At 50.2% G+C, this 280,408-nt stretch overlaps 7 protein-coding genes and 1 pseudogene across 16 annotated transcripts in view; 4 read left to right on the plus strand and 4 right to left on the minus strand.

Moving 5' to 3' along the window:
- Positions 1-10,720, minus strand: part of GLB1L3 (galactosidase beta 1 like 3) — a 23,560-nt gene extending 12,840 nt beyond the window's left edge. For all 5 annotated transcript variants that reach the window (XM_061202185.1, XM_061202184.1, XM_061202188.1 and 2 more), the window contains exons 1-7: positions 10,499-10,720; positions 9,643-9,774; positions 9,282-9,494; positions 4,100-4,168; positions 3,433-3,528; positions 2,251-2,359; positions 1,153-1,245 (exon numbers count right to left, since the gene is read on the minus strand). In XM_061202185.1, the coding sequence (XP_061058168.1) occupies positions 1,153-1,245; positions 2,251-2,359; positions 3,433-3,528; positions 4,100-4,168; positions 9,282-9,494; positions 9,643-9,774; positions 10,499-10,521 (735 nt within the window). In that variant the 5' untranslated portion in view covers positions 10,522-10,720. The remainder of the gene's footprint in view (positions 1-1,152; positions 1,246-2,250; positions 2,360-3,432; positions 3,529-4,099; positions 4,169-9,281; positions 9,495-9,642; positions 9,775-10,498) is intronic.
- Positions 10,721-33,639: 22,919 nt separating this feature from the next.
- Positions 33,640-50,995, minus strand: ACAD8 (acyl-CoA dehydrogenase family member 8). Of its 2 annotated transcripts, XM_061202207.1 has the most exons (11): positions 50,826-50,995; positions 46,439-46,539; positions 45,828-45,997; positions 45,104-45,213; positions 44,611-44,687; positions 44,153-44,290; positions 40,682-40,817; positions 40,502-40,599; positions 37,442-37,594; positions 36,763-36,865; positions 33,640-34,482 (listed from the first exon to the last, which is right to left on the minus strand). In XM_061202207.1, exons 1-11 carry the CDS (start codon positions 50,932-50,934, stop codon positions 34,430-34,432), a joined length of 1,248 nt encoding a protein of 415 aa, XP_061058190.1. In that variant the 5' UTR covers positions 50,935-50,995; the 3' UTR covers positions 33,640-34,429. The 2 variants fall into 2 exon arrangements, with proteins under 2 accessions (XP_061058190.1, XP_061058191.1); XM_061202208.1 differs by lacking the exons at positions 40,502-40,599; positions 40,682-40,817.
- Positions 50,996-51,163: 168 nt separating this feature from the next.
- THYN1 (thymocyte nuclear protein 1) lies at positions 51,164-55,767 on the plus strand. Of its 2 annotated transcripts, XM_061202959.1 has the most exons (7): positions 51,168-51,411; positions 52,808-52,989; positions 53,740-53,808; positions 54,167-54,259; positions 54,773-54,868; positions 55,115-55,265; positions 55,568-55,767. In XM_061202959.1, the coding sequence occupies exons 1-7, from the start codon at positions 51,369-51,371 to the stop codon at positions 55,612-55,614; spliced, it is 681 nt and encodes a 226-aa protein (XP_061058942.1). In that variant the 5' UTR covers positions 51,168-51,368; the 3' UTR covers positions 55,615-55,767. The 2 variants fall into 2 exon arrangements, with proteins under 2 accessions (XP_061058941.1, XP_061058942.1); XM_061202958.1 differs by lacking the exon at positions 55,568-55,767 and having other exon boundaries at positions 51,164-51,411; positions 55,115-55,505.
- A 378-nt stretch (positions 55,768-56,145) lies between these two features.
- VPS26B (VPS26 retromer complex component B) lies at positions 56,146-74,670 on the minus strand. Of its 3 annotated transcripts, XR_009702317.1 has the most exons (7): positions 74,247-74,670; positions 66,718-66,874; positions 62,312-62,476; positions 60,155-60,330; positions 58,561-58,703; positions 57,897-58,167; positions 56,146-57,659 (listed from the first exon to the last, which is right to left on the minus strand). XR_009702317.1 is itself a non-coding variant. In XM_061202956.1 (6 exons), exons 1-6 carry the CDS (start codon positions 74,467-74,469, stop codon positions 58,021-58,023), a joined length of 1,011 nt encoding a protein of 336 aa, XP_061058939.1. In that variant the 5' UTR covers positions 74,470-74,670; the 3' UTR covers positions 56,146-58,020. The 3 variants fall into 3 exon arrangements, 2 of the variants coding, with proteins under 2 accessions (XP_061058939.1, XP_061058940.1); XM_061202956.1 differs by having other exon boundaries at positions 56,146-58,167; XM_061202957.1 differs by lacking the exons at positions 56,146-57,659; positions 57,897-58,167; positions 58,561-58,703 and adding an exon at positions 58,710-59,755 and having other exon boundaries at positions 74,247-74,559.
- Positions 74,671-75,335: 665 nt separating this feature from the next.
- On the plus strand, positions 75,336-134,580 carry NCAPD3 (non-SMC condensin II complex subunit D3). The gene is made up of 34 exons (XM_061202220.1): positions 75,336-75,413; positions 77,703-77,857; positions 80,477-80,639; positions 86,906-87,090; positions 87,708-87,875; positions 87,982-88,043; positions 88,250-88,337; positions 90,056-90,189; positions 91,423-91,495; positions 92,227-92,352; positions 92,487-92,739; positions 93,145-93,201; positions 93,463-93,552; positions 99,262-99,335; positions 99,875-100,009; positions 101,047-101,267; positions 109,094-109,285; positions 109,610-109,707; positions 109,804-109,919; positions 112,566-112,673; positions 114,750-114,864; positions 114,970-115,080; positions 117,226-117,464; positions 118,119-118,198; positions 124,332-124,469; positions 124,609-124,742; positions 124,927-125,126; positions 127,337-127,447; positions 129,017-129,199; positions 129,684-129,844; positions 129,986-130,113; positions 130,935-131,012; positions 133,703-133,892; positions 133,991-134,580. Exons 1-34 carry the CDS (start codon positions 75,350-75,352, stop codon positions 134,094-134,096), a joined length of 4,536 nt encoding a protein of 1,511 aa, XP_061058203.1. The 5' UTR covers positions 75,336-75,349; the 3' UTR covers positions 134,097-134,580.
- Positions 134,581-135,362: 782 nt separating this feature from the next.
- JAM3 (junctional adhesion molecule 3) lies at positions 135,363-194,626 on the minus strand. Of its 2 annotated transcripts, none has more exons than XM_061202968.1 (9): positions 194,531-194,626; positions 144,336-144,401; positions 143,742-143,855; positions 140,478-140,630; positions 139,860-140,062; positions 139,258-139,357; positions 138,091-138,220; positions 137,951-138,005; positions 135,363-136,202 (listed from the first exon to the last, which is right to left on the minus strand). In XM_061202968.1, the coding sequence occupies exons 1-9, from the start codon at positions 194,577-194,579 to the stop codon at positions 136,167-136,169; spliced, it is 906 nt and encodes a 301-aa protein (XP_061058951.1). In that variant the 5' UTR covers positions 194,580-194,626; the 3' UTR covers positions 135,363-136,166. The 2 variants fall into 2 exon arrangements, with proteins under 2 accessions (XP_061058951.1, XP_061058950.1); XM_061202967.1 differs by lacking the exon at positions 135,363-136,202 and adding an exon at positions 137,463-137,679.
- A 31,796-nt stretch (positions 194,627-226,422) lies between these two features.
- Positions 226,423-227,063, plus strand: LOC133099011 (glutathione S-transferase Mu 1-like; annotated as a pseudogene).
- A 16,542-nt stretch (positions 227,064-243,605) lies between these two features.
- Positions 243,606-243,761, plus strand: LOC133099232 (small ribosomal subunit protein uS14-like). Its single transcript, XM_061202757.1, has one exon. It carries the CDS (start codon positions 243,606-243,608, stop codon positions 243,759-243,761), a length of 156 nt encoding a protein of 51 aa, XP_061058740.1.
- Positions 243,762-280,408: the final 36,647 nt, after the last annotated feature.

The raw sequence follows: 280,408 nt of genomic DNA on the forward strand, positions 1-280,408 counted from the left end.
GAAGATAGATAGATGATAGATCAATAGATGATAGATAATAGATAGATGATAGATAATAGATTGATAGATGGATAGTTAACGGGGCGGGGGAGGGGAGAGAGAAAGTGAGAGATCCATAGACACACAGACGATAAACCAGAGGGACAGAGAGGGGGGACTTGGGAAGGAGAGGCGGAGGCTGCAGCCCCTGAGAAAGACAGTCACAAACCCGGGTCCCGCCTGGACACTCAAGGAAACAAGGAAGCCCGCCGGCCTCGGGGAGGTGGGGGAAGCAGGGGTCTCATCTGAAAGTCATGTTCACTGAGGGACCAGGGAGCAGACGATGGCGGGGAGCCAAGGACCCCGTCTGTGTGTCTTACATGCTCACTGAGCCAGACCTGGGCCTGGAGGGAGTCGAGGGGCACGTTTTAAAAATCGAATAATTAAAATAACGCTGAATGAGATGGACCTGAGAGGTCTGAAGTGATGTCCCCGAGCCATGCTGGGGAGGGAAGCTTCTCACACACCACGTGGGCTGCAGAACCACGGCTGCAGGACGGGAGCCAGGACGGTGCGGAGCCAGCCCTGCCCCTCTCTCTCCCCTCCCCAGTGCCCCCGTCCAGGGGTCTCTGTGGGCAGAGCACATGGGACCCCTGCCCCCACTTAGCAACCTGGGTGGGTCCGGTTTAGACCAGAACTCATCAGCTTCCTGAACGTGGGACGCTGGGGGCTGGGAGGGGCCTGACCCCCCAGAAAGGACACCAGGCAGGACGACAGGTATCCCCTGGCCTGAGACATGCCACCCCACCCACGGACAAGCAAAGGCAGCAGACGAAAGAGTATTCACACCACAGGTCAGAGAAGGGGGCACTGTCACTCGGCCCAGGAAGCACTATTTATTACTATGGGTGAGGACCCACCACCCCAGCTTTCACGACAACCGTGGGTCCCAGAGACGGGACAGAAAGGAACAACCTTTTACCCTCATGTTTCACCTCATAACAATGCCATTTGAGCCCTTCCTGCTCACTCTGACCCTGTTGTGGACTCACAGGGACACTGAACTGGGTCCCACGTGGTCCCGCCTCCCCCAGGGTCCAGCACGGTCACCGTGCAGCAGGGACTCACGTGTAGGCTGTGAGGGAGGTGACCACGGAGCAGAGCCGGTCTCACCTGGTGAAGGTAGGGCATGTAAGCCTTGTCCTTGTAGAAGGAGCCGTACTCATTCTCCACCTGCACCGCGATGACGGGCCCTCCCTTGCGGTACTGGGGACGAGACAGGCAGACGGGCAGGGTCAGCCTCGCAGGGAAGCCAGGGGCCTGGGCGTTGCTGTGACTGCCCTCCTCCCCATGCGGCAGCCACAGTCACCTCCAGGCCCTCCGGCTACTGCCAGCAGCCCCACCTCCCTGGTCTTCATGCATCAGCCGCTGCAAGGTTTTCCCTTGATTTCTCATACTGAGTATCTCCTCCACTGTGAGATCCCGAACCTGCAAACTCACCTGCTTCCACCTTCCCACCTCCTCGCTCCGCATCGCAGGGGGACGCCACCACCGTGCAGAGCCCCCTGCCTCCCGTCCCAGCTCAGGAACGCGGCTGTCCGTGCTGGGCCCTCTCCTCCTGTGCTTTCATCCTTCCCTGCCAGACCCACTGACTCCCATCACCATGGAAACTACCCGGAACCCCCACCCCAGAGAGAGGGAGAGGGTGGAGTGCTGGCTCCTCGCGGACCCCTCCAGCGGCAGGCCCCGCTCCTGAGCATCCTGTCCGCACTCACGGCCTCCGCTTCTCACTTGTACCCACTCCTCAAACCACCCGGTCTGCCACTAAGCCATCGACGGTGCCCTAGACGTGCCAGTCACGTGTTCAACGTTTAACTTAATCTGGGAACGTCCGTCCACTCTGCGCCCGCTCTCTGCTCCCGGAAGCCTGTCCGCACCCCGCAGGCACAGTGGCATTTGCTTCCCCACCCCCCCCGCAGGGCGACAGCAGCTCTACAGGGAGGCGCACCTTCCTTCCCTACAACGCACGACGGACGACGGGCACCGGCTCCTGAGCTGGACCCAGGAGAGTGAGCATGTCTTCCCTCACAGCCTCTCCTTCGGCCCCTTTCTAGAAGCCCTAGAAAAGGCTGCGCTAGGATGAGGGTCTAGAATCCAAACTGCAGGCCTGTCAGCCTCTGTCCTCATGCGGGGATTCTGCGCACAGAGAGCCAGGACAGCTGCTGCCCTAAAGCAGAGGTAGCAAAGCAGGAAACGGCCGTCAGTCTTTACCTGCAGCGGAACCACTCTGGCAATCAGGTGATCGAAGTACTTGTTAGTAGCCTCCACAAAGCTGCGGTTCGTGGTCCTCAGCTGCGACGCGGGGTCTTGCAGTAACCGGCTGGGGGAGAAGTGGGGAGAGGGGGCGAGGCTCAGCGGGTGAGGCGGGAGGGAAGGCGCAAGGAGGGGCAGGATGATCGGGGCTCCCTTCGGAGGTTTTACGTCTCCGCCCTCACATCCATGACCTTGGGTACTCAAGGCCCTGAAAGGATGCCAGCTTTCTGGACCAGTCTCACGGACTTGTGAGATGTGGGAGAGATTCCACCTCCACTGCCAGGAGGTGCCATCAGCCCCGTGAGGCTCGCCCGCCCGCATCCTAATGAGAGGTGGTGTAAGCTTTCGTTGAATGCTCTCCTGCATTCTTTTTCAGCTCATTAAAAACTGTTTTTTGAGCACAGCATAGGCTTAGGGACAGAGTTACTTTTCCTCTAAGACCTGGACAGAGAGAAGCTGACAGCCAGACTCGCTGCTTCCCCCAGGTCAGGTGTCTCCTGAGCTGGGCTGGAGACAAGCCCATCCTGGAGGAAAGCAAAGCCTCTCCTGATCAGGAAGTAGACCGTCCACTTGGGGTCAGAGTGTGGACCAACGGGGAGTCCCGTCAGCTCTAGAGATAACAGAAGAGCATCCTTGGATTCTCCCCCTGAACCTTGGTTGTCTGACTGAGGGCCAGCATCACAGGGGCAGGACCGGGCAAAGAAAATGGAGGGGGGAGGGAGAGAGCTGAGGGCCTCAGTGCCATGGAGAACAGAGCTTCTGTCAACAAAATACGAGAAAAACCAGGAGTGGTCCGAACAAGCCCAGAAGTTCTCCCTCCCACTGTCTAAGCTTTCCTTCCCTTCTTCCCACCAGAGGAAACAGAGGCGGGCAAAGCTCCCTCCTGGAAAGAAGCATGAGCAGCTGACGCCTCCCCTCCCCCACGCACTCCTGGCTGCACGACCGAGACCCACATCCCATCGGTGAACCAGGGATTCGGGAGCTGGAGCGGCACCGGCCCTCAGCGCTCCACCACCACCCGCGTTCCCTGGGACAACGCGTGCGCGGGGAAACACAGGACAGGCCCTGCTCTCCTTAGACTGGACGACAGCGTCAGCGGTGCTCCACTCCGGACACAGCTGAGGCCCCGGCCCCGCTCACCTGGGCAGGCCCCCGAGGTCCATCTCACTGCAGATGTAGGGGCCCGGACGCAGGATCACCCACAGCCCCACCTCCGCGGCCAACAGGACGAAGGCCCTGGGGGGTCAGTGTCACCAACTCTCAGGCCTCGGAGCCGAGGGGGGACAGCCCAGCCCCACCGCAGGGCAGAGCTGCCGCCCCCTCCCCTCGCCCGCCCTCCCCTCCCCCGGGGGCTGGGGGCGCTGAGGGCTGGATGCGACCCCCCAGCACAGCAGGGAATGCCCAGCCGGGTCACAGCAGTGGCCCCCAGCCTAGGACATCTGCACAGCACCTCTGGGGGCACGAGGACAACGGGCCTCAGACGGGGCACAGGGGTCCCGACAGGGAGCCTGACCCTGCTGGCCCCCCACCCCGGCGGTGGCAGGACCACCCTGCAGGGCAGGGCCCACCTGGGGGATGGGGCCCCTCTGGGCTGCAGCGAACAGGTCTGGGCTCAGGGCAGGCAGGCCCGGGCCCCCGGGAGTAAAGGGGTCGTGGCTGGAGAGCATTGGGGTCCTGAGAACAGGCTGCAGACCCCAGGTTCCCTCTGTTCTCACGGCAGAGCCCAGGTGCCCCTGGGGATCCCAGCCACCCCAGGAGCCCCCGCACCCCCTGCCCCGGGCCGGGTCGCAGCCGCAGGAGCGCCTACTCCAGGTCCAGGTTCCCAGAGAAGTCGAATCTGCCTCTTTCCGGCTCGTGCAGGTTCCACGGAACGTAGCTGTGGTAGAAAAGTGGGAGCTACAATAAGATGTTTTTATTTCTTTCCTCCGAATTGCTAGGTCAGTCCCAAACCCATGTCAAACCCTGGGAGAGCTCTCTTTTGGAATAACTTGAAGCTTCCACTGGCACGTAGACCTTGTCACATGAACAGTGGTTATTTTCAATAGTCCCTTTCTCTCTTACCCACTTGTGTTCTAAGCTGCCAATAATCCTATGAGTCTAGATCCCTTGAATTTATGCATAAATTATCCCACTCACCACCTTATTCTTTGTAGTATCCATTAAAAATATAAAGCAAAGGAAAAAACCACAAATGTCTCTATATACCCAATGAATTATTGCTAAAAATTAATCAAAATAAGGATAGAGGACGAGTTTCTATGAGGCTAATGGAGATAAAATAAAAGAAGGTACCACTTATAGACCTTAGCAAGAAGGACCCTGCCAGGACCTCCCCCTTGGGCTGAGTCTGTAGGGCCGAAGAAACATGTAAAATTTTTATTACGTGCTATGTTCATTAGGTGAGTATTTTTTTTGTGTGTCACCAACAAAGGTTTTGAGGTTTGTGCCCCTAACCTCATGTTTCTCATAAGCCCTATAGTTCTTGTTACACGGTTTTGCAGAGTGCAGATTTTTAAGAGTGCATGCGTTGCCTTATGGCTGAACTGACTGTATTTCAAGATCTTCTGTTATGAGGAGGAATAAAAAGTTGGTTTGCACAAGACTAAATATGTCTGGCAAAGTTTATAGCTCTACACTGAGAGAATAGAGTGAAAAAATTTTGCTAAATGATGCTTACAAGTGACTTACTTTAAAGAAAATTGCTGAAAAAAAAGTTGAAAACAAAAAGATGGGAAAAGATATGGATGAGGAAAAATTATTCTAGCGCTCTTCAATAGCATGCAAAATGGATGTTAAGGCAAAAAAAACACCACAAATAGATGTTAAGAGAGGCATCAAATAAAAGGAATAATCCATCAAGAAGATATGATGACCTTCTATGCTCTTAACACACAGCTTCAAGTAAAGGAAAAGTTTACTGAATCACAGAGGAAATGGATCCATCCACAGTCATAGTGGGAAGAGTTAAAATAGTTCTCCAAGAAACAAAGATACTAACAGCAAAAAAAAAATTGTAAGGATATAGATTTGAACAACACAATTGAAAGGATGGATCCAATAAATACACAGAGAAAGCAGTGGGCAACAATGTTGAACACGTACTTCTTAAAAAACACAGGGAACAGTTGTTAAATACAAAGTAAATCTCAACAAATTCCAAAATCTACATCGAATAGTCCATGATCCCAAGGCAAATGTAACTAAGTTAGAAAATTTCACTTTAAGAATAGTAAAAGCTAAAAGAAATAAAGCAGAAAGCATATTCCCAAAGAGCTGAAATGTTTGAAAACAAACGACTCTGCTACTATATAGCAAAATTTGTGGGAAATATAACCAAAGCAATACTTAGAGGTACATTTATGTCCCTGAATAGATATATTAGAAAACATTAAATCCTGGAAAGAAAATGAGCTAAATTTTCAACTCAGGAGACAAGGAGAAGGGGGAGGGGGGAGAGACAGCACAAAATCAAATAGAGAAAAGAAAATTATATATAACTCAGAAAGTATATAATAGAAAACAGAAAGATATAGGGAAGATGAATAAATCTACAAGCTAGTTCTTTGAAAAGACTAAAAGTTCAGACAAGATTGAGTAAGAAAAAAGGAAAAAGTCCCAAACACACAATATGATGTATAACTTCCAAGAAAGAAAGAATTTTTTTAAGTCCCAGTCAATCCAAAAGAAGAAAGGAAACGAAAAAAGAGCTATAGAATAAAAATACGATATATTCTAGAAGAAACAGAAGCAAGAATTAAACAATAACTGTTCAAGAGAGTTGTGTTGTCCCCAGAATCTTCACCTCACAATCACAAAAGACAGCAGTCGCAGAGTTTTATAAGTGAATTTTAAGAGATATTCAGGGTAAAGATAATTCTTTTGCAAAATATTTTCAGGGAACAGAGAAAGAGGATAAAATCAGTTAATGCATTTATCATAAGACTGATTTCAAAACTGAACAAGACACTCAAATAAAATTTTAAGTCAAGTTTAGTTATCATCATAAATATATGTATTTGAGATAGAACACTAGCGAATCTTGATCCCTGGTTGGGGAGCTAAGATCCCACATGCCTCAGGGCCAAAAAACCAAAACATAAAACAAAAGCAATATTGTAAAAAATTCAATAAAGACTTTAAAAAATGGTCCACATCAAAAAAAATATGAAAAAAAAAAAACCACTAACAAATCCAGTCCAGCAATCTGTGTGTGGGTACCCACAGGTGCATGTCTCACAACCAAGCCAAATTCATCCCAGAGCCGTAGATGGACTCAATATCAAAAAAATTTTCAATGTAATTTACTGCTTTAACATAAGAGTGAAGAAAAACCGTATCATCCCTTCAACAGATGCAGAAAGGCCTCAGTAAAACTCAACAATTATTTATGATTAAATTATTTGCATATTAGATGAGCCAATTATCAATTTACTGCTCTCAGCGTCCAAGCCACTGTTCGGAGTCAGCTCTGCACTAAGGGACGGGCCCTGGAAGCATCCTCTCTCCTTCAGTGAGTGTGATGCTTAGCTTTGCCACACGGGGGCAGTGGGGACACTCAGGCGCAAAGGGCTTCTGCTCTGGGTTTGCATTTCTCTGGTCCTGTGACTGGTCAGTGGTGTGAGGACACCCCACGGTCCCTACTTCTTTCAAAATTCAATACATTATAAGTACCATCCATAAAGACCAATGGAGGGTTAACCTGGAAAGGCAAGGGAACGTAAATCTTTTGGAATGAACATCATGAATACAGTTACAGATGTAAAACTATATTATGTGCCCCATGGCGTTTGCTAACATGTTTCTGCTCTTTTTCTTTCTATATTGTAAGTTCCAGCTTCTCAGGACTGCCTTTACTTTCTCCTGACGTTAACTAACAAAACCCCACACCTTGACCATAAAAGCAACAGAGCTTTCTAATTGCTGGTGACAAACATCTCATCAAGAAACAGAAAAAGTTTAGTAGGTATTTAGGGACCACTGACCTAAGTAACCTATAATAACTCATTCAGTTTCTGTATATCCCAACAATTAGAAGTTTTTATGTCGAGTGTAATGACATTTAAGAAGACAATATAGGAAATAAATTTATGTTGTTGTTACTTTTTAAAAAAAAGAATAAAACCAGAAAAATATATTCTGCATCATAAAATGATGAAATACCCTGCAAAGGGCACTTGGACTTGACAACAAGACCTTACAGGAAGGGCTGCAAAGTGCTGTGGATGTAACCCCAATGCCCAAGCTGAGCCCAGTTTTGAAAGGCAGCCAGGCCTGGGGCCTGCCTGACCCCCCAGCACAGCTGGGCAAGTGCCTGAGTGTCCTCACCTACCAAAGACAGTGACGCCCCTCGCCCTGTGGGATCGCTGCGGGGGGCAGGGTCCCTCCTTCCTAGGGTTTAGCACAGGCCTGGCAGTGTGTAAATACTGCACATGTGTCAGGAGGGAGGAGGTCTGGTGGCTCCCTGTGCAGGGCCCGATGCGTTCAAATTCGCAACGCTGGGTCCCGGCAATGGCAGGGTCGCTACACGGAAGGCTTCCCGGCCATCCCCCACCTTCGGGAGCCCTGTTCCTAGAGCTCCCGCACATCCTTTTACCAGCCGCTTCCAGAGTTTTCCGTCTGGGCTCACCTTCACCCCACCGTTATGGACTCTCAGTTTTTTCAGTTTCAAGACTTTTCTGGAAATAGGTCCCTTATGAAGGGACCACCACTTTCCTCATTCAAATATGGCTTTTGCTTGGGGCGTGGTTTTACTCAACCTGCCGTGTGTGCGCAGGCAGGAGCCTCTGCTCCGTGTGACTTCGGGCCGCCTCATTCCCATGGCGTGGTCAGGCCTCGAGGCGACGCCGGCCCTGAACCAGCTGGCAGAGCCCTCAGGGCAGCGACTACACCACGACCTCCAGGACAGTTGTCAGGATCAAGCGATGTTTTGAAAACGCTCAGAAAATGCCTAGTCGTCAGTGCACCCTAAATACACGGCACCTCTTGTCCCTAGACACAGTCACGTTAAATATCAGGTTAAGTTCACGTTAAAATTCTTCCAATTGACTAAGCTGGGCTTGCATTTCTTTTTGTCACCATCATTGAGTACATGTATGTGCCAGGCATGGCGACAGGCATTTTTGTTATAAATAAGATAGAGGTTTTCTCTCATTGAATCATCAACACAAAGTTATAAGGCTTTACAGGACCCTGGGAGGTGAAGGCTGGAGGCACAGCTGGGCGTGAAGACCAGGTCTGTCTGCCGCTAAACCCCGACCCCTCAGTCACTAAGCTGCAATATTCCTGCCCTTTCAACACTAACCCTCTCTTTCCTGATGCTGGTCTTTCCTTACGTGTTTCTTTCTTATTCTAGGATTATTCCTCTATGTGCTCATCTCCATAGACATAAATAAAGATTGTTTTTAAAACACCATGTAGGGGCTTCCCTGGTGGTGCAGTGGTTAAGAATCCGCCTGCCAATGCAGGTGACATGGGCTCGAGCCCTGGTCTGGGAAGATCCCACATGCCGCGGAGCAACTAAACCCGTGCACCATGACTACTGAGCCTGCGCTCTAGAGCCCGCGAGCCACAACTACTGAGCCCGCGTGCCACAACTACTGAAGCCTGCACGCCTAGAGCCCGTGCTCTGCAACAAGAGGAGCCACTGCAATGAGAAGCCCGCGCACCCCAACGAAGAGTAGCCCCCGCTCACTGCAACTAGAGAAAGCCCATGCGCAGCAACGAAGACCCAGTGCAGCCAAAAAATAAATAAATTTATATATTAAAAAAAAAAACACCATGTATTTAACTGAAAATATACTTTGAGCATCTGTCGTAAAACAGCTCTCTTAAGGGGCACAATGACTCTCCCGTTGGAAAGGCTCCTGAGCAAAGTCCTGCGTCACCCCATCCAAGGACGGACCACAGCAAACTAAGCACGCGAGGTAAGTGAAAGGCGTGCGCTGCACTCCCCACGCCGGAGGCTCGAGCCCCCCTGGGGCCATGCTCACGTGGTGACGGTGTTGAAGCCGCAGGCTCTCAGCTTGAGCAGCCGGTCCCTCCAGTAGTCCCTGGGCACCCGGAAGTAGTGGATGGAGCCCCCGAAGATGAGGAACTCGTGACCCTCCAGCGTGAAGTACGGGTTCCTTCCTGCTCTCTCTTCAGTCTGAAGCCCCACCGAGCGGTCCTTCAGCTTGAGCGGGGTCAGGTGCGACCAGTTAAACCTGTGGAGGGGCAAGAGGGAGAGAGGGGTGGGGGAGAGGGAGGCTGTGGGAGCCCTAGCGGAAAGAGAAGGCGTGGTAGTGGCCGAGCGCTGATGTTACTTCCTCCCAGAAAGGAGAAGGGGCCACCTCCCTCCCCGCTCGGGCACACCTGTGCTGGTCTGGCTTCAGCTGGTCGTTTTCAAATACAAAGTTATCTCTGTTTTTCACCCGAGGAGCAAAACCTGATGAAATAAATGGCAGGAAAAAGATGCACAGGACTCTTCTCCAGGAGAGACAGAGGCTGAAAAGAGAAAGAAATAACAGTGACCCACGGAAGGTGCGAGGGATGCTGGAGGGACCAGATGGCAGGTCGGAGGCAGGGGAAAGGCAGGAGCCCGGAGGTGGCTCACGACTCGGGTGGGTCTCTGCGCTCCACCCGGGTCCACCCCGGGTCCTGGGCCACCGGGGCGGTCCCACTGCCCACCTCATTCTGGACAGAGAGCTGGGGACGGACTTTCCGTCCTAAAAGCCTACAGCCAGGGACAGGGCAGGGCTGGGGAGTGGGGAGAGGTCCTGGGAAAGGTGGGGGAGGGGGATCGGGGCTCAGTGCCAGGCGGGAACGTTACATCCACCAGGTTCGGGAAGGACTCGGTGGCCGGCAGCAGGAGCGCCTTCTCAGCACCCACACCCTGACTTTCTTCCATCGGAGGTGATGGACAGACCCCCAGCAGGGGGGGCAGGAACAGCACTGGAGGAGAGAAGGCTTGGGGGGGGGGTGGTGATGAGGAGAGTCTTGGGCAGATCTGAGGGCCCAGGAGGGTGTCCCAGTGCAAGATGGCCCTTGCCCCAAGTAACGTTCCCAGGGCTCGACGCAATAAATGCCTGTGGATGACGACTGACAGAACGCGGAGGGGGTCTAGGAGGCTCCCAGGTAAGCTGCCCTCGGGGCGATGGAGAACCGGGATGGGGCGTGAGCGAGCCCGCGCCTGGAAGGGCAGGTGGGCTGGGGACTGGGGGACCTTCACCTGGAACGCTGCGGGGAGCCCATCACCGCTAGGCCGAGGAGCCGACGTCCCGCGCTGCTCCCGCCGCCTCTCCGCTGCTCAGACGCCGCGCGGGGACGCGGGGACGGTCTCAGGCGCGCGCCGCCCGGGACGCAGGGGACGGAGGCGGAGAGTCGGGCTCTGGGCGGCGGGAACAGCAGCCCCGCATCGGACCGAGGGTGTCGAACAGCCTCTGGGCGCAAATGCCTTTCAGCGGCGGAAGGAAGGCGGGAGGGTGTCGGGTTATCGCCCTGACCTTGAATTTCCGAAACTGTGTTTCACCGACCAATCGGGACAGAAAGGCGGGGAGAAGTAGGACCGAAGGGCGACTTAGCCTACGTGTGCGGGAGAGCCGGGAAGTTTTGCTTCCGCCGGTTCAGCAACTTTAGTGAGAACCCCTCTGGCTCCGGGCGCACAATGAAATACTTCAATAAGATGAGAAACGCGAAATAAAGGTGCCGCGCGGTGCCAGGGACGCAAGGGCGAGGGACATGGGCTACCCTGGAGGAGTCGTTTTCCCAAACTGCGTCGGGAAGTGAGTGAGAATTACCAGAGGAAGGAAGAGTAGGGGAGCTACTCCTACCCGTGGGAATAGCCTCAAAGTAGCTACGTCGTGTGTGCGAGATCCGCAGTTTGGAATGCTTTGTTTACAAAGGAGCAGAGATGCGGGGGCAGAGGTCAGCTCCGGAGGAGGCTGGTCAGGGAGCGCGCGGTGAAGGCCGTGCTAACTAAGCAACTCAGCCTCTTTCCCGAGATTTCAGGCAGAAAGTTAAGTCAGGTATTAGTTTTATCGGGATTCCCTGGTACAAGGTGGAGGTCAGGTGAGAAACAGGTCATCCCAGTGGAGCTGGTGACCCCAGGATAAGGGCCTGAGTCGTTCTCTGGCGAGGAGAGGGAGGGGTTTAAGAAAATGTTGAGGTAAAATTGGTAACTGTTGGTAATTGCTTGGATGAGAGTTAGGGTGACGCACAGAAGAGGTGGATGGCCGCCACGCTTCAGGCTTGTGTGAGTTGGGTAGAGAGTGGTGACATTCGCTGAGAACAGAAACACAGGGAGTGATAGGGGTTTGAATAGAGAAAAGGGTGCTGAGCCCAGTTTGGAACAGCTGGATTTGAAGTCCCTGTGATAAAAATCTCTTTTCAGAGATCGGAAAATCAGAAAATCCTCTGACCTTTTCTTTTCGAAGCCTTTGCTTTTCCTCTCCCATTTGAAAGAACAAAGCTTGTGGTAACAGGTTGAAATCAAGACTACAGTTTTCAGAGAATGTTGTGTGTGTGTGTGTGTGTGTTTTCTTTCTTGTCTCACTCATTACAGGTACATTTTCGTCCTTGAGACCCCAGCTCCCTGAGAATTTTGTAGAATATCCATCTTTCTCTCATTCTTAGTTTGGAAGCAATGGACTCCTGTGACTTTCTACTTCTTACACAGAAGCATAATATTTCATTTCTTTGAATATACTTTGTTTTAGAAATTTGGTTTTACAGCCACAAAACTGTATTCTTCTTTATCAAGATTGTTAAAATTGCAACTTCCCTGGTGGTCCAATGGCTAAGACTCCAGGCTCCCAATGCAGGGGGCCCAGGTTCAATCCCTGGTCAGGGAACTAGATCCCACATGCCGCAACTAAGAGTTAGCATGCCGCAATGAAGATCAAAGATCCTGCGTGCCCCAACTAAGACCCGGTACAGCCAAATAAATAAATAAATATTTTTTTAAAAAAAGATTGTTAAAACTATTCTTGGGCCTGTGCCTTTCCATATAAAATTTAGAAAAAGCTTGCTTATTTCTACCAAAAGCCATGCTAAAATTTTGATGGGAATTGCGTTAGACCTATAGATCCGTTGGGAAGATTTGGCATCTTTACTCTTGAGTCTTCAAATCCATGAACATGCTATGTTTCTCCATTTATTTAGGTCTTCTTTCATTTTTTTAATCAGAATTTTGTGATTTTTTTCAACACACAGCGCCTATGAATATTTTGTTAGTTTTATACCTCAGTATTTCATTTTCTTTTGAGCTATTTTAAATGGTATAGTATTTTCAAGTTCAGTTTCAGCAAATTCATTGTTAGCATATAGAAATGCAATTGAGTTTCTTGTGTAGATCTTGTATGCTGTGACCTTGGTAAACTCACTTATTAATTCTAAAAGTTTTGAAAATCCAATCCCATGGGACATTCTAAAGAAGCAGTCATGTTATCTGCAAATACAATTTTTTTTTTCTTTCTAATCCTTCCAATGTCTTTTATTTCTTTTTCTTCTCTTATTGTGATAGCTGGAGTTCCTAGTACTATGTCGAATAAGAGTGGTGAGAACCAACATCCTTACCTGTTTCCAGTCTTAGGTAGAAAACAGTCTTTTACCACTAAGTATGATGTTAGATGTGGATGGGGTTTGTGTGTGTTGTTTATCAAGTTGAAGTAGTTCCCTTATAGTCCTAATTTGCTGAGATTTTTTTTTTTATCATGAATGGTGATGGATTTTGTCAAAGGCTTGTGTGGAAACACATTTTCAGCTCCTGTGGGTAAACACCAAGGAGCATGATTTCTGGATCATATGGTTAGAATATGTTTAGCTTTGTTAGAAACCACCAAACTGTCTTCCAGAGTGGCTGCACCGTTCTGCGTTCCACCAGCAGTCAATGAGAGTTCCCGCTGCTGCACGTCCTCACAAGCATTTTGCGTTGTCAGTGTTCTGGATTTGGGCCATTCTAGTAGGTGTGTAGTGGTATTTCATTGTTGTCTTAAATTGCACCCCCCTGATGACATATGATGTGGAGAATTGTTTCATATGCTTATTTGACATCTGTACATCTTCTTCAGGGAGGTGTCTGTTAAGGTCTTTGGCCTATTTTTTAATTGAGTTGTTTGTTTTCTTATTTTTGAGTTTAAGAGATCTCTGTATATTTTGGATAAGAGTCTTATTATGAGATACGTCTTTTGCAAATACTTTCTCCCAGTCTATGGCTTATTTTCTCATTCTCTTGATATTGTCTTTCGCAGAGCAGAAATTTTTAATTTTAATGAAGTCTGGCTTGTGAATTATTGTTTTCATCATGTCCATTAAGGACCTGGTATCAGACCCATCCCTGCCCCACTGAGAACTCGAACTTTCTTTGAGCTGCACCAGATCCAGGGACCCAGCTGGTACAAGACCCAAGCTGGACCCGCCATATTCAGAACAGCACCTGCCCGCTGCAACCTTATGGTCTCAAGGTCTCCCCTTGTGACTATGCCACCATTTCAGACCTCAAACAATCCTTACTTAACAAGCATGCTTACTTCTTGCAGCTCCAATTATCACTCTTGGTAAACAACTCATGTAACTAACTGTATAAGCCTCCCTTCCTATGATGCCAATGCTACTAGCACTCCTTCAAAGATAAGGTTCTTTTCCCAGATGCCCGGATCGTGCTGACTCGCCGTGGATGTGCTCATCTCTGTTGAAACCTTGGAAGAACGTACCCCTGTTGTGTTTGGTGTGTATTCTTTGTCCTGAAAAGGTATAAAACTGTGCTGAAAACCATGCTTCTCCAATCGCTTTCCTCCTGGATGGAGACTGTACTCCTGGGCTGGTCCTCAGCTTGGCTCGAATAAAAGCTCTCTTCCATTCCTTATTATAGATGGTTTATTGATTATTCACGTTGACGACTATCACTTACCTGAAATGCCAGGTCCTAAAATTCCAAAATTATGTTCAGCAAAAGATCTGATTTAGAAACCGTTCTGAGATACAGTCTCTGAGTGCAGTGTCACACTGATGTTCTCCCCTGCCCGTCCCAGATGGACAGTCCTTTGAGATGCAGCTCATGTCCTGTCACCTTGTTCTTACACGTCATGTTTTTAGCTATAGCTTTTACTTTGCACTTTTCCCCAATAATTTCATAATGTTGATTTCCATCAAAATAAAGACTCCCGTAAACCCCCTCATATTTACTAGTCTGATCATTATTTGCTTTTGAAATAAATAAAAAGGTGAATTTTTATGAGTGCCACTGAATGCATATTGAAACATTATTTCATTAGTTTTGATGAAATGTTCTTTTGCCTTTGCAGTCAGAAGTAGCAAGCTTCAAGGCAACTGATTATTTTAACTCAAATTGTTACAAGAAGAATGTGGGTAGGAGAAGCCTATGCAAAAAAGTACAGATAAGTAAACTTTAGTTGCTCCTTTAGAAGAATGTGCAAAAAGTGTCCCCAAGTGCTCGTGGAGGGGAATTCACTGCGGATTGGGATTGACTGCATTATCCCCTGAGTGGTCCTTTGTGACACCCTCCCCACTGGGTGTCTCACTGGCCCAGGGCAGAAGTCGAGCATTGATTGTGTTTTATTATCTGCACATTGGAGGACAACCAGCTGAATTCTGCAGCTCCAGAGAGTGTAGACAAAGCCTAGAACGATAAACAACAATCTCTCCCTTCTGCTGAATCTTAAACCTTGTAGAGAATAAATTCTCTGATCTAAATTCTGTAGGTGGAAAATCAGATCTAAGTCATTCACACACTTGAGCAGCAATCTTTAAGATTTCAAACTTCACCACAGCAGAGAAGCATCGTTTTAGTTGTTACAGAAACTAGCATTTTCTTGCATCTTAAAATGGCTTTTGAGAAAGAATGATATCGAGCCTGGTAAAGTCAGCTGTGACACAGAGTGACTGTATGTTAATCCCGGGATTCTTGTATCCTTGCTGCTCTGCGCGGAGACTTTTAAGGGAGACCACCAAAAACATTCTTCCAACTCTGAAGAATGGGGAATGGGCTAGACTTGGAGAATGTCTAGCCATAAAAGGGAGCCAGAGAAAGATGGATATACCAAAATCATTCACCCTCCAACTTAAATTACATCAGCCCACTAGGACTACCAGATATTCATACCATAACTTTCCTTAGTTGGCTATGACGCCAACTAGATTCGGGATATACCATCTGCAGTGCTTGCGTTGCTTTAGAATACGGGATTTTAAGATCCTCCAACATTGTTCTGAAACGTTTCAGTAAAATTACTGGGGAGGAAGGAATTGTCCTCTGCCTTTCTGGGGCTTCTGGCTGGTCTAAGAATTAGACAGGAGACAGATGAAGAGGAGAAAATCAAACAAAAATTTAACAACACGTACACGTGGGAGAAACCCAGGAAAAAAGTAACTCACCAAAATGGCCAAAACCCTCATCCTAAATACCATCTTCAGCTAAAGACAAAGGAGGATGTTGGGGGTAGAGGTTTGGGACTCTGAAGGGGGGGAAGGCACTTCACGTGGAGTCTGAAAAGCGCACGTGTGGAAAACAATCAATGGGACAGAGTGGACTCATCCCCAGGTCCCCTGAGCCCAGATTCTGTGCAGACATCTCTATTCCAGGAACAGACCCTTTATCCAAAGTCTTTAGGCAGCAAAGGGGGAGGTAAAAAGAAAGACTTCCTGAGTCTTCTGTTTCTTAGAAATAATCGGCCTAAATTACTCCTCATGCCAAAGAGACACAGTTTGGGTGGCAAATTTTGCTCCTGATGTTACAAAGGTCCTTAATGTACCTGCTACAGAAACAAACCCCACAAGCAGCTCTGAGAGACGCTGGGCTGGTTAAAAAGGGAGAAACAAAGTTCCCTTTAAAACTAGAACAGTGGCTAGAATAAGCAGAAAACTGAACAAGCCTACAGGTGACAGAGGGGAAACACATCAAAAGGTGGGCAGAGAGCTGGGACCCAAGGAGAGAAGGTTTGCAGAGAAGAAAGGGTCCTTCCCGGGACTCCAGAGACCAGAGATCTAACCCTAGCCCCTCACCCAGCTGAAATCACAGCTTTACTTAAATCTGAGATGTAAGTAAATTAAAGATTTAAATTAAGATGTATTAAAATTAAGATTTAAGTAAATTAAGTGTCTCCTCGTGGTTACATTGAGTCCTATTTGTTGCTTTCTCGTTGCCTGTTGTGTGTCAGGTGCTGTACAAGACAACAAGGAAGTGACACCAAGCAGGACCCCGTGGGGCTCCTAGTGAGACAGGAGGGAAGGGGGCAGGGCACAACCTTTGAAAGAATGACATAGCCCGAGGACACAACATAAACTGATTAAAACCAAATGGGTCCAAGATGGCAGACAAGTTGACTTCCACTAGACCTTGAGCCTCAGTATACACTCACATCAGCAAGCTAAATGACACACCCACAGGTGCCATGACAGTTCCAAGGCCAACCATAAGGATCAAAAAGTGGGCGGTGGCCTAATTCCTGGAAATCCCCGCCCCTTCCTAAAATAGCTGGAATACTCCTCCCATTCATTCGCCTATGAAATTGCCCATTCCTATAAAAACTGACAACCCCATACCTTGGTGCCTTTCTCACCTTCTGAGATGACCCACACTCTGTCTGTGGAGTGTGTTTCTCTCTAAATAAATCCACTTCTTACCTATCGCTTTGTCTCTCACTGAATTCTTTCTGCAATGAGACAGCAAGAAGCTGAGCTTCATTAAGTCCTGACACAAGGTGTGTGATCTCAGTTGGAAGACCATAGGTTTTGGCCGGGTTCGAGTCCCAGCCATGTGGGTTCACAGCCCAATCAGGGTTTTGTCTGGGTTTGAGTCCTGGCACGTGGTTCAAGTCCCAATTTGAGGTGCACAGTTTCAGCTGGCAACCACGAAGGGACAGTGATAAGGTAAGAAAATGTTGAGAGTTAGGTCTTGGTCCTAAAGAGGCCTGCTCTGCCTATGTCTGCTCATTTTTGACCAGCAGGTCAACCCCGTATGCTTATGTACAGCCAACAACAGATATAGGAGAGAATTGTTAATCTCTATACTCTTCTTGACTCTGAGGTTTTTCTCCTACATTCTTGCATTCTTGTTCATTCCTGCTCTCTTTCTTCCTTTTTCCCTTTCTTTCTTTCTTTCTTTCTTTCGTTTCTTTCTTTCTTCTGTTAACCCCTGAAGACCTGTGTGACCACCAAGGTGTACTTTTTATTGCTCTTACTCTCCTCTCTCTGACCCTTACAGGTGCTGACCCTTTATTCCCAGCTTATAGCTAGACCAGCTCCCGCTCATTGTCAACACCACTGGGGACGTCTTCTGTGCCGTTTCTTTGCAAGAACTCTTTGGGCCGTAACACCTGGCTGGGAGACTACCTTGGAACGGATAGCATCTAAAATCGTAAGTGCAAATCTTGACCAAATTGCGCAGTGGATTTTGACTTAAGAGTGGAATTTTGGATAGCTCGGGAGTTAAAGACATCACCTTAGGCTTGTCTGAAATGGGTCAGGCTGCATCAATCCCAACCAATACCCCTCTGGGCCATATACACCAGGATTGGGAAAGACACTTTCCTGGAACCCCTTTTGTGCAAGATCAATGGCCAGCTGATTTTACATTCCTTTCTGTTTGTGCCTGACTGTCCCATCCCTTTAATGGGAAGAGATTTATTAACCAAGTTAGGGGCCACTCTGTTTCTCAAGGGGCAAGGGAACCACCCTCATCACCGAATGGTTCTAACAAAAAGCAAAAAGGAACAGATAAAATCTGAAGCTAAAATAGAAGCCTTAGTAGACCCTGAATGCAGAATATTGAGGTTCCAGGCTTGGCCAAAGATATCCAGCCAGAGATTATTAAGTAAAAAGGGTTATATAGTGTCTAAATATAAGGTACAAATTTCTTAAACCTAGGGAAGATCCTCAAAAATGTTTGTAAGTAGATTACCAAAATACGAGGCCACTGGTCTGACTAAACTGACCATAGCTGATATTAAGAGCCTGATAGGAATTTTGGAAGAGGCCTGCTCCCTTAAGTTAAACTAGGAAAAGTAAAACTTTCCAACATGGGTGAATGGGTATGTCAGTCCTTCAATATCATTGAGGTAACCACCCAATTTTTTGAAAAAGAAAGCAAAACTGTCCTTGTTTTACAAATGTAGTCTTTACAGGACCAGAGGTGTGGCTCCAAAAATAATCCAAAACCCATCAATCCTTTTACCACTCCCCAAACCTTCCCTATTTATCTTAAGAGGCTTGTAAGTATTAAACAAAAGGGAGGGACTTCCCTGGTGGCGCAGTGGTTAAGAATCCACCTGCCAATGCAGGGGACACAGGTTCGAGCCCTGGTCCAGGAAGATCCCACATGCCGCGGAGCAACTAAGCCCGTGCGCCACAGCTACTGAGCCTGAGCTCTAGAGCCCGTGAGCCACAACTACTGAGCCCGTGAGCCACAACTACTGAAGCCCGTGCACCTAGAGCCCGTGCTCCGCAACAAGAGAAGCCATCGCAATGAGAAGCCCGCGCACCTCAATGAAGAATAGTCCCTGCTCCCCGCAACTAGAGAAAGCCTGCGCACAGCAACGAAGACCCAACGCAGCCAAAAATAAATAAATAAATAAATTTTAAAAATAAATAAAATAAATAAATAAATAAACAAAAGGGAAACAAAGTCATCCTGGGAGGAACTTGCCTGTACCTTTGGGATGCAAATGTCCTATCTGGTCTTCTCAGGAACCCTTACCTCTGCCATCTTTTTAAAGGCAAATTTTAAAAAAAGGGTAAAGTAATTTAGAACTTGACTTGTCAAGGATAAATAGAAATCTTGTGTCTTTTCTGTAAACACTAGTAAAAAGGATTTAGCCATCTAGGTAGGTGACCTTACAGGGGTCCATCAGGTGTTCCTTACAACGTGCTGGGCCCGAGACATAATCGAGTTGCAGAACTTCAAGGGTGGCTGTAAGTGTGCACTGGGATCTCCTACAGCATCCCCACCACGGGCAGGATGGTGAGTCCCTGGGGGGCTATGGGTCTCAGCATCTGGTCTCACAGTACGTCTGGAAGCTAATGCATCACGCTCGCTACTTTCCTCGTGCGGTGGGTCCTACCACCGTCCCCACCAGAACACGCGGCAGGCACCTTGGTCACGTTTGTTTGGCTTTGCTCCCCAACCCTAGTCAACACCAGGGAAGGGGTGGCCTCCCAGACGGCTGCGGGGCGGTGAAGGTCGCCAGGAGCCTGGATTCCCTGGCACCAGGCAGGGCTCATGCACACCGGGGCTTTTCCTCAAGGGCTCTCATGGGACGGAAGGTTGGGTGGGGGACACAGGCCAGGGAGAAACATCACTAACCTTCATGTTCATGAAGGTGTCTTTGGGGTGACTTCCGACTCTCAGGAGAGCAAGGAAGAAGGCAGGGCCCTGAGGCTGGAAGAAGGTCTGTTTCCAGATGTTGGGAAGGTCCCTAAGCGGGGGAGAGTCAACCCAGTGGACAGGTCATGCCCTTCTTGACAATGTGTCAGTCATGACCTCTGAGGGTCGTCTCCTCCCTGCCAAGCCCGGCGACCCCTCGCACAGCCCGTTCGGGGTCCACGATGCAGTACTGAAACAGCAGACCGGGGCTGGGGACAGGGAACCGTGACCACTCTGCCCCGAACAACTAGGAAACTTGGGGCCATTTCCTTCAGTGTTCTGGGCCTCTGTCTCTTATGAGAAAACAAAGGGGGTTAGTCTGGATGGCCTCCGCTGCTCCCCACCTTTGATCAGACACCTTCAGTCAATGGTCTGGCACCCACCTTTGTATGAATTTACCCTGCATCTCCAGGCTGCAGATTTTAAATTTTCTCAGTGGAGAACTGTCCAGGTAGATGTCCCCAACTAAACCTGCAGAAGCGGGAAGAAAGGGAGCACGAGGCAGGGAGGATGCAGGGATGTGCCCGGGCTGTGGGCAGCGTGCCCCTGAAAGAAGACGGAGGTTTCTGCAGAACCCTGCATAGATCCCTCCTCCTCCAGCGCCCACGTGCACCTCTCAGAGTGGGTTCCCACAGTGACTGCACCTCCTACCGTTCTGGCCAGCACAGTGGTTCAGCTAACTTGAACTCTGAGGCAGGTCAAAGCACGCAGAGAAAAAGAAAGAAGGCATGTGAGCCGGGGCAGCCCAGGGGAAGCCTGGGGAGGCTGGGGGAGGTCAGGGGGAGGTCAGGGGAGGCCAGAGGAGGTCAGGGGAGGCCGGGGGAGGTCAGGGAGAGGCCAGGGGAGGCCGGGGGAGGTCAGGGGAGGCCGGGGGAGGTCGGGGGAGGCCGGAAGAAGTCAGGGGAGGCTGGGGGAGGTCAGGGGAGGTCAGGGGAGGCCGGGGGAAGTGAGGGAGAGGCCGGGGGAGGTCAGGGCAGCCCAGGGGAGGCTGGGGGAGGCCAGGGGAGGTCAGGCATGGGCTCCAGAGAAGGAAGCTCAAAGTTCCCAGGGAGGCACTCTGACCCCCTTATCCTCCATGGGCATTTCTACAGCCTCCTTCAAAACCCTCCCGGAAGAGGCAGGGCCGTGCGCTGGCTTGGTACTTAGAGAACACCCTCGGGGGAGCCTTGAGAAAGGACATGATCATCCTTTCCCCTCGAAGCAAGACTCTGTCAAAGCTTCTAGGCATGGGTGTCTCACTGGTCGAAACAGCCCGTTCTCTTCCACACCATGAGCCTGGCCACAGCGACCCTCGGCCGGGGTAAGAGCAACTAGAATTTGGTGCTCAGATTCTCAGGTGTCTCCGTCCTGGGCCCACCCTTCCTCTCCCGATCGATGCTGGGCCCACAGGAGAGTCGGCCTTGGCTCTCCCCAGGGTCCTCAGCGTCAGGTAGTTCTTGTAGCCCTGCCCAAGACACACCGGCCAGGTGGGGGCCACTTAGGCCCTCTTTTGGAGACCAGTGAGGTCTCCCTGAGACTAGGACGAGCTAGTAAGCAGGGTGGCCGACAGACCGCGGGCCTCAGGGTCCCCCCAGACCTCTGGCTCTGGGTCAGGCAAACCCTTCAGCGCCTCCTCCTCTTACTCGCCCACCCCCTCGCGTACTGGGCCTTTTGAGAAATAAAGAGTCACTTGAACATTTTACCGGAGACTCTTGAGGCTGGTGACCAACCCAGAGTTTTTGAGCAGCAAATATCCAACATGGAAAAGTTCTGCTCACCCAGAGTATGGACACCTGCTCACCCTTAGAGGGGCACATAGCTCATCCCTGCTGGGCCCCAAGGCAAGGAGCAATCCGAAGGTCAGCGGGGGAGAAAACAGACCTTCACAGGGCCAGGCCACGCTTACAGCCAAGCCCAGGGCCTAGGCAGGGGCTAGAACTGTTAGTCCATTAACAGTGGATTATGTGCATTATTCCTGGGATTAGTCAGCTGTTGACTGGCATGATCCAGGACTCCTATATACTTGTCATCCAAAAACACCTGCCGAAGAAAGAGGGAAAGCGTCATTGGGTCCTGATGAGGAAGGAGGGGAAGAGAAGCCTTGGAAAAGCAACGAAAAGGGCAAGTGTTAGGAGAAGGACTAACTCAGTCTCTCAGAAGGTTACAAGCTGACTACGAGTGCACAGAAGGGAGCATACTGAAAGCAGCTCTGCCCTGAGGTGTGCGAGTAGAATCCTGACACCAGATCTGGGCCTGGGCCACTGCAGGCGGTGGAGGGAAAGAAAGAGAGTGAAAAGGCCTGCAGGGAACAGTCAGGAAAAGGGAAGCAGAGACCAATGGACACTGTGAAAGACGTGATGACCAAGGGGAGGTAGGCTCCAGGGGCAGCGGGCATGTGCCTGATTCTAGGGATGACCTGAACGTACACCCATCTCTCTTCTGCTACCCGCCATACTGCTTCCGCCCCCTTCCCCTACAGAAGACTGCTCGAGCCATGCAGGACCAGAGAACGATACACCATTTGCCCCTTAGATTATCTGAGTTAGAACACAATTTTTCAAATGAAATTTTACTAGGAGACTATAAAAATTAAAATCCACAAGTATTAAAAACATTAATATTATATAGAACACAGAATTCACATTTTAAGCTTATTATAGTCTAATGACAAGGTCTATATGCTCTACAATCATTTATTGAGCACCTACTGAATGACTAGATATTTCCCTGGAGAAGGGGTCACCACGGTTAAAACACAAGCCCAGCCCCTGAGAGTTACACAAGTTACACAGAGGGGTGATGGGAACAAAGACTGCCATGGAGGAGGCTCGCAGGAGGGCAGAGCTGTTCCCATGACAACAGCCATGGGAAAGCGACAGGGCCTGTAAGTGCGGGACAGCCAGGATGGGATTCTTTCTCGGGAAGACAACTCCGGTGGCCCTACGTGGGAGGGATCAGCAAAGGAGATACAGATGGGCTCTCTGAAACAGGAAGGTCAGGTATGAGGGTCTAACCGTAGTGCAGCAAGAGGCAAAGATGACTCTAAGACCGTGACAGAGTGGATTTTAAAAGAAGAGCAGCTGAGTAGGGCAGCACATCAGGGGCCTGGCGAAAGCAAAGTGTGAGGAAAGGACGAGGACAGCGGCAACAGCTCCAGGCTGGGAGGCTGGGAGGCTGGGAGGCTGGGAGGCTGCAGACTGATGTGCGGAATACACGATGCGGTTTATTTAGGGAGCTAATGACTTTGGTTTTGGACATGATGAGTTTGAGAAGCCAAAGGAACGTACATCTAAGCGAAGATGCCTGTTCAGCAAACGGCAAGAAACAAGGGTCTGCAGCCGAGAAGTAATGAGGAGCACAGGAAGCCTAGGAAGATGACGTTGAGTGCAGGGAGCATCGAGAGCCTGCAGAAGGGCTTCCCTGGTGGCGCAGTGGTTGAGAATCCGCCTGCCAATGCAGGGAACACGGGTTCGAGCCCTGGTCTGGGAAGATCCCACATGCCACGGAGCAACTGGGCCCGTGAGCCACAACTACTGAGCCTGCGCGTCTGGAGCCTGTGCTCTGCAACACGAGAGGCCGTAACAGTGAGAGGCCCGCGCACCGCGATAAAGAGTGGCCCCCGCTTGCCGCAACTAGAGAAAGCCCTCGCACAGAAACGAAGACCCAACACAGCCAAAAATAAATAAATAAATAAGTAAATAAAGGAGTTCCTTTAAAAAAAAAAAAAAAAAGAAGGAGACAAGCTCCCTGTTCAGTCCTCCCGCCTGAGTGTGGCAACCTCGAAAGACGCTCACGAGATGGAGGTATCATTGCCAGTAGCGCTGGGCACCCATCTAGCCACTTCTCTTCAGGTCCACTCAGGGTTCCCTGTGATGCTTACGACTGTTGCAATGGCAGCTGAGAAGCATTTTATAATCCTACACAGTTTGCATTAGTCTTATATTTCTATATTTCTGGATCTAGACATGACATGTGTGAAGAGTAATATTATTTACATTGGCAAACAGACATTGGACACCATAATTACAAATAATGTTATTTTAAAAGTGCTGAAAGTTTTAAAAAATCTTTAAAAATTAACCAAAAATATCAGCTGTATTTAAACACTTTTATATTTATTATTTGTAATTTGTATTTCCTTTTAATTTTGTTAGATAATTTTCAGCATCCCTATTCCCCACTTTAATTTTCCGCTACTTTCCATGGTTAGTTACTCTAGTGTGTTTTTTTGTACAATTGGCCCTCTGTACCACAAGTTCCATATCCGGGGATGTGGAGGGCTGATGGGACTTGAGAATCTGTGGATTTTGGTATCTTAGGAGTTTCTGGAATCAATCCCCCCAGATACTGAAAGATGGCTGTATATCCTTTGTTGTATGTGTTCCTGCAAAACATGTATTGCTGCTTGTATGGATATATTAATTATTCACTCACTTGACATTGATTGTAGATCTCATTACAGTCCTGTCATTTAAGATCTAAACATCTTATTATGGCAGTAGTTCTGTGGATTACTCCATGGTGCCTATGTTTTCTTCTAATGTTTCTGCAGTTTGTTTCTTCATTTAAATCTTTGGTTCATCAAAAATTTATTTTAATATAAGTTTGAAATGTGGATGAACCTTTCGTTTTTTTCCAAATGGCTAGCAGGTTACTCCCAAATGTAATTCTTTCCTCATTAATTTGCAAAGACCTTTATCATATACTAAATTATCATATACTTGTGTCTGTTTTGGATTCTGTATTTTATTCCATTTATTCCACTGGATCTGTATGACCAGATCCAATTTGCAAAGAGAACTTACACTATGCCAGACACAGTTCTAAACTCACTACCTGTGAACTCATTTATCATCCTAAAACCTTATGAGGGGCTTCCCTGGTGGTGCAGTGGTTAAGAATCTGCCTGCCAATGCAAGGCACACAGGTTCGAGCCCTGGTCCGGGAATATCCCACATGCTGCGGAGCAACTAAGCCCGTGCGCCACAACTACTGAGCCTGTGCTCAAGAGCCCATGAGCCACAACTACTGAGCCCACATGCCACAACTACTGAAGCCTCCGTGTCTCGAGCCCGTGCTCCACAACAAGAGAAGCCACGACAATGAGAAGCCCGCCCACCGCAGCGGAGAGTAGCCCCCGCTCACTGCAACTACAGAAAAGCCCATGTGCAGCAACGAAGACCCAACACAGCCAAAAATAAAAACAAATTAATTAATTTTAAAAAAAAGAAAAAAGAAACTCGAAAAAAAAAACAAACCTTATGAGCTAGTGCTCTTTTTATCCCTATTTCACAGATTTAGGAACTGAGGCAGGGAATTCCCTGGCAGTCCAGTGGTTAAGACTCCACGCTTTCACTGCCAAGGGCGCTGGTTCAGTCCCTGGTTGGGGAACTAAGATCCCACAAGTCGTGCAGCACAGCCAAAAAAACAAAAAGGAACTGAGGCAGAGTGAGTTTAGGTAACCTGCCCAAGGTGGCACAGCAGTTAGTGGCAAACCCAGGATTCAATCCCTGGTGACAGAGTTCCAAAGCCTGTGCTATTAACCTCTGGGCCATGTAGTATATACTTTAATATTTCAATGCCTTTTGTTTGGGAAATTACTTTAGTGCAATGTTGGCCTCTAGGTACACTACCAGCAAATTATCCCAAAGGTCTAGGAACAGAGAGGCTTACAGACCAAATTAACTCAGATCACATGGTTTAATAAATAAATTTAAAACACATAGTGAAAAGCGAAAGAGACAGAGTAGGTTAGCACTCTGAGGATAGAGTGCCAGTGGACAGAAGGACGGAAGTGCCTGAGTCCTGCTAATGGTGTGGTTATGAGGACCCAGGAGGCCCCATCAGAAGAAAGGTGCCTGGGCCAAGGTCACCCACTTATCCCACAGGAGAGACGGCCAATAGCTGTGGTCCTTCATTTAGTCTGCAGAACAGCCACAGGTTTTCTCTGTGTTTCTGCAGTCGAGGACCCTGTGGACAGAATGAGTATCCCCAGTGGGCGAGGGAATTAGACCTCATGAGTACTGCGGGCCTCGTATGATTCATACACACCTAGTGTACCATGGACAGTCAGGCCTATGTCCACGGTACAGGGCTGGGACTAGAATGGGGTAAACAGGGTGCGAAAGTTAAGGAGGGCCTCACTCTCAGGGTCATAAATATTTAGTCCATGCTTGGTCCTTCCATCCCTTTCTGTGTTTACACACATGTGATCTACCTACATCATCTAACAAGTTCCACAGGTGACTAATTTATGTATGCTTCACACATCTTACAAGCTTTATCCTTTCTATTTGTTTTCTATAGATTTGAATATTCTTACACAACACAGCACACTACATAGCTCAAGTCCATGACTTTGTTATTCTATTTAAGGAGGCTTCCTGTTTATTCATGTATTATTCCAGATAAATTTTAGAATCATTTCATCAAGTTCAAGTCATAATTAGATCCCACTGAAACACAAGGTATTTCAATACTGTTCAATATCTCTCTTCTGGGGCCTGAAAAAATTAGAGAGTTTCCCTTTCTGGACGATGCCACACTTTAACTTTTATTTATTCACTAAGTTAAAGAATATTTAATGGGAACTTACTATATTCCAAAGCACTGTTCTGACCTACATATGTAACTTTGATAAGGAAAAAATTATTTTTTAAGAAAGGCAACAAGTCACCACAGGCAGTTGTAAACCACGTGGCGTAGCCTTCCGTCCTCGGAACACCGTTGTGAAGAACAGTGGCTACTCGAGCTGTTTCTCGGGGAAATGGACTGGGACGTAAAAGCGGCTCTCAGACCGAGAAGGCTCAGCTCCCACGCCCGGCGACCCGCCCGCAGGCACGTGGGCCAGGTGACAGCTGCTCCCTCCCGACGGACACTGAGATCTCAGGCCCAGGAGTGTGGAGTCTGGTACCTGGGACTCTCCACACTGACGGGACGGACGTCAGGCTTAGATGTAGGACCAAGGGGCCACCAAAGAATGGGTGACATTGGAAAAGACGGGGGTGGATCTGATTTGTCCACAGAGGAGCCACAAAACCTTAAAACAGGGCTTCCCTGGTGGCGCAGTGGTTGAGAATCTGCCTGCCAATGCAGGGGACACGGGTTCGAGCCCTGGTCTGGGAGGATCCCACATGCCGTGGAGCAACTGGGCCCGTGAGCCACAACTACTGAGCCTGCGCGTCTGGAGCCTGTGCTCCGCAACAAGAGAGGCCGCGATACTGAGAGGCCCGCGCACCGCGATGAAGAGTGGCCCCCACTTGCCGCAAATAGAGAGAGCCCTCGCACAGAAACGAAGACCCAACACAGCCATAAATAAAAAAATAAAAATAAAAAATAAAAATAAATAAAATAATTAAAAAAAAAAAACAAACCCTTAAAACAACTTACATCCATTTGTAGAGGGAACAGACTCAAGGATCTCTGAGTTTGACATGGGTTCTGAGAGCCTGCGGGACGGGGGTAGGAGCGGGGGGCTTGCGCTGGGTGGGATGTCAGCCGCCATTCAGAAAGGGCTGGAAGCTCGGACAGGTGAGGGGGGCAGGCAGATGAGGGGGGAACATCTCAGCCCCGGGAAATTCTCCACGGGAGCCCGTGGCCTCCTACTCTGCCAGGTCGCCGCAGGGCTCTCCTGCCTACGAGGTGCTATGGGGACTGGGTCAGGCGGGCTGCAGGGGCAGCACATGGCACCCAGGACCCGAGGCTCTGACCCCAGCCCCAGGAGCTACTCCTCAGTGGGGACAAGTGTTGCTAAGTGCTTTCCTGGCGGGAACCGTATTTTAAGCAAATCTGTGTCCCTGACGCAGCCTCTTGCCCCACGCCTGACAAGTGCACGCAGCACTTCTTCAACAATCAGCAAGTACTAGTTTTAGTTGAAAACGCAAGTGTTAGTCTCTCCAAACACCAGTTTGTATGTGACGGAAAATACTCTATTCTCAATCAACTTCCCCATCCCAGGAAAATAAGTGCTGTTAATGAAGTAATTGTTAGGTCAGGAGGATTCTATATAAAAAAATTCTTGTCTTTTTTTTTTTCTTACAATTTTATTTTACTTTATTTTATGAGAGGCTCTCAGTAGTTGTTTGTTGAGTGAATACATAATTTAGGGAACCACATGATGAAGTCCTCTGGAATCAAGGGAAACATCAGCCTCGGTGATGAAGATGAAGAAAATCCGGAGTGTCTGGAGCGGGGGTGCAGTTTGGGGACCAGTGAGCAGCCAGCAGCTGCCTTTAATGGCTCAAAACAAGCGGTCATTTAGAAAAATAAACTTGGATCTTTGTGAAATGACTCATCTTCCCTTAGGCTAAAGAAGCAGGCCTGCTTTAGTGGGATTGTGATGGCAACGGCATTCAGCTTTGCCGGAACTTCTTGTACCGATACTTCGCCCATGAGGATGTCATCCATGCTAATTTCACTGCGGGAAGGTGAGAGTAATAAAAGTAGTTATCAGACCACGAAGCACTGCGGGCTTAGATGCTTCAGAAGACAGGTCTATATACATATTTCTGACCTGTGGTGTAAGGAAATGAAGGATCTGGAGACTGAAGTCGACACGGTCGAATCCTCTGTGCATGTAAATCATGACCATCATAACATCTATAACTCAGATGAGGTTAAATTTTGGTTTATGGTAAGAGAATTGTCCAGGGAAACCCATCAAAGTGTACAGAGCTAAGAAAAAAAGTGATGGTGAGATAGGCAGGACTAATTTCTTTTTGCCCAGAGATATCTCTTCAATATTATTGTATAAAAAGGGGAGCCTGAGGTCCTCGTCCCAGTCTGGTCGGCAGTAGAGCGTATATGGTGACGCTGGGATTGTTCCAGCTCAGGACAGGTGACTTGAGTTTCGAGAAAGACCAGAAACCCAGGTCAAGTCAGAAAAGAGGAGTGAAAACAATTTTTCTGTTATGAAAGTATGAAATATTTAGAAGATCAGAGAGGCACTAACACACCCGCTGTGCCCGAAACCTCCCCCAGTGCTGCAGCCACGGTTCTGATGGAAGAGGTTGCGGGTCCTCTGACAGCCAACACGAGATGCTCTCTGGCCACCTGTGAGACAAGGCGGGTCTTGAATACAGTGAGTCTTCAGCACTTGCTTGGTTGTGAGCTCTGCTCATAGCATCTTATCAAACACACTGTTCAAAAAGTATCTGAGGGCTTATACACACAGAAAACCCTTTCATTCACATGGAGACCAGCAAAGCATCAATGAACGGGGGAAAGAGTGGAGAGTCTGTGAAAAGTGGGCAGAGAGAACAGATCCTTGGATCCCAGGAGACTGTCAACACCTCCAGGAGCCGTGAGAGCTGATGGGAAGCTCCACGGGAGGTGACAGCGGGGAGCCCCGGACTGGACAGACTGACCTTGCGCTGGAGCCGGCCTTTCCCCGAGGGCCTCTCTGATACACGGCTGTTTCCGGCGGGCACCGTCTGGGCCTGTTGGCGATGCAGTTCGGCGCCTCCACCACCAGCCTGCTGTCCTTCTACTGCTCTCATCTCCCCTGTTCCCCCGCTTCCCCGAGCCTGGGAGTCCTCCTCAGCTCCCCCCTCACCGTCACCCACACCCACTTTGTGTCTCTCGGGGTCCCCGTCTTAGGGTCGCTGGCAGCTCCCCACGCCCCTTGCAGGCAGGCCCCGTGGTCACCCTCCCGGCTGGAGAGGCAGCAATTGAACGGGGCGTCCAGATTCAGGACGGCCCCGCCGCTCTACCAGACATGGCTTCTGGAAAGCAGATCTTTTGAGGTCCTCCCCGCTCAGCATCCATCCGTGCTCTCCATTGTCACAGAACAGAATCCAGGTCCTTGGCCCACAAGACCTGTACAGGGGAACACTGCTGGGGGTGGGGTGGGCAGGGCGGACGGTGACCGTCTCCGAGCCTTCGGCCCCATGGGTCCTGCTTTTCCCCCCACCCCAGAAAGCTACGGGGCCGTGGGGGGTTCCTGAGCCCGCTCGCAAGGACCCCCGCCCACCGTGCCCTGTTCTCAGGCCTCCCGCGTCCTGCTGGCACCTACGTGGCCCCAAACCGCAGCTGCCCTGACAGCAGGGACCGGGAGGCTGGGTCCGGGAAGTGCAGCTTCGCTGGCCAGCGGACTTGGAAACAGTTTTTATTCTGCAGTAAGTATAGCTTCACAGGAAGCTGTAACGTGGACATTCGTGGGGTCCCCCGTGCCCCACACTGGCTCCTCGCGCACACGGCATCAGCAGCGTGAGACGCGCGGGCGCAACCCGGGCTCGTCCAGGTGCCACCAGTGTGTGCACAGTTCCCCGCAACTGCCTCACATCCGTGGCCCCTGTGGCCGCCAGCATGATCCCGGTGCAGAGGTGTTCCCTCCCCACAGCCTCCTGCACCCCTGATGGCGGCTCCTCCCCTCCCCCGTCTAATCCCGGCTTCCATCTCAGTAGCGGCGTCATTTCTGGAATGCTCTATGAAGGGGTCGCATGTGCACAGCCCTGCGAGCTTGCCTTTGCACTCACCTCGCTTCCCTGGGGTCCATCCGAGTTCTTAGTGTCTAGCTGACTTTGGATGATGTGTCTTGCCCGTTCCTGCATGGGACTGGCCACCAGCTACAGTATCACATGGGTGACGATGGCTCTTCTCCAGTTGTTCTCTATTTGTTCAATAAACATGGAGTTCCTGCTTGATGCCAGGAAAGCACCAAGGAGAGAGAGATGAATCAGGTGTATTTCTGACTCTGACAACCTTAAAGCCTGTGGAAGAATTTACAACCCATTAGACCCACAGAATAATTTATAGACAAAATGGAAAACAGTGATATTCCAGATTGTCTGTGGAAAGACCAGAATAGTGTGAGGGGCTCAGGGCCATGATCCGGGTGAGGGATGAGGAAGGTAACCAGTGGACCGTCCAGGCGTATTGTTTACGTTTGTATTGTGTATGTGGCTCTTTACCAACGCCTGAGAAAATGGTGGTGTTGATAATGTGACGATGCTGTAATGGTGTGAAGTTGAGGAGTGAGATCCGCATCCGCGCTGAGCAGAACTGCACCGGAAATGATCCGCAGGCCCCACGTGGCCAAGGCCTGGCGGCTGGAGATTCCCCTGCCCTCTGCCGGCCTGGAGAGAACGGGCAGCTGCTCCTCCTGTCCTGTGGGGATGAATTTCCCTGTTTGTGAGGACAGGAGGGTGTCACCTAGAAATCCCCCCTGGGCTTTGGACCACGGAGCTGGGTGACAGACGCCAGCCGGGAGACAGTGGAAGGACCAGAGCACACAGAGCACCACCTTGGTCACAGAGAGTGAGGCTGGACACACCTGAGGCGGAGATGACCTCAGCTCCCGGGGACCCTGCCCTGGGCCCCTCCTCCCCTGCTCACCCACTACTTGCCACAGCTCACTAAGCATCTGGGATTAGGTTTCCAGCTGCAAAGACTTGTCCACTGGGTCTCCCACTCTACCCTGGCCTCAGCGGCCCCCTCCTCTCTCCTCGCAGGGGGAGGTAGTATTGGGGAGTGACGTGGGGATGCACACTTTGTCATGGCCCTGCGGCAGCCGACCCTGTCCCCCTGACAGAGAGAGCATTCACTCACATGGCGTCTGGCTGATCTTAATTCCCAGGAATGACAGGCCTTTCCAGTGCCAAAGAGACGACAAACTTTGGGTGAGAAGAATATATATGGAAATGTTCAGATAAAGCAGAGGATGGACCACGGGACATTTACTGTGGAGCTGATGAAGCTGAGACTTCTGGGCCCTTCTAAGATCCTGGGAGAAACCTTAGTGACTTGTTCTTGTGCTTATGTGTTTCTGTAATGTTGGCAAAGGGAGATGCAATCCTGCCGTTTACCTGGAAGAGGCAGACGAGGAACAGCTGGTAATCAGCACTAACTGACTACAACGAGTCATGATTTAAATATTTTCAAGTCCGACAGAAGAGACGTGATATTGAGCAAGACACTTAGCCTCCCTGCAGTTCACTGTGCTCGTCTGTGCGATGCGCGTGCTTATTGCACTCTATCCCGAGCCCTTTGTGTGGATTCTCTCACTTGATTCACCAGCTAGCCTATGAGAGAGGAACTTTTATTCTCTCCAGTTTACAGGAGGAAACAGGCAGAATTTAAGCGATTTTGCTTTAAGCCGCAGTTGGTGGCAAAGCTGGCAATCAAAGGGCAGGGGAGTCTGACCCTGGAGCCCAGGCTCAAGGGAACGGCAGCACCAGTTTTCAGCAGGGCTGCCCTGCAATTCAATTCCAATAAATTAACACAACAAACATCTCTTGGGTGTAACCTCTTGGGTGTCTGCTGGTGCAAGGACCCCCCTGTGAAAACTAGGAGATAGTTTACAGGGAAGTGTTTTGGAGAAGGCCTACTGTTTTTAAAATAACTGTGAGCAGAGACAGTACTTCTAATTTCTCAAATCTGTAAGGGATAGAGACATTTTTAACAGGTGACCGAAACCCTCCTCTGTGTAAACATCCATATACTGGAATGGTTAATTTCTCCTCCCCCATGGCAGGGTCAGAGTAGAGGCAGCCTGAGGAGACCTGGAAGAGTTCAGACCCCTTGGAGATGCAGTTGTAACTGAGGCACCATGTCCCCGGCTCAAGCCACCCCCCTTCCCCCAGCCCCAACCCCCAGCCCGGCGCTCTGTGCAGGCCTGGTCCTCGATGCCACACCCCGAGCAGCCTTCCAGCCCGTCAGATCCAGCCATGTTGGGCTGCATCTGGTCACCTGTGTGCGTCCTGCGCCCACCAGGGCCCCTGGCAGTGGATTTCCGCAGGACCTGTCTGCTCTGCTTCTGCTGGTTTCATTAACGGACCAGCTGAATGGTCGATGACAGAGATGAGCTCCAAGTTCACTGTGTTCTTGCCACAGGGCCCGAATTCAGGCTGCTGGGAAGCTGAGCTCTAATGAATGACCAAAGGCGAAAGCACGTGTGTGCGCGTAATCCCAGCGGCTCACCGAGCTCTCAAGGGTACCGACGGCGTGCCTGCTCTGGCCTTGGGTCAGAACTGGGTGCTGGAAGCATCCCGAGGACCGGGAGGCTGTCCAGGCCCCAAGGCGGCACCACACCCACCCACTCTCCTGCTACCTGGCAAGTTCAGGCTCAAGCAGCCTCACCTCGCCGGCTTCAAGGACCTACTGACTGGCCGGCCTCATGCTCCGTCTTTTCCCACTCAAATTCCTCCCCCACAGGCATCCCCCAGAATGTTCCTCTCAGTGGATTAATCTCATCACATCTTCCTCATTAAGAGCCTTCCGTGGCTCTCCACTGCTCGCAAAATGAAACCCACACCTCGGCCTTCGTAACGCTGCATCCAGATTCAACTTAAATCTTTCCATCCTGGGACCGCCCCGCTGAAGCAAAGTGTAAACAGCTCCCACTCACAGCCTGCACTTTTCCTGTTCCTGGTTCTTTCCTGTCTGAAGCTGACTTTCTTGGTTATCTTTAAATACCACACATCATCATAAAGGCTTAATTTGAATTCCTACTTTCTCCATGAATTCCTTCCTATAACACTTGTGCCGCATCATTCTCTCTTCCGTAGACCCATCATTATCTTGCACTACAGCTGTGGAGTTAGGCTTCTGAAGGCAGAAATTTAACTTCAACTTCACGGTAGACCCACAGCCTGTCCCCCTGCACTACCCAGTACAGCGCCTTAGACTTCGAGGTCAAAACAGAAAACACCTGTTGTAGCTAAAGGCACACATGTTGGTCTCTCTAAACACTGACTTATAGTTAAAAAAATACCTTGGATATTTCTTTTATAGAGGTGAGATGAAATAATGCAATGATTGTTTATAACAGGGTTCTCTAAAAGTCTACATCTTTGGGTATTACTTTAAATATACTTTCAAAAATCATAAACACTACTTGCTTTACAAGGCTATTAATAATTTAAGGAACCTATTTTTAAAAAGTCAACTTGGTCAAGGAGAGATTTTTGTTTATTATCCCAAAGTCTAGTTAAATGTTTAATTAAATGTAATAAAATTTTAAAAAATAGTCGTGAAGGCTTATTTAGAAAGATAAAAGCCAGTAGACCTGAAAATGGTACAGAGAGGGGTAGATTTTATTTATTAATGTAGTGATTAAAAACATTTAAAAAGAGGAGCAAAAAAGCAAAAACTCAGAAAAAAAATATACTCAAAGCACTTATAAGGAAATGTTACAGGAACTTTGAATACCATTCCCAGACCACATGCTTCTAAAACAACAAGTATTCACAGTTCCAAATAATCTCAGCCCTTGATATTCAGATAGTCCAGAAGTGCAGATACGCCCTAAATCACAGCTTAGGAGAAGGATTTCCAAACACTCATTTCATCATGATTTACATTCAGAGGAGGAGTTGCTGCAAAGGAAGAGCAGCCCACAGAAACCTTCTGCATCTTTAGCTGAGGCACAAAGAACAGAAAAAGACAGGAAGACACTTTCTCTCCATTTCTCCTTTCCCACTCCTTTGCTTTACAGTCAGGAAAAACCCTCAACAGAAGTACCCAGATTCCCAGAAGAGGGATCTGGTGAGCCAGCAAAAAGCAGACAAATCAAGACTGTGGATCCAGGAAAGGACAGCGGTTTGGTGGTCAGTGTTCACCGGTCACCCTCTGCGTCAGGAAAACAAGGTGGCACGTCTTCTTGTGACGTTCCAGCCAGGGCAGCTCCTGCCGCCCTCCAGGTGCGGCCCTCCAGGTGCCGCCCTCCAGCTGCCGCCCTCCAGCTGACGCTGTGATGGTGCCCTGGACAAGCACAGCCCCTCCAGAGCGTCCTGGACTCACTGTGACAGCGCCGTCCACATGGAACCACTCGACACTGATCCTCCCATCGGAGCCTCAGTCCAGGGGCTACTCCTGCAGCAGGCTTCTTGAGATCAGTATCCGCATCACCTCGTTGCTGCCTGCAAGAGCGAGAGGACGCAGGGGCTTAGGAGCTGCCGGGCCTGAGAGTCAGCGAAGCTCTGACTAGGGATGTAAAGGGCAACGTCGCTTTTTATCTTGAAAGATGTCAGGAAGTGAGGAAAAAATTTACTTTTAAAAAAACCTCTTCTGAGTGGCATGGACATATATACACTACCAAATGTAAAATAGATAGCTAGTGGGAAGCAGCCACGTTGCACAGGGAGATCAGCTCAGTGCTTTGTGACCACCTAGAGGGGTGGGATAGGGAGGGTGGGAGGGAGATGCAACAGGGAGGAGATATGGGGATATATGTATATGTATAGCTGATTCACTTTGTTATACAGCAGAAACTAACACACCACTGTAAAGCAATTATACTCCAATAAAGATGTTAAAAACAAAAAAACAAAAAAAACCTAACCTCTCCTGATAGTAAAAGTGATTTTATTAGGTAAAAAACAAACAAAATAAAACAGCAGAACATACAATAGTATACGTAGTATAATTCTATTTTTAAAAAATGTATCTATGGGGGGCGAGATGAATTGGGAGATTGGGATTGACATATACACACTATGTATAAAACAGATAACTAATGAGAACCTACTGTACAGCACAGGGAACTCTACTCAGTGCTCTGTGGTGACCTAAATGGGAAGGAAATCCAAAAAAGAGGGGATATATGTATATGTATAGCTGATTCACTTTGCTGTACAGCAGAAACTAACACAACATTGTAAAGCAACTATCCTCCAATAAAAATTAATTAAAAAAAATGTACCTATACAAGCACAGAAAAAGGTCCAAAAGAAGATATTTTTGGTCTTAAATATAAAAGGAGCCCAAAGTATTAGTTCTGATGTCAAAACATGAATGATCTTTTTTCTTTTTTAACTTTTCCTATATTTTGTAAGTCTTCAACAATAAATATACCAACATCATCAGTAATCAGAAAACTGAATTTTAAAAGAACAAAAACATTTTCCCTGAAAGAGGGGGGGGTCAGTTGCTTGCTTCATTTTTCCATTCTTTTTAATGCAAAAAGAAACATTAACCACCATGAGGAATGAGTAATCATACATCTTGAATAAAATCAAAGCTGAAATTTCCTATCTATCCAATAACAAAGTCTGGGGTGAAACAAGTGACAAAGACCAGTGCGCACATTTTCCTACAAGTGGATGATGGTGTGGCCTGAAATAAGCATATCTGGCTTTTCTCAGTTATTCTAACAGGGTTGAAAGACAGAGTCAGAATGAAGGGAAGTCTTCTGCACTCACCAAGGCTGGAAAGCAACACCTACGTACGACTGGAGTCACAGAAGGAATGAGGCGACGGGGTTTGGCCTGCGCACTAGCAACCGTGCTCATAAACACGCTTTAGGGACAAGGTTTGCAGCAGAAAGCAGACACTGAAGCCTGTGACTTGGACGTGACACCCCGTGGTGGCTCTCAATGTGGCTCCCAGACAGGCAGGAGCAACCTCACTGAAGCCTCGTTAGAGATGCAGATTCCCAGGCCCACCCACGACCCATGGAGTCAGAAGCTCTGCGCTCACAAACCCTCCCAGTGGTCCTGACGCTGGTCGGGTCTGAGAAGCATGCTTCAGAAGCCACAGGGAGGCCCGTGCTTCCTTCACATTCCTTCACTCAAAGTCACTTCCCCAAGCCTTTGCCTCATCTGCTGCCTTGGCTACAGTGTAACAACCTCAGCTATCTACTGGCTAAACAACAGTCATGTAATTTCAAGACTTCCACACCAGTGTGGAGTGGAGAAGGCCATGCAGAGCCCGATGCCAGCAGCTTAGCCATCTCCTGCCCGGGGGCCTGTGATCAGCAAGAAGATGCCCGTGTGTGACAATTAATTTACTGAAAGCTCCATCAGCAACACTGGTGATCGTGATCAGTGTGTAGAGGCTGGAGACCAAATTAGCTCACATCTGCCCCGGAAGTTACTGTGGAGAAGTCCTGGGACCCCTGAGGACCAGGTATTTTACAACAGTGAAGAACAGCCACTGCTGCAATTTTCAAAATGCCTTCTCGGATGTTACCTTAGTTTGCGCTGTCTCTATAAACGATAAAGGCAAAGGGCAGGAGGGGGGTGACTTGGTGACTTCCGCGGGGACAGAGCAGGGCCTCCTGGCCCCCAGGCCAGGTCAGAAGGGCACAGCAGGCCCCTCCAGAGGGGGCCAGAAGCAAGGAGGAGGAAGACAGGCAGCACGGGGACAGACGGCAGGGGTGACGGCTCCGAAAGGGAGAGAACCACCTTGGCCACTTTTACCTTCGAGGATCTGATGGACCCTGGAGTCCCGCATGTACTGCTGGACTGCGCAGTCCTTCAGGTAGCCGTAGCCCCCGTGCATCTGCAGGGCCTGGTTGCAGATCTGCAGGGACACAGGGATTAGATACCTCGGATTCTGGGAAGGCTCTGGAACAGGGGCTCCTCTCTCTGCCCCAGCCCTGATCTGGCCGCCTGCCCTGAGCCAACGCGAGGAAGGTGAAGGTGCCAGCCGGGCCAGAGGGGTTCCGGTTCTGTGTGCACAGGGACGAGGGAAGTCTGCCTCCTGAGCGAGCCCGTCCCCACCCACGAGGGACTCAGAGGCCTCTGCCCTTCTCGCCTGCCGTCTGCAGGGAGAGGCTGCCCGCCCCACACCAGCTGGAGTTCGGGCAAGCGGCAGATGCAGCCTCACTGTGGAAATGGCTCTGCCCCTGACATTTAAGCACGGCACAGTGCTGTGGTCTGACCCTTCTTCCAAAGGCAGCATCTCACCCAGCGCACAGCCAAACGGCAGAGACAAAACATGATGTGCAGCGGCGTGGAGCGGGTGAAGTGCTGGCCGAGAGCGCCCGCGTGGGCCTCTCCCGAGTAGCTGACGCCTCACGCCACATGCCAGGAGCGGACGGCCGGCCCGCCCGCCACATGCCGGTCACCCAGGAGAGGCACAGAGCATCACACTCACCGCAAAGCATTCGTCTGTAGCGAAGAGCTTGGCCATGGAGCACAGGGCCACCGCGTCCTCACGCCCCTCCTGCAGAGCCACGGCTGCGTGGCGGATCATCAGCCGCGAGGCCACCAGCCTGGCCACCATATCCGCCAGTTTGAACTGCAGGTACTGCAGTGAGAGGAGAGAAGAGAACCAGACGCAGACAGGCTCGGAGAGCCACCTCTAACCGCGGGCCGCTTCTAAGGGGCCCCAGGCTCCACAAAGAACGTGCCTCGTAAGTTCTAAGTCCACTGCACTCCCTGCACGTCAGCATCTCGCCTCCTTAGGAAGACGCTCCCTCTGTCCCTTCCACCCACAACCACTAAAACGCCCACAGCTCTGCCCGGCACGCCCTGGGGCCCCGCGCCCCTGCACACCTCACGGGGGGTGGGCTGGACCCAGCGCGGGCAGGGCCGGGAAGCAGTGGACGTGGTGCCCGAGACCCCTGCCCCGGCAGCAGCAGCACAGGCCACAGCAGCGCCCCGAACCCAATAAGCCAGACACAGCGGGGCGCCTGCGACCCCGGCTCCAGCCCCGCCCCACCCCCGCCTGCTGTGGTGGCAGCGCCCGTGACCCAGGCAACCCCGGATGTGGCAGAGGTGCCCGCCATCCGGTGCCCTTTGAGGCAACATCAGCCACAGGCACAGCCCTGGGCACAGCAAGCACCAGCACGCCCAGCGCAGCGCCTCTGGCAGCGGCCGCAGAGGCGAGAGAAACCAAAGCCCACACTACAGCGCCACCTGCTGGAAACCAAAGAAAAGTTAGAACCAAGTAAAAAAGCTCTACCCAAGAAGGTACTGGCTGCTTCAAATGGGCCAGCAGAGGAACAACTGACCAAGCACCATGCAGAAGCACGGTAACACATGGGACCACAGAAAGACGACAGTTCTCCAGAAACCAGACTTAAAGTCATGGAATACTGGGACCTAACTGATGGAGAATTCAAAATAGCTGCCTGAGGAAACTCGATGAGCTACGAGAAAAGTCAGGTGGGCAGTTCAATGAGCTCAGGAATAAAACTAATGAACAGAAGGAATACTTTACCAAAGAGACTGAAACTCTAAGAAAGAATCAAACCAAAATTCTGGAGCTGAAGAACTCAATAAATGAGGTGGAAAATGCATTAGAAAGCTATGGGGATAGAGCCGACCACAAGGAAGAGAGAATTAGTGAGCTCCAAGACGGAAATCTAGAAATGATTCAGGTAGGAGAGGAGAGAGAGCTAAGATTAAAAAAACGAAATCCTACGAGAGCTATCCCACTCCATCAGGAAGAGCAGCAGGATAGTGGGCATCGCAGAAGGAAAAGACAGGGGACGGGAGCACAGAGCTTGTTTACAGAAGTAAGGGCTGAGAACGTCCCAAACCTGGGGAAGGAACTGGATACACAAGTCCATGAAACTAAGAGAACACCTAATTACCTCAACGCAAAAAGATCTTCTCCAAGACACATAATATTAAAACTGCCCAAAGTCAATGACAAAGAAAGAATTTTAAAGGCAGTCAGAAAAAAAGGGCAATAACCTACAAAGGAACCCCATTAGGCTAATAGCGGAACAGAACTACCTTACAATCCAGCTGTTCCATTTACGGTATTTTTCCAAAGAATATGAAAACACTAATTCAAAAAGATACATGCACCCCTATGTTCACTGCAGCACTATTTACAACAGCCAAGATGTGGAAGCAACCTAAGTGCCCGTCAGTAGATAAATGGACAAAGAAGACGGAGTATACGTATACAATGGACTACTACTCAGCCATAAAAAAGAATGGAATCTTGCCATTTGTGACAACATGGATGGACCTAGAGGATATTATGTTAAGTGAAATAAGTCAGACAGAGAAAGACAAATACCATATGATTTCACTCATACGAAGAGTCTAAAAAACACACAATAAATGAATGCACAAAACAAAACAAAACAAAACCACATAGATATAGAGAACAGACTGGTGGTTACCAGAGAAGAAGGGGGTGGGGGGAGGGTGAAATGGGTAAAGGAGATCAACTGCATGGTGATGGATGGAAATCAGACTTTCAGTGGTGAGCTCACTGTAGTGCATACAGAAGTCAAATTATAATGTACACGTGAAACATATAATGTTATAAACCAGCATTACCTCAATAAAGAAAAAAGAAAGAAAAACTGGAACACAAGCCAAAGAAAAAAGAGATAAATCATCTAATCCCATCCCCCTGAAATGATTACTTTTTGCATTTTTCAGACATATCCCTGAAAATGTTTTATTAATATTTATACAGGGACGTCCCTGGCAGTCCAGTGGTTAAGACTTCACCTTTCAATTCAGGGGGTGTGGGTTCAATCCCCAGTCAGGGAGCTAAGATCCCACCTGCCTTGCTGCCAAAAAACCAAAACATAAAACAGAAGCAATATTGTAACAATTCAATAAAGACTTAAGAAAAAAAAAATGGTCCACATCAAAAAAAAAATCTTTTAAAAGACATTTAGGGCTTCCCTGGTGGCGCAGTGGTTAAGAATCCGCCTGCCAATGCAGGGGACATGGGTTCGAGCCCTGGTCCGGGAAGATCCCACATGCTGCGGAGCAACTAACCCCGTGCGCCACAACTACTGAGCCTGCGCTCTAGAGCCCGCAAGCCACAACTACTGAGCCCATGCACCACAACTACCGAAGCCCACGCACCTAGAGCCCGTGCTCCACAACAAGAGAAGCCCCCGCTCGCCGCAACTAGAGAAAGCTGTGCACAGCAATGAAGAACCAAAGCAGCCAAAGACAGACAACTTAATTAATTAAAAAAAAACTTATACATATTCATGTATTCTGTAAACAAAGCAGAAGCATACTCCTCTAAAATGTCGTGCTTTTTCTTGCCAGTCAATGTATCACGAATCTTTTCACGACTATAAGCAAAAATTATTAAACAATTATTGACAGAAATAGAGCACAAGTTCTGGCTGAAATGGGGGCAGAACCCACAAGAGACATCAGGGCCCCACAGCTGTAGAGAATGTTCTAGAGACAAGAGCAAACGCTGGGACACCGGGGAAGTTACCTGGTTACTGGCCAGGGGCTCTCCAAACTGCTTCCGGACCTTGAGGTGGTCTCGGGTGAGGATGACCGAAGCATACGCAGCGCCCAGAGAGCAGGACGCTAGGAAGGACGGTACCAACACGTCAAGTGAGCCAGGGGACCGCGCTGCCCGCCCGCCGCTCCGGCCCCCTGGGGTCCTCACCGACATTGATCCTCCCCCCGTTCAGTCCTCTCATGGCAATGAGGAAGCCCTGGCCCTCGTCCCCGATCCTGTTGGCCACGGGGACAGCACAGTCTTCAAAGATCACCGCTCGGGTCGGCTGTGAGTTCCACCCCACCTGGCAAAAATCAGGGGCTGTGTGGCTGCCCAGGAGTTGACCGCTCAGGGCAGCGTCCTCTCCACCAGGCTCTCCTATCCCTGGACTTAGTCCCTCGAGAACTTCAATGAGGAAAAACAGAAAGGTCACACAAAGATCTGTCGACTCAGATTTTTCTCTTTAAACACATTAAGAGCATCGACTTCCTAGTGCCCACTCAACCAGAACAACCTGTCCCCACACAGTTCTCACGGCTCCTTCAGGATCGGGCAGAACTCTCCTCCCTTGTGGCACCTCCATGAGTATATTCTTTTATAAAAAAACATTGACAGTGGAAGGATTACTCGGGGTATGTGTCCTTTTATAAGGACAGCACAAGGATAATAATGACCAAGAGCCACGCTCGTCCTTTGAAGAACTCAGCGTTTTTGCACGTGGTGCCGTAACGTCCACCACGCTGGCCATCGGCTGCACAGACCCGGCGAGGCGCGGGCACTGGCGCGTGGGAGCCAGTCACACACACCTTCTCCCAGCTTGGCTGCCGGTGACGTCACCCTGGCGACATCATCCCGGTGACATCACCCCGGAAGCCAGAAATCGGTCCGGGGAGAGTATTTCCACCACAGAAGCTGGCAAACACTGCACACGAGGGGCTTCTTGGTGGCTGCTTTTCCCAGGGAGCTGAGGCTCAGTGAGGCAGATCCTGAAGAGCACAAGACCAGACAAAGCCCCCGGGTCCCCGACAGCTGAGAGCCCCACTGCCCTCGTTCAGGGCTCCCTGCCGTGGGAAGAGGCGCTCTGTCCACAGCCTTTTATTTAAGGTTTTTCTTCCAACATGGGCTCAGTCCTTCTCTTCTGTCCGTCACCCACCCCGTACCCTCAATTCCACTCAAACTGTTCCGCGAACTGTGCGGCTGGGCTTTTTAAACCATACTTTTGCTTCTCCTGCTCCCTGCCCGGGACCACTCCCCATCCCCAACCTCCGTCAAAGTCAAGCTTCACTGCAACCTCCCGAGGCCCTGCCGGTCGCCTGAGCCAGCACTGACCTCGTTGCCTTTCAGGCCCCCAAGTCTGAAACCTTCCCACACTGGCCTGTGTGGTCTCCCTGGAACTTACCTCCCATCCAGAACATACACACCTGGAACGGGGCAGACGGGCAGACCTTAACAACAGCCAATCACACAAGAACCACATACAAACAGCTGCTACCTCCTAGCCCCTTCCTGTGAAAACACCTCCCCTTCTCCCCTGGGCAGAGAACCCCGCTCCTCACCCCCCAGAGCCCCTGGGAAGCTGCGGCCAGAAAGAAGACCCTCCTCCCAGCCCGCCCAGGACCAGGGGAGCCCTGTCCCGTCCGTCTGTCTTTCCTTCCACAGACTGCCTTCCCACCGCCACCCCTCCTACGGGAAAACGCATTCTTCTGTACAAAACCTTTTAACAATTAAATCCAAGATAAAGCAATTCCTCACGCCACTTTCCCATAAAGCCAATGCGAAACTGGTTGTTTAAAGCTCTCAGCTACAAAATGTGCTCAGTACGCCAAGTCGAAGCATGTGCTTGCAGGAAAGACGGCCATGGGGCTGGAGAGAAAGACCGGCTGCTCAGGCCACTGCGGCAGCCAAATCAGCCATGCGACCAGTGGGTGACCCTGCACCCGGCCTGCGCAGCCCTGCCTGCCTCTCCAACTTCATCCCACGCCGTCCCCTTTGCTCACGACCCCCCGGCCACACGGAGAGGCTCTGGCTCCTTCAAAGAGGCTCATCCCGTCCCCACCTCGGGCCCTCCGTCCCACTGCCGTCTCTGCCCAGAACCCTCACGGCAGGTCCCGGTGACGCTGCAGACCTCATCACAAAGGACACCTCATCTTCAGAGTCATCTGTCCCCACCCCGAGAAGCTCTCCTCCGTCCACATCGCAGCCTCCCGCCTGCCTTCCCCCCTTGCCCTGAGCAATGACGGAAGGCACCGCGTTTTGTTCCTGCACCCGCCCTCCGGGCCAATTCTACAGGGCGGGGCGCGTCCGTGCGGCCCCTGCTCTGTCCCACCACTCAGTACAGTGGACCCCTGCCAGCTGCTCAATGAATGAGACACCCTTCCAAATTCCCCACACATTATAGGACACGTAAAGCAAGATGAATAATTAAGAAGAAAACAAACAAAAAGAGATACAATATATATGCTTAAAAGCGAGAGGAGACAGAAAGTAAAGGGAAAGAGACACTTTTTGTTTATGGAATTTATTTACAGTTTTTCTCCAGGCCCTAACCTTGTCAGCTTTGGTATGCTATCAACCGATACCAGGAATATTGATGTGTTGAAATAATCATCACTATCTTTATAAGCACAAACACCAGAATCAGTATAACTTGGTCCTGTAAAATTATGTGTCAGGCTCCATGTCAGTCTGTCTTATAACCCCAAAGAGACATTCCTAGGATTAAGAAGTCTTATAGCTACGTATCTCATACACCACGTGTACACAGCTTACATAGCTTATAAAGGTAAGACGATGTCTTATAATCCCAGACAAGCTGTGGTGATTCTTGTACCCCCAGGAGTGAGTGTAAGGCTTTGCACAGTCGGTGTCTAGCAGGCCCTGCTTTGCTGTACGAGAGAAGGGGCACTGAACCTCTGAGCTCCTAGCAGCTGCAAAGGATCAGGAAGGTCATGAAGGGACGAACGGGGATCCGGGGAGCCAGGAGAGGAGAGGTAGATTAGGGGCCATCTCATTACTGACTTCTCTCCAAAAGCCCCAACTCTAACAGTACCTGCTGGAGGTGGAGGCCAGGCACCTGGCCTGGCCCACCTGACTAGATCCCACCCTCATTACCAGTGACAGTTACATAACCACAGGTCTACTGTTCATAGCCTGACTACTTCTTAATCCTAAAAACGTCTTCTCGAAGCCTGTGGAAACACTCTTCCTCTTACATTACTGAAAGACCCACAATCGCTTCCAGTGAGTTTTACTGTATTTTTATTTGGAGAAGAAAAGTGGCCCATATGCTTTTCATTCCTGAGACCTCTAGTCTCCTGTAAGCATTTCCTCCTGGGGGAACAAGAGGGCATCAAGATAAGAAGGTAGGTAAGAAATACAGGCCAAAAGTGGCTGCAGGAGAGATGACGGAGAAATCCCGCCCACTGATGGACTTACTGGCAAATGCTGCTACTTCACCAGCGGCCCAGCGCACTCTAACAACGCCCTATCCCACCTGATACACTGTCGAAACCCTAATTGAAGCAACAGCCTCCAAGGCCAGCGAGCCAGTGTGGAACCCATTTCCTGAAACAGAGCAGAGGCTGGTCTGGCAGAAGCAAGAGGCTCACAGCCTGACTCTCCCTGTCCAACCGCACTCACCTTTCTCTCCTTCTTGCCAAAGCTGAGGCCAGGGGTCCCCTTCTCAACAACTATGCACGAGATGCCTTTGGGGCCTGGTCCTCCTGTTCGACACATGACCACATAGATGTCTGCTTCGCCTCCACCACTGATGAAGGCCTGCGGGGTTGGAGAGGGGAAAACACTGTGGTCCCCCGACGATGGGACAGTGAGAGAGATGGCGGCACACAGAAACTAAGGAGGGTTACAAAGAGCCTGCACCGAGGCTGTAAAAAGGAGACACTAGTGAATGGAACGAAGTGGCCTGAGACCAGAAGGGAAAACAGTGATGGTGAACACCGGCAAGTTGGTGTGAGGTTCCCTCCCACACGTACCACCCCGGGGAATGTTCACTCGCAGACCCAGGGTCCAGGCTGTGGAGGCAGGAGGGGGACAGCCTCCGAGCAGCCCGGGGAGGACCGAGGACGGCATGCTTGTACCTTGGAGCCACTGAGCACGTAATGATCTCCTCGTCGCTTGGCGGAGGTCAAGAGGGAGGCGGCATCACTCCCACTGCCTATGGCAGGGACGGGAGGGAAGCGGAGAGGTGGAAGAGAGCTTGGGAAGGTAAGGGAGCCCCGGCAAGGCTCCACCTGAGAAATCTTCCCTTATAAAAAACACCTCAGCGTTTGATACTTTAAAATCCACATGGCTGAGAAGCTCTCTATACTTGTGAAAACTGCATACGGCAATCAGACCCTTTTCCATCTCCCATCACACTAGCTTGCAGGGAGCCTCCTACAAGGAGGTTCTGGTCTGCAGCCTGGAAAGATTCTGCCCTAGAGAGCTCTTAGCCTTGTGACATCAGGTCACGGCCATCAGGTACCCTTGGTCAACAACGGCTACATGTGCTGGGGGCTGAGAAGGCACACCCCGTGATTTCCCATGAGTCACACCTCCTGCTGCACCTCATCGGCAGCACGGCAAACCCACCTGGTTCAGTGAGGCAGTAGGAAGCAAACTTCTCCATGGTACAGAGTGGAGGGCAAAACCTGTGCCTCTGTTCCTCACTTCCAAAGGTATCAATCATCCAGGCACACATGCTGACAGGTACACCAAGAAGAGACATTGACAGAGATAAAGACGGAAAAGAAAAGGAAATTTGAGGGGGAGGGGAATGGGGAAAGAGAACAAAAGCAGCAAAGTAGAGTGAAGCAGAACAGAGTGGGAAGGGAAAAGTCACAATTGAGAAGATTCATCTTTAAAGCAAAGGCCTGGATTAACACATATTCCTGGAACACGTACTACCCAGACGTACCCAGGGCCAAGGTATTTCTCACCTGGATGCTGTTCATACTATTTCTAGTTAGGTTAACTGAGCTCCCTAAAAATCAAGGAGTCCTATGTCCTTTCCCAAATTAGTGGAGGCTTCATCTTTGGGTTCAGGAAAAGGGAACAGGCCCCAACCACTCCACTGGAGAAGCCTGATTGGTACCAGGTCAATCTGGAATTTGGGAGAAGGCCAGCATTGTCTAAGCAACATACGAGAGGACAGATTCTAGTCCAACAGGGAGCAGCAGGGCTGAGTGTGAACTTTCAACTGTCTAGACCTTCAGGACAGCCAACCTGAGAAGACAAACCTTCTTCCTGTTGACACAAAATTTCCCAGTCAACCCGCGCCAGCACGTCACTGTGCTTCCCCATCTTGGCCACTCACTTGTGGATGCTTATGTAGGCTGTGGTGCTGGTGCAGCCTGTGGCCAAGGCTTCAAAGATGACAGAGGTGTCGAGCCGTGACAGTCCAGACCCTCCTACGTCTGTTCGTACGTAAATCCCCCCGAAGCCCAGCTGGGCTGCCTTCCGCATCACGTCCACTGGGAACAGCTCCTGCGCACACAGAGGGCAGGGTCATCAGCAAGTGATTCACAGACGGCCTTTTCTTTAGAGGGCACCAGGAAGGGTCAAGACGCTTGCACTCGGGAGAGAGTAGGGGGTCTCTTAACTCAACATGCCTTTTGTCATCTATATAGTGGAACCAGTTAAAATGCATTCTATAAGGACTGGTTTCTGGCATGAAAGTTTCTTTTTATTATCAATAGAATTGCCTTGGTTTAAGAGTACCCAAATCTTTGTGCAATTAAAAAAAATGATATCTACAGGATGCGGAAGATGCCTTCCAGGAAAGGAATCACACCACTCCTGGAACTTGCATTCGCTGTGAGAGTTTTAAGTGGAGAATAAATACTGAACAATCTGGGTCATAAGGAGGAGATAAGGGTCACTGAGTGAGATATCTGTGGGAACATCCAGCACAAGGAAAACCCGCACCTTCTGGTCCCACTCCGTCATGTTTGGCGCCATCTCCCGGGCAGCAAAGTCGAAGGCCACTTTCTGGAACTCTTTCTGCTCTTCGTTTAGTCCTGTAGAAGCTGTGGGCGAGGCGGCATTTACTCAGAGCCAGGACAGGGGTCAGGGAAGTGTACTGCAAGCAAGAAGCACCACAAAGCCCAGGCCGGCAGTGGACCTACGAGAGCATTCCCACACGGCACACCACCTCTAGCACCCACCGTTAATCAGCGTCTTGATAGAGCATCACCTGCTTCCTTCCTTCTTTACTCCCAAATAGACTGGCTGACTTCATTTACCTTGTTACTTATTCTTTCAATACTCATCTTTATCTCTTCCTCCTCATGAATCCACATTAAAGGAATAATAAACACACACTGACCCTCAAATTTTGATGAACATTTTTTTCCTTCAGGATGTCCTGCGTTCCCTGTATTGGAATCTGTGCGTATTTGTCTACCAGCTACAACATATTCATTTTAAAAGATCAGTCAGGAAAGGAAGATATGGTACTTTGGCTTACCTTTCAAATTAAGGAAAAGATCCTGTAACAAAGCTGTGCATTTGACAGTCACTGATAACAATGATAATGAGTCTTCCAGTGTTGAAAACATGGCTAAGGCCTTCCTAAATCCGTCTTCACCTAATGGATTCAGAATTTTTAGAATATTTTCTTTCCTAACTGTTAATGCCGTGACTTTGGGTAACTCCTTCACTTCCAGGTCTAAGCTACTTAAAAGCTAAGGAAATGAACTGACTGAGCGATACCAACAGACAGGTAATGGAGCTTCATCAGGACAAGTTTCTCTAGAACCTTAAACATTTTGTAAAAGACTATACTATTCTAGTATTTCATCGGAGGTGATACTCTTTAGGAGAAAGATATCTGCATCAGCCTACGTGAAACAGTGATCACTCAATTCACAGTGTCATTACTTTACAACTTTTCTTTAAATAGCCAGTTCCCCGAATGACACGAACGCTATTTATTTTCTATGTTTTTTTTCAAACACTGTGCAGAACGAGATAGGACTCAACTGGAAAGCAGAGCGACAGGCCACCTAGCTGGTCATGTGGGCCTGAAATATTTTTCCCGTTTTGCAAGGTGATAAGACTTTCAGCTAGCGGCAGGCCAGAAGCTAAAAGGGAAGAACCTAAGCAAAGCTCCTGTGAAAAACCACCACTTTTTGGGGACCGTGTAGAGAATCTAGAAAAGGACGGACCATGAATCCTGGGAGCCACCGTGCAGAAGGGTCAGCAACCTGCACAGGGTGACAGACTTACGCTGCTCACATTATCTTTCTTTCATTTTCTTAGGACTGCCGTTTTGAAAGGGCCGCCTGCCTCACGTGTGTCTGCTGCAGCTGGAGGCACAGTGGTGGCTGAGAAAACGTCAGGGGAAGAGGAAGTGCCGGGCTCTGCACTGCTTTCTAAGGTTTCAGCCTTTTGGTCCTGGGGTGATGCTAAGAGCACCAGAGGCGTGGAGGCACCCCGACCACGACTTCCTTCAGTGCCCGACTGTCCTGCGCGGCCCTTCCCACAGAGAACACGGGCAGGCGGCAGCACGTGTCTCTGGGGTAGGCCTGGGCCTCAGGAGTGGCTGCTGCGTGAAGCAGGACAAAGCTGTCTGTCTGTAGCAGGACCCTCACCAAAATGGGAAACTCAGAAGTGAAGAGTTGTGAGGATTAAAGATGACGCGACCTTGCGAAGTCCAAAGCAGAAAACTACGCTGGGTGTTGCTCTCGGAAACGTGGTTAGGGATAAACAATTCATGGTTCCTTGCCTGGGAGTCGGGTCATTTTCCATTCACAAAAGAATACTGACTGAGTGTCTACCATGGAGCAGTGCTGGGGTGTCAAAGATGAAAATGGTCCAGTCACCCAAAGGATGACATAAGTGGTGAGAAAGCAAACATCTGACTGTACACGGGCTACAAAACTTCCGTCCCAGCAAGAGCTCAATACGTGTCTACAAATATTATTATTAGTATTTGACAGAATAAAACAAGTAGTTCAGGGTATAAAAGGTTTAAGAAGTAGATCTGAATTGCATACAAAGTAAATAAGAGGGAATGGGTGTACACAAATCAGATGTACAGGCGCACCTTGTTTCACTGCCCTTCATTTCTCTCTGCAGAATCTGTGTTTTTTACAAACTGAAGGTCTGTAGCAACCCTGTGTTGTCAAACGATGGTTAGCCTTTTTTAGCCATGAAGTATTTTTAAATTAAGGTATGGACATTGTTTTCTTAGACACAATGCTACTGCACACTTAATAGACTACAGTGCAGTGTAAACGTAACTTTTACAAGTACCGGGAAAACAACAAAGTCGTTATTGCAGTATCTGCTTCATTACAGTGGTATGGAACAAAACCTGCAGTATCTCTGAGGTGCACCTGTATAAATACAACATAATTACATACTTATTTAAGATAGGTAATAATCAATTCTAGATAATGGAATGCTAACAAAAGGAGAACACCGCTTGGAGAAAAAAAGTGGAAAAGGCAAGTTAAAAAGTAAATTATACACAAGAAAGCATGGTTACTGAGTAAAAATACCTAAGTTCTCAGAAAACATGCACTGAAAAACAAAACAAGACGAAACCCAGGAACCTCCCTGGTGGTGCAGTGGTTAAGAATCCGCCTGTCAATGCAGGGGACACGGGTTCGAGCCTTGGTCCAGGAAGATCCCACATGCAGCGGAGCAACTAAGCCCGTGCGCTACAACTACTGAGCCTGGGCTCTAGAGCCCGCGAGCCACAACTACTGAGACCGCTGTGCCACAACTACTGAAGCCCGCGTGCCTAGAGCCTGTGCTCCACAATGAGAAGTCACCACAATGAGAAGCCTGCGCACAACGAAGAGTAGCCCCGCTCGTTGCAACTAAAGAAAGCCCTCATGCAGCACCGAAGACCCAATGCAGCCGAAAATAAATAAATAAATAAATTTATTAAAAAAAAAAAAAGAATCTTTGAATGCATCCAAAGGCCAAACCTAGCCAGAGACTCAACAGTTCTGAGAAACCTGGTGCTCAAGGAATGCTTGGGAAGCTGCAGCAAATCACAATGAGGGAGCGCTGGACAAGGAACCAGGCGTTCAAGATCTGGGTCTGCAACTATTAATTATACAATTTTCAGGAAGTCAGGCCTCCAGACTCCTCCCTCAGCCTCAGGTGCCCCGTTGTAAAACCAGGGGGCTGCACTAGACACTGAGCAAGTTTCCTCATCTGTAAAATGATATATCAGATATAATGAAAATCATAACGCTCTTAAAAATTACTTTTCACATTAAAATATGCCATGAATCAATGAGAAACATTTGTTGATCACTTCCATTAACTTGATATTCTAATATGTAGAATGATACACTAAAAGGACAGTTTCCTTTCATTTTACTAATTAAAAGAGGATTAAAAAGCACCTTCAACACTGGTTGAAGTTACACCACTAGCCACCGGAAATACTTATATTTAACCAATTTGTTGCCAATCAACAAAGGTGACCTTGCTTACCGAATTCTAAGTGCTAGGATAGGGTGGCACCCTGTGAAGGTGTTTTAGGACATTGAGAAGAAAACTGTCCTATACCTTGGCGTCCTTTACAGCTCTGGATGTCGAGCTAAGGCCCTCAGAAGCTACTCTGCCGTTTTCAAAAGTGTCATTTATTAAAAATTTAAAAAAAGAAAGACTTCAAAAGAAAACAGTGGTTAGGCGCCCGACAACGTCACAAAGTGTCTGGTTACCCCCTAGGCGGCCTAGGTCCCCCCCACTCCGTTATTGGCATCGAAATTATTTGCCTGGTGCCAGGAGACATTCAGATCTGTAAGCTCTGGTAGTTTCCCATTTGCAACAGGTTATTTTTCTGCAGAAATTTCAACAGTTGAAGTGTTTTGTAGTTATAGGTGTTGTTCTATAATTTATATATGGGAGCAAACCTTGTATCACCGGAGATTTTGTTCACCAATCACAACCAGCCCCGGGCTTTTCACATTCTTACTGCCTTTAAAACCGATGGTTGTGATTTAAAAAAACAAAGTCACGAGCTACCGCGGCAGAGCCCGTCGTTATCCGAAAGCAGATGGGTAACGACGTAGCTCCGAATTGTGAGAGGAAAGGTCGCAGGGGCGGCCTCACAAAACGTACCGCCAGGTTCATAACGCAAAGCACGGTATGGGCGGTCTGTACAAGGACGGACCAGCATCGGCCACCGGGACCGGACTGAGCCACCGAGGGTCGCCCGCTCCCGGGGCCGCGCCACGTCTAAGCCGGGGAGACCACTACGCCCGGGGCGCCCGGACGGGCCGACGCGGTGAATGAGGGCGGCCGGGCCGGCCAGGTGGACGGACCCCTACCCCCGGGCGAGCCTTACGGTCGATGCAGGAGACCACGCCCCGCCGGCCGCTTTCGGCGGGGGCCTGGAGCCCGCCGCGCAAGCCGCGCAGCCGCGCCCCGACACGCCACCACCGGCCCCACAGCATAGCCACCGCCTGCTCCACTTTTTTCTGCTCGGGCAGAGGTCTGAGCGCCGGTGACCCCGGCCGGCCGGCCACAAGGGTCGCGCCGCACCGCACGCTGGGAGCTGTAGTGCGCGCCGTGGCCCCGCGTGCGGACTCGGGGCGCCTGCGCGAGGAGCCGGGACTACAACTCCCAGAGGCCCCCGGGGCGCGCGCCAAGACTAGAAAGCGCCGTGGGGACGCTGTGCAGCGCCCTGCGGCGCGCGGGGAGGTGAGGGTGGGGGTAGCGCTTCGAAGGCCTGCGGACCCGCGGGGGTAGCGGTGATTGAGAGAAGACCACCGGGGGCGCTCAGCGGCGGTCTGTGCTAGGCGGACATACGGGCGTGGGTAACGCGGGAGGATTCCGCGGGCGCCCTGGGCGACGGCGGAACCCTCGCTCCTCGGCGCGCGGGGACGCCATGCCGCGAGCGCGGAAGAGGCCGGCGGGGGCCGCGAGGCCAGGTGAGCCGCGCCCGGCTGCTCAGCGCCGCTTACCTTCCGCCCCTGCGCGTGGGGAAAGGCCCGAGTGGGTCGTTTTGAGGTCCGGTGTCTCGAGCCGCCCACCAGGCTTATGGCCAGGGCCCCTCTGCTGCTTGCTCGTCCGAGCGGTAGCTGTTTGGAAAGCACGAAAAGTAGCTGGGATACGGGCTGGCAGGCGCTGAGGCCGGTCACTTACAGTTCCCGCTCCCCGGGGAGCCAGACGAGGAAAGGAAAGGGTCACTGGGGCTGTGAGAGCAGGGAGGGGTTGGGGGGACGCCTTGAGAGGGAGGGGATTTGAGTCTAGCCGTAAAGAATGGGTAGGAACGCGGGATATCCGCGTTGTGTTCACAAGGATGAATGGCATTCTAAATGGAAGAGCAGCAGCAGCAAAGCAATGAACGGCAGAGAAAGTGCTTCTTCGAGACTGGGAAGGGTTCCGCGTTGCCCACAACACATTGTTACTTAACAGCACACACGGTGTTTACAGTGTGCCGATCAAGTCCAGGGGGACCACCAGGACCCTCGGAAGGTTCCACGTGTTAGACGTCCATCATGATGGCGTACGTAGGAGCTTGGACTTGGTTCAGAGGCTGCGTAGGATGGTTGTTAAGTGGATTCAGATAAACCAGCGTGGCAGGCCCTGATGTGTGATCTGGGACACATCTTACAGATGGACAGAACACCTCATAGATTGTGTAGACTGAGTTACAGTGAGGGTGGTAACACATAGGGCGTAGGGTAAGAATTTAACAGCTGTTAGTTACTGGGCACCCACTCTGCTCCAGGCACATTTCCCTCACTCTGTAGGATAAAGTCCAGTCTTGACCATGTCTGCAAAGTCCAGAGTGGCTGTTTTATCCAGCTTCTCTTGGCACCTTCAAGGAGTAGAAAGGAGGCAGGCCACAGAGCATACTGAAGAAGAAGGAAGAAGTTGAGGTGACATAATAGCTAATGTTATTCAGCATTTATGGTAACGCCAGACACTGCCTCAGCCCATTGTTTGTATTATCTTATTTAATCATCAAAGCAAGTCTGTGGAGTAGGTGCCTGGTTTCCTCGTTGGAGAGAACAGCCCCAGCAAAGGCAGAGGAGAGGGTGAGGACAAGAAAACATTCACTGACTACTTACTTAATAGATGCCACGGGAGGTATCCTTATCCCACTGAATGGGTAACCCAGAAGATGTCCTGTAAGGTAGGCATTCTGGTCCCATTTTTATAGATGAGGAACAAGTTCAACAATGAAGCTGCCACTGTTAATAACTGACAGCTCCAGAATTTGAGTCCAGCTCTGACTCCAAAGCATGTGCTTTTCCTGCAACAGAACTTTATCTCTCAGCAAGCAAGAAAGTTCTCTTCTTTTTTCTTCTCCTATTGCAGACAAGAAGGGGCCAGAAGGAAAACGTACCAAAACGGAGAACCCAGGGGAGGCATCAGCTAAGGTGGAGAACTCCAGCCTCCAGGAGACTTCAGCCTCTAAAGACTGTGGGAAGAATCTAAGCAGCTACTGGCTGATGAAGTCAGAGCCAGAAAGCCGACTGGAGAAAGGTGTAGATGTGAAGGTGAGGTCCCGCACCTGTCTCCAAAGTGCATGGGGGACACCACAGGGTCCCATCACCCACTTCTTACCTTCGAAGGGTAGGGAAAAGGTGATAAAGAATAGAATCCACAGGATTTATTGCCATCCACTGTCTGTTTTGTGAATCTTCTACTTAGGGCAGGGGTTGGCAAACATTTTCTCTAAAGGGCCAGGTGGTGCTGTTGCAACTCTGCTGGCATCACAAGAAAGTGGCCATAGACAAATAGTGTGGCTGAGTTCCAATAAAACTATCTGCAAAATCAGGCATGGGCTAGATTTGGCCTGAAGGCTATAGTTTTCCAACCCCCGAACTAGGCAACATTCAGTCTTAGGTTGCCTTTCTCTTGCCACCTGCCATGCTCCTAGGTATCTCCCTGCCAACAGTTGGTACACAGGAGGCGAATGTAAATCAAATTTCATAGTAGCCTGGAGAAAATAAAATTAGAGATACTATAGAAGGGATATATAATATTTTAATAAATGAAATACAGATAATCAGCAATTACCAGATTAATTATCCACTCAGCTAATCCTCTTAATTCGCAAGGCTAACAAGGTAACACAAAGCTAACTTCTACTTGCGCAGTATGAGTGGCTCTGTGAAGAGCTTCCCAGTCAGCTCATATGCCACGCCAGCTGGCAACACCCTGTAGGGGAAGGAACTTGTCTGCTTCCATATATTCTTACCGATTGGCCCGGGATTGTTTACTGAATGACCTTATTTCTTGCCTAGTTCAGCATTGAGGATCTCAAAGCACAGCCCAAGCAGACAGCATGCTGGGATGGTGTTCGCAACTACCAGGTAAGCGGGTTAGACAGGACCTCGAGACCCAGGGCGGGGGATAAAAGCCTGCTTCCTTCTGACTTATTCAGTAGCAAAGTCTCTTGGCCAAGGTGGTTTTTTCCCAGAACCCAAACCTGAAAATGTATTGACAATGCCTTGATTGCTTTGACTGCATGCAGTTTTCAAATGGCCTGTGTTCCAGCCAGTGTCCTGATACAACTCCGGGCAAAAGGCAAGAATTGAATTGAACTGCGGGGGGACGGGGGGGAAGCTGCAAGAAACAAAATCTCATCTAATAAAAGCAGACTTGATTTCCGGGGGCTAGTGTTTTCTGGCCGGTGGGAGGATAGTTCTTGTTTCTTCTCTGCTGGAACAGGCCCGGAACTTCCTGAGAGCCATGAAGCTGGAGGAAGAAGCCTTCTTCTACCACAGCAACTGCAGAGAGCCAGGCATTGCGGGGCTTATGAAGGTCGGTTGTACAGGCTTAGGTCTGAGTCCATCTCCCTTCATGCAGGTTAGGGAAACAGCTTAGGTAGGTAACTCTCCTCCCTATCCCTGCTGTCTCAGGAACATGTGACAGGACTGCAACAAGGCAGGCCTTCATTTCAGGCCCCGCTGGCACAGACCTCTCTCCATTTCTGCACCTTGGTCTTCCACTCAAAAACAGGCCTGATGGTAGCTCTTCCAGGCCAGGAGTTACCAGGATAGAATTAACTGCAGGTGGAGAAACAGTGGCACCAGTAATAACCTTTACTGTTTGGTTTAGGACATACTTTTAAGATTTTTGTCAAAATAGGGTTGATTTCCTCTGCTTGCCTTAGACTGTGTATTACTTCCAGATACCTGAGCCCTCAATGGCTCACCAGCGAGACAGATGGGGTAAGAATACATAGGGTAGGAAATGACAGTTGGACTTGGACTAAAGCCTGGCCATGGAGCTGACTGGACAGACAAATGATTGCAGACTCGGCTTTAATTTCAGATTGTGAAGGAGGCATACCCAGACCACACACAGTTTGAGAAAAACAATCCCCATTATGATCCATCCAGCAAAGAAGACAACCCCAAATGGTCCATGGTAAAGATACTACTATTCTTCCTATTTCACAAAAGAGAAAGGATGGACAGAGAGGGAGGAAGAAGGTCTGGGGTATCTTTAGATCGGGGCACAGAGCCCCGCTGTCAGTCCGGTGAGGTTACCCTGCCTTTGGAGAGAAGGACAAACACTGGCAGCCAGGCCCTAGGACCTCCTGCAAGCAGCTAAAACACAGCAGGCAGAGTCCAGTGGACATGCCTTTCTGTCCCATACACTGTTGCCATGCAGGTGGACGTGCAGTTTGTTCGGATGATGAAGCGTTTCATCCCACTGGCTGAGCTCAAAACCCACCACCAAGCGCACAGAGCCACTGGCGGTCCCTTAAAAAACATGGCTCTCTTCACCCGCCAGAGACTCTCAGTCCAGCCCCTGACCCGAGGTAAGAACGGCCCTTGCCTTTTGAGCACATGCCAGAGTGACCGTGAATTCACACGTACTAGCTGGTGAACCCCGAGCACGGTGGTTAAGGTCTGAGTCTGTCTCCCCACCTGTAACTCCCACGAGGGAGGAGCCCCCCCCGAGCTGCCCAGGGCAGCCGTGCTCGGCACCTGTCGAAACGCCCCTGAGGGTTCCGAGTGAACGACTACCTGCCTTGCGACTTGAGAAATGCCTGCTATGACTGCCCTGTTCAGGAGGAGACACAGACCTAATTCTTCCTCTTCTTCTTGCCCTTTTCGGCAGAGGAGTTTGATTTTATTTTGAGCCTGGAGGAAAAGGAACCGAGTTAACGGAGACACAGCTGCTGAAGTGGGCAAGATGTTGCCCCAAAGTCAAGCTTCCACAAGACAAAAGGCGCCGTGGGGAACATGCTGGTTGTGTTCACCCGGGGTTGTGTGTAGACGTCGGGTTTGGGTCCTTTTTAATAAAACATGAATGTCTGAGTTGGAGGCATTTCTTTTAAATCAGCATCGGGGGTAGAATACTCCACTGCACGTTTTTACATCCTCTCGGCCAGATGCAGGGCCCAGTCTGGTGACACCCACTAACATGGATTGTCTCTACACCAGCCTTCCTTACCCACCCCTCAAGTATCTGGTCCCAGAGTGGGTAAAACCAGCAGTTTCAGGACAAGTTGCCAGACTGGAGTAAAACCAGAATTCCTTCCTCAGCCACGTGCTTGTCTAAAACAGGCATTAATAAAGTGGGTGTCATTGTTCACCAGGGGCCACAGACACCAGGAGGGCAGGTGTCGTGGGTCAGGGCGGGGTGTCTCCCCTTGTGTGCGGCGGGGCAGTAAGAAGAGACCACAGAGTCTGGTGGACCGTGGGCACGATGCCTCCGAGCCCAGGGGCTTGCTTTAATCAGGGAGACAGCTGAAACAGACTGCTTTGTTTAAAACAGCCATTGAAAAGACACACGTTGAGAAACTTGTAAACACCGCAGCTGCTCAACCCCAGGCCACACTGCTTGGTTCAGTCCCTGTGCTCTGCCAGGGTCCCAGGGATGGGCCTCCCCTTCCCCGATGCACAAAGAGGCAGAGAATGGGGCAGGGGAAAGAACAGAAGCTCCCGAGAGGACAGAAGAAAATTCTACCTCTAGTTCTCTCAGGAGACAGGCTTCAGGTGTCGGGAAGGTTGGGAAGTGAATCTGTGGTCGGCTGGAAGGCAGAGGGATCGGCGGGTACCTAGTAGTTAAGGGGCCAGCTGTCGTGGGAGGCGCCAGAGCCCCAGCTCACGCTCCAGAGAAGGCGAGGGACACAGGAGCTGCCTCTCCCACGCTTAGGCCCCCGGCCCTGATAATCCAGGGGCAGCTGCACAGGTGGTCCTGTCCCCACGGGGACTGTCCTTCACACCTGAACCCGGGGTCCAGCCTGGGGGAACCAGCTTCCCTTGCTCGGCTCTGCTGCCCCCAGCCCACCTCGAGCGTCACCCCGAACGCCCTTCCCTCCCATCTCAGCTCTGATCCGTGAGCCCTGCCCAGTCCGAGGCCTACCGCTGCACCAATTTCTGAGGAAAAGACGGGTCCCCGTTTTCCACACTAACTGAAAGATGACACAAGACCCAACCCCTCTGCTTCCCAAACGACAGAGAACTCAGACCACCAACTATTGTACCTGCTGGCCATGGGGGTCTGCTTGGTCTTTCCAGAAGGGAAGAGAGGCCAACAGGAGACAGGAAGGACCTCCACACCCTTAACAGGACAGGCGCGGTGCAGTGCGACAGCGGGAGACCCTCTCTAGCATGACCAGAGCATCCACACACACACAACACCAATGGTCCTAAGCTCTGGGCAGCCGGCTGGTGGGGAGGACGGCGGCTCAGGAGGCCCTCCCCTTCCCCCCAGCTCGCAGGGTGAGCACAAAGCTTCTACGTGTCTGAGACCAAGCCCCGGTTCCCAGGAGTGAGATGGGCAGCAGGGAGCCAAGAGGGTCCACTCCCGGGGAGGTGGGGAGAACGGGCCCTTCCTGGACCTCTTCTCGGGGGAAAGATGTCCTCGTTCAGGGGCCGGGGCCAAGGCCCTCCGGCCCTCAGGGCTGCCCGCACCACGCACAGCCGCCGAAGTCCACCCGGTTGCCATCCACGGGTGACACAGATGTCTCTGTGCCCAGGGACATCAGCCAAAGGCCCTACCACAAGCTCCCGTTCCATCCAGGACACGACTGACCAGAGTCCCTGGGAGGTGCCCGGTCCCAGCGGTGAGAGAAGGGCCAGAAGGAGGGTGGCTTGTGGAGGCTCCAAAGCACCACATCCGAGACTCCCAAGGAGGCAGCTTCCTGGTCTTGAACCCTCACCGCCAGTTACAGCGGGGCGGGTGCCACACCCTCTGCCACTCGCTAAGGGACGGGGGAGGGGAGTGTGAGACAGGACCACCGTGGGACGCCCCCCGCCTCCCCAGCTCCTGTCCCGGGAGGCTCGGAGCCCGGGCCGCGCTGTGCTCCTGCGGCCCAGGCAGCCCCGCAGACGGCTCTCCCCGGGACGCCCCCTCTCCCTATGCTCCCATCAGCCACAGCGTCCCAGAGACACTCCCTCCCAACCCCAACCCCTTAGGTTCTTCAGGAAAAAGAATTTACATCAAGAACATGATTTGTTTTCAGGTTGCGAGTAGCGGGTCAGCTGAGCATCTTGCTGCCCCGGCCGCTGGTGCCTGGAGGCCTGGAGCCGGGGTGCGAGCCCAGCAGCTTCCTGGCCCCAGGCCTACTGTCTGCTGCTGCCGTCGGACAGCTGGCCGGGGGTCCGCGCCTCCCCCAGGGGGGCCGTGCCCTCGAAGCGCTGCGAGGCGATGGCTGCCTGGTGGGACATGCTCTTCCGAACGATGTCGCCCTTCCGCCACAGCACCACCTCCTGCAGGATGGGCGGGGGGGGGAGGGGGGGCAGGCGACACGTGAGAGGCAGGCCTGGGGAGGGTCCCAGAGGCTCTGCCTTCTCCCGGGAATCTTAGGCAAAAACCTCCGCTCATATGTCACCAATGACAGCAGCCGTCCACACCTCTGGGCCCCGGGTGCCTGCTGACGGTGTGGCCAGGAGGGCAGAGCAGCCACAGGGGCTGGGCCCGAGAAAGCAGACTCTGGGTGTCAACTGGGAACCCCCGTCCTTGCTGTGGGGCTCGGGGTAAACTAAGTGGCACAGAGACTAAGCAACTCGCCCCCCATCCCCGTCCCGTCTGCTTGACCTCGGCGGGAACGATGCCCTCGGATTCTCTCTGGGCGGCCGGGGCCCTGGGGGCGGCCGGCTCACCTGCTGCTTGAAGTAGCGCCGCTCCTCCTCATCAATCAGCACCAGGTTGAGGTAGTAGCGCACAGAGAACTTCTTGTTGATGTCCCGCATGGTGGGCGTGAGCTCGTAGCCCGCCAGGAAGAGGCGGATGGGGATGGACTCTCCTGCAAGGGCCGGGCGGGAGTCAGGGCGGGGGCAGGGGGCCCCACCTTACACCGCGGTGGAGGGGCCGCCTGCGGCGGGGGGGCGTTGGACACCCAAGCCAACGCTTCTGCCTTCGGGGAGGCGCCTGCCGCTGCCCGGTGAGTGTGAACAGCACAAGAATGCTAGGTAAGCATCTTCTAACTCATTTAATGTGTATAGTTGTTGGGTTTAAGAGCCACTGTCAAACCCCAGCTAACCCACCATGTCACCAGCAATTCTGATGCCACCATCAGGTCCCTCCATCCCAATTAGCATAGCCCCCACCCCGTACCCCTCCCCTCTAAGACGAGTTGGCAGGGTGTGGTGGTCTGGAAAACAGAAAAGCTTCTCTCTGGACCCAGTTCTCTCCACTGACCCGAGGTATGACTCTGAGTAAGTCTGGTGCTTTCCGTGGACTTTCACTTTCTCATGGGGAAAATTATGATATCAGGCTACATAATATTTTAGATCCCTTCCAGCTCTAACACTGTGCCTCTCCTAAGATAAGTGGAACAAAATCAGGGCAGAATTCTGCTGAGAAAGTCCAAAACTACAGTGCGGCCTAAAGCCAAACACGAACCCTGTTTCACTTCGCACTGTTCTGTGCTTCTCTCGGTGTCCTGTCAGTGCCACAGGGAGGGTGAGCTCAGCCCAGCTGCTCGGCCTGGGAAACACGGAACCAGCAGGCAGGATGGCTCAGCCCTGCCCCGAGGACCCCGCTCGTGATGCCCGAGGGCCTGACAAAGCTATGACACCCCTCCTTCCACGGGGAGCAGACTGGGAAAAAACTGAATGAAACCTCAGCAGCACCAAGCACTGCTACGTGAAAACACTTCATCATCAGCTGCTGCAGAGCCAACGAAGAACGTACATGACTGCTCCTCCCAATAATCACACAACTTCCCACCCAGCTCTCAGCTCCACTCGTCCCGGAGGTCACGCCGGCACCGTGTGCAGCACTGGGAAGTGTCGGTCAGGGTGTCTGTACTTGGCGAATGAATTCAGAGCACGACTCGTTTTACCTGAGCTGGAACTAAGTAACAGAAATGAGGATTCTGCTTTCATCTCTTGCCCCCCAGCAGCAAAGAAATTCAGAATGTCAATAGGAAAGTGTAAACAGAGCATTCAAACTGTATCTGCTAAACTGGTGCTTTTCAAACGTCTTTTGTTTTTTTAACAGACATAACTCTTGAGATTTAAACTCCAGTACAAGCTCAGTCTATAAACGAGGTCCACATGGACGTCTTCTGGGTGAAGGTGAGCGGGGCCTGAGCTCCACACCCCCGGCCTCCTTTTCCTCCTTCTCGGGACCCACAGTGCACAGTTAGAGATTAAGAAATTACAAGCTCCCAGGCCACCTAACTTTGACAGGATGATCCCTGAAGCCCCTCCAACACTGGGGCCAGGCCGAGGCCATGGGGCCGGAGCTCACCTCTCACGGGCGCGCCGTCCATGATCTCGTACTTGGCAATGGTGTCGTTCTCATGGTACACGTTGGGGCCCGTGCCTGTCGTTTCCCGCTTGATGATGTCTATCTCCATGTGCTTGATCTTGATCCTCACCAGCAGGAAGTAGATCTTCCCCACAATGACATCTTTCAAGTGGTACCTGCGGAGAGGAAGGCGAGAGGTGCGGCCCCCGCACGTGACAGGCCTCCTGGTTCCAGGAGAGGGCGCTGCCCCGCAGGGCGAGTCCCAACGACCTTCTACACTTGAACCTGCGTCACTTCCTCTGCTGTCCCGCCTGCACCTCAGAGCGCGGTTCCGTCACCCTCTGCTCAGCGCTTTAACGAGTGCATGTGTTTTAGAGGCTCTGGTGTGAGAGGCTGACCCGCAAGTGCGGGGACCAGGTCCCGCTCTTCCTCCCGCTTCCAGGAACTGGGCCTTCCCCCCGGGGCCAGCCGGCAGCAGGGCTGCTCTGTACCAGGTGTGGCCACAGAAAGCAAACCTTCAACCTGAAGCTCAGGATGGGGGACCTGAGGATTCGAGCTCCCGGATCACAGGGGAGGAGCCCTAGGGAGTGCAAAGAAGACAGATGACGTGGTGGGATCCGAGGAGGGGCAGACGCGGGTGTGGACCCAGGTTCCCAACCTGCAGGCCTGGGGTCTCCCCACCACTCCACGCCACCTTTCTGCCTCCAGCCTGCCTGGGGAGATGGCGGACGCACAAGGACCGAGGAGAGCAGAACTCTGCTGCTTGCAGCGCGTTAGAAGGAACGCTCAGAGCGCAGATTCTCTGGGCATTCAAACGTTTAAAGATCGAACGCTCCTTTGTTCTAAATGAAACCTTACACACAAGAAACACAAAGGAGCCACGCGTGGTGCCCGGGCCCCGCTCCTCCTTCACGGCACCTTTCCACTGACCTGACCAAACCCCTCATTTTTCAGATGAGAAACCCCAGCTACAGAAGTCTTAGTACCTGCTAACCTGAGCCCAAGTCCTTAGTGGCAGAACGGGACGCTGTCCTAAGCTCCGGGCTCTTCCTGTCTGGTCGGACGGCCTGGCACTCACAGGGCAGCCTGCTCTGCAAGGGCAGGACCCGGTCCAGCCCGTCCTGTCTGTGACACGCCTGTCTCGCGCTCACCCTGGTCTTGACTGCACTGCTGGCTGCGGCTGCTTGAGTGCCTTCGAGGTGGCACCCCCTTCACTAGGAGGCTGGGGCGCTGGTGGGCAGGCACTTTGGGGGGCTCTGTCCCAGGAGGGCCCGAGAGCCCCAAGACCATGAGGAGGAAGGGCAGGGGCCTGGTCCAGACTCGCCCTGCCTGTCCTGTAGGGGCCCATCGGGGCCACGCTCAGCACCAGGCCAGGCGGCGGTGGGAAACGGCCTTCCCTCCCCGTCCTGGGAAGCACGTGTGTTCCCAGCCCTTCACAGGAGAGCCGCCGCTCAGGCCTCCACCCCCCGAGCCTCTGGAGGCCAGCGGGTCTGAGGTGAGGCCTCCCCACGGGGAGAACCCTCATTAGAGACTCGCGGCGGGGAGGGTTAGTTCTCTGTGAATAGAATACACATTTACTTTTGCATATTTGATTTTCGAACATTTTCAGGAATGTATCATATTAAAAAGAAAGCTGCTTGCAGTACGTTTCTGAACTGTCAGTAAGTTCTGTGATTTACAAGCACTTACGTATTTGGATGTTGTAATAGCAGGCACAGTTTAAAACATATATGGCCAGTTAAAATAAAATTATTTAAAGACCTTTATAAAAAGGCATCAGATATTCTTTGTTACAGTTCATTTTAATTCAAGGAGGAAGCAGTCAACTTGGCTTTCCTCACTTTGGTTTCTAAAGACACACTGTATACGGGATACAAATGATAATAGAATGGTATTCTGAGGTTAATCTCATTAGTAGAAGGAAACAGATGTACCTAGAATCCAAAACAAATACTTTAAAGTTAGTTTCGCTTGACTTTGAAAGACCTCATAGGATGTTTAACTGAAGTTTGCCCTCTTAAGTTAGTACAGTTCAGCTGCAGTGAGATGCAGCTCTTTCCTGACCCGCGACCTCGGCCGGCCTGCGCGCACATCCACCGTGTTATTTCTGTGGCCGCCCCCGCAGGTCACCACCAGCCAGCCGGGCCCGACACTCACTTGGATTTGTTGTACTCAAACTCGATGTGCAGACAGTCCTCGATCCCAACCTCCATCTTGATGGAGGAGTTCAGCTCCGGGTACGTGCTCAGCGTGTGGACCACGATGTCCATCTCCTTGACGACGTCGTTGAGGCGGCGGCTGATGGTGGCGCGAAGGAAATACCTGAGGGACGCAGGCGTGCGGTGAAGGGCCGCTCCCAGCCTCCGGGGCCCACCCCGCAGAGGACCCCTCACCCCCGGGGGCTCCGACTGCCCTGAGAGTTCACCGCCGGGCACCCCCTTCCCAGGAAAATGCACTCAGACACAAAATCCTGCAATTACAATTCCAGGGCGATCAAAGGCCTTGCCCCAACCCTCCTCTGAGCCTGAGCTCCGAGGTAAGAGGTGACGCCTCTCTCTGCACCTCAAGAGCAGCCTTGCTGCCACCTGCCAGGCACTGTGCACAGCTTCTATTTCTTCAACTAACTCCCGGCTCTTTGGGCACAGGGATTGTACACTCTTATGTTTGCATGCTATTTAACAATATTCGATCAATGAGCATTTTTCAAGTCCCTCACAGTTAAACAACAGGAATAAGATAATGGAGAAATCAGGTCAGTGATGCATTGCGCATGTCTATTGCCGGGCCTAGTACGGATAAGGTGGAGTCTCACGGGGACTCATCGTCCCCTGGGGGAGACGGGCAAATCAACAGAAAAATTAGAACACATGCAAAGTGTCCATTCAGAGGCAGGAATCAAGTGCTGTGGGGAGAGTGGGGCGCCTTCAGGAGGAGCAGGCCTTAGAACTAAAGCAACAGAGGTGGGAGAGCCCCAGGTCTGAACTAGGATGGTCTCCGGCTGAGCCTAGGGTCCTGGGACACATTAGAAAGAGGGAGAAACACAGCGCTGAAGGGCAGTGAGCCATGCCTGACCGCCAGCCAGCCCTTCAGTGTGGTGCCCCCCGCACCCCTCGTCCCCTGGACTTAACTCTGTGCGGCCCTCTAACAAAGCTGAGATGGGAGGCCTTGGTGGAGACCTTGGTGGCCCTCCTCTGCGGCCTCACCACCCCCCGGCCGCCCTCTCCTTCCGCCTGCTCCCTCCACGCAGCCCCAGACGTGGCTCCAGCCTGCCCTAAGGCTCAGGCCCTCAAGCCCCCACGCCCTGTGGAGAGGGGCCTGGCAGCAGTGTAGAAGGGAAGGCTCCACGAAGCTTCCAGCGGCTCGAGCGCCTCTCCTGCGCCAGCAGTCTGGAGGCGCAGGGGACTCACCCCGGGGCGCGTCTGCCACATAACTGCTCTGGAGAGGGACACGGGGATCTACATTTTTTAAAGCCCCCTCCACCCCCCAATGATTCTAACACAGGACTCTTGGTAGAGAACTACTGTCTGGCATCTCGATGCTTCAACTTCCCAACTTTCTCAACACATCCAATCTCTCTCCAGCTAAAGCTTCTTCCTGAGTTTATAAAAAGTCCCAAAGTCATCAATCCCCAGGACACTCCCCAGGCCCACACGCTACCTTTCCTCAGAGACAGCTGTCCGGGGGTCCTGTTCTAACCCTGCAGCTTCGTCCCCAGCCCCTATGCCTCGCCCCGGCTTCCGTCTCTACCACCCAACAGGAGCTGCCCTCCCAAAGGCAGCACAGGGCTCCCAGCTGCCAAGTCCAGGGGCTTTTTTTTTTGGCATCAGCTCTGCATTAGAGCGTAAAACACTCCCTCCTCCTTCACGCATCACCCCGCTCCTCCTCCGTCCCCAAGAGGCCCAGTAGGGTCCCCAAGAGTCCCAGTAGGTCCCGGGCTCTCCTCTCCCAGAGCTCCCCTCCTGGAAAAACCTATCAGTTACCAGCTCCGAGCAGGTGATTTCCGACAGTGCATTTCTCTATACTGAGCGACAGGCTTGCATTTCCAATTGTCTGTTCTGCCAGTGCTTCAAACTCCTCCCTGGAACTGGATGAATCATCTCATCTACAGGTCATCTCCTCCTCCTGATGGCCCTCTGTCTGCATCTCCACTCAATGGTCAATTCTGCTGGCGTCTATTAAATTCCTTGTTTTCTGCCTGTTCCCATGGTGTCCACTAAAGGAAAACTCAGGACCTCACACAAGCCTTCCCACAGCCTTGACCCAACACTCCACCCACCCATCAAATACGACATAGTGACTTCAATCTTCTAACAGAACCACCGCCCTGCCTAAAAACAAAGGAAAAGGAGTCCAAAATAATCTTTTCATGTTTCCCCTCTGCCTGTAATAAGACACAAGCCCTTAATCTGGAATGTACATCTTCCATTAACTAATGTTCCCGATTTTACCTCCCTTCTCAGCATGAATCCAAAAGTCTTTGTGTAATTTAGACAGTAACACTTTTCTTTCATTGTGATAAAATACAAAATACAGGGTGCAGAGCATGCACCCCAGAACATGCCACTCTGGCACGAGGATTCTATTGAGCTGAAAGCAACAGAGAAACAGTGCACACAAGACAGACTCCGGGGCCCTCTCCACCAGGAGAGGCTGCGCGGCCTGGGAGCTGCCGCCCGCAGAGCGTTCCTCGCCAAAGCAAGCCTCTCCCCGTGCTTCCCACAACTCGAGCCCCTGGAAGTGCAGGGCCCCTTCTCTGCCTCCTCACTTCTCTGTTAAGATGCTGCATAAGCCCAAGTTCACCTGCCCCTCAGTCACCGGGCAGAGCTCAGGTGGGAGCAATGCACGCGAGACTACACCTGCTTGCTTGCCTCTGGCCAATCCGTCTTCCGTCCATCCGATTTGCAGAGCCCCCGCCAATGAACCTAACATGGTGGAGGGAAAAGTTTTTTCCTCCCCTTCAATATATATAACACAATGTACTGCTTTAACCATTCTTACGTGCACAGTTCAGTGGCATTAAGTGCACTCACGGTGCTGGGCAGCGGTCACCACTGTCCATCTCCATGTGTTCACCTTCCCCAACTGAAACTCTGCCCCATCAACCACTAACTCCCCAGCCCCCTTCCCCAGCCCCTGGCAACCACCATTCTACTTTCTACCTCTATGATTTTGACTATCTAACTGCTTAAAAACGTGGAATCAGTATTTGTCTCTTTGTATCTGGCTTATGTCACTGGGAACAACGTTCTCAAGGCTCATCCATGCCGTAGCAGGTGTCAGATCTCCCCCCTTTTCAAGGCTGAATACTATTCCACTGTGTGGATACACATGTTGTTCATCCACTCATCTACTCATAGACACTTGGGTTGTATCCACTTTTTGGCTATTGTGAATAATGCTGCTACAAATGTGAGTATACATAAATCTGTTTGAGTCCTCGCTTTCACTTCCTTGGGATTTATACACAGAAGTGGAATTGATGAATCATATGGTAATTCTATTTTGAAGAACCGCCATACTGTTTTCAACACCTTTCTTTCTGACATAAGAACATTTATGAGAAGTCCACTGCAAAACATCCAATTAAATAGCAATAAGCCCCAAGCCCAGCTTAAGTGATGACTAGATACTCCTCGCTGTTGCTGCCTTCTGAGTGCAGTCACGCAACGCTGCTGAAGCGGGGCAGCACCAGTGCTTAGACCTCTCTGCACAGGCTGGAAAGGAGAGCCTGCAGCCCCTCTTCCGACGGGAGAGGGGAGAGCTTGCAGTAGCCCACACCATGCCACATGCAGGCCTCAGGTGACACCCAAGACCTGGAGCCAGGCAGCCAGAGTGACATCACATACCCTGGAGGCCCTGGAATCAGTCCCCACCCGCAGAGTTTCCAAGACTGGAACAAGGAAAACAATCCCATATACTCAAAAGGTGTGTATTAATGTTTTAAAACTTGTCCTACTGTGTTACGTTTTATTCCCTCATTGTCCCAAAATATGGAGAGGACGGGTCTAGGATTAGAATCCAAATCTATGACCCGCTTCTCAAGTGACAGAGCTCAGGACCCCGCCGCAGTCTCGTGCAGAGCTGGATGAGGATCAGTGGCCTGAGGCCCAGCCAGGGGTGTGTGAAAGCCGAGTGTCCAACTTTCCGGAACTTGCAGAATCAGCTGTTAATCACAACATTTAAAATGAAATGATAGACACTTGCAATCAAATGAATTATATTAAGAACAAAGGTAATATCCTAGCTATTCTGGTGTGTCACGGTCCCCTCTGCTCCTGGGGCGGGGGGGTGACGTCTGGTGTCTGTGCAGCAGCGTGCTCTCGAGCGGCAGGTGCATACCTCTCAACTCTGCACTCAGGGGCGCTGGGTCAGTGGCTCGAAAGTGGCCACGGTGGGGATACTGACACTCCAGAAACGGACGGACAAGCCAGGAGCACTCCTCCCGGAGGGAGGCCCACTGCACGCCTCCCCCGCAGCACACCTTCCCTACGGCCACACAGAGCCTCAGAAACGGGGCGGCGTCAGGGCCCGTCCACACGGGGCACCCTGGGGGTGCCACTTACCGCAGCTTCACGTTCTGCCCAGTGTAGGACTCATAGGGCTTCTCCACGTGGGTGAACTCAAAGTCGAAGGCCTGCGACTGGGTGACCTCTCCGGGCCGGGCCAGGTCCTTCACCAGGGACACAAACTCGTGGTGGTTCCCGCGGTCATAGTAGAGTTCTGCAGGGAGAGCATCGGCCACCTCTACCAGACCCTGAGCTACGCGGCCCGGCGAGGGGGCTCCCAGCTGCAGGAGCCTCCCGCCAACACACAGAGCCCCCAGTCTGGCTTATGGCTCCCTCGCTTCCTGCCCTGCCCCTGCACTGCAGCCCAGAGCCCGACACGCTCCTGCTCCAGGGCACCGGGCAGCACCCGTGGGGGACACACCGGGGGGCCGCGATCAAAACGCCACAGCTCCTTAAACATACTTAAAACTACTGCTCACTTTGGAAAGCATATTCGCAGTTATTCAGTCACATCATCCTCATAACCACCTTGTGAGATAGCTAGGACGGCCCTATCACCCATTTAACCGCCAAGGAAGCTGAGGCACAGCGGGGTCGGTGACTGGCCTAGGGTCCCAGGTCTCCCGCTGGACTGCGTCTACTTCTGGACCTGGCAAAATGGGGGCAGCGACATAACGCACTCCAGGTGTTGTGAGCACGGGACGAGGTGATGCAGGTAAAGGACTTGGAGTGGTACTTAAGAGACGGCAAATGCTCCGGAAGTATTAGCTGCCTCTACCCTTCAGAGAGGAGTCCACGTGGCCGACGGGACAGAGGGGCTGTAATGACGCCCCACGTCTAAGCTCAGGGTCCCCAGACTTCTGTGAACATCAGAATCACCGGGGGCTGTGTTAACACACAGACGGCTGGGCCCCACCCCTAGTGTTTTTGATTCCGGGGGTCTGGGGTGGGGCCTGAGAATGGACATTGTTAACAGACCCCCAGAGATGCTTCCTGCTGGTCCAGGGACCACAGTCTGAGGAGCACTGCTCTTCACCCATCCTCCTCTGGAAACAGTTCTGCTGTTTATTATGAGTCAGGCCCCCTATTTGTCCTAGACTATATATGCCTGTTTGTCCTCTGCTACGTGTTAACTTCTGCTCCAGGCATGGTCGTTCGAGGTAAGGCCTGCGCCCCCAGCTTCCTGGCACCCCCAGTCCCCGGGTGTGCAGCAGGGACACTTAATACCGACTGTGACTCTGCGTGGCCACGTTACAGTCAAGGGACCACCCGTGGGCACCCTGCAGCAGGACAGGCAGCAGGCAGTGTACTCTCGTCCCTTCTGCCGTCGGCTGCCTGGGGAGAGACAGGCCCACAGGGAGGCGTGCCTGGGACAGCCGCCCGCCAGGCCTGGCCCGCCTCTCTGGAGCGCAGCGCGCCAGCTCTCTCAGGGACAGCCAGAGCAGCCTGGGCTAGGGCAGACCCCAGACAGCAAAGGTCTGAGCCCCCCAGGATCAAAGCCTTCTTGGGCTCAAGAAACCAGAGCTCTTGCCCCCCAGAGCCGACACAGTGTCCAGGCCTGCCCTGGGGACGCTCGGGAGGGGAACGTGGTTCCAGGGGTGCTTTCGGCCTTGCTGCCCTGGCCGCTGGCCCTGACAGCACCACCCCCGGAGCTTGTTCTCCCCAGGCAGCGAGGCATCGGAAAGCACAGTGGGCTCTGTCCTAAGGTGTGTCCAGCTCGAGAAGGAAGCAGCGGTGCGGTCAGTCCCCAGCCAGTGTGCTGCTTCTGTACGCACACCCAGTGCACCCTGTGGGCACAGTTTGTGCTGATTTCCTACAAAGTTACGCTTGGATCTGCCTGATGTTACAAACAATCCACCTTCTCTTCCAAACACCAAGTGGAATCAGCAGCAGGCAGCGCTCTGGGTAGGGAGTGATGACCCACAAAGCCGCCAAAGGGGGAGGGCACTTCAAACCTTCCGGGCAGGGGGTGCTGGGGAAAGGTGAACAGCCATCCCTCGTTTTGAAATCCAACAACTGTGCCCCCAACCAAGGTAAGGAAGTGCAGTGACCAGGCAGGAACAGAGCCAGTGGCCGGCCTGTGACAAGGGCCCGTCCACTAACTCTTGCTGGTTCTTTGCTACCGGAGTCTCTGTTGATGGGCACTGACCCCTTAACTGGGGAAAGTGGTGCCTCCGTTCCCAAGCACTGGATTCTGCCATAGTTTCAGAGGACAGAAGCAGGCGGAACAAAGCCCCAACGTCTGTGAACTTTAAGTGGGAAATCCCGGAGTCAAGAGAAAGATGGGAAGAGAAGGATGGAAAAACACACAAATGTGCTCACACAGCCTCAAAGGCAACATGAGAAACAAACCAGAGAAGGATCCACAGTGTTCACAGAGCACACAGAGCGCCGGCACCAGGGGTCCCAGCAGAGAAGCCTGGCTGGGCTGGGACCCCCGGGAGGACAGGGCCTTCCTGCCTGGCGGCACGTCCTCCCAGGGCTTCCCAGCCTCCCCCCAAACATCATGAAAGAGTGGCCAGTGCGTAGTCCGAGTGGGGCTTGACTAGGCTTTTTAGCGTACACTTTATAAGCCATTTGCAAGGCTTCTGGAAACACTGTGGGGCAAAGGGGCAGAAATAGCAGCCGTACTTCACTATGTGCCAGAAAGTTTGGTTTCCTCTCGCATAAATTAAAACAGAAAACCCAAGACTGTTCTAGCAGGAGGTCTGCCCTAAAGAGACTGTCAACTGCCTCTTTCTTCCCAAGTTACCCCGATTTCTCCCCAGCCTCCAAAGCCCACAGGGACCAGCCATTTCAAGCCAGAAGGAGGAACTGACCAGTTCTTTCTTAAGGTAACTTCCCCGACTCAGTCCACCAGGAGGAAATGACTTCTGTAGTCAGGATGTTTTCACCATGAAACTTGCCACCAATGGCTGAGGAGTGAATTTGCCACTGTGGAAGGAAATTGAGCCAGCTCTGCCCCACGGGGTCATCCCGTGAAAGGCGCCCTGAGACTCGCTGCTGGGCCAGGCTTCCCGCCGGCCTTGGAAGAACCCTAAGCCAACCAGGACAGAAAGAGCTCTTTCAAACAGCCCGCTCTTCACCCTGACTTTCCCAGCTGCTGTCTGCTGATGGGCAACCAGGCCACGATTCACGCTCACCACGGCCACTTGGACCTCCTGGGCCTGGTAAACCTGCGGGAGCAGTACCGTCTCTGGGCTGCCCGTGCCCAGCCAGCCGCCGCTCTGCTCCAAGCCCTGCAGCAGACTATTAGCAGGTGAGCATCAGTGTGCCTCTCACTTGGCACTCATGGCTTAATGAATTAACATACAGAAAGCTTCCAGAGTCTTAACAGCACAGGCTCGACTGGGGCTGATAGGTTTAGATTCACCCAGTGGCATTATTTAAAAAAAAAAAAAAAATCCAGAAGTTCTCTCTCTGGCTTTGGAGTGCAGGGGTATTCAGGTCCTCCCTCCTCGCCAAGTGTGACTGTCTAATTACCTTTGGTTTATTTAACCCCATCAGTCTCCAAGGTGGCCTGACATCCTCCACAAGTGTTCCTCCAACGATTCCACCTAAAAAATGGTCTCTCCATCTTCTAATTACAGAACTTCTCTCGATACTCCTTACGTGCCACACTGTGTTCTTCTAAAAACATGGGCCATCTAGTGACACGGGGGGTGCCCTCAGCACACATTCGCTGGCATTGTTGGAGCACAGACCAAGCCGCTGGGAAGTGCACAGTAGACGCAGGAAGAATCCCAACATGGCTCAAAAACTTGAGGAGGAGGACAGAAAAATGCACACAACAGGTGGATGAATCAGAGGCAACACCTGAGCTGTCGGTGCAGAACTGAATGGGGGCCTGACAACTCTCATCTCCTTATGTTAAGGGAGAAATCACAAGGCCTCTAGAATAACGGTGGAAGAAAGGCTTCCGTCGGCCAGGGGAGGTCAGGGAAGGCTTTCTGATGGGTGTCATGCCTGCTGGGCTTTAAGAATGAGTGAGAGCTTGGGTGGAAGGCCATTCCTTGCAGAAAGATGTTCATATACAAAGGGAAGAGGCCAAGACCCCTCTAGAAGGAACATGATACTTTGAGGAAAGCACACGTGGAAGGAGTAAAGGGTCGCAGCTCGGGAAAGAGCTGGATGACTTCTCCCCTTCAACCAGCAGGGAGTCAACAAGAAGAATTTTAAGGAGGTGACTGACCATGTCAGCACTGACGTTTAGAAAGTTCACTCTTACAAAAGATGAACTGAAAGAAAAGGCAAACAAAGGCAGGCAGGCCAGTCAGGCTGCTACACACAGAAGCATCAAAGTTAGCAGCATCGAGAGCGGAGAGGAAGCACAGACTCGAGATACCCTACAGAGCCGCTGGAGAGGACCCAAACTGAGACGCCAGTTGGATGCGTAGGAGGGGGAGGGAGGGGTCTCGAGGACTCCCGGATTTCTGAGGCTGAATGGACGCAGGTGACAGGCCAGAGTGGAGAAAACAGGAGAACCAGCAGGGCTGGGGCTGGAGCAGAAGCAGGAAAAGAAAAAGGTTTCTGGTTTGGTTGTGTCTTTGAGGGACCTGAGGGGTATCCAGCGGGAGACTCTAGAAGACGGTTAGAAACCCAAGCATGGAACTTAGAGGAGAGTTCAGGTGAGGACAAAGGATTGGGAGTCCTCGGACTCTAAGAGGACACTGCAGTGATGGGTGCGGATGAGGCTGCCAGAGTAGCTGACAGTGTGAGAAGGGCCAGCAGACAGAAGGGCCCCCCTTCCTGCCCACCTCCCAAACCAAGACCGAGACAGGAGCTTTTCCGAGCAGGGGCTGGGCCGCTGTGAGGCATGGGGTCTGAAGAGGACCGATGCAAAGATCACCAGACAGCTGTCTCTGCCTGGACTCTGGGGAGACCCTTCCACAGGTTTTCCCTCAGGCGAGCGCGCCTGCTGGGAGAACACACCGGGCAGGAGGTGCAGGGAGGCGGACCTGGCGTGAACAGTCCCGTGGGCGGTCGGCAGAGGAATCAGGGCTGACGTTTTAAAGGTCCAGCCCCTGGAAACTTCTGGATGGATCCAGCTTAACAGGCATTATGAGTATTTGCGATGAGTGCCAAACCCTGCACTTCACGTATGTTGAGGATCTCTAGTCCTCACGAGACCCTTGAGAAGTCTGTACCTTATAAACGGAGCCTTATCTAAGCTAAGTAACCCTCTGCTTGACCCTCAATCACGCACCGGGCTGTCCTTCTACAGGAGGCACAGGCAAGACACATACGCTTTCATCTGCAGGCAAAAGAAATTAATCATAAGGATAGGAAGGTTAATTACATAAACCACTTCATTTTCAAGCTGTCCAACTCTTCCCAGGAAGCAGGGAAGGAAGGAAAGAAAGAAGGAAAAAAGAACCAAATCCAAGAGACTATGGTTTGTAAGAAGAAAAGTTCTGAGTGAAACCAACGAGGAAGGTGTCCAGAGCACAATGACATCGCCGTTCTCACCCCCGTCCAGCAGTAGGACCATCCTGTGCGTCACCCGTACAGCCAGACCTTAGAACCCAACCGAAGTTCCACCCACTTCATGCAGCATCAAGAAAGCAACGAAGGAGAAAACCACACGACCACAACCACGGGGAACTTACTCAGCAGCCTCGCTCCAGTGCCCTGAGGTCAGTTCATAGAGCCTCTCAGGTACAGGACACAAAGGCACCACACTCTGCCCAAAGCCTGGTCCCTACACATCTCCACAAGGTGCTTCTGTTATTATCCCTGCCTTACAGGTGAGAAAGCTGAGGCCCAGAGAGGGGTACAGCTTCCCCAAAGCCAAGGGTGGACGCAGCCCAGAGTGCTCAGGGGCCCAGGAAGAGTTATCAATGGAAGCAACAAAAGGTTCTGAGAAATCTGAGCAGGGCTGCTGTCCTGGGATGCCAGGAGACAGACAAGAAGCCAGGCAGGGACGGCGCCTCCTCAACTCCCTTTCATTCAGACTGCAGGGAGGCCTTGCCAGCGTCCCCCTGAACAGCTCATTTCACAACTGCTGGGGCACAGGGGGGCAGGGGACGCTCTGGTTACCTTTCATGTATTGGCGAGGTGTCACCCCCTGGAATGAAGGTACAGACACTGGCTAGACATGCCTGTCTGCACTCGCATTGCAGAGCCAAAAAATCCAGCAATAACCTTAAAGCTACGACATGAAAATACTAATTCTAAGGAGGCAAGGACTTCTCCACTTCTTACATCTTACGCCTAGCACAGAACGCTGTGGGTTCATCCTGTCTACCCAGTGGCTCTTTGCTAGGAGTGAGTTTACCTTCCACGGACATAAGACATTTCTGTGGTTCTGGTATCTGGCGGGTAGAGGCCAAGGAGGCTGTTAAACACTCACCCACAACAAAGAATGATCAGGCCCACAATGTCGACAGCACTGCTGCTGAAAAACCCTATCCAAGCCGGTAGCAAGAGAGCAGAGGGTCTGAAACTCATTCTTCAGCTCCCTTTCAGGCCACTCGTATTCTGGGTTTAAAGTCACAACAAACAGGTTCCTATAGGATCAGCCAGCCTTCAACCTGATTCCGTTTTCTCAAACACCAGAAGCCCATACTCCAGGCTGAGCACTGGGCTGCAGAGGCAGGCCACACGGCCTTTTCCCAGGGCTCCAGTGTTTCCTGCCTCTGTAAAAGGGGAGCAAGGTTCTGTGCGGGGCTCTCAGGGAATGACAGTGAGCATTCAACGAGCTTCCGCAGGAAACCCTCCCCCCCCAGGGCCAGATGTGCAGCGCCTGGTATGGGGTATGAATTCTCTGCCAGAGGTCTTTTCAGGCCACATGGGTATTTACTGTGAATCTACTCCTGAACGAATGACAATGGCAATTTATTTCAGAAGCACCTGCGAGTTTTAATAAACACAGTGTCCAAAGAGAACTGGAAACAACCCCGTGCTGACTGGCAGCTCTCAGATCTTGGGTACTGCTACTGCCTTTCATTGTCTAGTTGTAATTGCTAACACTAATGTTAGAAGAGTATTAGAGCCTTGAGAAATTGTGACCACTTAATTTGGGTCTCAGGAGCAACATTTCTTTAAGAAAATGAGTCTGCCGAAGGCTAGGTTCTAATCAAGAAGTCTTAGGGACGCCGGCTGGGTGGACAGAGGGCTGACGCTGGAGCCCGCGGGGCTGCTTTCTGAAACAGCTCCCGGTGAAGGTGGGATGTGAGAGGCGGGTGGGACACAGGTACTAGAAAGGGGTGGACCGGCCGCAGGACTCGGTGGCCACGACCTGCGGGCGGGCCCAGCAGCACCGAAGGCCGGGCAGGAACAAGGAGCCCGGACCCCCGGTGGGCAACAAGGCCGCGCGGCCTGGGGCGGGGGAAAGGGGATACGGAGTCAAAGTAATGGGGGCGGGGGTTAGGAGGCAAGGGTTAGGGAGCAGGGTCAAAGTCAAAGGTCGGGGGTCGTGTCAGGGACCAGGGGTTAGTGAGTGGGAGTGGGGGGGGTCAAAGGCGAGGTCAGGGGTCAGGGGTCGGGGTCAGGGTTGGGGGTGGAGGGCAGGGTCGGGGGCCGGGGCACGGGGGAAGGGGGAAGGGGCAAGGGGCGGGGCCGGGTGGGGTGGATCCCGCACTCACCAATCTGCCCGATGAACTCGACCTTGATGCCCTGGTGCTCCAGCCGCTTGTTGGGGTTCTTGAGCGCCAGGCTCACCTTCCCGGACACCGTCTCCCCGTCGTAGAAGAGGAAGTACTTGTCCTTCTTCCCATCCTCCGTCTTGTGCTCGGCCCTCTTCCTGCTGTCCGCATCGTTCAGCAGGATGTCCACATCCACGCTCTGCCCGAAGCCGAAGAAGCTCATGTCCCCGCCGGGCCGGCCGGGCCTGGGAAGGCCGGAGGGTTGGACGCGGCGCCGACGCCCGCGCTCGCCGGGCCGGCGCGGTTCCGGGGGCAGCGCAGAGCAGGCGCGAGGCACCCGCCCGCCGGTGCTTGCGGCGCCGACCAGCCAGTCAGCCGCCCGGCCCGGGAGCAGCGCCCGCCGCTTCCGCTGCTCAGCCGGACGCGCCGGACTCGCCGCGCGCATGCGCACGCCCCCGCCTCTCCTGCTCGGCCGCCGAGCCTCCGAGCCTCCGGCGGAGCGCCCGTTGCGCATGCGCGCCGGGAGAGGGCCGCCCGGCTTTCCCACAGTTGACATGGCGACCAGGGCTTCCTTCTGGAGCTCCGGCCAGATGTCCCGTAAAATTCAGAACTAAAGATGTCCTTTCTGAATGCCTTGTTTTGCTTTTCCTTTATTTAGTTCGGTAAACGGTAGGCCGCCACCCACACTCGAATGTGTACACCTTCGATGCTGTCTGATGGGTAAACGCGGCCCTTTGACACGCACGCGAAATGCCGCTTGACAGGGGGCAGAGGTGACAATTACAACAAAAAAATCCTGCCTCAGAGTCTCTTCAGAGTGTCCCCATTTAGGGAGACGGGGTGGGAAGGACATTAGATTTAGCTCTCTTCTTGACCCCCAGTTCCGAGGAAAAGCTGAAAACTAGCCCCCACCTCGACTGCGTGGGTGGGTTTGGGCCCGCCTCACCCTTTGCGCATGCGGCGGAAGGCCCTGCTGATTGGCCAGCGGACGGGCCGGCGGGGCGCGGTAATTGGTTGGTGCGAACCCCGTGTCCCCCTGAGCCCGCTGGGCCTTCTCGGCGCGCGCGCCGGAGCAGCTTTGAAAGTTGAGGCGAGCAGCGGTCATGGCGGCTTGGCGGGACCTGGCGAGCGCTTTGCATCCCTGGTGCCCGCTGGACCTCAGTCCAGGTGAGGACGCGGCCGGAGCCTGGGGGCTGCCGGGGGTGCTGGGGAGGGGCCGCGCCGGGCAGCGGCGTTGGCGCTCCTCCGCGGGCTCCTTCCGCTCTGTGCTCCTGCTTCTCGGCCTTGCCTCCGGGTCTGCGCAGACAGCCCCGCAGGTGCCGAGGCTTCGGCAGCGCGTCTGTTTGTTGGGCCGGGCCGACCTCCTGAACTTGAGGCCCAGGGGTGCGGCTGGCGTCCCCGGGCGCCCATCCTCCCTGAAGAGCAGGAGGTGCCCCCCTCCCCCACCTCCAGCCTTTGGTGGCGGCGGCCCCTCGTCCCAGCCTCGCCCGCCGCTTCCCGAGGCTGCGGTCCAACCCGCGCCCTCGCTGTGGCCCGCCTCGGCTCTTGGGGCACCTCCTGCCCCTTTGGTGCCAGCACTTCCATCCCGACCCGGCCCCACACCCCTTCCGGGACCACATTGAAAAGGCCAGCGTGACCCGCCGGGTCTCTGACCCTTCAGTGGTTCCCCCGGCTTCCTAAGAGTTACCACAGCCTCTGTTTGCGACGAGAGGCTTCACCTGTCCCTGCGGGTGCTCTTTTCCCAGAGCTGAGCTCTGGAGTCGGGCCTGGGGCCGGTGGCTTGGTCCGCCGCTGAGCACCCGAGCCTCGCGGGCCTCGGTCGCTTGTGTTAAATGGGGGTTCTAAGATTACTTCGCGGGCGTTCGTGAAGATTGATTTAATACCTGCACCTGCTGTTAACAAAACAAACTTGGGTCCACTTGCCCGTGCGCGGCAAGGCCAATCTACTGACCCCCGGTTGTGGTGAAGCAAAGTGCAGCCTTCATTGCAGGAACTGACAAGGCGTCCAGGCAGCTTGTGGTTAAAAGACCCCAACTCCCCAAAGGCTTTCAGGGGAAGAGTTTAAAGACAGGATGAGGGAGGAGAGTTGAGGGGTGTGTGATCAGCTGGTGAACATTCTTCTGATTGGTTGGGGGTGAGGTAGTCAGGGGTCAGCAGCATCAGCCTGGTTTTAACCCGTCTACCGCGCTTGTGGGCAGCAGTTAACTTCTCCCACCCGGGGTGGGGGGTGGTTTCAGTGTCTGCAAAACAGCTCAAAGGACATGGCTCAGGCTAGTATCTGTAGTCCTTGAGGAGGAGCTAAAGGTTCTTGACTTTGTTGATTGGCTAATTTATTATTATTTTGCTCTGCTTGACTGTTTTTCTCTCTGCATTTTCTCACTTTTCTCATTAAATTTATCCTTTGACTCGAGTTGTTCTGCAGACAGAGGCAGGCCGAGCACGTGGGGGGAGGGGCTGTTCTGGGAAGGCCCCTAAGGTCCCGCGGCATTACACCACCTGCTGAGTAAGTGCTGATAGATAACTCACCCTTCACAGCTGAGCTCAGTGCGGTTACGGTGGTGTTGGTTTCTAAACAGGTGATACTTTGTTTCCTTCTGTGCTTTGTTATGGGGTTGTCTCTGCCTGGGATGCCCTTCTCGGTGTCTCTTTCCCTGGTAACCGGCACGTGTTGGAGCAGCTGAAGGATGTCTTCCTTGCCCCCTCCGCCCCCTGCCTCCCCCTGGAATAGTCTCCACCTGCTCTCTACTGTTGTGCGTGTCTACTACTGCTGTAACACCTGTCCATTGTAGACGGGGTAATAGCTGTCATTTGTTGAATATATTGGTTTCCTGATTCCAGATCTTTTATCACTGGGACTTCGTAGTTTCGATTCAGAAATGAGGTCAGAAATATGGGTGTGCATTTAAAAATATGCATATAAAATAAGTGGGAGAATGTATGAGAGAAAAAGGCAAGAAAAGATGCAAGAACATTTTTAGGAAGCTGATTGTATTTGTTAGGAGATCAGTTAGGGAAGAGTGAATGAATAATTAAAGCATGTTAAATAGTCATTTGCCTCAGCTGTCCCTTTGTGCTGTACACTTTATTTGGGTTTATTAACTTGATTATAAGACTTTCACAAAGGGACAGTTGAGGCAACCTTTTATTAACCTCCTCTTCTCCAGATTGAACATATGGGAAGGCTGGATCATCCCCAAAACTGTTACATCTAAAAAGTGTTTTCCTTTTTGATATTTTTAGATGATGACCAACCTAATAGCCAGCTGTCAGTTAATGATTAAAAAAAGATTTTCTAACCTCTTCTGCTTCCTTCTAATTCTGCCTCACCTGTATGATATAGTTAAATGTGAGTTGTGACTAGTAAACTTTTCTCTTCATGAATGTACTCAGAGTCTAAAGCTTATTGGTTTTCCTTATTATAGAACATTTGTTGACTTCATTGCATTTTCCCACTAGAATGGGTGGCCACAGTATGGGAACTGGAATTCACGGAAACTGAGCCTCTGGATCCCACCATAGAAGCAGAGATCATGCAGACCGGACTGAGCGCATTCACAAATCTCTATGACAGTCTTTTAACTTTTGCTGCTGGAGAGCTTGGAGCTACAGAGGTAAAAACAAACAAACAAACAAAAAATCAAGCTAGCCATTTAGTTGTCAGAAGTGGAAGATAAAAATCCCTATTATCATCTAAAGCTTAGTGTTTTTAGTGTATAGTTCAGAAGGAGTGTGATAAAGAGTGGCATAAAGAATGTGGTTCATTTATTGGGGTAGCCTCATAGCTTTCCTCCCAGAGGTTCAAGGTATTAATCTGTGATTCTTTTTCAAGTCATGACCACTGTTTACAACAGCAAATTAAAGGAAAAGAATAAAGGCCAAGGCAAGGAGGGAAACCAGATAAGCCAAATAGGAAAAGATGGCCAAGGACAATGCAGTAACAATTCGGGCATGCCTTAACTTTAGGAAAATTGGATATTAAACTGGAAAGTGATGAGTTGAATTAAAAATGGAAAAAAGAGTTCCTTTAAATACTGAGTTCTACCTATTACTATTTAGATCATTAACTGCTTTTCAAAAACTGAGGGACTCAAAAGCAGAACAAAGAATACTTAGATATTAACATCTCTGAAAGATCTAAATTACCAAAAATATTTCAGTTAGAGGTTTCATGTAGCTGTTCAAAAATTAAATCATCCTGTTAAACATTCATTAAGCGTAATGCTGAGTACCGCATAAAGTACCTCGGCAGATAACATGATGGTTAAGGTACAGAGCCTCCCCCTACCTGGGGGAGAGGGGAGAATTAAGCACTGGCTCTTGGGGCGCCCACTGGCATTGCACTGGCCAGGCATGTCCAGTGACCACATCCGCGGGCGTGGAGAAGCACCAGGCCACCGAAGTCTGCATTGTAAAAACTGCTCTAGGACAGGTTAGATGCCATCTCATAGGGGTATGGAAAAGGGAGCATGGTGAGATTGGGAAGGTCCCAGAAAGAAAGTAGCTAGCTGGAGGCAAGTCTTCACAAATGGATAGAATGTTGACTGCAGTAATGCGGGTCCTAGGGCAGCCTACGGAGCGATCATCACGGTGCGGATGTGCAGCGAGTGCCGAGGGGATGGGGGCAGGGCGGGGCACCCAGGACTGAGCTGTAAGTGGGGTCCACAGTGGGGTTCGAGGGTGAGGTGTTTGTGGTATACAAGGTTCAGGTCTAAGCATCATACATAGATTAACCCACTCATCCTCACATCCAGCTCTCGGAGGAAGAGGTGCTAGTGAGCCGTAGACTAACGAACTTGAAGAGATCTGTTTCAGACGGATGTTCTTGACCGAAGATGGACTGAAGTGGGAAACACTATATGCAGACAGGTCCCTGGGGACAGTACAGCTGACCCTTGAACAACACGGGTTTGAACTGCACAGGTCCACTTACATGCAGAGTTTTTCAGTAGTAACTACAGGACTCCACGATTCCAGTTGTTTGAGTCTGTGGATGCAGAACCATGGATGTGGAGGAACTGTGTCTGCAGAGGGCCGGCTCTGAATTCCACGAGGACTTTCGACTTGCCCAGTGTTGTTCAACAGCCAACTGTTCAACTGTGTTTTGCTCATCTGTTTTTTTTAATGTGTGTTACGGCGTGGTCTGGAGTTACGGTTGTGGAAACTGGGGAGGAGGGCTAACAACTAGGGACTTTTTTTCAGATGGAGTTAATAGAGTTTTGTGAACTTAGCTTTTATCAGGTATGAAATGCTGCAGAGGTGATTGGGTCCCCCAGGGTCACAGTTACAGGCGAGTGGAGTGGAGCTGAGGTGGCCTTAGGAATGAGGATGTAACTGATTTCTTCCAGAAGCTTCGTGGTGAAGGAAAGAGGAGAGTTTTCCCTGTCTTTTCAGGGAAGCAGGATATACAAGGTCTGATTTCTTGAACTTTTATGAGCTTATGTTTTTTTAAAGTAGCCCAGAGTAAACCATATTGAGTTCCTGCTATGTTTGGTTTATACAAATAACCTATTTCCTGTTCACATGTTTAATAGGAGAAAGCATAGAACCGTGATAAAATTAGTAAGATTGTGGTTTATGCTCTAGGGTTTATTTCCTGTCTTACCTAGGCTATTTCTGAAATCTCTTGAGGGAGACACTTTCCGGTATTTCCTCTCCTGCTCCCATTGCCCATAGAACATTTCAATTTAAATAAGTTGCTCTGATTTCTTCAGTTAGTAATTTGAGTGATAAATGAATTGGGGTACATTTGACATAGATGGAGAGTAACTTGTTTGCATAATTACTGATATAGGGTGTCCCCATAGTCTTGGTGTAGCTTTTAGGTATAGTAATTTCAGAAATATATGTGCTTCTTACCCAAAATTATTTTGAAAGGTTAATTAAGTTTCTTGTACAGTTATTTATCTTTGTAATTTTTTTGTTTTGTTTTGGTCACGCCATGCAGCTTGTGGGATCTTAGTTCCCCAACCAGGGATCGAACGCAGGCACTCAGCAGTGAAAGCGTGGAGTCCTCACCCCTGGACCGCCAGGGAATTCCCCTTGTAATTTTGAATAATACACTTTTAAATTTTGTTTTAGTCCCTGTGAAGATGACAAACATTTACAATTAGGAGCCAGGGTGGTCTGTTCCTTTTTTTTTATAAGGCACTAAAAGTACTCAGAAAAATCAGGTAATAGGAGATTTTCCCATTTCTCTAATTATTGGCTCTTATGGTTCGCCCCTCCCCCAGAGCATTTGGACCTTCTTCATGGAGAACAGCATTTCCCACAACGCGCTGATGGCCTTGTTCCATCACTTCGTTCAGATGGTCCTTAAGAAAAACGTCAGTGCCCAGCAGCGGGAATTTGGCCTTCATGCCGCTGGGCTTTATTTTCTGCTGCTGGAAGTACCAGGTACAGTATGTGTGTTTGGTGTGATAGGACAAGGCTTTTAGTTTTTAATTTGTCTACATTGTTTTGTACTTTGTTTCCTCACTCGGAGGCTAGGTGAGAGGAAATCTGTGAAGCACATGGCATGTTACAGGTGTTCCAGAAAGCTCTCCTGTTTTCCTGTAAATGTGTTTTCTGATGTTGTTATGCTGGGTTTGTAACCTAATACAAACAGTCCGAGAGGGGTAAGGCTGGAGGGGGTGTTTCAGAGCTCCGCTCCAACCCACCCCACCCAACATACCATCCTGATACCGCCCTGCCTTCTGACACCCTGTCCAGGCTGAGAAAAGTGCTGGGGGGGAGGGGGAAGTGTTGTCTCCCCCGCGTGGCTGTGGACAGTAGTTGGGACCGTTGTCATCCAGTAGAGGCCGGAGCACAGCTAGTAGGGCTGAGGAAGGAAGCACGGGGGAGGCGTCTGTCTGTGATGCTCCCCCACTTCCTTCGGGTGGGAGCCATGAAGGAGTCCCTCCTCCCCACTCACCCCAGCCCAGGGCAGGAGAGGGTGGGGCGCAGAGGGAGCTGCAGCTGTGGGACCTTGAGTTCACGTGGAAGAGAAAATCAGGGTCAGCTGGCTTGCAGCTCGTCGTTGCTCATGTCAGTGCGTTCACAGCAGATGTTAAGGGCCTATTCCGTATGACTTGGGAATTAGTGAAGAGATATGTAAAGCCTGGAACACTGATTTGTTTTACTGCTAATGCTCCCATCATGACTTGAAATAATGAAATAAGCTCCCAAAGAACTTACTTGCTAAGCGATATCTCAGGTGTAGCTGGGCTCTTAGCACAGTGGTGGCCGTGGAAACCCCGTTTCACTCTCTTCCTTGCTGGGCGCCGCGCCTTCTGATGAAGGTTGAGATCCAGCCCAGAGCTGAGGGCTGGCTGTTACTCGCAGGGCCCCTTGCAGCTTTCCAGCAAGTCGTACTTCTGCCAGTTACCGTCTGTGTTTAAATGTTTCTGGATAATGGTTGGGGTGCTGTTGATACTTAATATTTGATCACAGTTTGTTCTTTTTCAAGATCCCTTGCATTTCCATATGAATTTTAGGATTTGCGCATCAACTTCTTTCCAAAAAGGCAGCTGGGGTTTTGACAGGGGTTGCATTCACTCTGTAGATCAGTGTGGGGAGTGTTGCTGTCTTAGCAGTGTTCAGTCTTCCAATCCGTGAACATGGACGTCTTTCCATTTATTTAGGGCTTTCATTGGTTTTGATGATGTTTTGTAGTTTTCAGGGTACAACTCTTGCACGTCCTTGGTTAAATTTATTCCTAAGTATTTTATTCTTTTCTGTGCTATAGTAGATGAACTTGTTTTCTTAATTTAATTTTCGAATTGTTAACTGGTGGTGTATAGAAGTACAGTTTATCTTTTTTATTGAAGTATAGTTGATTTCCAATTTTGTGTTAATTTTTCTGTACAGTAAAGTTATTTAGTTTTATATATATACATACACACACACACACACCTGTTCTTTTTTATTTTCTTTTCCATTATGGTTTATCACAGGATATTGAATATAGTTCCCTGTGCTGTACACTAGGACCTCGTTGTTTATCCATCCTGTATATAATAGTTTGCATTTCCTAACCCCAAACTCCCAATCCATCCCTCCCCCACCCCCTCCTCCTCGGCAACCACAAGTTTGTTCTCTATGTCTGTGAGTCTTGTTTGTTTTGTAGGTATGTACATTTGTGCCCTCTCTTAGATTCCACCTATAAGTAATATCATATGATATTTGTCTTTCTCTTTCTGACTTACTTCGCTTAGTATGATGATCTTTAGGTCCATCTGTGTTGCTGCAAATGGCCTCATTTCATTCTTTTTTATGGCTGAGTAGTATTCCATTATGTATATATACAGCATCTTCTTTATCCGTTCATCTGTTGATGGACACTTAGGTAGTTTCCATGTCTTGGCTATGGTTTTTTTTTTTTAATATTCATTTATTTTGGCTGCACTGGGTCTTCGTCGTGGCACGTGGGATCTTTGTTGGGGCATGCAGGGTCTTCAGTTGCGGCATGTGGACTTCTTAGTTGTGGCATGGGAACTCTTAGTTGCGGCATGCATGTGGGATCTAGTTCCCTGACCAGGGATTGAACCCAGGCCCCCTACATTGGGAGCATGGCATCTTACTCACTGGACCACCAGGGAAGTTCCTTGGCTATGATTTTTGGTTATTGATCTTGTACCCTGAAACCTTGTGGAACTCATTTACTGGTTCCAATAGGATTTTCTACATATAAGATCGTGTCATCTGTGAATAGACATAATTTTCCTTATTCCTTTGCTGTCTGGGTGCTTTTTATTTCTTTTTCTTGCCTCGTTGCCCTGGCTAACAGCTCCAGTCCACTGTTGAATAGGAGTGGGGAGTTGGGCATCTTCTTCCCGATCTCAGGAGGAAAGCTTTCAGTCTTTTGCCCTTAAGTATGATGCCCACTGGGGGTGTTTTGAGGATGGCCTTTATCAGGTTATTATTCCTAGTTTGTTGAGTGTTTTACTATGAATGGGTATTAGATTTTGTCATTTGCTTTTGTGCATCTGTAAGGTGATCATGTGGTTTTTGATCTTCATTCTAGTGATACATTCATTGATTGATTTTTCATATGTTAAGCCAGTTTTGCATGACCTTGGTCATAGTGTTTATTCTTTTTATATGTTGCCAGATTCAGTTAGATAATATTTTATTGAATATTTTTGCATCTATACGGATAAGGGATTTTTTTTTTTTTTTTTTTTTTTTTTTTTTGATGTCTTCGTCTGATTTGGGTTTCAGGGCAATACCAGCCTCATGGAATGAGTTGGGTAGTGTTCTTGCCTACTCTGTATTTTGGAAGTTTGTGAAGAATTGGTTGTTTTTCTTCCTTAAATTTTTGGTGGAATTCACTAGAGAAGCCATCTGGGCCTGGAGTTTTCGTTGAAAGAAGTGTTTTGTTTGTAGAATCTGTAGTGATATGTCCTCTTTTATGCCTGATGTTGGTAATCTGCATTTCTTTTTTTCCTTCATCAGTCTAGATAGAGATTTATTGATTGACTTGATCATTTCAAAGAACCCATTTTTGCTGTTATTGATTATACTCTATTGTTCATTTTCTATTTCAGTGATTTTGGTCTTATCTCTTTTATTGCCTTCTTATTTAGGATTTAATTTGTTCTTATTCTAACTTCTTAAGATCTTTAGTCTCACTTTTCTTTGTTTCTAATATACATAGAGTTGTAAATTTCCTTCTATGTATACTGCTCTATTTGCATCCCACAGATTTTGATAATCTGTTCATTACCATTCAGGCCAAAGCAGTTTTCTGATTTTTCTTGTGATTTCTTTTTACACCTCTGAGGTATTTAATAGTGTGTATAATTTCCAAATATTTGAGGACTTTCCTGAAGTGTTGTAATTGCTTTCTATTTTATTTATGTTGAGATCAGAGCACATACTTTATATGACTACAGTACTTTTAAATTGCTGACTTTTTGTTTTTGTTTTATATGGCTGGGCACAAGGTCTGACTTGGTGAATCTTGTATTTGCACTTGAACGGAATGTGTATTCTGCCTTTGGGGGACCTCTTTTCTGTGAAAGTCGAGTGTTCAGGTCTTTTGTATCCTTTCTGATAGTCTGTTTATTTGTTCTCTCAGTTACTGAGAAGAGCATTGAAATCTCCAAGTATAATTTTAACTTACCTGTTTCTCCTTTCAAGTCTGCCAATTTTAACGGCAGGTATTTTGAAAGTCTGCTGGTTACAAACATATTTGTGATTGCGTGTCTCCCCTTTGGTGTTACGTTATGTCCCTCTTTGTCTGGTTGTATTCGTCGTGCTGAAATCTACTTTGATCTTAAGATGGCCTTTCTGGTTATCATGTGACTTGTCCTAGGTTGGCACACCCTTTCTCATGATTTACATGTGACATGTCTGCACATTTGTATTTAAACAGAGTGTTGTAGACTGCCCATTGCTGGGTTGCATCCTCTCAACAATCTTCGCCTTTTTATGGGACATTAGACAGTTTAGATAATTAATTATCAATATGGTTGGGTTCCTGCCATCTTGATATTTATTTTCTGTTTGTTCCATCTGTTTTTTGTTCCATTTTCCCCTCTTCCTGCCCTTTTTCGGTTGGGTATTTTTTTAGTATTCCATGTTATCTCCCCTTTTGGCCTATTAACTATACTTATTTGTGTGTGTATGTTTTAAGTGCTTGCTTTGGGTGTACAATAAGTACTTAAATAGTCTATCTTCTGATAATATTCTACTTATTTATAGATAATGTAAAACCTTAAGACAGTGTGCTTTCCTTTCTCCCCTCCTGTTTGTGCTGTTGTAGTTATACGTTGAATTTCTGTGTGTCGTAAACCACACAATTTATTCATAACATTTTTCTCTGAATTATCTTTTAAATAATTTTTTTAGAAAATGAAAAAATAAATGTCTTTTCTTTTTAAAAGATTTCATCTCATGTAATTTTCTTTTGGCCTGAAGAACTCTCTTTGACTCTTCTCATGCTGTGCATCTGTTAGCCATCCACCATCTTGGATTTTGATTCCATGAAAGTATCTTTCACCTTCAAGAATGTTTTTGCTGAATATAGAATTCTAGGTTGACAGATTTTTTTCTTTCAGTGCTTTTTGGGTGTTATTGCATTGTCTTCTGGTTTACTTCACTTCTGATGAGAAGTCTGCATGACTCTTTGCTGTTCTGTAGGTTTGTGTCTTTTTTTTTTTTTTTTTTGGCGTGGTTACCTTGAAGATTTTCTCTATTAGTTTGTTTTGATTTGATTAGATTATTATTAGTTTTGATTTGATTAGATTATCTACCCTTTGGTGTGATTTCCTTTGTGTTTATCATAGTTTGGTTCATTGAGCTTCTTGGGTCTGTGAATTTGTAGTTTTTAACAAATTTGGAAATTTTCCAGTTCTTATTCCTTCAGGTATTTTCTTCCCTCTCTTTTTTATGGGATTCCAATTACTCGTATGTTAGATTGCTTGATATCCTCCCATGGGTCCCAGGGTCTTTATTAATTTTTTTTTGTTTCTGTGCTTCTGTTTCTTAAAGTTCACCTGCCTTTGTTCCTGTAGCATCTCATCAACTGTTGAGATCATCCAGTGAAGTTTTCTTTTTCAGATCCAGAAGTTCCATTTGATTCTTCAAAATATTTTCCTTTCTTGCTTTGTTTGCTACTGTTTAATTCTTGAGCTTATTTATAATATCTGCCCTAAGGTTCTTCTCTGCTTGCTCTGTCATTTCTTGGACTGTTTCTAGTGACGATTCTCTTCTCACCACAGGGCACGTTTTCCTCTCTGGATGCCCAGTACATTTTTATTGGATGCTGGACATTTTGAATGTGAAGTTTTTGAGTGTCTTGATTTTGTTGTTTTCCTTTAAGTATGTTTTGATAGGCAGCTATTGGTGCATTAACTTGGTCCTTTTGAGGCTTGTTTGAAAGCTTTGTTGGGGCAGATGTAAAGTAGCCTTTACTCTGGAGCTAGTTTAGCCCTGCTGTTAAGGTGTGTTTCTCTCTGAGTGTGTCGTGAATGTTCCAGGTCACTGTGGCTGGCTGGGGCTCTGACGTATCTCTCCCCTGTGTGCGTTCCGAAAACCGTCCATCTCCCACCTGCTTGGAGGTTTTCTTTGCCCACCATCATGGATTTCGCCCCATGCGTCCTAGCTAAGGTCAGCCCTGTGCAGACCTTTCAGCACTGTCTCCATGTGGCTTCCTCGTTTCCAGTGCTCTGCTCCGTACATTCCAGCTACCCTGCCTTCCTGACACTGATCCGTGTATTCCTGACGTAGTAAGTCCATCAGAATGTGCTTGGGTTCACCGTTTTTCTGCTGTTGTCCAGACTTTGCCTCCAGACACAGAATCGGGTCAATTTTAGGGTTTATCTCACTGGTTTCCCTTTTCTCAGGGGTTGTGTGGCTAGGCTACCTCTTGCTCTGGGTCTTATTAGATGGTCACTTTATAAATTTCTATCCAGTTGTATAGTTGTTTATGGCAGGAAGAAAAGTGTAAAACCAGTTACTCCATTACGGCCAGCTGCGGAAATCTCATTATTTATTTATGATGAGGCCTGTAGCTCACTGCCTAGGGCTGAAGTTGAATGGAACTTTTTTGCTAAAGGTTCACTGTTATTCAAAGTTAAGGAAAAGTCTGGTTTTGCTTTTTAATTTTTCGTTGTTGTTACAGACGTATTTCAAGACAATTAAACCTACCCTGCTTACTCTTTATTCTTTACGAATAGGCAGTATAGCCAACCAAGTTTTCCACCCAGTGATGTTTGACAAATGTATTCAGATTCTAAAGAAGAGCTGGCCTCAAGAATCCAGCTTGAATCAGAAAAGAAAGAAAGAACAACCGAAGAATGCTCAGGCCAACCCAAGGGAGAGTAGGAAGAGAGGAAGGCCCCCGAGGAAAGAGGAGATGGAGGTAAGAGGGAGTGGACTCATGAAGCATATCTGATTTATTTAAGAATTTATATTAAGGTAGGGCTTCGGGGGTCACGATTATACCAAAGCCCTAGCGTGCCGTCCGCCATCCCTCCCGTAGGACTTGCAGTCGCCTCATGTACCGCTGAGCATACGTTCCCCTTACCATCTTCCCAACCTCCCCATCATCTCTCTCCCGCCTTGTTCCCAGGTGTGCTCACCACAGGCCAACAGGTGTGTTTGCCACATTGTCTTATTGTCATTAGAGACGGTGGTCGAAGTATCCTGAGGACTCTAGTCCATAGAACATAATAGAATAACGTTAATTCCTAATTTTTGTGTGACTGGGTAGGGTGGTAGAGGTTCATTGACACCAGAACTTCTAAGAAACCCAAGAAATCTCACTGACGTGAAAGTATGGAACTAGAAACTGTGGTAGCTTCCATCTGGTCCAGTGGCTAGCAGCTGCGGCTGTGGAGACCCCGAGCAGTCGAGGTGCCTGGTCAGCAACCCAGCGCCCACCCGGAGTTTCACTGCCCTTGACTGGGTACATTGAAACCATGGGACAAACTGTTAGGCAGTACTACACAGTCAGCTGTACATTTCTTCATAATCTAGATGGATGAAGTGATTGAAGAACAAGAGGATGAAGAGAATATTTTTTTTTCTTCCCGAGACCTTTGTCAAATTCGAAATGCCATCTTTCACGTCTTGAAGAATTTTTTAAGGCTTCTGCCCAAGTTTTCCCTGAAAGAAAAGCCACAGTGTATACAGAATTGTGTAGAGGTAAGTGAGAATTCCAGGAACCTTGGGCAAGTTGAAAGAGCGAGGACAAGGGCTAATACTTAAAGAGTGGGAAAAACCAGGCCTTTTCTTGGTCTCTGTTTTCCAGGTCTTCGTTGCATTGACTAATTTTGAACCAGTTCTACACGAATTTCATGTTACACAAGCCAGGTGAGCCATTAAATCTTCCAGTGCTAACATTTAATTATGGTACAATGAGTTTTGCTCCGTCAGAAGCCTTACTGCCATTTTACCCTAATTGGCACACAGGCAGAATTTATTCATTTAAATATAGCTTATAGGGTTAGGAGCTATTCCAAGTGAAATCACATCCATTAACTAATCTTTTGCTTTTTTTTTTTTTTTTTTTTTTTTAGAAACCTTAACCAAGCAAAATACATACCAGAACTGGCCTATCATGGATTGTATTTGCTGTGCTCCCCAATTCACAGAGAAGGCGATAAGGTAAAGGAGACAGGACCCCACTGAGTTACTGGTTGAAGTGAAAGCATGCGGGTCGTGGGATGGAAAACGCTGGAAGCATTCGATGTGATGCCGTGTGAACTCACTAGGTCATTGTCATGACTTGAGGACGTTTGTATAATGAAAATCATCCCCGTCACTACGTGGTGCCCACTGTTCATTCCAGGCTTATATCCAAGTACCTGGTGGCCACAGGAAGTTCTTGTTGGGTTAAGGCATAAAGAATGCTTCCAGTGTGACCTGGGTAGAGGAAAAGATAACCTACTGAGCATTACTTTTACGGAAGTATTTACCAAACTCTTCTGAGAAGAGTAGACAGTCACAGACTTCCCAGTTTCCCTCAGCAGTTCCTGTGTGCCCCTGTATTTCTGTTAGTGTTTGTGTTTTAGTGGATGATTGTGCAAACACGCTCCTGGTTAGCATTCATATATAGATTTGTCCCCAGTGACCTTCGAAGCCCCGCAGCTCTAGACACTGGAGTTAACGGCTTTTTAAGCAGTAGGGTGTTACTAAACCTGGATGTTGTTAATGAAACAGGAGTTTGCAAAAAACGTGACGGACCAAGGTCTTGTGCCTTTGGTGCCTGCGATACACCTAGTTTCCAGGGGAACGATGTGTGAATGAGAAGGCCCTGGGCACTCGGGGCTCTGCACTTTGTCCAGACTTGGGCCTCCCCCCTCACTGCCTGTGTGTCCTCCTGTGAGGCCTCAGTTTCCTCATCTGGACAAAGAGGGTGAAAGGCTTCCCTTCCTCGTGGATTTCTCAGGAGGATTACAAGGAAGAATGCCTCTGCACAATGCCTGCTGTTTAGAAAGCGTCCCATGTTTCGTTAATTTATTATGTCATTGTCACTTCTCTGTTTGAAATATGGATGTGATAGCATTCACAGTAAAACTTAATTCCTGTGCCCTTTTTAACATTTTAGAAGATAAGGAGGTTGGGAAATTATCCTTTCAGGCAACAGTGTCTCTAAGGACATGGTGTTTTTCATTGTGAAAGTGTTGCCCTGATGTTGGGCGACATTGCTTGTGGCCTGACCTTTAATTACTTGACTTCGGACAACTCACCTTGGGAGTCTTTTATTATGTATAAAGTAGAGATAATAGTGAAAATATTAAGAACAAAATGGAAAAGCCTTGCTGACCTCGTGGAGTTGAGAGGTTTCAGAGGAAGTGTGGTCAGATCTAGTAACACGTGGACGTGCTTAATGCAATACCTGCCACATATTTGGTTTCCAGTCAATTGTTTTATCTACTGGATGAATGAATGAAGTAGCTGAGTAAATGATGTGTGATGGTATATTGGAAGGTGCTCTGTAAGCTTCAGGTGTGATACAGGTGTAAAGAATCATCACTTTCCTCTTTTCTGTAAGGGGTAATCAGTAGCATCCTTTGCCCTTCGTAAGTTACAACTAATTCTCTATAGTCCCTAATTTCTGGGCTGGAGTGTGAGAGGGCGAGCAGAGAAGCCAGCTGGAATTCCTATCATTATCCGTAGGCAGCACTTTCACACTGCTGCGTTGTGCATGTATTGATACCTGGTCATCGTCCAGGAAGTGCATCCTTAGAGTTGAACCAAAACCTGTGTCAGCCTCACTTAACTTCAGGTCCTTGAAGTGGTTCACTGTGGTCTGCATCACGGTCTCCAAGGCCCTGGGATTCTCTGTCATGCCTTAAATTGAATTTTCTTTTCTCTTCCAGGTTATCAAATGTGTTTTCCATCGAATGCTCTATGTAATATTAATGTTAGAAGTGGGCAAAGGCTCCCATCACGCCCCCCTTGCCATCACTTCTCCGGCCATCAGTGGTAAAAACCAGGCAGTCCAGTTTGTCAGGTGAAACACAGCTCGGATCTTTACTCTCTGTCGCGCTCCCAGTCTTCTGGGCCCTGTACTAACCAGGATTTCTGACACCTTTAGCAACTAACAAGTGTCTGGGCTGTTTGTGGTTCAGGGTTCAAAGTAAAGCACTTGGTAGCTCATCTGGTTTGTGTGGTCTGGGGTGTTGCGGGGATGAGGGGTCTGCAGTTTGTGGGCCAGCTCGTGAAGTCAGCTCTGAGTTCTGGCAGCAGCCTTAGTGTTAGCCGCTCCAAGTCTGCCTCTGCCTTTGCTTTTTCTCTCTCCTCTTAGTCTCCTTCTTTTTGTTCCTTGCCACTTTTTTTTTTTTTTTTTTTAACTTCTTTAGCAATAATTGATAGACTAATTCTCCCCTCAAGAGTCACTTAGCTTCACCTGCGAAGTCCTGTGTCTGGCCTTTACTGGGGAAGACATGTTTGCTGTGTCCTCAGCTTTTCTTTTCTTCTGTTACTGGCTACTCGGCAGCAGCATGGAGGTGGTGGGAAGAAGGGGAAGGTGTGTACGTGAGAGTGTGTACATACCTGGAAGCAGCCGCGGTGCGTGCTGTGGGTGCAGGCGTGGGGTGTGGATGCTGGAATCCAGGTGCAGGCTGCTGTCTGATCCTTGAGCGAGTGTCTCGTTAAGGACTTTTTTAAACATTAAATAACTAAGATGTTTTAAGTAGAAACACTCATTTTAGTTCTTCCATGAGTTCATGATGTCACCGATTGCAGTAATATTCCTGTAATGGTACAAGGAAACTTAACACTGAAAATGGGTCCAATCTGGGCATTATAATAATTTCTATTGGGGTTACAGTTTGGAGAGGTACTGTTAGAAATGCATTTCACTGGGCTACCACCGGGTGGTACTGTGTCTCCATCTATCCTCTACTGCAAAAGGATATATTTCAGCCTTAATCTGAAACGTCTGTAGGCAGTCCAAGGGCCCTGTGAGGACGGCACCCCTGCCCCTCGCTGGCTGGCTGGCTGGCTGCTCGCAGCAGCTGGGAGAGCGCCCGGGCCGTGGTGGCGGGTGCTCTGCTGCGACACTTCGTCTTCACGCTCCAGGCACTCGCAGTGCCTGCAGTACAGGGGTGGGTGGTTTTTAACAGTTAGGCTTTCGAAAAGGTAGAAATTTCTCTGTTTTTGAGAACAGATTCAAGGAAAATTGCTACTTTATTGTCACTATAGGTGTATTACAAACCGTGGCTGTGTTTCTTTCCTTTTGTAGCTCACTTGTGGATGAGCTAAAAGAAAGTATGTTTCCAGTCCTTCGTGTCTTACTCCAGCACATCTGTGTCAAGGTACTGTTTGCTTTAATGAGGGTGTATAAACACACATGAAGGTAAACGTGCGCCTGTGTTCTTGGAAATGAGTCTACATCATTACTGAACGTTGTTTTATTTAGTATATTCACTAGGTGTTCCCCTCTAGTGTGGTTTTCGGGGGAAAACAACTTTTTATTTTGGAAAATTTCAAATAGAAATAGAATAGTGTGACGAACACTGTCTTCAGTGATTTTGTATAAGCTGTAACTCCTCCAGCACATACGCACACTGGATTTTTCTTCTGAAGCAGATTTCATCATACCCTTTCAGACATAAATATTTCATGTCTCTCTCTAAAGGATAGGAACTCGTTAAAAACATAACCACAAAATATTAACACACCTAAAAAATTCACAGTAATTCCTTAATATTGTCCAGTATCCGGTCAGTGTTTGCATTTCTACTATTGTCTCATAAATTTTTATAACAGTTTGGACAGATGATTCTTTACCTGAACTCTATGGACCCTAGGGGTCCGTAAACTCTCTGAAATTAGGCTCTGAGGAGTGGGCTTACAGGTTTCTTATAGGCTAGTTTCCCAAGGGGTCTGAGACCTAGAACTGGTTAGTCATTTCTGTAACATGTAAACGCTCAGCACTGTCGCGGAGCCAGGCGCACTCAGCGATCATCCGATCTCACTACCACGTGCGTCTCTGTCGTCCTGCTGTGGGTACTGGCTGGGCAGCTTCTCAGGGTCTGTGTTTCAGGTGGTCGATAAATCCGAGTACCGGACCTGTGCAGCTCAGTCCCTCGTCCAGCTGCTCAGCAAGCTTCCTTGTGCGGAATATGCTTCTTTCGTGGCCTGGCTTTACGGATATTCACGAAATGCCAAGGTAGGAGCTACATCTGCGTGAAATCGTGGCTCCTGGCTCTGCGACCTTCTAGTGACGGCCAGATCTGAAGATCTGTTTCTGAAGATTAGTTTTCTTTGTCTCTGACGGAGATGTGTGCGGTTTTGCTTTACCAGATCCCGTACCGGGTGTTCACTCTTGATGTTGCCTTGGCTCTGCTGGAACTGCCTGAACGAGAGGTGGACGACACGCTGCCCCCGGAGCATCAGAGGTTCCTGAAGCATAAGTTCTTGGTGCAGGAAATCATGTTTGCCCGCTGTGTAGACAAGGCCCCGACTGTGCGCAGCAAGGCACTGTCCAGTTTTGCGCACTGCCTGGAGTCCTCTGCTACAGCCGCGTCAGAGAGCGTCCTGGAACTTCTGGCTAACGGTGAGTGTGCCGAGCACCACGAGACCGGGTCTGGCTCCTGCTGGTCCAGAAGCTGCGGCGGCAGGAATAATAGGGGTGCTGTGATAGACTGGGACCCGCAGAGACCCTTTCAGTAGGTTTTACTGTCGAATGACTTCTTGGACGAGCCTTTTTAAGCAGTTCACGTGTTCTCGACCTCAGGCTGAGGTTGTTGGCCGCTATCACTATTCCTTTGCGTCGTTGGTATTGGCTGTATCGGGTCTGATGACCAGTTTAATGCACAGCCAAGGAGAACACTGAACTGTCAGCATTTAGACTCTGTCTTGTCTTCAGGCCTAATTATCTGGGTTTTGATTCCTCTGTAAATATTTATGTATGGTTTTTGATACTAAGACTTTTCTCTCTTATCTACCTGCTTACTTTTAGCTCCTGCAGTTTCAGGAATAGAGAGCCACCATGACGCTTCACTGAAAAATTCATCAGGTAATGAAATAGGTCAATATATTATCAGATATTGAATAATTGTCCTTTTAATTAAAGGACTTGCTGACTATTTGAATGTTTTTTTCTATCTCCATATTACCTGTTTTAATACTGCACTTTTTTTCTTCATCAAAGAAATTGAAATTCATTTCAGTAATGATGTGTAGTAACTTAAACGTGGAATATGCCATGCTTATATTACTTAAAGGTATAACAAGTTTTTACTGTACTGACTGGGCCTTTTTAAAATTTATTTTTAAGCTTTTTCCTATCAGAGGCAGACATTTAACCCTTCTGGAGGCTCAGAGGTGATCAATATAGACAACAGTGGTGAAACAGCTGGATATAGGGGTATGTCAGATTTTATCCCTATCAGATGAGTAATAACTATTGGATTTCAGACAACTGTAAGTAGAGCCTCAAAACCTTGGAATTTTTTTCTAACTAATTCACCCTCAAGAATTGGAACTTCTTTTTCCCTTAAAAGTAGATTAATTTTTATTTTATATCTTTAATCGATGTCTTTGCACTATACTGTATTTCATTTTAAGATAAAGAATAAGCTACATTTCACTTGTCGTGTACTGAAACCCAGTATTTTTGTCACACTTAAGAGAATGTTAGCAAATATTTTATTTCCTTAGTGAAGTCCGTTGTTCTGAACGCTTGGGTTTGCTGGCCAGAAAGGACCAGTTTCTAGGAAAGGTGCAGTAGAAATTAAATTTGTGTTTGGAGAAAAGTCATCATGGAAGAGGGGAAAAGATAAACAATACTATGGTACTCACCCTTGTGTCTGTTTTTTATTCCTTATTACTTTTTCCACCTGGCATCTTGACTCTGATTAAGCCATCCCAGAATCCATTTTTAATACATGGTAGGGAACTGTGAGCCCAAGCTTCCATTGAAAAAGTTCAGAATTTAGATAATTTCTCTTCACCAGCAGTATGAACCGTTCTTTAATGGGTCGTACACATCGTGTGGCGTGGTTATAGGGTGCTCTCTCCCGTGGATCCCAGCACAGGATTCTGAACACAAATGATGCCTGTTCTCTTTCAGTGACTTACTGAAGCCAGAATAATCTGGGATGGTAAAGTGTCAGTGTGATTCAGGAGGGAAGAAACACACCTGGGCTAGGTAGTAGATAGACCTGGAGCTACTCTCAGATTCTGTTTCTGTCTAGCTGTATGGTCTTGAGAAAGTCACTTTCCTTTTCTGGGCTTATCCTTCACTTATACTATGACATAGCATAATGTAGTAGGGGAAAAACTACATTAGAAATGAGAGGCAATCTGAATTCTTATCCCAACACTGCTACTAAAGAGCTGCATGACCCAAGACATGGGAGTCAGCAGAACTCCCCACCTGCTTGTCACTTCTGATCCTAACACCTTCCCTGTCTTTCACAAAGGGCTGTTGTCAGGTTTATAGAAATTATGTTTAGAGAAGTGACTTTAAAAGGAAAAAGAGAGAACATTTGCAGAGGATAAGTGATATAATGAGATTTATTAGTTTATTCGATAAACATGTATGTTGTCCCTCCCAATCTGTGCAAGGCATTGCAGGTACAGACTCTAACAAAACATAGTTCCATCTCGTAAGGATCAGTGGGAGAGGCAGGTATGTGTGTACATAAAATCGTAATATTGTGAGATGGATGCTGAAGCATATGTAAAGTGCCATGAGGATCATTACTTATCATTGCAGCCTGAAAGATTACGTTTAAATGACTAGATATTAGCATGTGTTACTCAAATTCAGAGCAATAATTCAATATGTATAAACAGATTCCCTAAAATATGTAAAGAAATTTAATCTGGAAAAATGTCTGGTTTAATTCCAGTCTGAGCAAGTTACAGATTCACTGTTGCACAGACACTTCCAAACACTATCGAGTTGTACTGATTTAACGATGCTTCCAAAGTATAAAAATTTGCCGGACGTTTAGCGACCATGTTCCCATCTTACTGTTTGGTTTTTTTTTAATAAATGTGTTTATTTTATTTATTTATTTTTGGCTGCATTGGGTCTTCGTTGCTGCATGCGGGCTTTCTCTAGTTGCAGCGAGCGGGGGCTACTCTTTGTTGCAGTGCGCGGGCTTCTCTGCGGTGGCTTCTCTTGTTGCAGAGCATGGGCTCTAGGTGCATGGGCTTCAGTAGTCGTGGCTCGCGGGCTCTAGAGCGCAGGCTCAGTAGTTGTGGCACACGGGCTTAGTTGCTCCACGGCATGTGAGATCTTCCCGGACCAGGGATTGTACCCGTGTCCCCTGCACTGGCAGGCGGATTCTTAACCACTGTGCCACCAGGGAGGTCCCTAAGGTGACATATTATTGGCATTAACTTTACTTAAAAAAATTTGTATAGTTACTACATGCCAGTCACTGTGCTAATAAAATAAGTACCTTTGTTGGTGTTTTTTGGTTTTGTTTTGAGAGAGAATTCACATATCATAAAATTCACCATTTAAAGTGTATTGAATTCAGTGGTTTTTAGTATATTCATAAAATTGTGTAATCAACTTCCAGAAACTTTTCATTAGCTGAAAAAGAAACCCCATACCCGTGAACAGTCACTCTCCATTCTCCCCTTCCCCCTGCCTCTGTCTCTGTGGATGCACCTATTTTGGACATTCCACATAAATGGAATCCTACAACATGTGACCTTCTGTGGATAGCTTCTTTCATCTACCACTCGTTTTCAAGATTCATCCGTGTTGTAGCATGTATCAGTACTCTGTTCCTTTTTATGGCTGCATATAGTCCATTGTATGGATAGACCACATTTTGTGTGTTCATTCAGTCTGGCAGTTCCTCAGAACGTTAGACATAGAGTTACCACATGACCCAGCAGTTCCACTCCTGGGTGTGCACCCACAAAGAATGAAAATATATTCATACCCAAAACTGGTACAAGAATGTTCATAAGAGCATCGTTCATAATAGCCAAAAAGGTGGAAACAACCCAAATGTCCACTTATCTTTTTGAGGTGAAAGTTCTTCATCTACTCTGCATCCAAGTTCCTCATCAGATATAATTTGCACATATCTTTTTCTCATTCTGTGGGTTATCTTTTCACTTTCTTGATGGTGTTCTAAGAGTTTTATAGTTTTAGCTTTTACATTTTTGTCTTGGTTCAATTTTGAGTTAATTTTTGCATATGGTGTGAGGTAGGGGTCCAGCTTTCACATGTGAATATCAAATTGATGGAGCACCCTTTGTTTAAAGGACTGTTTTTTCACCTTTGAATGCTCTTGGCACTCTTGTCAAAAATCATTTAACCATAGGCATGTGCGCTTATTTCTGTACTCTCAATTCTATTCCATTGATATTTCATTGTCCATCTGTATGCCGGTGCCACTCTGTGTTGATTACTGTTGCTTTACAGTAATTTTGAAATCAGAAAGTGTGGGCTCTGCATCCTTGTTCTTGCTTTTCAAGATTGGTTTGGCTATTCTGTGTCTCTTGTATTTCCATATGAATTTTAGGTTCGGCTGTCAATGTCTGCAAAAAAGCCAGCTTGTGTTTTGATAGGGATTGACCTCTTAATCAATGTGGGGTGTATTGCCATCTTAAAAATACTAAGCTTTCCAATCCATGAACAAGGGGTGCCTTTCTATATTTAGGTCTCCTTTAATTTGTTTCAGTGATGTTTTATAGTTTGCAGTGTATAACTCTTGCTCTTTGAACATATTCCTAAGTATTTTATTCTCTTTGATTCTATTGTAAATGAAATTGCTTTCTTAATTTCATTTTTGAATTGTTTATTGCTAGGTTTTACAACTGATTTTTGATGATTGATCTTGTGTCCTGCGACACTGTTAAATTTGTTAGTAGCCTTAAAAGGTTTTGTGTGTGTGTGTGTGTGTGTGAGATTCCTTAGGATTTTCTACATATCGGATCATGCCATCTGTGAATAGAGTTATTTGTTTTATCCAGCCTGAATGCCTTTATTTCTTTCCTATTTTCCCCGGCTAGGACCTCTAGTGGTGTTGAAAAGAAGTGAGGAAAGCAGAGGTCCTTGTCTGTCTTCTGTTCTTAGAGGGAAAGCTTTTCGTTTTTCACCATTGAGTGGTTAGCTGTGAGTTTTTTCAGGATGGCCTTTATCGGTGTGCAGGAGTTTCCTTCTGTTCTGAGTTTGTTGAGTGTTTTTATCATGAATAGGTGTAGGATTTTGCAAATACTTTTTCTGCATCTATGGAGATGATCACTTGGCCTTTGTCCTTTGTTCTATGGTGGTATAGCACAGTGAGTGATTTTCCCATGTCCTGGGATAAATCCCAAGCTTGGGGCTTCCCTGGTGGCGCAGTGGTTGAGAATCTGCCTGCCAATGCAGGGGACACGGGTTCGAGCCCTGGTCTGGGAAGATCCCACATGGCGCGGAGCAACTAAGCCCGTGTGCCACAGCTACTGAGCCTGCGCATCTGGAGCCCGTGCTCCGCAACAAGAGAAGCCGCGGATAGTGAGAGGCCCGCGCACCGCAATGAAGAGTGGCCCCCGCTTGCCTCAACTAGAGAAAGCCCTCGCACAGAAACGAAGACCCAACACAGCCAAAAATAAATAAATAAATGAATTAATTAAAAAAAAAACTTTCTAAAAAAAAAAAAAAGAAAAATCCCAAGCATGGCGTATAATCCTTTTTGTATCTTGCTAGGTTTAATTTGCTAATATTTTGCTGAGGATTTTATGTCTATATTCAGAAGGGATTTGGGTCTGTTGTACTCTTGAGCTGTTTTGTCTGGTTTTGCTCTCAGGATAATACTGGCTTCACAGAGGGAGGTGGAAAGTGAAACAAGAGATTCTGTTTTTTGAAAGAGTTTATGAAGCATTGGTATTAATTTTTGTTGATTGGCGATTTTGTTAACATTTGGCAGACTTTTCCAGTAAAGCCGTCTGGTTCTGGCCCTTTGTGTATGGGGGGAAGTGTGTCTTTGTTTCTTCTTGAGTCAATTTCCCTAATTATTATCTTTGTAGAAATTTCATCTAGGTTACTTAATTTGTTAGCATAAAATTGTTTGTAGTGTTCGTAGTGTAACCTTTTTATTTCTGTAAAGTCAGTAGTAATGTTCCCTCGTTCACTCCTGATTTTAGCAATTTGACTCTTCTCTCTTATTTTCTTAGTCTAGGAAAATGTTGTTAATTTTGTTGATATTTTTCAAGGAACCTACTTTGATTTCATTGATTTTCTTTATTGCTTTCCATATTCTGTTTCATTTTTTAATGTTCTTTCTTGTACCTCAGCAGTTCTTAAGTGTGGTTTGGGGTCCCTAAGCCTCCTTCAGTGGGTCCTTGAAGTTAATACAGTTTTCATAATAATATCTAGATGTCATTTACCTTCTACACTCTGATTTTCTCACAAGTGTAACTTGGAGTATTGCAGAGGTCCCAGACAGGCAGAAGCAGATAGAAGCAGAGATGAGAATCCATCAGTTGTCTTTTATTAAGCCAGACATTAAAGAGTTTGCAAAAATGTAAATCAGTGGCATTCTTTTCACTAAATTTTTTTTGTTTTGGACAATAGTTATTTTTTAGTTAAAAAATATACCATTTATAAGTGACGTGCCTTGCTATTTTAAAATGAATTATTAAATCTTTTTACAATTCTCAGTTTAAATTTCTAATTCATATTAAAAGATATAATCCACATTAAAAAAGCTCTTAGGAGTCTTCAGTAATTTCTAATAGTGTAAAGGGACCATTAATGGAAAGATTTTAAAGCTACTGTTATGTATTGTTTTACTTAGTCTTTAAAAAACCCAATGGTTTAGATCTTACCATTTGTAGTAAACAGAATAGAGATCTAAATAATTCATTCAGAATTTTAGACTTAGGAGCCTGGATTTAAAACTAAATTTTCCAGAATTTATGCCCTTTTAAAATTTTACTACTCTGCCTTTTGCATTATTGTGAATAGCTAATTATTCGAATTTTCTTCTTTTTCTATGTCATTTCATGCTCTGATTTCTTATGATTTAAAACCAGCTAATGAGTCAGTCTTGGATTACAGCATGTTCTCAGGATTGTGTGGTGTTCTCAGGCTGTAATGACTGGGATGTTTCCTCAACAGGAAGGGGTCTCATGATGATGTTGAGGAGCAGGGTCGGAGATGAGAAGACCAACGTCAGGAAGTCTGCACTCCAGGTGTGAGTTTTTCCGGACATTCTTTTCATGTACTCTTTTTAAGCACTAACAACTTGAAGATGCAAGAGACTATTTTAAAAACGCTTCGGCCATATTCATTACTCACTTTTCTCTTAATGTTAGTTCACCTTGTTCCTGTTAAATGTAAATTACATAGATGAACTGAAGGATCATCTGTTCTTAAGTGTTCCTACTGGGTTGCTGGCTTTTTAGGAATCACAATTTTATATCCTTAATTTCATTTTTTAGAATAAAGATTCTTAATCTGGGGACCATGGATGGATTTTGATAGGGTTCATGAAACCCCTGAAATTGTTTCAGAGTACTTGTTTGTATAAAATGTATGTCAAGTTTTCTCCAGGAAGGTGTTAAATTTCATCAGATTCTAAAAGGTGGGATGTTACTGGGAGGAGGGATGGATCTGTGATCTCAAAAATGAAAGAATCACACACTTAAAAGGCAGTGTTTTGTCTGCAGTTTTGCTTTTTGTATTGACATTATGCCTAAGTCACCCCTTCATGTTACACATGACCTTCTAGGTCTTAGTGAGCATTTTGAAGCACTGTGACGTCTCGGGTATGAAAGAAGAGCTGTCCATCCTGCAGGACCGGTGTCGGGACCTTGCTGTGTCTGTCCGCAAGCAGGCCTTGCAGTCTCTCACCGAGCTTCTTATGGTGAGACGCAGCCATCATGTGTCTGATGGGTGGTATTTTACGTTACAAATAATTCAGCTTGATGAAGTACCTGTTAGAAACTCTCCTAAGTCCACTGTAGGACTCTACAGTGTAAGAGAAAGGAATCTGTCCCTTACCTCTGGTAGATTGCATTTCATATTAAATATAATATGACTAATGCTAGAGAATGCTAATGGTTAGCATTCTCTTGACTTCAGGTTAAATCTCATATAGAAATGTGAATTTTAAAATTAATTTGGTTAGGCAAGAGGCCTAGATTAATTTTTGTCCATTAAAACCTATATAGGTGATATTGCCAAAAGAGCAGATCCACTAATCCTATATATAATTTACTTTTGCCAAACAATTAGTTTTTGAAGAATTTTAAAAGTGAGTTTTTTTCTTTATTTCATGATAGAAGGCATTAAGCAATGCATGTTTTGACTTTCTCTGTTAGCATCTATTCTAATTACTCCTTAGGATAAAAATTTATTATTTGCCCTCGATCTTGAATTACGAAAAAGTGCTGCTTCACTACCAATAATAAGATAATCACTGTGTAAGTCTAAAATTCCAGTATGGGATTTCCCTGGTGGCGCAGTGGTTAAGAATCTACCTGCCAATGCAGGGTACACGGGTTCAATCCCTGGTCCGGGAAGATCCCACATGCCACGGAGCAGCTAGGCCCGTGTGTCACAACTACTGGACCTGTGCTCTAGAGCCCATGCTCCGCAACAAGGGAAGCCACAGCAATGAGAAGCCCGTGTGCAGCAACGAAGACCCAATGCAGCCATAAATAAATAAATAAATAAATTTAAAATTTCAGTATGCACTGATTTACAGTTACTGGAGCTTGAATTTGGTTTTCACATATATTTGGAATGTTGATTTTTTTTTTCCACTGTATGTTTTATTTGTAATTATGTGAGCAACTACTTGTAACATACCTTAAAACATCGATCACAGCTTCCCCGATTTGTGTTCAGACCTGTGATAGCGTAGGCGTCTTTATGACTTCCTGACTTTCAACTCCTCAGGCACAGCCTCAGTGTGTCCAGGTACAGAAGGCCTGGCTGGGGGGGGTTGTCCCGGCCGTGATGGACAGTGAGAGCACCGTGCAGGACAAGGCCCTGGAGTGTCTGGACCAGCTCCTGCTGCAGAACATCAGGCATCATGGTCAGTTCCACTGCGGGGACAACAGCCAGGTGCTCGCCTGGACGCTGCTGACACTGCTGAGCACAGAGCGCCAGGAGCTGGGGTACGTTCGTGTGCAACTGGTTGTCCTTAGGAAGGGCTTTCGTTATCAATTCCTGTGTCGATCTCGGAAAATCAGCTCTCCACATTGCTTAATATACGAAGACTCGATCTTTTTCCCTTGACCTAGTTCAAATCTCGTAGCATTTTTGTGGTGACAGTTTTTGTGAAGCCTTCCTTTGCTTTTCTCTGAGTGTTTTCCAGCTTCGAATTGATGTCTTAATATGTAGTAGAAAGCATTAACGGATTTGCTATATTAACGTTAACTTTCCACAGTACTAGTTACTATGATAGATGACTTCCTGGGTATGACAAGTTAGACTTTTTCTGACATCGTATTGGGTTGGTTGACTTAATCACACTGCAGCATTTTTTCCATTTGATAACATTTGCTGGGTGTTCACTGTGCAGTGAGCAATGCAGTGAAGAGTTAGCACCTGCACTGATCAGGTTTAATCTCTACTGCAGTAATCTTGCAGCTGGTTTGTGTTTGTGCTCCTTTGACTGTCTTTTCCTTTCCTTTCTTTCTTTATCATACAAGAAACACCTCCCTGCTTGTTTACATGTACTTATGGAGGAATTATCATACAATAGAAAGAATAATAGATGTAGTATCATAATAGATACTAATAATTGTTAACCATGCTCCAATATAAAATAAAAATTTAAAAAAAAATAGATACTGATAGATAATAATAGATATAGTATACCGTCTGTGGCCCTGGCAAATCACCCCATCTCTCTGGGCCTTAGTTTTCTCATTTGTAAGAAGAGTCGGTTACACTACATGATCTCTTAAGGTCCCTTTTGTTGTTAAAAATCTGACTGAAAATACATTCACTCATTAAATATTTTCTCAGTACCAACTATATGCTTTGCTGAAATTCCTGGAAGGGAGAGGAATTTAGCCAGCAGTAGAATCAACTGCTTTTTTGCTTTTCTTAGGGATATCTTACTGTGCACACCCAGTGTATACTAGCTCATGAGAAACCGTTGGGAGGTTTATTTCATTTCTTTTTTTTAACTTTTATGTTAAAATATAACATGTATAGAAAAACGTACAAACTGTAAGATCAATAAATATCAAAAAGAAAATATAGCCATGTAACCACCACCCAGGTCCAGAAATAGAACATTGCTCGGCCTGAGAAAACTCTTCCTTCCAATCGCTCTCCTTCCCTCCTCAAAGGGAACGACCACTGTGATTTTAACACCATGTGTGCGTTTTCTCTACTCTTCATCTTCATGTAAGTGGAATTATGTGGTATGTATTCTTTGTGTGTCTGACTCCTTTTACTCAAAGGAGTACAAGATTCATTCAAGTTATTGTGTGCAGCTATAACTCATTCACTTTCATTGCTCTGTGTGTGTGTGTATGACATTTGTGAATAAGCTACTGTTTATTTATCCAGTCAACTGTTGATAGATTATGGGTTGTTTCCAGTTTTTTATTACGAGGTATAATGCTGTTGTGAATATTCCCATGCGTATCTTTGGCACACATTTCTCTTGGATGCACACCTAGGAGCAGTGCTGTTGAGTATGCTTTTATTCATCTTTCATGGTTACTGCCAGACAGCTTTCCAGAGTGGTGGGACCAAGTTACATTTCCTTGCAGCACTTAATGAGAGTTCCAGTTGCTCCATATCTTGGCCTGCATTTTGTGTTGTCAGTCTTCCTTTTTAGCCTTTTTGGTCCATTTTGGACCAATACTGGTATTTCTTGATGGTTTTAATTTGCACTGCCATGTTGACTAATGCAGTTGAGCCTCTTTTCATAGGTGGATTAGCATTTAGATATTCACATTGTGAATTACCTGCCCAGGTCTCGGGCCCTTTTTTTTTTTTTTAATTAGGCTGTCACTCTTTTGCTTGTTCACGCAGAAGTGTTCATTATATACTTATGTACAAGCATTGTTATATGTATTACAGATATCTCTCCCATCCCATGATTTGCCTCTTTACTCTCTTAATGATGTCTTTTGATGAGTTCAGTTTGTCAGTGGTTTTCTTTATGGTTAATGTATTTTTAAAGAAATCTTTTCCTACCTCAGGATCATATACATATTTTCCCATATAATCTCCTAGAAGTTTGATTTTTTTCTTTCCCCTTTATAGTTAGGTCTTTAACTTACCTGCAGTTAAGATGTGTCATAGCTTCCTTCATAGGCTCTCTGTTTTCATTTTAAGATGGGGGAAACACCTGTGCATATTTGAAGTCAGAAAACCAGAATGTAGAAAATATAGAGGATGATTGAAAGGGATAAAGTTTCTGAAAAAGAACAATATGTGAAAGGATACACTTTATAAAGTGGGAGGAGAGAGCTCCAGAAATAAAAGGAAACACAGAGAACAGGGAGAGAGAAACACAAAAGAGGACATAATATGAGCACTAGAGCTTTCAGCCTTTTTCTTCTCCGTAAAGTGATGCTCAGTGTTTGCCCAGTGCAGCACGTTCACAGCAGCTAAAAGGTGGAAACAATCCAGGTGTCCATGCACTGGTGAAGAGATAAATAAGATGTGGTCTATACACGCAATGAGATATTAGTCAGCCTTAAGGAGTCACAAAATTCTGACAGATGCTATAACATGGATGAACCTTGAAAACATGCTAAGTGAAATAAGCCAGACATGATAGGACAAATATTGGATGGTTCCTCTTATGTGAGGTCCCTAGAATAGTTAGACTCTGGGAGGCAGAAAGGGGCGGTGGGGAGGAGCTGCTTGAGGGGTATGGAGTCTCAGTGTGGGGTGAGAAAAAGCTCTGGAGGTGGGTGGTTGCACAACAGTGCGAATGGGCTTAATGCCAGTGATCTCTGCACTTTAAAATGGTTAAAAAGATAAGTTTTGTTATGTACATTACCACAATTTAGAAAACAATATATTTGCCCAAGTTAGGAAGGAGAGGGTAGAATTAGGGGCAGCAGTTCTCAAAGTGTGGTGGATTCAGGAGCTTAGACTCTCTTGTCATCTTAAAAACACACATACACAGAGAGAGCTGTGAGTTCAGTTTTATTTGGGGCTTACTGAGGACTGTAGTCCAGGAGACAGCCTCTCTGTAACTGAGGAACTGCTCTGAAGAGGTTGGGGGGGGCGGGTCAGTATATATGTGATTTTGGTGAAGGGGGTACGGGCAATCAAGCACACATCTTGGTAGAAGGTTGCTGCTGGTCACGAGGAGCGGATGTCTCTGTTCATGGATTTTAGTGCTTTTCTAGGTATGAGAAGATGCAAGAAGTTGGGCTCATAAAACCTTCTGAAAATACCTACCTATCTGAAGGCCTGTTCTGCCAGTTTTCCCAGAGCACAGAGTGCGTCATTCCTGATCGCTACCCTGAGCTCCTTTCATAATTCTAAAATTTCAAGTTACCAAATATCTGGAGAGATTGTTTTTAAGTAGACATTCTTAAAACATAATTAGTCCTCAAGAGTTCACTCAAAAGTTCTTATTTCATTTACATTTAATTTACTTTAAAGAATTCCACAATACCAAGTTATTTTTCTTGCTGACAGATTTGCAACAGACATAATAAGATCTTACTTGACCTCTGTTAAACCTGGCTGCGCTGTATTAAACTTCATGTTGTTGGCTCTAAAGACATGTCTGTATTAATTAAACCAACAGACTTTTAACACCAGGCGTTAATACTGAATATTTCCCAATTCACATGAGCCTGAAATTCATTTGGGTTAGTTTCTTTTATATTTCTGAGAGTTTATATAACTGCTTAATTTCCTTTAAGCCAATTAAGTAGAGCTCATTTACAAATTAATTTTGATAATACCATCCAAAGATAAAAATATATATATATATATAAAAAATGCACATATAGACAGACACAACCAGAGATCTCATAGCTTCATTTTAAAACTTAGTCAAGAATCAGGTATTACAGTGTAAGACCATCATGGCTGCTCGGATCACTGAATGGCCAGTTCTTCTATGTGACCCCTGGAGGAGCCAGTGTTGTAATTAATGAGTGGGTTTCCCTCTGGTGCCACTGCGCAGTGTGAGGGCTCTGCCTCTTCCGTTCCTGTAAGTTTCTCAGTTGCCTGAGAAGGCCGTGACTGACCGCGGGGACTCTTGGCCCTTTTCTTCAGAGCAGCGCTCTCACGTAATACCTTCACTTTTATCCTGACAAATTCTGTTCAGGCAGCCGAACTGGGGAAAGGTTTCAGGTCAGTCTCCTACCTAAACACTCAGCTCAGACTGCCCAGTGTCTCAACTGAGCAAGGGGGCCAGGTACCTGTTTTATACTTTGAAATAAAGCTCAAGGTTATCAACTAATATGGCAGATCTGAGAACCAGGAGAGACTCACCCAAATTCGTCTGGACTCTCTGAGGAGGTGGACGGGTGCAAGAGGCCTCTGCTGGTACCAGGCTCGGGTTCTTGTAGAGTTCAGACGGAGAGAAGTCTGCTCTGGGTCCTTTTTTTTTTTTTTTTCCAAAGGTTTTTTTTTTTTTGATGTGGTCCAATTTTAAAGTCTATTGAATTTGTTACAATATTGCTTCCGTTTTATGTTTTGGTTTTTTGGCCTCAAGGCATGTGGGATCTTAGCTCCCCCACCAGGGATTGAACCCGTACCCCCTGCATTGGAAGGCGAGGTCTTAACCACTGGACCACCAGGGAAGTCCCCTGCTCTGGATCCCTTTGTGGTCGCCAAAACTGTCGTCAACAAAAAAAACCACACAGTGTAACAGCTGTGAGTTCAGTTTTATTTGGGGCTTACTGAGGACTATAGCTTGGGAGACAGCCTCTCAGTAGCTCTGAGGAACTGCTCCAAAGAGGTAGTGGGGGGTGGGGGAGGTCAGTATATACGTGATTTTGGTGAGGGGCGTACGGGCAATCAAGCACACATCTTGGTAGAAGGTTGCTGCTGGTCACGAGGAGTGGATGTCTCTGTTAATGATTTTAGTGCTTTTCTAGGTATGAGAAGATGCAAGAAGTTGGGCTCATAAAACCTTCTGAAAATACCTACCTATCTGAAGGCCTGTTCTGCCAGTTTTCCCAGAGCACAGCGGGCCTCATTCCTGGTCTTGGCCCTGAACTCCTCTCAGGAGGTGTAGAAGGTCAAGGGACTGCAATGGCCAGTGACCTTATCCTTGTAGAGGTGGATGGCAAGTGGCAGTTTTTAGTTGGCAGCCTTTATCGTAATATTAAGATGTCATGTGCCATTGCCACTTTTACTCTTTGACAGTACTAGAGTTTCTAGAAGCCATGTGATGATATTGAAACAAATTGAATGAAGAATCAGATGTAAGAATGCACATCTTTTGTTTAAGCCAGGCCATAAGGAGATTTACAAAAATAGAAAACAACGTTGCTGTTCTTACCAAGTTTTTTTTTGTTTTGAGAAAGATACCAGGTTTTGGGGGGGAAAGAATTGCATTATTTATGTTAACATGTAATTAGCTTATTGTTATTTCTGACAAACTAATAGATAAGTATTTTTAAATTTCTGTTTTAACTTCTAGTATGGCAAATATTGATAGGTATAACCCGCATGAACAAAAAAGGTCTTCGAGGTGGTCAGTAATTTTTAAGAGTTTAAAAGGGCCCTGAGCAGAAAAAGTGTGAGAGCCACTGAACAAGGGAATCAACTTTAAAAAAGGATTGAGAGCAGTTGGGCTAGTGGACTAGAGTTGTATAAATAAACTCTTGTGATAAGTTCTTTAATAAACAGAAGGTAACTGGGATTCCAGGATCTGCTCAGGACAGGAGACTTCGCAGAGCAGGTGAGCTTCGAGTTTGGACCTTGGCGGTTAACAAGGGGCGGGAGATGCTCTTGTGGAGGACGCAGCCAGTGCAGGGCGCATGAGTGGTGTGTGCTGCAGGGGCCCCAGGAGTTCATAGCACAGGAGGTGTCACGGATCGGCTGTGTCTGTGACCAGAGTCTGAGGACACAGGCCACCGGTGAATGACTCGAGCTCAAGGCGTGGCGACCGGGTCCAGGGGAAGCAGCTGGCTGCAGAGGAGCTGTCCAGCGGTGGGAAGCTGGGCGGGGGGGCGGCTCTGAGGGCGCCCTGCGCCCTCCACTCTGCTTGCCCACAGTCCAGTGGAGAGGGCGTCACGGCAGCCAGGAGGGGGCACGTGGAGCGGCACGGGTTCTTACCTTTCTTTCTCTCTTTCAGCTCGGGGTAGCTTCCTTTTGACGGTGGTGTGAGCTCAGTCATCCCTAGAGGTGGGAGGAGTTGAGAGTAACCAGGCAGGCCTAATGGTGAGGGTCTCCAGGCAAGAAATAGCAACGCAAAGGCTTAGAGGCCCGCCGCTCCAGGAATCCTAACTGAAAGGGCTTCTGGGTGGGGTTGCTGTTGAACAAGGCTCGGAAAGCAGAGGTGGGGCGGGGCAGGGGGTGGAGGGAGGGCTGGGGATGGAGTCCCGTTTTCAGTGTGTGCTTGTGACGATCCTGGTGATGGAGGACATCGCCCAGAGTTAGGTTGTAGGTGAGAGAAGATGACTAAGAACAGACCTCTTCAAAATCAGCAGTTGGTGTGATTAGAAGAAAAGGAATTAGTGAAAAGGTCAAACAAGTCGACTGGAGTGTAAGGGAGAGCGTGGTCAGTTCTGTCCAGCAGGGGGCACTGAGATGGGCACTGAGGGGGGTTGCTTTGGTTTGATATTAGGATAGAGGTCGGCAGTGCTTTTCAGGAAACCAGGTGGTGTTTGCTGAACCGCATTCTGAGTGGTGCGGCATTCCCTGCTTGTGATGGGCAGTGCGGCTAATGGAGGGTCCAGTTGGGAGGCTTTGGGGACGCTCAGCCCATGTGGAGGGTGTGCGTGGTCAGAGAGGAGCCAGATTTGAGATCTCAAAGCTGGAAGTTCAGAGGACGTTTTGTCGTTCTGTTGGCTTCCTGCAGTAAACTTCAGTTAATATTCTGTGTGATGCTTGTACGTAAACTTTTAAATATTTGTTGATTTCACGTATCTTGCTTTTGGATAGCAGTCAGATATAAATTATGTTAGTCATTTGCAGTAAAACTCTAGATAGATTTTTAACCAAAAGCTAATTTATTAATAAAACCATTCATTTATATGCATATGCTTATTGTGTGTAGATGTGTTTATTTTCTTATAGTTGCCTTCTGTGTGCTTTGAGAATTCTTTTTTTCATTTAATGAGAAAGTCTTACTAATCTGAGTGTGTGTGTGTGCCTAGCAGTAGAAGAAATTAATTGGGGGAAGGAATGTATTTTTCTCTCCACTTAAATATATAATACTGCATTTGTATCATGAGTCATATGATGTCATTCAGTGCTATAGGAAAAAGTAAAATAAGAAATGGTTTAAAAATAGCAATGACATCACACAAACACTTTAATACATCAGAAGCATTTTTTATTTTAGAAAAGTTTGATATATGTATTTCTGAGTGGTATTGGCAGGTCATAGCAAAGTCGAGCTCATTTAATATCACCATATTTAAATGCTAGGATGTCATTTCTCTCCAATCCTTCCATTGAAAAAAGGACAATGTCTACATTTTTTTGTTACTAAAACCCTGTAGACTCTGGATGTACCTGTTATTGGTAACTTACCCCATATGTTTGCATAGAAATTTTAGAGGGTCTCAAGTGAATTATGAAATTTTATTATTTTCTTTAAAAATAAATACTTTATGGGCAGGGGAGGGGTAAATATACCTTATTCAGTGTAATAATAATTAGAAAGACACGTAGTTTGCTATCAGATGAGCCACTAGCCAGGAACCTCTGTTTGCATGTTTTATGTGCCAGAATCCTAGAGCAGAAGTTGATACCCTTCACCGAGGGGCAGGTCTGAACAGTTTTGTGTATTTACGGTTACAATTCTGCTTTCTCATCTTTTTTCCAGCCGCTATTTAAATAAGGCTTTTCACGTCTGGTCCAAGAAAGATAAGTTCTCCTCCGCTTTTGTAAACAATGTGCTCTCCCACACTGGCAAGGAGCACGCTGCCCCGGCCTGGATGCTGCTCTCCAAGGTTGCTGGCTCGTCACCCACGCTGGACTACACCCAAGTCATAAAGTCCTGGGACAAAATAAGCAGGTTCGCATGCTTGTAATTTAGCTGCCACCAGACACGAGAGAGTCTTGGAAACAAAGCTCATGTCTTAAGGAAGTGGGCTCTTTCATAGCTGCTAATATACACAGATCTTTTCTTTAAATTCTGGCATAAAAACAAACAGGAAAAAAAGAATCACTTTTAGGCTTTCATTGTCCAAGTACATTAAGTGCCTTAATGCTCCCCAACTCGACTCCTAAACCATGCTACCCTACTTCCTCCAATACTGATAATCCAGAAGAAAAGTATTTTGTTGGCAGCAATTTTTACTTTGGTTCTATACTGATATTTCTTCTGCCCTTTCCACAGGCAGCAGGACCCCAATGCAGACACCTTAGGGCACATCCTCTGTGTTATCGGGCATATTGCAAAGCATCTTCCTCAGAGCACCCGGAACAAGGTGACAGGTGAGTGTCTACTGGAGAATCATGAAAAGGCTTTGCCTCTCACTTTATATATATTTTTAAGAGTTAAGCTTCAAGGGAATTGACTCTCTTTTTTAGATGTTATCAAAAGTAAGCTGAATGGATTCTGGTGGTCACCAAAGTTGATCAGCCCAGCTGTTGATACTTTGCAAAGACTCTGTAGAGCATCTGCAGAGACGCCAGCGGAGGAGCAGGTACGCTACAGACTCTCCTGGGTGTGTCTGTCATTTGTCTGTATGTAGACGTAATGCTCTGCCTTGAAGCTGGGGGCGTGTTCTCCGCGGAGACCTGGAAGGGCGGGTGGTCCCCAGCAGTTAGTTCTCCAAGAAGCACCTACGTGACAAGCAGTTGACATTCCCCAAGAAGATCTTGGCTGCTGAAGACACACAGCTCCTTTAGGAGGTCACCTCCTTGGTTCTGGGTACCAGTGTCTTCTAGGAAGCACACCAGCCAGACACCTGTTCCCAAGATCGAATCTACAAGGTTGTCTTTTAATCATCCTAACCTCGGTGCTCACAATAGCCTGTTAGACCCTCCTCCCTCACTCCAAGGATGTGTAAGTGGTTTCCTCCTAGTCACGGCTTCCCTCCAGACCAGAAGATTTCTGATTAGTCATCATCCTGTCACCCTAGTATCTCTTTTTTTTTTTAATAAATTTAATTATTTATTTATTTATTTATTTATTTATTTATTTTTGGCTGTGTTGGGTCTTTGTTTCTGTGCGAGGGCTTTTTCCAGTTGCGGCGAGCGGGGGCCACTCTTCATCGCGGTGCGAGGGCCTCTCACTGTTGCGGCCTCTTGTTGCGGAGCACAGGCTCCAGACGCGCAGGCTCAGTAGCTGTGGCTCACGGGCCTAGTTGCTCCGCGGCATGTGGGATCTTGCCGGACCAGGGCTCAAACCCGTGTCCCCTGCATCGGCAGGCAGACTCTCAACCACTGCGCCACCAGGGAAGCCCCACCCTAGTTATCTCTTGTCCCCAGAGTTCCCAGAGCCTCCTGCTGACATTCCCTATGGATTCATCATCACAACCCCAAACCAGCGTTCTGTGTGACACAGAGGGTTACTTTGACTCCCCAAAAGCTATCCATTTAAGTATCTCTAATGATAAATTATCTTACTACCATGTATTCAGTTTTTATCATGAAATATACTCCTAGACAGTGCTAATCATAATGAAAAATTTTAGGACTGGGGCTTATTAATAATGATTTTAGAAGTCAAAAATTAATTTAAATAATTGCTGAAATATATTTAAGTCTCCCAGAATAAAAACATTATTGCTTCATCTGAGCTACCTGCCACCTTCCTAAGCTTCATTTTCTTGTATAGGTTCTTTTTAAAAAGTCCTTTCCTGATAAGTTAACTATTGTAGTAAGACAATATACTGTAACTTTTTTGCTTAGGACTTAAAACAGGTTGAAATGTAGTTAATTAAAAATGCCCAGCTCTTTCTGTGTCTGGTGTTTTCCTGGCATAAACCTTTTGGCACTTTTTGGTGAAGGGGATACTCGCTTTATTTGATTTTCTGTTTATCTCTGATCCAAGAAAGTGTGTGAAAAACTTTTAAATAAGGAACATTACCTAAGTAGGGAGCATATTTGAATAGCAGAAAACAGGTAAAAACAAAACGAAAGGCTGATGATGAGGAACGAATGCTGTAGGAAGAAATGGAGGTTCTGTGGCAGAATGTGAGGGCGGCGTCCCCCAAGTGTCTGCGGCACGTCGCTCGTTAGTGCGGAGCCAGGCCTGCACCACGGGCCCCGCCCAGACTCTGAGGTCCTCCTCTCACTAGCAGCCGGGTGCTGGGCCTACAGACTCAGCCACGCTGGGGCAGAGCACGTGCACTTCGGAAGCTCCAGCTTGTGCAGTCTGTTAACATCTTAAGTGCAGTCATTTTGTAAAACGTTAATAAAGACAATAGCTTTGACACATTTTAGGCCGAGTCAGACTACGAATGTCTGGATCGTGATGATGGTTTGCCAGCAATTTGGCAAACTTAGAGTACCATCTTGTGGTATTGCTGCTGGGCACTCCCTGGGGTGTGGTTCAGACTGCCCCTTCCTAAGGCACCTGCCGCATAGTGTGGGAGACCTGCACGTTAACCTGTAATCCCAACGTCTTAGAATAATTCCTGAAACGGAAGCGAGTGTCCGGTAACGTGGCAGTCCTGGGGCGGAGCCACTCAGCTCAGCCTGGGTGTGTAGGGACGGCCTCCCGGGGAAAGTGGCTTCCGGGTTATAGGGTGTGACCGAGCTCCTCGGCCCATAAGCGTGGTGAGATGTGTGGGCTGGTGGTGGGACCCCCTGGAGGTCACTTTAACTAATAAGAGACTCTGAAAACTTGTCTCTAATGAATACATTTCAGGAGGGTAAAAACTGTTCTTTTTTATTCTGTCTTTTTGAAATATACTCTTTATTACAGTAGTTAATTCACCATCTACATATGCCAGAAGAATTGCAATGTTTTTCTCTATTGGAGGAGCACTGCTATTACAGATCTCTTATAAATTAGGGCAGTGGATCTTCCTGAATAGATGTCTTTCCCTCTTATAGGGCAAATGTAACAATAGAAAGAAAGATAATACATAAATATATATGTTTGTAGTAAATATAGCATATTACAAAGAGCATACATAAGTGTTCTTCGTGAATTCCACTTAGCCAGTTGGCATTGCCAGATTGCTGAAAGAGCAAAGATGCCAAAGCATGATGGCTGGGGTTTCCGTGGCTTGCGGTTTATGCATTTGAAGGCCGTAGAGTTTCTTGTGAGCAAGTTGTGTGTCATGGGCAGTGTGATGGATGCGCGGTGCCCTTCAGAGATGGCCTTTGGCTTGCCGCAGGGATTACTGGTGCAGGCGTGCGAGGACGTGCTCTCCACCTGTGTGCGCTGCCTCTCCGACATCGTTCTGAAGGAGGACGGGACCGGGAGGATGAACGAAGACCTGGCGGTGAGTAGCTGCCGCTCTTAGCGTCCTCCTCTCCTCCTCGCGTCGGCCGGGCCTGTAGACGGCGGTGTGAGGTGCATCTTCAGTACTCTTAGCAAGAAAGGGATTTTCCTAGCCTGGGGCTTACTCTTGTTTTAGAAGAACTTTTTACTGGTGACCTATTCATTTTTCTCTCCCATACTTATCATCTGGGGGAAAATGATGGTAAATCCTTCTCCCAGTTGGGTCCTGTGAGATTCCTGATCCGACAGGGAAAACACAGTGTGTGTTGTGGGCTCAGAAGTAATAGGTGAGAAAAGAGTAAAGTGAGCATCCTCTTTGTTCTTTCGGCTTGTTGGTTTGATGTTTTTTTTAAAAATTATCTAGTGTGTCTGGCAAGCTGTTTGAATATCAGACTATAGAACAGCTCCCAGGTCATGTCTAAAACAAATGAGATATTTGAAAGCTGGAGAAGCTGCTGTCCTGGGAGCAGTGAGATTGTGTGACATGCACCCTGCTTTAGAAGTTGTGCCGTGAAGAGGTGCCTTTGAGCCAGTGAAAGCGGGGCCCGCTTTCTGGTTCAAGTAGCTGACTGTCAGCAAAACGTGATTCTGATTCCAGCATCTGACACTGTCCCATAAGGGCAAAAATGAGCTGCTTTTTGATGCCCTTCAGACTAGGCCATCATTTCACCAAAACTGGTCATTTTCCTCGTCTGTTTGAAAATTAGTACAGCACTTCCCTTATGTGTTCAATTCCTTCTTTGCCCCCTCGCAGTTGGACCTGGGGATTGATGGCCATGTTTAGATTTGTTGGAGGAGAAGACCCTTTGTGCCAGGGCATTATTACACACCCAGTTCAGTAATAAAAATATCCTGATCAACGAGAACCCAGATGTTTTGGGTCAGAGGCCACAGTGTTTAGAGTGGTCCCGACCCGGGGTTTCTCTGGAGGGTCTTGCTCCGCTCATTTGTCTGGGATTCCCGACCCAATCTAAGAAAAATGCTTACTATGACCAGTGAGTTTTCCCCGCTAAGATTTTTTTTTTCTGTTAAATATGTCACCAAAATTTACCCTTTGGTCAAAATATATGGAGAAGTTTGCCCTATATATATTGTTTACTTCACTCTTCTTTAAATATAATTCAAATGTGCCACTAATCCACTGAGATACAGTGTGTTCAGTTCTCTTTAAACACACACATCCTTATTATTAGCTTTTTTACTCTAAAAAGCCTTTACTCAACATTTTACTGTTTATTTAGCATCACCCTTGTATTTTTACGATTAAAAAAAATAAGTATTACTTAACTGTTAAGCTGAAGGTCCTTAATAAAGACACAGTAGTGGTGGCTTGAGGAAGCAAGTTCTCACAAGTTTTGGTAGGAGTCTTACTAGTAAGCTAAGCAGGAGGACAGTGTGGAAGTGAGTTTAAAGCGTGCAACAGGCTATGTGCCCTCTCACCCCGCACGTCCCCTCTGAGGAGGCAGAACACTGTCCCAGGGCACAAAGGTGTCCATCAGAGCTGATGCAAACAGGAAGGGATTAGGTCAACATAAATGTATAGTAATAGTGCGGTCAACCTTGATGACATTCAGAGTTTTTAACATACTTATGTAGTCATTAAACATATTGATCGTACATATTGACATGAAAGGATGCCTGATACTGAAATTTAGAATCACAAACTTCAACCTAGTGTGATTGGCAAGTGTGTGAGAAAAGCCAACATGAAGCCGTGTGACTATAAAAATACTTTGAAAAGAAAGTCATACAGAAAAACAAGGATGGTGTCTGTGGGTGGCGGGATTGTAAGTCAGCTGTTCCGTGTCCCCACTTACCCGGAAGCACCGAGGTCCACTCTGTTGTCACAGCACCCCTTTGACTTGCAGGAGTATCTAGATATAGATGATAAACCTATACAGTCACCCTAGTTGAAGCAGTGACTGGATTTTTACAATGGCTGTGTGTTGTTGCGGGGGAAAAAACCAGCCATTTAATTTGGGGGACAGAAAAAGTACTCCACTGACATGGCCTTAACCTAGCTAGAGTTTGTTTTTCTTTTGCCTTATTCTTACTGCAAAACCAATTCTCTTGGCAGGTGAAGTACATTTTCACCTTAGGAGACGTAGCCCAGCTCTGTCCAGCCAGAGTGGACAAGAGAGCCTTCCTGCTGATGCAGTCCATCCTGGCTGCTTCCGCCAGCGCGGAGCATTGTAAGGCCCTTGGCGTGCCTTCTGCGCCTGCTGCCTCGGGGCTGGGTTTGTCCTGTAGCAGTGCAGCAAGACCTCTCCTCCCTTCCCTTCCCTTCCCTCCCGTAGTGACCACATCGGACCCAGGCGGCAGTGAGGCCGCATCCTCCCAGCCCATCTCCCAGTTCCAGGGCTCTGTCATGCCCTCCGTGATCAGAGCACATGCCGTCATCACCTTGGGTGAGTGAGGAGACACGGGGCAGCCTCTCCACGTGTGCTTTGTGATTTATAAGCTTGTAAGCTCGGGGGGTAACTGTAGGAGCGCCCAGCTCTGCAGGACACTCTCTGTTTAATTTATTACCATCAAACCTGTGGTTGTTTTATACTCATAATGTAGCACCATGAAGTCTGTTCTTCAAGAGCTGTATGCCAGACACTGCACTGAGTTCTGGGAATGAAGAAATAAAGTTTGCAGTTCACATCATGAAGAGATGGGGAGCATAGGCAGAACTCTCTATGACATAAATCACAGTAAGATTCTTTTTGACCCACCTTCTAGAGAAATGGAAATAAAAACAAAAATAAACAAATGGGACCTAATGAAACTTAAAAGCTTTTGCACAGTAAAGGCAACCATAAACAAGACGAAAAAACAACCCTCAGAATGGGAGAAAATATTTGCAAACGAAGCAACTGACAAAGGGTTAATCTCCAAACTTTACAAGCAGCTCATGCAGCTCAATATCAAAAAAACAAACAACCCAATCCAAAAATGGGCAGAAGACCTAAATAGACATTTCTCCAAAGAAGATATACAGATTGCCAACAAACACATGAAAGGATGCTCAACATCACTAATCATGAGAGAAATGCAAATCAAAACTACAATGAGGTATCACCTCACACCAGTCAGAATGGCCATCATCAAAAAATCTACAAACAATAAATACTGCAGAGGGTGTGGAGAAAAGGGAACCCTCTTGCACTGTTGGTGGGAATGTAAATTGATACAGCCACTATGGAGAACAGTATGGAGGTTCCTTAAAAATCTAAAAATAGAACTACCATGCAACCCAGCAATCCCGCTACTGGGCATATACCCTGAGAAAACCATAATTCAAAAAGACACATGCACCCCAATGTTCATTGCAGCTCTATTTACAATAGCCAGGTCATGGAAGCAATTTAAGTGTCCATTGACAGATGAATGGATAAAGAAGATGTGGCACATACATACAATGGAATATTACTCAGCCATAAAAAGAGACGAAATTGAGTTATTTGTAGTGAGGTGGATGGACCTAGAGTCTGTCATACAGAGTGAAGTAAGTCAGAAAGAGAAAAACAAATAGCGTATGCTAACACATATATATGGAATCTAAAAAAAAAAAAAAAAGGGTTCTGAAGAACCTAGGAGCAGGACAGGGATAAAGACACAGGCGTAGAGAATGGACTTGACACGGGGATGGGGAAGGGTAAGCTGGGATGACGTGAGAGAGTGGTATGGACATATATACACTACCAAATGTAAAATAGATAGCTAGTGGGAAGCAGCTGCATAGCACAGGGAGATCAGCTTGGTGCTTTGCGATGACCTAGAGAGTTGGGATAGGGAGGGTGGGAGGGAGACGCAAGAGGGAGGGGATATGGGGACATATGTATACGTATAGCTGATTCACTTTGTTATAAAGCAGAAACTAACGCACAGACACACACAAAGAGGTAGTTTATTTGATACTTTGCATGACCTCACACTGTTGTTTATCTTAAGAAGACTGACTTCTGTCAGTATTCACAAAAAAATTTGAATTTTTTTTGTGATTGTGTATGCTCAACACGTGTTACGAATTTTTTGGTAATAATGGTTATTTTTCAAAAATCTCAGAAGTGTAAATAAGAGCAAAATGTTCCCCAGGCCAAAAAAAAAAAACACATACAAACACAAAACTCAACAACAGCCTTCCTTCTCCTAACTATGAACAAGAAATGAAATAAATGACACGATTATGTATTCACCTAGCTCAGATTTCAAGTTCATTATTAAACTTTTTAGCTTCTATCAATTATGTGTATAATCAAAAGTAAAAAGTATCATCAGTTACATTTTATTGGTCATTTTCCAGGTAAGTTGATAACTCCAAAATTCAGATGTTGACTTTGAAAGGAAGTGAAGGAACATCTCAGAGTGTCTGTCTCATGAAACCCGGGGTTATTTGGCACTTCTTAATATTTAGTATGGGTCTGTCTGCCTTGGATTTTTTGTTTGTGATTGTTGATGTGATGTTTTAACTTTGATTAAATAAAATCCATAGCAGGATACAGCTGGAGAAAATGTGAGGCAGAGAATGAGAGTCGAGTCAGGGTGTCTGTCTTTCTCGGCGGCAGGGAAGCTGTGCCTGCAGCACGAGGATCTGGCGAAGAAGAGCATCCCGGCCCTGGTGCGGGAGCTGGAGGTGTGCGGGGATGTGGCCGTCCGCAACAACGCCATCATCGTCCTGTGCGACCTCTGCGTCCGGTACACGGTCATGGTGGACAAGTACATCCCCAGCATCTCTGTGTGTCTGAAGGACTCGGACCCCTTCATCCGCAAGCAGACACTCTTCTTGCTCACTAACCTCCTGCAGGTGCGCATGAGGGCTTGCCGGGCCGGCCGCTCCTGTTCGGGGGTCTGAGCAGCGTAGGAGTCGGGCGGCGCTGTAGTAGAGGCACAGGTATTTGCTCACGTGCAGTTTCACATACCACTCTTCTGACGTTCTGGACAGACGTTTAAACAGATTGTTACTTCCTAATATTCCTTCTGGGTGTTTGTTCAGAGATCCCGTTGTGCAGGGTGAAGTTTGTTTCCACAAGTAAACAGCACGTAGAGAAAAGCACGTATAGACGAGTAGGTCTGGTTCCGATTCTGTGAACGGTCGGTGTTCCCAGACGGACCTTCATCGTTTGTACAATGAGGACCCTCGCGCTTGCCCGGGTGACCTCGCAGACATGCTCCGAGATCCCGCAGAGACACGTCTGCGTGGACAGAGCTCGAGCGCGCGTGTGTAGCCTGATGTGAGGGGAAAATGCTGTTTGATTTTTAAGTGAGTTGTGTGTCTGTTCTGATGCGTCCATGCCCTCACTGTCTCGTGCGGGGTGCAGCCGCCTCCCCGCAGGCAGGGGCGCTGAGTCACGGTCAGGCTCTCCTGCCCACACTCTCCCATGTGAGCACCCACGGCCCCAGGGACAGAGGGCTGTGTGCTGAGGCCCCTGTAAGCGTGAGCCTTCGTTCTCTCGAGCAGGAGGACTTCGTGAAGTGGAAGGGCTCCCTGTTCTTCCGGTTCGTCAGCACGCTGGTGGACCCGCACCCAGACATCGCCAGGTGAGTCTTTCCTCGCGCCAGCCAGCCAGCCGAGTGATTGGCCTAGTTTCTGGAAAAGATCTCTTTTTCTTTAAAATTGGTTTAGAGTTGGCGTTATTTAGGATTTAGTGAGCTTTTGGCAGTTGTCAGAAAATTAGCCGATTTTTAAAATACTAAGCTGTGTAACAAAGCTTTAGTTTTCACATAAGTTTAAAAACAAAAAACAAAGAAGCCCTTGTCCAGATTGACCATCGAATAATCCCAGCCCTGACCACATTTGCTGACACTTTGTTCTTCCAAACGGAGGAGGGAAGAGCAGTGTGGGCCTCTGCCGTGGTCAGCTGTCAAGAGCAAAAGCCAGTAAGTGTTGGCTTCTAGGCCAGTGTAGGAAGAGTTCAGACTTTCTCCTGAGTGCAGAAGCTGCAAGGAAGAAATTCTAGGGATTAACACAGAATTGCTCAGTGTGAAATCATAGGGTATGGTTACAAGGCTCCTTGGAAATGGGTATTTCCCAAGAATTGGAAGGCAGGGGGACTGCCTTGCCACTGTTAATTCTTATCCTTCTATAACTAAAGATGTATTTTCAAGGGGTTTAGAAATGATCTCACAGAATTTGCTAACCTTGATTATATTATATGAGTAATTCTTTTTAAAGCAAGTCTGCAGTTGGAAAATAGAATGTTGAATGCATGGCAGAAGCTACCACAGTTGGGAAGAGGTCTTTACAGATTCATTAACTATAAATAGCATATAGTAATGGGTCCCTCTGGTTCCAAATATGGTCACCAGTGGTTTACTCTAGTTCCATGGAAGGATTTCTGTTCGGTTTCCTTTGGGTATATTTTTCCAAGGAGAAACATTTTACATAGTAAACTGGTAGAAGGTTAACATCCTAATTAGCACGTCTAGAGTCAGAGAGGAAAGCTAAGGCTGCTATGCTTTCTTTTTCTGTGTATAATTGGGAAAGGGATGGGGCAGCTGTGCCGTGCCCTCTCGCCTCCCCCCTCTGCCCCAGGCCGGCCCTGCAGCCCGTGTGCCACGTGCGGCCCAGGAGCAGGCAGGAGCGCCAGTGCTGGGGGGCTTGGGGAGGACACGCCCGGGAGGGGAGGGTGGGTGTTTAACCTGGCTGTCAGTGTCTTCCCCACTTGCATCAGCTCCTCCACGTGTATGTTACGGCCTTGTTCGCTCCATAGACCACATGCAGGGCCTGTGCCACAGGTGACGAGAGCATGAGTCAGAAGGAAACTAGAAGGACAGGCAGACATCTCCACTGTAGTGCGAAAACCTGTACTTCTGGTAGCATTTTCTCCCTCCCCCTTAAACCTTTCCATTTTATCCCTGCGTTCTGGATTTGTTTGAACCATGGTAAAAATGTGGAGCATGATTTGAAAAGCTTTGAAAAACTAAATTAATCTGTCCTCTATTTTTAGGCCACAGGTCAGGCCTATCTGCTTACTTTAAACACATTAATTTTTCCATATGTATCTGGTAAGACAGATCTTCCCAAGAGACTATAGCGGCAGAGCCCTGTGAATTTATTTTTGGTCCAGGTGGTGGATTTCCTGGCAATTCTGGCATGAACAAAGTTTCATGACATTTTTTTAAATTAATTTTTATTGGAGTATAGTTGATTTACAGTGTTGTGTTAGTTTCTGCTGTACAGCAAAGCGAATCAGTTATACATATACATATATCCACTCTTCTTTAGATTCTTTTCCCCTATAGGTCATTAGAGTATTGAGTAGAGTTCTTGTGCTATACAGATCCTTAATAGTTATCTATTTTATATATATTAGTATGTGTATGTCAAGCCCAATCTCCCAGTTTACTCCTCCCCTCGTTTTCCCCCTTGGTAACCATAAGTTTGTTTTCTACATCTGTGAATCTTTCTGTTTTGTAAATAAATTCATTTGTACCCTTTCTTTTTTTGGTTCCACCTGTAAGTGATATCATGATATTTGTCTTTCTCTGTCTGGCTTACTTCAATCAGTATGACAATCTCTAGGTCCATCCATGTTGCTGCAAATAGCGTTATTTCATTCTTTTTCATGGCTGAGTAATATTCCATTGTATGTATGTACCACATCTTCTTCGTCCATTGCTCTGTCCATGGACATTTAGGTTGCTTCCATGTCTTGGCTATTGTGACTAGTGCTGCAATGAACATTGGGGTGCATGTATCTTTTCGAATTATGGTTTTCTTGCACAGCATTTTTAATTGGTCCTATAAACCCCCAATATGAGGGCTACAAAATTGTATGACCTGTTTCCTCGTCTGTCCACTAGGTGGTGCCCGTGTAGCACAGCAGTCAGGGTGATGGCCAGGTGGCAGGTGGGCTGTTTCAGGGGAGTCGGGCAGATGCTCTGGGCGTGCAAGAAGGCAGGGGCCGGAGGGGTTCAGGGCAAGATGGTGACTACAGTGATGGGCCATGGAGATAGAGAAGGAAGTAAGGCAGAGATGGCTTGGTTTGGGAGAAAAGGGAGGAACTGAGGATCCAGAGGGCTCCGTGCAGGACACGTGAGGGGATGAAGGAGTCAGAAAGCTGCATGGGTTGGCAGGTGAGGGTGGGTTGTCCGACCTCAGAAGTGGGGGCTTCGGTGTTGTGACACAGAGTCCTGGTGGGGGGCGGTCCCTGAGTCGATGAAGCCGGGGGACCAGGAGGCTGTGTGGACACTGAAAGGGCTCTGAGAGATTGTCCCAGGCCTTCTGGGCTGTTGGAACAAGTCCCACAGACTGGGCAGCCGATAAACAGCAGGAACTGCCCCTCCCCGTTTGGAGGTGGGGAGTGTGAGGGGAGGCGCTTCCAGAGAGCAGACCTCTCACCCTGTCCTCACGGCACCGGCACCGTGTCCTCACGCGGCAGAAGGGAAGGAGGGACTCGGGCTTCATTTATAAGACGCTCACCCCGTCGGTGAGAGCTCTGCCCTTGTGACCCAGTCACCTCCCACAGGCCCTCCTCCTAATACCACCCCCTCGGGGCTCGGTTTCCAACATAAGAATTCGGGGGGATACAAACTGGGATTCAGACCATAGCAGCGATGTTGGGGTTTGGAATGGAGAAAACCAGGAAGCACTTACCGAGTGGTCAAAACAGGCGCATGGCAGGAGCGTCCAGAGGAAAGGCCGAGCCCCGCGGGAGCCTGGTGGAGGACGTGGCTTCTCAGTAGCAGCCCGCCCTCTCCCCTCCCGCATGCCCTCCCCGAGCCAGATTCTGCTTCACACCACCTTTGGCAACACATTCTGTACGGTTTCCATAACATCTGTGCACCTGGTAGAACACAGGCTTCCCCGAGAGGCAGGGGTTGTTTTGTTTACTGCTGTATCCCTCGCATCTGAAACTGAGGAGACACTCAGTGGACATTTGGTGCGTGAATGAATGAAAGTGTGGGGGGAGTGTGGGGGGAGTGTGGTCCTCGTGCCTGGACTGTGGGTCCTTGGAGGACAGCCCACTTGTTTATGAAGAGGAGGGACAGAGTGGGAAGCAGCCGACACTTCGTGGAACCAGGACCACAAAGCATACAACGGGAAGATGGCAGGCGGGAAAGGACCTGGGAAGCGAGCCCAGGGTGACAGCGAGGAGGGCCGGAGAGCGAGGGGGTGTGGGTCAAAGTCAGCGTGGATGCAGGGAATTGATCCTGGTGTGGATGGGTCTGAGCCCCTGTCCCAGTCTGAGAACGGCCAAATCAGGACTCTGAGTCCATCCACAGCGGCCTTCGCTGAGCAGATAGCTGCTTCAGAGTAACATTTGCTCGGGAAGACATCTGAAAGAAGTGGGATTTTTATGATTCTTGCTAAATCTAAAAGAGGAGGGACTTCCCTGGTGGTCCAGTGGTTAAGGCTCCGAGCTCCCAATGCAGGGGTCCCGGGTTTGATCCCTGGTCAGAGAACCAGATCCCACATGCATGTCGAAACTAAGAGCTCCCATGCCGCAACTAAAAGATCCCGCGTGCTGCAACTAAGACCCGGCGCAGCCAAATAAATAGATAAATATTTTTTAAAAAAATCTAAAAGAGGAAGTGACCAGACGGCTCTTCTCTTGTGGCCTCATTGGGCTGATTGAAACCGAGAATTGGATTCTTAGTATTACTCGGGATTAGCTAGCCTTCCTTCTGTTTTACGTATGAGACAGTTCCTGCCGTGTGAAATCTGCAGTGTCCCTGACTTGGTGGTTTGTTGTGTGTGGTCCCCGTTAACTGTCCTGTGGGGCGAGGAGAGTGAGAAAGGGTGCCGGCCCCAGGAGGCATCATTAGGATGCTGGCTTCTTTTAACTTGTCAGCTGACAAACTAAAAAAACCGTCCCTCTTGCCCAGTTGGTCAAGCTGGTGGGGGACCTGTGAGTCTTAATCCAGTCAAGGCTGAATCTTGTCCTGTGGGTCCCAGTCATTATGCAGCCAGCAGGATTAGTGCTGGGTTTTACCACTGACTGTGCACCTGTTCTGGTGACGCTGAGCTCCTGGACTTGATTTCAGCCCCAGCATCCAAATCCTCCTTTGCATAATTTATGTTAAACTGTGGATTTTTTTTTTTTCTTCTAATGGCTGCGTTGGGTCTTCGTTGCTGCTCTCTGGCTTTCTCTAGTTGTGGCGAGCAGGGGCTTCTCTTCGTTGCCATGCGCAGGCTTCTCATTGCGGTGGCTTCTCTTGTTGTGGAGCACAGGCTCTATGTGCATGGGCCTCAGTAGTTGTGGCACGTGGGCTTAGTTGCTCCACGGCATGTGGGATCTTCCTGGACCAGGGCTTGAACCCGTGTCCCCTGCATTGGCGGATGGATTCTTAACCACTGCGCCACCAGGGAAGTCCCTAAACTGTGGAATTTATTTGTACAGTTAGTTAAGCTGGTTATTCACCAGGGTGCTTGCCCATCAGTCACCACCTGTACGTGTTCTTGACCTAAAGTGAGTAGATGAGCATTTGATATCAAATGGAAGCCTAAAGCAGCCCGTCTTCTCGCAGAAGCATCGCTGGATTCTGTCTGGTTGTACGTATTCATAGGAATGACTTCCAAGTCTGGCAGCTGTGAAAACCCTTGAAGTTAACCCGTGAAGGGTTAACTGTCATCAGATACCTCAGGGGAGAAGTCAGGTTGTTTCTTGGGGATGTGTTTGCTTATTTAGCGGTTTTCTCCATTCGTGGTCACTGCTGGTCTAGCAGAGTAACCTTGTCAGGAAAGCCCCTCCTCTGATCCTGTGGCCTCCGCCCCCAGCCTGCTTTAAGAGCCTGAGCAGGTTTGTGTGGAGTGGACCGAGGGCGCTTACGGCGCTCGGGCCTCCTCCCCGGGGAATTCCCTTCGGTAGGTAGAGTTTTCGCTGTGCTGTGGTTGCAGGTGCGTCAGGGTGAACAGTCGGAGGGTTGCTGTTGGCAGCAGGTCACTTCGCTGTCGAGATCTCTGACCTGCCTCCTGTGGCTCGTAGTGGGTGTGTGTGCTGTGAACAGACTGATTTCACCCTTAGCTTGAAGGAGAGCGTCGGGGGAAGGGGCTCTCCTGGGGTCCCGCGCGTCCCAAGGCCAAGAGCAAAGTGATCAGACTGTGCTTGTTGCTGCTCCTCCCCCAAGAGCGGCGGGGCTCCTGTCGGGTGGAAGTTCCATTGAGCTTGAACAGGTTGGTCTGGCCGGTGTGACCGATCAGAGCCAGGCTCCACTGCCTCAGGTTGACCCCCGAGCGGAGGCCAGGCCTGGGCGTTCCCTCGCCTGTCGACGTGTGCCTGCTTTGGGGTCGTGGGCGCTGGGCCCTATGTGTCCCTGTGCAGCCTGGGTCGAGCGGTTGCTGCCTGTGGCGGGTCCTTGTCCTGCTGACCCGAACTAACCTGCTCTTGTGCTTAATCCGGTGCTCGAGAAGGTTCAGGGTTCAAGTTGGGGTGGGAGGGTGAGGTTCACTCCGGGTGGTCGTGGCCAGCGGGTCCGCCTGAAGGAGCCGTTTTGGCTTGGCGGGGGGGAGTCCTGCATGTGAGGTGTAGCTCAGTGACAGCGGCCTGTGAGTTTTGCAAGGAGAGCTGGTGGTGAGACCTGGGTTCACAGGGCAGGACAGGCCGAGGAGCCGAGTGACGGGAGTGCAGCTGTCGCCCACCCTCTCCACGGTCCCCTCTGTTGCAGGGTCTTGGTGTGACTTAGAGGCTGTCTCCCGGTAGCACACGGTCCCCTGTCCCCTTCTCCGCAGCACTGGGAAGTTCTGCCTGGCCCACCTCCTGCTGAAGAGGAACCCTGCCATGTTTTTCCAGCACTTCATCGAGTGCATCTTCCACTTCAGCAGCTACGAGAAGCATGAGAAGTACAACAGGTTCCCCCAGTCGGAGAGGTCAGCGCCGCTGGGGCGGGGTGCGGGGAGACGGGCAGCATCACCTCCTGGGCGTGCGGGCGGCTCCAGCTGCCGTTGGAAGTGAATTCCTCTCGGCCTCGCCCACGGGCAGGGCTCAGAGGGTCCTGTTCTGCCCTAGAGAGAAGCGGCTGTTCTCACTGAAGGGGAAGACAAACAAGGAGAAGCGGATGAAAATCTACAAGTTCCTCCTGGAGCACTTCACAGACGAGCAGCGGTTCAACATCACTTCCAAAATCTGCCTGAGCGTCCTGGGTAGGCAGGACCGGCAGCGTGGGGGATGAGACGTGTGTGAGGGACCCAGCTGCCCTGCAGCCGGGGGGCCCTTATGTCCTTGGCCGTCAGCCGTGCCGTGCAGGCCGACGGACCACCGGCGGCGCATCCCCCCTTGCCCCGGCCCCGGCAGCGTCTCTCAGAAGCCCATCTCTGCTTCCTCCAGCGTGCTTTGCCGACGGCGTCCTGCCCCTGGACATGGAAGCCAGCGAGCTGCTCTCGGACGCGTTCGAGGTGCTCAGCTCAAAGGAGATCAAGCTGCTGGCGATGAGGGCCAAACCAGACAAGGACCAGCTCGTGGAGGAGGAAGACCTGGCCCTGGCCAACGTGGTCATGCAGGAGGCGCAGAAGAAGCTCATCTCCCAGGTGAGTGTGCTGCTCCCGAAAGGGGCCTGTGCGCCCCCTGCTCCGAGTCCCGGCTGTCTGCCAAGGCCCCGCCTCATTCTTCCCAGCGGCCTCAACGCTCACCTGGGGGGGGGGGGCTGTTCTCCACCTGCGCCCGTGGCTCCAGCGGCTCCCGCGAGCCTGGACCTGCGAGCCTGTGGCCTGGCTGTGCTGCGGGCATCTCAGGCAGAATCGCTCATCTCTTCTTCCTCCTACGTGTCTCTCTCATCGTGGTTCCCAGGGGCTCTGTTGTGGAGAAGGGCACCTTTATCTGCCAAGTTACCCTAAAGGGAGCCCGAGTCTGGCAGGCCAGGCACAGAGCGCTGCTTGGCCAGTGCATGCGAGGATTGGGATTCGAACAACAGCTGTGGTCCTCACCAGGCCCAGGTTCTGGTACTGAGCCTGCATTGCCACCTGAGCCCTGAAGGCTTCTGAGCCCAAAGGAGTGGACTTTGGTCACATCCAATGTGTCCCCAGGTCCTGTCCATTCATCCCACAAATCCGTCTATCTCACGTTCCCACTAGCTCCGCATTTATTTAACCTGTACCATTTCCATCTCTTGTTTCTTTTTGTTCTGGGCTGTGCACCGCCTTGCTGCCAGGGCAGTCTTTCTTAAGTGCAAATTTGATCATTTTATTCTCCTGCTTAAAATAGACTGAGGCAGAGGGGGAGCCAGGGGACTTTTGGGGCCATGGATCGTGGGTGATTATCTAGATGTGGTGTTGGTTACTCAGCATATACTTGTGCCAAAACTTGTTCATCTGTTCACTTAACATGGGTAAATGTTACGGTATGTAAGTTACACCTCGTCAATGATATCTTTAATAAGTGGGTTGGTGGCTTCCTGTCACCTTCTGGATAAAATCCCAGTTCTTCTTCAAGGCACACAGAACTCCTGTGTGCACAGCGTGCCCTTCCCTCCACGCCTCCTCCCATCCCTCCAGCCCGCTGACTCTCGGCCTCCGTGGAGATGTGCTCTCCTGCTCTGTGCCTTTGCGCGCTGCCGTTTCTGCCCAAGGTGCCCTGTCCCACCCCGTCCTCCCCTGCTGCCACCCAATCCCTGCACATCCCAAAGGTCTTCCCTGATACACATCCCGCCCTGCTCCTTCCCTCTTAGGCATCCCCCTTCCAAAGTCCCTTAACACCTGCCACTCGTCACCTGGCCACACACTGTAACGCACAGCCTGGCCTAGAAGTAACTTGAAGGCAAGAGTTCTTGGCCTCATTTCTGTAGCCCTGGAGGTTAGCCTTGTGTCTGGTAGAGAGAAGGTGTTGGATGATATTTATGGAGTGAATGCATTTAAGCCATTTTTTAAGGCTATCCCTATACTTAGCCTCTGCTCAGACTCATCTTTATTATTTATTCCTTTAGTCTTTGCCCTCCTGTTTCAAGATCTCTGATAAGACTTTTTAGAAATGAGTGGATTACAAGTAAGGAACATATACTAGTGACTGTAAATGAGGAAAAGAATAATTTTCAGATTCAGAATGATAGTCTTGCATATGTGGGCTACTGTAATGAGTTATTTTTAATTCTAAGAGATTTAGTGCAGACCTTTGTGGTTAGTGATTGTTCTTGGTGAAGACTGCGAAGGCACTGTGTAAATACCCAGCACATTCTAAATGTGTGCAGAGTTACAGAGGGGGACACGCAAACCGTCTCCAGGCCTGGCCCCTCCCGTGTCGCCCTCCTACCTGCAGGGACGCGGATGTCCCCAGTCCCAGGGAGGATGTTGAAAGGAGGGGTCCGGCGAGGAGCCAGGGGTCCTTGGTGGGTTGTGGGGAGGTTTGGAGCTTGTGTCAAGTTCTTCATTCAGTTGTCCCTTGAGCAGTGCAGGGGCTGGGGCACGGACACCCCCCTCTTCCCAGGTAGTTGAAAATCTCTGTAACTTACAGACTGGGGTTGTTCAAGGGTTAACTGTATTTCTAGTTTCTTTTTCTTGTTTAGAAATAAGAATAGTACTTGTCTGCATCCTGCTTTACAAAGCCCTCTGAGCATTTTGAGGTAATGGTTTTACAGTCTCCCCAGCTGAGGTGGCGTTCCTCTCCAATCCCCAGAATCATATCAAAAATAAAAAGTAAACCTAGGTCGTGTACGAGATCGGCCACGCAGGCAGAACTAGGCTGAGGGAAAGTCTTTGTCTTTCAGAACTTTGTGCATCTCAAACAGTCTTTGTTTGTGTTACCACAGGTTCAGAAGAGGAATTTCATAGAAAATATTATTCCGATTATCATCTCCCTGAAGTCTGTACTAGAGAAGAATAAGATCCCAGCTCTGCGGGAACTCATGCACTATCTCAGGGTAAAGACGGCCTTGGGATTTGTGGTTGGTGCCACGCCCCCGTTGGTTACTCAGGATGTCCCGCAGTCCTGAACGTGGGTCCATCCGGGCTCGGAGCTGTGCCCCAGGCCGGCCTTTGACTGTGGGGAGGACAGATTGACTCCGCAGGTTCCTCGGAAGCTGGTCCTGCCTTTTTCAGGCAGTTGAGTCTGTCCTTGCTGACAGTTACATTCAGTTTTGAAGCTTCTCAGCTGCGGCCACAAGCAGAGCCCTCGTCTTAGTTCACTCACGTGGGATAAAGTGGAAATGCTCATCGTTTAATTCAGGACTCTTACCTCCAGAGCTGTCTCTGGGTTCCCAGTCGGGAGATGCTGCCCAGAGCAGTGGCTTCGGGGCGTCCTGACCCTGGTCTGCACGGTGGGGCACACGTACATGCAGAGCGGACATACATGAGGCCTCAGGCCTCTCTGCAGAATCTTTCAATTAGAAAGAAATGCAGCATTTTTTTCCTTTTTGTTTACACTAGGCTATTTTCTTCCTCAAAAAATGCTAAGAATCATTTTTTTCCAAAAGGCTCTGAAAGAATTAGATTGAATAATAATTTTTCAAATATCTCTTTATCATACAGAAGTGAAGGTGGGAAAGACAGGCTGACTGTGGAGAAAATGAGGACTTCAGGTCACTCATGTTTTTCTTGCCCTGCTAAACCTCAGAGAGGAATAAAAAGAGCTTAGGTCCTAGGTAGACTCCTTAAACATGTGAGGAAAGTAAGTCCCCGTTTCTGAGCACACACCGAGCACGGCCACACGGCTTTAACCGAGGAGGGTGGCACGGCTTCGTGTGGACCCCATCGGAGCAGCTCCCGCGGTCCTCTCCTCCACCTGGGAGCCCTGGGGTGGCTGGAGGACTGGGTGGGTCTCATCCCCTAGTGGTTGGGGCCACGGTAGATCTTTTCTTCCGCCAACGTGTTAGGGAAAATGATTTCTTCCTTATGGCAGAGAGGCTGGGTCCTAGCATCTGTCCTTAAGACCTGAGAGCATCCTCGCCCTGATGTGCTCACAGCCTCCATCAGGACGTACAGATGGCTCCGAGCCGCAGCTGCATCCCCTGAGAAAGCCAGTGTGGACAGCTCCCCGTGGCCGGCTCCAGCCAGGACACTGTGTGTTGCCCGCTCCCCAACCTCTGGCTGGGATTCCTGAGGGGCTACCTCGTGGCACCACAAGAGCCTTTGAACTGGTGGTGACCCAGAGCCGAGTCAGGCTGCCCAGATACACCTCCACCCCCATCCAGCTGTCAGGGCAGTTCTGTGCCCTGTGACGGGCTGCTTTAGGCTAAGATTGTGGGATTCCGGGTTACCTGGCAGATATGCGGGAAGCGTCCAGGGGCTCAGGCCCCTGCTCATATGGTCAGTACAGTGCAGCCGGCACTTCCTGGGGAAATACCGTCAGGTTCACTCGTCGGTCGACGTAGTGGAAACCGCCTGCTCTCAGCACGTGTCCTCAGTGCTGTTCCTGTTATTGATGACGTCATGTGGGAGAGCTCATTCCCTTATTCAAGAGAATGCTCACGGATGCCTTGGGTCTGTTTTAGGAGGTGATGCAGGATTACCGAGATGAAATCAAGGATTTCTTCGCGGTTGACAAGCAGCTGGCCTCAGAGCTCGAGTACGACATGAAGCGGTACCAGGAGCAGCTGGCCCAGGAGCAGGAGCTGGCGCGGCGGGCCGAGGCAGACAGGGCAGCCGCGAGCGCCGAGGGGGCGCGGGCCGGGCAGGTGGGTGGGCGGCCCTTCTCCAGTCCGCTCCCTGCCACCCGCCTCCCCGGCGTGTCCTAGCATGCACGTGTGAGCGCCATCGTCTGAGCGAGGCCCTGGGGTGGCTGGAGGCCTGAGGGTGGCTCAGTGTTCCTGTGTCCCGCGGACAACATCGCCAAGGGCCTTCTCTCTGTTGCCCCCGCCCATCTGGAAAGTCACTGAGTCCCAGCCGGGGGCGGGGGGGGGGGGGCGGTGGGGAGCGTGCAAGTTCCCGGAGAGCGAGGACCCTGCTGAGGGTCCTTGCTCTTTGATGGCAGAGAACCCGGTCTCCTCCACAGGCCCCCTCGGGGTGAGCCGCTCTCCCAGAATCCCTGACAGCCCTGTGAGTGCCGTGCCAGGCAGCTGCCGGGGCCACCGGTCTGACACGGAACTGCTCAGAGGGTGTAAACATTTCTTGACGTTAAGCGTTGGAAGATACATAGTCTTAATTTCTCTTCTGCAACAGGTTGTTCCAAGTTTGGAAACGCCAGCTCCTGCCAGCCGAGAAAATGGCACCATGGGTACTGCCGCCAGCCAGCCGTCCACATCCAGGCCCCACGCTGCCCACATGCCTGCACCTCTGTCCCTGGACACCGGGCCACTGAAGAGGCTGGTGCCCAAAGCCAGGTGTGCAGGGCCGAGTCACCACGTCCCCAGAGGCACCTCCCAGGTCACCCTGAGCATTGTTCGCGTGTTGGCGCAGGTTGGGCCCGAGGGAGGGTGAGGCACGCCTCGCCTCTGTGCTTCATGGTGTCTTTGCGACAACAGGCCTATGTCGCCGAGCACCGTCGCCATCCTGAATTCCGTCAAGAAGGCCGTGGAGTCAAGCGGCCGGAGAGCGGGGCTGCCACCCTTCACCATGTGTCCCGAGAGCCCAGGCGAGCCCACTGAGCGCGGTGAGTCCACCAGGCGGCTCCAGGGCTCTCGGAGACCCGGGCCCCCTTCTCCTTCCCCATCAAAGCATTTCTGTTTGTTGTCTTTAAACAAGGGACTTTGGGGACTTGGGGTCACAGGGAGTAAAACAATCCTGTTTATGATGGAGGATCTGGAAAATGGGGTGATGTGGAGACCCAGCCGTAGCTGTGAGGTGTGTGTGTGGTTTTGTGTATGCAGTTGTGGTGGAGGTTGCGTGGCTTCGTAACTGTCCTGCACACAGTCCCACGACCACAGCAACACGGGGAGGGCTTCCCGTCGCCCCTTTGCAGTGCCTTGGCGGCCATGACGTGTTCCTCACCTGCCCGTTCCTGGAAATGTAGGTTTTCTCAACGTTTTGAAACAAATCACATCGCAAAGAACATCCTGGAACATACAGTCTTGTATGTGTGTGATCTTTAGGATTAACCCCCCTGAATGTCTTTAACCTTTTGATGGTCAAACTGTCGTCTCCAGTTCCCCTCAGTGACACCCCTGCCGTGGCCCATGAGAGCCCAGGTCCTACAGAGAAACACTGGTTTCATAATTTTCCACTTTCTCTGCTGAGCTTTATAGACCAAAAATTTTCATTTTCATTTCCACTTGTTTGAATCCCAGTGAGAAAGGCCGTTGTTTCTTGTGTTTGTCATTTATTTGTATCTTTCTGAATTACTTCTTTAAAAGAACACTTTATTTGGGACATTAAGTGTATTGTGTAGTTGCAAGTGTTTTTTCTTATTGGGATGTTTTGTCTCTGGGGCTGTCTGGGTTTTCAGAGAGGTAATGCTCTCCCATTTCATCCCAGTGTCCTCGCAGGGCTTGGAGCAGGAGTCCAGCGGAGCTCTTGACCTCATAACGAAGCGGGCGATCAGCACCCCTGACCGTAAGTGGTTCGCGGGGACGAGCCGCTCTCCTGGCTCTGCGGCAGGTACCGCGTGTGCGGGAGTCGCAGCAGAGCTGCTTCAGCCTCGTCGCGGGGCATCAGGTCAGACTGGGCACAGCTGGCCGCCGCCCTCTTCCAGGTGCTTTTACACCTGTGACTCCTCAGGTGGCCGGCACCTCAGGCCACCCACTTCAGGGGCCAGGCGTCAGCGCTTGCGGCACCGCGCATCACTGCGGGCTGACCGAGCGGGCTGAGGCCTCCCCTGCTGGCCGTGAGGACAGCCTGTGTCCTCTCTCTCCCACTGGGAGGTTTTTCTAACGTCCCGTGCTTTCCTTCTATTTAAAAACAGGTGAGTTAGAAGTGTGTTTATTCCTATTACTCGTTTTATATAGCCTATTATCTCAAAACCCATAAAAACCATTATTTTGAGAAAATTACTGCAGTATGAAGAAACTCTGCCTGTCCAGAGTCTGTAGGATGTTTGCAAGGCCCCGCCTGGCGTGGCCCATGGGCCTCTGCCCATCTCCCGCCACCTGCCCCTGGCTCTGCACCCCAGGGTGGGCAGTCCTCCCAAGGGTGCAGGAGCCCCGCTCTCCTGTCATCCGCGTCCTGGGGCCCCTCCCCTGGCCGTCACCCCTTCACTTCCAGAAGAAGCCCCGTTTGACCTTCAGAGTGGATGAGGTGCCCCTGGCACCACACTTGCAAGTCCTTCACCGTCCGTCTGGCTTTGGTTTGTAACTGTTTGCTCTTCACCATGTCCGGGGGCTGTCCGGGCCTGGACGCTGAGGGCTGCGAGCCGGCGTGGTAAGAGGTCAGGTGGGTGGCCGAGCTGGGCAAGAACTTGGGTGCTCCTGCTCCGGCCCCACTGCGCTCTCAGCGCTGGTCGTAGGCGTTGTTACAGGAGGAGCGGAATGAGCCGTTGCCTGTGATGCTGAGGCCTCAGGGCATTGGGCCGTCGCGTAGTCTGCCCCGTCACCGAGCGCTTACTGGGCACATGCTGTGTTCGTGCGCCTTGCCTGGTGCTTCTGTTACCTGTGAGCTCTTAGAATACTTAACCCGTTAGAGATGATTTTCATCCAAGTCGTCCTTTTAAGGGAGATTAGTGGATGAACAGAACTCCTACCCCACCCCTCCCCAGATGACGCCTGAATCGTGACAGCTTTTGTCATGAAGAGCAGGGGTAATTTGGGCTCCTGTATGTCGAACGGGTCGAATGTTATGTACGTAAAAAGTCACCCTTTTTCAAGCAGAAGAGTGCGGTGTATGCTCTGTGCTCCGGTCGTGGCGGTTTGGTGCCAGACGCTGTGGGAGGGGGTGCAGTTCCCGTCCTCTGCTTGTCCCCCAGTCCCTGCTCTGTCCTGGCTGCACGTGCCCCTCACAGGAGGCCCGGCTGCTGCCGCTTGGATTTGCACTGGAAGTGAGACTACTTTCTCGAGTCTCTTGAATGTAAAATTCTTGGGGCTCTCTCCTCACACTGAACCAGAAAGAAATGCTGGAAGATTTCCTCCTAGCTCTCCCTCCTCTGAGAATTATCAGATAACTTAAGAAGCCCACGTTCTGCCTTCTCTGGTTTATATACCGGTTCTGTCACCACTTCTCAGGTGCGGTGACCATGGGGAAGTGGTCTCAGCTGCACTCGGCGTGGACACGGCATTTCTGCCGAGTGGAAATGAGGGATTTTCAGAGCCAGATTTTAACTGAAAATGGGGGGAGGTGGGGGGTAGCAAGTCCCTCCTAGGCTGTAAGTCGGTGGCGAAGGTGCTGCTGCCTGGACGCGCCAGGCTGTGCGGGGAGGGGGCTCAGAGCCCCCGGGGGCCCAGGGTCTGGACAGCAGCGGTGGAAACATGCCCTGCTGCTGCCTGTTCAGGGGGCGCAAGAGGCTCCTGGGCCCACGGCACCACGGATGCACCGACAGGCGCTAGCCAGCCATGGCGCAGGGGATGCCCAGAGCCTGGCTGTCCTGGCGCGTGCAGTGACAGCGCGCCTACCGGCTACGAGGTGGGGGCGTCTCGGGGGCAGTGGGGGCCAGGCCCCCTGAGCACGGAGCACCGGGGTGCACACGCGGATCTGGGCACAGATTTGCCTCGGGATGGGGGGACCCAGGTAGTAAACGACAGTCGTGGTTCAGTGTTTTCAGCACTTACCTTGTACCAAGTACTGTGTTAAGGACTTAACACAAGTGATCTCATTCAAACCTGGCAGTTCTCCTGAGGGAGGTGCATGTGTCTCCCCTTTAGAGATTAAGAAACTTGAGGTTCCCACAGTAGCTCACACAACCGGTGGGACGCAGAGCCCGAGTCTGACCAAGGTGGGAGGGGAGGTGGCAGGCGAGGGGACATCCAGGGTAACAGCAGGGCTGCAGTGACCAGAGGGAGGGAGGGAGCAGGGCAGCATCTTCAGGGGACTCTGGAGCAGTGACAGGAAGAGCGGGGGGCTCTGCAGGGGGCTCTGAGCTGCGGTGGGGCCTCAGGCACGACAAGTGGCCGGCGAGAAGCCAAGGCTGTGCGCGCCGGTTCTCGGAGGGCGGTCAGACCAGCGGTCTGGTCCTGCAGGGTGGCCCGATGACGGAGGCCGGGCTCGGGCACTGCGTGGGCCTGGGTGGACCCGCAGCAGGACCCGCGTCTGACCTCGCTCAGTTTCTCTCCCTGAAGGCCTTCGCTAACCCTCCCCTGACTCTCCCCGCCACCCAGGGACCATCCAGAATGTCACGTTTGGAGCGGGACTCAGCTACATCAGCTCACCCCGGACACCCTTTCCCGTCAGAGGCCACTCCCCCCCGGCCAGGTCCACGAGCCGTGCTGGCACCCCAGGAAGTCTGGGGGTGTCGGAGGCCCCGGGCCAGGGGGACAACGTTCTTTGTCTGTCGCTGCCCGACATGCCGTAAGTTCCCCAGCCCCCGCCCAGACGTGTTCCCGTTGGGGGGCGGGGGGCCGTCCCATCCCAGGTGACACCCCAGGTGACACGCCTATTCCCCCCAGGCCCCCGCAGCCCCCGCAGTGGAAAGTGACATCTCCTGCCAGAGGAAAGGACAGCACAGCCCCCAGGAGGTCACGCCGCAAGGCCCCCCTGAAAACAGCCAACTGACCACTGTGCCCCTGGCCCCAGACGCTTCCACCGTGAGCAAAGGGCTCGCCTGTGAGTCCAGCGCCGCCCAGCTTTTCACCTGTGTGGTTGGTCAACCTTTTCAATTTCTCCTTATGAAATACCTGGTTAAAAAGTGTAAAATACTAGAGAAATGCCTTAGGCATTTAATACTGTAACTTTACTCCAGACGGAAGGAGGCTGTCAGAGGGCGGCTTCCCACTCTGCTTCTCCAGGGACCCTTGCTGGACTGGAGGTCCTGCTCTTGCAGAAAGGCCTCCTTCCCCGGCTTCTGCCCACCGTGGCTTGTGACCCTCTTTTCCCCACTTCAGCCAGCCTGTGTCATGTGTTAATTGTGTGCAATAAACCGAGAGATTTGTGAATTTAAAAAAAAAAGCTTTGAAAATATCCAGTCCCTTCTCATAAGCGCTGTTCTGGTCGTTAAAGAACACAATCCTTGAGCTCTCTCTTCTATAAGTCAAGCTTCTGTTAGCTGGTTTCAGTCCCTTATACTAAGTACATAGTTTCCCGTATCTGATGTCAAAATCTTGATTGTAATATTTTTTCTATTCTTATTTATAAATTGCAGACTTTTAAAGCTTTTTCAAATGAATAAAAGTTAAGTATGAGTACAGCCTTTGAGTATTTTTAGAGCAGGGCTTTTATCGGTAGTCACTTAATTGACATAAAGTGTTTAAGAACCCAAATCTTCCCCGTTAGGGAAAAAGGACTCAATCTGTCTTTAACGTCCAGGTCCTGTGCCCCTGCCTCTGTCTGTCTCCTCACAGCAGACATCTTAGCACAGACCACACGTCTCTGCTTAAGAAAACCCTGTGTGTTCCCCACCCGGAGCAAGAGCGGCGCTGATACGCACGCAGTCCGCTAAGGGCTGTTCCTGCGGGAGAGTGGCCTTAGGTTCCTCTGTCGGTGCCGTCAGGTAACCTTAAAGCACTTGTTTTGTCCAAGAATGACCAGAAAGAAATTTGTTTGGTTCACGTCTTAATCCCAGTTCTACAGAAGTAAAAGCACAGGGTTGCTGCTTGCGTGTCCTGCATGTGACGGGGCGGTTGGATAAGAGGGTGGATGTCGTCATGACCCCCCAGCTCCCGTGTGTGAGCTGACACGCGTGCACGGAGTCAGTCACAGGGCTGCCCCTAAGCGAACACCCTCACCTCCGTCCAGCGCTTCAAACCTAGGGCCGCGCCTGACACGACACAGGAAGGAGAGAAATGAAGAGGCTGAGCTGCTTTTTTTTTTTTTAGAAGCTTTTATAAATGAGGTTTAAGAAATACCAACTCACAGGTGTGTTAGTAGCACAGGTCTGTGGCACTGTGTACAGCTGCAGCCACACAAAGGCCCCGGCAGCCCATGTGGCCTCGCGTCTCCAGCAACGTTTACATCTTAAAATCACTCGATGCTCCTTTTCTGTCTGCGTTTTTACAGTGACGGGTAGCAACCTCCCAGACCCCACACTCACTCCTCTCTCCTCCGTCAGAGCCAGGTCACGTGGCACCGGGGCGGAGGTTTTAGGGTGCAAGAAGACTACCCCATCACTATGGCAACCGAGGAGGAGGCTGGAGCTGCCCCCACAGGCGGAAGGGCCCTACCCTTCTCCACCCAGAGGAGCTGAGGATGAAGGGACGGTCTTAGGTCTACGCTCTCAAGACCCAGACGGAAGAAGTCAGGCACCCCAGCGTGACGAGGTGCTGCCCTCTGCTGCTGCAAATACTCCATGACAGAGCGTTCACACGACTCAGAAAAGAAAGGGCAACGGAAGTCTCGAGTATTCAAGTAAGACAGTGAAAGTTTCATCCCAAGACGACTATGTTCTACATAAAAACCATCCTGTAACACAGAGTCGGAGGCATCCTTCTGAGAAGCTCCTTGCTCCCAAGGGCTTCACACTGAGTTAACACAGCAGCGTGTCTGAGGCTAAGAACAAAGGGTGCTGTTCCTGACGCCCCCACAAAGCAGGCAGCATGTGGGGCACGATCAGGAAGTTGCCTTTGACTCAGGCACACACTTTGCCCATCGTCAGTCGGGCCGTCGCCCAGCCGCCCTTCCTGCTGTTCTTCAGAGGCTGGCCTTGCGGCCCTGCAGAACAGCTTCCTGTGAGGCGAGACAGAACCTGTGCTGTCTTTGTGGCAGAGAGGGACAGTGGGGTTCATTGTCTTTAAAAAAATATAAATGTAGTTAACAGATTTGATTTCAAAACTGCCTTTGGCCCTGGACCGTCATATGAACTACACAAGTAAGAAAAATGAATTTAAAAGCCAGACAGCAGGGCTGCTGTTCCCTGAGCCATCTTCAGCCAAAAACCTCTGTCCCAGGGAAGCTAGGCTGGGGTGCCACACCGAGGACCCCGCCCTTGCCGCCCCCTTGCCGCCGTCCTGGGTTGACCCACGTGGTAGGTGAATGGCACCCTTAGGTAGGGCTGATCCACGCACAGTCAGCGTCGGGGCTTCGGACGAGGGTCGGTGGGCGGGCTGGCCTGGAGTCAGGAGCCAACACCACTCCGGGCAGGTGTGCGGCCCGACCCTGGGCACCAACCAGCACGGTCTGCACCCTGTGTCTGTGGGTCTGGGGCAGAGGTGGTCTGAGTAGCCCGAGGAAGAGGCAGCTTGAAGCTAACCCGAGAGCCCCTCATGTCTCTTCTGGAGAGATGCCAACAGACCAAGACAATACTCAACTGGAATTTTCTTAAAGGTTTCCTAAGCACAAGAAACAGTGGTGTTTCCAATTGAACAGGAGCAGCTTGAGCTCCTGCCTTAAGTTGAACTTTTAAAAAAAGAGGTTATTTAACATTGTATGACAACTTATTTACAGTTTAAATAGAAATTTTCAATAATCAAAATACATCTTTAGCAAAAATTTAGAATGTAAAATTTTATAAAATAAACACCCATAGAAAAGCAGAACATTGTATCAGTACCATTTCAGATTTAGCATAAGATGAAGGTCTTCCTTCAACACTGGGACCCTCCATGGATGAGCAGGGTTCCCACAGGTAAGAAGATTCCCTCCTTCTAACAAGCAATTTACCTTCCTGATTTGGACTGTTGTTATAAAATGCTGACCCAAAAAGATTCCCCAAGATGGACACTAGGGCAGTGACAGCAAAGCCTCAGGACGAAGTGGCCTGACCACTCGGCCCCTGGCTCACGGGCCACCGTGAAGCCAGGTCACTGCAGCTGAGGCTCACGCCTTGACCCCCTCTGCCAGCCCTTGGATACCGATGCCAACACCACCTGCCACGGGGCAGATCACCACACCTCCCGGGCCCTTGGCGCCCGCCCTGAGGCCACCCAGACCCCGATGGGGTCGGCCTTGAGAACCCGGTCACTTTTTGGCCTTGTGACTGTGCCCATCTTGAGGAAAACTCTTTTATTCATGTGGCTTGTTAAAAAGTAAGAAAGGAGTAGCGGTCAACTTTGGCCAAAACAAAAAGCTTTCGTGTGCATGTCCAGCCCCGTCTGGCTCCCCTCGCGGGGCTGCTCCCAGCAGGGTCCCCCGTGGAGGTATCCACGTATGCATGCGGCCGTGCTGCCGTCTAGATCATGAACGAGGACTTGTGTCTGAAGTCGCCCTGCAAGGCCAACACCGGGTTAGAGGGCGGCCCACGGCCACGCAGGGCCCAGCGTGCGGTGGGAAGGGAGCCTGACACCGCTTCCCCACAGCATGCTCTGAGGAGAGGCCGCGAGGCCTGTGGACTGAGTGCCCCGCGAGCGCACAGCCAGGGGCAGGGCTGAGGCTCGCGCTTCGGACGTGACTCAGAAATCTCTTCTGCGGACCTGCTTGGTTCTCAGGGGAATGTCCTCTTCCCCGCCTGGGACACTGCAGCCTCTAGGCTGCCTTACCTCCTCGTCCGTCCTGATGTAGTTAACTCCATCCGGCTTCCCTGGGTTCTTGTAGCTGAAACAGAGGAGGGGGAGCCGAGTGACCGCCGGTGGACCACAGACATGCCCACTGGAACCTCGTTCGTGTAGGACAGGCTCACCTTTCCCCGTTCTGCTTATTGTTCATGAAGTAGCCACGTCTGTAGGCACAGCAGATGCCCACTGTGATCAGGGCCAGTACAGTCAGGACAACCAGGACTCCCCCAATAATCCCGCCGATGTTGAGGTCATCTGGAGAAGAGGAGGGGTCAGAAGACGCGGCCTGCTGCCCCTGCCCCTCCCGGCCCGGAGCACCTCCGCCCACAGGCCATGACACCCACCCGCTGCACCAAAGCCGCGTGGCATTGCCTGCGGGGGCATCACAATCCTCTGGGGACATTATTACTGGACGACATGGTTACACTACAAAGACAGCTAGGAGCCAGAGTCCTAAGGAAGAAAAAATGCCGAAATTTCTAGGGCTGCCCTTTGCTGCGGATTGTTTTTAAAGGGGCAAATATGAGGTGCAAACGTGGCCTCGCGGCACCAGCCATCCCACGGGAGACCCTCAGCTGCGTTCTCTCGTTTCAGTATGGGGCCCTAAAAATGCAACAGAAACTACACGGGGTGTAGCGACCAAAGCCATCTAACTCGGAAGCTGCTGAAATTCTCTCTAGTACAGTGTTCTTGAATGTGGGTGCACTGTTATTTAAAAATAAGTCCATTTGAAATTCTGATTTCATAATGTCAGTTCCCAAGCTCTATCCGTAGAGAGTCCAGAGGTCTGGGGCAAAGCCCAGGAATCTTCCTCCTGCCGAGAGCAGCTTCCCAAATCTGACAGCAGCCAGAAGAGTCCCCTGGAGGCTGACTCCACAGGTGAGGGTGGGCTCTGGAATCTAACCCTGTCCTGCCCTCAACCCCCCCTTAGAGCCAACACCCCCAGAGAAAGAAGCACCCGAACAGGGTAGAATTACTGGGGCTAAACCCTGGGTTTCAGCTTACTGCAAAACGGTTAAACTTGATACATTTCTGGAGCACCTTGTGTCTCGATAATTCTATCAGTTACCAAAGAAATGGAGTTCATGAAACTTCGTTAAAAGTTACATGATGAGGAGAGGACCCGCGCGTCAGTCCTACAGCTGCTCGTTGGTGCGTCCTCGCCTCCTCCCACCGGACCCGGGTGGAGCCCGTGTGCCCACACAGAGGGGTCACAGCTGAGGGGCACCAGCGAGCGTGACCGTCCCATCCACCCGCCGGCCTGCAGGGCGGGGCTCGGCAGAGACACTCACACACTTCCATGTCCTGCTCCTGGCAGCGGGCCGAGCCCGCCTCGTTGGACGCGATGCAGTAGTACTGGCCCGAGTCCTCCCTGTGGACGGCGCTGAACACCTGTTGGGGGACTGGGAGTGAACGGGGACCCGACGACAGGGCTCGGTGCCCAGTGAGCCCCCTCCGTGCCAGGGGCACCAGAGCCGGCGCAGCCGGGCTTCACTGCACGCGACTCCAGCCCGCTGCCTCCTCACTCCCCACCACAGGGTCGTCCACCAACATCTGTGTGTCTCCAGAAGGACTTTTTAAAGTCGTGCCCACGACGCCACGACCGTGCCGAACGCAGCCAGCAGTTCCTCAACATCAGACGTGCGGCCAGGGAGCAAGTCCCAGCTGCCTCCCGACTCTGCCCCGAGGACAGCATCGGCCAGGCCACCTACACCCTCCTCAGTCACTGCCCCCTTTCCTTGGCCCCCTTACAACTTTTCTGTCTGTAAAGGGAGGGCAGGGTCCCCGACGTGCGGGGTTCGAAGCTGCCATCTCGTAAAGTTTACTGTCTCTTAATAACCGCTCTTCCCACGACACAGACGTGCGCACCCGCCCCTCTTCGGAGAGACCTTACCAGAGTGCCCGTGTCAGGGTTGAAGAGGAAAGAGGAGTTTCGGAACCGGGGGTTGGCCCTGGAATCTGTGGGCATCGGCACGTCGTTGCGGTACCAGCTGTAGTACGGCCGGGGGTAGCCCTCGCCCTCCTGGCAGGTCAGCGTGGCCGCCTTGCCCACAGGCACAGCCCTCGGCACCCTGCACACTGGGGGCACCGGCTTCACTGCAGGAGAAGCACGGCAGGGGGTTACGGTCAGCAACAGGGCCCTGTTCTTACCACAGCCCACGATGAACCTGCTCCAAAAACGGGAGAGCCAGCCGGGCTCCAGACACCGCATCACGGGCAGGCCCGCTCCCCCGCGGCTCGTGCCGCCTGTGGTTGCCCCCGTAGGTGACCCCCCCAGCGTTCCCAGTGCCTCCACCCCCTCCAGCAGGTGGACAGAAGAGGCAGAAGCTCCCCCTCTCACCTCCAACCCAACGCAGGCAGCCTGAGCTCCCCCTTCCCCGCCCTGCCCCGCCAAGCACCACACCCCCGGGGACGTGACCGTAGAAGCAAAGGAAGGAAGGAAGCCGGTCTTCTCCCCACAGGCAGGCGCGTGAGCCGAGGGCAGGGGCCGCCACCCCACGTGCACCCGCACCTTGCACAGTTAACTCGATGACAATCTCATCAATCTCCTTGCGGTCGTGCCGAGCAACCACCTCACAGCGGTAAAGGGCTGAGTCCGTCCGGGTCACGTTCCAGATCTTCAGAGAGGTTTTCCCCAGCAGTTCTGCACGGCCGGCCAGGTCTCCTGTACAGGAGAAGACAGGGCACTGAGGGGCTCTTTACAGACAGCTCTGCCGCTTGAAGGAGGAGGTTCCGGGGCCATCTCTGGTGCCTCGGCAGGAAAGCTGCAACTGGCTCGTCTCCGTTCCTGTGAGAACGCCGAGCACCGAGGGAGCGCCTGGGCTGTAAGAGGACGTGGCCGTGTGTCTCTGTTGTTAAGGCAAGGGCCTCCTTTTCTTTTCATCATTCCCAGGAAGGGTTCCCCATTAAAAGAGAAAACAAGTCAAACAACATTAAAAGACAAGCAGCATTCCACGAACGGTGCTGGGACAACTGGGTACCCACATGCAAGAGAATGACGTGGACCCCTACCTCACACCACACACAACACAAACCTTACTGCACAAGCTGAAACTGTGAAACCCTTAGGAATAAAGAGACATGAATAACCATGACCTTGGATTAGACAGTGATCTCTTAGGTCACCAAAAGCACAAGCCCACACACACCCAAAGGTATATCAGCCTTCACGAGCCTTTCATAAAAAATTAAAAACTTTTGTGCTTCAAAGGACAGAAGGAAGTAAGACAATCCGCTGACTGGGAGAAAATCATATATCTGACAAAGGACTAGTATACAGAACGTATGAAAATTTGCAATTCAACAAATAAACAACCTAATTAAAAATGGACAAAGGATTTGAATAGACATTTCTCCAGAAAGATACACAAATAGCCAATAAGCACGTGAAAAGATTCTCAACATCATTAGCTGTCAGGGAAATGCAAATCAGAACCACAACGAGATACCACTTCACACCCCCTAGGATGACTGGAATCAAAACAATGGATAATTGCAAGCGTTACTGAGGATGTGGGGAAACACACAGCCAAGGGGAACGTAAAATTGTCCAGCCACTGTGGAAAAGAGTTTGGCAGTTTCTTAAAAAACTAAACATGTGATACCATATGACCCCACAACTGTACTCCTGCTCATTATCCCCAAGAAATGAAAAATTACGTTTGCACAAAAACCTGTACAATGTTTATGAACATTATTGATAATAGCCAAAAAATGGAAACAACCCAAATGTACAGCAGTTGATGAAATGCATTAAAAATGTGGCATATCTATAATGGAATATTATTCATTGATATAAAGAACAGGGACTTCCCTGGTGGTCCAGTGGTTAAGAATCCGCCTTCCAATGCAGGGGACACGGGTTCAATCTCTGGTCAGGGAACTAAGATCCCACATGCCGTGGGGCAATTAAGCCTGCGCACTCTAGAGCCCGTGCGCCACAACTAAAGATCCCACATGCCGCAATGAATATCCCGCGTGCTGCAATTCAGACCCGACAAAGCCAAATAAATTTTTTTTTTTAAAAAAAAAGAAGAACAAAGTACAGACACTTGCTACAACATGGATGAACCTTGAAAACGATACGCTAAGTGAAAGAAGCCAAGACCAAATATTGTATGATTCCATTTATAGGAAGCATCCAGAACAGGCAAATCCACAGAGACAAAGTGGATTAGTGGCTGCCAGGTCGGGGAAGAAGGGATGGACACGGTTTCTTTTTGGGGCGGGGATGTGATGGAATCTGACAGTGACGGCCACACATCTTTGCTGAATGTACTAACCACCAAGTACACGCTTCAAAACAGTGAGTTTCATGCTATGTGAATTACTGTGTCTCAATTAAAACATTTTTAAAGTATAAAGGACACAGTAACTCTTTCAAAGAAGTACAAAGAACCCGGGCACTGACAAATAGGGGAAGAGTTAGAAAAGAAAATGACACAAAAATTAGAAATGAATTTACTAAACCTGCCAATTGGTGACAAGTCTAGAAAGGATTTACCACACGTGATGGAAACAGCAAAATGCTTTTGATAAGAAAGCGAACATTTCCGAAGGCGTTTTCTAGTGGGAAGGTTCGTCATCCAGGCATCAGCAGGGGTCAGAACGTCCACCGTGCGGGAAACAAGTAAATGCAAACCCATCAGGCGCTGTTGGCACAGCCCTGCCCTAGGGCAAGGCCTCCCTCCAGGCCTCTATTTTGTGTGGCAGTTTCTGGGAAGAAACAGAGTTGCTTAAGAACATTCCCGCTCGGTCAGGGCATATCAAGAACAGCCTGATGAAGCTGCCAGAGAAAACCGATTTGTTTCCTGAGAATAACATTGCCATCTCTTCGTAAATCAGAGGTGGGAGGATACTGGTGGGGAAACAGAACTGTTTTTAGGAGCCCATGACCCCTGATGATGTGGAGGACCCGAGGCAGAAAGGCCGTGACTTCAGGTTGATCCACAAAGCCTCCACCCCTTCCCTGAAACCCACACTGTCACGTTCTCAGAGGGCTCAGGGCCGCCCGCCTCTGCAGCTGCGCTGACTCTTCCATCCGCCTGCTGTCCCCCGGGGTCACCCCCTCCCCCCATCGCGACCCCTCGCCCCGTCCACACTACCCTGACCCCCTCCTGGCCTCTGCAGAAGAATCCTGAACTGGGCCCTGCTCTCAGCTGTGCCCACCACCAGCCCCGTCTGCAAAGCAACCACCCCCGTCTCTAAAGCATCAGTGGGACCACATCACACCCCTCCTGAGGCCTTCCAAGCGCCATCCACCTCGTGTCCGCCCTCCCCTGCTGGGCCGAGAACCGGCGGTCCCTCCGAGAAGCTCCCTGTGCTTCCATGTCTTTCTGCCCCGCGTGCTCCTGGCCCAGCACCTCCCTGCAGCCCCGACCCTGCCCTCCCACGCGGTGCGCTCGGCACCCAGGTGTGTACAGTGGGCGCTGCTGTCCCCCTGCTGTTCCATACTGTCCTACTAATGAAGTCACTTATAAAGTCGTGGGTCACGATAGGGAGATGGCCGCGGAGAATGTTCACTCAGATACCTCAAAGCGACGGCTGCGTGTGAACTAAAATTCTAACTGATGAAGTGATATTTACTGAAGCAGGGTCACAGGTGCAGGGAGGTTCCATATACTATTCTCACTACTTTTGGATGTTGACTTTTCCATACGTAAAACAAGACAGAACACCAATCCTGGCTACAGATGCAGGTCCAGTTAGAGCAAAGTCTTGGCCACAAGTGCATGCCTGGGCCTTCTGTACAAACGAGAGGACCACAGGATCATACCCTGAATTTTGTTGTCAAAAAACACATATGTGGTTTGTTCATCTTGGATTTTCTTCCACTCAATCCTGGGGTCATTTGTCTGTGAATCCGTAATGATACAAGATAGTTCCACACCTAATGAGCAAAGGAAAAAAGAGAACTGTCAGTAAATGTGGAACAATTTTAGGTTCACTTGTATACCCAGACCCTGCAAGCTATATGTATATTTAGGTCTGTCATGTAGATTAAAAATCTAGCTAGCTCCAGGCTCCAAGAGACTTTAGTTTTAGCCAGAAAAACAATAAAGATGATTAGCAAAGACTTTTATTAAAGAGAGTACACGTTCCCCCTAATACTCTGCTTGTACATAAGAACGTTCTTGGTTGTGTAAACGCAAAGCCAGGCCAGGAATCAGGTTTCAGCCAACAGAAAGCCTGCAGAGTTGCCCGTGGGCTACTGAAGCAGTGCTTCACTCACATGTGCACATCAGATGACTGCTGGGGAGCCAACCACCCCCAAGCCTCTTGGGCAGGGCACATCTGTGTGTGTCTATCCTGCATCGGCTGCCAGACCACCAAGTGGTGCCCCTTTGCCTAAACCCTCCCTTGTACTTACTTTCATATTCCTGTACCACTGGGTTTCGGTTGCTGGATTTGAGATTCACAGCCCCTATCAAGCAGCCTGAAGGAAAAAAGAAAAGTAAAATCAGAGACAATGCCACACTAAAAGAGCAGAGAACCCGCACTTGAGATCAGACTTTCCCTTCATGGAGGCTACAATCACTAACCACAGAGGATGTAAAATGTCATATTCCAAAACAAAGTCTCTTAGATACAGCAGGGTGACTGCTTTCTCTCAGTCTGACCTTCACTGGAAGGAACCCAGGAGAAACAGAATTCTCAGAGTGCACTTTCCTTCTTGGTCCCAGAACAAAGCCCCTAGAACTTTCAAGACCTTCCTCTAAGAATGTACTTTTTTAAAAAGGATTGTAAGAGAGCTACACAACAACAGATTGGACAACCTAGAAGAAATGGACAAATTCTTAGAATCATACAACTTTCTAAGACTGAATCATGAAGAAAGAAAATCTAAATAGATCACTAGTAAGGAGACTGAAACAGTCATCAAAAGCTCCCCCAAAACAAAAGTCCAGGACCAGTCAGCTTCACTGGTAAATCCTACCAAACATTCAAAGATTTGATACCTGTCCTTCTCAAACTATCCCCAAAAATTGAAGAGGAGAGAACACTTCCTAACTCATTTTTCAAGGCCAACATTACCCTGATACCAAAACCAGACAAAGATAACACACAAAAAGAAAATTACAGGCCAATATCTCTGATGAACATAGATGCAAAAATTCTCAACAAAATATTAGCAAACTGAATACAACAATACATTAAAAAGATCATACACCATGAACAAGTGGGACTTATCCCAGGGATGCAAGGATGGTTCAATATCCACAAATCAATGAACATGATACACCACATTAACAAAATGAAGGATAAAAACCACATGAGCATCTCAGTAGATGCAGAAAGAACATTTCACAAGATTCAACACCTATTTATGACAAAACTCAAAAAAATGGGTATAGAAGGAAGCTCAACATAATAAAGGCCACAAATGACAAACCCACAGCTAACATCACACTCTACAGCAAGGGTCCCCAACCTCCGGGCCACGGACCGGTAGGCCTGTTAGGAGCCAGGCCACATAGCAGGAGGTAAACAGCGGGCAAGCGACCGAAGCTTCATCTTCCACTCCCTATCGCTCACATTACCGCCTGACCGTCGCTCACATTACCGCCTAAACCATCCCCCACCCCAATTCCGAGGAAAAACTGTCTTCCATGAAACCGGTCCCTGGTGCCAAAAAGGTTGGGGACCGCTGCTCTACAGTGAAAAACTAAAAGCTTTCCTTTAAAATCGGGAACAAGGTAAGGATGCCCACTCTCACCACTCCTATTCAACACAGGAAGTCCTAGCCAGAGCAATTAACCATGAAAAGAAAATTAAAACATCCGGGGACTTACCTGGTGGCCCAGTGGTTAAGAATCCACCTGCCAATGCAGGGGACACAGGTTTGATCCCTGGTCCGGGAAGATCCACATGCCATGGAGCGACTAAGCCCATGTGCCACAACTACCAAGCCTGCGCTCTAGAGCCCACGAGTCACAACTACTGAGCCCACGCGCTCTAGGGCCCGTGCTCTGCAACAAGAGAAGCCACCGCGATGAGAAGCCCGCGCACCACAACAAAGAGTAGCCCCCACTCGCCGCAACTAGAGAAAGCCCATGTGCAGCAACGAAGACCCAACACAGCCAAAAAATAAATAAATTTTTAAAAAAAGAAAAAAATTTATAAAAAAAATAAAAACATCCAAATTGGAAAGGAAGAAGTGAAATTATCACTATTAGTAGATGACATGATTTTATATACAGAAAATCCTAAAGACTCCACCAAAAAACTACTAGATATAATAAATGAATTCAGTAAAGTTGAAGGGTACAAAATCAACATACAGAAATCTGTTCTATTTCTAAACATTAACAACAAGCTAGCAGAAAGAGAAATTAAGAAAACAATCCCATTTACAACTGCAACAAAAAGAATAAAATAACCTAAGAATAAATTTAACCAAGGAGGTGAAAGACCTGTACACAGAAAACTATAAGACATTGTTCAAAGAAACTGAAGAAGACACAAAGAAAAGGAAAGACATTCTGTGCTCATGGACTGAAAGAATTAACACTGTTAAAATGTCCATATTACCTAAAGCAACCACAGATTCAATGCAATCCCTATCAACATCCCAAGGGCATTTTTCACAGAAATAGAACAAAAAATTCTAAAACTTATATACAACCACAAAAGACCCTGAATAACCAAAGCAATCCTGAGAAAAAAAGAACAAAGCTGGAGATATCACACTCCCTGATTTCAAACTATATTTTAAAGCTTTAGAACTCAAAACAGCATGATATTGGCAGAAAAACAGATATAGCTCAATGGAACAGAATTGAAAGTCCAGAAATAAACCCACACATATATGGACAATTAATTTATGACAAAGGAGCAAACAGCATACAATGGAGAAAGGACAGTCTTCAATAAATGGTGTTGGGAAAACTGCACAACCATATGCAAAAAAAAAAAAAATTGAAACTACATGACTATCATATGCCATACACAAAAATCAACCCCAAATGGATTAAAGATTGAATGTAAGCCATGAAACCATAAAACTCTAAAAGAAAACATAGGCAGTACTCCTTTGACATCAGTCTTAGCAATATCTTTCTAGATATGCCTCCTCAGCAAGGGAAACAAAAGCAAAAACAAAACAAATGGGACCACATCAAACTAAAAACCTTTTGCACAGCAAAGAAAACAACAAAATGAAAACACAAGCTACCAAATAGGAGAAGATATTTGCAAATCATATATCCAATAAGGCATTAATGCTCAAAATATATAAAGAACAACAAAAAAAACCCCAAATAACCTGATTAAAAAATGGGCAGAGGAACTGAACATACATTTTTCCAAAGAAGACATACAGATGGCCAACAGACATGAAAAGATGTTCAACGTCACTAATTATCAGGGAAACGCAAATCAAAACCACAATGAGATATCACATTATATCTATCAGAATGGCTGTTATCAAAAAGGCAAGAAATAACAAGTGTTGGCAAGGATGTGGAGAAAAGGAAACCACGGTGCACGTGGATAATGTAAACTGGTGCAGCCACTGTGGAAAACAGTATGGAGATCCTCAAAAAACTAACACTAGAACTACCGAATGACTGAGCACTTCCACTCCTGGGTATTTATCGGAAGAAAACTAAAACACTACTTATAAAAGATATATGCACCCCTATGTTCACTGCAGCATGATTTATAGTAGCCAAGATATGGAAGCAACCTAAGTGGCCATCAATGGAAAAATGGATAAAGATGTGGCATGTGTGTGTATGTATATGTGTGTGTGGAATGGAATATTACTCAGCCATAAAAAAGGATGGAATCTTGCCATTTGCAACAACATGGATGAACCTTGAGGATATTATGCTAAGTGAAATATCAGGTGAAGAAAGACAAATACCATATGATTTCACTCATACGTGGAATATAAAAAAACAAAATGACAAAATAAATGAACCAAACCAAACTATAACAAACATGTAGATTCAGAGAACAGAGCAATGGTTACCAGAGGGGGTGGGGATGGGTAAAGGGGGTCAATATGGTGATGCGTGGAAAGTAAACTCTTGGTGGTAAGCTGCTGTAGTGGATACAGAAGTAGAAGTATAATGTTGTGCACACGAAGCTTATATAATGTTATAAATCAATGTTACCTCAATAAAAAAAATTTTTTTTAAGAATTTTCTCTTGCTTAGAGTCATTGTTAATCTTTTCATCATCTCCCAGACCCACATGGGCCTTCTTGTCATTCCTCCTGCCTGGTACCTTCCCCTGCAGGATGGCATGGACATTCTGGGTACAGTTACCAACCAGGTGAGAGACCACCTTGCTGGATTAGCTGTTTATCTAACCTGCGATTTCCATCCATTAAAAAGTTTGCACCAGTCTTTGGTAAAATAAGAAAAATAACAACATGGTGATTTTCATGAAGCTTAGCTGAATGAAGCTATCGATGAAATCAAAATATGCTATTTGCATGGTGATCTCTTTCAAAATTAGCACCTGACTATCCACGTGTTTAAACAACGTTGAAATCAGTTATCATGGTCTCAAAATGTCTTAGCTGATTTTCTTGGGGACAAGATCAACTAGGTACATTGACCACCTACAAAATGTCATTCTTCAGCTACTTGGCCTCTAGGAGAATATGCCATCCCCAGAGAAGGCCTTCCTACCTTAACCCTCATTAAGGTCCCTGGACCTCAGCTTACCACACCAGGTAAGAAAATGTGAAAACTTGTACTCTGAGCTGCAGGTCACAACAATCCATTCTTTTATTTTTTAATCTTATTTAATTGTTCGGCTACATGTATACATTCCAAGTATATGTTTTAATGCTTTCTGTCTTATCTAGTAAGACTTCATTAATTACAGCAGAAGCCTTAAAGAATGTAATAATAGGGGTGAAAATCAGAAGTATAGGGGCTTCCCTGGTGGCGCAGCAGTTGAGAATCCACCTGCCAATGCAGGGGACACAGGTTCGAGCCCTGGTCCGGGAAGATCCCACAAGCTGCGGAGCAACTAAGCCTGTGCACCACAACTACTGAGCCTGCGCTCTAGAGCCCGTGCTCCACAAGAGAAGTCACCACAATGAGAAGCCTGTGCACCGCAACGAAGAGTAGCCCCCGCTCGCCGCAACTAGAGAAAGCCCGCACGCAGCAACAAAGACCCAACAGAGCCTAAATAAATAAATTAACTTTAAAATTAAAAAAAAAAAAAAGTAGTATAATATACCTGAACTGTCATTAGTTGCTAAAACAGTCACTTCTACTTTAGATTGCAGATCCAGGACAAGTGGCGCCTGCTCTGTTTTGTTTTATAACCACGTGCTACTCCTTTTGGGGAAACCCACCCACACTAATGCAGCCCTTTCCACTGCTCCTTCCATCCAGAAGCCCCCAGGGACCCACTAACAGAGAGGAACACGAGACGCTCTGAGTATCTACCAAGGCCACACAGGTTCCCTCTAAGGAAAGTGACCTCAGACAGTCCTTTCAGTGTGATCACTGTAATTTAGGTGATGAGACACCAAAACTGTGGTCCCAAATGACTATGACCAGGGATCAGCTTCCGACCCAGAGGCCATCTAAGGGGCCTTAGAGGTAAGTCACGAGAGCTTTGCCTGACTGGATAATGACAGGACAACCCAATCTGAGGCTTTCTCTTGAGAAGTATGAAGCTGAGAGAAATAAGAGAATAAACTAGAGAGTGTACAGTCACGAGAGAAACAGCTGAAGTAGAGCCTGAGGACGCAGAGCTGGCGACAGGTGAGCCAGGGGACACTGAGGTTACTCTAGTGTCCACAGAGGTCAGACTGTCACGGGGGCCGACTCTTCACAATAAACCTCTTAGGGAAACCAAGACCACTTGTTTCTTATAACCTAAAAGAAGCTAAGGTAACACAGCCCCAGATGATGGAGATGATCACCTCTTTTCTCCCCCTGCATTGTGGCCAAGGTGAATGCACCCTAAGGCCTGACTCTCTCCTGCCCAACCACATGAGCGAGGGCAGAGCTGGACGAAGTGATGGCTCACAGCAGCCGGGCCCTGGCGCTGCCGAGGCCCCGCGCTGAGCCTCTCTCAGCATTTTCTTCCGCTCCCAAACTGTTCTTAAACGTAGAAACGGTCACGCGCCTTCCTTGGCCCACCTCCAACAGCCCAGGGTCCCACTTTAAACTACAGAAGTAACTCGTGTATCAGAACGGCGTTGTGAGGATCGGAAGCCCCAGACCGAATGCTCGAAGACGTCGTAGGTGACTCCTCCGGATATAAGCCAGTGCCTGGGCACGAGGTTCTGACATAAGCCAACCTGGTGCTGCCGGAACACGCTGAGGCTACATTATGTAAGACTGAGCAAAGGGTTTTGGGAAGGAAGGAGAAAAAAGGGGGAAATCCGTTACAGCATCCATCACATGCAGCTGCGCCTCTTTAATTTCGTACCAACCTTGGCTTGCCTGCCGGACTCTAAGCTCTTTGGGACAATCCACTCATTCAGCAATTTTTTATTTATTGCCTTTTATAAGCCAGATACTGGCCTAAACATGAGGGATGATACATGAATAAAAGATAAAAATCTATGCCCTCATGGAGCTTACATTCTATCAACGGTACAAAGAAACAAGTATCATACGCACTCATCTTGATATCTTCGAATCTAGTGTGGAATGGTATTTAGCAGGGACTCCAAAATTGTTTACCGAATAAATCAATGTGCATTTTTTATGTTCTAGATGGGATCTCCTTGAGTTTTCCAGAAAATCATTTAGTTGAATTCAGTTTGCTCACAGAGCTGTAATGTGGCTACTCTCTTTTTCATCTTGCCCAGGAATCCATTATTAAATCTTGGACTTAGAAGGAATCTAAGACATGTGTAGTTGTCTGTTTCTATTCAAATCGGAATCCATTATTAAATCTTGGACTTAGAAGGAATCTAAGACATGTGTAGTTGTCTGTTTCTATTCAAATCCTCCGAAAGAAATGTAAGACTGTCCTCTGGAGGCAGGCGTGGTAAGTTCCAAGTATACTGTGTTCATTTAATGTGACCTTGACCCAGCCTCCCCCAATGGTTACATAATTACAGCACAATATCAAAACCAGAAAACTGACGCGTGTACAGTGTATGTGGATGGTTGTACATCATTTATCACATGTGAAGATTCCTGTAACCACCACCGCAGTCAAGACACAGACCTCTTCCATCACCAAAGGCCTCCCTCCTGCAGGCCCTCACCATCCCTCAGCACTGGCAACTGTTACTCTGTCCCCTATGGCCATAATTCTGTCATTTGGAGAATGCTATATAACAGGAAATACACAGTCGGTGGCCTTTTGAGGCTGACTTTTTCGTTCAGAATAAAGCCCTTTGGATCCATCCACCTTGTGTGTAATGACAGTTTGTTTCTTTCTACAGCCAAGCAGCGCCCCGCACCGGGGATGCACCACACTTTGTTTAACCACTCACCCACGGAAAGGCATCTGGGTTGTTTCCAGTTTGGGGCTATGATGAATAAAACTGCTGTGACATTTGTGCACAGACTTTCGTATGAACATAAGTTTCCTTTTCTCTGGGACAAATGCCCAAGAGCACAAACCCTCGTCGTATGTTGTGGCATGGTTAGTTTTTTAAAGAAACTAATAACTGTTTTCCAGAGTTGGGCTGGACCAAAAATTCATTGTAGGAAAGTTTTCTTTCTAAATTTTGGTTTTTAAACTTAGCAGGGTACACCGGACCACTCTGTACTACCTTTGCAACTTCCTGTGAATCTATAATTATTTCAACATTAAATCGTAGAACACGTCTCTATTTCTAAGATGATGATAGTGAAATCAGTATGGCATTTGGAATCGGTTGGGTAGGCAAAAAACTGAAGTAACAGTTTTTAAGCATTGATATTCACAATACACCAGAAATCATATACTTAACAACTATTTAAACTTAGATAAAAATTTTTATGTAAGGTCTCCTGAATTCTTTCAGTGAGTACATCAGTTAAAAAATCAAGTGGCATGGGACTTCCCTGGTGGTCCAGTGGTTAAGAATCCGCCTTCCGATGCAGGGGATGCGGGTTCGATCGCTGGTCAGGGAGCTAAGATCCCGAATGCTGCAGGGCAACTAAGCCTGCACAGCATGACTACTGAGATCACGCACCTCACGCGCCACAACGAGAGAGAAGCCCATGCGCCGCAACGAAGAGCCCGTGTGCTGCAACCAAGACCTGACACAGCCAAATAAATAAATATTTTTTTTTACTTAAAAAAAACCAACTTGCGTAACCGTATTCATGACCAAAGTATATAAAAGGAATACTCGTGTGGTCATGAATAATCTGCAGTGCATTTGACTGAACAGTAATGTCTGAGGTTTTGCTTTTGGACTCTCTAAAAAAACAGCAGCAGCAGGTAGAAAGTCTGCTGTTCCTACCCAGCTGAAGGTTAGTGAACAGAGAAAACAGGGGTCAGGGTGACATCAAGATCCCCCCTTTATCAAATGTGGTATTTTTATCTCAGGAGATTCTTACAACTGAATGTGAGACGTGGGGCTCCGCCCTTTGTACGCTCACTGCGTTTTCCACTTTTCCCACTGTCTCACCATCATCACTATTTAACAATGTTTTTTATTCTGGTACAACATACACAACATAAAATTTACCATTTTAACCACTTTTACGTGTAAAACCTCAGCGGCATTAGGTACATACACAATGTGTGCAGCCAACACCACCATCTGTCTCCACAACTTGCTCATCGTACCAAACAGAAACTCCATCCCCATTAAACAGCAGCTCCCCACTTCTTTGGAACCCTGGCCCCTGGCAACTTCCAGGCCATTGTCTCTGGACTTGCCTACTTGACAGACCTCACAAGTGGAATCACACAATATTTGTCCTTTTATGTCTGGCTTATTTCATGCAGGATGAGGTTTCCAAGGTTCATCCACGTAACATGCAGCAGCACCCCATTCCTTTCAAGGCTGAATGATATTCCACTGTTCGTCTACAATCATCCCTCGGTATCCGCAGTGGATTGGTTCCAGGACACCCCTCGGCTAGCAAAATCCATGAATGCTCAAGTCCTTCACATGAAGTGGCCTAGTGTTTGCATATAACCTACACAACCTCTCAGGTACTTTAAATCATCTCTAGGTTACCTATAATGCCTAATACAATGCCAGTGCTATATAAAAAGTTGCCAGGGTGAGGCAAATTCAAGTGTGGCTTTTTGTAACTTTCTGGAATCTTTTTTCAAATATTTTGGATCTGCATTTGTTAAATCCATGGATATGGAACCCATAGATACGGAGTGCTGACTGTATACCATGTCTTGTTTATCCATTCATCTGTTGATGGACATTAGGTTGTTTCTACCTTTTGGCCATTGTGAATAATGCTGCTGTGAACAGTGGTGTACAAATATCTATCTGAGTCCCCACTTTCAACTATTTGCGGTATGCACCTAGAAGCTTAATTACTGGATCATATTGCAATCCTATGTGTAACTGTTTGAAGAACTCCCAAACTTTTCCACAGTGGCTGCACCATTTTATGATCCCATCAGCAATGCAGACAAATTCTAATTTCTCCACATCCTCACCAACATTCGTAATTTTCTTTTTTTTTTTTTCAGTAATATCCATCCTAATGGGTGTGAAGTGGTGTCTCATTGTGGTTTTTATTTGCATTTCCATAAAGGCTAATAATGCACATCTTTTCATGTGTTTATTGACCATTTGCATATCTTCTTTGGAGAAATGTTTATTCAAATCCTCTGCCATTTTTTAAATTGGATTGTTTGGGGTTTTTGTCGTTGAGTTGTAGGAGCTCTTTATATATTCTGGATATTAATCCCTTGTTATATATGTGCTTTGCAAATACCTCCTCCCACTCTAAGTTGTATTTTTACTCTCTTGATAGTATCCTTTGATGTACAAAAGTTTTTAATTTCAACGAAGTCCAATTTAACTATTTTTTTCTTTTGTTGCCTGCCTGTGCTTTTGATGTCACATCCAAGAAATCATTGCCAAATCCAATGTCATGAATATCTTCCACTGTTTTCTTCTAAGAATTTTATAGTTTTAAATCGTATGTTTAGGTCTTTGGTCCATTTTAATTTTTTATAAGGCAAGGATCCAACTTCATTATTTAGAATGTGTATATCCAGTTTTTCTTACATCATTTGTTGAAAAGACTGTGCTTCTCCATTCAATGGTCTTGGCACCCTTGTCAGAAATTATTTGACTATATACACAAGAGTTTATTTCAGGGCTCTCTGTTCTGTTCCATTGGTCCATACGTCTCTCTTTATGCCAGTACCATACTGTTTTGATTACTGTAGCTTCATAGTAAGTTTTGTAATCAGCAAGTGTGAGTCCTCCAACTTTGTTCTTTTTTTTTTTTTTCAAGATGACTTCGGCTATTCGGGTTCCCTTGAGATTCCATATAAAACTTTAGGATGGGATTTTCTATTTCTGAAAAAAAAAACCATTGGGATTTTGATAGAGAATGTATTGAATCTGTAGATGGCTTTCCATAGTTTTAACAATATTAGGTTTTCTAATCCATAAACATGGAGTATCTTCCATTTATTTGTATCTCCTTTAATTTCTTTCAGCAGTGTTTTGTAGATTTCAGTGTACTATGTCTTTTACCTCCTTGATTAAATTTATTCCTAAGTATTTTATTCATTTAGATACTACTGTAAATGGGATTGTTTTAATTTCCTTTTCTGATTGTTCTTTGTTAGTGTATAGAAATGCAACTGATATTTGTATGTTGGTTTTGTTTTCTGTTTTCCTGTTATTAGCTCTAACAGGGTTTTTTGTTTGTTTCTTTGTTTTGTTTTTGGTGTAATCTTTAGGGTTTTCCACGTATAAGATTAAATCATCCATGAATAGGGATAATTTTATGTTTTCCTTTCCAATTTGGATAACTTTTAAATTTCTTTTTGTTGCCTAATTGCTCTGGCTAGAAATTCCAATGTTATGTAGAATAAAAGTGGTGAGCTCTGGTATCCTACTCTTCTTCCTGATCTTAGGGAAAAACCTTTCAGTCTTTCACCACTAATTATGACACTGGCTATAAGGTTTTTCATATATCTTTTATTATGTTGAAGGAGATCTCATCTACTCCTAGTTTATTGAGTGTTTTTATTATGAAAGGGTGTTGAATTTGTCAAATATTTTTCTGCACCAATTGAGATAATCATGTGGTTCTTTCCCTATATTCTATTAATGCGGTGTATTACTGTAATTTTCATATGTTAAACCATTCTTGCATTCTGGGAACAAATCCCATTCATTCACGGTGTATAATCCTTTTAGTGTGTTGTGGAATTCCATCCGCTAGTATGTTTTGGAAGAATTTTGCATAAATGTTAAGGAATATTGGTCTATAGCTTTCTTGTAGTGGTTTTGCCTGGTGTTAGTATCAGGGTAATGCTGGCCTTATAGAATGAGTTAGGAAGTATTCTCTTCAATCTTTGGGAAGAGTTTGAGAAGGACTGGTATTCTTTAAATGTTTGGTAGAATCCATCAGTGAAACCACCAGGTCCAAGCTTTTCTGTTTTTAATTACTGTAGTTCTATTCAGATGTTCTACTTCTTAATGACTACATTTTGCTAGATTTTATGTTTTTAGGAATTTGTCCATTTCATCTAGGTTATCCAACTTGTTGATATATTTGTTCATAGCATTGTCTTATAATCCTATTTATTTCCATAAAATCAGTAGTTACAGCCCCACTTTCTTTGCTGATTTTAGTAATTCAAGTCTTCTTTTTTCCTTACTGAATCTAGTTAAATGTTTGTCAACTTTGCTGTTCTTTTCAAAACAGCAACTTTTGTTTTCATTGATTTTTCCCTACTGTTTTTCTTTTCTCTTTTTCATTAACCTCTACTCTAATCTTTATTAATTCCTTCCTTCTGCTAGTTTTGGGTTTAGTTTGTTCTCCTTTGTCCAGTTCCTTAAGGTGTAAGATTGTTATTGATTTGAGTTTTTTTTTTTTTTTTTTTGGAAATTTACATGTCTTAGTACTGCTTTTGCTGAATCCCATTAAGTTTTGGTATGTTTTGTTTTCATTTTCATTTTCTCCAGGTATTTTCTAACTTCCTTTTTAACTTCTTTGACCCACTGGTTAAGAGTATGTTGATTTCCACATATCTGTAAATATTCTAGTTTCCTTCAGTTATTTACTTCTAACTTCATTCCACTGTGATTAGAAGATACTTTATATGCTTAAAAATTTTTTTTAATTAAGACTTGTGTTTTGACCTAACATATGATCTATCCTAGAGAATGTTCCATCTGCACATGTGGAAAATGTGTATTCTGCTGTTTTGGGGTGTAGTGTTCTGTATATGTTAGGTCTGACTGGTCCATATTGTTCAAGTCCTATAATTCCTTATTGATCTTCTATCTTGTCTATCTGTTATTGAAAATAGGGCACTGAAATGTCCGATTATTATTGTAAAACAATCTGTTACTCGCTTCAATCCTCTCAATGTTTGCTTCATATGTTATGGGGCTTAGATATTTCATGCATATGTTTATAATTGTTATGTTTTCTTGGTGAATCAATATACATTGTCATTGTCTCTTGTAACAGTTTTCTGACTTAAAGTCTATTTTGTCTGATATGAGTATAGCTACCTCAGCTCTCTTTTGGTTATTATTTGCATAGAATGTCTTTTTCCATCCTTTCACTTTACCAACCTATTTGTGTTTAGGTCTAAAGTGAGTGTCTTGTAGATAGCATAAAGTTGGATCACATTATTTTATCCATTCTGCCAATCTCTGCCTTTTGACTGGACAGTTTGATCCATTTTCATTTAATTAACTGATAAAGGACTTACTTTTGCTATTTTGCTACTTGTCTTCTGTGTATATTATTCTTTTGTCCCTCATTTCATCCATTACTGCCTTCTTTTGTATTTTGTTGATTTTTTTTGTACTGACACATTTTGATTCCCTTCTCATATCCTTTAGTGTATACTCATGATAACCAAGCTTTGTGGTTATCATGAGGATTATCATAACATCCTAAAATTATAACAAACTTGAATTGATACCAATTTAACTTTAATTGTATACAAAAACTCTACTGTCCTTCCTTTTATGTTATTGAAGACACAAATTACATCTTTATACATTGTGTGCCTTATCAATAACGGATTTATCTTTTAAATTCTACAGAAATAAAAAGTGCAGTTACAAACCAAAATTATAATAAGACTAGCATTTATATTTGTCCATTAATTACCTCTACTGGAGACCTTTAGATCTTCATACAGCTTTGAGTTACTGTCTAGTGTTGCTTCATTTCAACTTGAAGAATTTCCTTTAGCACTTTTTGTAGAGCAGGGCTAGTGGTCATGAACTCCCTCAGCTTTTGTTCTTCTGGGAATGTCTTAATTTTTCCCTCATTTTTGAAAGTCAGTGTTGCCAGATATAAAATCTTCTGTTTACAGTGTTGTTGTTGGTTTTTTTTTCTTTCAACACATTAAATCTTTCATCGCACTGTCTTCTGGCATCCAACATTTCTGATGAGAAATCAGCTAAAGATCTTGTTGAGTATCCCCTGTATGTAATGAGACACTTCTCCCTTGCTGTTTTCAAGATTCTCTCTTTGTCTTTAGCTTTGGACTGTTTGATTATAATGTGTCTCAGGGTGGGTCCTCTTGGGTTTATCCTACTTAGAGTTCACCGAGCTTCTTGGATTTGTAGATAAATGCCATATGTCAAATTGGGGGAGTTTTCAGCCATTATTTCTTCAGATAATCTTTCTGCCTCTCTCTCTCCCTCTTCTCCTGGGACTCCCATAAAACATATGGGATGAATTGTGAATTGTGTCCCCTGCCACCCAAATTCATATATTGAAGGCTTCACCCCCAGCAACCCAGAATGTGACTATATGTGGAGATAGGGTCCTTAAAGAGGTAATAAGTTAAAATGAGGCTGTTAGGGGCCCTAATCCAATCTGACTAGTGCTCTTATAAAAATAGGAGATTAGGACACATAGAATGATGTGTGTGCAGAGGAAAGACCATGTGAGGGCACAGCAAGAAGGTGGCCATATGCAAGCCAAAGAGAAGCCTCAGAAGAAATCAACTCTGCCAATATCTTGATCTTGAACATCTACCCTCCAGAACTATAAGAAAATAAATTTCTGTTGTTTAAGCCACTCAGTCTGTGATATTGTTATGGCAGCCTAGCAAACTGATACAGGCTCTGTTCACATTTCTCCATTATTTTTCCTCTCTGCTGCCAGACATGATAATTTCAATTTTCTTATCTTCTAGTTCACTGATTCTTTTGCCTGCTCAAATAAGCTGTGTATCCCCTCCAGTACATTTTTCATTTCAGTTACTACACTTTTCAGCTCCAAAATTTCTTTTTGATTCCTTTTTATAACTTCTCTCTTTATTGATACTTTGTTGCTCATATAATGTTTTCCCTTAGTCTGAGCATATTTAAGACAATTTGTCTTTGTCTAGTAAGTCCAATATCTGGGCCTCCTCTGGGACAGTTTCTGTTCATTCATTTTGCTCTTTTGAATGAGCCACGTTTTCCTGTTTCTTTGTATGCTTTGTGATTTTTTTTTGCTGTTGAAAACTGGGCATCTGACTATTATAAAGCAGTTTCTCTGGAAATCAGATCCTCCCTACCCAGGGTTTGCCCTGTGTGTGTGTGTGTGTGTGTGTGTGCACATGTGTGTGTGTATTCAAAATTATTATTGTTGAAGGCTGTAGGAGTCCATTTGTTTTGAGTTCCAAACTTTTTTCTTAAACACTATTTCCTTTCAAGCATGATCACTGAGGTTCCTTTACCTCATCTTCAAATAATGTTCTGATTAAGATTCCCTTGAATGCCAAGTGCTAAAACAAACAAAAACACTGGGAGGGAGAGAGGGAGGGAGGCAGGGAGGAGCCCCCTCTCCCAAGTCTTTGCAAACTGGCTCTGTAGGTACTCCTTCACCTTTCAGCTAGGCTTGCTTGGAGTGTAGGGGTCACCTTGAGATGCGATGTGGTTGCTTTTGTCCTACCTTCCCCGTCTCACCACAGTTTCTCTCCTGAGCCTCAGATGGCCTATTGTGTGCCTCCACCAGAATCTCTTCAGGCAGTTGTGGGTTTGTCATCCCCTTGTAGCTCTTACAAGCAGTGCCTGCTGCCTTTCCCACCTACATCCCAAGTCATGGAGACAAAGACAAGTCCCTCGTCTCGTTCCTTCAGGTATCCCCAGGCAGGTGAGAACGATGGACACAATAATTTGCAAATAGGGTTTGCTCTGCTCCCTCCAATTTGGTGGGAGGAGGGGAGGAGGCTGTGCTGGGTAGAGGGTGGGGCAAGGGTGAGAAAATGTCTCATGAAACTTTCCTACCACTCTGAAGATCTTTTTTTCTTGATCAGGCATTTACGTGGTTGCTATAGACCTCCGACGGTTTCCAGATCTCCTACACAGTTGGTTCAGCTCCTGTTTGTCTCTCCAATGTTTCTGTCGGGGAACAAGAGCCTGGAGTTTCCTATTCTACCTCTTCCTGATGTCACTGCAGGTGAAAATTGCTGCTTTTTTTCTTTTTTATTTCAGCCATTCTTATGCATCTCCAATTCCCTACCACCATACCTGAGATGCAAGGGTTTCTGGAAATGTTATTGACTGTGAGGAAGAGAGACACGATTTCAATAGAATATGACAATCACAGAAGAAGCCTGCAGAGCACAATGAAGCTAGCCGGAGAACCAGGATCCAAGCCCAGGACTGTCCAACTCACCATCTTTGCCCTTTTGGTGTCACTTCTGACAGTGCACCCCTCGCTGTAAGTTGGGAAACTGGCAGGTTTGGTTTCCATGATTTCCCGGGATTCACTGCTTCAAGTAGGACTGACAAATGTGTTTCCAACACAGAAGAACTATATATAGGTGGTCCAGTCCAGGACAGAGGACTGATCCAATCAGTCTTGGGCTTGTAATTTCATTTTCAAAGCTCTTCTATATGTTTTTTTTTTTTAAAGATTTATTTATTGATTGATTGATTGCTACGTTGGGTCTTCGTTTCTGTGCGAGGGCTTTCTCTAGTTGTGGCAAGCGGGGGCCACTCTTCATCGCGGTGCGTGGGCCTCTCACTATCGTGGCCTCTCTTGTTGCGGAGCACAGGCTCCAGACGCGCAGGCTCAGTAGTTGTGGCTCACGGGCCCAGTTGCTCCGCGGCATGTGGGATCTTCCCAGACCAGGGCGCGAACCCGTGTCCCCTGCATTAGCAGGCAGATTCTCAAGCACTGCGCCACCAGGGAAGCCCAGCTCTTCTATATGTTAAAGCTATGAACTACTATCAAGAATCTGGGCCCTATTTTTAATACTCCTATTGACTTTCAGTGTGATTTTGTACCCCTCATTTTTTCCAACTATAAAATATTATTAGAAATTCTTTACCCTTCTTTCACCAATAATTGATGATAAATAAACATTTAGAAGAGGGGTCATTTATTATCATTGTTATTATTATAGTTGCTTTATAGGAACCAACATTCTTCTAGTGGCCCAAGGAACAGTAAGTTTCATACTTAATGGCTTTAGGCCTGAGGCCAGAAAATATATTAACCCTGGATACCATGAGTGGAATAATACGAATGAGAATTCCAAGAAAATTCAATACAATGTCTAAGACACGAGAAGGAGAGACAGGCTAAAAAAGAAAAAGGAAAGAAAGAAGGGGAGCAAGAGGAACTGAAAAGGAGAGGACTGAAAGGCAGTGAAAAAGAAAAAAAAATAAATGAAAACATCAAAGTGATGATTCCTGACTTTACACCAAATCCAGAAATTCTAAATCTTTGAGCATCAAAATATGCTTGAATTCATAGCTGGCAAAGGCTGTTGGTCTTCTGGCTCGATGGTGTTTAATCCCAGCTGGGGTACAGATCAGTTCTGAGGATGCAGACACTGGGGTCCACTCCTGGGAGGCCCATCTCTGCAAGTGAGCAGAGATGACAAAGGATTTATGAAACCACACAGAATGGCATTTCCAACTACGTTAAGGAGAAAACCTGACCTCAAGCTGGTGTGTTCTCCAGCTGATAATAATTACAAAAATATACCAGCTCAGTGCTGAGCCAAGGCTTAAACCCAGGAGGGAAATCTTTTTTTTCCTTTCTTTTTTCTTTTCTTGTAAATAACACCCAAAAGGCTCTGACTTTATTGTTACAAGCAAAAAATACCACCTGGCTCACCGTGAGAACTGATATGTGCTTTCTGCCCGGAGGTACCTCATACCAACCGAAGAGCCACGCTGCCACACACCGGGGCAGGGAGGGCGGGGTCAGGAGCTGAGGACGCATGTGGGGACGGGACGGCCAGCCTCGTGGGTCTCTCTCCCTGTTGTTGTCCTCTGTGCCCTTCTTCATGTTATTCTAGGAGCAGCAGTGGTCACTCTATTCTCCACTGGGACTACTTGTTTGAAAAATATTAAACGAAGTTGTATCTCCAGAGGCATCATGCTGTGAAGTGGCTTATTACAATGGCGTTCTTTATTCTTGAAACCACGTCCATCAGAGGTGGCACAGTCCAGGGCTGGGGAGAGAGGTGAGGATGATTCCGACTCCTTCCTCAGCTCACGTTTCAAGATGGTGAGGGTGAGTGGCATTTCCAGGTTACGAAGCAGCAGCTAAGCGACTGGCCTCAGCGGAGGATGCAGCTTGTCCTCTAGCTCATCCTCAGACTCAGTCCAACACTCTTCCCATTTCACTGTATTGTCTACAGTTCCTTCTTTTCCTTGTGACTCCATGAAAGAATTCATTAAAATGCGGTTGGGGACTTCCCTGGTGGCGCAGTGGTTAAGAATCCACCTGCCAATGCAGGGGACATGGGTTCGAGCCCCGGTCCGGGAAGATCCCACATGCCACGGAGCGACTAAGCCCGCGCACCACAACTACTGAGCCTGCGCTTCGGAGCCTGTGAGCCACAACTACTGAGCCCACGGGCCTAGAGCCCATGCTCCACAACAGGAGAAGCCACCACAGTGAGAAGCCCATGCATGGCAACAAAGACCCAATGCAGCCAAAAAAAACAAAAAACGTGGTTCGTTTTATATGTGATGCACACGTGACAAGAAATGTGGCAGATGACAGAAGTCTGAGAATTCTTCCTCTACAATCTAACCATTTATTTCCCCAATGCTAAATGACACTAAAATGGCCCAAAGGCAAGGCTATTCCACGACACATCAGGGCCAGGTTACCTCTGCTCTATGGATGCCAACCACACCAAGTTCCCAGAGAGGCAGGGAGGACCTACCCACTCTCCTTAAGGCCCAACAGTGGTACAAGCAGCAGGACTTGGGGAGGAAGAGACAAAGCCAAGATTCAGAAAGGTGACATGTGGGACACGCCCAGGCCATGAACAGCAGCGTCTGGCACAAGTTTTCTAGTAGGAAGACCTGACCAAGGCTGACTGCTGTCCTGGCTCGTCAAAGATGTCCTGAGCCATCTCCACCGCTCGTCTCCAGACCACCCAGTAGTGCCCCTTCCTGTATCTGTTTGCCAAGCCTGAGGGACAAGGCACTACTGTGAGGGAAGGCCCCAGCTGGGAATCCCGCCTGGAGGACTCAGAGACAGGCCCCCTGGGTCAGGAGGCCTGCACTCAGACACAGATGACAGAGTCATGCACAAAAAGGGACCCAAAGGGCCCTACAGCACGGGCTCAGCTGGAAGAAACAGAGAGATGGCGGCAGGGCAGGCACACGGAGGCATCGTCTGCATAAGTCACGGCCCTGGACACCAGCCTTTGCCCCTTGGCTGGGGTGCCCGGCACGGCAGACACAGATTAAGAGCCAGAGGACAGGGGTCCGTTTCTAAGTTCCAGTATCATCTGGCTAAGCAACTGGGCTCCAGGATGTCAAGGACCCCACCTCTCTGGACAGTGGTCTGCAAGGGAAACATGCTCTTCCTGAGACGAGGGTGGGCTGGGGCAGGGGTGCCGGATGGAGAATAAACATCACCGTCGGCAGGGCTCCGGGAGAGGAGCTGACGGACGGGGGACACGAGGCCTCGATGCGCACGAGGAGTCGGGTGGGAGAGTGCGGGTCCGCCGCCGCCTGTGGCTCAACCACGATGCTGCTGAAAGGAGAACTGAACCGCTGGGGCCTTTTCGTGGAACAGGACCGACGCCCAGCTTGCAGGACGACCTAACACAGAGAGGGGAACCAAGCAGGAGGGGGTGGGAAGGCCCGGGTGCTGCGGGGGTCTCATCCTGTGCGTCGGCTCCAGCCCCCCAGCTCCCGTCGCGGGGCAGGGGGACCACTCGAGCCCAGCTGGTTCACGTCTGTGAGCACAGAGCGAAAACCAGAAGCCAGGAGTGCCGACGCCCAGTCCCTACTTCCCTGCTCTAGCTCACAGTCTCTTACAAGAAGCAACACGCCCAGAACCAGAAGAGACAGCAACAAGGGCGTGTGGGGAGGAGCCGGAGCCTGAGGAAGCCCGGCTCATATCCCACTGTTCTTCCGGACCTCCCTCAGCTGAGGCGCAAGGGAAGCGGCCTTGAGAAAGCCTCGGGAACCACGGGCAGACGGCATCTCCAGCAGCCCCCTTTCCCTCCAGGAAGCCGGGGGAGTCGGGGAGCAGGCAGACGCCGAGGAGGCCATGCTGGGTCCGGCGGCTCCTGGCCCCTCGTCTGCCCGTCTCTCTCCCGGTCTGGAACCATCCCAGCAGCTCTTAGCCACAAGTACAGTTTCTTACTTCGGTTGCGGGAGACCTTTCAGAAATCCTGCCAGAGCCTGGGGGCCTGGTGCCAGGCAGGCTGTAGGGGGATCACCTCAGGGGGCCCGTTTAAAAGCCCACTTCCCAACCCCCCGCCTCGGCCCGAGAGCACACGCCCCAGATTCTAACTCAGCAGGTCAGGCAAGGCCCGGATCTGTGTCTCTCCAAGCCTCTCACGTGACTCTCATGTGCGGCCCATCTGGCAACCCCACTGAGCCCTTCATGAAGTCAGGGCCACCCCAAATCGAGAGCCGGGTCCACAGAGGCACTGCCCTGTGGCTGGGCTTGAGGACACTGCCTGCTCCCCTTTACTTTCTCAAGAAATTACTAACCACAAAGTGCTTGTGAATCCTCAGGCAAAGGAACTAATAACAACGGAAAATATTAGCATAAAAAAGTACATTTAAGCCAGAACAGCTGTGGAGGTAAGGCAGTCCCGGCCCCAGGCTCCCTGACCCAGCAGAGGCTGCCTTGCTGTGGTCAGCTCTCCGAGGAGGCCACACTGGAGCTCACGTCCTGGTGCAGAGTGAGACCAAGGGAAAACGGAACGCCGATGTCGACCGCTCAACCCACATCCAGACACGTCAAGGCTGTAAAGTGGAAACTACCCGTCTTTCCCTCCTGTGGAAGCAAAACCACTCTGAACACATCAAGACAGGCCTGCTGGCTCCTGGATGGGCACGGGGGAGGGCCTTCCTTCTACCTTCAACAGCACCTGTGATCATTTAACTGCAGAGACAGCTCTCAACAAGAAGTCAGACTGATTTGGGTTTCTATTCATTACTGTAAACCGACAGGGAAAAGCAGCTCTTTTAGAAAATGTTCCCACTCCAAGTCAGATGTGTGTCTGGCTCTGTAAAGAGTTATATTTAGCCTCTGACATTCCATCCAGCATGTCCCCCACTCTCGACCAGGCCTGGAGCAGTGCGGGCGCACGGTGGCTCCACTGCGGGCCTCGCTGCTCCCCCGGGCTCCGGGCTAAATATAAACGGCAGTGCAGGCTCTCCAGCGAGAACACTGCATGGCCGTCCTCAAGACAACTTCTGTGTGCTTGCTTAGCAGAACCCGTCTTAGAGAAGAAAATACCCCATCACAGCATGTTTTCAACACTGTTCTGGTTCCTTAACCAATTTTTAGAGGAATTTAAGAGCAGGGGGAGAAGTCCATGTCCGTGATATTTTCCAGACACACAGCAAAGAATCCACAGTAAACCCATCAAATATGGGCTCTGACGAGAACACAGGCAGCTGAAGCTCTGGTTAAAGATGGCCCATTGTTACTCTGGCTAAACTACATTGTTATCCAAAGAGACCCTTAAAACTAAAGTATAGGGCTTCACTGGTGGCGCAATGGTTAAGAATCCGCCTGCCAATGCAGGGGACACAGGTTTGATCCCTGGTCCGGGAAGATCTCACGTGCCACGGACCAACTAAGCCCGTGTGCCACAACTACTGAGCCTGCGCTCTAGAGCCCATGAGCCACAACTACTGAGCCCACGTGCCACAACTACTGAAGCCCATGCGCCTAGAGCCCGTGCTCTGCAACAAGAGAAGCCACCACAATGAGAAGCCCACGCACTGCAACGAAGAGTAGCCCCGGCTCACCACAACTAGAGAAAGCCCACGCACAGCAACGAAGACCCAGTGCAGCCAAAAATAAATAAATAAATACATACATACATACTAAAGTATAAAGAGACCCAACCAAACATCATGGAATTCCAAATAAAGCTGGCTGTGATGGTCCAAGTGTCAGCTTGGAGGGTGTTTTGGGATGTGATTAACATTAAATTGTGAACTTTTAGTGCACTGCCCTCCGTAATGTGGGGGGCCTCATCCAATCAGTTGAGGGGTATGTACAAATCAAAAAGACCAGTCTCCCCAGGCTGGAGGGTGTTTCTCCACCAGACAGCACCCTCAGACCTCCTGGGTCTCCAGCCAGCAAGCCCGCCCTGCAGAGTGTCAACTCACCAGCCTCCATAGTCACACAAGCCAGTTCTTTATAATCAATCTCTTTATCTGTACGGAAGATATATACATAAAGTAAATAAATTCTACTGTGTTCTAGTCACACACACACATCCTGTTTGTTGTGTTTCTCTGGAGAGCCCTGACTCATACTCTGGCCACGGCGTGTCTTGTTCTGAATCCCGAGTTTATCGGAAACTGCACGTGTGCCCCATGAAGAATGCTCAGTGGCGACACTAGACAGTCTCAGCACCGTCACATCCTGCTTCAGGGGTCGGCTCAGCAGCAAGACGTCAGCTGAGGCACTACTGACGTGAGTTCACTTAATTCTGTCTCCAAGCCAAAGCCGTGGAAGATTTCTGACCACGAGTCCGACTAACCAGGCCAGGTCAAAGCAGATAAAAGTCCATCAAGTGGTCACCTGGACAGAGTGTCTGAAGAGCTAACGCTCTGGAGGGACCCCCCTCCTTCTTTCATCTCAGGCACGGTCCAGGGAGACAGTCCAGGGTTACCGAGGGAGGAGTCCCCGTCACTAAAGGAAGCCGAAGGGGACAACCGGGGGGAAAGAGGGAAGGGCTGGGTCCTACACGCCCGTCGGCATCAAACCACTCAGTAAACCAGAGCCTGGGGAGTCGGCCCAGAAGGGCAGAGGAAGGGGGGTGCGGCCGAGCAGAGTGGGGTGGAGGCAGAGGGCCTGGCAGAGGAAGGGAAAGGGCACCCAGGCAGGCAGCACGCCTGCGGCGCCAGTGCAGTGGTCCTCGGTGTCTGCAGCAGCTCCAGGCGCGTCTGTGCAGGGACAGAGCCGCTGCAGGGCCCTGTTCTCCCCGTGAGCCGGGCTTGTGCTGAAACGGGTACCAGTTGCACGGGCTCCAGTGGGCCTGGTGGACGGCGGGCACCATCGTCACATGAACCCAGCACCGCAGACCAGTCGGACCAACCATACGCCAGCCCTGGCTCTAAAGCCCAGATCAACACAAAAGCCTCAGAGGCACTGGGGTCTGACAAGCATGTGTGACCATCGCAGACCATGTGTCAAGCACATCATTCTGTAAAACGCCTCCTCAGGAAACAAGTCCCCCAAACCTGGCCCTGAGCGTGAGCCCCGTTCTGCTATTACAGATTCTGGGGTCAAAGAATGCCAAGGGTGAGAGGACGAATGCTCATAGCTGCAGAGAAACCCTCCAAGTGCGTCTGTGCAGCCCATCCCAGAGGCGCTGGGGGTCGCCTGCCGCTTGGGTCACAGGCCCGAGGGGTGTGTCACTGCCGAGGACCACAGCGGAGGCAGGGCTCCCGATGGTGCTGTTTCTTTTGGCCGTGTCAGGCCTTAGCTGCCGCACGCGGGATCGTCCTTGTGACACACAGGCTTCTCTCTAGCTGTGGCGCTTGGGCTCTAGAGTGTGCGAGCCCAGTAGTTGCAGCACGTGGGCTCTCTAGTTGTGGCGCTTGGGCTCTAGAGTGTGTGGGCCCAGTAGTTGCAGCGTGCGGGCTCTCTACTTGTGGCACTTGGGCTCTAGAGCGCACAGGCTCAGTAGTTGTGGCATGCAGGCTTAGCTGCCCTGTGGCATGTGGGATCTTAGTTCCCCTACCAGGGATCGAACCCGTGTCCCCTGCATTGGAAGGCAGATTCTTAAGCACTGGACCCCCAGGGAAGTCCCCTGATGGTGCTGTTTCTGTTCCTGTTTTATTCCACTGATCCACCAACAAGAGGAAACAAATTTGAGCTACAGTAAGTGGGTTTTAGGGTCAGCATGTTGGAAAAGCTATGAAATACTCCAGTGGGGACCGAGGTGCTGGGGTGGGGAGGTGGAGGGGGTCTATACACACTGGTTTTAGCGCCATCCCACCTGAGGTGGAAGAATAGATTCTATTTCTTCTCTAACATGGGGGGATGGCCCCTGAGTCATACACAGACTAAACAAATCATTATAAAGCAATTTAATTTGCTTTTTCTTGTCTCAAGAAAGAGTGAAACATTCAATCCACTTACATTTTAAATTCAGACCAAATTAAACATATATATTCAAAAATACAACTAACGCTAAAAAATAAATATTTTAATTTTACATTAAAGCTAGTTGTAAGGAGACAGAAAGAAACAAGGAAATATGAGAGAAAAATCTAGAGTTTAGTGACACAGGCACAGTCACGACTAAACACATAAAGTTTACTGAATAAATGCACATATAAATGAATTCAGGAAGGAAATCCCTGGCGGTCCAGCGGTTAGGACTCCACACATTCACTGCCAAGGGCGTGGTTTTGATCCCTGGTCGGGGAACTAAGATCCCACAAGCAGCATGGCAAAAAAAAAAAAAAAAAAAAAGAATAAGAAAAGAAATAGCATAGAAAAACGAACATAGGAAAAGGGAGAAAGTGCAGAAGTGTAAGAAAGGAGATAGAAGAGGAAATGGAGTACAGACCAACAGTCGGCACTAGAGATTTGCTCAAACATCTGCCGTGGCAGCTTCAGTCTGATTTCTTTAACCTGGTCTTTACCAGCTCCACTCAGGACAGGAAAATCAGAGATGCCTGATCTTCTGAAATTCTTCCCTGGGAAGCCACATCAAAGACTCTACCACTCTGGGACAAAAAGCGAGCAAAGCCATGGTTGTCTTCGCTTGTTTCTCTGCTGATTTCAACCTAACAAGAACTCCAGCTCTGGCTGACCTGCACGGTATTTCATGTCAAAAGCTGCTCTGAAGAAATGACTTTAGCATTATATGGTTTATTTTAATATCAAAATACACTATAAGGATCCATGTAATAACTTATTTTAATAAATAACTTCATTTTTAAAAAGAGGCAAGGGGCTGCCTGATAGACATATTAGGGTGCAGTACTGTGATGGTGAATCCATGGCCAAGCATTCACCAAACCCTTCAGAACTCTACACCACAAAGAGTGAACTTTATACTGCATGAACATTTTAAAAATATGTATCATACAAAATGTCCAGGGAACCGGGATGGAATACGGACTCTGAGAAATGAAACTAACTGTATTACAAGTAAAATAACCTCACTTAAGGAGATGGGGAAGAAAGGAGTTGACATAAATGACTTTGGGAAACAGCATTTTGACTGGATATAACAAGGCTACCAAGAGAAGAATTTTGCACAAACACTGCACTCTAGCTGATAAATTTACTTCTCATAGCAGCATGGGTTAGCAACTCTGAAAATACTTTACATGTATAACAGGGTTGAGTAAATAAGAACTATAAAGATGTCATCAATAATGAGAGCCACGTTTCTCACTGTCAAAGAAAGAAGTTATGAATCTGAAAGAGGGAAGCTAGAAGTAGCCCTGTAGTGCTGGACCAGTCAGAGACACTAGTACAAATCAATGTTTATTTCAAATATACACAAATAGAGAAATAAGTACAGACATGTGTGCATACATGGGTTAGTATAAATACATACATCTCCTAGCCCTGTCTACCAAGAGCCTAGAAGTATTGACACCTCCATAACAAAGAGCACACTCAGTGCCCGGATCCTGATTTCTAAATACCATTCTCTGGTAAAGGGAACTAGGGTTACTTGGAAAAATGGTAATTCAAAGGTTGGGGCAGGGAAAATACAAGATAAGCCTGGAGCATCTTGTAGTGCCAGAAAGTGAGGAAGTGTTAAAACAAACAAAAATATCAAAGGACCAGAAGCCCAACTGAAAGAGCTTCCAAAGGCTAAAGCTGGAAGATCTGAGCAAAAAATAAATGACAGACTGTTATAACACAAAGAATAAAATAAATATCTATGAATCCATAAGATATGAATAAGCAAATGAATAAGCAAATGGAAGGGAGACAGAGAACTTTCTTTATGGAAGAATCCCAATTAATAATGTAGAATGAATGAGGGAAACAGAAAACCACCTTTAGAACAACAAAGTAATAGTTGCTTCAGGCAAGATCCACTGATGACTGACAAACTTAGTTGAAAAACTTTAAAGAGAAACAGAATATTTGGACAGCTTCAGAATATCTGATCCCATCAAATATTTATTAGCTATTGTGGTGGTTTCTCATATGTCCACAAATTATTTGATACTCTGCCCTCCCCTTGAGGTAGGCTGGCTGAACCTCTAATAGTGTTCAAAAAAGGAAAAACAGTAACTTCACAGGGGAGAAACCCAGAAGCCACCACCTAAACCCAGAGATCAAGGCAACATCATCACTGAAATGTCATGGTAATATGATGATAAGAAGGGTACTACACCTCTATGGAATTCTCCCACCTACCCCCTCAAAATCTATAACCCAAGGCCAATCATGAGAAGACATCAAAAAAAACTCAAATTGAGGGACATTCTACAAAATACCCAACCACTACTCTTTAAATGTGTCAAGCTCATGAGTAATAGCTAAGAAACTAACAAAGGAGATTAAAATAAAATAATAAATAATTTGAAAGAAGTGAGAAAAGAGGAAAAGAGGAACAAAGAACAGATGAGACATGTAGAAAACAAACAGCAAAATAATAGATGTAAACCTAACTATAAAAATAATCACATTAAATGTAAATGGTCTAAACATCCCAATTAAAAGGCAGAGATTGTCAGAGTTCTTTAAAATGCAAGACATCTTTAAATATAAAGATACAAAAAGATTAGAAATAAGAGGATATATTGGGTGGGCCAAAAGTTTCATTCATTTTTTTCCATAAGATGGCTCTAGTAGCACTTAGTTGTCTTTAACTTCATTCAAAACAATTTTGTTAGATTGTATGTGACAGCTGTCATATCAGCATGCATTTAAAAAAAGACTTATCAAAATTGGTGAATTTTTGTGTAGCCATTTTAACACTGAAGATGGAAGAAAAAAAGCAACATTTTCAGCATATTATGCTTTATTATTTCAAGAAAGGTAAAAACGCAACTGAAACGCACAAAAAGATTTGTTCAGCATATGGAGAAGGTTCTGTGACTGATCGAATATGTCAAAAGTGATTTGCTAAGTCTCATGCTGGAGATTTCTCGCTGGACAATGCTCCACAGTCGGGTAGACCAGTTAAAGTTGATAGCGATCAAATCGAGAGAATAATTGAGAACAACCAACATCAAACCACACAGGAGACAGCCAACATACTCAAAGTATCCAAATTAAGCATTGAAAATCATTTGCACCAGCTTGGTTATGTGAATCACTTTGATATTTGGGTTCCACATAAGTTAAGCAAAAAAAACCTTCTTGACCATATTTCCGCATGCGATTCTCTACTTAAATGGAACAAAAACACTCCGTTTTTAAAACAAATTGTGACGAGCAATGAAAAGTGGATACCATACAATAATGTGGGACAGAAGAGATCATGGGGCAAGTGAAATGAACCACCACCAACCACACCAAAGGCCGGTCTTCATCCAAAGAAGGTGATGTTGTGTATATGGTGGGATTGGAAAGGGAGTCCTCTATTATGAGCTCCTTATGGAAAATCAAACCATTAATTCCAACAAGTACTGCTCCCAGTTAGACCAAATGAAAGCAGCACTCCACAAAAAGCATCCAGAATTAGATAAAAGAAAATGCATAATCTTCCATCAGGATAACGCAAGACCGCATGTTTCTTTGATGACCAGGCAAAAACTGTTACAGCTTGGCTGGGAAGTTCTGATTCATCTGCCATATTCACCAGACATTGTACCTTCCGATTTCCATTTATTTCGGTCTTTACAAAATTCTCTTAGTGAAAAAAATTTCAATTCCCTGGAATTGAAAAGACACCTGGAACAGTTCTTTGCTCAAAAAGATAAAAAGTTTTGGGAAGATGGAATTATGAAGTTGCCCGAAAAATGGCAGAAGGCAGTGGAACAAAACAGTGAATATGTTGTTCAATAAAGTTCTTAGTGAAAATGAAAAATGTGTCTTTTATTTTTACTTAAAAAAACCAAAGGCACTTTTTGGCTCACCTAATACTATGCTAACACTAGTCAAGAGAAAAGTGGGGTACCTATATTAATATCAAAGTAAACTTTAGAGCAAAAAATATTAACAGGGATTTTTAGAAAGGTCATTCATGTTAAAGGGGTCGATTCATCAAGAGGACATAATTACAATTTATTTATTTTTATTTTTCTTCCAGTCTTCTTGAGATATTACTGACATACAGCACTGTATGTTTAAGGTGTATAGCATAATAATTTGATTTACATACGTCATGAAATGATTATCACAGTAAGTTTAGTAAACATCTATTACCTCATACAGATACAAAATTAAAGAACTGGAAAAATTTTTTTCATGTGATGAGAGCTCTTAGGATTTACTCTCTTGACATCATTCATATATAGCATACGAGTGTTAATTACATTTATCATGTTGTACATTCCATGCCTAGGACTTATTTATCTTATAACTGGAAGTCTGTACCTTTTGTCTGCCTTCATCCAATTCCCCCTCCTCCTAGCCCCCACCTCTGGTAACCACAAATCTGATGTCTTTTTCTATGAGTTTGTTTGTTTATTGAAGTGTAATTGACCTACAACACTATGTTAGTTCCTGTTACACAACATAGTGATTTGATATTTCTATACATTTCAAAATGATCACCATAAGTCTAGTTACGATACATCACCATACAAAGATACTACACAGTTATTAACTACATTCCCTACACTTCACATTTCATACCCATACACCTATTTCTTTCCTCCCCCCCACCCCCTTGCATCTGGCAACCACCTATTTGTTTTCTGTATCTATGACCTTGTCTCTGTTATGTTTCTTCATTTGTTTTGTGTTTTAGATTTCAAACATAAGTGAAATCATACAATGTTTGTCTTTCTTTGAATCATTTCACTTAGCATAATACTCTCTAGGTCCATGCATGTTGTTGTCAATGGTAAGATTTAATTCTTTTTTTTAATAGCCAAGTAATATTCCACAATGTGTGTATGTGTATGTATGTATGTGTGTGTGTGTGTATATGTGTGTGTGTGTATATATATATATATCACATCTTCTTTACCCATTCACCTATTGATGGGCACTTAGGTTGCTTCTATGTCTTCGCTACTGTAAACAGTGCTGCAATGGACACAGAAGTGCATATACCTTTTCTAATTAGTATTATTGTTTTCTTCAAATAAATATCCAGGAGTGGAATTGCTGATCACATGGTAGTTCCATTCTTAATTTTTTGAGGAATCTCCATACTGTTTTCCACAGTGGCTGCACCAATTTACATTCCACCAAAAGTGCATAAGGGCTCCCTTTTCTCCACATCCTCACCAACATTGTTATTTGTTGTCTTTTTGATAACAGCCATTCTGACAGTTGTGAGGTGACATCTCATTGTGGTTTTGGTTTGCATTTCCCTGATGAATAGTGATGGTGATCACCTTTCATGTTGACCATTAGTATGTCTTCTCTGGGAAAATGTCTGTTCAGCTCCTCTGCCCATTTTTTAATCATGTTGTTTGGGGTTTTTTTGATGTTGAGTTGTATGAGTTCTTTCTACATTTTGTATAGTAACCTTTTATCAGATATATCGTTTGCAAATATCTCCTCCCACCCACTAGGTGGCCTTTTCACTTTGTTGATAAGTTTCGCTGTGCAAAAGCCTTTTAGTTTGATGTAGTCCCATATATTTATTTTTGCTTTGGTTTCCTTTGCCTGAAGAGACAGATCAAAAAAAAATATTGCTAAGACTGATGTCAAAGAGTGTACTGCCTATGTTTTCTTCTAGAAGTTTTATGGTTTCAGGTCTTACATTTAAGTCTTTAATCCATTTTGAGTTTATTTCTGTATATGGTGAGAAAGTAGTCCAGTTTGATTCTGTTGTGTGTAGCTGTCCAGTTTTCCCAACACCATTTATTGATGAGGTATATTCTGGCCTCCTTTGTCATAGACTAACTGCCCATATATATGTGGGTTCATTTCTGGGCTCTCTATTCTGTTCCACTGATCTGTGCATCTGTTTTTGTGCCAGCACCATACTGTCTTGATTACTGTAGCTTTGCAGTATAGTTTGAAATCAGGAAGCATGATACCTCCAGCTTTCTTCTTCTTTCTCAAGACTGTTTTGGCTCTTTGGGATCTTTTGTGTTTCCAAACAAGTTTTAAGATTATTTGTTCTAGTTCTGTGGAAAATGCCACTGGTATTTTGATAGGGATTGCAATGAATCTGGAGATTGTCTTGGGTAGTATAGTCATTTTAACAACATTAATTCTTCCAATCCAAGAACGTGGTATATCTCTCCATCTGTTGGTATCATCTTTAATTTCTTTCATCAGTGTCTTATAGTTTTCTGCATACAGGTCTTTTGTCTCCCTAGGTAGGTTTGATCCTAGGTATTTTATTCTTTTTGTTGCAATGGTAAATGGGAGTGTTTCCATAATTTCACTTTCAGATTTTTCATCATTAGTGTATAGGAATGCAAGAGATTTCTGTGCATTAATTCTGTATCCTGCAACTTTACCGAATTCATTGATGAGCTCTAGTAGCTTTTTGGTGGCATCTTGAGGACTTTCTATGTATAGTATCATGTCATCTGCAAACAGTGACAGTTTTACTTCTTCCTTGCCAGTTTGGATTCCTTTTCTCTTTCTTGTCTGATGTGGCTAGGATTTCCAATACCATGTTGAATAAAAGTGGTGAGAGTCGGCATCCTTGTCTTGTTCTTGATCTTAGAGAAAATGCTTTTGGCTTTCCACCACTGAATATGATGTTAGTTGTGGGCTTGTCATATATGGCCTTTATTATGTTGAGGTATGTTCCCTCTATACCCACTGTGTTGAGAGTTTTTATCATAAATGGATGTTGAATGTTGTCAAAAGCTTTTTCTGCATATATTGAGATTACCATATGATTTTTATTCTTCAGTTTGTTAATAGGACATAACAATGTTAAACAAGTATGCACCTAATAACAAAGCTACAAAATATATGATATATAAATCCAGTTATTATTGGGTACATTTCAATACACTTCTCTCAGTAATTAACAGAACAAGTAGAAAGAAAATCAATAAGGATATAGAAGATTTTAAAAAGCACTGTCAATGTGACTTAGTTGACATTTATAGAACATTTTACCCAAAGACAGTAAAATACACATTCTTCTCAAGTGCACATGGAATATTTACCAAAGTAGATCATATTCTGGGAGATAAAACAAATCACAATAAATTTTTAAAAATTCAAGTCATACAAAGTCTGTTCTCTAGCCACAAAATTAAACTAGAAATCAATTACAGAAAAGTATCTGAAAAATCCCTAATATTTGTAGACTGAATAACATAATTTTCAATAACCCATAGATCAAAGAAGAAATCAAAAGAAAATTAGAAAGTATTTTAAACTGAATGAAGATGAGAACATGACATAAGAATTTGTGGTGGGCTTCCCTGGTGGTGCAGTGGTTGAGAATCTGCCTGCTAATGCAGGGGACACGGGTTCGAGCCCTGGTCTGGGAAGATCCCACATGCCGCGGAGCAACTGGGCCCGTGAGCCACAACTGCTGAGCCTGCGCGTCTGGAGCCTGTGCCCCGCAACGGGAGGGGCCGCGATAGTGAGAGGGCCGCGATAGTGAGAGGCCCGCTAGTGAGAGGCCCGCGCACCACGATGAAGAGTGGTCCCTGCACCACGATGAAGAGTGGCCCCCGCTTGCCACAACTAAAGAAAGCCCTCGCACGAAACGAAGACCCAACACAGCTAAAAAAAAAAAAATAAATAAATAAATAAATAACGTAGCTATTAAAAAAAAAAAATTAAAAAAAAAAAAAAAAAAAGAATTTGTGGTAGGCCACTAAAGCAGTAATTAGAGTGAAATTTATACCAGTAAAGGCCTATATTAGAAAAGAAGGTCTCAAATCAACGATCTCAGCTTCTACATTATGACAGCAGAGAGAAGCAAATTGTATCCAAAATAAGCAGAATAAAGTAAATAACAGAGATCAAAGCAGAAGTCACAAGAGAGAAAACAGACTAATAGAGAAAAACTAATAAAACCAAAAGGCGGCTCTTTGGAAAGATCACAAAATTAATAAGCTTCTACCTAGACTGGTCAGGAAAAATAGAAGACACAGAGTAACACTGTCAGAATTGAGAGGGGTGACTACAACTGCACAGATATTAAAAGAACATTGAGACAACATTATGAGCAAGTTTATGCTTATAAATCTGACAACTTGGAGTAAATAAATTCCTTGAATGATGCAAACCACCAACGCTTACTTGAAGAAATGAGTAACTTTCACTCAGAGTTTTACTTTATGAGTACTTTTACTTTCCTTTACTCTTTAATAAGGAGATGAATATCTGTATGTCTATTTTTTTAAAAAAAGAACTTAGGGACTTTCCTGGTGGCGCAGTGGTTAAGAATCCACCTGCCAATGCAGGAGACATGGGTTCGAGCCCTGGTCTGGGAAGATCCCACATGCCGCGGAGCAACTAAGCCTGCGCACCACAACTACTGAGCGTGCGCTCTAGAGCCCGCGAGCCACAACTACTGAGCCCACCTGCCGCAACTACTGAAGCCTGTGCGCCTAGAGCCGGTGCTCCGCAACAAAGAGAAGCCACCACAAGAAGAAGCCCGCGCACCACAATGAAGAGTAGCTCCCGCTCGCCGCAACTAGAGAAAGCCTGTGCGCAGCAACGAAGACCCAACACGGCCAAAAATAAATAAATTAATTTTTTTTTTAAAAAAAAAAAGAATAATTTATAGGTTAAAAACCTCCCCACAAAAAACAAACTCCAGGTCTAGACAGCTTCACTGGTAAATTCTACAAAACATCTTAAGGAAAAATAATACCAATTCTGAACAAACTGCTCCAGAAATGTGAAGAAAAGGAAGTATTTCCCAACTTTTTCATTCTATGAGGCCAGCATTACCCCAGTATCAAAACTAGACACATTATAAGAAAATAAAACACAGACCAATATATCTCATGAACATAGATGTTTGCCTAAACATTTGAAAACCAATTAATATAATTCATCATACTCTCAAACTAAAAAAGAAAAACTATTATAACATTCTCAATAAATCCAAAAATAATCTGACAAAATCTAACCATTATCCATTAACCATCTAACCATTATCTACCATTCCTGATAAAAAATTTTGGAATAGAAAAGAACTTCCTGAGATAGATAACAGAAAAAAAAAAAAAAATCAACAAACCAGCTTGAGAGAATTTCCTAATCTTGATAAACAGTATCCACAACAAATCTACAGCTAAGATTGATTATAATTAATGATAAAAGACTGCTTTCCCCCTAAGATCAGGAACAGGACAAGGATATCTGCTCTCACCATTTCCAGTCAACATTGTATTGGACAGTTTAACCAGTGCAATCAGGCATGAAAAGAATTTTAAAATGCATCCAGATTGGAAAAGAAGTAAATCTATCTTTATTTGCAGACATCAGGGTCATCTATGTCAGGAGTCAGCAAACTACGATGCAAAGGCCGTATACATCTTGCTCCCTGTTTTCTCTTGCTGTTGTTTGTTTATTTGGATAAATAAAGTTTCACTGGAACACAGACCCACCCATTCATCTACTTACTGCTCTCACCCCAAAGCGGCAGAGTAGAGTAACTGAGACAGAGGCATTATGGAAAGGAAACACAAGAAAAGATGCTCCCCATCTTTAGCCATTATTGAATGTAAGTTAAAGTAATGAGACACCACTACACACCTATTAGGATGGTTAAAACTAAAAAGACTGACTAGGTCAAGTCTTTTCGCAACAAGGATGCGAAAAACTGGATTTCTCATCCACTGTAGGTGGGAGTGTAAAATGGCACAATCACTTTGGAAGTGAGTTTGGCAGTTTTTTTAAAATTTAAACACATACCTATCATTTGATTCATTTTATTTATCTATATATTATTCTATTCCCAGATACCTACCAAAAAGAATGATGTTCAAAGAAATACTTGTACACAAATATTCACAGCAACTTTATTTGTAATAGCTAAAAACTGGAAACAACACAAACAACCATAAACAATGAATAGATGAACAAGCTGCAGTTATTTCCATTCACCAGTAAAAAGAAGTGAATTACTGATGCTGCTGCAACATGGATGAATCTCAAAATAATTATACTGAGTGAAATAAGCCAGATGAGAAAGAGTACCTATGGTATGATTCCATTTACACAAAGTTCTGGGGAATCCAAACCAGCATGCAGTGACAGAAAATAGTAAGTGGTTGCCCGGGGCCAGGGCAGGATGGGGTGGGATGGGGATGGTGGCCAGAGAGGAAGGGGCACTAGGAAACTTGGTAGCGGTGGACAGGACCAAAATCTTGACTGTGGCAGAAGTCACAGGAGTTCATGTACAGGCCAAACTTATCAAACTACACTAAATATGTGTGGTTTATCATATGTCAATTATATCTCAACTGTTTTCTAAAAGTTTCCAAAACTGAAAAACAGGTGCAGATGGGTGGCCCTGTGACATGTGACCTGCAGAATAAGGGTGCAGCAGCTCTAAGCCAGAGCCCTCGCTCCCGAGACTGGGCACAGGTACAGAGGTACCCAAACTTCTTCCTTTCTGAGGAGCTTAGGGCATAAGGATACAGGACTAACACGGTTCCTTGAAGATGCTGCTTTGTCCTCACTACACCTTTCCTAGGCCGGGGCTGCATGCCTGCCTGCACCCCACACATCCATTGTTTAACTCAGCTACAGAAAGACACCAGTGACAATTCAAGCACCTTCATTTCTGTCCTTCTGCATGGTCCTATGGGTGAGTAAAATCATAGTTTTCAAAAGGAAGGAGCTCCTAATTTTTCTCAGACCATGTAACAATCTTCCCCACACATCCAGAATTAAGTTTTTGGCCGTTTTTGAACTTTAAAATGGGACCCTACAATGTACCAAGGAATAAAGCGAAGAATGGGAAAGTGCAGAAATGGTTAAAAATCACAAGTTAAAAGCAAACTGTAAGGACTTCCCTGGTGGCGCAGTGGTTAAGAATCCACCTGCCAATGCAGGAGACACGGGTTCGAGCCCTGGTCTGGGAAGATCCCACATGCCACGGAGCAACTAAAAGCCCGTGCGCCACAACTACTGAGCCTGCGCTCTAGAGCCCATGAGCCACAACTACTGAGCCCGAGTGCCGCAACTACTGAAGCCTGCGTGCCTAGAGCCTGTGCTCCACAACAAGAGAAGCCACCGCAATGAGAAGCCCACGCACTGCAACGAAAGAGTAACCCCCGCTCGCTGCAACTAGAGAAAGACCACGTGCAGCAACGAAGACCCGATGCAGCCAAAAAAATAAATAAAATTTTTAAAAAAGCAAACTATATAAAATAAACAACAAGGTCCTACTGTATAGCACAGGGAATTATACGCAATATTTTGTAATAAGCTATAAGGGAAAAAATCTGAAAAAAAATATAACTGAATTACTGTGCTGTATACCTGAAACTAACACAACATTGTAAAACAACTATACTCCAATTAAAAAAAATTACATGGCACATATACATGCACCTTAAATGTATTTGATTTTCATTTCTCAAAAATAAATAAATAATTTGCAAAATGAAATGGAAAAAGCAAACTGGAGCTTCGAAAAAAATGTGTTGTTCTCCTTCCAGATAAATAATAAAGCAGGAATCTCTGTGTTCTTTTTAGATAATTTGTCTCAGCAGAGAAGTGTTTCATTTTTTCGTTTCTGTAGATCCATAAATTAACAGGATACCCACATGCCCAATCTCCCACTGTTATAACTCAGGCCCAGCGTATTCCCTGAGCCAAGCAACTCAGCGATAGGGGTCCAGCCTCTCCTCCCTCCTCCCCAGCCTCCTTATCACACGAAGGCGAAGGCGGTTTCAGAACCAAGGAAGACAGCAGGTCTCTAAAAACAGAAAATAGCTTGTACGTGACAAGCAGCCCTCTCATGTGGCAACATTTAACACAGGAAAGCAATTTAAAATGAGCTGTACACTCGGGAACAGGAATGACATGCAGGTTCCAAGTCAAACTAGAGCCATACGCTAAACAAGAATGCAGTGTGTGTGTGCACATGACATGAATTACAGATGTTCACACAGATACAGGGCTGCGCACCGTCTCGCACACACGCACGCGCGCCGACGTCCCCAGGAGCATACCTGCATGCCAAGCACCGGCCCCTGCAGGCTCTGGGCTCTCACAGACCTCCCGGCAGCCCCGCGAGGCAGCACTGTGATGACCGCCCCCCAAACAGAGAGGCGGGCCCGCGGAGAGGCCCCGCGGGGAGAGGGTCAGCGCGGCCCCAGACGTGCGCTCTCGCCCGGGCTGCTGTCCTGCCGCGTGCAGTACCACGCATGCTGCCGCCAAGGAGTACCAGCTCACCGCCAGCTGGGACACATAAGCGAAGAGCGGGACCGCAAGGTGGTCTCAGAGCTCACGGGAGCCTGATGACAGGTTTCTTCATCCTGCTACCCGCCCCCTCCCCGTTCAACGTGCAGCTCCCTGAGGGATTTTCCTCATCTGGGCCTGAAAAGCACGGTGCTTCCCCTGCGTCGCGCCCCCTCCTCATCAGGAAAGGCTGTGTGGGTGGACCCTGGGCCCTGGGGGGGCTGGGGCGGTGGGGGGGGGGCAGCCATGCCTCCGGAAACGCGGGGTCTTGCAATTAAGTCCCGGAAACTCGTCTGGATCAGAGAAGTGGTCATTCCATGGAAGGTCCAGAGAAAGGCACTAAAAAGGGGGACAGGGGGTCACCTCAAAGCCCTCTCCTAATGGAAGCAGAAGCTTGGGGACAGTTCACCCGGCCGGTTGCATCATGTTTCACCGCGTGCACCGGACCCTCCACCACGTAGAGGGCGGGGGTGAGGAAAAGAACATCTAGACCAGGAGCGGCCTCGGCGCCCGCCAGGCCAGTGCTGCTGTAACCGGCCCCCCAGCCCCGAGCAGACTCTGCAGGAGGTCGGAGGAGGGGGCCGGCGCTGGCTCTTCAGAAGACCATAAAAATCAGGCCTGAAAACACAAGAGAAGGCAGTGCTGTTGGTCTAATTCACAGCCAGTCGTCAGCTGAGGGCCCTGACGGCGCCCTCGGGTGATGGATGCAGCGGAAGGCTTCCCACCGGTGACAGGTGACACTGACCCACTGCACAGGGAACGCGGCCTGGGAGCCTTTCGGCTCAGGGACCACTGGTTCTGGCTTTACATGCCCGGGAAAAGCAGATCTTGCCCTGGAAGAAACAGTTCGCACCTTTCTCGGTTCATTAAAGGTAATTTTGCAAATTCCGAACATCTCACGTGAACCTTCTAATGGGTTTTATCTGGCTTTGGTCACTGTGCTTTTTGTAAGAACTAGCTCGCTTCACTAACACACCTCTTTCCAACAGAAGCTTTTGTTAGCTTGGAAGCGCTGAGCCTTCCTCTCTGAAGGTAAACTTTCTGGCTCTCTCCTTAGACAACAGCCGTCTACACCGCAGCCTCCGCGTTCACAGGCAGGCAGAGGCCCACAGGGCGAGGAAGGAGTGGCCAGCGTGGTCTCCTCCTGGGGGGGAGGGGCACGGCCTTGGCCACGCCTCATCGCAATGCCCTGTGCATACAGCAGTCACTCAATAAATATGGACTGGACCCAGGGGGTGGGGGTGGGGGACCCTGAGGTTTGGGGAATGAAGTGGCGTAGCTCAAGGGGGATGTTTCCCGTGTGCCCTACAAAGTGGACAGGTTTGTCACGGACTGGAAATGACCGGAAAAGACGAACCGTGCTCACAATTGCGAAAGCATGAAATGTTCCAAGAGCTCAAGGGCTAGAGCCCTTAATAACGGCATGAACTCAGTATCCATCTTACAGCACCAAGAAGGGCACAGATCTGGAAGAGGAAAATTAAGAATAGGTTTTAAATTTAAAAACCTGAAGATCACACCTTAAAATGACTTTCCATGATTTGGGGGATTTTTAAAGTGGCATCTTGTAATAGAAAAAGAAAGCAAGAAAACATAAACCTGAAGTAAACATTCTTTGGTCAGAAATATAACAAATATTATTTAAAATAAAATACAGTTTTAAATTGTTTTTAATTCTTTGTAGTTTGGATTCTGCGTTCCTAACAATGCTTCCTTCTCCGCTAGTAGAAAAAAACCTGTAGAGCTGACTCGCAACCACAAGTCAGCCTGCTCCCCGCTCAAGGCCAGCCCAGGCCAGGAGGTGTCTCTGCAACAGACACTGAGCTTGTCACTGATGCCCGAAAGAGACCCCAGCAGTGTGAGTTGAGAATGTCACTAATCTAAGGTGAAGGTGTCACTAAGGACCCTGTTTCCCACACATGAGGTAGGGAGCAGGTGACCAGCCAGGACTCCATCCAACGTGCAAAAACGCCCTGAAATGCAGAGCAGCAACTGCAGATAGTTTTTAGGAGGTATTTCCACTCTGCGTTAATGTAGGGGAAACTGGGAAGTGGGTGTAGCTCCACACTCCCACTCAGGCGGGAGTCATGACCCAAGCTGGGCACTGCGCGTCTCTGGGCCTCTCACAGCAGAGGGTCTCCACTGCAGAGACCCTGCCACCCGGGTCACCCGGAATCACCTGGAGTCGTCTCTGGGTGTCATAGCTGGGGGTGCTGCTAGTGGCACTGAGAGGCCAGGGGTGCTGCTAAACATCCACAACACACAAGGCAGCGCCCCCAAAACAAAGGATTAACCGGCCCAAAATGTCAACAGCGCCGAGCTTGAGAAACCCTGTCTCACAGTCTCTTTCAGCTCTAAAGCTCTATAACCTACATGTCTGTTGAGTTGAGGGGTAAATACTACTTCTTTGGGTATAAAGCTAACAAAGAGGACTGAAGGACTTGCTGAGACCAAGTATAAACCAGGGTGAACCCAGGTCTCCTGCAACCAGACAGGTAGTGAGAAATCAGGCCTGTAAGACGGTTCCCTCCTCCACAGAAGTCCAACACCAACATCCCTCGTAGGAAGAGGGAATGGTTTTACGCATCTTATCTCGCGGGTCTGGAACGAGGCGGATTGCAGGACTCGGCTCTTCAGCTGACGCCCTGAACTGAGCATGAACGTAACCCAGGAGAGCTGGGAGGCCAGACTCCATGCCTAATGCATGGTCTGTTTTAGCACTTCTTGGAAACTACATGCCCCTTGGGTCTAAACAGAGGCATGTGACTTGCTGAGTTCCTGAGGGCTTTCCTTCATCCTCTCCCCTACTTTCTCTGGACACGCTCGCAGCTGAGGGCGCCCACCATCATGTGGCACCCTGGTCCCAGGACACGGGATTCCTGTGGATACTGAGGCCTATATACTCACGTGACATTTTCTTGTCCTGAACTCATCCATTCTTCATAGCTATTTATCTAAAAAGATGCTTATTTTTAATGTAAACACACTGATTTATATTGGCAGCTCCTCTACTTAAAGATATGCTGGAATTTCCACTGAAACTTTTTATTATTCAAAGTTTGCTAGTGCAGGCCTGAAAATGTCCCCAAGCAAAAGAGGTCTAATCTTTTCTACAAACATCACTGAACCACTTTTTAAATCCAAGAATGTCAGATAATTTCTTCTTCTTTACTCTTGAAACTTAAAACTGGATTTTTGTTTTTCTAAGAAAAAATCAGGACACCAATCTGTACTTTAGATGAAATGTCTTTCCTACACAGAAAAAATAAATGTAAAAACTTTCTATCCCATCAAAATAGGCCATCAGGGAAGCTTTAATATGAGAAAGTTCCTCTAAATTAGGTTTGTAACCTGAACAACCAGAGGACTATATATAAGATAGATAACTCATAAGGACCTGCTGTACAGCACAGGGAGCTCTACTCAATACTCTGCAATGGCCTATATAAGAATCTACAAAAGAACGGACATATGTATATGTATAACTGATTCACTTGGCTGTACAGCAGAAACTAACACAACACTGTTAATCAACTATACTCCAATAAAAATTAAAAAAAAGAACCAGAGGACTAATGAAATTCTAGAACCCAAGGGGAATAAAGCCAAGAATGATACTGTTTACATCCGCACAGCACTTTATAATGTACAGGACCACTTTCACGTACAGTCTCACTTGATGCACATAAGAGTCCTGTAAAGTGGGTATTTATCTACAGATAAAGAGAAGAGGGCTCAGATATATTAGGAGACAATTACAGCCTCAAAACTTGAAAGTATCAGAGACCAAAGGAGAAACCAGGTCTTCTGACTCGAAATTATTTTAAAATAACAATTAAGAAACATACAAATTAGGCCTTGGTTTCTCATCTGTCCAGGTTGTAATTTGTTTGAATAGAAATACGTGTCAGCCCCCATCTAAAATGTCTAGTGAAGCCCCTGCCCCTTTCCCAAACCACAACTAAGAACAGACACTCACCTCCCTGTGCTGGGCCAGTGCAAGGCCACGAAGGCAGCAGAGGGGAAGAAGAGCACAGTCTTACCTGATTATAGCTAAGGCGTCTAACTTCTGCAAATCTGAGGACACTGCTAGGATGAAACCTGGGGCCTTGGAAGGGGCCTCCTTGTAATGGAGGAGTCCAAAAGCCTACGCTTGATAAGGTTCATTTTCAATTTGCCTCTGATTAATTGAGGATTCAATGAATTGTAGTAAAGTAGTAACAGGAGTATTAGCAGCAGCATCAACAGTTAGCAGTGACAGTAAATCCCTAAAACCCAGCACTGAGCGCTTGTTACTATACCAGGCCCTCTGCTAAGCACTTATGTAATTAATTTTAATTTTACTATATCGATTAGTGTAATTTTTGTTATCACTCATATAGATAACTTTGATAGGAACACTATAACATAGTCACTGGTTTGCAAAACAACCCTACAGAGTTATACGTTTTTCTACTCTTTTATAGATAAGGAGATTGACTTGGACAAGTCCTACAGTGGAGCTGAGATTCAAACCTTGGTCTAGCTTACGTTCTTCCTGATGAACAGGAATTCAGAAAGGAAGAGATCGCCACAGGCTACAGACCTAAAAAAGCCTTTACAGAGAAGTGTGTTGAGCTGGATACTGGGGAATGAGCGGAACTGAACAGAAAGAGGGTGATCTGCACTGGGGTAGATGGGCGATGACAATAAAACAGAAATGGCAACACACAGGGGTGATTCAGGAGACAGTGATGGAACACTTCTACAGAGCCCAAGACCATGCTCCAAATCGTGTGATTTCCCCGACAAAACTGAATTAAGTGAATACACTCTTAGGGTCAATTTTCTCTTTATGACATAGCCATTATCTTGTAAAAGAAAAGGAAAAGGCTACGTTTCTCTAGAACCCAACTCCTCTACGGAGAGGGCTGGTGTGGACGCCAAAGTGCCTCGTCTCCGCCACCCGAAGCCCAAACCTGGCGACTCTCCCGTGAAGGCAGCGCCCCTGCTGGAGCCCAGGACTGTACAACCCAGCCCTGTGGGGCGGGGCAGGGCAGGAGAGCCGAGACAGGACCCCCAAACTGGAGCCTCTGAGCGCCAGTTAAAGAGTCTTCCTCCAAGTTTCGTGAGAAGTAGCTTCAAAACTGGGAGCTGAAAGGCGCTGCTCGCACAAGGACAGAAGCACCAAAGTCCTAACACGTTTTATTTACTCTGCACCTAGAAAACGTACCTGCCAAGGACAGCACAGAAAGCAGATCTGTTAGTGGAAGAGGGAACAAAACACGAAAACAAACTCGTCCCAGAGAACGTTACCAGCCTGAGGATGCCCGGGGGGAGCAGAAACCACATGGGGGACAGGGGAGGAGGGTCAGCCATGGGGCCGCCGGGAGGGTATCTGTTCTGGCTTCAGCAAGGGCCAGATCCCTCATCCAACGTCACGAGACATCCTTTAGGTCTGTTCTCTCATCACCATTGCCTAGGGTAGAGACAGACAGACAGACACGGACACCGAGGGAGATGGAAAGGCAGCTCCAGCAAGGGTTTCTCTGTTTTTCCTGGGGCTTCACCCTGCACACCTCCTGGAGCTGTGCTAACACGACAGAGCACTGCGGAAATCACAGAATTAAGCACCTCTGAAGCCACATGCATATTTTGTTTTCCATTTAAATCAAAGTCTTCCCTCTGACCTACCCACAGAGTGAGCTAAACTGGAAATGTACGGAAATTACGACCAGATGCTTCACACGGACAGTCACCATCCATAACACAGCCTCACAGAAAAGTCAGGCTGGGACGGAGTTAAGGGAAAGAAGAAATAACAGAATAATAAAATAAGACGCTTGTATACCAGTCCTGAGCTCTGCATGCAGTCAGCATCTACTTCAGAAGACACGCACTCCAGGGACCCTGGGCCCTTGAGAAGGCCTCTCAACCTGAGGTCATAAATGATCTTCTGGGGGTTGTAACCCCCAAAATAGTATATAAAATTTCCACATATGTACATGAAAGTACTATTTGGAAAAAAGGGCCATAACTTCCATCATCTACACGGTGTTCCTGACATAAACTACTCCACAGATGAAGGTCTGAAACAGGACCTGGTGAATTAAAGACACAAACATTTGTCCTTACTAAACCACTGCTCTAGAGATTCACCGCTAACGTTCTCTACCGGCAGTGGACTTAAAAGCGAGACCAAATATGGTCAGAGTGAAAACTCCATATCTGACACTAGATATCAAACAACAGATTACCAACCCAACCAAATAGTGGTCTATTTTTTTCTTCCTGGTAAACAAACACAGGAACTCTTAAAACACTAGATCTAGTAAGTACGGTTGTAGCAGATTAAAAAAACAAAACAAACACAAAACCTGAGGTTCTGAAAGATGTAATTTCCTAACCTCTTGGAGTGGAAGAGGGCTTCAAATCAAGGTTACCCGGCTCTAAAAACTTCCAAACTTTCAGAAGAGGAAGACATTTCTATAACTGGGCTTTCAAAACCTTCAAATGCACTTTTTATTCACAAATAAAGTAATTCAACGAATCAGTTAAAAATTCTCTTGTATTCCCATAAAACCACTTCTTTGGATCTGAAACTCACACTGTGAGTTATCTAACAGGGGAAAGAAATGTGAATGTGTTGGTGGTAGGGGAAGAGGAATGCTGCTTAAATTACTTTCAAGCGACTTGGATTAAAATCAATATTATTTCCCCAAGGTCCCAAAATGAATCACGTGCAAAGCTGGGAAGTGGGTCCAGAATTCCTGACACCCACGTGTGCTCCCTCCTCCACCCAGAAAAGTATCTGAGAGGCAGCGGACAGCGGAGCCTGGGATGAGTGGTCCCTCTCACCTCACCCTGTAGGAATCTGAATCTGAAAATCTGGAGAATTCTTCACCTGTCCTGTTACCAGCAGAGTGGGGAGCTGCTGTCCCAGACACCTGTCGAGTGTGGGACAGCAGTAATTCTCCAAATTTTAAGTTGCTGTGTCTCAAATGATCAATGCTCATTGCTCTTCAGATAAACCCACCCAAGGACAGGGATGAAGGCTGTACAGTTGGGTATATATATGTCTTTATAACAGGACAGCCCCATCCTGACAGCAGTGATGCTTAGCAAGACTCATTCAACCCCTTCCCTCAACCCTATCAGACCTTCGTGGGTGCATATGTGCTCTGAAAAAACAGAGCCAATATTTTAATTTCGTTCTATACTTGAAAAATGAAAACAAAAGCATTACCTTCAGAATATAAACTTCTAAAGGAAGGTGTGTGACCCTTAAGTTATATAGAAGGGGGCCTACGTTAGGTACAGCCGAGGTTCTTGTTTCCAGCTCCAGCCGTGGGTTAGCTTCTCCAAAAGGCCTTGGCACTCCAACTTTGGAGAGCCCACGCAAGCAAACTGTAGTTTTTACTGCACCTCTGGGCTCTTGGGAAGTGGGCTATCTTTAACGCAGCAAGTGAAATAGCTGTAGTCTGAACCCAGAAAATAATAAGATGGGTGGGGCATGACCCTGAGGGTCATTAGGGAGACTGTGCCAATGGGCCAGCAGGAAGGCAGAGCTGAGCCTGAGATTTCCAAACACTGCCAGGCCCTGAAAGCCATCCCAGATGACCATCGTCTCTCACACAAAGCATCCCCAGATTTGCACAGGTTGCGATCAACCAAACACTGCCAGGGCCCCTGAAAGCCATCCCAGATGACCGTCGTCTCTCACAAAAAGCATCCCCAGATCTGCACAGATTGCGATCAACCAAACGCCATTTACAAGTAAAGAAAAACAAGTCACTGCAAGTAAGAGTCATAAGAAACAACAACCATTAGATTTAGACCCCCAAGAACTTCAGATATTTGAAGTCTCACATGCAGAATATAAAACAGCTGTGCGTGAAATGTTTTAAAATAAAAAAGTAAGGGCTTCCCTGGTGGCGCAGTGGAGAACCCGCCTGCCAATGCAGGGGACACGGGTCCGAACCCTGGTCGGGGAAGATCCCTCATGCCGCAGAACAACTAAGCCCGTGCACCACAACTACTGAGCCTGTGCTCTAGAGCCTGTGAGCCACAACTACTGAAGCCCGCGAGCCACAGCTACTGAAGCCTGTACGCCTAGAGCCCATGCTCCACAAGAGAAGCCACCGCAATGAGAAGCCTGTGCACCACAACAAAGAGTAGCCCCCGCTCGCCACAACTAGAGAAAGCCCGCGTGCAGCAACGAAGACCCAACGCAGCCAAAAATAAATAAATAAAATAAATTTTTTAAAAAATAAATAAATAAAATAAAAAAGGAGTGAAAAATGAGCAGGCAAAAGAAACCAGATTATAAAAGGAACCAAGTAAACTTTTAGAAATGAATATAATGGGTTAAAAAAAAAAAAAAAACTTCATACATTGGCTAAATAACGGATTAGACATGGCTGGCAAAAGAAACAGTTGTAAAACAAAACTAAATAAATAACCCAGAACAGCACAAAGAAAGAAGAACATGAAATTACAACAGAAAGGTTAACAGTCTTGGAAGATCGAAGACTGAATATATCTAATCAGAGTTCCAAAAGGAAAGAGTTACGAAAATAGAAGCTGGGCAGTATTTGAACTCACACTACCTGAGAATTCTCCAGAAAGATATAAAGTCACAGATACACAAAGTATAACAAATTAACAAGTAGATTAAAAAGAAATGCACCCTAGACACACATAGTAACATTTCAGAATGCCAAAGAGAAGACAAGATCTTTAAAGTAGCTGGACAAAGACAGGCTGATGATGTGACTGCAGGTTTCACAACAGGAACGATGGAAACCAGAAAGCATCCGTGTAATGGAGCCCAGGCTCCAAGTCAAAATAACTGTCAACCTAAAATTACATACCCAGTAAATCTATACTTCAAGAACAAGATGAAAATAAATATATTTTCGGATATAAACAAAAATGAATTCAACATTGAGAGACCTACCCTAAAGGGAGTGACTGTGAACTATTCTAGAAGCTCCCTAACTGACCTTCCCTCTCCCACCATCTTGAATATCAGTCCAACACATCTAAAATCATTTGATCAGATCACTTCCTGCTTCAAACTGCCACGTGAATTTCTAGAAGCTACATAATAAGGTCCATGACCATCTATCTGGCTCCTCAACTTACCAGCTGTGACCTGGGCCAGGTAACTAACCTGCCTGAGCCTCAGGTTCAGCACCTGCAAAGTGAGCCCTATAGGGACTGACCGCTGACATGGGCTAAGAGCCCCATAACGTAGCGCTCTCCGCAGCGCCTGGCACAGACTTTCAATAACTGGCAGCTGTTATTAGTTATCATTATGATAACTCATTGGACCCAAAATACAACATGTGCATTCCCAATGCCACGCCTTTGCTCACGGTATTTCCTCCACTTCACTGGTCCCTAACACGTCCATTCCCCAAAAATCTGCACTAAGTCAACCAAATTATTGTCAAAAGTCCAGCTGCTTCTTGAAATTTTCCTCTACCAGGCCAGCCCAAGGTAAGTGCTCTCGCTTCTAAACACGTAAAACATTTACCCAAAGTGCTACTCTGTTCATTAACTACCTAAACTGTGTGATGTTTCTGGTCTGGGGAAGCGCTTATCTTAGCTGTCCCTGTTCTGCCTGTGGAAAGCTCTACTGCCATGAAAACGGAGATTTTTGCCTAATAATGATGGATTGGCTGATTGAGCTCCAGCACCCTGGTAGAGACACTTTAGAGGAAAAACATGGCACCAAATTTAAAAAAAAGAAAAAAGGAAAGAAAAGGCAGTTGTCTTAGGATGTGCTGCATTCCTTGTAATCCTCCAGACAGCTGCACTTCATTCTAAAGACGTCAAATATTTTCCTTAGAGAAAGACATCCCACGAGGAAGTCCTGGTGGGCAGGAAGAAGTGATAAGGGAACTTCAGCTGTCGGCTCACTTCAGGAAACATCTTTCAGCGTTTGTTTCCCAAGGAAGTCAATTTGACCTGGTATTTGTATCACCCAAGACAAAGAAAACAGTCCCCCGGGAGCTGCCCGGCTGGCACGAACGAGGGGTCCAGTAAACATGGGCTGATGCCGAAAAGGCAGACCAAAGCAGCTACTCAGATGATTCCGTTTGTTTGTTCAAAAAAAGGAAGAGGCAGGTATTCTCATCAGCTCTCCTTCAAGTTTGCCAGCTAAGCACTTGCTGAGGATGCCACACCTGGCTGCCCCACCCAAGAGCCAGTAACAGCAAATCTCTCAAATGAGTCACAAAGAATGCGTGATCAAACCCAACTTCAAGGCTGCCCGTCCTTCTTGCACTGCAGCTGACATTAATTCAGGAGCTAGAAAAAGCCACAATCACATGCTATCACTTTTAACTAAGTTTTCCCACTTTAAAAGAAAATCCTTACTAAGTGTCAATTTTAAAATTCCACTATTTTGTCTAGGAGGCCCCCCAAAATGCAATTGTTTTCATTATATAAAAAAAATCCTTATCAAAGAAAACTTGGGGGAAAAAAACCAAAAGAATCAGCCAGAAAAACAAGAGAAAAGTAGAAAACAATCAGCCATAAGACCTGGTGGTCCAGTGGTTAGGACTCTGCGCTTCCACTGCAGGGGGCACAGGTTCGATCCCTGTTCGGGGAACTAAGATCCCACGTGCTGCACAGCACAGCCAAAATAAATAAATAATAAAATTTTTTTAAAAAATGAGCCATAAGACCTGCTACTCAAAGACAGCACCTATCAACATTTTGGTTCACTATCTTCCAGATGTTTTTCCTCTAAGGATAAGATGTTTTGTGTAATTGGAATCCTATGGTATATGACTGTGTTACTTAAATGACTTCACAAGCATCTCCCCATGTTTTTTTCTTCTTCTTAACCTCATATAACTACATAGAGTAGATGAGAGAAAGAAGATGTTTAAAGTAAACCAAGTCAAGAAATACCATTCTCGTTCTTCCGCAAAAACTGTTTTTACTGTAGTAAAAACCAAGAATTTCCAAAAGTTTCTGGGGTCATTGGAGATAAGATACATAAAAAGATGCTTGGATGCATAGGAAGTGTTTAAGAAATGTTAACTGACTTTCAAGTGACAAAGACAATATTTACTATAGTCCCTGGAAAGATACAAAAGAAATTAAATTCAGCCTCTGTTCCCAATGAAATTTTAATAACACTGAGAAGATAAAATGCATTTACACCCAACAACTAAAGTGCAACATAATTCGGCATGCAATAATCCTGGCTCTTCAAGGGCTTGGGATGCCTTATTCCTTTCTGCACCCCTAGCATGAAGGACATACTACAGATACTCAGTAAATGTCTGTTGTACTGAACAGAACTACAAACTACAAGCCATGCTTTAGAGACAGTAAAGATCACTGTGAGCTGAGGTTAAGTTGGGCAAAGCAGACAACGTGAACACGGCAGAACTTGATTAAGGCCTTAGATCTCCATACAGAGAACCACAGTGGATACTGTCCTTACTAAACTAGGTGTAAAAGAACGTGCTTACCAAAACTTTCTTTCAGGAACCCTTTAGACTCCACTGAAGCTATCTGCATATACTGTGAGCATCCAGAGGGTAAACACAGGAAATCTGAAATCTGTTTCAGCCCTAACAGCATCACATTCACCACCTGATTATAAACTTGTCTTAAAGAGAATCCACCTTCATGGGTAGGGTATCACTCAGCAGACTCCATACACCCTAACTTCATCCACACACAAATTTTCCTTTGTTTTACTCCACTTGTGCTTGTGAAAAAATGCAAAGAATTTATGGAGAAGGAATTTGCTAATATTACATCGCTAACAGCTGCTGGTTGGATTGTACTAAATCCACAGCCTCTTCAGTCACATTATATGGTCAACTCAAAAAGTGGGCTATTAATACAAATCTGGTTTCTTTCAAAAGAATTGATTTAAGCCTACCCAGCCAGGCTGCCTTAAGAGCAAGTTTCCCAGAGCTTGGGGTTGGGTGTGTGAGCATTTTGTCTGTATGTAACGCTGCAATTACTTGTGATTAAGAATCTCTAATAGCTGCCCATTCAGTCTCCCCAGCCTGAAGCACTCAGAACAAATGCCTTCAACAGGCCTTTCAGGAATGAACAGCTGATCTGAAGCAGTGCATGCTTCTGGGCAGGTGGTCCTTGTTTTTCTGAACACACACATGCACACGCATGTCTGATAACGCTTATATCAGTCAGATGTAATTAATTCAAAAGACTGAAAACAACACAAAATAGGTCATTTAAAAATGTTTCAGAGGTCCAAACATATGCAAATGGAAAATTTATAATTTTTTTCAAAAATTTCCCGGAAATTATGATTTTCAGATTTTGCTAAACTTTCACACACAAATTGTCTTATCCCAAGAATACAAACTGTAACTGTTTTAACTCTAAATGAAGCACTTCTCTAGGACATCAAAAGATTTGGAAACCCAATGACAATTACCACATAATCATTCAAAAAAGACATGTGGTATACAACATTTGCAAAGAGGAGTTGCACCTGTCACCAATTCAACAAAAGAATACTTTATCTACAAACCACGCAGCGTTGAACATTTAATAATCTGGTTAAAATGATCCATAACAAGAACTCCATGTCAAACGGAATAATACAAGTAACCAAAAAAATGGATTAACACAAATGGTTGATTTCCGCATCTGAAACACATGGGATGTCACCCGGAGCAAGTTACTGAATCTCTCCGTACTTGTTTCTTAGTCCACAAAATGGGCAAAATGATACTAACAACCTCTTAGAGTTATCCATATTAAATGAATACATATTAAATTTTTATAACAGAACCTGGCAAAGGGTAGCTAATAAAGAATGTTTTTATTATATCAGGAACCAGATTTTTTTAAAATGAGAACACGCAAAAATAATAGCAATTGAAAAGTGTAATCATGAAAATAAAAGAGACACAGCTGTGATGCCCTGTGAAGGAATAGTTTTCAAGATATTACTGTATATTTAAAGCATAAGCAAATAATAGAAAAGAGCTCCCTACTAAAAATGATAGCTACATCCCTTCAAAGTGTATTAATACATCCTACCACCTCTATTCTTTGTCATTAGTGCTATTTTGCAAAACTGTGATTATTCCTCCTATGTTCTACAGGTGAATCCCAGTCCTTAACATTAAGAAAGGCACACAAGTAGCCCCTCCAGGAGACCAAAAGAAGAAGTTAATGGGGGCTTTCCTGGCGGTCCAGTGGTCAAGACTCCCGCTCCCAATGCAGGGGGGAAGGGTTCCATCCCTAGTGGGAGAACTAAGATCTCGTATGCCACACGGTGTGGCCAAAAAAAAAAAAAAAAAATTAAATTATATTTTAAAAAAATGTTTTTTAAATAAGAAGTTAAGGGGATGTGAAGGCCTTAGCATCCACTAGTTTTACTAACAAACCACCAACTTGAAACTCATTCCTGAAGTAAACTGCCAAATGTTTCTGCAATAAAAACTGCAAACTCTCATGTGAACAGATCTTCTCAACAATAGGGAGTTGTTCCAGTCTGTGAATAGGACAGTGTCAGTGTGACCAACAAAGCCGGGAGGGGACATTCCTGACACCCCTGTCCCCTGGCTAGCCTTTGATCATTCATCTCTCCCAACCACACGTTTATGGAAACCACTTTCAAGCACAGCATAGGGACAACATCGACTCCCTGAACTTCGCCCTCATCACAGAGCCCTGCTCCCCGGCTTCTGCCCGGACCCTCACTGTTCACACCACCCCTGAGGACCACCCCCCAATGAGCCTCCAACACAGGAGCCTTTGTTTTCCTAGTACGCCCACCCCACCCCCAAACAGTCACTTGGGGCTTCACTGTATATACTCTGGCAAACATCATGGGATGACGATGGCAACTAAGCAGACCACAGACCGACCCGAGAACGGGGCGGGGAACTGCTGATGCCCCAGGCGAGGCTGGTGCGGCGCTCGGGACCCCGGGTCTGAGTGTCCCTTGCTCCTGGGGGCAGACTTCGGGCTCAGTGTTCTCTCTGGACTCTGCTCTGAGGACTACGTGGGACCGCGGTCTCGAGCGCCCAGCGCGCGCCCACGGCCCCCAGCGTGTGGTCCCGCCGTCCGGCTGCCCGGGGCCTCCAGCCGGGGACTGGGGGGGGGGGGGGGCTGGGGGGAGGAAGGACAGACCAAGGCCCCGTCCGGGCGGCCCCCGGGCCACTCCAGGGCGGGCTGCAGGGCTGGGCGCCGGCGGGACAAAGGGAACCGGGAACGGGTCGGCTTTGTTCGCGGAGTGATGGAGCGCAGGGCCACGGGCCCCGGGCCGGACCCCGCACCCCGGGACGCCCTGCACCCAGACCCCCAGACCCCCGGGACTCCGTACCTCCGGGACCCCCGACGCCCGCACCTCTTCCCCGGCCCGCACCCCCTACCCCGACCCGGGACCCGCACCTCTGCGCCCCCCGCACCTTCGGGGCCGCTCTCCGCCCCTCCCGGACCCCGGGACCCCCGCATCCCTGACCCCGTACATGGACCGGACCCCCGCATCCCCGGGATTCCCCTCCCTGAACCCAGGACCCCGCGCCCCCGCGCCCCCGCGCCCGCCCCCCACTCCGCCCGGGCCCCTCCGGCCGCGCCCGGCAGAGGCCCGCGGACTCACCCCGCAGGAGCAGCAGCAGGGCGAGCGCGGGCCGCCGCCTCAGCGCCATGTCGAGAGCAGCTGAGGGGCCGAGGGCCCGCTCCCGGCGCAGGCGCCCTGCCCGCGGCCCTGTGCCCGCCCCGGTCACCATAGCGACCACGGCGGCGCGCCGTCGCCATGGTGCACGGGAAGCCCGAGACGAGTCTGGTTGCTATGGAGGCAGGGATGCTCTGGACCGGGACCCCGGGCTCTCTTTCAAAGAATTTGGTGGAAGGAGGTGAAGGAGCGCGTTCAAGAGTGGGCGGGGTTAATTTCCACATCTATAAAATGAATCCGTCACTACAGATCCGGGAAGGAACGCTCCATTAAAATTTGAGAAATGAAGTGCTTCTTATTTTACAAATAAGGATGGAGCCCAGTTACCGTGGAAGCATTATTGCCTGCGCCTCTTTTGGGGCCCAGATTCTAAATGTGATGAGAGGGAAAAGCACTGAAATCTGTATAAAACATAAGCAAGACGTGCATTATACAGTAAATAAAAGTGATGTATTTCTAAAATAAACATAATCCTTCGTTCCTGTGTTAGATCAAAAGCATGATGGTATACCAAATAGTTTGTTATGCAGAAAAGCAAGATAATTCTTTGCTCTGATGTCTGAATATTGGGAAATGTTAAGGTTAGGGAGGAAAAATGGAACAGAATCTTATGAGGACCAGCACACAAGATGAAGAGAAGGATTAAACATACTGGAAATTGGACTCAAGGATGCAGGAGATCTTGATACGTTTAATACTGTGGGAAATTCTTTTATTTTTATTTATTTATTTATTTATTTATTTATTTATTTATTTATTTGGCTGCGTGGGGTCTTAGTAACAGCACACAGGATCTTTGTTGTGGCGTATGGGATCTTTAGTTGCGGCATGTGGGATCTTGTTCCCTGACCAGGGATCGAACCCGGGCCCCCTACATTGAGAGCGCTGAGTCTTAACCACTGGACCACCAGGGAAGTCCCACTGTGGGAAATTCTTGAAATAGCTTGTTTTACATCCAATGTGGAAAGTACATCCCTAATGCTCCAGGAAGCAACAGAGTCAAAACAGAACTCTCAGTATAGTTATTAGTAAAATATGACAGAGTTTCTTTCCAATGACTAATATTTTTTAATGTTTAATTAGGGACTTCATTTTTCATACAGTCACCCTAGGATTTTTTTGTTTCGTTTTTTGTTTTTTTAGTATTTTAGTATTTTTAGTTTTTACAAAGTAGAATTTTGTAAGTGTGTATATATGTGTGTATATACAGGGACTTCCCTGGTGGCACAGTGGTTAAGAATCCACCTGCCAATTCAGGGGACACGGGTTCAAGCCCTGGCCCGGGAAGATCCCACATGCCGCGGAGCAACTAAGCCTGTGCGCCACAACTACTGAGCCCGCGCTCTAGAGCCCATGCTCTGCAACAAGAGAAGCCACTACAATGAGAAGCCCACGCACTTCAATGAAGAGTAGTCCCCGCTGGACACAACTAGAGAAAGCCCGCGCACAGCCATGAAGACCCAATGCAGCCAAAAATTAATTAATTAATTAATTTAAAAAAATAAGTATGTATACACATATATAATTTACTATACTAAATTATGAATGCCAAGAAACATGAAATAGATTGAAGTTGTTGACAAGGATATGCTTCAACTGCCATCACTATATGATCTTCTTTCTAAGTCTTTGTAACTGCTCACACTTTTGTAAGTGTGAATTAATTACATTCCTCCAAATCTCATAAAGACAGAACAAAAATATTGCAATAACTCCATCACCTCTTGTGTTTCTATTGTCTTTCCTTTACTAAACCTTCTTTCTGCTCTAGTTTACCATGTTCCCAAGTCACAAGTAAACATTATTTTATGATGATGGTCTGTCCCATCACTAAACACAATAGAGAAATTAAAAACAGTAGAATTCTACTTAGGCTCACTGACTTTTTTTCCTTCTGCTGTCTCTTTGCTCTGCCATTCCCTTTAGCTCCTGGTTATATGCTCAGGCATGTCTGCCACTGTGGTGACCTGGGAAATATGAGGTGGTGTCTGATTGTGGAAAGAGCAGTTTTCAGAAGCAGTGCCTCTTTTCTCCTGCTGAATTTCCTGTGTTTGCATTGTGAAATTGTTCTGTCTGTTAAATGGTCTTTTCTGCTAGGGAATCTTTTGAAACTCAGAACAAGATCACAGAGAAAGGCTCCATGAATATTCTATATGGAGCAGAGGTTCCTATGAGACTGAATGCAGGTGCTTCGTTGTAAAACATTGATTTTCCTCCACAGATGGACTACACGTGTCATGACCAGTGGCTGAGACAGGATCCTGGAATGGAGCCTAACTAGTGACATGGTAGGAGGCACTTGACTGTCAAGTGATCTGCTCCTGCTTATGATTTCACTGTTCTCTGGAGAGCTCTGGCCCTGTGCAGAAAGGCAGCAGAGCCCCGGACGCATTCAGTGAGCAAGGCTGTGGAGTCTGTGCTTCTTTCACCACATTATCCAACTAACTATGCTTGTTTCTAATGGCGGCTTACTAAGGAGAGATACATGTCTTAAAAGAGCTCAGGGAACTAAATATATTTGTGCTAAACTTGAACAAAAGCATTTGCAATGCTTTTCAAACCAACACAACGTGCAAATCGAGTAGCAAACGGGGAGTGGAATTTTCCTTCGAGACTTGAAATCAAGCAGGACCCTGTGGGGTACCCCCAGGTACAAAAGCCTTTCCGTGTCCCCCGTTTCTTATTTGTAGTGTTGACTGAAAAAAAATGCACAACCTAAAAGTTGAGAATTGGGTCTCATTTGGTGGCCTTGCTGAGGACTTAAGCCTGGGTGGCAGCCTCTCCGATAGCTCTGAGACACTGCTCCAAAGAGGTGAGGGAAGAGCCAGGATATATAGGAATTTTTGCAACAAAAACCAGGTGGTCAGAACAGCAAGAGATTACTGTTAATTAAAGAAAAACCAGACATCTCAAATTAATGAACTAAGTGCTTTTCTACATATAGGAAGAAGCAAGAGTCTGGACTTACTGAAATCATTCCTTTGATATGCTCCTTATCTAGGGCCAGTATCCTGTTTTTCTCCCTCCTGAGTCCCTTCAGGGTATACAGTTGGGGGCGGCTGCAGTGGCTGAGGGCTTGATGGCTGAAACATCCTTTGTTTACTGATATGGCGGGCAGACATTCTTCATCCACAGCAGGGAAAAGGCTTCAGCCTCCTAGACCTTCCCTGAGTTCCAAAGGGCAGATGCAAATGGTTACTAATTAGAGAAGAGAGGGGCTGCAGAGACAAGGGAGGAGCAGTTGAGAAACCATAGTGCTTCCATAAAGAGGGGTCCTGTTTCCTCCTTAAGGGATTTACATAACAATGTGTCTTTGAGTTCTTCAGCAGGAACCAGGGCCCCCACCAGGTGGAGGATGGTAATTTCAGGCTGAGCGCAAGATTCCTGGGGCACTGCCCTGTTACGTCCCCACCAACCAAACAGAAGGAAGTCACACACCTTGAAGCCCTCACCCCCAATTTGGCCTTTAAAAACTGTTCCCCAAAAACCACCTGGGACTATGGGGGTTTTGAGCAGGAGCCCTCACCCAGTCTCCTTGCACGGCCCTGCAATAAACCTTTCTCTGCTCCAAACTTCAGTGTTTCGGTTTGTTTGGCCTCACTGTGCGTGGAGCACACGAACTTGGGTTCAAAAACAAACTCACCTCCAAACAGACTGGAGAGATGCTGGAAGCAACATGGGGGGACGTGGGCTCTGGAGTCTGAAGGACAATGATTCAAATTCTTGGTGTTTGTAAACTTGGGGAAGTTGCTTAACTTCTCTAAGCCTTGGACTCCTTGTCTGTAAAACAGGGATAACCATACCCACCTCAAATGGTCATTTTGAAGATCATGTGAGATAAAGATTTGGAGCATACCAGGTGCTCAATACATGTTTGTTGCCTGGACCCCTTCCATTTCCTACTATTTTGGTTCAGATTGGGCAAAATGGTATAACATTCCTGGAAAGTCTTGATAAAGAAAAGAAACTTAAGCCTGCAGATGGGCCAGAAGGAATGAGAAGCAGAGAGGGAGTTTTACATCAAAGTGTGTTTATTCTCTTGGTGTTGATGCCGAATCCAGCCTCTGTACCCCAACACTGAATTAAATCTCAGAGACAGAGTTTTGGGTGAAGTAGAAAAGCATAGCTTTATTGCTTTGCCAGGCAAAGGGAGCCACAGCAGAGTAATGCCCTCAAAACTGTGTGTCCCGACCTGGAGGGGTTAGTGAGGAGTTTTATAGTAATGGTTCAAACAGGAGGGTGTGATCAGCTGGTGGACGTTCTTCTGCAATCAGAAGAATTGGTGGTGAGGTAATCAGGGGTCAACATCATCAACCTGGTTCCAACTGGTCTGGGGTCTACGTGCTTGTGGGCAGCATACAGTTAACTTCTCCCACCTGGAGGGAGTTTCAGTATCTGCAAAACAGCTCAAAGACATTGTGATGTGCATCCCCTGCGGGGGCACCAGGACCCTGCCTCACGGCTGCACTGTGGTTTCTCCACTGCTCCTCCCTTGTCTCTGCAGCCCCTCCCTTCCCTGATTAGCATCTGTTTGAACCTGCCCTTTGGAACTCTGGGAAGGTCTTGGAGGCTGAATGAAGCCTATTTCCTGCAAACAAGAAATGGGGGACACAGAAAGACTTTTGTGCCCTGGAGCCCCCCAGGGTCCTGCTCAGATTCAGTGTGACTAACTTCTGAAAAAGTAACAGGACTGTGCTTCTGTTCCTTTGCTGTGCATTCTACGCCAGAGCAATGACCTGAAGTCAGCCTCCCGGCAGGAGAGAGTGGGATCCACTGACAGGGAAGTCACTGACCCCAGAGCCTCCCAGTAAAGCGCCCCCGCTGGGTTGATCCAAGGTTCTGTGGCTCCAGGTTCCCTCTCTTCAAGTCCCAACTTCTTGCAATATTTCCAACTCTGTTCTCACACATTTGTCTCGTCTATCATCTTCTCTTTCTCTTCAGTGTCTTTCCTTCGGTTTTTTTGAATAGGAGGACACCTCTCCGTAACCTAAGGAAACAGTATGTGGACTGAAAAAAAACGCACAACCTGGAAGTTGAAAGTTATGTTTTATTCGGGACCTTACTGAGGTCAACAGCTGGGGAGACAGCCTCGCAGATAGCTCTGAGGGACTACTCCAAAGAGGTAGGGGAGAGCCAGGATGTATAGAAGTTTTTGCTGAAAAAAATCACATGTAGTCAAACATCAAAAGATGATTGCTAATCACAAAAAAAACCAGACATCTCAAATTAATGACTTTAGTGCTTTTCTACGTATGGGAGGATGCAAGAGTCTGGGCTCATTGAAATCAGTCCTTTGATGTGCACCTTAACTATCTAGGGCCTGTATCCTTTTTTCCTCCATCCTGAGTTCCTCTCAGGGCTCACAGCAGGGTGGGCTGCAGTGTCTGATGGCTTGCTGGTGGCCAGCATTCATTGTTTACCAGGATGGCAGGCAACAATTTTTTTGTGCGCAAGTAGCAGACATCCCCTTTAACAATGGGGAGGGGGTCCCCGGAGAGAGAGAACCAGGCATGGCTTCTAGACATAAGAGAAGGCATTTTTGGCCTAAGCTATTTTGTGATCGAATCTTGGCCACAGTGCTTGCCCTTGAACAGGTCTCAGTAATCAATGCTCTCAGGGAAGTAAGGGAATGTGGGAACACAGGAAAAGCAGTCAAGAAACAGCTCAGAAGTAGAACAGAGTCCCATTTCCTCTTCAAGGGCTACATATAACATGTGATCCAGTCTCTGAGCTCTGCAGGAACTAAGGCCCCCACCCAGGAGGAGGACGGAGCAATGATGTGGACCCTCAAGTGTGGACTTTGTTGACCTTTGCCCCAATTCTATGCTGAGTTTGCCTCTGCTCAAGCCCCTTCATGAAGATGCACGTGACCCTTAGGGTAAAACTTCCCCAGTTTTGCTCTTCGGGGAGACACTGCTTCGGGAAAGATCCCCTGTGTTCTCCTCACTTGCTGCAAAGTAATAAATCCTTCCTTCTCCCACTCTTTGGCTTGGTTGTGTCTTTTGGCTCCACACCCACCAAGAGGTGAACCCAGTTTTTCTGGGGTAACAACCAGACATGCTGCTTATGCTGGATTAAGAAGCAAAGTCTGCACTTTGATTTATTTGCACGTTCCTCTCCTTTGTAGGGGTTCACCCGAAAAAGGTCATATTAATGCTAAAGTTTGGGCTTACAGTGGCTTCCTAGAGAGAAACTTTTGTAAGAAGCGATTGAGCAGGCCTTACACGTTTCACCCGAAGGAGGCTTGGTGTCGTGTGCTAGCGTGTGTCAGTGTGCGTGTGTGTTTAAGTAAAGATATCATACATGCTGTGGGTGAAAGGAAGAGCCCCTCCCCTCTGCCCAGGGTCAGCATCAGCCAGGACCTCTTTATTCCCCAGCGTACAGGCAGCCATGGCACCACCAACAGGGACGGACAGTAACACGGCCACGAGGAAGCCTGACGTAGGAGCTGCTTCTCCCGGGCTGAGAGCCCTAAGAATTAGGAATCCCAGCTCCCTGTCAGGGCGTCAGCCTCAGCACCTTCTCTGAGGAAGCAGAGAAACAGGCTTGGCTGAGTGCCAAGACGCCAGGGAAGAGGGGTCAGGGACGCTGATAAACAACACTCCCCATCGCCTTCCGGAAGGACATCTGCTGAGAGATAAAACAGACCAGCTCTTTCTTTCTCTCCACTTGGCCTCAAGAACATTTCCACTGACCTGGAGAAAAGTGAGAAACTTTTCCTAATCTATGCTCCGGGGCTGGGGACACGTGTGCGACCCGGTTGTCCTGGAGCAAAGCCAAGAGCACCTGTGAGGGTGAGAAGACGCAGGGCAGACAGGTACCTGCAGCCCATGGTGCTCCAGTCGTGTGCCTCCAGGACGCCCCAACCGATGTGTTTACAGACTGGAGATATTTTTATCCCAACCCTCCAATGAGAGCTAATTTTCTCTTCACACCAATGGTACTACGGAGTGTTTACTTCCTGGAGGCACCGGAGAGAGACCAGGGTGTCCTCTTCTGCTGCTGGGAGCCTGTCTGCCTTGGAGTCCCTCCGGGGGTCAACCCCTCCTCCAGGGTTTGGGGTTGGGGAAGGAGCCCCTCCCTGCTCCTGCTATTACGTTTATCTTGGGGTCTCTGCCCACAGGGGCCAGACTCCAGATGCTCAGCCTGGGGCCCGTCTGTCTCCTGCCTCAGTTAGGTACACACTTCTGCACATACATTCAGTTAAATTTGTTTATTGTGCCACTTAAAAGGTCAATATCTTTGCCTTCCTTTTTTACTTTAGCTATTAATATCTGGGAAAGTTTGGTTAAATATCAGGCTGTGATTATGGATGTCTCATCATTGCGTTTCTATGTTTGCTACACGGGCACAGGTTCGGGAGCACCGTGCCATCCCGAGGACACCACGGGGCAAGCTTGTGGCTTTCACCCTCCTGGCCTCCGCTCCTCCCCTCCCCCTCTGCCTAGGCCTCAACCAGGAAAAGGCTGCCCTTGCCAGCCTCAGGCCTCAGCAGCCTCTCCCTGTCAAGTTCCCTGAAGCCTTAGCTGCTCTCCCAAGCAGGCCTGGTGAACATTTTCCTCCAAACAGACATAGTTCTCTCCATAAGTGAAATCACGGCAAACGATCACGTGATAGCCATGCTTTCCAAGTCACGGCCTCCAGCTGGAGGACCATGGGTCAGTGCTGGCCTTGTGTCACGTCTTCTGAGGGCCTGCCGCGCGGCACTTGCTTGATGACCGCGTTAGAATGTTGAGAAACACATGCACGTAGATGTCATAATAATGACATATGCTACAGAATCTCCTGTAAAAGATCTTTCAGAATAAAGGAACATCTTTGTGTTTGGAATGATTGAGGAAATCCTCTTCCTGCAGATGTGGAGAGAGCCGTATAACCTTTGATAATCACCTTCCATCATTTAACTATCCACCCGGCAAACGCCATGCGTATTGCGTTTGTGCCTGGTACCGAGCGAAGAACCAGAAATAATATGGGCACAGTTTCCTTCTTCAAGGAGCCCACAGTCCGGTAGGAGAGAGAGGGGGAAAAATAATCACGCCCTAGGCGTCAAGTAACTCACAGAATGAGCTAACGTGGATCTCCACTGCTCTGTTGCATCACACAGGGAGATTCTCAATAAAATAGGACAGAAAAATTAAAATGCATATTGAGTTTGAAATAAAGAAATCCATAAGCAACAGAAACAAGGAAAAATTAAAAGGCATGTTGAGTTCGAAATAAAGAAATCCATAAGCAACAGAAACAAGGAAGGAATTTAAAGCCGAAGTAGTAAGTCTACAAACTGAAGCCATGGCAAAGCTAACGGGAGGAGGGGGCTGTGCAGAACCAGGGGAGCAGTTTATCACCACACCAGGAAGGGACAGGCCTTAGGGCCCATGTGAAGCAGGGCTTCAGAGGGAAATCCCGGCTCCCTCAGGGGAATTTGGCTAGGAAAAATCTCCATCCATCATTTTCTGCCCTAGGCTCTAGGTAAGAAAAAGAAAACAGTTTCCTGTGAGAAACTCAAATTTCCAGGTGTGGGATGTGAACTTACACCACCTCTCAGGGTGTGGGAATCCCCAAACCCCAAAATTAATGTAAAACTTGTTCTCACAGTGGGGAAACCTCGGGGCAACCAGTTGAAGCAAACCGACAACTCTTCCTGGCGTGTCCTGAGGGCGTAAAGGCCCCACAGAATAAACAACCCCGCGAGGATGCTAAGCATAATTTACAAGCTCCGGAGAAGACAGCCTGCCTCAGAGGCAGCCTATGACCAGCGGGAGACTCACCCCCCAAATCTTGAGATAATGAAATAATCCAAAAGAGACAACAAAATAAGTTGCCCTATAAAGTACACAGAGATAAGAGGGCTAGAAAACATGGAGGTATAAAAGGGCATCGGAAGGACTAGGAAGACAAGAAAAAGAGCCACAGAGAGTTTCTGTTAATGCAAGTTCGTGTGCCCGATTACGTACAGTGAGGCCAAACAAACTGAAACGTCAGAGTTTGGAGCAGAGAAAGGTTTATTGCAAGGCCAGGCAAGGAGACAAGGCAGCTCATGCCCTACAAAGCCCCAAGCTCCCTGAAGGGTTTTGGCAAAGCACTTTTAAAAGCTGGGGGGGCGGGGCGGGGGGGGCAGGGGGAGGTGATGCAGGGTATATGATCAGCTTGTGCACAATTCTCTGATTGTCTGATGGTGAGGTAGCTGGGTGGTGTCACAGGGGTTAACATTATCAGGAGACCTGGGGCTACGTGCTCATGGTCCTCAAGTAGTTAACAGCCTCCATTTGTTGGAGAGGGGGGTTTTTTACATCCACAAAACAACTCAGGAAATGTGCATCAAACACTATTATCTAGGTACTTCAGAGAGGAGCAAAGCAGAGGATATGGGGGAGGGCCTGTCCCGGGAAGGCCCCCATGGGGTCCTGCTCACATTTCTAGGAATGAAACATTTAGGAGGGAAAAAAAGAACTCAGTGGATGAATTGACAGTTGACTGAAAGAAAATTAGCAAAGTGAGAGATCTTAGGAAATTACTCAGGATGAGGCACAGAGAAGTAAAGACATGAAAATGTGAAAAAGATGTTAAGATGTGCAATAGAGGATAAGAATTGTAGAGGAATAAAATAAGAACAAGGAAAAAGCAGTAACTGAAGCGATAACGGGTCAGAAATTCCAGAATTGATGAAAGACATGAATCCTTAGTTTGAGGAGGTATCCCACATGATAGCCCAGGATAAAGAAATGTCTCCTTTTTGTTTAGTCACCCAGCCACATGGACCATCCCTAGACATAACAGAGTGAAGTATCAGAACCCAAAACTAGAAGAAACATCCCGAAGTTAGTTATGTTGAAAAGATGGTCTATTTACAAGGGAATAACAGCAGTAATAGTAGAGGCTGGAACAAAAGGAAATAACTGCCCCAAAGAGCTGAGGGAAATGAGAAGTCAGTCCAGGATTCTATTTCCGGGTATAGTAGGGCTCAAGAGTTAGGGTAAAAAATGTGAGAGCAGATCAGCTGTTTAGGTGTTGAAAGAGATACTCAAGGATGCTCTAAAAGAAAAGCATAAAAAGAAAAGGAGGAAACAATCCAGAAGGAAGCAATGGGATGAAAGAAGCAAAGATGAGCAAAAACTTTGGTAAGCAGGTGGGCATCTGCAAGTAAGCACTGGCTCTACAAACACATAATAATATAATAATAATAATAATAACCTATCCTGTGAATTTTGAAAAATAAAGCCAAACTACTAGACACTAATAACATAAAAAACTAGGGTTGGAAGACACTTAGAGCATAGGGAGGACAGTTAATGTTTAAATTAGACTTTTAAAATTAGAGCATGGAGTTGGAACATTTAGGGGGTGCTCCTTAAAAGGAAAGAAGTGCTCAACTTCCAGATCAGTGGAGCAGGTGAAGGGGTCTCCAGCAAAGGTCCTTGGATGCCAGGCTGAGCATTGTACCACATCCCACAGGAGACGGGAATTACGGAAGGCTTTCTAACAGGGGCTCGAGCCCCACCTTACACTCCCGACACACCCCGGGCAGAATTAAGCACTTACTCCATGTTCCAAAGCCTCTTGGAGGGTATCTCTGAAATAGCATCTATCACAGTATGTCGTTATTTATGTACACGTGTATATAGCATGCAACTGTCTTTCTTCTGGTCTGTGAACTCCTAAAGGGAAGAAACATTGCAGAAATCTAAGTTAGCTACCTTTTATGGGAATGGTGAGGGTCTGACACCAGCGACCTTTCTGTGAGTAGCAGAGGGTGCCGGCTCTATGCTCTCCCAGCTTCTGTTCCCTCCCTTGGGTGGCCGGCCCACCCCTCTTCGGGGCACTGCTGGGGCCCCCGGGGCACTCTGCACCCTGCTCAGGGAGCCCAGTGCCTGGGAGTCAGTGTCCCAGGTGGGGAGGGGCTTCTTCTGCTAGGATGAGGCCCAGCTCCCTGGCTTTCCCTCCAGGCTCCTCTAAGGATGCGCTGGGGCTGAGGCTTTGCCTGAAAGGCACCCTTTCTCTCCCCTCCTTGACCCGCTCCCCACCCTCTGACTGTCCCCCCCCGGGGGGGGCACTCTCTTCCACACAAATCCTCATCACCTTGGGTCTGCTTCCCACGCTGCCTGGAAGGAGGCCGGGGTCCTCAGTCACAAAGCACTGGGTCTGGGCTCAGGGCATGCTGGCTCTGACCCAGCCACTGTCGCAAGTTCAAGTCTCTCCAGCTCTTTTCTTTCCTCCCCCCTCCCCCTCCCCCTCCCCCCTCCTCTCTCACCTCCCTCGCCTCCCTCCTCCTCCCCCTCCTCCTCCTACCTCCCCCCAACTCCCCCACCTCCCCCCACCCCATCTCCTCTTTTCCTTCCTCCAGGAGCAAATCAGCCACCGTCTGTCTTCTCGGGCTGGGCCGGGCGGGGAGCAAGGATGCCCAGGGTCGTCCACTGAGCAGGCAGTCCTGGGTTAAATTCTCCCAATTCTCTGGGTTTGTTTTCCTAATTCTTTCACGGGGATGGATCGCGTGGTCTCCCGTCCTGTGATGATCTACGGGAAACAAGGGACACGAACTTTGAAAGAAGGAAAGGAAAGGGCACACGTACAGTGGATGGGTGTTCTGTGCAGGTCGGTGGAGAAAGTTTTCCAGCCACCACGTCCTCCTCCCCCCCCTGGCTGGACGCCCCGGTCGGTGGATGCAGGGAGGCCGGTCCGGGTGGGGAGGGCCGCCAGGTCCCTCCGCAGGCCTGGGAGCGCTAACGGAGCGCGGGAGGATTAGCCACACGCCGCTTAATTCCTGTTAATCAGGATTGAGGGGCCTGTGTGCTCCTAAGTAGCGGCTGAGCTGCCAACCGGCCGCCCGGGCTCCCCGTCCCCGCACTCCCATCGCCCCAGTCCCAGGCTGGTCCTCCCCCGGCCCCTCAGCTTCCATCCCCTCTCCCGTGTCTGGGATTTTTTTTTTTCTCCGACTGGCTCCTTGGTCCCCACCGTCTCTGTGGTGTGGTCCTTCCCTTCTCCTGCAGGTTCCCCCTTGTTTTGAACACACGCAGCCCCACGCTCTTGTAACTTCTGTTCTTGCATCAACAAACTCCCTGACCCTTGGCTGACCTGCGAAGGCCAAGTTCAAAGGCAACACTTCCTGGCTCCTGCGGAACCGGGGGCATCTCCCTCATCCCTGACCTCACAGAAGATTCCAAAGCCGGGGCTCCCTCTCCTCATTGCCGAGGACAGACTGTCCTGTTTCTCCTCCTCCACCTCCACGTCTACCTCCTCCAGCTGAGCTCAGAGCCAGCCTGTGCTGAGAGGGAAACAAACTTCCCACCCAAGGTCAAACGGTGATCAGGCCTCACCCTGCGTGGGGTTGTTATTGTCTCTGCATCACCCTGCGTCTGCTGTCTCGGTGTCTCTGTGTGTGTGTGTGTGCGCGTGCGTGCATGTGTGTGCACAGGGGCGTGCATCTACCTGTCTGCGTGGAGCAGTGCCTATGAGATAATATGCACGAACTCTGTGTGGAGCCCCCGTGTGAGAAACGTGGGGAGGTGGAGTGGTGGGGACGGGGGCTGGCGTGGGGAGGAACCCGTGTGCGCAGATGCGTGTCTGAGCTGTGTGTTGCAGAAAGCTGTTGGGGTGTGTGTGTGTGTGTGGAAAATAACATTTGTAGAAATGCATATTTAACCACAGAAATGAACTGAGGTGGGAAAAGTGTTTGATTGTGTGGACTTTGGGAAGGTTGGATTTTGGATGAAAAACAGAGAGGAAGCTTCTTAGAAGCATCCAAACGGAAGTTGACTACCTTTTAAGGTTATCTCATGGATAAGCCCCTTAAAATGTCTGATTCTGGGGCAGCAGCAAATATCCAGGGTTTGGCTTCCCTCCAAGAACTGGCTTTGTTTCCAAGAAGCTTGTTAGACTAAGAAAAAAGCATCTTTGACCTTGTCCCACCCCCACTCTCAAACTCCAAGGACAGGGACTTCCCTGGTGGCGCAGTGGTAAGAATTCGCCCACCAATGCAGGGAACACGGGCTCGAGCCCTGGTCCGGGAAGATCCCACATGCTGCGGAGCCACTAAGCCTGTGCGCCACAACTACTGAGGCTGCGCTCTAGAGCCCGCAAGCCACAACTACTGAGCCCACGCGCCACAACTACTGAAGCGCGCGTGCCTAGAGCCCGTGCTCCACAAAAAGAGAAGCCACCGCAATGAGAAGCCCGCGCACCACAACGAAGAGTAGCCTTTGCTTGCGGCAACTAGAGAAAGCCCGCGCACACAGCAACGAAGACCCAACGCAGCCAAAAAAAACCCCAAAACTACTCCAAGGACACACACACACCCGCCTCCTCCAGCTCCGCCCCCCCTTCCCCCACGCTGGCCCTCCCACCTGAGCAGGATCCAACCGCGTGGTCCCCAACGGCTGACAAAGGAGAGGAGGGGGCAGAGAGCAGCCCTGGTCTGGGCCTCCCCCGCGCTCCGATCCCGCTGCAGAGCCCACCGTGGCCCCTCGGGACAGCCACCCGGCCGCCCGGACAGCAGGTGTCGGCCACCAGCGGGCTGGCCGGGTGCCAGGCTCATGGCGCCACCTGGCGGCCACTCCTGCCGCCACAGCTCCTTCCCCGCCGACCCAGCCCTAACGCAGGCCGTGCTGGCTTCCAACCCCAGCTGTTTGTTCTGTGTCCACGGTTCAGAGGGACTTCTGTGGACTGACGTGGACGGGGCACAGAACCAGAAAGGGTTATAGCACTGAAACCCACGGGTCAGCGACCTGGGTGGGGTGAGGAAGAGGAGAGGGGCCAGCTAGGGAAATTCCAGGTGTTTCAGTCTGGGCTGGGCCGGGGCGAGCCCCTAACCCAGGCTGTGAGATGACTTTTCTACCCTCTTTAAGAGCATTTCCGTATTCATCTAAAAATGCAGGATTGGGAGTCGGGCAGCCTGCACTGGTGGCCTGGGGTCTACCAGCCGTGAGGGCGAGACCCCTCTGGCGGGGGAGAGGGGAGTGGGCCACAGGGAGGGGCCCCAAGCCTGGGAGGGGAATCCGCGGCCTAGGGCCAGCAGAAGGAGTGCTGGAGGTGAACTCTGCTTCTCTACTCACTCTGTGACCTTGAGAGAACTGCTTAGCCTCTCTGGGCCTCGCCTTAAATTTCAGAACCACCCGTGGTAAGGCCTCGGTCTGTGTTCAAGCCGCAGCCACCATCACATCCTCTTTCGTGCTGCAGTCACACCGGTCTATTCTCCTCCTCCCAAACAGACATCACTGGCTCTTAAAGTCTGCTGGTGTCATTCCGTTTGCTTGGGGTGCCCACCCCACCTCATCTGTGCCTCATCCATCCCCACAGTGAACCCAAATTCCACTCCTTCCCTGGAGCTTCTCCTGATCTTCCCAACTGCATATCCATCCCCTCGTCCTCTCTTGGACCCACCCGGGGACTCATGGACCCTTCTCTTGGGGGATGCTTCACAGTACATCCCGGTCGTCTGGGCCTCTATCTTACACCCTCGTCAGGTGGCCAGCTCCACTAGTGGATACCATCCTAGCTCGTCTTTGCGGAGCCTGCCTGGCACTGCTCTGGCCACACTGCGTGCTGAGCAGACCCCTTAGAGAATAAAGGGGAATGTCCTTTTTTTCATATCTCAGCTTAGGTGTCATTTCTCCCAGTAAGTCTCCATGAACCTCCCACCCCACCCCACTCCTGCTGCTTCTAGAACAAGCCTTCTTCCTGTCCTCCTACTTAGCGCACTGGGCTGCAGCGGCCGCCTTGCCTTTCTCACCTACGCGGCGATTAGCTCCTTGAGGAAAGACTAGCCTTTGGGTCACCATTGCCTGGACTGTTCATGACACATGGTAGGAGATCAGTAGCTATCTGGTGACGGAATAGGTGGATACGTGCGTGGATGGGTAGGTGCCTGGAAATGGGGAGGCTGCGGACGGGCTAAGGGTGGTCTTTAAGACCCCTTTACAAGCTAATATTCATGATTACAGAGCTGGGAGTTCTTCTTTGAGGGAGAGTAGCCCCGGCTATTTGCGAAACCACAGGGTGATCTTGGTGGGCTGCAGACGTTGTTGTCCCCTGAAGGGACGTTGTTTGCTTCTGTGGGGATCTGGCCTCCCACTCCACGGGGAATTTCGTGTTCCCTGGGCTCAGCCTGGCCCAGAACTTGGCAAGATCTCTGGGGTGTTCTTTTTGTCACCAGCCCGGGTAGGAGGGCGGACGGGTGGGCAGGAACCGTTTTGGGAAAGAGTGTTGGGGAGTGTTTGTGTGTGTGGTGAGTCAGGGCCTCGGAGCCCTAATCTCTGCCCCCCTCTCCGTGGGGGGGTTCTCACCACTCAGAGGGGGTGGAGGGCCACCAACTGTCTTTGGAAAGTTTTCTGAGTCACAGCTTCTCCCAAGTCAGCTGGAGCTTATGTAACGGGCCCTCTGTTCTAAAGACGACAGGACCTGATGGGTCGGGATGGCTGCTGCACCCCCAGCAGGACCTGCCTGCTCCAGCCCCTCCTACCTGCCCAGCCAGGTGGTGGCCCCCTTAGGAAGTAGCACTTTGACGTTTATTCCCACTGGAAAGGGGTTTAGGTCATCTTCACAGGCCCCGTGGGGATGCCTTCCTTTCCCTCCTGTTGGTCCAGCATCAGGCGGGGGTGATGGGAAGATGGGGCGCCCACAGCACCCTGTGACTCCTGCATCCGCCCGAGCCCCAGCGGCAGGTGAGGTCAGGGCCGGCTCCCAGGCCCCTGGCTGCTGCAGGGCCGCCCTCTCTCTGCTCTCTTATCACCTCGCTCTCCAGGCAGAGGGAGATGCAGCTTTGGGCTTCCTGTCTCTGACACCAGAGCCCATTTGCCTGTCACAACGTGGTTCTGTCAGGGAGCCCAGATAAGGCCCAGAGTGATTTTGTAGACAGACTGGCGGGGAGAGGCTTGGCCAAGGGACGCAGGCCCTGGGGCCCCGGGAGAAGGCAGGGCTCGGGAGTCCGTGGAGAGTCGAGGGGCTTCCACAGGCTTCTGCGAGGCAGCCGGAGGCCGCTGGGGATGCCCAGCGTTGCTGCCCTTTACGACTTGCTGGAAGGAAAGCACTTTTTCTCATGCCTCAGGTTCAGGGGGCTGGGGCTGGAAGCTCTGGAAAAGCGGGGAAAGTAAGGAGGTGTGTTTTGGGGGGCGACACCATTGCAGCATCCTGCCGGCTACTCCCCAGAACGAGAGGGAGTGACACCAGGCTGGGAGCTGAGGATGAACTTCCGGATGGTGAGGATGGCCACGCGGGCCCAGTGGCCTGGGAGGGAGCATGTTGTGGACAAGAAGGAGAGCTTAGGGTGGCAGTCGAAGCAGCTGGTGGTCCGCGGGAGCCTCCAGCCCATCGCGACCCTCTGCCTCTTCCTCAATGCGAGGACGTTTCATGGGGGCCCAGGCGGCCCTGAGCCCAGACGGGGGAGCTAGAGGAAGGACCTCAAGGGGCCCTGAGATGAGCGAGACCAGCTGAGAAAGAGCCGGGTGGGCAGCAGGGAAGGAGGCAGGCGGTGAGCCGGGCCCGGATGGCCCAGGTGGATGCGGACAAGTCCCAGAGGAGAGGACACCAGCCTTCCCTCTGCCCGGGCGCCTGGCGGCAGGAGAAGCACAGCAGACCTTCCTGGGTCCCATTGAGCAAAAGCTGGGGAGACCTGGGAGGGGAGGCAGAGAAGAGGGAGAAAGGACAGAAGTGCCCAGGGACCAGCAGGGCTGGCGGCGGGGGGTGGGGGGGGCGGGTGACAGTGCAGGGGAGGGAGCTGCGGCCCTGGGCGGGGGCCAAGCTGAGCCAGGATTTCTGAAGTGAGCTCTAATTTCATTTCGGGTTGCGGTGGAGCCGGGGGCAGGATCTGTTTCACCCTCACAGGCTGAGCCCCGAGGCCCTGGAATTTCAGGTCCTCCTGCCTTATCTGCAGTTTGGGGACATAATCCAACTGGTTAGGTAGGGCCTGGGGAAAGCGTCCAGGAGCCCGGACCCAAGCCTGAGGCGCTCACTGTGGTCAGCGCCCACACGGGTGTCCCTGGCTGGGATCTGTCGGGCAGTCCACTTCCTCGGGCAGGTCTTCCTTCCTGGGGTGCAGCTGTCCCTGCCCTCCTTCTGGACCTCAGGGAATCTCCACTGCTCTGAAGAGGAGGGGCCACAGCGCAGAGGTCACGCCTGCACATCGGAACCCGAGCGTGGCTGACCCCCAGGCTCTCCCTGAGCCAGTCACCCCCGGCCCTGACCTGTGTCCCCTTCTCAAGGGGAGGCTGCTGACGGGGCTCACCTGGGAGCGTGGGCGAGGACCCCTGGGACCCCTGGGACGACGTGCGCAGAGACATCTGCCTCTTGGCTTCCCACGGAGTTGGCTCTGGTTTTCACGCACCACCGACCTCACACACGTGATCCTGTTTGTCCCAGACGGAGACCGCGTGTTCCCGTGACGCCGGCCTCCTCCTCCTGCACCGGGAACAGCCCCTGCTCAGCCCCCTTTTCTTGCCCATAAATGTCCTCCCACCTCCAGCACAGAAAACGCACTAGGCACCCGCACGGCTTCTTGGAGAGCCGCCTCTTTCCCAAAGCCCCCGCTGAGGGTTCTAACCCACTCAATTCCTTCCTCCTCTGACTTACTGTGTTTCCAGCCAGCGCCTGGAAATTTAACATCGAAATCATAGAATGATAGAGTTTGCGGGCAGGAAGGGCCCTGACGAATGACCCCTGTCCGTTGCTCTTAATCAGGATGGTGGAGGAGTAGGAATGTATTGACTGGCATCCTCGGGCATTCCCCACAGGTGTCACAAGTCAACCGCAGCCTCAGAGTCCTTCACAGCCCAGCGCTCCAGGCAGAAGTGCCACCGCCATCCTTAACCTAGACAGTCGGAGGTCACCCGCACAGGTGGGGAACCCGCTTCGGGCCGCACAGAGCTCCTTGGACCACGCCGGGGCCTCTCTGTCTTCTGGCTGTCCTCTGCCCTCCCCATGAGGCGATGTCTTAAACTGCTCTGGCGTCGGGTCAGGACTCCACCTGTTCACCTGCTGATGGCGTGGCCCCCTGGGGTTTCTCCCCATGTCCTGTAACTTGTCTTCAGAACCCGTGTGAAGGGGCAGGGGAACCGGGGCTAAAGGAGGCTCAGTCTAAGTGCTGGTCGAGCCCACCCGGCTCCGCGTCCTCCCCTTTGCCCCCAGCATCTCCGGTCCCCGGGAAGCTGCAGAGGGTGCTGGCCTCGGGGCCAGAGTGTCCTCTTCTGTCTGCGGCTGGTCTGCTGAGGGGCCTCTATCTCCACCCATCCAAGGGAGAGGAGGAGGAAATCTGATGCCCACCTCTCGGGGCCCCAAGGGCGTGCGGAAAGGTCTCCTGAAGGGGGTCCTGTGTCCTGGGGGAAGGGTGGGGGCAGTGGAGGGGACACGGCTGACGTCCAGGTTGCTGGAGGTGCTTTCGCCCCAACTACGACTCCTGGAGGCCAGACAGAGTCTTTCCCTGCCCGGTCCCCCAAGCTAGAAGCCTCAGCATCCCCCGGCCCCGGCCAGTTCTCCGGGTACCCCCTCCTGGTCTCCCTGCCACCCTGGGCCCCTCTCATGGCACCTTGCTGATCTGCAGGTCTGCAGGGCCCCTAATTGAGCTCTGTAGTCATGTCACAACTTCGCTGGAGGAAGTTCAGGAGGAAGGCAAGCTCCTTGCCCCGGTTCCCAGCCTCTGCACTCTTTGCCTCTCGGATTGCGTGCTCCGCTGTGCGGGGGCATCCTGTGCTCTGCAGGGCGTTAGCAGCATGCCTGGTCTCTGTCAGCTAGAGGCCCGTTCCCCCAGCCCGGCAGCTTTCACCAACCAACATGTGTCCAGACACTGCAAAATGTCCTCTGGGACACCATCGATTGAGAACCACTGTCTTCGCTCACAGATCAGGCCGATAATAATGACTAATAAGTTAGTGCGTATTTCACCCTTCCCCTGAGTGAATCTTCAGAACCTCCCTGTGGGGCAGCCCTATCAGCATCCCCACTTTATAGATGCTTAGAAGGCACCCCTTGGAAGGGATTCAGATCTTTCAAGAGAGCCAAAGATTTTCCCTTCCATGTGGGGTGAGAAGAGAGGATTATAATTCAAAACCTCTTCTCCTTGAGGCCAGGCTGCTGAGCCAGAGTCAAGGCAGGATCTGAAACTGGGCTGCCTGCTGGCGGGGTCTGCCTCCACCCCCGCCCCCACCAACCCCACCCCTCCCCTTCCCCCTTCCCACCCCACCTCTCCCCACCCCCGCCCCGTGCGGCCTGCTCCTCCCCGCCACCCCCAGGCGCTGTCTGCCCTCCCCGAGCCCACACCTTCCCAGGGAGGTCTCCGCATCACTCAGGCCCAGGCAGACCCTCTGCCTCTCCTCTGCAGGAAGGGGCAGTGACCCACCCCACCCCGGGGGCGATGCAGGCGGGGACACAGCCGTGGTGTCGGGCGACTGCACAGGGCTGTGATGGTCCGGGGCTCTGCTCTGCTCTCCGTTGCAGTGAAGGGGTGCACGCTCCCCAGATGCTTGTGGAGTGGGATGGAGCGTGGGGACAGATGGTCAGCCCCTCCGAGGGCCGATGCCCAGTGTCCATTGGACACCAGGAGCTACAGAGCCTCTGGGTGGACAAACCGGACACATGCCCCCTCCGGGCACATGGGCTGGGTTCGGGCCCCTCCGTTGGCCGGGGCCTTTGAGCCGGGCGTGAACTACAGCCCAGCTCAGCGGGACGTAGCGGAGCTCAGGATGCCCAGAGGCTCTGTAGCTCCTGGTGTGTTATGGACACTGGGCATCGGCCCTCGGAGGGGCTGGCCATCTGTCCCCCCCTCCATCCCGCCCCTGCAGAGGCCAGAGCGGCTTCCGGTGAAGGTCTTCCGGAGCGTCCTCCTCTCCCTCCGCTCCCCAGGGAGCAGCGCAGGGCACTGCCATGTGTCTTGTTTGTCTGCCCACGCATACACGCAGTGGGCACACACCTGCACGCCCCCCCAGCGGAGGTGGCCACGCCCATGCGCAGGGACACCGAGAGTGTCTGTCACACGCTGTGCAGAATCTGCACGTGTGCACCTGTGCCTTGTGACACCAGGACACGTGCTCACATATGGTCACGTCAACGTAGACCCTGGGCAAGGGACACGCAGGCCTTCTAGATCCCCGAAGGACACAGTCTGCGCCCTGCGCTGTCCCTGTGGAGCGGGGGGAGAGGAGGCCGCTCTGGCCTGTGCAGGGGCAGGTGCCGAGGCGGAGAAATCAGGAACCACCTTCCCTCCTCCTGTCCCTCTTTCTGAGCCGCCTCTCTGAGCAGCGGCCAGGCCCCCAAACCCCTGCACAACCTGGCCCCAGCTAGCCAGACCACTGCTGGGCTGGGGAGGGGGCTCTCAGGGCCAAGGGAGGGGGGGGCTGGGCTGGGTGAGTCTCCAGAGAAGCCCAGTTCTTGTTCCCCAGTGACAATCAGAGCAGAGAAGGGCCTTCCTGAGAACATGTCAGTGTTTTGGGGTGAGGATGGCGGGCAGAGAATTGAGAAAATTCAGGGGCCAGGGCCACTCCCGAGACAGGGGCCCAGGACTGTGTCTGTGGCCACATATTCACGTGAGGGCACCCACCTGGGCGAGTGTGAGGGGCTGTGGCCTGGGAGGGGGCAGAGGTCAACGGGAAAACGCAGAGATACAGCCCAGCCCCGTCAGAGCGTTCCTGCAGGTGGGGGAAGGGCAGGGACCTTGCTTGTACGCCCACACGTGCACGCACCAGAGCAGGGGACCACTGTGCACCCGCGGACCCCTGTGTGCACCGTCCCTGCACCCCCAGGGGTCCCCTCTCAGCCCAGACTTTGCCTCACATGTGTACACACAGCTTTCACTGCCCCCAAATTCCTCCACTTCTGAAAAAGACAAGGTGAAAAAGGGCCAAGATACAAGAGGAGATAAAAATAGCTGAAAATAAGCTCTTTGGGTCAGAAAGCTCCCCTTTTCAGTGAGTCACCAGTTTTCCAGACTGAGCACACATGCACACACGCACACACACGTACACAATCCTGCCTCCAAGTCATGCACAAGTCCTTGCACAGACCCTCGGTCTCACGCTCTGTCCTCAGAGGTAAAATTACCCTCCAAGGGGGGTCCTGTGGGCTTTGGGGAGCTTGGCAGGCAAAGTCCCCACCCTGTCCCCTGCCCCTCGCCCCCTGTGCTCAGCTTCTTCGACTCCCCTGCATTTCCTGGTCCCCCCTGCAGCGGGGCACCCGCAGGAAAGGGTGGTCAGGCGGGAGCATCCGAGGCTGGAGCAGGCAGACAGGCCCCCCCCGCCAGGCCCTCTCGGCCAGGCAGGATCTGTGAGCGTGCTCCGGGAATGGCATTGGTGGCTTTGGGGGAGCACGGTGGCGTGGCGGCCTTCCACGAGGCGAGGCCAGCAGAGGCATCCTAGCGGAGACAGGGCTCCCTGCGATCCTGGGCCACTGCGGCCCCTCCCTGCCTTCCCCAGCCTCCTGCAGACACGAGGGGTGTCTCTGCACAGCTACTGTCATGAGCTGGGCAGGACCAGCCCTGCCCTCCTGGACTCCTCCAGGCTCCTCTGGTGCAGACAGCAGCCCGGACGGCAGCCTGTCTTCCAGACCCCACTGCCTCTGTCATTCTTTCTCTCCCCTCTTCCTCGCCTTCCTTTTCTCTCCCCTCTTCCTCGCCTTCCTTTTCTCTCTCTCTTTCCCTCACATCCTTCCCTCCGTCCTCTCTCCACCGCCACCCCTGTGTGTGAAGCCCAAGTCAGCTTCATTCCAGGCCTTTAAAGAACTCAGGTCCTGAGCGGCCCCTCTCACCTGCTCCCAGGAGCATGACCCCCTGGTGACCCTTCGTCCCTCTGAGCCTCTGGGGTCCCTACTCACCAGGACTCAGCTGGACATCACGTCCCTGGGCCTTTTCAGGAAACGGGGATGTGGTGGCCAGAGAGGATTTACCTGAAAATTCGGAGCAAATCTGAGAAAGTGGCTCTGGGCCTTGGGACGTGTCCTGTGTCCAGGATTACGACGAGCCCTTTGGAGGGTGGTGCTGGGGCCACCACGCCCGTCTCCTCGGGGCAGCTCTGGGACCCTGTGTCCTCTTCCCAGACCGTTGTACCTAGGCCAGCTGGGCCTCGCCGTGCTTGGGGTGGGCTCTGCATTCGGGCTGCGGCCTCCACCTGATGGCTCTGTGGCTTTGGCGAGTCCGCGTCTCTGGGCCTTTGTTTCTTCAACTGCCAAAGGGAATAATAATACCACCACCTACATCATAGGGTCCTTTTATGTCTGTGGTGCTTCAAACAGTGAAAGCAGGCACCTGGCAAGTACCTCACAAGGGCCAGGTCAGCTGGCTGAGTCTTTCCACGGTTCCTTCCCCTCAGAAGCACCGCCCCGAGGAACCCCATCCCTTCCCTGGGGGAGTTTCTGGGGCGTCAGAGTCAAGATGCAGGACCTGAGTCTCCTGTCTCCCCCAGGGGGTCTCCCGTTCCCCCCGGGGGGTCCCCCGTCTCCCCCGGGGGTCTCTGTCCCCCCGGGGGTCCCCTGTGTCCCCTAGTCTGTGCCCGTTCGGCAGCAATTGAGTGTTGCCCACCTGTGTCCCCTCCTTCCCAGCCTGAGCTGAACAAGGGCAGAGAGGAGGCTATTTTTAGCCCCAGACAGAAGCAGCAGCGGTGCAGCCACCGCACAGAGCTCCGCTCTCCAAAGGAGGGTCCAGCCCCCAGGCAAGCCTGAGGAGGGAGAGGAGGGCCGGTCCAGGGGCCTGGGACCCCAGCTCCTTGTCCTCCCTCCTGGGAAGGCGGCCCGGCCCCCAGATGAGCTGCCCTCCGGCCCCCTCCCCCAGTGTCTTAATCCCCGGGGGGCTTAGTGGCTGAGCTGCAGAGGCTGCAAAGTGGGATAGGAAAGTAGGGTCAGAGGCAAGGTGGAGAGGCCGGGGGTTGCAGCCTGTGTCCTGAGGCCGGGCACACTGGTCCTCGGTGGACTCAGAATTCTTCTCTCTTTGCAGCTGAGGACTCAGGCTCCCCAGGTCCAGGGTCTGAGACATGCCAGGCACAGCTGCCCTGCTTCTGGAAGCTCTGCCCTCCTGTCTGCACGAGCACCTACCCCCCTACCCCACCAAAGGGTCTTGGGCAGTGGTGGAATGCCTCCCAAGATGCGTCAGGAGGTCTGGGTTTGCCTTGATCTCCCCAAGGTGACCAGTCTTTCACAGGAGATGAAAAGGGTGCTGAAAAATCAGCATTGAATCATAAAATGATTCTTGCAATTCTTGAGTCACAGCCTCCGTATGACTGTGATTCTTGTCATCACTGCAGACCAGGTAGTGGTGGGCATGGAAGAGAAGTGCCTAGATCAATACATTAATCACATTTTCATCTGCCCAGGCCCTGACCCAGGCTCTAAGGATGACTTAGAGAGTGAACAAGTGGGCCAGAAACTTACCCTTGAGGAACTTACATCCTAGAGCTTAGAAGCTCTTTCATATTGAAAAACATACACGCATAAACCCAGGGAACAGGAGCCCAATGCTTTTATGTCTGTAAATGCTGCAAAGGCACTTAGCAACTGGTTGTGAAGATCTGATTTCTCTGGAGTCTGGATTCCTGATGCTTTCAGGCAACAATTCTCAACCTTTCACATCCTGCATCTCTTTGTAAATCAATTAAGGCTGTAAGCTTCTCTCCAGAAAAATGTCCAGAGCACAGACACTCAGAAGTCTGCCTACGACTGGAAGGGCTCACAAGCCCGGGAAGCTGACGCAAGGGCCTTGTGCTTAGAGGCCCTGTTTGAAGAGCGGGAAGCAGCTGCCTGGCCTGTGCTGAGGGCTCCATCACTGCGTTCCCCAGCGAGAGGTTGCGGCTGAATTTTAATCACAGTGCGGATTAGGGCCCAGACAGTCCAGGCTATGGAAACATTTCTAAGTCCTACCAAACTATAGAAAACCCATTTGCAAAAATCCTAACACATTAAAATCTTGGTGTGGCCTAACAAGCTCTGTGACCTTGGCCAAGCCCCCCTGCTTTGGGGGTCTCAGCTTTCTCATCTGTGGAATGAGGGGGCTGGACACTGAAGTAGAGCTGAGGTTCCTCCCAGCACGAATGTGCCCAGAACCTCTGCCGTGGTCCCTACAGGTGTGTCCTCCACTGAGGGGACAGGGAGAAGAGCCTCCATGTGCTGACACCTCAGGGGGGCCGGGACCTGGGCCCAGACCCGAGCGCTGGGGAGGAGTCTCCAGCAGCTGGTCCACCCACGCTGTGCTCCTGGCCACCCGGCCCCCGCAGGCCCGCCTCCTTCATCAGTCACACGCCCCCCCCGCCCTGCTGCTGGAATTAGGGTTTAGCCCCTGCTTTGGGCCTGAGGCCGAGGTCGCCTGCTCTGACAGAGGTAACAGCCTCACAGGTCAGTGCAGCCCAGACACCTGGAAATGGAGAGGGGCAGGCTTCTCCGTGGCGACAGGGTCGGCTTCCTGGGCAGCTGGGCGCCCTGCACGGGGGAGGCCCCGCGTCCTCAGCCTGGGGCACCTGCTGGGAGCGGACGGGGTGGGGGGAGGAGATGCAGCCCCTCTGCTCCAGGGCCTGTGGGCTGCGGCTCTGGGCATGGAAGGGGGCAGGTCCTGGCACCACCTGGCCTTTGCGCTTCTGGCCCAGCGTGGCTTCAACAGGACTCAGGGGCTCCAGGTGCCCAGTGGTAAGATCTGCAAACTCCAGTCCCTCCTTCGGAATCCATGCCGCCTTTTCCTCCCTCTTCCTGGGCCTCCTCAGCACTCCTGGAATTTAAATGTCTCTAACTGACCACTCAGGTCCTCTGTAGACTGCAGATGTGGAGGGCGGCGAGTGGAGGTGCTGCTGCAGGGGGGGCCAGGCTCACTCACCTTTTTGTCCAGGGAGGAAGACCCCCCGAGGCCCCTGGGAGAGGAGAGCAGAGGCGCCTGACTCAGCATCTTAGCGGCAGCACCAGGAAGCGCCTGGCCCAGGTGTGCTAGTTTCCTTTACACACTTGCTCACCGGTGCCCACACATAGGTACACGTGTGCACACCCGACGCAAAGGCCACGATCACGGACACATGCGTGAACCTGTCTGCAGAACTTCCTTCTTACCGTCACCCAGACAAACACACGCAGACCCTGCTCACACCTCCGCAGGAAGACATCCTTCCCTTGCCTGGGCATCTTCCCGTCCCGCGTTTGTCATGGCTCGGGGGCCGACATGCACGCTGCACGGTGACCTCCAGCACGCTCACGTGCCTTTCCCAGCTCACCTTGAAAATGCGCAGTGCAGTGCGTGCTCACACGCCCCGAGCCCCCCTGTTCCAGGCCCCGTGCAGGGTGACAATCCACCCGTCACACACCCCCTCCTTCCTCAAGCAGCATCCCTGGGGGGACACATCTTCCCAGCCGCGCCTCTTCCCTCAGAGCTGAGTATGGGCAGCAATGTCATGTGGGGAAGGAGGCTGGGAGCCTGGGCTGTCTGCTCAGCCCGGCTCATAATAAGTTCCTTGGCTCATTTATCCTTGCATAACCTCACTTGCCTTGTGAGGCCATCAATAAACAGATACTCAAATCCGGCCTCACTTTCCTCATCCATAGAGTAAATGAAAATACCATCACTTTATCTCCATCATGGCAATGTTATGGGAACCAACCCTGATATGTAAGGAAGCAGCCTGGGAAGTGTAACACGCATGACACATGGGCTATTAGGGCCATTGGTCCCATGTGTGATGTCCAGTCCGAGAGCCAGCAAAGGTAGGGGCAGCATTTTCCCGGTGTGAGTGGGTCCCAGAGCAGGTCTTGCCAGGGTTCCTGGTCCAGGGCTCAGTGAACCAAAGCAGAAATTTCACTCCCAGTCACCCTTCCTTCCCGCTGGTTTCACCCTCATCTTCACTCTCGTCTGCCCCAGACACGTCCTGGCTACAGAGCCAAGGGCTTAGGAAGAGCCAGGAGTGCTGGCATGGGGTCCAGCATCTGCCCTGGGCGTGTGGGCTCACGTGGGCCTGGCTCCCAGGTTCCTGTGGGCTTGTGCCTGGGAGAGCTCCTCTCTGCTCCTGGGCCCTGGAGCCGTGCCAAGCAGCTGCCAGAACGGGAGGCCCTGTGGTGTGGATGGGCTGCTCCTGAATCTGCGATACCCCAGCTCCGCTGCCCCGAGGCAACCCCCACTAGCACCCTGAGCCGGGCGTGGGAAGGCCGGGTTTTGCCGAGCCTGAGTCCTCAGTGAGCCGTGCCATGGTGGCTGGTACAGGCCGGGGTAGCACAAGGAGGGCGGGCAGCACGCTGGGGCCAGTGCCAGCTATGGAAGGAGGCCAGCAGCTGGCCTCTAGCTGGCTTTTGTCCACAGGAGCATGTGAGAGGTGATGGGGCCATTCTGTAGGAGGGCTGTCTGGCTTTGGGGCTCAGAACAGTCTCAGAGTCAGCTCAGAGCTTTTATTCCTTTAGCTCAGCGCTAATGAGCCCAGGATAGGGCCTGTCTCCCTGGTAGTCCTCCCGCAGCACTATTTAGAGAAGACATTCCACTGGGACACCTGGTACTTTGCAGAGCAGACGAACATTTCTGGACTTTCTGGGGGGAGAGGGAGGCTGAGGCTGGGATACCAGGAAGAGGGCCTCCTGCCAGCAGGCTCAGGGCCTTGGAAGCTCCGGGCTCCCCTAGGTGGACGGGGATGGGGTGAACGAGGGCCCCAGGTAAGCCTTCTGCAGGGGTGAGTGTGCGGGGACCCTCTTCCCTTCTTCCTCCTCCGGCTCTGCAGTTTCCGGAAGGCAGGCTGGCCTGGAGGCCTGGTTGGAGCTGGGCAGACAGACAGGGCCTGGAGCTGAGCTGGTCTGGGGGTGGAGCCTGTGAAGTCCGCAGAGCTCCAGCCTGGCTCCACCCCTTCCCTCCCGCAGATCAAAGGGATGACATCACCCGAGTGAGGGCTCCGGCCTGCATGGGCTGCTATCTGGAAGCTGGCACCACGGGGCTCCAGGACTTCCTGGGTAGGCCAGGCCTGCTTCTCTGCTCATCTCCTGAATCCTGCTCGGGGCCCCTGGGTCTCTGCTTTGGGGTCCTGGAGCCGGCACCTGGATATTCAGACGTCCAAGTCTGGGGCTCGGTTCTTCCACCAGAGACCATCCCTGGGGCAGGCGGCCGGGCGTTCCTCCCCACCCGGCCCGCACAGGCTGCTCCGTGGTTCTGAGGCTCCACGGAGGGGGACTTGACCCCTGGTTCCGGCCAGGCGACAGTCAGCCGCAGCGAATCCACCGTCCCCCTGCTGTGGGTCCGCACCTCCCCAGCCCACTGGGTGCTGGTGACGCCTGCTTGCGGAGCATATGCTTGGCTGGTTGCTTGGTGTCTGCTGTTTATTCGTCTCTTCCCACTTAACTTCTGTTCCCGCCAGGCCCATCTGGCTCCCTGGGACCTGTCTTTCCCGCGGGTGCCCCCCTGCCCCGCCGTCCTCCTCCACCGCTTCCCTCCCAGAGCCTGGCTCTCCCCTCTGGGCCACCGAGGGAGCCCTTGACCTTGGGTGTGGGGGCAGTGAGGGGCATCGGTGTCCCTGCAGTGTTCAGGCCGCCCTTGGGGAGGGAGGTTGAGGTGGGTGGTGGGGGGTAGCATGGGAGGGGCCTGGATGGGGGAGGGGGCTGGGGCTGGTGGGAACCCCGCCTTCCCCGGCCATTCTGAGCGTCCTTCCCATCAAGGGCTTTGCTGGGCTGCGGAGGGGCCGGGGTGTGGGTGGGACGCCATGTAGATACTGCCCTCGTCCCGAAGCAGGGGTAGGAAAGTGACCGTGAGTAGCAGCAGGAGAGCATGAGGCCAGGGAAGCCCCAAGGCTCTTCTGACCCAGAGCCTGGGGTGGACCCCAGCCCTTCCTGCTGAGCGGGGCCGTGGCAGTCTGGTGGTTTGGGTAAAAGGAAAATCGGTGGCAGGGAGAAGCCTCCCCTCGGCCAGCAGATCAGTCCCGCCCCGGCCCATCGCCCCCGAGTCATTGTCTCTCCCCTGGCCTCCTGCCTGCTTGCACACCCACACACACATTGCACACACTCACCCCCAGAGCGGATCTCCCGGGTGAGATGTGGCGGCTTCTGGCTCCACCGGGACCCATGAGGGGCTGGCGGAGCCTGAAGGAAGATGGAGAGGAGGAAACGGAACCCCGCAGGGCAAGGACTGGGCCGCTCCTCTGGGCTGCGCGGGGCCCGGGTCAGCAAGGACCCTCCGCAGGCTCCCTGGAAGCATCTGCTCCCCTCTGAAGCCGTGGGGCCTGGCGGCCAGGCCTTGCCGTGTGCTGCTGCCTCTGCCCGCTCCGCCGGCTCCTGGCCCCCTCCCTCGGCCTCCATTCCTCTCCCCCTTCCTTCCTCCTGAGCCTCCTTGTTCCTGCCTCTCCCCCATCCCTGTCCAGCCACGTCCACCTGTGCCACAGTCCCAGCCTTCCTCCCCTCGGCCTTCATCCATCCAGTTTCTTCTCGCGTCTCTGCTGTTTCTCCCGTGTTCAGATTCTCTCCATCATACATATTCAGCGGCTCCTTGAAAATCCACCTAGATTATTCTCAGTGCTAACAGCCTGGATCTGCTTCAGGAATAAAGAATAACACTTCTCACGCTGTAATTCTGCGTCCCTGTCTCCGACCCCGGCCTGCGTTAACTGCCTGGCAAGCGCTGGCGAGGCCGCCTACCCTCTCGGTGCCTCCTCCAGCGTGAGGCCTGTGCTGCACGGCGAGGACCAGCAGGACACGAGGTCAGGGGACACGAAGCCCCACGCCTCGGGGACAGGTTCCCGTGGAAGGGATTTGAGGAGTTCAGTCCTAGAAATTCACGTAGGCTCCAAGCATCTGACCCTTTGGTGACTGACAATTCTTTTACACCTGCCCTATTGCACCCCCCTTACAACTCACGTGGGAGCTTCAGAAACGGAGGAACCGTGGCTCCGGGCCGGGAGTTGCTCCACCAACACCTGCAGCGAGGGACCAACAGCTGGGCTTGGGATTCCAGCCCTTGGCCGCGGCCGCTGAATGAACAGAGAGATCCGGAAAGATGTGGGGAGTGGCCGTTGAGGGAGGAGGGCCTGAGACGCTGCACCCTGGCCCCCCGGGGGGAGGGAGGGGAGGAGGGGGAAGCAGGCCCGGCGGGGCTCACGGTCCCCCAGCCCCCCGGTTTCCGGCTCCTTTCTCTGCCCAACCTTCATGGCACCTGCCCGTCTTCCCCCATCCTTGGGGTCCGGCCCCCACCTCTGCTCCCTTTCTTTTCCGTCTTTCCCATTCCTCACCTCTCTTTGCCCCCGACCACCTCCTCGTAAGCTGCCCGGCCTTCGTCTCTCAGTGACAACGTGGCCAGTGCAGCCTCAAGGTGGCTGGACCGACCCTCCTTTATGAACCCCGTGGGCAGTCGGAGTGGACCACATCCCTCCTCCACAGCTCCTGACTCTGGTCTAAACTCCCAGGGTGGGCCCCGTGCACCCCTTCTTTATGAGCCCCGGCACCCAGCTGACGGGCACCCGGCCACACGGACTCGCCTCGAGGCCGGTCGTGGGGCCTCGGGCAGCTGTGGTGCAAGCAGACCTCCTTTTCTCCAGGGAAGGCTCCTGCCACCCCCTCCTGCCCGCACAGCCAGCCTCCGATACCCAAAGAAGACGGTTCCGCCCCGAGACGCCTACCTCGGTTTTACATGGGACTCCTGGGCCAATGTCCTGATGTTTTCTTAAACTTTCTTTTATTTCTGTCTGGAAAAGAAAAACAAATCTAACAAACCCTTCAACACCCACTCTGTTTCAAACACTCTATCCCACTGAAGAGGTTCCATCGGTGTGGTCCTCAGGTGGGGAGGGGCAGCCATGCCCTGCGGCTCCCTTTCATCACACCTCCTTCCCTGCTGACCCCCCTGGCTCTCGTGTTCCGAGCCCTGGTCTCCCGTGCAGTGTGAGGAGGTGCGGGGAGAGCTTGGGCTCGGGGTCTCCGGGCCCCCTGCCCTGGGGCTGCAGGTGGTGTCGGTTTTAGGAGAGCAGTGAGCTGGGGCCCCTCGGATTTCCCCGGGAGATTCCTGGGGGCGCAGCTGGTGCCGGGAGAGCTCAGTGAGCCCAGCTCGGCCCAGCCGGTCCAGCTGTGAGGTCTGGGGCGCTCATGAGCCTCTCTGAGCTCAGGTCCTTATCTGTGAGGAAGCAGCAGTAATAACCCTGCGTCGCCGCGTTGCCGAGAAGATTAAATGAAGAAGCAGGAGTGCAAGCACTGGGTGTGTTCACAGAGCTCCGGAGACGCAGGCATGGAGCGCCGAGGCGTCAGCACTGCACGGGGAAGACGGGCAGCCCCTGCGCTCGGGGAGGCTCCGCAAGGAGCACCGATGGCTGGGGCCTCCGGAGAGGCCGGCGACCTCACTGCCTACGCCAGCTCCGTCAGCGTCCCGTCATCTGCCTGGACGGGCACGGCCAGCACATCACCATCTTCAGACCCTTGCCTCTGGTGCCAGAGATGCGGGAACGAGGTCAGCCCATCCAGGTTGGAGGTGAGGCCCCGGCAAGAGAGCAGCCTGATCTCCTGCCTGGATGAGAAGGCAGGAGGCGGGCACAGAAAACATGATCTCACTGTAAAATTGACAAATACCATTGGTGCGGGAAACAGCAGAGGCACTGAGGAACTCTTTGTCCTTCCGCGGTCTGTGCCGTATTCTTGGGGAACCACAAGTCCTCCCCAGAGCCCTTGTGGGCTTGGATCACACGTCTGCACCCAGCCTCGCGGACACGTCCACTTAATACAGGTTACTTGACTGAGTGGCTGGGAAAGAGCAGGGACAAAGAGGGGAATAAAGGGAAGAGAGCTGAGCTGCTTTATATAATCCGTTGTGCAGAAGGCCCGAGCTTCCCGGCTTTTGTGCTGATTGGGGCACAATTTAAATACGACTTCCTGCCTCAAAAGAAATCATAGCACCAACAAAACAAATGCCTTGCATGCTTTGCATTTTGGCAGGTTTGCATAGGACAGTGGCACCTGGCTGCTGGGGGCGGAGGCATCGCTGGGTTGGGAGGGGGCCGAAGAGCTGCAGAGCTCGGAGGACAGTGCAGAGTGTTAGGACGGGCCAGCGAGTCCGGAGACTACAGGAGAGGAAGCCGAGGCCCAGACGCTCAGGATCACCCAGCTTGTTGGTGGCAGAAGTGGGAACAGCACAAAGATCTTCTGACCCCCAATCTTGAGCTCTTCCCAGGATTGCAAGCTGCCCTCTAAGAAATAACTCCAAAAGGGGACATGACTCCAGAGACAGGCTGAGCTTGGTCAGCTTCTGGCACAGAAGGCGTCCATCCCAGAGAGAGGGGTACTGAGGACACCCTGAGATCCTGCCGTGGCCTGCAGATGTGAGGGCTTCCCAAGGAAGCAGAGATATGGAGGAAAGTTTGGAGATGCACAGCCTGCAGCTTGGGGCAGAGACCCCGTCTCCAGGCTTCCCCGATGACCCTCCTTTGTACTCAGGCTTGGTGAGGACCCCAGTCTCCACCTCTGCTGTGGTCGGAGAGGGGGATGGGGTGAGAGCCTTGCCCTGGCTTCTGCTTGTTGGCTGTGCCTCCTGGTCTCCTGCTTGGATGGAGCCAGGAGGGTAAGAAGAACGTAAAGAGAAATGAAAGTAGCTGGAGGGTGAAGGACGCCCATCTGCCGTGCGGTGACGGGGCCTGAGGAGGAAGAAGGCTGCCTAGGCTCCCAGCTAAGAGGCTGAATCGGGGCTCCCTGGCGTCCACAGGCCCGAGGAGCAGCCCATGCCTGTGGGAGGTCAGAGAATAGAACAGAAACCTGACAGACGTGGAGCCAGTTAAATCTGGGCTGAAGCCCTGCTGCTCTGGGTCAAATCGCCAGCCTCTCTGAGCTCACTCCATAACACGGGTAGCACTACCAACCTTAAAGCGTTCGCGTGAAGATTCAACAATAAAGTTCCAGCCCAGCTCCTGTGAAGCATCTCCACTCAGAGCACAGAAACCAGCACCATGCCCATGATCCTGGGTTACTGGGACATCCGCGGGCTGGTGCACGCCGCCCGCCTGCTCCCAGAGTACACAGACTCGAACCATGAGGAGAAGAAGTACACGATGGGGGATGCTCCCGACTGTGACAGAAGCCAGCGGCTGAGTGAAAAATCCAAGCTGGGCCTGGACTTCCCCAATCTGCCCTACTCAGTTGATGCGGCTCCTGAGCTCACCCAGAGCAACACCATCCTTCGCAAGCACAACCTGCGGCGAGACAGAGCAAGAGAAGGTTTGCGCGGACGTATTGGAGAACCAGGTTGTGGGCGTCCGCTTGTACATGGCCAGGATCTGCTACAGCTCTGACTTTGAGAAACTGAAGCCTGCATACCTGAAGGAGACCCCTGAAAAGATGAGGCTCTTCTCAGATTTTCTGGGGAAGAGGCCTTGGTTTGCAGGGGACAAGCTCACCTATGTGGATTTCCTGGCTATAACATCCTGATGTGCGCTGCACACGTGAGCCCGAGTGCCTGGATGAATTCCCAAATCTGAAAGACTTCATTTCCCGTTTTGAGGGCCTGAAGAAGACCTCTGCCTACATGAAGTCCACTCACTTGCTTCCAGGCCCTCTGTTTCTGAAGATTGCTATGTGGGGCAACAAGTAGTGCCCTGTAACCAGGAGATGGTGCCCTGGAAAACAGCTGGATCTCCCTGCACCCAGAACCATCTGTCTTTTTCTTTCTCCTTCTATTCACTCTAGATGCCTTCTTGGCCCCCTTATCTCCCTCCCAACTCCCTTTTCATCTATCCTTTAAAGCGTCAGTCCCCACTTTTCTTCAGCAAAGTTCCTCCCCACCCCACATTGTCCCTCCTGCACTAAAGACAACCAGACGACCCTTCCCTTCCATGGTTGCTTCTGCTATGAGGAGCCCAACCAGAGCCCTGGCCCACAGAGCTCGCTCTGAGCTCCCAGCCCTGCCCTGAAGACCAGAACTGGCCTGGTGTGCAGGCCCTGCTTCCCGGTGTGGTTCCGGCCCAGCCCTGTCTAAACCCCAGTAAAGCTTTAATCATACCTGCAGGAAAAAAAAAAAAAAGATTCAGCAATAAATGTACTAGAATCCCTGGAGCGTAGTAGGTGCTTCTAACTGCTAGTTCCCTTCCTCTCATGATCCCAGTCAGCCCAGCGCCCTCGCTTTGCCCTCCAAGCTTCTGAGAGCAGAGAGACCAGGTGACGTCCTCCAGGTGCCCCAGTTGTTCTGGCAGCGGGGGGTCCAGTGACTCCTGTCCAGGGTCTTCTTCCTGTGGAGCTTCCTGGAGTCACCGCCAGGCACCAGAGACCTGGTCACAGACTCTCGGACACGTGTCTTAAAGACAATGATGCCAAGTGATCGCACAGCAGATCCCGGCGTTCAGGAGAAATGTAACTGTTGGTCTAAAGCCACACGTCAGGGCTTCCCTGGTGGCACAGTGGTTGAGAATCTGCCTGTCAATGCAGGGGACACGGGTTCGAGCCCTGGTCTGGGAAGATCCCACATGCCGCGGAGCAACTGGGCCCGTGAGCCACAACTACTGAGCCTGCGCGTCTGGAGCCTGTGCTCCGCAACAAGAGAGGCCACAATAGTGAGAGGCCCGCGCACCACGATGAAGAGTGGCCCCCGCTTGCTGCAACTGGAGAGAGCCCTCGCACAGAAACGAAGACCCAACACAGCCAAAATAAAATAAATATATAAATTAATTAATTAAAATAAAATTATAAAAGAGGACCTGTTTCTTTCTGTTAAAAAAAAATAAAAATAAAGCCACACGTCACCAATGCACAGCGAGGGGGCACTTTGGCCGCGAGGGCCCTGAACCCCAGACCAGCTCGGAGGGGCCTGCCCTTGTCTGGAGAGGTGAGCAGGTCATAGCCTCGCAGCCTTGGTCCCTCTGCCACCTGCTGGCACATCAGTAAGAGATGGATCTGCAGGCAGACAGACGTCAGTTCAAATCTCAGCTTTATTACCTTCTGGCTGCACGACGTGGGCAGGTGGCTTGACATCCCTAAGGCCAGCTCTCTTGTCTCAACAGGAGGACGATGGCTCACTCGGAAGCAGCCTCCAAGAGCAAGCTGCGAGAGGCATACCATTTAATCACCACCCAGTGGGGATGACTGGACAGTGCTTCAGGTGATGGTGGTGTTAAGTGGCCCGACAACCAGACCAGTGACTGGTGGCCTCGACACTGTACTTCACTAACCTCTGACCTCATCTGTCCCTTTGCCTCGCTTAAATCAGACCCAGTGCCATCAAGTCCCGATCTCTTGACACCTCCTGTCAGCCTGACCCTCCGTGGTCCCCGCATCTTCTGAGTGGCTCTGCTGGAAGAGATCCATCCCACCTGGCCGCTGGCTCACCTGGGGCACAGCAGGTAGGTCTCCTTCCTAGGGTGACTCCTTGGTCCAGGAGCCAGCGGTCCCCGGCAGGAGGGGGCCGGGGCCCCTGGAAGAGGGATGAGCATCCTGCTTCTGGGGTTGGGCCTCCGCTTGGGAGCTGGCTCAGGCCTGTTACTGGTCGCTCAGCCTCCCGGGGAGCCTGCCGTGTGGGGTGTGTGACCAGCCCTTTGCCCTCTGTGCCCCTGGCCCGCATCCGGCAGACCCGTTCACACCGCAGTCAGCCACTTAGGGAGAAGAAAGAACAGGGGGAGCTGGAGAAATCTGTCCAGACCCCGATGAATAGCTTCCCAAGCCTGCCAGTTGCCATGGCAGCCAGCTGGGAGCACCGTTTCCAGGGCCCGAGACGCTCAGACCTGCATAAGGGGCAGCTCTGCTGGGCTGCTGCCCACTCACCTCCCCCACCCAGCCTCCTGGCTCCTTAGCAACTGCTGTCACCAGCGCCATCGCAACCACCGCTGCAGCTTCTGCACTGGCAGCTGGGTGTGGGAGTGGGGCACTGTCCAGGGATGCTCTCGGGGGAGCCAGGGAGTGCATGGCCGGCAGAGCTGAGGTGCTTATGAGGTTGGGAGGGGAAAGCCTGGGCCAGCTTTGCTGCCACGGCCCCGGGATCCTTCCTGACTACATGGAAAAGCAGCTCGAAATCTTGGGGTCAGATGATCACCCCTGATTTCTAAGAACACGTTTGTGTATCTCTGTGTATGTGGAGTTTTCTGAGAAAGAGTTTATAGTTTTTATCCAACTCTCAAAGAAGACTAAGATCCCCAGTAGGTAAGAGCCGCAATTACGGAGCCTTTTGCTTTCAGAATCAGAATTATCTCAGGGCCTGGTTGATCCACAGGCTTGGGAGGTGCGCGCAGAGGAAGGGCTGAGCGCGGCAGGGTAGGGACAGACGGCGTGCTACCCGGGGACCCCCGCAGGGCCTGAAACCTCCCATCTGCCCCCCTGGGGACCTCTGGGAATAGGGGGTGGGGTGTCCCTCCTGACCATCCTGAATGTTCCGTCCTTCCCACCCTCCTCCGCCTCGCAGCTCTGCCCCGAGGTCAGCCGTGTAAACCACACGTGTTTGCTGCGCCCAGGCCCTGAGCTCCGCGTCTTACACACCCTCTCCACAGTGTCCCATCAACCCTCACACGGGAGGAGGACGTTCCCTCACCACTGCTGTTTAGAGAGGAGAATATTGAAGCAACAAAAAAGTAAGCCATCTGCCAAGTCGATGCAGTTAGGTGTCGGAGGAGCGAGGGGCTGTGGACCAGGGCGCCCCAGCCTGACCCCAGCCTGTGAGCTCGGGGCCCGGTCTCTGCTCTCCCAGCCACACACCGAGGATCCTGACGAGTCCCACCCCAAAGGAGTTAAAAGAGGCAGCACGACATTTGAAAAGCGCTTAGAGCAGCCCCTACCACCAAACGAAGCAGAGGCAGAGCAGGGTCCAGGCACATTCCGTCCGGTTCTGGCGCTCAGGCGCCCCGAGAAGGTGTTCGGGGTGCTCCATGTCATCTCGCCAGGGCCGGACCACGACACGCGGAGTCACTGCTCCACACTTGGTACCATGTCACCGAGGTGGGACAGGTGCATGGGCTCCTGGAGCTGGGTTTCCCTGTCTCCCAGGAGCAGGGGTCACAGTGTACCCTATTTTCTTGGGGGACACTGTGTAGAGTCACTGTTGGCTATGTGCCGGTCAAAGGAAGCGACCTCAGGGAGTCCTTGTAGACTGTGCTACAGAGATGCGCCCATGCCTGTGGCTCAGGGCAGAGAGCCAGGGCTGGGGTCCCTGGGTGGGTGCCCCTGGGCAGGCAGGTGGCACGGTGCCTCTGGGTGCCATGTGCCTGCTTCAGCGGCCAGAGCGAGGAAGCTCGGCGATTCCGAGGGAGCAGGAAGGCAGCAGGGGCCCAGCCGCCCCGGGCTTCGCTGGCAGGTGGTAGGGGGGCTGGAGAGGGAGGTGAGGGGAGCTGCGGGTGAGCCCTGGAACGCCCCCAGGCCGGGTGGGCTGTTGGCATCCTCGCAGAGGGTGATGGGGAAATGATGGCTTTATTTGTCACTGCTGGGGAGAAGCACAGGGTACCATCCGATCCGCAAGCAGAGGGGTCAGTCATCTGCAGGCTCTGGGGGAGCAATCTCACGGCCCCTCTTCTTGCCCCAGAGGCGCACGGTGTTGAGAGCAGATGGTGAGGGGGAGGCTGGTGGGTCCTGATTCCTGAGTCACTTGTCTGCCGGGCTTCCTTTCGGGGGTGCCAGCAAGTACAGCACGCTCCAGCATCTTGGACAAACAAGCAGCCGGATGGCAGGGAGGCGAGGGTCAGACAAAGGAGGTGACGCTGTGAGTGACTCGCACCCAGTCAGGAGCCGTAATCGGAGGTGATTAATCCACGGAGGAGAAAGCCTGGGAGTCATCGCTGACTCAGGGCCACAGCTTCCTCGTGGCTGCTCTGTTCCCCGCCTCACCTGCCCCGCTCGCAGGCTGGAGGGGGAGGCTTGTTGAAAAGGTGAGTGATTCAGAGGCACTTTAAAAAGCAGCGTTTCTTAAGCTGATGAGCTTCTGATTCTGAATCAAAGGTTTTTTTTTTTCCTTTAATTTTCCAGTGGTAATGTGAGGAGGTTGGGGTCTTTTCTGAGAATTAGGGGCGGAGCCCAGGGTGGACACTGCCAGGGCCCTGGACAGGCGAAGCAGTGATATGCCCACACCAGAAAAGTGAGGGGTTTGGGGACGGCCCTGATGGGAGAGGCTGGCAGGCTGTCCAGTTAAGGGACCTGGCCATGAACCCAGTTTGGACTCCCTAGCTCTGCTCAGGTGACCCCACCTCTCTGAGGCTGTTTCCTCACCCGTAAGAAGAGAATAGAATTCCTGCTCATAGGGATTGTGGGGACCAGACTGTAGCAGCAGAGGCGGGCAGGGCAGCACTGAGCATCTGCCCTAAACGAAGAAGGTAACTTTTCATCAGTTTCTCGCCTCTGCTCCAAAGACAAGGAAGAAATCCTGACCAAGGGGACCAGGTTTACAGTACACTGTGGTCACAGTGGAACAGTAAGTTGGGTGACACAATGATGCAAATTGCCCCAAAAAACACAATAAATATTTAACGAAAGAGGCCGTTTTATTATTGGCAACCGCCTTTGGGAAGGTACCAAAGGTGCACATATCTTGAAAATGCCTGATTGGCTTCTGAGGAGACCTAGATGGTACCCCTTCTGTCTTGGGTTCGGAGTCTTAGAAACTAGAAGTTGGGAAAGTGTGAACATTCAGTGTAGAATGATCAAGATACCATTTTCATAAATAATCAAGATACTAGACCTTGGAGGGTTCGTCAAATGCTCCATCTCAGGCCAGGGCGACACCAAACATATGCCTTGAAAGAGAGTCTAATTCTTTTCCAACTTTTCTTTTCTTTTAATAAGCTTTTTATATTTATTTATTTATTTATGGTTGTACCGGGTCTTAGTTGCGGCTTGCAGGCTCCTTAGTTGTGGCTTGCAGGCTCCGTAGATGTGGCACGTGAACTCTTAGTTGCAGCATGCATGTGGGATCTAGTTCCCTGACCAGGAATCGAACCCAGGCCCCCTGCATTGGGAGCGCAGAGTCTTATCCACTGTGCCACCAGGGAAGTCCCTCCAACTTTTCTTTATCCCAGAGGAGAAGCAAGAATCCTTGACCGGTGAGAAGAACAAGGATGGGACTTCAAGTGGCTGCCAGAATGCAAACACGGGATGGTTGACATGAGGTGCAAAGGTACAAAGGGATGTCACCATGTTAACCTCTAGGAGGCATCGGCCAGAGCCTGCAGGGCGATCCCAGACCAGCGGACCACCCGGCAGCCCCAGAGCCCCTGTAAGATCACGGCTGAGGACACCCACCCGAGGGGGCCAGGGCTCTGCTGGGGCTCCCGCCAAGATGCTGCCTCCATCCTGGTGTCCGTGGGCTCCCTCCTGCCCTGACCACCCCGACTGCCTGACCGTTCTGGGCACCGTTGCCATGAGCCGGCCTGTTCAGCCAGTGTGAGCCACTCACACACAGCTTTCCTTCTATTTCCCAGTGTTTATTAAGACCTTGGGAAGAGCAAAGGCCATTTTTCCTTGGCAGGTCTGGGCTTCGGGCCTGTCTGAATTCTGGATGCAGAATGCATCCAGAACAGCCCCACAGACACAAGAGCTCTACAATCAGGACGACTTAACCATCAGATTGGGAGCCAAGTCACCAAGATCCTGGTTCTTACACCTGCCGGTGGGAGGGGCCTGATGCCCGTGAAGCATCGTTCTCTGCCCCCAGAAGCCCAGTGCTTCTCCCAAAGTCCAGCTCCTCACACAGGCCCCGGCCTCCTCTGGCCTCAGAGCAACAGAAAATGCTCCTGGGAAACTTCCTCCTCACTTGGCACGTGTGGGCTGCAGCCTCTTGCCATTGAAGGCCAGGCCAACAACCATCAGCGTGTAGATTGAGCTGCTAACACAGGAGGAGCAGAGTGAAAAGGGGGGTTACAGAGCTGGGTGGGCTCTTCTAGGGGAAGGTGGCTTCTCACAGGAGGGGTCAACCAGCCGCTCCTGCCACTGTGCCAAGAAGGGTAGGGGCCTGAATAGGGGGTTATCCCAGTGCCCGCCCCCCACAGGAGCAGAAGGGAGGGGCGGGAAGACAAGCTGGCTTGTCTCTGTCCCCTCCAGCTGTCAGTCCCAGGCCATCGCTCCGCACACGTCCCCCATGCTAGAAGGATTTCCCCTGTCCAGCCTCTAGTTGGATGTTGGGTCTTGGTCCTCCTGTGAATTTCTGCCACAAGCAAAACTTTGCTGAGTCTGTGACCACAAGGCATTTAAGATGCAGAGTCTGTCCCCCCGGGGTGGGGGGAGGGGACAGGACAGAGGGTTGGGGCCCAGGATGACGCTCCGTGGGGAGTCAGAGGGGCAGGTAGCTTCAGGGTACACACTTGGGAGTCCAGGTGAGGCAGCTGACACCTGGCGAGACGAATCGGTTTGTTTAGGAGCTCCTGCTCGTCGGCTCCTGCACGATCACGCTCAGGTTGTCAGAGGCCTGGGCCTTCCTGCCACCGCAGAGGCCGTCCCGTCCAGCATGACGTGGCGGCACAGCTCTGGGGGTGGAGTGGCAACCCCGTGTAACCTCGACCCCTTTCAGGCATCCCGTGCCTGGCACTAAGTGTCACGGGAGTCCTGAGGTCTGCCTGGCCTGACCGCCTCGGCGGTGGAGCGCGGGGGGCGCTGGACCCTCTGGGGTTTCAGCCTGGATAAGCCTCCTGACTCTGCAGGAAGCAAGGCTCTGAGCAAGTCCCCCAGTCTCTGCTGCAGCCTCTGTGCCTCCCACCTCCTTGATCTCTCCTGCCTCCAGGGGGGCTCGTGGCCTTCCTGGCGATGCCGTCACTTCCTTACACTCGGACTCGTCATCGTCTCACTCCCACAGCTGATCCCGAGCGCGCCCCCCACCTCCTCCTGCTCTCCACGTGCTGCTCTGTCCCCACCAGACGCGCTCTCCAAGCCTCGCTCCTGCCCGGGGAGGGGGAGGGGCGCCCACCTCTCTGCAGACCAGGCTCCTGCTGGCCACGTGAGCTCTTCTGCACACACTCAGCAAACGTCTTTTTCACCCTTGCTGTGTGCTGGGCACCACGCTACAGCCGGGTCTCTGCCCTCGAGCAGTGCTCAGGTGAGTGAGGAAGCCGCCAGGTAAATCAATGGCTTCACTGCAGCGTGATGACCCATGTTTGGCCATAATGGACACAGGCAAAAGGAGTTTAAAAACAAAAAAGAGGGATAGTCAAGTCAACCTGGGGAGCAGGAAGCTCCCGGAGAAGGTGGTGCTTGGCTGGACCACTGAGGGTCAACTAGGGGAAGGGCGTGAGGGAAGGGAAAACGCAAAAGGGACAGCGCCAGGCGGGTGTCCAGCTGCCTGGAACTCACTGGAAATCTCTCCTCTCCTCACCGAGGGGAAGGTGTCATGGTGGAAATTTCCCCCCAGCAGGAAAGTCAGATACAGGTGTGGACCCGGGGCAAGTCACTGACCCTGAACTCATGGAAAATGAGAAAATTGGACACGATGGTATCTCGAGTCCCTTCCAGCCCCAGAACCGCCCTCTCCCCCTAGACCACTCTAGAAACCCAAACAGAAACAAATACGGTTCGTGGGCACCAAGGCCTCCTCCCAAGAAGGCAGGTTAGGGGCGGGGAGAGAGCCCACCCCGGAGATGGGGCTGGAGGGGAAGAAGGGAGCTTGCCCCCCTTTGTTGGGCAGGATCCCTCTACCTATGGGCAGGAGGACATCAGGGCAAGAAACCCACAACTGATCAAGATGCCAGTGGGAGCTCTTCTGTCACGATGTTTCACTCCAGCGCCTTCATTTCTATTATTACACCAGTGATTTATTCCAAAAACATAAACCCAGCAGCAAAAGAGTAACCGGCTCCCTCGGGAGAGGTCTCTCCCCTGCAAGCCCCGCCCCCGCTCAGTGTGCTTGCTGCGCTTGGGCTCAGTCCCACTCTTGGGCGGCAGCGGGCGGGGGATGACAGCAGGGCTGGCCAGGGAGGCTTCATCTCAGAGTCTGCCCGGACACTGGGCCTTACCAAGCAGTCCTGTCAGCAAGGCGCTGCTCTCATGGATTTGAAACCTGGGTGAACGTCATTCTGCACTCCGAGCTGTAGTTTCCTCACCTCTGAAATGCGGAGGAAAATTCTTGACAGTTTACGAACCCAGGGAAATGCAAAGACTTGGGTCCAGGCCGGGTGACGGATTAGATCCAAACGGTGCCGTGTCTCCTGTTGCCTGGTGCTCCCCATGTGAGAAGGATGAACACAGCTCACAGCAGCGCCCCTTCTCCAGGGGCCACCACGGGCCCCTCCTGTTAGCTCTGCTCCCAAACCGCAGGGCTGGCCAGAGAGATGCTGTCATGGAAGGCAGGGCCTGGGACCACCCGCTGTGTCCTTGAGATGAAAAACCTGGAGTTTAAAACATCCGCCCAATAATCCATTGTGCTTGGCTTCTCCTGGCTGAGGGGGAAACTAGTGAAGGTTGTGTAGGGGGCTGGGCTGGGCAGACGTGTCACTGGGGCATTCTGGGTAACTGCTTCCTCCTCGGGACCCAGGGGGACGTTTTGCTTTCACAATGCTGTCGTTTGTCACTCAGCATATGCTAGCATGTATTTCAGTGACTTTAAAAAAATTATAGCCCGTCGGCATTTCAAGCCTTTCAAGGGAAAGAGCAGAGTGATACACACAGTAGGTGTTCAATAAATGACTGGTTTTCTAATTGCTGATGATTATAACCCCAGCTTCAGGGTTTATGAGTTTATTAAAGAATTAGAATTGTGAACTGTCAAAACATAGGGGTCTTAAAGTCCCAGGCCAACTTCCTCACAGACCTGCACAGCATAAACTGTAATATTTCTCTTTAAAATCCTCTAACAGGTGTGTGTGACTGGAAGGCCGACATCTCTCATCATTTGGCTCTCACTTTGCATCTTGCCCACAGTCCATCAGCAGCGACAGAGTCGGGCTGGAACACTGACTCCAGGCTCATTTTTTTTCTACCACATCCTGAGTCTTTTTGGTGTGTGGACCAAGGCAGTGGTTTCTGGATGGTTCTGTGAACTTAGCTATGGGTCAGAAGGCTGAGGCTACAGAGGAGAAGACAGCCTCTCCAAGTTCCAAAGTGCAGTGCTGGGCCCTCTGGGCTCTGGAGCAGGATGGCCACACCAACCCCCCCATACTGCCCCCCCCCACCCCGCTGCCATGTCTCCTTCCACCAGGGGAGGAATATGGTCACGGCCATGTCCTGCGGGCAGTAAAGGCCCACTGGACACCGCCTGGGGGTGGTGTTAGACGTGTAGGAGTGGAAAGTAGTGGATTAAGGCTGCTTTCTCTTCTCTCGCCAAAGGGAAGTCCCTGCACAGCTATGAAATGGCAGCGAGCTTTGAAGAAGGCTTTCTAACCACCCAGAGCCAGTCCTGGGTTTTGACGCTCTGTCACTTAGCACAGTTCCTTCCCCACCAACTGTCTGCTATGACACCACGGAGCTAAATAGCAGAGCTGCCGAAATTACAGTCAAAGGAGAGGGGAATTAAGACACCAGCAAGGGAGGAAAGATTTTTTTGAAGCAAGGAAGGGAATAAGACAGCAACCAATAAAACAGACAGAAGCAAGATGTCTGTTCCAGGTGGCAAGAGGCGGGGATGTCTTTTCTGTGGCAACTTAGTCTAAGATGACGAAGATGCTCAAAGAGCGTGTGGTGACAGCAGCCTCCGTCAACAGGGAGCGTCTCATCGAGAGGTACTTACCCCATCACGTGACCTCGGGGGCCAGCCAGATGGCTTACGAGCTTAGCAGTTCTTCCTCCTTAACTTCAGCAAGAGAAGGCTTGACCAGAGGAAGGAGAAGGGGCCACAGGGAGGGCACATTTGCCTGTTGGATGCCTATGATTTCACAGAGGGAAAGAGCGGGAGTCCTCGTAAGTAAGGGCAGACGCCTGTGTAGAAGCCAACCACTGTGCTCTCTGACCAGGCTGTCCGCTCAGCCAGGACCGATGGATCTGCTCCAAGAACAAAGAGGTGGGTTTTCCAGATGATGAGGGCAACGCAGAACAGACACTTGGCACAAAGGCTTGAATAGAGAACAGCTGTCTTAAGACCCTGCCATGCTTCTAGCCCGAGTGACTGCTGCTGAGTGGGTCCACCCTCTCTGCCACCTGCCCCGTGTCTAAATGCACGGTGAAGATGCGGGCAGGAGTATCATGATAGGGCACCTGCGATTTGTCCAGGAGCAGGAATAAATATTGCATGTTCTCCTCTGACATAATCTTTTCTCTTCCTTGGTCCCCTCCCCTCCCCTCCAAGTCCCCAAAGGGGTCAGCCTTCTCAAAAGAAGGTGTTGGTTCTCCTCCCCTAGTTTCTTGCCTCTGTCTCCCCAGCCCCCATCCTCCTCACTAACCCCCGCCAAGTGAAAAGGTCTTCATTTAATTAGAAGACTACTGGCCCCGCAGCCCCTGTCAGTGCGGGTTTTCTGAGACCTGGATTCTGCCTGGCCACGATTCCCTCTTCTTTGTGACATCAGAGGCGTCCAAGACTCCACTACGAATGACTGAGAAACTGACTTGCCAGTTACCAGTGGTGGAAACTTATAAACCCCAGGACTCACCATTTAGAATCAAATTCTTCTCAAGCTGGGTGAGATCTCCAGAATGACGCAGTGTTAGAAGCTGAAGAGGTCTTCACGATTTTCACCTTGACTCCTTTACGAGAAGAGGAACCTGAAATCCAGAGGTGACCAAGGGCTTCCTCAAGGTTCTCCCCCTACCCCAACTCACCTGTAGTTCACCCTGCCCTCACCTTTAGATGTAATTGCTTTAAAGTCATCTCTCCTCTTCCTAAACTTCTTATAAGGGAAAGTGTTTTTAAGCTTGGTATGCAGAAGATGATCCAGATGCCTCTAAATCTCTAAGACAGGATGTGCCATCCTAACATCAGTAAAGTCTTTCCATCTAACTTTCATTGGTTTTGCTGCCATCTTTCCTAAACCTTTTCAGTAAAGAGAGAAAGGGGGTCCCACCTTATACGTACCCTTATGTATTTTTCACTGGGTGTCAGATAGGCCAATCTGATCTCCCTGTGGCCTTGCTTCCCTTGTTGAAGTTGACATGAGAACGTCCTTGTTCATAAGCCCTCTGCTTAGCCCCTGAAAGTCAAATGAAGGTTGTCAGTCCATTGGAGAACTGACTCTTTGCCTAATGACAGAAAAGTAATATCTTTAAAAGCTTTCTCTTTTATTTCATGCCAAAGTTCAGGTTGATTTATAGGGTCGATCCAGCCTGGGCTTCTGGCACCCAAGCCCGTCAGAGAGGAAAACTGGCAGGAGAACAAGACAGAGACCTTCGAAGGTGGGACTGTGGAATAAAGATGCAGTGGGCGGGTCTTGGGAGAGCTCCCCAGTTTTGTACTATGTAGTTCTCGAGACGTACCCGTGAGCATCTTGAAGCATCTGAGGCACTGCTAAGAAGCCAAGCTAAAAATACCAGGGAACAGCGCAATCAAGGAGAAATGCAGAGCTGGGTGTGAGCTCCCCCTGGAAGGTGTGAGACTCGGGCACGGGGGCCAGCCTGCCGTGCACACCTCGGGCTGAACCCCGAGTCAGTCTGACACAGGTGGGAGGAGTGGATGTTTCTGGCTTTAGACCCTTTTATTTGTGAATCCTCCAGTCCAGTTGTGCACAAGTGTCTCATGAGCACCGACCACGTGCCTGGAACTAACAGGGGAGGACACACCGCTCCTCAGGAATGTGACTGTGAAACCTGTTGCTGCTCCCCTCGCCCTTGGTGACAAGTGTAACTTGGCTTCAGTGGCTTCTGGCTCTCTGTCCACCCCACTTTCAGGATCGTACTTCTTCTAACACTTAATCATGTGTCCCTGACAAATATCTTCTCTAGTCTGCTTTTACGAACCGTCTGTTCCTGATTATGGGGAACATTTTACCATTGTCACATCCTCCCACCCCTAACCTCCAGGGGTTCCATCAGCAGCTTAATGGTCTCTGGGCAGCAGGACCCACTCCCCTCAACCTTTCTGCTCGAGACATTGTCAAATCTCAAAGGGCCTCCCCTCAAGGTTCTCTGAACTTGAGGAGCAGGGGGTGGGGGGGGAGGAATGGTGAGTAGGGGGACAGTCTTGCTTTCTTCCTGAGGGTCCTGTTCTCCATGTTGGTGAAAACCACTCAGAATCATGTACTTCTTCATGTTTTAAAATAACAATTGTTATTTGAGACAAAGACTTGTCTTTGAGGAATCAGAAGTCTAAAGACAGACATCCTGATATGGGCAGCCATCCACAGGACAAAAAGAGCAAACTTTAAAAAAGTAACACGAGACATTAAGCATTTATATCATGCATACATTAAGGTAAGTGGGTTTGCACTCTGATATAATTTGGTTAATCTGTTCCTGGCTGTTCCCTCAGGAAACGCTCCCTCCGTTGTATCCTAAATTATTTTCAAAGACTTAGAGGACAGAGGCGCAGATACAGGTAACCTTCTGGCTGTAGCATCTTGCTGCTGTCTTGTCACCTGTGAGAGATGGATTGAGCAAGAGGTCACGGGGTGACTCAAGAGAGCTGAGTGCTAGTGATGAACTTTTGGGCAGGTTTTCAAAAATGTAAAATACCTGTTTTCATTTGTTCAGCCTTGACCCCTTTGTAAAACTTTCCTTTTGAGCGCCGTATGGAAATAGCCCGTGCACACAGTATGTGTGGTCTTACTTACAAGTCAACAAGCTTACCTTGGGGGTAGGTAGGTTCCGCTTTACCTAGAAACTCCGAAGGGCTTCGCATTTTGTGAATGGAGAAATGGTAAGTTCCTTACGGGCTGGAGCCCGGAGATGCGGAAGCAGCTCTGCTTTTCCCGGAGCCAAGATCCCCGTGTGGCCTGTGGGCTGCTCAACACGCGGTGGATGCCTGGGAGGCAGTGAACAGGTGAGGAAGGACGTGCCGGTCCCTCCAAGCATCCCCGCTCCTTCCCAAAGTGTCGTTCTTTGGGAAATTCCTGTAAGTACCAGAGCGCCTCGTATAGGAGTTGGATTGAGAGCAGAGCCCTGCAAAGTCCCCACATGGGGGCCTGACCACGGCAGCCTCTTGGAGGAAGTGGAACCAGGGCTCCTCCGCCGTGGGGCGTTACTGGAGGGGAAGGACCCAGAGGCTAAGCCCCTCCCGGGGAGTCTGCCATGACCGTGTGGGTGGGGTGCGGCGCTTTCCCAGGCGACTAAGACGGGGACGGGGAACGTCCTTGCGCTGAGCCGAGGTTCTCGGGAAGATGCTGTTTTCTCTGCCCCTGGGATCTGGGGATCTGCGTCCCAGCCCTTCCTCTGGCAGTCCCGTTTGCATAATGTGATCTTGGCCGGATTTGCTGCATCCTGGCAGGGATCCCGACACCTACTTCACCTACCTCGAGCCCTGAAGGGCGTGGGAGCTGGTGGAGAAGCTCTCCCCCAGGGGTTCTGAGGTCGGTCTCTGCCGGCTTCTCCTGTCAGATGGCATCATTTTGTGGGCGACAAGGTCCTGGCTGCCCTCCCATCTCTCCGTCGGCCTGTCCTGCCCCTGGTCCTCCCTCGAGGGACAAAGCATCTGAGCAGATGGGCCCTGATTTTATTACTCACCAGGGTAAGTGGGGTCATCACAACCCGTGATCTCTGAGTTCAGACTCACTGCCCCCATGGAGCTGGGGGCCGGGGTCACAGCCACTCTGTGCGGTGGCCCAGACAGAGAGTGAAGCACTGCTGGACAGTTTCCCCGCACCTTCCTCGCCTTCCTTCCATTTGGGAGGCTAGCTTAGTGGCTGTCAGCCTCTCAAAGGTGCAGCCGAGATGCTGCCATCTCTGCTCGCGGGCTTGGGTGCAGCCTCCAGGGGCATAACTCTGGGCAGAGGCCACAGGGCCACTCAGTGCCTGCAGGCCGCCTGGCTAGTCCTGTGCCCAGCCTTCCGGACCTGGCCTGCCGGTCTGGAAGCACTCCCGAGGGATGCGCCCCAGGCAAGGACACAGAGCCTCAGGAAACACACTTATCTGCTTCGTGGGAAACCGGGAGCCTCACAGGGTAAAGCTTTTAAATGTAACTCATGGTAATTTCTCAGTTACAACACCGACCACGTAAATCACTGAAGGGAAAAAAATCCCAGCCAGACCCAGTTTCAGTGTCCAAGCTGATGGGCCTCATGGAGGCTGATGTCCTGGTGAAAATTCCTAGTTCGAGGTCTTTATAAATGCTTCTTTCTTGGGATTGTCCTAGAACCACATGAGGAAAGAAAACTTGTGAGGCTTGGGCTGTGGAACGAGGGAAGACCGGAGCCCCTGCCGGGGGTGGGCTTCGAGCTCCAGCTGGATGGTTTCCTTCGATGGGAAGAGCATGGCAGCTGAGCGTCCAGGAGGATGGGAAGAGCATGGCAGCTGAGCGTCCAGGAGGATGGCGAAGAGCATGGCAGCTGAGCGTCCAGGAGGATGGCGTGTCCCTCCCCAGGCCTGCCCACCTCCCCTCTGTGTCCCAGAGCTTTGACTGCATTGCTCACGCGCTCCCCCCCCAGCACCCCTTCTCTCTGCTCGCCACCCCTCCCCCAAGACGGCATCAGCCCTCCCACTGCCTCTGACCCCTCCCCAGTCTCTGTCTTGCCTTCACTCCCTGTGGTGGGGTTAGGCTCCTGGTGGCCAGACCACCACCCACCTTCCTAACAGGGGAGGAACACTGCACTTCTGCGTGCTCTCTGATCTCTATCCCAGTGGATGCCCTTGTTCCTTCCTCTCCTTGCCTTTGGCTAGAATTGTTGTCCCCTGTCCCCCTCCATGGCCTAAAGTCCATTCTCTTTCTCCAATCATCCATGTGGTGGCCAGTCTCCAGCATGGTCCCCGATGACCCTCACCTGCTGGGACCCACACCCTTCGAGGTCCCCGTCCACACCTGGGTGCCCAGTCGGAAGCTGTAGAGGCACAGAAGGGGGAAGCCGTGGGAAGCCGGCTGCCTCGTCAGGAGGTGGCCCAGCAGCCCCGTGGAGGGGCCTACCAGGCACGAGCTCCTGCCAAAAACCAGGGGAACTTCCCGGCGTGTGACTGAGCCGCCGGGAGGTGGGTCCTCCAGCCCCAGTCAAGCCTGTAGGTGACGCAGCCCTGGCTGACACCTGCCTGCAGCCTTAGGAGAGACTCCCTGAGCCGGGACCATCCAGCAGAGCTGCTGTCGGCTTCCTCCTGGGTTCCACAAACTGTGCGGAACGATAAATGTTTATTGTTTTCAGCCACTGTTTCTTTCTCGGAGTGGTTTGTTAAACAGCAGTAGATTATTGATACGGTGTGTTTCTCTATGATGGGGTTTCTTTCACCATGCCCTTCCCAATAATGTCTTTTACTGGAGCCGAGCCTGTTGATAAATCAGCCTTCCTTTATCCAATCAAACTGAAGAATGTTCCTCTCATTTATTTTGTGGGCTTAGCATAGTGCCTGGTAAATAGCTTGTCTCAGTATTAAAAAATATGGAGGGCTTCCCTGGTGGCGCAGTGGTTGAGAATCTGCCTGCTAATGCAGGGGACACGGGTTCGAGCCCTGGTCTGGGAAGATCCCACATGCCGCAGAGCAGCTGGGCCCGTGAGCCACAATTACTGAGCCTGCGCGTCTGGAGCCTGTGCTCAGCAACAAGAGAGGCCGCGATAGTGAGAGGCCCGCGCACCGCGATGAAGAGTGGACCCCGCTTGCCACAACTAGAGAAAGCCCTCGCACAGAAACGAAGACCCAACACAGCCATAAATAAATAAATAAATAATTTAAAAAAAAAAAAAAAATATGGAGCAAATGCCAGAGGAATCAGCCGAATTAATTAAATCAATGAATTTCAGTATCTGTCAAATAAGTGTTACTGATAAAGTTAAAACACAGTGAGGGGCTTCCCTGGTGGCACAGTGGTTAAGAATCTGCCTGCCAATGCAGGGGGCAGGGGTTCAAGCCCCGGTCCGGGAAGATCCCACATGCCGTGGAGCAACTAAGCCCATGCGCCACAACTACTGAGCCTGTGCTCTAGAGCCCGTGAGCCACAACTACTGAGCCTGTGTGCCACAACTACTGAAGCCCACAAGCCTAGAGCCCGTGATCCGCAACAAGAGAAGACACTGCAATGAGAGGCCCGCGCACCACAATGAAGAGTAGCCCCCGCTCGCCGCAACTAGAGAAAGCCCATGGGCAGCAATGAGGACCCAACGCAGCCAAAAATAAATAAATAAATTTATTAAAGAAACAAAAACAGAAAAACCGCAATGAGCTTTTGCCTCATTGCAGCTGAGAAAGCAACATGGGTCACCAGCAGCTCTACTGGAGCCATCTGGGAAAATTCGGCCAGGGTTCTCGCTCAAACCGGCACGGTGTGATCCGGAAATACGGCCTCAATATACACCGCCAGTGTTTCTGCCAGTACGCGAAGGACATCAGCTTCATTAGGTTGGACTAGGTGTGAACTTCTTGAATGGGTCATCAAGCATATCTTCCTCAGAAACAATACTAACTCTTTGCATATAAAATAAAAATTTTAACGCTTCAAAAAAACCCACAATGAAACTCATTTCTGGATATCTTCATGTGATTTAATGGGGAGGGGAAGTCAGGTGGTAAAGTTTACCCCTTATTGCTAGATTGATAATAAAAATTACTGCTATTCGCTAAATACACACCACCTGATGATGGTGGGGCACCGAAAGCGCATCTGGCATCAGAGGATGGCAAATTATATATAAAAAGCGCCGAGGCTGGTCTTTCAGTTAAGTGACTAGTCCCATGGATGACTGGATCTGAGCCTAGACCTTCACAGTTACCTCGGGTGTCTGGAACACGGCACCCATGGGGTCACCGTTGCAGGTTCCCAGCCACAAACTCTCACTTCTCTCATCTAGCTGAATTCTGTGGCTTCCGTGACAAAGGAGAAGAAATTCTAAGAAGGAGGGAATGAAACTGTTAATGACCTGGGTCCTTGGACTCATTAATCAATAGAAATTGATCAGAGGCCAGAGGAGAAATTCAGGCAAGGCTTTACTGGGGCCCCTGCAGCACAGGGAGTGTAGGCAAGTAACAGGTGCCCTTGCTGCTCCCCAAGGAGGGCAGGCTGCTCCCTTAAATGGGATGAGGGTAGGGATGGATCCAAGGGTCTGGCCAGAGGGGGGGCTTAGGTGGTCTGCCCACCCCCTTGGTGATGTGTGTGCAGGGATCGTGCACAGGACCCTGCTCTTGCCGTGCGCCCCCCGCCCACCTCAGAAGTGGCTGTTGGTTTGTGGCCTTTCTGTATCTTCTTGTTGATAATTTGGCCCCCTGCATAGGTGTGCAGTTATTTTTAGCCCCTTATAGTTTCTTTGTATCTGTTGCTCAAGGAGATGTTTGTCCAGGTGCAGGTCCTGCAGCAAAGGGCCCAGGGCCCAGCCTGTCTCAAAACCAGAATTTACTCTATGGCAAATGCATTACTTACAAAGTTACATTTCAACTTTATGGTGACCTTGTGAGATGGGAGCTGTTATCCCTGTTTACAGATGAGAACCAGGGTCCATTCTCTTAAGCAACCTGCCAACTTCACATAAACGAGGAAATCATGAGGCCATCATTCAGACCAGAATCTGCCTGGTTCCAGTCTTCCTGTTACCAGACACAAGTTCATGTGCCCAACACAGAGTGAGGCCAAACAATACCGAAACATCGGAGTCTGGAGCAGAAAAAGGTTTATTGCAGAGCTCAGCAAGGAGACGGGTGGCTCATGCCCCCAAAACCCCCCGAACTCCCAAAGGCTTTCAGCAGAGCATTTTTAGAGGCCAGGTGAGGGGGGCGGGTCGCAGGGCCTGCGAGCAGCTGGTGCACAGTTCTCTGGTTGGTTGATGGTGAGGTCACAGGGCTAACATTATCAATCCTGAGGCTCCAGGAGGCCTGGGGACTATGTGCTCACGGTCATCAGGTAGTTAACACCTTCCATTTGGTGGTGGTTTTAGCATCTGTAAAGCAGCTCAGGAAGTGTGCATCGGATACTATGATGTGGCTACTTCAGAGAGGAGCCCAGCGGAGGATACGGGCGAGGGCCTGTCCCGGGAAGGCCCCATACGGTCCTGCTCGGTTACATTCCCACTACCATTGTTCGCAGAACCCAAGATCGGGAAGGCAGCTTTGGAATCTTCTAGACGAGCTCCTCTAACACACCTGAGGAGACGGAGACTAAAAAGTCACGAGACTGATCGAATTAGCTCAGCTGTTAACGGTGTGACCAGATTGGTTTGGGACTTCCGGTTTGGTTTTCTTTTCACGCCACCGTTTGAGGGTAAGATCCGCCGTGTGCATCTGCACAGCTCCTAGAAGAGCACTCAGAGTTTATGAGGACTTGGATGCGTGACAGAGTTTTAATCCACATCCTTGAAGACATCCTGCTTTTTAAAATCAACGTACATATCACGCTGTTGAAAATGGGGGAAGACAGTGGTCTCACTTGCCGGCTGCCCTTTGAGCCAGCGGGGCTGGGGGCCGGCAGAGCAGGAGGTGCACCGGCCCCACGTGTGCCGCGCCGGCCATCCCGGAGGGGCTGAGGGCCCAGTGGGTGGCTTGGCAGACGCAGGGGACCCCCTGGGCGGATCGCGGCTGATTCCGAGGTCTTCCCTGATAATAGCACCAGTTTAATTATAATCCAGAGTGTAAACTCGAGTTTGCTTACATCTCGAGTATGTTTCATTTCAAATGTGACTTTCCAGCTCCTTCTCTCTCCTTTTTTTCGCTTCGTGCCATAAAATATTTGCATATTTGAATGTCAAGATTTTCCAAGTGCTGGAAGCAACAGGCTCTGGTATGTTCTCAAGTTATTTTGTACAGCAGCATCTGTCTTGTTTCAGCAGTCACCAGAGCTGAGAAGTGACCCAAGAGCAGCCTGCCAGGAAGACAGGGTGTGGGATCCAAGGGGGCTCCTCCTAAAACAGAGCCCACCAGGGCCGGGGCCCTGCCATCCCAGGCAGCTTCAGAACACATGTTTCCCCAGCTTATTTTTATTTATGTATTTATTTTAAAAGAAAGGCAGATAACCAAAGGAAACAAATACTGAATGACAGCTACAGAATGTATCTTTGGAACTTGCTAGACTAATTACTGAGGCTCCAAAATCACTTTAAAAGCAACACATTTTGTTTTGCAATATACATTCTTGTTGCCAATTTTTTTTTTTTTTTTTTTTTTTGTAATTTCAATCAGAATCCACCTCAAACTGGATCGTTGATTGCCAGAGAAGTGGCATCAGGAGGGAATACTCTCATTAGGGCAGCACATTTCAAGGAATTGCCTGACTTTTTTCTGTATATAGAATGATGTCAGGAAAACTTTTCTACAATATTTTCTCAGAGCCGTATACGGCTTCCTTCTGAAGTGATGCCTTCTGTTCAAGCAATTATAATAGTAGCTGCTTGCATGTACCGGGAGAAACCTAGCCTAATCCTCACAGCTCCCCTAGGTGGTAGGCATCCTTATTACCTGCATTTATAGGCGCGTAAACTGAGGCTCAGGGAAGATGCTTTTCCGAAGGGCATATGATGGAAAATGGTGGAGACTGGATTTGGTTGGAGATTATTTGCATTTACTGTGTGCATTGTATTATTGTTATTTGTAAAGAGACCAGGACAGCAAGATCTACTCACTTAACATCCTGATGTTTGAATGCTCAGACCCTGAATTTTCTAGGGATCGTTCTGATAATTTCCAGAAAGTATGATTTTCTGTTAATATTTGATCAAGGAAGTAGGACTCTGGCTTAAACACAGAAATGTGACTGCTTTGAAACCACACTTGCCAGAAACATTTGTTCATTTAACAAAAATGTATTAAGTACCTACCGTGTGTCAGGGACTGTGGTCCCCACTGGGGAAATAATTGTGAGCAAGTAGAGCGATTCTGGAAATTCAGAATATGACGCTGAGCACAGGGGGGAGGTCCAGATCGTCTGGTTGGGGCTGTTCCGTCCATCTCATCAGAGAGTCTTTTACCCTAATCGGAGACGCTCTTGGAATCCGACAGGTGACCTAGTTAATCTGAGCATACCTTGCTGTTTCATTCACTCTTTCAGTTATTTATGTAATTCATATTTATTTAGTTCCTAGTATGTACCATGGATCTCAGTCAAGTACAGTTCCTGTTCTCATTGAGCCAAGAGGGTGATGACAAATATGAACCAATAAACACGTAAAAAATACAATCATGACTTAGCAAGTACTAGGGGCCGGGGGCATCTCTGAGGAATATTTGAGCTTGGGGGCTGCTCTGTACGGCTCTGGGGATTGTTGTGGGAGGGATGGCAGCCGAGTCCAGCCTGTTCTCCGGGCTGAGGGCCTGCACGGCCGGCACCGTCCAGGGTGGACGCCTCTTCCTCATTCCCACAGTCACCTTTGGGGGGGGCGGCCCCAAGGAGGTGCCAGCCAGGTGCGGCAGGGTGACAGGAGGGCGGCGTGGATGGGCTTGGGGCGGGGCCTCGCCAGCCACACGCGGCCTCGGGACTCGGTCTCAGTGCATGAGAAGCTGTAGAAGCTTCAAGCAGGGTTTGTATTTTTGAAAGCAACCTCCATCTTCAGCCTTTTCGCAGGGCCTACACCCCCAATCTCCCCACAACCTCTCTAAGCCACTACCCCGTCATCTGTAAAACAGGTGTTAATATCTGTTAAAACAGGTGTTAATACCTGTGTGTTTCAAGGCTTTTTAAAAAAGTAAGTGACAAAGTGACACATGTCAAGTTCCCGTGAGCACCCTTCTCGGTGGCCTCCGCGCAGAGAAATCGTAATGGACGATGCTCGGGAGTGTGGCTCGAGTCCCACAGACCAGGTCCTCCGGTTTGCCATCAAGAGTTACGCTTCCTGTTTGGAATAAGAATTGTTCTGTCACGATGATTCAAAGGTCACCGCAGGGCTTCCCTGGTGGCGCAGTGGTTGAGAATCTGCCTGCCAACGCAGGGGACACGGGTTCGAGCCCTGGTCTGGGAGGATCCCACATGCCGCGGAGCAACTAGGCCCGTGAGCCACAGCTACTGAGCCTGCGCGTCTGGAGCCTGTGCTCCGCAACAAGAGAGGCCGCGATAGTGAGAGGCCCGCGCACCGCGATGAAGAGTGGCCCCCACTTGCCGCAACTAGAGAAAGCCCTCACACAGAAACGAAGACCCAACACAGCCATAAATAAATAAATAAATAAAATTAAAAAAAAAAAAAAAAGGTCACCGCAATTGATTAGGGGGGTCCTTGTCCTTTGCACTTGCCTCTCCGACATCTGTCTCTCCGTCAGTGCTGATAACTTAGAAGGACTGTGGGAAGAACCTCAGCCCACCCATCCTCAGCACTGGTGTGTGTGCGCATGTGTGTGTGGACGCGCGTGTGTGTGTGTGTGCGCGCGTGTGTGGTCTTTGCAGGCAATCACCCAGAGGACGTGATGTTGCTGTAAGCGCCTTTAACTTGAGAATACTATAGAAGATGCAGTTTTAAAAAGCTGACACCTCTGTTATATTTTGGTATCTGTCTGAACGAGCGCAGCATTTAGAGACCCACAGAGTTCTCGCCGACAGCTCTGCAGGTACAGTCTGTCCTGAAAGGTATTTCCTCTGGCTTCAGGCCTGGCTGAGATGGATAAATTGGGGCCCCTGGGGGCGGGGACATCTGGGCCGCGTCTCAGGTCACTGGAGCCTGTGGCTTTACCCATCAGGATGTGGCCGTGACTCTCTCCTCCCCTGCCTGGGCCGCCACAGAGCCTGGCAGGCTTGTTGGATGATGCTGTTGAGCGGCAAACAGACAGGCTGGACCTGGTGCAGCTCACAAGGGGGCTGGAGCTCAGGAGGCTGAGCGGGGTCAAGGGGTGATGTGTTCAAGGTGTACGAAGTGATGAGTTGACTTACACAATGTTCCGTGTCAATCACATCTCAGTAAAGCTGGAAAAATAAATAAATAAAACTCTTCTGGAAAAAAAATGAGGTAAGGACTATCGCAGTTAGAAAGGCGTAAATGCTCTGAAAGTAGGAAACATCTTAGATCCTTAGACCCAAGGTTCTGACCCAGGCTGCTAAGCCCTGGTCCTGGCCCTCAGCTCCTTTGGTGAGGGGGCAGAGGAGACCCCCGGGACGCAGGCCCAGGGAGGAGACCACCACCTTGCTGCTGTGTCTAAATTACACATGTTTTCATCAGATCTGTTAGCAGCTTGTCACAGCCATCACAGCCAGGAAGTAGGAACCCGCAGTCCCGAGGGGGAGACTTTGAGGGGCTGGGCCCAGCTTTGTAAACAAAGTGGCTGGTTTTTCATTAATAAAATGGCTCAGGCCTCTGGTTTCTCACCCACCTCTGGAGTCCACCTTCAGTCCTTAACCCAGCTCAGCTTCTAGAAGGACTAGTCCTGCCCTGAAAGTGCCCAAGACACAGACGGGCACAGCCTTGCCCACCTGTCTCTCTCTTGCAAGCAGGGATGGAGGGAGGTACGGGCTGGAGGGCTTCGAGCAGGAAGGCTGGTTTGGAATGACTGGGAGGGGCTCGCTGGGATGGGGAGGATGGGGACCAGCCCACTGCGGTGCTCAGGGCTGTCTTGGTTGTCACACTCACCCAGGTCCCACGTCCTGGGAACACTTCGGTCCCCGGATGGCTGGTCACCCCGGGAAGGTACTAATGATGCCGCCACAGGCCTCCAGCCAGCAGACTGGCCTTGTCGCAAAGCCTTTCCTGGTAGAGGTGTCACATCCGACCGGGATTTTCTGGGCTCTCGGACAAGAGGAGATGTTAAGTGCAAGTGTGGTGTCGTGGGACGTTACCACCAGTGTCCCCCTGTCCCCTTAGCCCCTGCTTCAACCGCTCACCAAGCAAGCAAACAAACTGCAGACCTGGAGAGAATCTGGAGACCCCCGGCCTCCTCCCCCAGTGCGTGCCTGCCCCGCCCCGTCCTGCTCCCTCCAGAGGACAGGCACTTCGTCTGCCCACAGCGGACGCAGCTTCCTGGGCTCCTCCTGCCCAAGGCCTCTTGTTTTCATCAGGTGACGGGTTAGGGGTGAGATTCACGGCCAGAGACTCAGGGACAGAGCTGGGGGTGGACATCCAGGGGCCAGTCTCCTCCACCAGGTCACGGAGGCACGTCGCTCAGTGAGGCAGGGCCTTCTGGGCAGGGCCAGAGGGGGCCGTGGGCTGGCCCGGCCCTGTGCTCAGCCTTCGCGTGTAGCACCTCGTGAAATCCTCCCAAGCCTCAGGATGTGTTGCCGCCCCCTTCCAGAAGACAGACGAAAACCCGGGCTCAGGGCACACGCCGAGGTCAAGGCAGGGCTGAAACCAGAAGCAGGTCTTCTGACTCTGGCCCAGGCGCTCGATCCCCAGGGGCCTCCGTGGAGTCCTCTGTTTCGGCGGCGAGTGTGCACCGTGCAGGGGTCTAGAGGTGGCCACAGTCTGCCTCGGTCCTGCCCAGAGGGGCGGGATGACTGGCCTGCCCCCCACGGCTGTCCCGTGGCCTTGCCTCGGCCGGCACCGCGGCGGGCTCCCCACTTTGGAAGAGAGTCTTCCCAGCCAGTGCCCAGAGATCACGCTGTCGGTGGCGAATGGTCTGGAAAAGCTGTAATTACGCCTTCTCAGCCCCAGGGGCGCTGCACCTGTTTCCTGTTTAAGGTTCCCGTGTACAGACAGCATCTCTGTCCTCACAGGTGGGCGGGAAGGAGCACGCTGAGGGAGGAGACGCGATGCCACGTTGACAGCCGGCCGTGGCTCTCGGCTGTGGTCCGGCGTGGTCACCAAGCTCCCCACCCCACCTGGAGGCTGGCAAAATTTCCTTATTCTTTCCTTTCAAACATGTATAATAAGTTCCTCCTACGTGCCTGGCACTTTTTATCTGGAAATATTACTCATGAAGTAAGTTTTTTTTTCTTTAAAATCACTCCTGTGGGCAGCTACTTCCCTTCGGATGGGAGAAAGGAGGGAGGTGGAGGCCCCCCCTAGCCCGTCTCACAGGCCTCTTCCTTCCACGGGGTCGTGGGGATGGGGCTGCTGGGGGAAGGAGGGCGATGACTGTCCCTGAAGGGAATCCCAGGGGGAGCCGGGCACCAGGGGGCGTCCCTGCCACTCCTTCTGTGTCAGGACCCGCCGTCTGGAGGCCAAGACGTGAGAGCAGCTCCTGCTTCCTCCTGGAGACGAAGCTCCTAATGGCCACGTCTGCTCTGCCAGGAGGCCCCGCAGTGCTGGGCAGCCCGGGCTCGGCCAGGGCCTCGGGGCCTCGAGTGACACTGGGAGGGTCCACCGCAGCCTGGGCGGGAGAGGGGGGGGAAAGATGGGCCGGAGCATCGGCTCTGGCCTCTCCTGTCCTCACAGTTTCATCTGTTCACTAACTTGTTCACTCAGCAAGTTATCTGTGTCTCTGATACATGCCGGATGCGGCTCTGGGCATCAGAGACACGGTGGAGACGAGGGACGTGATCTCCCCTCTCGGAGCCGTCCTGCTAGTGGGCAAGCCAGACAGGGAGCAGGTACACAAACTGCCTGGAAGTGACGAGGGAAACCAGGGGGCGGGCAAGGCCGGGGGGGTGGTTAGAGATGGGGTGTGTGTGGTGGTTGTGCGTGTGATCATAGTGTGTGATTGTGTGATTGTGTGTGGTTGTGTGATTGTGTGTGTGGTTGTGTGTGGTTGTTGCATGTGTGATTGTTGTGTGTGGTTGTTGCGTGGGTGGTTGTTGTGTATGATTATTGTGTGTGTGATTATTGTGTGTGTGATTATTGCGTGTGTGGTTGTTGAGCGTGTGGCTGCTGCATGTGTGGTTGTTGCGCGTGTGTTTGCTGTGTGTGTGTTTGCTGCGTGTGTGGTTGCCGCGCATGTGGTTGTTGTGTGTGTGGTCGTTGCCTGCTGGTCTCGGCCTATCCGTAACCAGCGCTGTGGCAGGACAGGCCCTGTTGTTCTCGTTGATTGCAAGATGCCCTCAGCAACAACCATCGCGTCCTGGAAATTACACGGCACACCTGGGCCCACACAGCGAGTTGTGAGGGGCTGCGGGGTGGCGGGTGAGCGAGCGCGCAGGGCCTGGGGCTCTGCTTTCACTGGGGTCGAGGGTGGGGGCCTGGGGTTTCACAGGCTCAGGCTTTATTGGTGAATTTAAAACAGAAGAGCAGGAATTTAAAGCGCAGGGAGAGAAAACAAGTGGCCCCAGCTGTCAGTCACTGAAATCAACCAGGGTCTCTAAAGCAAAGGGGCCTGGCTGGGGGTCTGGCCGTGTGTTTATGCGAGATGCCCCCTACCCCTGCTGCCCAGAAGTGGATGCCTTGCAGTCACAGCCTGTCAGGCACTTGCTTTACAAAAAAAAAAACCGAGGTTGGGCCTCAGGCATGGAGATTACATGCAGAGTGATCTGGGAAGGTTTCCCCAGACGCTTATTTATGTTATGGAAGCTGAGGGAAGAGGTTCCAGTGAACACACAGCATGTGCAGAGGCAGCCACAGTGACCTGCTTAGGCGAGGAGGCCGGCCTGGGGTGGGCTTCCTGCCCCTGTGAGTAAACGGAAGTCCTTGCTTTAGTGTCTGCGGCCCCCGGGGACCCAGCCACAAGACCACCTCTGGGATCTGTCTTCTGCATCCTCTCGTGTCCTAAGGCACCACCCACGCTCACTTCTTCCCCGCTCCACACGCATCCAGGGCCCCGAGATCCCAGCTGTCTCTGCACTGACCTGCCTCCTGCCAGCGAGGACCCCGTTCACCCTCTCACTCAGTTCCGCATGCGGCCTCCAGACCATGGACACTCTTTCCCCCATGACGACGTTCTTCCAGCATTTGACAAAACACTGCCAAATACATGAGTGACTGTGACCCTCACTACAGGGCAGTGATGGGCAACTTTGTGTGTCCACCTGGCTGGGCCAAGGTGCGCAGATGCAAGTCAGACGTGGTTCTGCAGTGTGTCTGACTGTTCCATGAGGGTATTTTTGGGTGAGATTAACATTTAAATCGGTGGACTTAGAATAAAGCAGAGTGTCCTCCATGATGTGGGTGGGCCTCGTCCAATCAGTTGAAGGCCCGAATGCAACAAAAGCCTGACGTCCTCTGAGCATAGGAATTCTGCAGCAGACAGACTTTGGACTTGAGCTGCAACGTTGCTCCCCTGGGCCTCCACCCTGCAGGTGTTGGAACTTCCAGCCTACATAATCATGTGAGCCGATTCCTTAAAATAAACTTCTCTCTATACACATCCTGTTGGTTCTGTTTCTCTGGAGAGCCCTGACAAATACCAGTGAGAATTATCCCCTTTTTACAGACATAGAAATTGAGGCTCAGAAAGGTTAAGTCGCTTATTCATAGCTGGTTAAAGGACTCGAATTCAGCTCTGCTAGGCTTTAAATCTACCAGGTTTTCCTTAAATGCCTGCCCCCTTTGTCCCTTTCAGCTCTGAAATTGTCAACAATTTTTCACGTCTTAGGGCATTGTGTCTAAATTCCTTCTTGATGTTGAGGGTCTTCATGACATAACTTTATTTTCTCCCTTCCTGTCAGGCAGTTTGTCTCAGCTTCTCAGGCACCCATGGGGGAGCAGCTCCTGGGGAAGCGGCGGAATTTATACCCTAAACTGAAGAGACACAGGTCATCCAGCAGGTTAAAGGTATAATGAAAAGCTAAAGATATAAATCTGCTTTGCAAATATGATGAAAGTAAGGCATCTCTTCTTGGACTAAATAGGGGTTTAAACATAAGTTCCAATGTCAGTGATCTCGTAACTGACAGGGAAGGATGGGCTGGCCATTGATCGGAGCCAGACAACCCCAGGGTGATGGTGGTGTCTGGGGGCCATGTGGTCACCAACTGATACGGGGCCCACAAGCCACATCTGGCTCTTTAAATTTAAACTAACTATGATGCGGGGGAGGGATAAATTGGGAGATTGGGATTGACATATACACACTACTGTATATAAAATATTGGGCTGGCCAAAAAGTGCCTTCGGTTTTTAAGTAAAAATAAAAGACACATTTTTCCTTTCACCAAGAACTTTATTGAACAACATATTCACTGTTTTGTTCCACTACCTTCTGCCATTTTTCAGGCAACTTTATAATTCCACCTTCCCAAAACTTTTTATCTTTTTGAGCAAAGAACTGTTCCAGGTGCCTTTTACAGTCTTCCAGGGAATTGAAATTTTTTCCATTAAGAGAATTTTGTAAAGACTGAAATAAATGGAAATCCGAAGGTGCAATGTCTGGTGAATATTCATCCTGGCAGATGAACCAGAACTTCCCAGCCAAGCTGTAGCACTTTTTGCCTGGTCATCAAAGAAACTTGTGGTCTTGCGTTATCCTGATGGAAGATTATGTGTATTCTGTTAACTAATTCCGGACGCTTTTCGTTGAGTGCTGCTTTCAGTTGGTCTAACTGTTCCAACAAGTTAGTACTTGTTGGAATTAATTGTTTGGTTTTCCGTAAGGAGCTTATAATAGAGGACTCCCATCCAATCCCACCATACACACAACATCACCTTCTTTGGATGAAGACCGGCCTTTGGTGTGGTTGGTGGTGGTTCATTTCACTTGCCCCACGATCTCTTCTGTTCCACATTATTATACAGTAGCCACTTTTCATCACCCGTCACAATTTGTTTTGAAAAAGGAACGTTTTTGTTGCGTTTAAGTAGAGAATCGCATGCGGAAATATGGTCAAGAAGGTTTTTCTCGCTTAACTTACGTGGAACCCAAACATCAGAACGATTCACATAACCAAGCTGGTGCAAATGATTTTCAACACTTGATTTGGATATTTTGAGTATGTCGGCTATCTCCCGCATGGTATAACATTGATTGTTCTCACTGTCTCGATTTGATCACTATCAACTTCAACTGGTCTACCCGACCGCGGAGCGTCGTCCAGTGAGAAATCTCCAGAACGAAACTTCACAAACCACTTTTGACATGTTTGATCAGTCACAGCACCTCCTGCATACACCGCACAAATCTTTTTTTTGTGTGTTTCAGTTGCGTTTTTACCTTTCTTGAAATAATAAAGCATAATATGCCAAAAATGTTGCTTTTCTTCCATCTTCAATATTAAAATGGCTACACAAAAATTCACTAATTTTGATAAGTCTTTTTAAAATGCACGCTGATATGACAGCTGTCACAATACAATCTAGCAAAATTGTTTTGAACGAAGTTAAAGACAGCAAAGCGCTACTAGAGCCATCTTACGGAAAAAAACGAACTAACCTTTTGGCCAACCCAATAGATAACTAATAAGAACTTACTGTATTGCACAGGGAGCTCTACTCAATACTCTGTAATGACCAATATGGGAAAAGAATCTAAAAAAGAAGTGGATATATGTATTTGTGTGACGGATTCACATTGTTGTACAGCAGAAACTAATACAACGTTGTAAATCAACTATACTCCAGTAAAAATTATTTTAATAATGAACTATGATTAAATAGAATTAAAGCCTCAGTTCCCCAGTTGTGTTACCCTGAGGAAAGGCCACCTGTGGCTGGCAAGAGATCACCATGTTGACCGTGTCCACCACTGCACCAAGTCCTATCAGACAGCACTGAAGTGGGGAGACTGGCCCCAGATACAAACGGCCCTGAGCCCCCAACACAGCTGGCTAGTGACCGAGAGAAGGCCGAAGAATCCTCACGGTTAAATTGGGGACTGAAATGCCTGTGGGAAGAATCCCTCCCTCAGTTCTGGGGCGAAGAGCAAGGCGTGGGGATGGCAGCTGGGCTGCGGGCGGAGGGCCAGCCCTGCCTAGACCAGGTGCCCAGGGCTGTCCCGCAGGACTCAGCCAGGCGCGCCTTCCGGCTGGAGGCCCAGGTGAGGCCTCAGTTCCCAGCTGCCAGGTGGTTTCAACAACTATGTTAGATATGCTTGATACAAATCTATAGATCCAATGAAAAGACATAACATTAGAAAGTTTGACTACAATCTATATTGCAAATTATGTTATTTATTAGAGTGCGCTGCTGTTATATCATAACTTATTCAGTTTGAAGGAAAATGGGGCATTTATAGATTTGATATTATTTTGAATGAACAGAAATCTCAAATCCTGAGGACACTTGGAAACTCTGTCTCTAAGAAGGTCATTCCCACCTGCACAAACAGATGCCCTGGGAGAAAGCAGTGGCTGTGTTTTCTGATTTCCCCTTTTGCTTTTCTCCTCTTACATTTCCAGAATAATTTCAACCTTGTATCAACCAACCTCAGGCAAACAGGTGATTGTTCCCACTGCAGGGACAGGGCAGAGATCAGATCAGCACCCCTGGGGTGGGGATGCAGGGCTGCTGCCACTGGAGAGCAGACTGTGCCTCGGTGACACCTGGTGATCCCCACCTGCCTGGGGCGCTCCCTTCCCGGGAGACCGGCTCCAAGGGGTGACCCGAGGCGAAATTCTGAAACAAAAGCCTCTGTCTTGGCATGTCCTCCCCCTTCCTTTCCGGTGCGCTTTGCTTTTCTGGCTCCCAGCTCGTGTCTGATCTGTTCTTATGATACAATGAGAACCTGGTAATACTGCTGTTCCACGTCTCCCAGGTTGTATGTTAAGAATAACATTTACATTTTTAACAAAAAGCTTCTGGAGACAGCACTGAACTACAGGCAGGGGGGCGGGGGGTGGGGGGGCGTCTGGCTGAGGATCCGGTCAGCGTCGCTGGCAGCACTGAGGTCTCTTACAACATCTGTCCTGTTTCCGCCGCTGTTGTCTGTGCACAGCCCTGGAACTTGGCTTCTAGAGGTGCTGTCAGGTAAGAGGTTTGTCAACGCGCCCCTGAGACTCCGCCAACCCCAAGTGCAGGGGGCCAGTGAGGACCAGGTCAAAGGTCAGTCGGCACCCGGTCCTGGGCAGATGGTCTGCTGGTCTAGACCTGAGCGGGTTTATGCACAAGGCAGGCTGGGGTTCTGGAAACCTGAGTTGGAGGAGGACTGAGAGAAATCAGGTCTGGACAGAGCAGGGGCTGTGGGAACCCTGTGCCGAGGCTGCTTCCTGGGCCAACAGCTGGCCCTCAGGGGCTTTTCCGAGGGGCAGCTCTGGACTGGCAGGTGTGAGGGGGCCCCTGGGGCAAGTGGGCCCTGGTGGGTGGTCGCCACCCCCCGAGTCAACTTCTGGAGGGCCTGGGGGCAAGGCTGGTGGAGCTGGAGGAAGTAGAGGGGTATCTGTGGTCAAGCAGGTAGAGGTGAAGTGGCGCCAGCACTCCTGTGGACTGGGGCCAAAACCTGGTCGTACCAACACCTTGGTGAACACGTAGGAGCTGGGCCTTCCCCCAGGACCGCCGCGTCAGGGGAGAGGGCTTGCTCTACTTTGCACTTTCTGTGCCCAGCACAGCGTCTGGCTCACTATGAATGCACAATCTAGGTCTAATCAACACTCACTGAGCTCCCACTGTTCTGGGAATATGGGGCTGAGTGACGGGATGATCCGGTCCCCATACGAGTAGATGGACAGCGGTGAAGCGGGACGCGACAGCCACGGTCATCTCTGAGGGCTCTGGTGAGTAGAATGGGGGACTGGAGCGTGTCTGGGCGGAGGGACCACCTTGCATTGGGTGGTGGTACCTGAAGGACGAGAAAGAAGCAGCCACGCCACCGTCTGGGGGTGGGGAGGCGGCTCCAGGCCGAGGGCAAAACCCCTGGGCAGCAGTGAGCTGGCTGTGTCTGGGATGCAGAAAGGAGGCCAGTGTGGCTTTGGCAGAGGGCACGAACTTGGAGAGGCCGGCGGGCATCGATCCAGAGTTTCTGAAAGGAGCACTGCGGGCATTTGGGGTGAGACGGGCGTGGGTGTTAGGTGGTGTTTAGCCCGCTAATTGTTAATAGCACCTCATCTCCCAAGTCGTTCTGACAACCAAAAATCCCCCAGTGCATTTCCATTCCTACACACTGCCTAACAGGGGCCACTATACACAGGACACGTGTATAGGAAGATATTTATCATAAGGAACTGGCTTATGCAATTATGGAGGCTGACAAGTCCCAAGAGCTGCAGTCAGCAAGTTGGACCCGGGAGAGAAGATGGTGTGAGGTCCAGTCTGAAGGCCGGCAGTTTCAAGACCCAGGAAGAGCTGATGTTTCAGTTTGAGTCCGAAGACAGGAAGAGACTGCTGTCCCAGCTCAAGGCTGTCAGGCAGGAGGAGATGCCTCTGACTTGCGGGAGTGTCAGCCCTTTTGTTCTACTCAGACCTCTTCAGCTGACTGGGTGAGGCCCACCCACACGGGAGAGGGCAATCTGCTTTTCTCAGTCTGCAGATTCACACGTTCATCTCATCCGAAAATCTCATGGGCACACCCAAAATAATGTTGTCCAAATACCTGGACATCCTGTGCCCAGTCAAGTTGACACAAAATTAAGCATCACAGTCATGTAGGGCCCTGATGGTCTTCCCGTGTGTTAAGACCCGGGTGGAGTGAGCTTGCTGGGGTAAGTCATGGGGAAAGTGGGAGGTGACAGTCCCGAGGCACTAAAACTGCCCCGGCCCCGCCTGGTGGTCATCAGGTTTGGGGTGTGTTGTCTTGTGCGAATAAGAATAGTAAGAACCGTTTTTAACGGTGCTCAGCAAACCCACACACAGGATCTCATTTCACCTCCCGGTCGTCTCGTGAGGCTGGCTAAGGAAGATGCACTATCACTGCTGTTTCACAGAGAGAACAGCCTCAGAAAGGGTCAGAAGTTTGCCAAGGTTGTACATGTGGTGCATCAGGGCTGGGGTGACAATGTCTCCCGACGCTGGGGAGGTCGAGGTGGGAGAACAGGGTGGCCGCAGTGTCTGGAGGAAGCTGCAGAGGGCGGGGGGCAGCCACGCGTGCGCTGCAGGCAGGAGAAGGTCTTCAAGGACGCGGAGTGCTGCCCGAGCCACACAGGGTGATGTAGCAGAGCTGTCACTCACAGGGAGAGACGGCTGTGGGGACGGAGGCTGCCGGCAGTGGCAGCCGGGGTCAGGGTGACTCAGGGAGCAGGAACCGGGTCTGGCGGGGAGGTGGCCAGACGGTGGGGTGAGGAACGGCCAAACCCGTCACCTAAAGCCTCAGAGGGAGAGGCCGGGGAGATGGAAGACAGCGCGGGGGAAGGGGGGACGGGGCTGCCCCTTCCTGGAGATGAACTGGGGCTGCTGCCCGCCCTGCTTTCCTCCCCGGAGGGCTGGGGCTCGGGAAGGTCTGGAGGAGGCTGCCCGGGCCTTTCGGTGCCGGTGGCGAAGGCGCAGAGAAGCGGGCAAGCCGAGGCCTCGCGCACTCCCCGCCCCCCGGCACCTTCTGTGAGCTGCTCCAAGTTGGAGCCCGGTGCGGACAGCGTGCACGGTGCCTGCCTGCCGCAGGGAGAGGGCGGGGCTGGGGGAGAGGAGGCGGGAGCCTGTCCTGGGGGTCTCCTCACCGTGTCGGGGAGGATGGCTGCCTCACGGGCCCGAGCCACACGGGGACCACAGTGAGCTGTCCCGTGGGCAGGGCTTCCTGTGTCTCAGGAGCAGGTTCACGGCCACAGCAGAGTCTGGGCAGGGAGGCCGGGAGCGAGGCTGCGGGGAGGCTGGGCCATGGGGGTCCTGGACCCCCAGAGAAGCGCGGTCACATGGAGAACAGAGGGGAGAAGACCTGGAAGTCTGGAAAACAACGGCCTTTCTCCGCACAGAGTCCTCGGAGGCGGCCTGGTGGGTGGAGGCACCGGCTTTGGGTCGTGGCCTGGAGGAAGGACAGCGTGGACGTGGACCTGGTGCCCCCTGGAGCTGGACCCACACAGGCCCTGCCGGGGGCCGGGGCTGGTCCCTCCCTCTGTGCGAGGTCCAGGCTGCTGGGACCTCTGCCCCGCCCATCTTTCTGGCCCTCTGCTCACAGGCACTGAAGCCCCCTCGTTTCTGGGCCAGTGTCACCCACCCCGCTGCCGGGTGCACACCCCGAGTTCTCACTGAAGCCAGGCCCGCCTTTTCCGTCACACAGCACAGTGCTGTCAATCCCCGAGCTTTGCCTTGCTGTGTGTATCCACATCCATCACCTCTGTTCATGGCTGTCCTACACCCATCCATCCATCAACGCATCTAGCCATCATCTGTTTTCCTTTTTTAAAGTGATTTTATCCAGGTATGATTGACCTATAACATTATATTAGTTTCAGGTGTACAACATAGCGATTTGATATTTGTGTACACTGCAAAATGAGTCTAGTTAACAGCTGTCACCATGCATTGCTACAAAAAAACTTCTTTCTTGTGATGAGAACTGTAAAGCTTTACTCTTTGAGCAACTTTCAAATATGTAAAATAGTATTAGTAACTATAGTTGCCATGCTGTACATCCCCATGACTTATTTATTTTATAAGTTTGTACCTTTTGACCCCCTTCACCCATTTCACACCCCCTCCCCCTCCCCCGACTTGTGTGGCCACCAATCTGTTCTCTGTAGGTATGAGCTTGTTTTGTTTGGTTTTTGGATTCCACATATAAGTGAGATCATACAGTATTTGTCTTTCTCTGTCTCACTTATTTCACTGAGCATAATGACCTCAAGGACCACCCATGTTGCTGCAGATGGCAAGATTTACTTCTTTTTATTTATATATATACCACATCTTCTTTATCCATTCATCCATAGATGGACATTCAGATTGCTTCTATGTCTTGGCTATTGTAAATAGTGCTGCAGTGAACATGGGAGTGCAGTTATTTTTTCAAATTAGTGTTTCTGTTTTCTCTACCCAGAAGCGGAATTGCTGGATCGGATGGCAGTTTTATTTTCAGTTTTCTGAGGAGCCTCCATGCTGTTCTCCCCAGTGGCTGCACCAGCTTACATCCCCACCAGCAGTGCACGGGGCTCCCTTCCTCCACACCCTCGCCAGCAAGCTCATTTTGGTGCTAGAGGGTGGGTGAGCCGTGGCCAAAGATGACAGTGCGCCTGAATCTAGGCTCCCAGGACAGATGTAATGCGCTCCCCCAAAACGGGGAAGGAAGAGCTTCCTAGTAGCAAACCGATGGGAGAAAACTTAAACGAACATATTGTTTGCTTTTAATCTGCACAAAAAATGCTGCTCTCCAACTTGCCTTTTTTGATTAAACAGAACAAACATTTTTTTCTTGTCAATAAAAAAACCTTTCTTACCAGTTTTTACAAAAGGCAAACCACTGGGATATTATCAGAGCTCAGGCCTCTGGTCTTCTTTTTCCCTGTGAACAAGTCCCCAGAGAGTGACCCGTCCCTGAGATGCTCATTGCCCTGCCTGACTTCCTTCCCTGGGTCAGGAGCACCTTGCCTGAGAGGGGGCCGGGAGCCACCTCTTCCTCAGTGGGCCTGCCCCCCTGCCTGGGGGAGAACTCCCACCCCAAGAGGGTCACCAAGGGGCCTGTGGGCTGGGCTGGCTGGGCAGGGTGGTGGATGGGGTCCCTGGCAGGATGCAGGGCAGTGAAATCGCCTCAGGAACGGCTCCGCTCCCTGCTCCCTATCACAGGGTCCGTGGGCGGCTCACTGCGTCTTAGGTGCCAGGGAAGGGGCTGCTGGCCGCTGGTGACCAAGGCTGTCCTGCAGAGGATTAATCCAGCACCGTTCACCAGGGTGTTTGTGGCCGTTTCCCCTGATTCTGATGTTCAGTTTTGATTGTCTAACTAGACATTTGTTGCTCCTCCCTCTCCGTCCTTTCCATGGTCAAGTGGGATGTGACCTCGGAGCGTGTTTGAGCTGTGATGCCCTCATAAACGACCGGGAAGGGGCTTCCGGGACCGCGCCCTCTGGTCCGCTCCATACGCTGCCCCGTCCCCGCAAGTCTCAAGTAGAGCAGGTGTGACTGCACCTTGTCCCCAGCATCGCACCACCCAGAGGCTCCAGGGCACTCTTCCCTGTTTATGCAGTTTCCTTCCGAGTGGTGTCTCTTTCTGTCTGCAGGGTAGGGAAATTAAACTAGTAGATGGGAGTTTGCCCCAAATTCCGAGCTGTTTTCTGTGCCTCAGGCTGACACAGGCTGTGAGAAGCGTCCTCCCGGGGGCACAGAAGTGGCCGGGTCCCAGCTCTTGGGAGGGTGCCAGCATGACTCCACCCCAAGGCCATTTTGTTCGGCCATCAGCACCAACTGTGTGCTGAGTGCAAAGCATTACGCTAGGTCTGTACTCCTCCCCCCACCCTCTTCCTTCCGTGTATCTCCCTGCCTCCCCCATCTCAGGACCGCCGGAGAGGGGAGGGGGGAGACCAGCCTTCTCTGCAGTCCCGCCCCTGATGATGTGGGCAGTGCCCCCAGGTCCTCCGGTCTAACGTTCTGCTCCGGGGCCCCAAGCCAAGCTGTAAAGCCGGCTCCCTTGGCCTGGTCTGCTCACTGCCACGCTCTCTCCTGCACACTAACAGCCAGGGAGAGACGAAAGAAACTCTGGAAGGAACCCAAAGTGCCCATTAGATGACTGTTATTATGTTGCAGCGATATATGTGTGAGGTCTTAATAAAATCCAACATTTTCCAATTAGCTGTTGCTTAATTAGCATCATGAATATTCAGAGCCTCACGGCCTTTTGCATCCTCCCCCCTCAATCTCTCCCAGCCCAGCCTGCTCCATCAAACTGTACTTGAGACACCTGGGGGGGGAGGTGGAGACCCGCAGAGCTCGGGCCTCCTCTGCCTCTGCAAGGCTGGGCGTCCGCAGGACCCCTGAGGTCCTAGTTCTCACTGCCTCCCCCTTTCAGGGGCAAGAAGCCTCTGGCCATCCGAGCTCCCCACTGGGAAAATGCAAAATGCACAGATTTCCTTACTTGCCGTGAAGACTGTGAGGATGGTTACTTCTGCAGAAGGCCACACTGGACCTTTAAGCACAGGCTGTTCGAATCATTAATAAATCTGGTTGCTCCTGGCTGTTGGTGGTTTCCTCCCTCCCCCCCTCCCTCCCTCCCTCCCTCCCTCCCTTCCTTCCTTCCCTCCTTCCCACCTCCCCTCCCTCCCTCATCCAGTGTGTTTCCCGGACGGCTCACCTGGGAGACCATACAGAAGTGCAAGCCCAGGGGCTCCTGGTCAGATGGAAGGAAGCCGGTCTCCCCGTTAGAAAGAGGACAACAGGCCTAAAGTGGAGTCATGTGTGCTTAAGCCCCGTCACCAAACCGACACTTCATACCTCACTTAATCACAGCTTCAGCCTCTCCGGAGTGGACTCTTGAACCAGTCCATGTGGAATGACCTGGTCCGCACTGGGGAGGTGGTCTGCTGGGCAGACCCCTGCCACCTGGCCCCTGAGGGAGGGTGATTTTGCCACGGCCAGCCTTACCAGCATGCTGCTGGTAACTTCCTCCCCCCGCCCTGCCTGTGGAAGTCCTTCATTTTGCTCCTTGGAGCCCCTTTCTGTCTGCTGGATGGACGCAGCCCGATTCATGAACATTTGAATGAAGCCACTAAGAGCTTTGACATCTTCTCGGTAGAATTTTGCGTTTTAAACACCCCGAACTGCACTAAAGGCCGTTTTCTTCCCCTCCCGGCTGCGGGAGGACAGGAGAGGAAGAGCCCTCCCGGGCAGCCTCCCACCCCACAAAGGCTGCATGTGCTGCAGTGGCTGTAATTTGGGCTGAGCTTGGAGGTAATTTCCCGGTGGCGCCTGCAGCTTCTTAATGCAGGCTGTCAAAATGATGTAAAATTGTGCTCTGCCGGCCGCCCGGCTGACTTTATTCAGCTACATCTAACGTGACAATTTTGTCACAGCTCGTATTACAGAGCGGTTTTGACTGGAGGTTAATGCAGCCTTTCCAGTCAGCTGGTCTCCATGCCAGGAGCGAGAGGTGACGATTTCTCCGTGGAGAAAGGTCTCTGTGCCCGGCGATGACCCGGGCCCTGCCCTCCCTGGAGCTTGCCCGGCCTGGGGCTGAAGGCTGAGGGGGACAGGTGAGGAGGGGGCTGGAGTCTGTGCTAACGGGCCAGTTAGGGGCCTCGGATGCACTCGGGGACGCTGGAGCCAAGAGCACGGTCGGGACGGGCCCAGCCACCGGGCGACTTGATGAGTCCCCTGGTCCAGACTCTTTGCTGGACTGAGGTCTCCCCGCTCTGCATCCGGGCAGAGAAGCAGCCGCCGGGGCCCTGGGCCGACAGTGACAGACACACTTAGAACCCCAGCCGGGTTCTAAGTCACGTGGCTCATCTGAGTTCCGGTTTCCTCATCTGCAGACCTGTGAGGACTGAACACGGTGTTGTGGGCAGAAGATGCAAGACGGCAGCCTCCACCCTCCGGTCGTCCTGCCCCTGCTCCTGGCAGAACGGAGTCGGAGCCGTGCACCGATGTCCATGTGGACGTGGAGGAGAGTCTGTCTTCAGCTTCCTCCGTGTCTGTAACAGCCCAGCTTGATTTTTAAGCTCTGTGTGGTAAGAGTTGGGAATTTAATATATATTCCAAAGACCCCATATATTCCTGCAGAATCCTTGGCCCCTGGTTTAGATGAGATGTCTAATCAAGTGTTTTATCTTCTATAATTTAAACCAATTTCTCTACCCAGTGGATCTTGTCTTCTGAGGGAAACAGAACATGAAGGAATGGGTGAGGCTTGCTGAGACCTGCCCCCTGCAGGCCCTTGCCTCCCGGTATACCTGTGACACACCTTAACCAAGGCCCCGTGGCCTGCAAAGCGTCCAGCTCCCTCTGCTGGGATGAGCCCGAGCTCAGGCTGGAGCCACGTCATCCGGCACCAGGCCTGGCCACTGCACCGTCGTGACTCTGAAGGCACTGGTTCACGGCTCCAGCCTGGAGAAGCAGCAGCTCCATTCTGGGCTGGGTCCTGAGAGGTGTGGGCAAGGGACAGCCTCCCAAGGGTCCTGGGCCAGGTGTGCTGCGGGGTCAGGGACTGCACCTCATTGCCTGGCTTTGGGACGTCCCACTTCGCCTGCTTCTCAAAACGGCCCCTCCTCTCTGCCAGCTGTTGGTTATTGATGCTGATTTTTAACTTGCGATGAAGGTGAATCAGAACTGCTCCCACCAGCTGCAGGTGGTCCTAACTGGGGAGTCAGGGGTTTGGGCCTCTAGGTCCCCTCTGGGGCTCCCCTCTGTCCCCGTCCAGTTGAATTGACTCTGGCCACTCTGATGTCCTGTCTTGCTCCCAGGACCAGCTGACTTGGCCACAAGAGATTCTTTGGTCCTGTCTGAATGCCCGGGTCCTGTCTCTCCCCTTCCTCGGCACCCCTGGGAACATCTGCGCCGTGGAAGGCACTTTATTTGTCTTCATCAAACAAGAGTTAAAAATAAAAATCAATAACCACCAGATTATCAAGGGAGGATTAATTCAACTTCTATAAATGCTAATGAGATCTGGAACACTAGCCAGCGACGAAGGCAAGGATTAGCGCCCTTCTGCTGGGCTCTCAGAGGGCTTAACAGGCTCTCTCGCAGAGGCCTGTGGACTCCGGCCCCTGTGACCTCAGCCTGGCGAGGCCTGAGCCCCCAGGACTCGGGCTGCATCTGGCCCCGGCGTCGCCCTGCTGATGTGCGGGCAGAGTGTGACCAGAATGCCACTTTCCTGGGAGCAGAATAGACTCTTGGTCAGGACCCGAGGGTCTCTGGTTGGGGACTGCTTGGGGAACTGGGTGTAGCTGTGGTGGGTTAGGGAGGCCGCCCCCTCTGTGGGCACGTGCTCCGGTGGGCTTCGGTGCCCTCCCATGCTTGGCACCCCAGGATCTTCCGGGATGTCGTGGTCCCAGGTGGAGGCTGAGCCCCAGGCCTGCAGGACCTGCCCCTCCCCCAAGCCATCGTGCGTCGTGAGCTGTGCTCCAGCGGGACCTCCCCTCCTCGAAGGGTCTCCTCGCCAGGCTGCTCGGCTTCAGGAATCAAGGGGCTCCACTCTCTCCTTCAAGGCTTGGCCCAAATGTCTCCTTCTCCGTCCCTAAGCCTGCCCCCTGCCCACACCGCTGACTCCCCTTGCCCTCCTCTGTTCTGCTCCAAAGCACCCAGCACCTCCTGACACCCCACACTGTCCCCTCGGCAGGGTTACAGTTTGGTCGTGTGAACCCCCAGTCACAGGGCGTGCTCACCCGTGGGGGACCCCAGCCCACACCCACTCAGGGAGAGACGTGGAAGGGCAAGGTGTCTTCCCTTCCTTCCTCTGCCCACGATGTGGGGAAGGAACGGAGGATTCATGAGGCGGGCCTAAAGGGCAGGGGAGCAAACTCGGGTCCATCCCCCGGGGACACGTTCAGCAGACAGCATGAGCCGCTGGTGCAGGAAACAGGCCAGCGACTCGCCCAGACGCGCTGGTGCGAAAGCCGGTGGGAAAGGCTACGGACCGCGTGCTTCCGTTTGTTAGACACACATGGTGGTGATGGGGAGCGAATCAGCGGGGTGGGTGAGGGCTTGCGTACTAAGGGGTGGTGGAGGGAGTTTTGGGGGTGATGGCGCTGTCACGTGACCTGCTCAGGATCGTGGTTATACGGACCTATATGTGGGTAGGAATTCATTAGGACTCTTCACCAAAGGAAAAAAGAGCCGCGTTTGCTGCTGTATAATAATTATATGATAAATAAAAATATCTTTAAAAGAGGAAAGGGTGGTGTTTATCCCGAGGCACAAGTCCTAGGATTGCCCATCACTGGAGTGTGAGTCCTCAGACACCACAGGCCCTGTGCTTGTGAGTGGGAGGGGTGTGTCCCCCCCGGCCCCACGTACACACGGCAGCTGCGATGCAGGGTGTCTGCGTGCACTTTTGAAAGGACAGCAGGGTTTTAACACAGAGCAAGGCCTCTTTGGCCGACCATTTATTGCGATAAGAAGGAAATACACCATGAATAGACTTTTCTTTGCAGGTCCCTTTCCTGGCCTCAGACCCGGTTATGGGTTTCCTGCTGCTAATAGATTTCAGCTCCTACTCTCCTCTTCTCGCCTGTGCTGCTGCGGCTGCACTGCCTCTGTGTCCTGACAGCTCTCGTTGCCCCGGAGTCACTGTGTCCGTCACCGCTGGCAAGTGGCAGTCCCATGACGAGAAGCGCGGGTCCCTCCCGCGTGCGGTGCCCGTTGGTGGAAGCCAGCCGTCCCTGGAGGGCTGGGAGCTGCGCCTATGCACCGTCTCTGCCCGCACTGCCCGCCCTGGCTCCTCTGCTCATGAGGTCACAACGCTACCCGGTATCCCGCGTTGTCGGTCAGCGTCCTCGCGAGGGGTCAGGGACCAAGACCTCTCACGCTGCGTCCCCACAGCCTGATGTGGTCCCTCCGTCAGGAGTGAAGTTCCAGGGTAGGAGCGGTGCCTGCCGAGCAGAGGCTTAACAGATACTTGCTAAGGGAACGAGTGAGTGCCTGACAAAGCAGAGCCGAGTCAGCCGTGGACGAGGGGCCCAGGCCCGGGCAAGCATGGCTCCAGCCTCTCCTGCCTTCTTCTGCATCCCAGCAAACCATCAGAACTTTCTTTCATCTCTTTCGGATCTTAGTTTGCCTGCTAGCTTTTTCCACGTGAGGGTATGAAAGACAGGCCAGTGGGTGGCAGGGATGTGTGGGCTCCAAACTCTGGCTTCCGACATTGTTAGCTTGGAAGACGGACAGAAGATGACCCCCTGTCTTCACCTGCAGGAAGGGGTGCTGAGCCCACGGCCGGCCCCCACGGGGGGTGGAGGCACAGATACGGGAGGGCAGGTGTGGAGCTCAGGATCTAGGCATCTTGTCCTGGACTGTGGAGAGAAGCAGGTGAGTGTGCCTCATTCTCCTATGATTAATATATAATACTATGGTAATCACCAGGCAGAGCTATGTTAATACAACATTAGGCTCGAGACAATACCTACAGGAAACACCATTTGACGTCTTCCACTGCATCAGTGATTTGGCTTCTCGCACTGTTAGCTCAGGTGAGGGTAAGAGGACCCTGAGGGCAGGAAGTGCATCTGGCTCCCTGACGGGACCTGCTGGCTGCAGGGGAGGCTCCAGCGCTGCTCTGCTCGTTTCATGCACAAGCAGGAAGGAGGTGGCTTTCCATGCGCCAAGGGCGAGGATGGTTTGGGGCCCAGGTGCTGCTGGTGTGGTCTCTGCCCCGGACTTTCTTTCTCTCCCACTGGTGACCTGTCCTGACCTGGGGGCTCCTGGCAGGGGCCTTAGGGAGAAGTGCTCTGACCTCTGCTTCCCTGTCCTCGCTGGTGAAGTGGAGGAGACCCCGGCCGCTCTGGGTGTTGCTTCCTCCGCGGGGGGTTGCGGCCCAGACCTCAAGACCACGCCAGGCCGGCTTTGTCCCCCACGCAGGGGCACCGCGGGGCTGGGGAGGCATTTAGGCGTGCGGGCTCCGTGGCCTGGCTGAGCATTGTCTTCTAAGTTACCGTGGTTTGTGTAGCGTGACAGGAGGAAGGGGGATGGGCTGCTTGACCTCTGCATGACCTCAGAATCCCCCCAGTCTTCTGCATTCCCAGCTCCGGCTGTTGCTTAAGACAAGGGCTCAAGTGAGAAGGAAGTGTTTCCGGAGCGGAGCCAGTGCAGCGTTTCCACCAGAAGTGGCATCCAGAGGTTGGAGAGGTGAGTGGGTGACACTTGCCGGAGGGCTTGGGGGATACAAGAGACAGCGAGAGCAGGCTCTAGCCTGGAGACCGGCCAGGGCCGCGCCGACCCAGGCAGACCGTACGTGTGCACCTGCTCTGTCCCCCATGCCCCTCCTCGCCCCACCTATGTCACCCACCTCCCCACCTCCCCTGGAGCCTGAGTCCCATCTTCTTGGCCACACCTGAATGTCCAGCAGTTTCTCACCACGTGGGAAAGACTCTAACTATTGTTAAGTGCGACCCTGTCTTCAATGCTCGGCGCCGCGCCGCCCCGTAGACCAGAGCCGACCTTGTTGTTGCCCATACGACGTGGCCCTGGGAGCAGGGAGCCACCGTTCTCCTTGTATCCTTGGGAGGCAGAGTGGGCGCCTGCCGGGGACCCGGGGCCGGAGGGGCACGTGCGGGCATCACTGCTCCGGCATCCACAGTCTCCAGATGGATTCTCCGGGACCTGCTGCTGTCACTTTCTCTTCTCGGCCAGAGCAGATAGCCCTTGGGGCAAATTTGCTCCGAGAGGAATCACCACCTGCTTCTTTCAGGCAGGGGGAGGTGGGAGAAGGGAAGGCAGTGGGGTTGAGGCCAGAGGGACCGGAGGCCCCCAGAGCGCTGCTCTTCCAGCTCTGGTGATTCTGGCCTCCTGGGAGTCTGTTGTAGGGCGTGTGGGACTCAAGATTCCTGGCTTAGAGGTGAGAAACCAAACAAGCCAAGATCGGAGATTCCTTAAGGCAGGCAGCACGCAGCTCTGACATCAGTCCCCTGGAAGGGGAAGCCCAGACATCAGGTCACTCTGGCATTGTCCCTCCTGGCCAAAGCCCAAGGGCCCAGGGCACCCTGCGGGCTCCTGGGCTGTGCCTTCTCTCTGGGAAAGGCCAGCTCTGGCCAGCTCTGCTCTTTCTCTTTCTGGGCTAAGGGAATACGAAGGACGGACTCAGGCCACACAGCCCCTGCTTGCTGTGTCTTTGCAGGCTGCCCTTGCTTTCCCAGCACTGAGTTTTCCTGTCCCTCCCCGGCTTACAGGCTGCTCAGAAGGACATCCCCTTGCCTCCTGGGAAGACGCTAAGATGAGGTGGCCTTGGAAAGTCAGGCCTCTTCCACCTGCTGTGCCCTTTGGTGGCCCACGGGTCCCACCAGACTGTTCAGAATTCACTGCAACCCAGACAACAGGTCTGCTTGTGGCAGGTGAGAAGAGTCACACCCTGCAGCTTTATGGTGCCTAATTAATCCCCACATACCTGCAAGCACAGCCAAGTCTTTGCTGTGACCATCTTGCCGTCTTGGCCGGAATCTGCTCCACCCACTCTGGCTCAGCTGGTGGGGGAGGAAGGCAACTGGACTCGGAACCTGACCCCGTCTGTCCAGGTGTTACTCTCCAGGCATCCTGCAGTGCACTTGCTGTTCCATACCTCTCACAGGCGGCGCTTCTCCCAGGCCCTTTATCTGGCTGCCGTACCCGCCGCAGCTGCCCTGCAGGGAAACACTGGGGAGGTCATGTCCCCGCCTGGGTGACCTGCAGGTTACAAAGGCCTCTCCTCAAGGCGGGGGCTTGGGGATTCCAGGGGAGAGCGCGACTTCACACGAAACCCCATCTTTCCTGGCTTCCTCCCTAGCCTCTTAGCTTCCTCCTGGGAGCTCCCACCCCAAGAAATCCCTTGCACAAGAATCCCCATCTCAGGTTCTGTGTCTAGGGAACCCGACCTAAGACAGATAGTTTCTTCCTCTGTGTGTGTGTGTGTGTGTGTGTGTGTGTGTGTGTGTGTGTGTGTGAAAGAAGAAATATTGGAATGGGAGTCGGATTCAATCTACTGAGCACTTTGGTTTTTTTAAAAAATTTTTTAAATGTATTTATTTTTGGCTGCGTTGGGTCTTTGTTGCTGCGTGTGGGCTTTCTCTAGTTGTGGCGAGCTGGGGCTACTCTTGGTTGTGATGCGCGGGCTTCTCATTGCAGTGGCTTCTCTTGTTGTGGAGCACGGGCTCTAGGTGCACGGGCTTCAGTAGCTGAGACTTGTGGGCTCAGTAGTTGTGGCTCACGGGCTCTAGAGCGCAGGCTCAGTAGTTGTGGCGCACAGGCTTAGTTGCTCCGCGGCATGTGGGATCTTCCCGGACCAGGGCTCGAACCCGTGTCCCCTGCATTGGCAGGTGGATTCTTAACCACTGAGCCACCAGGGAAGCCCTCAGTCTACTGAGCACTTTGTATGGACCATGCAGAGAGGTCATGGGAGAGGTTAGTGTAGAACAGAGGCACTGATGGAGGAGATACAGGGGACCTCGGGGAGAGGACACCGCCCTGCGTCTGGGCAGATGATGATGGAGACAAAGGAGAGGAGGGGCAGCAGGGGCAAAGCAAAGGAGCCGAGCCCTAGACAGAGCGTAGGCAGCGTGCCCACGCTCAACAGCGGTGAGCCCTGGAGCCAGGCCCGAGCCCGTCTGCCCGCCTGCCAAGGCACCCTTTCTTCCACACGCCTCTCTCTCCCTTGAGCTTCGCCGGCTGGGCGGGTGAGACTCTGCTCCCCCTGCCCTCGATGTGTACCCGTCTGCGTGGGCACCGGGCCAGGGTAAACAAACAGACTGAGCTCATCAAGAACCTGCTACACTGAGTTGACTCCCCACCTGCCCTTGACCCAGAGCCACCTTGTGTGTCCAGGTCCAGAGAAGGACGACGTCTCCCCTCTAGGGATTCCCAGCAGAGAGGGACGTGCTACAGGGTCGCAGGGGCTTGCACGCTTGGAGGGCGGGTGAGGCAGGTTCACTGTTGGGACGACTAGAACCTCCCAGACCAGTGCAGAATCCGGGCCGCTGAAGCACTGAGGCTGCCGGGGGGCCGAGCCCGGTGAGGTTGGAGCTGCCACTGGCCCCAGACCGTAGAGTCCGGGGATCAGACAGTCGGATGGAGAGGCTGCTGTTTACCAAATGCAGGAAATGAAGAATGGACACGGAAGCTCCGGCAGGCGACCCGGAGGACCCCAGCAGCCAAGGCTGCAGGCACATCACCTCCACCTGCTCGGCGTCCAGATCCCGTGTGGGTGCGTGTCGAGGACGGGGCCTGACTCACACCTGGAATCACAGCATCAAGTGGGGTGGGGGGCGGCTTCCAACCTCTCCATAGAGATGGTGGGGCGGGGGAGTGACATGGGGTGGCAGAGCCGCCCCGGGGTCCCCCGCAGGCTTCTCTCCCCCAGACGGACCCTCTGTTGTTTTGCCTGGAGTGACGGAGGGATGAGTAGCAGTTACAGCCTGGGGTGGGGGGAGGCAGGGGCGTGGCTGAGGGTCCTCAGGCCCTAGAGGGAGGGGCTGGGAAGGCTCTGCGTGAGTGAGGGGTGCTGGGTCATGCAGAGAAGGTTCAAACAAAGTGGAGAACGTGACTTCAGGGACCCTGCTTCCTGGGCTGAGGGCCAGAGTCTACAGCTGGGCCGAGGCTGGGCGTCCATGTGCAGGTGCGCCCAGCAGCCCACATGCTCGTCTCAGACCTTGGACGTGGCATCTGCTACGATCCTGTGAACCCAGAGGACCCCCACTGTCACTTAGGAAGATCAGTCTACAGAATGAGAGCCGGAGCCCAAGTCAGGCTTCCTGCAAAGGCTGAAAGCATCTTGGACTTCTCCAACGTCTCCTCTTGCACGATGGAGGTCAAAGTCACCTGCACGTCCTTCCGAGGGGCAGACCGCCCGGGGCCCGGTCGTCCGCCTCTGCACAGCGCCTCCTGTTGGGAGCTGTGAGCAGGAACGCTGTGAAATGGTGACCCTTTCCAGAAGTAGCCGCAGTAGCAGAACTGGCCATTTATGATTAAAATGGCTTTCCTTCTGCTTCATGCCAAGTGGTGGATGCTGTCGGGAGGAAGGTTTTGACTCTATCTGGAGAGAACTTGAGAGCTGTTCATCCTGGGACTGGATGAAGGTTCTGCATTTCCCAAGTGTCCAGTGAACATGTTTACGTAATGGACGGTCACTTATCCAGAAAGTCCTCAAGGAAAGGTGGGCATTGAGAGGATGGGGCGGGGTCCCCGATAATACCCGGGCCTTTTCTATTTCTGACATTCTGTGCTTCTGTGACTCGACCCAGAGGGGGACCTGGCGTGAGGCCAGCGGCCTGGGGGTGTGTGTGAGGCTGAACGGATGAACTTGACCTCGAGCGCAGGGGGCCGTGCAGCCTGAGGCCTTGGGCTTCAGCGTGGGCCGTACTGAGTGGGGGTCCCATTCTGCCTTCTCTCTGCTCTACACTTGACGTTCTCTCTTGGTCCCCACGCCGCAGCCGACGGGAGCGCGCTGGTGGCTGTCCCTGTGCTTTGTCTTCTGGATGGATGGGCACCTCATTGCCCGCTGTTTGGGGCCCCGGTGCGGACGCGCACCAGGCTTCTCTTCGGATGGCGGTGTAGCGGGAGCCCGGCTGAGGAAGTCGCCGGGCGTTGCTCCAGCCCCCGCGGAGATTAGCGGACAGGGCACGTCCCAGAGGTGTGGGCTTCCGCCTGAGGCGTGTCAGGAGCACGTGGGTGTGAATCAAGCCTGCGGGCCCTGAGTGTGCAGCCGGGGAGCGGGCGGGAGGGGCTGCGGAGGTCTAAAAGTTTGCCCTCCGCTTGGCCGGGACGCCCTTTCTGTGCCTCCGAAGGGCCTCTTCTTCATGTAATGGCAGGTGCGTGCCCCCACGTGTGCGCATGTGTCTGTGGACACTTGTGTACACACGCACGAGAGTATCCAGGAATGGCATCAGACTATGTGTCTCCACGCGAACACCTACGTGTGGCCAGTGCCCTTTGTGCACACACTCGCGCGTGTGTGCGTGTGTGCCGAGTGCACGTGCGTGTTTGTGTGCCCACGTGCTCACGTGCACAGTGTGGGTGGGCAGGTCTGTGCTGGGCTTGACCTCGGGCCGTTGGTTTCCTCGAGGGGAGTTTGTATTCGTCCCCCTGTTCCGGGTCGATGGCATTGACCCAGGAGGAGTGAAGGATCAATTGTAATTTGGTTGCAGGGCTGGCGCCAGAGTGATTAGAGTTGAGGAGCAGATGCAGAGGGCCGGGCCCTGCGCCTGACAGGCTGGTGGCCTGGGGGCAGCTGGGGCGCCGGGGAAAGGAGACTCTTTCAAGGGGGTCCGAGCGATTCTGCCTTGAGCCCTCCTGCCAACGAGCCTTCCTTCCTCGCTGGGCTTGGGACAGGCTCAGGGTGAAGACTGGGGGCCAAGCTTTCTGGCTTTGGCCTTGCTGCCGGGGCACGAGCACGGGATCCCTTGACAGATGCTCCGTCGCCCCCTCCCATGCATCGCTTACATAATAATAGAAACACATGTAATTTAGTCAAGGCTTCTAGCTTCTCCACAAGGTTTCACTTTTCTTTTCTCGTTTGAACCTTAGAGCATAGTTCTAAGGTGAGAGAACAATCATCACCCCATCTTACAGATGAGGCGGCATAGGCCAGGTGCACGGGGACAGTCGAGTCACCACGGACAGTCGGGGTGGAGCTGTGCACCGTCCCAGCCCAGCCTGGGGCTGCACCAGCGATTCTCCAGTGCAGCACAGACATGCAAGTGTCTGGGCTGAAGGCTTGTGAGTAAGGATGGCTTTGGAGGCTGGTTCCTGCACATTAGGGCAGCAGGTCCTCAAAGTGTGGGCCTGAGCCACAAGGGGCTCTGCAGGGCGAGCCCTCAGGCCTTTCCTGCTTCTCAGGAGGGCTGGGCCCAGACCTGAGATTTTCGCCGATGCTCCAGGTGCTGCTAACGCAGGTGGACCAGGAGCTGTTTGTGGAGAAGCACAGCGCTACGGGCTGAGAGGAGGAGAAGGAGGACATCAGGAAAAGCTTGTTCCAGCTCAGGGCGAGGACGGTTGGGAAAGGATGTGAGTGATGGGCACCGTGTGGGCTTGCGGTAGGTGGAAAGAGAAGGGAAGGTGCTGGGGGGGGGGGGAGTGGTCCAAGCCACGAATAAAGAGGGGGCGGGATGACGACCCTTTAGAGCCAGGATGTCTGGGGTTCACGGCAACCCCTTCACAGGGTTTCCAGCCTCCCCAGTTCAGTGCGTGCTCCTGAACACCCTCATTCTTTGGAATTTAGAGGAGGAGATGCTGTGTCTTTCTTATGCAGGAGGGGGATCCAGATTGAGTTGAGGAGGACACGACAGGAGATGGAAAAGGGGTGGGAACAAGACAGCTGGGAGGCTTGTGCGCCTTCGTGGCTCTGCTAATAGCATCAGGCTCACAGCCATTCCTAGTGAACGCCTGGGTTCACGCTGGCAGCTTGAGGGGCAGAAGAAAAGGACTCTGTCCTGATGGGTCATCAGCCAGGAGAGGAAGGCAGGAAGGACCAGGCTGGGGACGATTCTGGAAAGGAGGGTTGGGAAAAGCAGGAGTTGGGGTGGTGTGAGGGGTTTAAGGGACCCTCCGTCCCCGGCCAATGACTAGTCTGTCTTATGTGGAGCCAAGTGAGGTCGGGGGGCAGGGAGCTTCCAAAAAGATGGGGCTTTACCCCATGTCTGTGGAGCAATTCTTTTCTGAGAATCAGAGAATCTTCTCCAGGATGAGTCAGGTTGGGGTTCAAGGACTGTTCAGGGGTCTCCTTTCCCCGAAGCGAGTTGCAAACAGAGTTCCTGGTCTCCACGTCCTGCTTTTTGAGGCGGCAGGGGGGCCTGATGCACGCTCACCCCAGCTCTGCTCTGAGACCCTCCTAGGACGCTCTGGGCTACAGCAACGGCTGTCCCATCACAGCAACTCCCAAATACGCCACCGCAGGTGACACGGTCTACAGTAGGGCTGTGGCTGAGGGTGCTGACAGGAAGGGAGCTGGGGAGACCGCAGTTAGAATTGAGAGGCACTTCCCGGGAGACTTGAGAATGATCTTAATGCTCCACAAAGTCGTTTGAGCGCCAGGCCATCATGGCCTGAGAAGAGTGTAGCCCCAGTGAAGGATGCTCACGGCTGGGGCGTGGACCCCCTCTCTTCTTGGAGTGACGTGCCAGGCCCAGGTGGCACCGAGCCCGTCCTGTTTCCGGCACTCATCCCTGTTCTCGCTCCCGTGAAGTTACTTGGAGCACGAGCCAGGCCGGGAGGCATAACAACTGGCCCTCACGTTTGTGACAGGCCTTGTGGTCTGCAAACTACAAACTCTGCCCATGATGTCACTGGTGCGCAGGACACTGAGGAGGAGATAGTGCAGCATCACGGTTACGAGCACGCGTTCTGGAGGCAGCTGCCTGGGTCCCAGCCCTGCCTCAGCTCCTACAGCTGGTGGGGTCTTAGGCAAGGGATTTCATTTCCTCTTCTGTAGAATGGGGAGGTAGCAGAGCGTCCCACCTAGCGTCACGAGGATTCAGTGATCTGCTCTTTGTAAAGTGCTGGGAACAGGGCCGGTGCGTAGGAGGCTCAGTTAGTGTTAGCTGCTTCGGGTCAATAAAAGGAGAGCCCAAGACTTAGCGGGGTAAGCGAGCTGCCCGGTTTCAGAGGTAAAATTTGGCAAGGCTGGAGCTCAAACGCAGATCACCAGCTCTCAGTCCCTCTTACCAATCAAATCAATATTCTCTGCACGGACTAGTCAGCTCCCGGGCTAGAGGGTCGTGGCCTGGAACCCAGCGCTGCCGTCCTTGCCACCCTGCCAGGCACGGTGCTGGGGCCCTTGTGGTCTTCAGCTCATGTGATCCTCACAACAGCCCCCGTTTATAAGAGCCCAAAGTCCACGGATTGGGGCCTGGACGTCTCTGACTCCAGTGCTGTTCTGGGTGCAGATCAGGGAGCCCCAGGGTCCCCCCACCCAGAACGGCCCAGGGGTCCCCTGCAGGCGGAGGCGCTGTCCGCAGTGCTGACTCTGCTCTCACACTCCTCAGACCAGGGGCTCTCGTGGCTCAGAAATTGGGATGCTGTGTAGCTTGGAGAGCCGTCTCTCCTGGGAGTGGTGGCCCCGAGAGCTCACGGATACGGCACGGAATGTGCAAGTGTGCACACACGTGACGCGGGTGCTGGGCACCGGCGAGCGTCTTGGAGGCATCTATCTGTATCCCCGTGGTTCTGCGCAAGGCCACATATATGTGTGAAAGTGTGTGGGCGGGCAGGTCCGAACGTGGTGCCACAGCACCTGTCCGCGTGGGCGGTGAGAGCGTGTGTCCCTGGAGTGTGTGGTGTGGAGAGTGTGGACGGGGGTGAACGACTGCGGCGTGTGGTGCTGGCGGTGCGGCGTGGGGAGGAGCCCCGCGAGCCGGGCTTCATCTCCGCCCCCGCCCCGAGCCGCTCAGGCAGGTGCACACGGCACACACACGCACCTGCACCCTCAAGCCTGTCCACACCTGCGTCTTCCACGTCCACGGGCACAGGCAGCCCGGCAGTGGTGCAGGGCACACGCACACAGATGTGAGCGCACGCGTCCACACGGCTGCCGCCCTGCGCCTCCCCATCCTGACCTTCGGCTCCTCTTCTCCGCAGCCCCTGCTCCTCGTGTTCCCCTCCGGCCCCTCGGCAGCGGCGCTCCTTGGCCTGGTGCTCGCATCCACTCACGGGGCTCGGCCGACACAGAGAGGAGGTTATGCACCTGCACCGCCGCTTTTCCTCCAGACGGGGTTACAGGCGGCTCCTGCTGGCGCCACCTGCTGGCGGCCACTCCCCAGTGTCTGCACAGGTCGGGGTGGGGAGCTGGGCCCCCGGAGACAAGAATTGGGGCGAAGCCCAGAGCCGCCTGGACGCGGGGCTCAGGGCGAGTCTGAGGAAGGTGGACGTCACTGGACAAGGCTCCTTGGGGCCTGACTTAGGCAAGAGGAGCGGATGCCATGCTGGGCGTCCTGGCCGGGAAGGCAGGAGGTCCGTGCACGTGGCACGCTCGGGGCCGGGAGGCTGAGGCACCCACCTGCCGTGTGAGAGCTCGGGAGGATATGCACTCTGCAGGCGTGTACAGAGGTGGACATGACACGTGCGTGGCTGTCAGAAGAGATCCTGCCTATGGAGGTGGGCACAGGCGTGTCCCGCATCACGTGTGTGATTCTTCATGTGTGAGTCCCTGCAAAGGTGTGTGCACTGTGTGTGTTTGTGGAGAGAGGTGGGTTCCAGTGGTACAAACACGCCACATGGTAAAGCCTTGGTGTTATCATGCCAAAGGCTTCAACCTAGGCAAGGACCTGGGACGGGTCCACATATTTTCCTGGGCTGTGAACCCCTGACCCCACCCTCTAAACGTGCTGCCCGATTTCCAGCTGCTTCTTCCCTTCTCTCCCTTTCTGCCCCCCTGTAAATACCCGTCGTTCATGGGGGACAGTCACACGCTGGAATTCTGCATAGAGAGAACAACCTCTTGGGGGACTGAAGGCAGCGGAACCAGCCATTGACCCCCTTCTCGTCCCCCAGGGACGACCATTTGCTGCTGAGGCTGCAGACCATCCACCCGGCCCCGCGCCCCGCGCCTTTTTGCAGGGCTCATGCCTCAAAGAACCTCCACAAAGGACAGCAGCCCCGGGCAGAGAAAGGCCCTTTCTCCCACAGCAAATGCTCTTTTCAAACCAGCCCCCCTCCTGTTGGAATGGAGCAGGGTCGTCTTGGTGCCCCTCAATTAACCTTGGGAGGCTGCCAGGAGAGCAGCCGTCATGGCAGCCTGCCCCCCGCCCTCTCTCTGCACAGCCCTCCTTCTATGGGCTCATTGTCCTGGGTCCCCCATGGGATCTTCTCAGAGCCTCAACTGGCCTCTCCCACAAACCCTCCTGCCCCGGGCTTCCCTGGCAGCCATGACTCCCCCCCACCCCGCAAGGCCATGGGCTTTTCCAAGTGGGTTTCCTAGAAAAGGAGGGGGGAGGGAGCTTAGCTTCGAAGCCCTCAGAAGTTGGGGCTCTGGAAGAATTCTCCTCCTTTCCAAAATGGTGCCCATCATTGTTTACGTCTTTCTCCCACCCTACCCCAGGGAACACACCCTTCTCAGAACACACGCCAGAATCTCCCTATAGCTGGTTCTTCCCAGGTTGGGTCGGCAATCCTGTCTCCTGTGCAGATAAATCTTCACTCTGTCACGTTGTTTCCTAGTTTCTAACCACCTAGAAACAGACACTGGGCTGCAAGCAAGGTTAGAGGTTCAGCACCATCTTCTAATTTTAACCGGCGCCAAAGCAGCTGCGTCCCACAGGGGCTTCTGGTACACCTCCTTCTCCAGCTATGGACTGGCCACTGCACTGACCCTTTAGCTCTCTGTATTCTTCTGAACAACCCTATCGGCTGTTAGCTGTAAGTTCTGTGACAACAAGGATGCGTCTGCCTTGCTCATCCTGCACCTCGCGGGGTGTTTGGCTCACAGTAGGTGCTCAGTACACATTTGTGAGTGCCAGCTGCTGATTACATGGTTGGACGTTTCTGGAATTCCCATCGAGGCTTAGGGAAGTCGCACAACTTTCTTAAGGACGCACTGTGGGTGAGACAAGGCAGGGAGGGGACTCAGGTCTCCTGACTCTGGGTCCAGCAACTGGTTCTTTACACCATATTTACCTTGTGTCCAAGCACCATGGCAACTTGTTGCTGTGGTACCCTCTGCCATGGATGCTTTTTCCAAGAATAAATCCGGTTCTGTCTCCAGGCTCCCCATACGACTCTGAAACCCAACGAGGGAAGGAACAGAGAGGAAGAGAAGGAGAGAAAATTGGGCAGTGATGGCTCGTGATAGAGGGGGCAGTGAAAGAAGGAGGTGGGCAGGGGCAAAGGGGCGGGGGGTGAGGGTTGAGCCGCTGGGGGCAGAGGAGCCTGGGGACGGGAGGGTGGGGCTGCATCTGCACCCGACCTCTGGCTCCTGTCTGGTCCCCAGCCCCCCGTCCTGTTTCCTGCACCTGGTAGAGCGATGCTCATGCCAAGGCTCTGGGGGAGGGGGGGCACAGAATAAAGATGCCCTGGGCATGTCCTAGCACTCCCGCACAAGGCCCTTTTGTGCGGGGGCTGAGAACCAAGTGTGGAGGGGCCAGAAGAAGAGAGGGCTGGGGGCCGAATGTGTGCCAGAAATAGACCCGCTCGAGCCCTCCAGCTGTGGCTGCACCCCACCCCCGCCCGTCCATCTGTGGGTCCAAAGCAGAAGCGCAGCCCCTCCCCTTTCACTGCCTGGGCCCCTCGTCCCCAACCCCCTTTGCCCCTTGGTTTTACTTGAGCCGATAGGGATGCTTCTCTTTAGCCTGTTTCTCGCCTCCCCCTCCCTCCCTCTCTCCTATCTGCCGCTCCTCCTCCTCACCTTTCCTGGTCCACCTGGTTCCTCAGTCCTCCAGAGCAGTCTCTGCTGTCCCCGTGTCACCGTACCACCCCACCTGTAGGTCCATCCCCACGCACGCCCACTGAACGCCGCCGCCTGGCAGGCACCAGGGTACGGAGAGCAGAGAGTGAGGCAGGCCAGCTCTGCCCTCGGGGCTCCCAGACCAGCAGGTTCCCTGGCAGCAGCACCTATTCCCCATCCTGCCTCCTTTGCTCCTTCACCGAAGGTTTAGCTCATTCCTCACGCCCTCCACTCAGCTCTCACCCGTCTCCACCTTCTGGAGGCTCGAGCCTGGACCACAGTCTCTCCCCAGGCCCCCGCTGACAGAGTAATAAGTGTTGCTCAAGCGCTCAGCCTCATCCTTCCAAATGGATGCTAAGCTCCCAGGGGACAGGGACGCTGGCTTGTCACTCTTCTGTCCTCCTCCTCGGTGCCTGGCACAGTGCTGACTGCAAGCTGGTTCCGAGGCTGCCTGTCAGTTGGAGAATTCCTTCCTCTGATGCTCCTTGAGCCCTGCTCCTTGATCTCTCCATTTCCTGCGTGTCGGCATGA

This window comes from Eubalaena glacialis, chromosome 10 (genome assembly GCF_028564815.1).
Source record: "Eubalaena glacialis isolate mEubGla1 chromosome 10, mEubGla1.1.hap2.+ XY, whole genome shotgun sequence".
NCBI classification, from domain to species: Eukaryota; Metazoa; Chordata; class Mammalia; order Artiodactyla; family Balaenidae; genus Eubalaena; species Eubalaena glacialis.

Bases quoted from the DNA above. Each gene is read 5' to 3' on its own strand.
- LOC133099232 (XM_061202757.1), top strand. From the start codon at position 243,606: ATGGGTCACCAGCAGCTCTACTGGAGCCATCTGGGAAAATTCGGCCAG.
- NCAPD3 (XM_061202220.1), top strand. From the start codon at position 75,350: ATGGCGGCTTGGCGGGACCTGGCGAGCGCTTTGCATCCCTGGTGCCCG. The intron at 90,190-91,422 runs GTGAAACACAGC...TTCCTTTTGTAG, and splicing joins CAGGCAGTCCAGTTTGTCAG to CTCACTTGTGGATGAGCTAA. The intron at 93,202-93,462 runs GTAATGAAATAG...TTTATTTTTAAG, and splicing joins TTCACTGAAAAATTCATCAG to CTTTTTCCTATCAGAGGCAG.
- THYN1 (XM_061202958.1), top strand. From the start codon at position 51,369: ATGCCGCGAGCGCGGAAGAGGCCGGCGGGGGCCGCGAGGCCAG. The intron at 51,412-52,807 runs GTGAGCCGCGCC...CTCCTATTGCAG, and splicing joins GGCGGGGGCCGCGAGGCCAG to ACAAGAAGGGGCCAGAAGGA. The intron at 52,990-53,739 runs GTGAGGTCCCGC...TTTCTTGCCTAG, and splicing joins AGAAAGGTGTAGATGTGAAG to TTCAGCATTGAGGATCTCAA.
- ACAD8 (XM_061202207.1), bottom strand. From the start codon at position 50,934: ATGCTGTGGGGCCGGTGGTGGCGTGTCGGGGCGCGGCTGCGCGGCTTG. The intron at 46,540-50,825 runs GTAAGGCTCGCC...CCTCGCCCACAG, and splicing joins CGTGGTCTCCTGCATCGACC to CTTCTACAGGACTAAACGAA. The intron at 44,688-45,103 runs GTGGGTTTGCCG...TCCCTGCCATAG, and splicing joins CTACTGCCTCACTGAACCAG to GCAGTGGGAGTGATGCCGCC.
- JAM3 (XM_061202968.1), bottom strand. From the start codon at position 194,579: ATGGCGCTGAGGCGGCGGCCCGCGCTCGCCCTGCTGCTGCTCCTGCGG. The intron at 140,631-143,741 runs GTATGATCCTGT...TCTCCTGTACAG, and splicing joins TTTTGACAACAAAATTCAGG to GAGACCTGGCCGGCCGTGCA. The intron at 140,063-140,477 runs GTGCGGGTGCAC...CTTCTCCTGCAG, and splicing joins CATCGAGTTAACTGTGCAAG to TGAAGCCGGTGCCCCCAGTG.
- VPS26B (XM_061202956.1), bottom strand. From the start codon at position 74,469: ATGAGCTTCTTCGGCTTCGGGCAGAGCGTGGATGTGGACATCCTGCTG. The intron at 66,875-74,246 runs GTGAGTGCGGGA...CTCTCCCTGCAG, and splicing joins CGAGTTCATCGGGCAGATTG to AACTCTACTATGACCGCGGG. The intron at 62,477-66,717 runs GTAAGTGGCACC...TGCGTCCCTCAG, and splicing joins GGGCAGAACGTGAAGCTGCG to GTATTTCCTTCGCGCCACCA.